General features: G+C 42.8%; 32 protein-coding genes, 2 long non-coding RNA genes and 1 other non-coding gene across 65 annotated transcripts; 12 read left to right on the top strand and 23 right to left on the bottom strand.

Moving 5' to 3' along the window:
- Positions 1-11,914: 11,914 nt before the first annotated feature.
- On the top strand, positions 11,915-12,603 carry LOC108093301. The gene is made up of 3 exons (XR_001771476.2): positions 11,915-12,081; positions 12,139-12,233; positions 12,306-12,603. It is a non-coding gene; the product is annotated as an uncharacterized LOC108093301 (long non-coding RNA).
- A 3,734-nt stretch (positions 12,604-16,337) lies between these two features.
- Positions 16,338-16,961, bottom strand: LOC108093302. The gene is made up of 3 exons (XR_006245826.1): positions 16,926-16,961; positions 16,451-16,513; positions 16,338-16,360 (listed from the first exon to the last, which is right to left on the bottom strand). It is a non-coding gene; the product is annotated as an uncharacterized LOC108093302 (long non-coding RNA).
- A 1,850-nt stretch (positions 16,962-18,811) lies between these two features.
- On the bottom strand, positions 18,812-20,401 carry LOC122319701 (mitochondrial dicarboxylate carrier). Its single transcript, XM_043209018.1, has 2 exons — positions 19,963-20,401; positions 18,812-19,362 (listed from the first exon to the last, which is right to left on the bottom strand). Exons 1-2 carry the CDS (start codon positions 20,388-20,390, stop codon positions 18,876-18,878), a joined length of 915 nt encoding a protein of 304 aa, XP_043064953.1. The 5' UTR covers positions 20,391-20,401; the 3' UTR covers positions 18,812-18,875.
- A 24-nt stretch (positions 20,402-20,425) lies between these two features.
- Positions 20,426-21,077, bottom strand: LOC108093370. The gene is made up of 3 exons (XM_017193391.2): positions 20,944-21,077; positions 20,697-20,890; positions 20,426-20,638 (listed from the first exon to the last, which is right to left on the bottom strand). The coding sequence occupies exons 1-3, from the start codon at positions 20,999-21,001 to the stop codon at positions 20,600-20,602; spliced, it is 291 nt and encodes a 96-aa protein (XP_017048880.2). The 5' UTR covers positions 21,002-21,077; the 3' UTR covers positions 20,426-20,599.
- A 361-nt stretch (positions 21,078-21,438) lies between these two features.
- Positions 21,439-22,466, bottom strand: LOC108093371. The gene is made up of 2 exons (XM_017193393.1): positions 22,393-22,466; positions 21,439-22,319 (listed from the first exon to the last, which is right to left on the bottom strand). The coding sequence occupies exon 2, from the start codon at positions 22,313-22,315 to the stop codon at positions 21,698-21,700; it is 618 nt and encodes a 205-aa protein (XP_017048882.1). The 5' UTR covers positions 22,316-22,319; positions 22,393-22,466; the 3' UTR covers positions 21,439-21,697.
- A 1,430-nt stretch (positions 22,467-23,896) lies between these two features.
- On the bottom strand, positions 23,897-24,238 carry LOC108093300 (metallothionein-2). Its single transcript, XM_017193276.1, has 2 exons — positions 24,160-24,238; positions 23,897-24,099 (listed from the first exon to the last, which is right to left on the bottom strand). Exons 1-2 carry the CDS (start codon positions 24,182-24,184, stop codon positions 23,993-23,995), a joined length of 132 nt encoding a protein of 43 aa, XP_017048765.1. The 5' UTR covers positions 24,185-24,238; the 3' UTR covers positions 23,897-23,992.
- Positions 24,239-25,167: 929 nt separating this feature from the next.
- Positions 25,168-30,732, bottom strand: LOC108093365 (sialin). Its single transcript, XM_017193386.1, has 6 exons — positions 30,617-30,732; positions 28,506-28,587; positions 27,449-27,752; positions 26,437-26,977; positions 25,749-26,025; positions 25,168-25,678 (listed from the first exon to the last, which is right to left on the bottom strand). The coding sequence occupies exons 2-6, from the start codon at positions 28,562-28,564 to the stop codon at positions 25,351-25,353; spliced, it is 1,509 nt and encodes a 502-aa protein (XP_017048875.1). The 5' UTR covers positions 28,565-28,587; positions 30,617-30,732; the 3' UTR covers positions 25,168-25,350.
- Positions 30,733-52,543: 21,811 nt separating this feature from the next.
- Positions 52,544-52,878, bottom strand: LOC108093337 (metallothionein-2). The gene is made up of 2 exons (XM_017193333.1): positions 52,800-52,878; positions 52,544-52,729 (listed from the first exon to the last, which is right to left on the bottom strand). The coding sequence occupies exons 1-2, from the start codon at positions 52,822-52,824 to the stop codon at positions 52,629-52,631; spliced, it is 126 nt and encodes a 41-aa protein (XP_017048822.1). The 5' UTR covers positions 52,825-52,878; the 3' UTR covers positions 52,544-52,628.
- A 229-nt stretch (positions 52,879-53,107) lies between these two features.
- LOC108093334 (metallothionein-4) lies at positions 53,108-53,485 on the top strand. Its single transcript, XM_017193332.1, has 2 exons — positions 53,108-53,238; positions 53,302-53,485. The coding sequence occupies exons 1-2, from the start codon at positions 53,214-53,216 to the stop codon at positions 53,409-53,411; spliced, it is 135 nt and encodes a 44-aa protein (XP_017048821.1). The 5' UTR covers positions 53,108-53,213; the 3' UTR covers positions 53,412-53,485.
- Positions 53,486-53,858: 373 nt separating this feature from the next.
- LOC108093333 (signal transducer and transcription activator) lies at positions 53,859-70,118 on the bottom strand. Of its 9 annotated transcripts, none has more exons than XR_001771482.2 (10): positions 69,903-70,118; positions 59,851-60,274; positions 58,710-59,737; positions 58,165-58,641; positions 57,849-58,106; positions 57,585-57,785; positions 57,401-57,539; positions 56,721-56,891; positions 55,325-55,606; positions 53,859-54,704 (listed from the first exon to the last, which is right to left on the bottom strand). XR_001771482.2 is itself a non-coding variant. In XM_017193329.2 (10 exons), exons 2-10 carry the CDS (start codon positions 59,973-59,975, stop codon positions 54,696-54,698), a joined length of 2,454 nt encoding a protein of 817 aa, XP_017048818.1. In that variant the 5' UTR covers positions 59,976-60,274; positions 68,499-68,871; the 3' UTR covers positions 53,859-54,695. The 9 variants fall into 9 exon arrangements, 3 of the variants coding, with proteins under 3 accessions (XP_017048818.1, XP_017048819.1, XP_017048820.1); XR_001771481.2 differs by lacking the exon at positions 69,903-70,118 and adding an exon at positions 68,499-68,871; XR_001771483.2 differs by lacking the exon at positions 69,903-70,118 and adding an exon at positions 68,499-68,870 and having other exon boundaries at positions 57,401-57,518.
- Positions 70,119-70,226: 108 nt separating this feature from the next.
- On the bottom strand, positions 70,227-82,503 carry LOC108093338 (mitochondrial coenzyme A transporter SLC25A42-like). 9 transcript variants are annotated; one of them, XM_017193334.2, is made up of 6 exons: positions 82,259-82,503; positions 73,530-73,778; positions 71,809-72,112; positions 71,482-71,747; positions 70,990-71,176; positions 70,227-70,928 (listed from the first exon to the last, which is right to left on the bottom strand). In XM_017193334.2, the coding sequence occupies exons 2-6, from the start codon at positions 73,756-73,758 to the stop codon at positions 70,775-70,777; spliced, it is 1,140 nt and encodes a 379-aa protein (XP_017048823.1). In that variant the 5' UTR covers positions 73,759-73,778; positions 82,259-82,503; the 3' UTR covers positions 70,227-70,774. The 9 variants fall into 9 exon arrangements, 8 of the variants coding, with proteins under 8 accessions (XP_017048823.1, XP_043064894.1, XP_017048825.1 ...); XM_043208959.1 differs by lacking the exon at positions 82,259-82,503 and adding an exon at positions 81,003-81,316; XM_017193336.2 differs by lacking the exon at positions 82,259-82,503 and adding an exon at positions 77,234-78,604.
- A 436-nt stretch (positions 82,504-82,939) lies between these two features.
- Positions 82,940-84,402, top strand: LOC108093368. Its single transcript, XM_017193389.1, has 3 exons — positions 82,940-83,231; positions 83,290-83,833; positions 83,895-84,402. The coding sequence occupies exons 1-3, from the start codon at positions 83,038-83,040 to the stop codon at positions 84,219-84,221; spliced, it is 1,065 nt and encodes a 354-aa protein (XP_017048878.1). The 5' UTR covers positions 82,940-83,037; the 3' UTR covers positions 84,222-84,402.
- LOC108093369 lies at positions 84,342-84,759 on the bottom strand. Its single transcript, XM_017193390.1, has 2 exons — positions 84,522-84,759; positions 84,342-84,471 (listed from the first exon to the last, which is right to left on the bottom strand). Exons 1-2 carry the CDS (start codon positions 84,672-84,674, stop codon positions 84,418-84,420), a joined length of 207 nt encoding a protein of 68 aa, XP_017048879.1. The 5' UTR covers positions 84,675-84,759; the 3' UTR covers positions 84,342-84,417.
- Positions 84,760-85,359: 600 nt separating this feature from the next.
- On the top strand, positions 85,360-97,142 carry LOC108093350 (fatty-acid amide hydrolase 2). 2 transcript variants are annotated; one of them, XM_017193359.2, is made up of 5 exons: positions 85,360-85,752; positions 85,817-85,871; positions 90,399-90,579; positions 94,669-94,716; positions 95,220-97,142. In XM_017193359.2, coding segments are annotated over exons 1-5 (1,653 nt in total). In that variant the 5' UTR covers positions 85,360-85,751; the 3' UTR covers positions 96,588-97,142. The 2 variants fall into 2 exon arrangements, with proteins under 2 accessions (XP_017048848.1, XP_017048849.1); XM_017193360.2 differs by lacking the exons at positions 85,360-85,752; positions 90,399-90,579 and having other exon boundaries at positions 85,854-85,871.
- LOC108093351 (succinate--hydroxymethylglutarate CoA-transferase) lies at positions 86,764-90,407 on the bottom strand. The gene has a single exon (XM_017193361.1). The coding sequence runs from the start codon at positions 88,156-88,158 to the stop codon at positions 86,836-86,838; it is 1,323 nt and encodes a 440-aa protein (XP_017048850.1). The 5' UTR covers positions 88,159-90,407; the 3' UTR covers positions 86,764-86,835.
- A 2,397-nt stretch (positions 97,143-99,539) lies between the features above and the next one.
- On the bottom strand, positions 99,540-101,176 carry LOC108093352 (transcription factor A, mitochondrial). 3 transcript variants are annotated; one of them, XM_017193363.1, is made up of 3 exons: positions 100,957-101,175; positions 100,294-100,893; positions 99,540-99,915 (listed from the first exon to the last, which is right to left on the bottom strand). In XM_017193363.1, exons 1-3 carry the CDS (start codon positions 101,022-101,024, stop codon positions 99,789-99,791), a joined length of 795 nt encoding a protein of 264 aa, XP_017048852.1. In that variant the 5' UTR covers positions 101,025-101,175; the 3' UTR covers positions 99,540-99,788. The 3 variants fall into 3 exon arrangements, with proteins under 3 accessions (XP_017048852.1, XP_017048853.1, XP_017048851.1); XM_017193364.1 differs by having other exon boundaries at positions 100,294-100,872; XM_017193362.1 differs by having other exon boundaries at positions 100,294-101,176.
- A 41-nt stretch (positions 101,177-101,217) lies between these two features.
- Positions 101,218-102,472, top strand: LOC108093353 (esterase CG5412). Its single transcript, XM_017193365.1, has 2 exons — positions 101,218-101,769; positions 101,828-102,472. The coding sequence occupies exons 1-2, from the start codon at positions 101,322-101,324 to the stop codon at positions 102,217-102,219; spliced, it is 840 nt and encodes a 279-aa protein (XP_017048854.1). The 5' UTR covers positions 101,218-101,321; the 3' UTR covers positions 102,220-102,472.
- On the bottom strand, positions 102,403-103,988 carry LOC108093354 (elongin-B). The gene is made up of 4 exons (XM_017193366.2): positions 103,609-103,988; positions 103,313-103,406; positions 103,093-103,237; positions 102,403-102,974 (listed from the first exon to the last, which is right to left on the bottom strand). The coding sequence occupies exons 1-4, from the start codon at positions 103,609-103,611 to the stop codon at positions 102,860-102,862; spliced, it is 357 nt and encodes a 118-aa protein (XP_017048855.1). The 5' UTR covers positions 103,612-103,988; the 3' UTR covers positions 102,403-102,859.
- Positions 103,989-104,410: 422 nt separating this feature from the next.
- LOC108093293 (signal recognition particle 14 kDa protein) lies at positions 104,411-105,077 on the top strand. Its single transcript, XM_017193270.1, has 4 exons — positions 104,411-104,513; positions 104,570-104,642; positions 104,710-104,810; positions 104,866-105,077. Exons 1-4 carry the CDS (start codon positions 104,490-104,492, stop codon positions 104,995-104,997), a joined length of 330 nt encoding a protein of 109 aa, XP_017048759.1. The 5' UTR covers positions 104,411-104,489; the 3' UTR covers positions 104,998-105,077.
- Positions 105,050-105,870, bottom strand: LOC108093292. Its single transcript, XM_017193269.1, has 3 exons — positions 105,738-105,870; positions 105,416-105,686; positions 105,050-105,357 (listed from the first exon to the last, which is right to left on the bottom strand). Exons 1-3 carry the CDS (start codon positions 105,804-105,806, stop codon positions 105,089-105,091), a joined length of 609 nt encoding a protein of 202 aa, XP_017048758.1. The 5' UTR covers positions 105,807-105,870; the 3' UTR covers positions 105,050-105,088.
- Positions 105,871-106,428: 558 nt separating this feature from the next.
- Positions 106,429-110,792, bottom strand: LOC108093318. The gene is made up of 7 exons (XM_017193305.1): positions 110,416-110,792; positions 110,171-110,322; positions 108,305-109,181; positions 108,129-108,248; positions 107,691-107,855; positions 107,510-107,618; positions 106,429-107,452 (listed from the first exon to the last, which is right to left on the bottom strand). The coding sequence occupies exons 1-7, from the start codon at positions 110,459-110,461 to the stop codon at positions 107,218-107,220; spliced, it is 1,704 nt and encodes a 567-aa protein (XP_017048794.1). The 5' UTR covers positions 110,462-110,792; the 3' UTR covers positions 106,429-107,217.
- Positions 110,793-111,223: 431 nt separating this feature from the next.
- LOC108093320 (septin-2) lies at positions 111,224-113,525 on the bottom strand. Its single transcript, XM_017193308.2, has 2 exons — positions 113,294-113,525; positions 111,224-112,552 (listed from the first exon to the last, which is right to left on the bottom strand). The coding sequence occupies exons 1-2, from the start codon at positions 113,439-113,441 to the stop codon at positions 111,441-111,443; spliced, it is 1,260 nt and encodes a 419-aa protein (XP_017048797.1). The 5' UTR covers positions 113,442-113,525; the 3' UTR covers positions 111,224-111,440.
- A 209-nt stretch (positions 113,526-113,734) lies between these two features.
- Positions 113,735-116,061, top strand: LOC108093317 (signal recognition particle subunit SRP72). The gene is made up of 4 exons (XM_017193304.2): positions 113,735-113,964; positions 114,024-115,060; positions 115,125-115,807; positions 115,868-116,061. The coding sequence occupies exons 1-4, from the start codon at positions 113,853-113,855 to the stop codon at positions 115,995-115,997; spliced, it is 1,962 nt and encodes a 653-aa protein (XP_017048793.2). The 5' UTR covers positions 113,735-113,852; the 3' UTR covers positions 115,998-116,061.
- A 202-nt stretch (positions 116,062-116,263) lies between these two features.
- On the bottom strand, positions 116,264-118,203 carry LOC108093319 (tRNA pseudouridine synthase A). 2 transcript variants are annotated; one of them, XM_017193306.2, is made up of 4 exons: positions 118,016-118,203; positions 117,470-117,955; positions 116,932-117,208; positions 116,264-116,866 (listed from the first exon to the last, which is right to left on the bottom strand). In XM_017193306.2, exons 1-4 carry the CDS (start codon positions 118,053-118,055, stop codon positions 116,341-116,343), a joined length of 1,329 nt encoding a protein of 442 aa, XP_017048795.1. In that variant the 5' UTR covers positions 118,056-118,203; the 3' UTR covers positions 116,264-116,340. The 2 variants fall into 2 exon arrangements, with proteins under 2 accessions (XP_017048795.1, XP_017048796.1); XM_017193307.1 differs by having other exon boundaries at positions 118,020-118,143.
- Positions 118,204-118,579: 376 nt separating this feature from the next.
- On the top strand, positions 118,580-138,288 carry LOC108093315 (transcription intermediary factor 1-alpha). 5 transcript variants are annotated; one of them, XM_017193302.2, is made up of 10 exons: positions 118,580-119,462; positions 131,453-132,833; positions 133,434-133,517; positions 133,602-133,996; positions 134,064-134,193; positions 134,700-134,965; positions 135,027-135,201; positions 135,772-136,108; positions 136,166-136,289; positions 136,356-138,288. In XM_017193302.2, the coding sequence occupies exons 1-10, from the start codon at positions 119,262-119,264 to the stop codon at positions 136,614-136,616; spliced, it is 3,354 nt and encodes a 1,117-aa protein (XP_017048791.1). In that variant the 5' UTR covers positions 118,580-119,261; the 3' UTR covers positions 136,617-138,288. The 5 variants fall into 5 exon arrangements, with proteins under 5 accessions (XP_017048791.1, XP_017048788.1, XP_017048789.1 ...); XM_017193299.2 differs by having other exon boundaries at positions 135,748-136,108; positions 136,353-138,288; XM_017193300.2 differs by having other exon boundaries at positions 131,453-132,839; positions 136,353-138,288.
- Trnal-uaa lies at positions 129,903-129,986 on the bottom strand. The gene has a single exon. It is a non-coding gene; the product is annotated as a tRNA-Leu (tRNA).
- Positions 137,407-142,356, bottom strand: LOC108093316 (meckelin). Its single transcript, XM_017193303.1, has 7 exons — positions 142,061-142,356; positions 140,404-141,371; positions 139,095-140,272; positions 138,863-139,031; positions 138,705-138,792; positions 138,482-138,645; positions 137,407-138,424 (listed from the first exon to the last, which is right to left on the bottom strand). Exons 1-7 carry the CDS (start codon positions 142,311-142,313, stop codon positions 138,344-138,346), a joined length of 2,901 nt encoding a protein of 966 aa, XP_017048792.1. The 5' UTR covers positions 142,314-142,356; the 3' UTR covers positions 137,407-138,343.
- Positions 142,357-143,282: 926 nt separating this feature from the next.
- Positions 143,283-146,661, top strand: LOC108093360 (putative uncharacterized protein DDB_G0271606). The gene is made up of 5 exons (XM_017193377.1): positions 143,283-143,491; positions 143,596-143,891; positions 143,946-145,007; positions 145,360-145,580; positions 145,664-146,661. Exons 1-5 carry the CDS (start codon positions 143,480-143,482, stop codon positions 145,864-145,866), a joined length of 1,794 nt encoding a protein of 597 aa, XP_017048866.1. The 5' UTR covers positions 143,283-143,479; the 3' UTR covers positions 145,867-146,661.
- Positions 146,662-147,841: 1,180 nt separating this feature from the next.
- Positions 147,842-154,065, top strand: LOC108093330 (protein hairless). Of its 2 annotated transcripts, none has more exons than XM_017193322.2 (6): positions 147,842-148,041; positions 148,497-149,211; positions 149,273-149,446; positions 149,841-150,595; positions 150,733-152,299; positions 152,399-154,065. In XM_017193322.2, the coding sequence occupies exons 2-6, from the start codon at positions 148,545-148,547 to the stop codon at positions 152,425-152,427; spliced, it is 3,192 nt and encodes a 1,063-aa protein (XP_017048811.1). In that variant the 5' UTR covers positions 147,842-148,041; positions 148,497-148,544; the 3' UTR covers positions 152,428-154,065. The 2 variants fall into 2 exon arrangements, with proteins under 2 accessions (XP_017048811.1, XP_017048812.1); XM_017193323.2 differs by lacking the exon at positions 147,842-148,041 and adding an exon at positions 148,048-148,404.
- Positions 154,066-155,009: 944 nt separating this feature from the next.
- LOC108093328 (phosphatidylinositol 4,5-bisphosphate 3-kinase catalytic subunit delta isoform) lies at positions 155,010-160,657 on the bottom strand. 3 transcript variants are annotated; one of them, XM_017193320.1, is made up of 9 exons: positions 160,628-160,646; positions 160,485-160,568; positions 157,707-159,650; positions 157,436-157,642; positions 156,718-157,311; positions 156,346-156,652; positions 156,111-156,281; positions 155,933-156,052; positions 155,010-155,868 (listed from the first exon to the last, which is right to left on the bottom strand). In XM_017193320.1, the coding sequence occupies exons 3-9, from the start codon at positions 159,443-159,445 to the stop codon at positions 155,740-155,742; spliced, it is 3,267 nt and encodes a 1,088-aa protein (XP_017048809.1). In that variant the 5' UTR covers positions 159,446-159,650; positions 160,485-160,568; positions 160,628-160,646; the 3' UTR covers positions 155,010-155,739. The 3 variants fall into 3 exon arrangements, with proteins under 3 accessions (XP_017048809.1, XP_017048808.1, XP_017048810.1); XM_017193319.1 differs by having other exon boundaries at positions 160,485-160,657; XM_017193321.1 differs by having other exon boundaries at positions 160,558-160,656.
- A 1,571-nt stretch (positions 160,658-162,228) lies between these two features.
- Positions 162,229-171,568, top strand: LOC108093340 (leucine-rich repeat serine/threonine-protein kinase 1). 2 transcript variants are annotated; one of them, XM_017193343.2, is made up of 11 exons: positions 162,229-162,436; positions 163,162-163,321; positions 163,378-164,637; positions 164,693-166,573; positions 166,638-167,123; positions 167,189-167,564; positions 167,618-168,691; positions 168,756-169,283; positions 169,346-170,178; positions 170,230-170,662; positions 170,726-171,568. In XM_017193343.2, the coding sequence occupies exons 1-11, from the start codon at positions 162,418-162,420 to the stop codon at positions 170,945-170,947; spliced, it is 7,272 nt and encodes a 2,423-aa protein (XP_017048832.1). In that variant the 5' UTR covers positions 162,229-162,417; the 3' UTR covers positions 170,948-171,568. The 2 variants fall into 2 exon arrangements, with proteins under 2 accessions (XP_017048832.1, XP_017048831.1); XM_017193342.2 differs by lacking the exon at positions 162,229-162,436 and adding an exon at positions 162,895-163,092.
- Positions 171,569-171,659: 91 nt separating this feature from the next.
- LOC108093341 lies at positions 171,660-179,885 on the bottom strand. Its single transcript, XM_043209222.1, has 27 exons — positions 179,625-179,885; positions 179,395-179,555; positions 179,118-179,340; positions 178,667-179,059; positions 178,447-178,610; positions 178,156-178,389; positions 177,889-178,092; positions 177,751-177,835; positions 177,420-177,696; positions 177,163-177,364; positions 176,871-177,096; positions 176,706-176,818; positions 176,503-176,652; positions 176,281-176,447; positions 175,937-176,052; positions 175,476-175,636; positions 174,717-174,933; positions 174,267-174,656; positions 174,044-174,207; positions 173,637-173,867; positions 173,370-173,573; positions 173,226-173,310; positions 172,889-173,165; positions 172,634-172,835; positions 172,353-172,578; positions 172,034-172,296; positions 171,660-171,981 (listed from the first exon to the last, which is right to left on the bottom strand). The coding sequence occupies exons 1-27, from the start codon at positions 179,737-179,739 to the stop codon at positions 171,832-171,834; spliced, it is 5,400 nt and encodes a 1,799-aa protein (XP_043065157.1). The 5' UTR covers positions 179,740-179,885; the 3' UTR covers positions 171,660-171,831.
- Positions 179,886-180,015: 130 nt separating this feature from the next.
- LOC108093357 (neprilysin-4) lies at positions 180,016-188,625 on the bottom strand. 3 transcript variants are annotated; one of them, XR_001771489.2, is made up of 5 exons: positions 188,516-188,625; positions 183,061-184,652; positions 181,458-182,466; positions 180,615-181,026; positions 180,016-180,222 (listed from the first exon to the last, which is right to left on the bottom strand). XR_001771489.2 is itself a non-coding variant. In XM_017193371.1 (3 exons), exons 1-3 carry the CDS (start codon positions 184,858-184,860, stop codon positions 180,701-180,703), a joined length of 3,135 nt encoding a protein of 1,044 aa, XP_017048860.1. In that variant the 5' UTR covers positions 184,861-185,084; the 3' UTR covers positions 180,016-180,700. The 3 variants fall into 3 exon arrangements, 1 of the variants encoding a protein (XP_017048860.1); XR_001771488.1 differs by lacking the exon at positions 188,516-188,625 and having other exon boundaries at positions 183,061-185,084; XM_017193371.1 differs by lacking the exon at positions 188,516-188,625 and having other exon boundaries at positions 180,016-181,026; positions 183,061-185,084.
- Positions 188,626-199,612: 10,987 nt separating this feature from the next.
- On the top strand, positions 199,613-203,304 carry LOC108093359 (pupal cuticle protein). The gene is made up of 2 exons (XM_017193376.1): positions 199,613-199,793; positions 201,570-203,304. Exons 1-2 carry the CDS (start codon positions 199,782-199,784, stop codon positions 202,722-202,724), a joined length of 1,167 nt encoding a protein of 388 aa, XP_017048865.1. The 5' UTR covers positions 199,613-199,781; the 3' UTR covers positions 202,725-203,304.
- Positions 203,305-207,054: 3,750 nt separating this feature from the next.
- Positions 207,055-208,617, bottom strand: LOC108093289 (uncharacterized PE-PGRS family protein PE_PGRS20). Its single transcript, XM_017193265.1, has 3 exons — positions 208,510-208,617; positions 207,268-208,078; positions 207,055-207,203 (listed from the first exon to the last, which is right to left on the bottom strand). Exons 1-2 carry the CDS (start codon positions 208,522-208,524, stop codon positions 207,275-207,277), a joined length of 819 nt encoding a protein of 272 aa, XP_017048754.1. The 5' UTR covers positions 208,525-208,617; the 3' UTR covers positions 207,055-207,203; positions 207,268-207,274.
- Positions 208,618-209,395: the final 778 nt, after the last annotated feature.

The raw sequence follows: 209,395 nt of genomic DNA, 5'->3' as shown, positions 1-209,395 counted from the left end.
CTCCGTCTGAATAACGGTATTGATAATAACTACCTGCAGTGCTGACTATATATGGTATATAATAAAGAGCGGAAAAAAGGGTTACTAGGGTTCTTGAATAGGGCATAGTAATCTCTTAAAGTTCTTTAGTAATACTTGCTTAAGTGATAGGTTCTTTATTTAGAGATTATTTTTACCTTTTCATATATGTATGTATATACCTTTGTTTTAATTTATTTCTAAACAAATTTGTCAAAAGTTATTGAGTTCACAAATGTTAATACAAATGCTTTGTGGTTTACTATCCCGAAATTTCTTTATTGTTAACCCCAAAGTTTGAATGAAAACTAATAAATTTATTAAGCCCCTGTATATTAAAAACCTACTGTTAAAAATGTGGATTCTTACTAATGAAAAAGTATGATGTAGTAAAATGTGATACAAAAACTCCATGTACACAAAAAAGAATAGATTGGGAAAATGCTTTATTTAGAAATCGACTTGATGTAAAGGTAAAAGGTAATTTTTTAGAAAACCAGCATGCTGCTGCCTATCAAATTTTGTTTTTTTGTCGACATATCTCTTTTATTCAGACCTCGTAGGGATTAGCGGTGAGGAATCACAATCCCGGACATATATCAACCTGGATCATAAATTCTGCTTACATGTATCCCGCCTGTCGAATCAATAATTATGTGGGATGTGTCTCTCATTCTGTGAGGTCGAGTTTTTATGGCAAACTCCTGGTGCTAAATGTTATTTATTAGCAAACTTTTGCGGCTTTGCCAACTTTTTTCGCCGGCTACAAATTTCTGTCTGTCAATAAAGCGGCTAACAACGCGCTTGCTTCTTCATCTTTGTGTGGCTGACGTTGACGTGGATGTTGGCAGCTCCTTCATTGGTTGTCGGCGAACATAAATGGCCGACAGTAAATTAATTTACGTACATCACAAGTGCGCTTAATGGTGTGTATGGGCGTGGCCGCCCACGCCGCGTTGGATTTTTCGCGAATCCAGTTGAGAGAGTCCTGCGAAACCGTTGGGCGTCGAGTGTCCAGTCTTTTTGGAATGGCAAATGCGTGTTTGCCCAGAGTCCCGCGGGCGGAGGTGGAGCTCGCACTCCATTTCGAGCTCTTTGCCCTCGCATGTTAGCCAGCCATTTTTCCGCCTCGGGCAGCCCTCTTTTTGCATCGCTGACATTTTAATTGCATTCGGACAAGGCAGCAAGTGCAGCTGCAACTGCGACTGTTGCAGGGACCCCGATGACAGGGACAGCAAACCGTTCCAGAGGCCCGGGTCCAGGTTCCAAGCTCTCCGGTCCCCTGAATGGAATCACTCAGAAAAAGATGCCAATTTAGCACAGTGCGTAAATAAATTAAAAGCTAAAACCTTTTACTTGTATTTTTATCAATCACTGCACTATTCAACCCCAGTCTGAATATTACAATTATTTCTATCTTTTTTTCAGATAATTTGTAAGATCAACAAAAGAATAAAATTAATCAGGGAATTTTGGGAAATTTTTATTCAAAGAAACATAGAACTTCTCAATTTTTGAAACTTTGATTGTGCAGTATTTTATTTTATTTAATTTAGCTATGTGTTCCTTCAAATTAATATAAACTGAAGCACCATACATTTTTTTTCAGTGAAAAGAACAGACACAGTTGTCGATGTCGGTGGTTCAAAGTGGTGCTGGGGCAGTGACTTTTTGATTTGCTTAATCCCAGATCGCTCCCCGAGCGGGTGAGTTGGAGAGACCTGGCTAAAAGAGGCAGCTGGGCAGCAAAAGAAATCCTTTTAAATATTTCAATAGACAGAAGGAGCCAGTTCGGCGCCCAATGGCAGCTTCATTTCGCCCGGCAATGACCATTAGGCGTACAATTTCCTTTTTGACGTTGCGCTTTTGCCTCATATCTTTTGTCTGCAGGCCGCCTAAGCAGTTTCCCCCTGGTATCTCCACACCACGCCCCCAAAGTATCTGCCCGCTTTTGTATCTCCAAGATACGCCAGACAATGTAGCTAAATGTTTAATGAGCGCAAGTGCAGCGAGCCAGAAGAAGATATATACATATAGATTGGGGCGATGGGGAGCTTGGGGTCGGCAAACAAGGAAGCCGGTTGCCGGCTGCCGGCTAGGAAATGAAAGCAGCCGAATCGAAAGACAACATTTGGGCATATAAATAAATAAAATCCAGCTAAGACTACCAAAACGAATTGAAAAAGAATGGGGCCAAGTGTCTGCCCCATCTGCCACCTGCCACACTTAAACATACTCGTACATGTGTATAAACCAAGTTCCTATGCATTTATGGTTCACTGAACCCTTTGGCAGAGTGTGCGCCATACTAAAAATATAAAAATAGCAAGGATTAAATGTGGGCCTGTGGTGCACTATTTAGAATGTTTTGGTATTGAACAGTGGTAAAATAAAGTGGAGGATTGAGAAATAGATTCCAATAAATGTGTGTTCCTTATAATTTAATAATTTAAGGAAATATTTAGTTTAGGAATAGGAAATAATGATTTGGAATAACAGCTTATAGATATTTTGAAACGTTAAACAAGGAGAAGATAAAATAACATAGCCACTTCTAGGAATATTCAATAGTTATTATATCATTTTATGTGTTTTATGTGCTGCTAGTGCATTAAAATGGATCGAACTATAGTTACCCCATAATACGGGTTGAGAATAATAGTTATATCCTTACTTGTTATTATTTCATGTACTCTGCATTAAATGCATTAGTTATATGATTTATACCTTGACTTCTACATCTGCCTGCCTTCCTGGTATAATTATACCAATACCAAACTCTGGATTCAGAACACCGATGGATATATCAATTTCTTGCCGGCAACTCCCAGCTGGCAAAGCTCTGTCAGGATTGGAAGGTTCATTGAACTCCGCTGAAGTCCAGGGATTATATGCTACAAGGCACACCAGAAGTTGTGTGCTGCAACTGTTGTTGCTCGTTGCTCGAGTGCTCTTACTCATATGGAATTGTGTCACGTATTTTATTTCGTCAGATGTCAGGGGATCCGGGGAACCGGGGCCAGCGGATGAACGACCGGGTAACCCGGACCAAAACTGTCCGCCTAACTGGCGGAGCCCTGACGTTGCCGCCGAAGCTTTGCGGAGCACAGTCAAAGTTTCTAATTTAATTGTAAACTCAAAATGTGCAAGGCAGAAAATAAATCCCACGTATATGTAATGTGATTTCCCACCTGCTACTGCGCGATGAACTAAAGTCTGGGGTCAGAAGCTTGACCTATGACAAGCCGAACCTTTCGCATTTCGGTGAACCATCCAAGCGGTATTTTTGGGACGTTAACGATAACGATTTAAAATGAAATTAAGCCGAGCCAGTGAGCCACGAAAATGGAATACGACTGGCTCGTTTGACACATTAGTTACTATTTTTGAGGTCCTGGCGGTGTTGCACTCAAAAGCGGAATTTAATTACACTCGAACCAAGGGCACGAGATCCGCATCACGGCACGGATTTAAGCCTTCTCCGTGTTGGCTGTTTGTCAGGCCAACAATGCCATAATAACCCCACACTTGGCCCCAATTCGAGGCACCACCTCGTGTGCCCGGCACTTCGCCTTTCGCCGGTTGCAATCCACCTGATCCCATTGTTTTGCGCCGGCTTGGTGGCACTGCCAAAAGCGAAAGTTTATAATGGACTTGGCCTGGGCCCGGCGAATGCAACTTTGATTCCGACCGCTCCGAAATTAGTTGACAATGGAAAGCCTGGAGTTGGCAGCTGAAGCTGAAGCTGAAGCGAGGGCTAAAACAAGCCACCCGGTCCCCAAAGCAAGCCAAATGAAATTGGAATGTTTGCCTTTGGCTTGAGTTTGCCTCTTCCACCGCCTCGTCCTTTGTCCTTCGTCCTGCCTCCTGCCACTCTCCTCTGTTTAGCTCGCAACCAGAAACGATTCCCAGACACGGACAAGGACCAGCCGTTTGCAATATCAGTCAGCGAGTCACAGTGGGTTTAATGTTAGGAAAACGACAAGCTATTTTATTACTGAAAGAAGTCACATGCATTTAATTTTAGTTGTCAAAATTATAACGGATATTGAAAGACAGTATTTAAGCTACAAGCCAACCCTTCCTTTTTTAAAGTTAATCAAAAGAAAACCGTACTTCACAATTTAAATATATAAAAACTCACATTTTTTAACCACACTAATTTGTTTTATGATTTATAATATTTGGTCAAAATTATTCGTAGATCTAGAACGATATTCTTATGAATATTAATGAGTACATTCATAACTTTATTGTGTTTATTTGCTTAAGGTTATTTGTTTTGTCGTTTTTTATTAATTCCTCCCAGTCACCAAATAATCGTTCAAGCAAAAGTTTGCTTAATGAAATGATAATTGTATACCCATTCAACCAATTCATTAAATTCTTTTTTTATGACTGATTTACTTCAATTTATATACTAGTATAAAACATTCAAAATGTATCCAATATACATTTCATGGAATAGAAAAACTAAAGATGGAAACTGATCCACTGTGCATCTGTTTTGTCCCGTTTCAATTGACATTTTAATTGCTACTCGCCGCCGCTGCGTTGTCGTCATCGCCGCACAACCAGCGACGCCTGCCGCTCCTTGCTGCAACACTCGAAACTCCAGGAGCGCTCCAGTTTGGCCCCCATCCGCTGCAGAGCCACTTCTCTCGGCCGGGCCAAAAGGGGATAGGGGATCCCTCAGTGCATAATTTAATGTGGCTTAATGCCGGTTTATCTGCGCCAATTATTTGCCATCAACAGCCGACTGACTGTGGAGCGAGGTCATTGGCCGGTCTAATTGGAAAAGACAAAGGGGTAATTGCCGCAGTGGGTGTGGGTCGCCATGGGGATAGGTTGCACAAGCGCAGGCCGGCCAATTAATATCCATCCCGGCATCGCAGATAGCCGGCCCTTCCTTAATGACAAGTTCAAGTCGGCCTGCACGGACCTTGCCAGATCATTGCGCCGCATAATTGCCTCGATTATGCACGACAATGACACGGGCAAATTCCATGTAGACAGCGGGGTCCGCCACTCGCTCCACAAACTTGGGAAGCTTTAAAAGTTACACGAGAAGAGCCGGAGAAGCCCCAGCTGTGCCCTTAGCCATCTTATCCCCTGTCGATTCGCTTCTTAGCCGTTCCAAGCATTCCACACGGCGTATGCGCAATGTCAGCACAACACATCAATAGCGAATTAAACACCTGCCCCTGCAAGTCGGGTTTAATTGATTGCCGGTTTAAACTTCGAAATGAGACTCAAAGGCAAAAGCAGCTGGTGCTGCAGAAACTGGCTTCCTGCTGCGCGGAAAAAGGGGAAAACTGATCTCCTGTTGGGCAAACTCACGGACTGAAAGTGGGAAATCAATGCTCTCCGTACACTCAAACGGCTTCGTTTCCCTTTTCGCAATTAACCAAACGGCAACAAGAATAAACTTTGTAAAGGAAATATCCCATTGTTCTTTCATTGCCTTTTGATTGTTTTTTTTTCGGATCTTCGTCTTCGTGAATTTCATAAAAATATTTAAAAACTTTAAGCAAATACATTTCAGTAAGGCAGTAAATGTTCCTATATTAAGTTTTTAACTAGCTTAACTTTATAAAAATTAGTAAAAGTAAAAATAACTTAAGCACGTAATTATTACAATATATTAGACATTTAATAGGCGTTTAAAAATTATAAGAGTCGTAATATGTCAAGTTACCTGATTTATAATACATATGGATATGTGTTTATGCCGCATAAATTTAACTATGAAAAGTAGTTTTAACCATAAATACCTATTAAGCTCTAACCAAATATAATGTTTAATCTGAAATCTTTCTATTTTAATCTTTAGATTTTTATATTTTTCTGAGTGCATCATCCGAGCTCGCGAGTTTTTCGCTTTTCCTATTTAAATAGTCCTCTCGTTGTCCTCGCCCGTGCCCCTCCAACTTATTCCGACTCTAGCCGGGAAATCCAGGTTGCCAGGACTCTAACGGAATATGAAATTTGCCACTTTTGGTTGCCATAGGCGGCGGCAGAGGCAGCGGCGGATGTTGGCCGCTGTTTGTGGCGCTGCCGTCGCTGCGATTTCGAGTAAGTGAAATGCGCGTAAAAACTTTAATTAAAATGGAAACCTTACAATTGCATTGTGGCCGTAGGGACGGCAGACAGGTCTCCTCGTCTACCGTCCGCCGTTCGCTGTTCGCCGTCAACCGTCGACGTTTTAATTAAATTAAAAAATTCCCAGTTGCCGGTCCTGGCAAGTCGTCTCAAGATTGGCAGACTGTTTGGGCCAGGTTAAAGCCTGCCGAACGTTTCAATTGTGGCGGCGGTGTCGGCCGTAATTAAATCAGCGCCCTGGCACATGGGCGGTCGCACTGGCGAAGCCATTGAGCACTGATTTCAAAGGAAATCAAAAACACAATTCACCAGCTGGCCAACCAGCCAGCAAAGCAGCATTGGTTGAAGATGGGATTCCTCGGCGGAGGGAAAGCGTTCGAGGTGAAGGTGGCCAACAAAACAAACCCAAACTGTCGCCGTAATCGAAGACGGGCAAGACACTAATGAAAATCAATAATTCAGGCAAACAATGGCCAATAGCGGGGTCTGGCTTTAAAAGCCACTTTCATGCCGCCTGTGGGAGCAACAATAAGTAAGCCGGAGCTGGCCATAAATAAAGCAAAGTATGAGGCAATGAGGCACCTTATGTTACTTAAGCCGTGCAGCTGTCGGCCTTTATTCTTTGTTCTTGCCACTGCTGCCGTTCTTCTGGCCAATGTTTCTTTCTGGCTGGCCCCTTACACTAAACAAATAATGCTCCTCTCTGTTAAAAAGGCAGAAATTGATAAATTTAAAGTTTTTAAATAAACCTTTTAAGCTTAGATATGAAAATGTTGAGTTCAGTTTGCTGCGCAAGGAAATAATAATGGTTATTTAGAAAAGAAATATGGGATGCTAAATCATTCTTGCATAATTGCTTGCATTTATAATTAAATGTTTTTGAAGTTTTATCATAAAATAATAATTTCATTTCAATTTTCCTAACACTACTATACATAGTGTTAACTATTTCAACGCTGAATGATTTTGATTTGTTTGTGCCCATAAAACTTATTTATTTTATAATTAAAGCATTACTTTTTATAAGTATTTATTGACAAATGCAGTTATAATGGTATGATCGACGTTTATATAAATATGTAGTTTTTAAATATGGCTCTTTACGTAATTTGTTTTCCAAGTGCTTAGAGGCAATAGGAGTGAAATGGGGCAGAAAGTTGGCCCGGCCAGAACGGCTGCAATCGATGGCGTGTCTATGACAGACAACGAGCTGTTCAAAGGCGATACAGCCGGCATTATAATTGCTAGTACTCCACCAGGCCACGCCCATCACCCACCGCCCATCGAGCCCCATACCGCCATCATGCGGCGCCACATTAAAGCCATTAAAGAACGAACAATTTAACTTTGTTTTCCCTCGGATAAACAAGAACAGATAAAGTTGGACGAGCAGTTGGGCCTGCAAGTGAAGCTGTTGTTCGTCTGGAGTATTAAATAATTGAGCATATGAAAATGTAGCTGAGTGAATTCCTTGGTGCATTAGCTCATAACACAGACACACACACACACACACACGCATCCAAATAGTTGTGTGGCACACTTTTCAGCTGAAAGTTTTCAACATGCTGTAGAGCACATTACGTTTCGGGGTAAGCAAAACAAATCTGCCCCAACACAGTGGGAGTGCATTAAATTTTCCCAGCCCCGAAAATAGCTGCAGAAACAGTGTTCCGATTCCTGAGAGTGCAAATAATTTTCTCCTTTTCCGCTTTTGCCCGACAGCCTGACACATTGTTTCACACCTTGGTGGCCCACAAAAGGGGGAAAAATGGCCAAAAAAAAAGGCAAGAGGATGCCGGGCGATGAAATGAAGTGCGGCTCCAATGACATGCAAACTTTTGGCTCTCCCTGGCCCGCAGGACATGCACATCCTTTGCGCCGTTTGCATTTGTCGAGTTACCAATAAAGTGTCTTTGAATGGAGTAAATTGACTCTGGCATGACAAACAGTTCCCGGAATCCACAACGCGGCCAAAAAAGCCGAGCATGAAAACGTTTGGCCGCATGACTTGTACTATCCCTCCCAACAATAAAGAATAATGCTAGTTTGCCTGAATGTTTTGGCCCCGGATTTTGTGGGCCTTTCTGCGAGTCAGTCACTTTATGGGATATTTATGAGCTTACATTAAGTCGAGCCCGTGTGAAGAAACACAGGAGGTGGTCTTCTGATTGTATCATTTGTGCTATTCAGGATTAAATACAACAATCAAATTATACAAAAGATATATTATCATACTTAAAAACCTTATGATTATGTTAATTTCATAATATTAATATGTTGTGTATACAAATAAGGTCAACGAAATTTGTTATTATTAAGCAGTTTTAATATTTATTAAATCTTTTTCTGTCTATACAATTTAGAAGATAATAAACTTTTGATGATTAAAATTAGAGTATAAAATCTTCGCACTCATTCATTGAACCCATGAAAATTGCTTTTCTATTTCCCCTAGCTGTGCTTGACTTTTTAATGTGCAAATAAAACGCTGCTTAGCCATTAAGGCACATGAGCGGCAAGCAGGAACCCATTTATTATTTATCGCTGGCCTAATGAATTTTTTGACATTCCTGCGATTCATTTGTGTGCGCAAATGAGAATGACGCGGCGGCTCGATTGGAGGAAATGGGTTATGTTATATAGACAACAAATTGGTAAGTGATATGATATACCTACAAATGCCCGCGTATCGGCCCACCTCACCTTGATTAAACAGCCTCGAGTCGGCAAATATTATTTTGTGTAACTATAATTGTTTACACGGAGTACAGCCAAAGAGGCAATAAAATACGCAGCCCTTCGGCAATTGGCTTCATACACAATGCACACACGGCCGCACTTGTTTGCCTTTTAGCCGGTGGCATGTCAGGAGTTGTATCTGTGATTAATGGCTGCCCATATTTCTACACTGCCAGCAATTAGTGCAAACGAAATCAAATTTGAGCAGCGGTAATAAAACCAAAATGGGCAGCGGGCGCTCCAAGAAATAACCGCCATATCCTTACATGTATTTGCCTAATAACGGTGCTTAAGTTGGTGGGGGGTGGGGAGAATCGGAGCTCCACATAGTTGCCATTTTATTTATGACACTCGCCGACCACGCCCACCGCCCGGGCGAAGATAATAACACGGCCGACATTATTCTTGGCCAACTGGTCTCTAGGGCCCAACTTGCCAACAGCAGTCGAGGGGCATAAAGCGTCGACGGCGACGGCGATGGCGAAAGCGAAAACGAGAGTGGAAATGGAATTGGCATTGGCAGGATGAGCGGCAAGTGGCCAGATAATTATCTCAGTGCATTATCTGCGCTGCCAGCATTAGAGGGGCCCCCAAAAATCTTGTCTTGCCTTTGGCCAAGAATCTCAGTTGCGAGTGGTTGCGAGTCAAGTGCCTCTGACTTTCGGCTGTTTGTTGTCTTGTATTTACAGGAAAATTATGCTGATTATGAGATTGTTCATGCGGGCCCCTCTCAGAAAAAAAAAAGGTGTGACTCCAATGTGTTGGGAATACGCCTCGACATGTCGCAGCTTTAGAGCTCCCCGTAGATCGATTCGGGTCCCAGTGCAAAAACGTGTCAAGGCCTCCGACTTATTTCTGTTCCATTAGCCGTGGTAATTTGCTTAATTAGTCGACGAAACAACCGGGTGCAGCTCGGTGATTCTTTTCGGCCACTAGTCGCATCCTCCAGAAGTCAAGCAGTTGCACTCGAGTTGAGTGCCACTTCAAACCGCTAAATTGGCACACGCATTAAATGCTGCTCAAGCACATTGCTCATACGCCATGTGAGCCAGAAAGGGCTTTAAGGGCAGGTTGTTAAACGCTTAAAGGGCCATCCGTATCCATTTCCCGCCACAGATAAATGATATACAACAGCCGAATAGTAAAGGCAATAAATCCAAAACGCAAACTACATAAATTAGGAGTTTTTGTATTTATGCGAACGCTTTTCGGCTCATCGGTCATGGAAGTCACGTAGTCGAGTTTACAGCCGCAACTAGGCGAAACCTTTTGCTGATTACGACGTGACCAGCCGGGAAAAGTGAGTTAGTCTATATCCATATAGCTGGTTGTCTGGGTGTGTGGCTGCGGCATATAAAATTATTTTAAATTATTTTTGATAATTGAATGAAGCACAGGCAAACGTAGAATGATTTAATGTCATGTCTCATGAACGAGAACTCTTTCGAGTTTATCCGCGCATGCGCCACGCTCAAGGAGAGAGTACTTCAGGAGGATGGGAGGATTCAAGCACGTGCACTTTGTTTACACAAAGTAATGAAATTTCAACAAACAAGCAGCTGCGAAATTGCCATGTCTACGATGCGACTGCGGGGAGAGGGCCAACCGAAATTGCGCATAAGTGCGGCTAATTGCATTAGGAAACAATGTTGCCAATAAGCATTCGACAGACATCAAAGCACCCGACAAGTTTTCCCACTCAATTCAAATTCAATGCATATTGATGAGCTCAGCTAGGACCGAAAGGCGATAAGGGAGCTAATCTGCTGGTGGACAGCATAACAGTGCGAAAAGATTTTAAATGCTTTTATTCGCGGGAATAATTCTAGGAAAAGAAAAGAGATTTCATTCTCCTAAACTAGTATAGTTTTATTTCTTTAATAATACTTTAAATTTTTATCCAGTTCGAAAAGCAAATTAAAAGAGCATATTGTATTTTTATTAAAAGTTATCCATATTCATATTTTTCGGGTGTCACGTTTTTTTCACCAAAGAATTTAAATATGAAACGCATATATCACCAGCGGATAGCCACTTCAAATTGATATTTTTTTGGTTGTCATGGAGCCCCCAAAATCTGCGACCTTTTATGGCCATCCAGTTGGAAATGGATGCATGGCAGTTGACCTCGGATGCCCAGAGCGAAATCTTTATGCATTTCATTTATCTAAATCCTGGCAGCCTTGGCCGTTCAACTCAACTTACCTCGACATTTTATGAGCTGGAAGTTGGCTTCGCTCCGTGGCAGCATAAATTATACCGCATACATTTGTTTGGCCAGTCCATTCGTGTTATTTTTTTTTATTCGCTGGGCCGGTGGCCTTGAGTGCGGGAAATGCAAACTACCGTGGCGAAACAAAGAGCAGCTGCAGTAAGCCAGCCAGCGGGAAAATCGAAACAGAGAGGGAAAACTCAAAGATGCAGCAAAGCTGCAAGTGCGGCTAAAAGAAACAAGGTCGATGGTAACCGAAAAGGCAGAGCTTTAAGGAGCTCTCAAGTAATCGAAACACATGGCTTTAATTCTAATTAAATTTCAATTTCGGGCATTCTCTGCAGCCATTGAAGCCGCAGAGCAAAGAAGTTTCCGCAAGGCGGACCTACAGAATACCTACAAAATACTTGTAATCCCAATTTGCATAAATATTTATGCTGATGGCGCTTAAATTGCTAGTCCCTCACACCATTTGTGTTAATGCGTCTTAATCTTTAATGAGCCAAGTTTCGCGATTCCCGGTTCGGTTCTCGCTGGGTTTTCAGTTTGCCTCTGGGTTTGGGTTCGGATTCGCTTTTGGCCGCCGGAGTGGAGTACGTGTAACCAGACAGCATGACCCCTCAGCGAAGCAAATGGCTCCCGGAGTGGTTTTTGCCATTGTGCACTACTTTGGCCAAGATAGAGACGATGAGATCTAATTATAAAGATAAACTGTTATGCTTCCTGCTCCTGTGAATGTGGCGAGCATTCAAATGGCCAACAAATCTTCGCCAGACAGATGCCAAATAACATCGCATGTGCTTTGAATTTCTAATCGTCCGTTTTTTCCTTTTTTGTTTTTTAAATGGATAACAGATTTCAAACATTTAAAGAAAACGCTTTCAGTTCACATGTTCCACTAACTCCCTTAATTTAAAAGGTACATTTCCATCTTACCAATCATTTTTCTTTCCAAAACTATAAGAATGCAAGTTAAAGCGACCATTACAACAAACAAACAAATTAATTAAGTAAGATATTAAACACTGATCTTTAACTCCTAAAAATATACTTACATACCATGTAAGGTGATGATGCACAGCAGCCTGGAAAGAAGTTCACTAGAAGGAATCCGCTTATATCACTTTATAGGGACACACAGCAAAAACCTGGAATTAAACAAGTTAAATAAAAAAATTTTTTAGTTTAATGAGTTAAGAAAAATGTTAAATTTTGTACATACTTACCTTGTTAGAGCTTTGGTCTCGCACCCAAGTACGTCGGTATCGGAGTAGACGATATCGGAGTAGACGGTATCGGAGTAGACGGTATCAGAGTGGTCAGAATCGGAGTAGAGGACATCGGAGAAGATGATATCGGAGTGGACGGTATCTAAGTCGATGGTTGCTGCCGCAACTGCTTCCTTTCATTTTATCTAACTATTTCTTATACATATGTACTTATATGGTACAATATTTATATTCGTTTCTTTGGATTAATAACATTTACTAAATTATCAATGTTTTTAAATTTTAAATTAAAGAAAAGTACACTTTTTCAAAAAGTATTAAGTATTGGAACATTAAACTAAATCTTTTTCTATTTGTTGAAATACAGTCCAAAAATAATCACAATATCGACCTTCTACCAACATCCACTATGGATAGAAGTATCTCACCGACTACATCTTCCACTCAACCAACAACCAGCATCCTTTTTATTACTTTTGACAGACCTGCATCAGGAAAATCACCAATTATGTGTAAATATAGCAGGAAATGGAATTGCTACAATACGAGGGGGATTCAAACCGTATAAATACATTTATGTACACATGTACAAAGCCTTCTCTAGAAATCTTTGGTAACCTAGAACATTGATGTTTATAAGTAAACCTTTAATAATTCATCTTAGATTGGGGGTAAATATTGTGTATTTTACATCGTTCCCCTTGTTCTAAATCACCTGTGAGTTCACTCGAAGTTCGTCTCCCTAAAATTAAATTAAATTAACTGGTCCAGAATGTACTGTTTAATCCACCGACTGCCCCCTGCCACTCTGCTGTTTTAGCCCTCTGGTTCGCTGCGTACTTTGCTGACAGCCAAATCCACACGAAAGATAACAAAGCGAACCGGGGCAAAACCAACTTGCAATGGCAGTTCACTCCCTCGAGATTCACGCTACTTATTTTAATTGCTCGACATTTTTCAAAAACTTTTCGTAGCCGCACTCTGGCACGCACACACTATAGAATCCGGGTATGTATCGTATGCTTTTGGGGGCATTTGCAGTTCGCAGCTTAATCGACTGATTTAGAAGTTTATTGCATTCTGGCATCTGGGGGAAATGGAGCCGTTCACGAAGGTATTTAAAGGCTCCACTGCGTGTTTCGTGCCGGGAACTCCACTTCATTTGTGTCTCGGCCGTCGCCGGTTGGCAATATAAATGGACTTCCGTGCATAAAGCGGATAATGCCGGGTAGAAAGCCCAGACAAAGCGCCACTTCAAATTGTGCTGGAATTTATTGGCCTGCATTTAAATGGCCGGCAATTGCGAACGCCTTGCTGCGACGCGATTCCGTCATAAATGCACTAGGAAAAAGTTATCAACCTGTTTTAAATCAAAATCATTGATTTTAACAACAATAAAGGTTTTTGTCAAGAACTATCATCCCTTTTTTTTGCATTTTGATATGTTAATAACATGCATTTTATCTCGAATTCCTTAATTTGTTGTTATAATATATGTTTTTGTTGAAAGATAATCATAATATCAAAACGAATCATTTTTTTGACTGCACCCGAGTAAATTCCACGCAAAACTGCTACGCAACACCAACCACAATTGTGCGGCAACTGGTAGCTGGTGTCCTTGACCATCCCATGAATAATTGCACAGGACTCGGATTGGCCGTTGTCCTTGCGACAATGCGTACAATTAAGCAAAACCGCAAAAATCACACAATTTATGCAGCAGGCGCAGCATATTAATGGCTGCTTATTGAGACGACAACATGGAATGTAACGAAATTTGCATTAAAACTGATTTATGCATTTGTCGTTGTGGTCGTTATTGCCGCTGTTTTGACTCTTGTTTCGGCCTGAATGTCCTGCCGACTGGATGCTACGCAGGAACATGGGAAATTTGCATAAATTTTGCGCAACCAAATGGCACTTTTAGTATGTACTTTGGTCGGGCATCAAAGCGGTGTCATAAAGTTTGAAGTCGGTGTTTTGACTAAAAGAACAAGGAAACAGTTGATTTAACAACTCCTGTTTTAAAGCATAATTTTATTATCTTTCAAAATAGTAAATATGCCAAGAAAGGCTTTTTGATGTTGATTGCCAAGAAAAACTGCTTCATAAATACTTAACCAGATACGTCTTAGAAATATATTGTTGTGTTCTGCTTAATCGATATAAACAATTTTTACAATTTATTTCAATTTATTTCTTATGAAATTAGAACCAGTGTAAATGACAATTGATATTGAAACCGTTCATGTTTAAAAACAATTATTTCACCACAGACGCCATTTAAATGTTTATTAACTACCAAAAGGCATTCCGTTAAATCCTTTCCAAACCATGCAATTATTTCCACAGAGCGATTGACACCGCAATGGTTATGCAACCCGAGAGTTTCCGATTAAATTCAATTTGGCCATCAACATTCAGCTTTAATGTGCACACAAACACACACGTATTAACGGCTATTGAGCACACCGCATACGAGTTGCTCGGCCAAATTAAATTCCTTTCCATAATTATTATTCGTTATAATTTCCGCAGCCACTCACATGAGAAGGTTATTCTGAGAAGCTTGGGGACGCATTGAATTTTTAATGTTTGTGAAATGTAATTAACTTTGCAGCGGCAACTGCCTGGAGCAGCTGGTTGAAAAAGAGCTGAAAAGTTACCTCACATTCTTGGCCGAACTTAAACACGGATTAGAACTTCGAAAGCACGTTGGCCGGCATTAATATTGCATAGACGATGGCTTCGATGAAAGCTGGAATGGCACTTCACCTTGACTCTTGTCCGGCACACCGGGCGTATGATTGTTTTCCCGTGTCAACACAACCTGTCTCCACACTGGGATTCCTGCTCTCGCTTTTCCCATTTACTCTCCCTTCTAGTTTTCCCATTTTCTGTGTAGCCTGTTAATGGCTTTAATGCGATTACACGACATCAGCCCTGTGCGCTCGCATTATGACTTCCTTGCTGAAACTCCCAGTTCCACTGGCGCACGGCAGCTTCATTAGCTTTAAAGGCCATTAAAGCATTCATCTGGGTAATGGAGTACCTCACCTCATAAAGCATTCATTCAGCATGCCAGGCCAAACAAAACGGGGCCAAAATAAAAAGAAGCGAATCGTGAAAGCGAAATAAAAGCTGGAAAAAGTTTACCCAAAAAGGAAAATGCAAATTGCAAATTCGAGATTTAATTTCGTTAGCAAACAAAGAACATGCCATTATATTTACACGTAGAATCTCTGGCGATTATTAGCACTACGTAAACTGATTAGGTCTCAATAGGTGAAGAGAAACAGTTCCAGGCTAAACAAATCTGAAGTTCAAAATAGCTTTACCCAAGTTCAAAACAAAATGAATACTGTTTCATCAAACCGAAGCTTATAAACTCTTGCAGCTTAATGAGAAACATAGAGAACAACAAGATTCATCACACATACCTGTTTAAAAAGTCAGCTATTCCACGACTATATTAACCTTAAATTAAATATAATATGTATAAAACATAAGTTGCGAATTTTCGCATTAATTTTTTTTATAATGACTTTCAAAACTCAGTTTTATGTTTAAAATAAATAAAGTTTTCTATTAATTTCATGTATATAACCAGGGCCGGCGGAAGGTGTATACCGGGTGTTGGGCACTTCACACGCCAAATCTTAGCGGGTGTGGAATTCAAAAATGCTTGACTTGTAGAAAAAATTTATTTACATCCATTGTTATCAGTTGAATGTATGATTCAAAACTGTTTCTCCGGCCCTGCATATAGAGTATATCGAAGAAAAACGAAGAGAAATCCCGACTTTACCACCGCCCAATTAAATCAGTTTCTATTTAAATAGATAGATAGTAACTCTCCCAAATACTTCCCAAGTTAAGCATTTTCCAACTTAATGTAAAAACTACTTAAATAATTATGAGATTATCATAAATAAATCTTTTCAGATTGGTACTTACTCAGTTAGCTCCTTGATCTGCACTGCAATCTTTCGTCTTCTTGAAGTAAGATAATCACCGCAACCACTTTATTCGCAACATTAACACTTAACACTTTACCCTGAAATTAAATAAGAAAAAAAATAATAATAAATAATTTGTTACAAATAATAATAGTTAGAATTATTTTGTTAGTAAAAAAGGTATTTACCTCTTTGGGTTTTTTATTCACTGCATCTTGAAGTTCACTCCAAGCAGAACGGAATAGTCATCACTGTAATGAAAAGAAGCATTCCAAAATATTAGTTAAATTATTTTATACAAATCGGTTGTTTAAAAAATACACACCCCAATGAGGTGATGCACTGCATCCTGGAGTGGAGTTCAATAAGATAACCACTGCAACCACTTTATCCGCAACATGTACACTTTACACTTTACCCTGAAATTAAATAAGAAAAAAAAATAATAATAAATAATTTGTAACAAATAATAATAGTTAGAATAAATTTGTTAGTAAAAAAGGTATTAGTAAAAAAGGTATTTACCTCTTTGGGTTATTGATTCACTGCATCTTGAAGTACACTCCAAGTAGAAAGGTATAGTCATCACCTGTAATGAAAAGAAGCATTCCAAAATATTAGTTAAATTATTTTATACAAATCGGTTGTTTAAAAAATACACACCCCAATGAGGTGATGCACTGCATCCTGGAGTGGAGTTCAATAGAAGATCACGCCATTCATAATTGATCCTGCAGCCTGTTGTCCAGTCCATTTATGTGGTGTCAGCATACTATATATTTCCGGTAACCGCATTCTTACAACTATTACTATATATATACTACATATATATATATTATATGTCGCTACTTGTTTACAATTATTAATTGTGTTTGATTTTCATGTACTTCAAGTTCAATATTTGATAAAATTTACCTTTCAAATTTCTTTCATGTTCTTGAAAACTTTCAGATCTTTATCTGTTTCTTTTAGTTTCTTTGTCAAAATATTTATGATTTTTTAAAATATATAACTTAATTATTTATTGTCTAAAGGATGTACTCACTGCGTAATAACTTTGGTGCAGTGCATCCTGATGTCGAACTTCAAGTTACAAGTTGGATGGTGTCACCAATTATTTTCTGCAATCAGCCAAATACACAACCAAAAACCTGAAAAAAAAAATATAAAAAAAATTGAATTAATTAACTGCATTTTTTTTACAAAAGCCACGTCATCACATAATTAAAAAAAACTGCAACTCACCTTTTCAGGTTTGGATGCCCTGCATCCTGGAGTCCACTACATGCAGGAAGGGATCGGGCACCTTTAAGTTCATGCCAAGTCAGGTCATGATGCAGTGCATCCTAGGAGGAGTCGACCCATGGTGCACTGCATCCGGGAGTGGACTCCAGTAGGTGGAGTCGACCCAAGATGCACTGCATCCGGGAGTGGATTCCAGTAGGAGGAGTCGACCCATGGTGCACTGCATCCGGGAGTGGACTCCAGTAGGAGGAGTCGACCCATGATGCACTGCATCCGGGAGTGGACTCCAGTAGGAGGAGTTGGCCAGATACTCTCTCCCACTCTGGAACCACGTCACTAACACACACGCACACACACACACTTCCAGAGACCGGAAAAAGTTTCTTAGAGAAACTGCCGGTCATCCCGGAGAACTGAGAAATTGGCCAAAATCAAGGGGTATCCCACTACGAATCAGCCAGAACCACTTGGGAATTATAGGTGCGAGAAAACGAAAAAAATAATTAATTATCATTGTCGCTGACGTGGCCATATTAATTTAATTAACATTTAGTTAACATTACATTTACATTATATTAAATTAACATTATTTTAACATTAAATTAACATTACATTAATAATAAATGGATTTTAATTAACATTTTACATTTAAAATAGTTTTTTTTACCTGTTGCATTTTGATTGATTGGTGTTGTTGTTTTATTAAAATTTATACTTACCTATATTATGTCAACAGTGTTTCCCTCATCATGATTTGGAATGATTTTGAAACAAAAGGGGCGGGGGGGGGATATTGAAAATTTGTGAGGTCATCACCCCACTCAAAACTGTTTCTCCGGCCCTGTATATAACATAGTTGCTATAGAAGCAAGCAAACTACAGTTTTTCTTTAGGATTAAAAAAAAAAACCTCCCACAAGGCCTTGTTTCGCAATACTTGGAAAAAAAATTTAAATTGTCATACATCTCTTACTATTACTATTACTTTGTTCGTAACTATTTAAATACAAAAGGTTAATTAACGGAAAGTGATTTGGTGATGTCAGTTTCTTGAAATTTCATTTGAAATTCAAAAGTCATAAGCACCGTTTGCAAAAAATCATGTTAATATGATAACAGGCAACGGCGTAATAATTTTGTTTTCGTTATTTGTTCGACCTCCCAATTCGATATAGACTTCCGATACTGTCCGTTCCTACTTTTACACAGTGCGCCATAACTACACAACTTTGGAAAAGCTTAATCCAGATAACTTTTAAACTGAGAAACTATTTTACAGATGGTAGACAGATGTTGATAATGATCTAGAATATATATACTCTGCAAGAGTATAAAATTTATAAATTTTTATTTACACACACAAGAAATTTTATTGATCGTCGTCGCTGTAGCGATAGTAAGGACCCGTTTTTTTTGGCTCTGGCAAATAACCGAAATGGGTCCTAAGGAACTCGAGGCCTAGGAACAGCAAAACAGTATGCGGCAATAGACGCGTTAAGGCTGGAACATAGCCCTTAAAAAAGGCCAGTGGGCCCTCCTTTGAAGTCTTAAAAAAAACATCTGTGAGTGAGGAATATTCCCCGGGTGCAGCGTTCATCCGCCGCGTCTTCACCACATCGATCGGTTGTGTTAAGGAAGTGGCCACCGTGGCCGAGATGACTGATGCTACGATGTAGGTGCTCATATTCTCCGGCATGCCCAGCTTCACCAGGTTGTTCTTGCTCTGCTCGTAAAAGGCGATCTGGCCCACAGTCATCAGCATTCCCCGTATTGCGGTCATCGAGGAGCCGTTGAACAGACTGCGCCATCCCTCCTCGCGGGTGATCCTTACGAGTCCGTCGATGGCGTGCTTGTAGCTGAGAAGAAAAATATCAAATATATTCTAAACAGCTTTAAACCACTAAGTTCTAATTTAACCATAATGTTGCACCGAACCGTATTTAAAGCAAGTGCATATTTCTAACAGAGAAATATTTTATGCAACGTGTTGAGTCATTTGATTTAAAGGAACTAACCTTAATTAAAATATATAAAAAAAATAACAAAGGTTAAGGGTTAATGGCAAAGCTTAAGTTCAAGGTATATGTTTCAAGATCTTGCTTTTAAACAAATTAAAAAAAATTTTAGCTGTATTTCAAGGTGCCCAAAGCTCCAGCCTTTAAGATTGTTATTTGGCAGCAAGATTATATTGAGTTCCTTGATTATAATCTATATATTTAAATTATGAATTTTAACATATTTATCAGTAAATTCTTTCCAGTAAATTGGAAGAGTTTGTTCTTTTAAGGTAGAGATATTTTTTAAAGTTTCTTTTATTTACTATTCCGTTTTATGTTGTTAAATAGGGATTGGATGATGTTCAACGATATCTTTTTAATAAAATGATTTGGCAATTATGCCACAAAACAATTAGAAAATTTTGTCCGGAGTGTATACTTAGAAAAGAAGAATCCTACTTGCGTCTGTTTTCCGGAGGCAACTTGACATCGTTCTGCAGGCGGACATTGATGAGATCAGCAGGAGCACCCACATAACCGCCGATTCCTCCAGCAGCTGCCGCCAGAAGCGTTTTGCTAGTCATGGTGCTTGTATCGATAATTTCCGATCCGGCCGTATAAATGCCAAAGCGGGCCAGCGTGTAGGTATATTGGCGCAACATCGAGGCCGAGATGCCACTGTACATGGCCAAAACGCCCTGCTCGCGAACAATCTTCTTTGAGGTCTGAAAGAGCGATAGCTTCTCCGCCTGCGTCTGGATGAGCACCTTCATCAAGTCCAGTGGATGAGTGACCAGGGCGGCAAACGAACTGGCCACGCCCCCAAAATACCATCGGGCAACGCGCCGGTTGTTGTAGGACAACAAGTTAGCTCTCCTTACAGACATCTTCCCCGTTTTATAAAGTGATTCCTTACACTAAATTTATATGAGACTTCAAGCACGGAATTTATTTTAAAGTTTTGTATTATGATGTATTATAATTATGTATTAGACGATCAAGTCGATATGAGTTTGGCGGCAGGGATAGTGTGATCTCAATTTGAATTTAGGATTTGTAAATAAATTGATGTGGAACTGATAGAAGAACATAACTCTTAAATGTAGTAGAAGTTAGGTCTGTTCTTGGACAGATCCTGCAAAAAATTAAGGAAATCAATAACAATATACTTTAAAAATAGTATAAGTACTTACCCCCAAGCTGTAAAGTAGTGGAATGGAAATGAGTGATCCACCGACAAGAATAAAGTCCAAAAATCGTTCTTTGGTAACTTCGTTAATAGTGGTCATATATATATAAAAGGGAATAGTTCCCACGATCAAGCAAAAATTTAACAATAGCACCATTAATATTATTTTAACTGCTCCGACAGACTTGGTTTTATTTCCTGAAATAAATATGATAAAATGGATTCCAGATTAACTCCGACTTTTGCATTACCTGGCTCCAATAGGTTAACAGAATCCTGTAGTCCATCCTCAATCTTCTCCAGCTCCATTTTGTGTTTTTAGTGGAAGTCTGTTAGCAATTTTAAGAAGTATTTTGTATGTATGTGACACTTAATTCAATGCAACTTGTATACGTCTGAAAATCAAGAGCTTAAGAATTATTTGAAATGTAAAAAAATATTCGTTCAGCAACTCAAGTAAATATTACAACGAACTTACATTAAAAAACGGAAACTGATTTTTTGCCTCCATGGTCCTGACCAAAATCCGTCATACGTATTTCTGTACCTTTACTAACTTAAATGTTTAAGAAATTTAAAAGTTCTTATATAGGAAAGGTTCAGTTCCATTACTGATATAATATAAAAAGTTATATTACCCATCTGTATTTTGACTTAAAAACATTTCAATATGCGTTGAATAACATTTTCATAACGAATTTCAACGTATTCAAATTAGGTGAAACCAAACTAAGGGAAACCAAAAATGTGGTCGAGGAAATATTTTATATTAACATATTAAATAAATGCGTTGTATTGAGAAACATTTGAAAAGTCATTAGCATTCGAACATGTTGGACAACAAATCTTGTTAAATATGGGAATTGATATTTAAGTGGTTAAAAAAATTCTCCATAAATCATTTGGTTGTATAAAAAATGTGTTCAGTCTCGGTTTTCTAGATTCTTGATAGCTGGTGACTGGAAGACCACCACGCTCCTAACCCTTGACCTGTGACCTGACTTTTTAGTTTTCCTTCCGCTGGTCTTTCCCCTGTTCCAGCTCCTTCTCCTTGTCATTTCCCTGGCTCGGTCCCTGATCCTGCTCCTGGTCCATCTTCATTTTCTTTGCCTCTCTCTCACTCTCCTCGTAGGCCTCTATGCGGTTCTCCAGTCGGTCCACCTCCAGCCACATCTGGGAGGCCACGTGCCATGGTGGCGGTGGATCCTCGTTAATCGTCTCCAGCAACGAGGCCAAGCGCTTCCGATCGGACTCGTTGGCCTCCTCGCGCCTGTTGTTCACCAAGTTCTTCAGGTAGCTCATCTGCCGATTGCCGGTCTTTGGGGTGACCACTCGATCGGCTGGCTCCACAGCTCCGCTGCCATCCGTCTGGCAGGTCTTCTCATTCGGGCAAGGCTGGAGAAATGCCTCGGAAATTGGACCAGACTGGCAGTTTGGACCAGGCTGAGGAACTGCCTGAGAAATATCCTTCGCCTGGACTTTAACCTTCTTGCGCTTGGGCTGACTAATGGAACGGAATTCAGTTTGGGTGCCAACCGTACGGCAGTTTTTGCTCTCATTATTCTGAACCACTGGTGGTACAGTTCTCGAGGCGATAATCGAAATGCGCTTCCTTGGACCCATGGCTCTGGTTTCCAAAACACCCAAAATATAAGCAAATATTTTACGGAAAGTATTCAAATAATCGCACCAGCTCTTACCAATATTTTTATTTCAGCTTTGACAGGAAACCTTAGTGCATACCGAAACCCCAATAAATCTTAGTATATTGAAAAGTGAAAGAGTTGTCACCAAAAGGATTTTATTTTTATTGCTAGTGATTTTATGTATTGGAAAACTTAAAAAAAACCTCCTAAAATACTACTACTACCTAAAAATTCTTTCCATTTTTATTTTAAGCCTTTTCTTAACAAATATATGCTTATTCTAGTATTCATCCGGCCTTCTTCAGCTAAATATTATGGAATGAAAATAAAATACAAGCTGTAGCGTATTGATTATGTAAAACCATATATTATTTGATAGAAATTTTAAGCTTGTGTGTCCAAAAATACCTGTATAAATGCCGCTCTTCTTTTGCTTTGTTATAGGTAATCAAATGCAACATTTCATGCCAACAATTTTTTATTCAATTTTGTTTTATATTGCACTTTGCATGTGCTTTAAAACATTTTTGGTTATTATTTCTTTTTATATCTGTTGATTTGTCCAGTAAAGTATACCAACTAGTCCAAGTTTAAGAGCGTTTTCTTGTCACATTATTCACACCTGATTTGCCAGAAGATTGCTACTCACTTCCGGCAGGAACAAAGCAAATCGAAGCAAAACGAGCTCGGCACGCAACAAAGCCCTCAGAGAAACGCCTCAATCACGCACCCGTGATTATGCTAATGGATCTGAACCACTGTTGTTTCATAAATATTTTGACAGCTCAAGCACCGGAAACGGACGCTTGAAATTGTCCGCAAGTGCCTGTATTTTAATTGGTCATTTGGTTTTGACAGCTGGAAAAGCTCAGGCCTAACCACTCGAATGGAGTGCTCAACCGCTCTTTAAACATTTCAGCGCGAAGTGGCGCGAGGCTAACTAATAAATAAATATCCCTGGGCAGGTGGGCTATTATTTAGCCGATCCAGATACATATCAATTTCGTTGGCACACCATTAAAGTTTTGCCTGCGCTACAGAAATTTTCTACCAGGAGAGCTAGATATTTTTGGAACGCAATAACATTGGAAACGAATTTTCCGTCTCTTGCCTAAAAATTATTTTATGCCCAGCTATATTATTCGAATAGAATCCATTTCGCAGCCGAGTCCAGTCGCAAATTGAAACGGCTAAATAATTTGGTTTCGGCTCGATGGAAAGGCAAATTGAATGTTATTTCTGTTTATATTTCGCTTAGGCAACAATTCAACGAACTTTCCATTCGCTTTTCATCGGAATGACCGTTGATGGATTGGATTTTAATGCCGGTGCAGATGTCAGCGAGTGCACAAATATTTGCAATACCGCCCAATTTGTCGCATTGCGTTGGATTTGTTTATGTTGCCATGTAATTTTATTTTGCGGTTTGGCTAACTGAAACGCCAGTTCACGTTTATTATTTCACCATAATTGGTTTTGGCTGCCAAATGCCGAAAATATAATTATCGGATTGTCAAATGTCCGACCGCCCAAGACGAAAAAGACGAACAGCGGAAACTTTTAAATGCCCGAAATCTTCATAAACTTTATTTATTGCGTCCAACTCAGTGGGAGTTAAGCGTTAGTTTGGAAGTTATGTAGTAAGTTGGCTCGTTCATTTGTTGCTGCAACACTGGTCCTTGGGTCCGTTCTTGCAGACGCACTGGCAATCCTTATAGCAGGCGCAGTTGCCGCCGCACTTCTGGGCCGAGCACTGGCAGTCTGTTGGGAACGGAGAACGCTTGTCAATTATTTGGTTCGCTTCTGTTTTGCATCACTTACTTGTTCCACATCCCTTGCAAACCATTTTGTAGGTATAGTATCTCTGACTTTCACTTGGCTAAGACGAACTGAATTTCACTTGTTTGCTTGTTGGCTATTCCAACGATTTACCCTCCTTATATACCAACTTGAACTCGAATACGAACGAGTGCAAAATTGCACAGATCGAAAACAAATTTGTTTGTTTGACCCGTCTTATCACGTCGTGTGCAAGCCTGGGGGCGAGTGCTACGCAATTTATCAGACGATTGGCTAGGCAATTTTTTTGCGCACGCGATTGCTCGCCAACTCGCTGCACACGAACTTCCCATCGCCTTATCAGCTGGCCGCGTTGCGTATACGCCGGGTATGATGACGCAATTGTCAGCCCAGAAGCACACAATAAAATGTATAAAATATTGGGGACAAACCAGCACGGAAGTTTCAGATAAAAATAAACAGTTATTTTTATTTTCAATCATATTCATACACTTCAATTGAATACTCTCTCGTTTAGTGGCTTAACCTTTTCCCGTACAAATATTTACGTTAAGTTTAACTGCCTGAAGCTAACCCATAAATGTATATTTATTGCCTACAAGCCTTTTGAAAGCTTCAGCGGTTAAAAATAGGTCAGCAAGCCAATGGTGCTTTAAAACAGTTGAACATGAGTTTAAAACTCAGCGTGAGTCTTACGAGTTCATTAAACAAAACAGTTGTACGCTTTAATTTGAGAGATAATTATAATCAACCATTCCATAAAAGTTTTTTAATTGGATTTCATACACCTTACCTGAAAAATATGTTTACTTAAAATTAATAATCGTAATTAGCTGTTACGATAACAGCAAGAAACAAAAATAGAAGCATAATCATTTAACATTCCGGCATTTTAACAGAATAATAGTATTTGAAAGAGTATACTTTTGGGTACCTGAACAACACACCCTTAACAAAATCCATTAATGATTTAACAACACAGTGCTTTGCATACTTTGCGGATCATTCACAAAAAAAAACAAAAACAAATACTTGTAATAAAATGCCTTGTTTATTCGCAAACACACTCGTGGCGAGTGTTCAGAAAGACTAAATGGATTAACATACATAAATAGAGACACAATGGTGCGCATATCGCTAACATCACAAAAACGTAACAACGACAAATACTAAAGCACAAATTCATGATGTGATGACGCCAAACTGAAGAAGTTAGTCCTTCAATTCGGCGGCTGTGTTGACAAACCCGGCGGTTTGGGTCAACTGCAGTTGGGCCTTCTCCTCGGCTTCCTGGGCCTTCTGCTCTGGGGTTTTGGCCCACTCCTGCAGTTCGCCGGAGCAGTAGAACCAGTAGATTACGCAGCCGATCAGGTAAATGCCCGCCGAAATGAAGAACACGATGCGCCACTCATCACTCGTTTGGTTGGTGACCACATAACCGGTGAGCAGAGGACTCACGATGCCCGGAATGGTGGCGAATGTGTTGCCAATTCCCATCAACACACTGGCGTGCTGGGGCGCAATGTCCAGGTGATTAACCCTGCGAATGATTAAATGGAAATGAGCACCACTCCCATCAAAGATTACACCTGCAGGGAACTACTACTCACGCAAATCCTGACCAGGCGAAGGCTCCCAGGCCCACGGCAATGGTCAGACTCACCACCGACCACGTGGGATCCAGCAGGTAGGCCGTCAGCATCATGAACACCGTCTGGGCCAAAAACGCTCCGCAGTTGAAGTTGCGCCGCACCTGAGTGGTCGTCCAAATGCCCTTCACCTGCAGCCAATCAGCCAAGTAGCCGGACACGGCCAGCAGGATGCCCATGGCCAAATAGGGAACGGCCGACAGGATGCCCGTTTTGCCCAGGTCGAAGTCGAGAGTGTCTGAAATGGCACGGGGTGAAAGTGATAAGTGCATTGCCAAAGGCCACAAACTATTAGGTCTATCCAAAACTTGAACCCTGATTTAGTTCGTACCAGAAAATAATCAATACATTTAACTACTATTTGTAGTATGAATAAAAGCAGGCAAAAATAAGTTTCTCTTTAAAATCAATTCAGAGATTTTTCAGTATTATTAAATTTGAAAAAAATATTTGCTTGAAAATGTCTTTGGATCCCTTTTTTTTACGTTAAATTCCTAAATTATTGATTAATCTCATTAAGAATTTTTTCTTTTCGTTCTCACTTTAATTGCCTGGCAAAACATGAAAGTTTTCAACAACTTAAACTGGAAACAAAAAAAAAACCTTTAACTGATTTTAGTTCGTTGAGTGTACTGTTTTGCATGCTTACCTCTGAGGAAACTTGGTAGCTGGGTGAGCAGAGTGTAGAAGCCCCAGTTCTCCGAAAAGTGAGAGGCCATGATGGCGTAGAAGGCCATCGATGTGAAGATGGACTTCCAGGGGTGCTTGATGTGCTTGGTGCCCACATACCCAATGGTCTTTTGAATGTAATCGCACTCTTCCTTCGAGCAGAAGCGATCCAATTCGGGTCCGGCTTTAACAAAGACGAGCCAGGTGATGTACCAAATCACACCGATAGTTCCAAACACGTAGAATACGCTCTCCCAGCCGTATTTGGTGGCCAGGAAACCGGAGCACGGCATCGCCACCACGGTTCCCGCATAATTTCCCGCAAAGGCAATCGAGGCCATTCGCGATCTTTCCAATGGAGGCGACCAGCGGGCCCAAACCGCATGGATTCCGGGGAAGGTGACTCCCTCGAAGAAGCCCTCGATGATTCGAATGGCCAGAAACATCTCCAAACTGTGCTTGGCGGCCAGCGGAGTCAGCAGGGTCAGAATGGCAGTGCTGCCGATTCCAGTGCCGAAAACCTAATTAGGAAGGAAAAAAAATATTTATTTTAATACTATGGTGAAAAAAATTAACAACGAAAGATTAGCATCAAGATTTATTTTATAAAGAATAATTATATATAGTTATTTATTGGATACATTTGTTAAAAAAAAATAATTAGTTGAGTTATTAAATCTTCCAATCTGCAATATTGTAAAACGAACTAGTTTTTGAATAGTAAAAGTTTAGTTTAATACATCAACACTATGTAGTTTAAGTTGATGTTAAATGATAAGATATAAGATAAGATATAAGATGTACAAATATTCACACTCTTGATTATCAAGTGCCGTTTAAAAACAATATGTTTTATTACTACTTGCTAACTCGTTGTTAACACAATGATATATGATCGATAGTTTGTTCATTGTTCACATTGCTTGTTAAATAATATTGAGATCGAGATAAATAAAAAACATATAATAGTTAAAACTATAATAGTTACTCACAATGTTGCCACCGATCTTGGTGCCAATGTAGCCGCCCAGGAACTGAGTAAGGATGTAGCCGTAGAAGAAGGAGCTCAGGATGAGGCCCTTCTGCTTGGAGTCCCAGGGGAAGTCCTGCTCGTAGGACACGTTCCCATCGCCATCTATTACCGTGCGGTTCTCGGTCATGGCCACAATGGCCACCGAAAGGTTCACCCGCAATGAGTAGACGTTGAAGAACCCGAAGAAGGCCAATAGAACCACAATGTAGCGCTGTTTGCGCCAGAAGCGCCAGGTGAGTGGCTCACTCTCCGTGATTTCATTGCTGCAAAGATTATTAAATTGTTTATTAAATGGTTTATTGGCCAGCAGGGTTCTTCGGAGGTGCTGCTAAGGTGATACCCATGCAAATGAGTAGCCGGCAGGGTTACTTTCCCTTTCGGCTAGCAAGCATTTGCTGCAGACGGTTTCGGTAAACTAGGTCCGCTTTTTTTTGCGTCTGGAACGGGAACCAGTTTTCGAGTTGTGTTATCGACTGGTTTATTCAACCCATATCGCCACTGGGGCCCGAAAAGTCTATTTACTTCGCCAACTGTGTATATGCAAACAGTGGGCTATGCGAAAATAAACATTTGTCATATTTAAAATAATTAAGCAGATAACAAGCAAATTGTAGACTTATAAACAAATCAAAATTCTATGGAAGGTTCTGTTATTTATTTGTTAAGATTGTAAATTATAAAAAAAAATTGTTAAATGTTTTTATTTATTTAAATTTATTTTGTCTTATTAAGACAAAGTAAATCAAAACAAATCATATTAATTTCTAATCAAGTTTGGTTACATTTCCGGTTATAAAAAACATTTATTATTTGGGTAAATAATTTTCTGAAAAATAAATGCTCTCATATTTTTTTAAATGAGCTACTGAACAGATTTCTATTTAAGTTCGGTTGAACTTTTAGTTACCGAAACACACCTGCTTATATGAACTGTTGGGCTTAGTCTAATTTCTTAGACTCTTGAGTAATGCGGAACCGATTAGAAGTAGCTATACTGCCTTGCAGAAAGTACTCACTTGTTATGGTGCACCTGCTCCAGGTGCTTGCCGTTCTTGGGAGCCTCCAGGTCGGTCATTTTGCCAGCCGATCAACGTGAGCCTGAAAAACATTTAATTTGTTTATACAATGCGGCAATTGTGAGTCTTGGCAACTCGTGTGCGTGCTGGCGATTCATTAAACTCGAATTGAAGCTGATTGACCCAACGAGTCGATGATGAGGCTCCCCCACACAAAAGCGCGTTATAATTCCGCGATTTGTTAGATCTCGTGTAGCGCCCTGACTTTATATACTATATATAGCGGGGAGATTTGTTGCGTGCCAACGGTCGTGTAATTGCCATTGACACTGAGCGAAGAGCAAACATTTTGCTAAGCAATTTGTGGCCCTCTAATGCGGAAACATAATACGACAAAGATGCGAGATTTGAGACGGGAATAGAATAGAAGTCTGATGCTGGGCATCCGCCGCGGGAACGCATCTTAACTCAATTATCCATTTAGCCCATTAAGCAAATGGTTCGCCAATTGTGGCACGCGAAATCCCGCATAGAACCTCACTCTCACTCTGGATGTCATAATCAAATAATTGTGGCGTAAGTGAGCCAAGTCTGGCGAGTTGATTCGCCTTGATTTGCAAATTGCACGAATTTTCGGCAATGCCAACACGCGCTGCTTTTGAATGTCATTTTGAATTGAAGCTATCGCAGCGCAGCACGCACGTGTTGAATCCCTGCAATCAGTGAAAGTACTCGCTACACTTTAAAAAACTACTACTAAACCTTATAAAATCGGATTCTGTGATGCTTTAACTTGGATCAAAAGGGTGAGACAAAAAAAAACACTTTTGAATGTATGAAAAAAACATTTTAAAATGAATGTGTTATCTAGGTGTCTGTGCTAGATATGAGTGTAATAAAAATTAAGATTGAAATAGTCTAAATAAAAGTTAAAAGATTTTACGATATTTTTAAACTAAAACTAAAAATACTGATAAGAAACGTATGTTTTTTTAAGTGAATGAACAAAGTTACTTGCTTACAAGCAGATTGTGATTATACGTTTATGACAGCTACCGCACAATCAGCTGCTATAAACCAAAGGAAAAAAGTACCAAAAGTTTTCCATATTATCAAACCTTTCCACCAAGAGTGTCATAAAACAATTGGCTTGACGGGTTAAAAAGCTAATTGATATTTAATGGACTTATTTCTGACGGTTTTACTTTCAACCTTTGTTTATGCTTCTAGATTAGCGACCGTAAAATGATATATATAGCTTGGTTTTGGGCTTTTACTGGCACATGGTTATCTGCATTTTATTTTTCAGACGAAGAATATCAAGAATACATGCTGAGATTTTTGTTTTATGGAGTGCCATTTTGGGTGTAATAAATTCCTGCCTCGGATGTTCGCATACAGCAAACCTTTTCGACAGCTCCATAAGAAACCCGTTGCCTCTGATAAGTAGCAGCTTTGCAAAGTATATGTACTTTTTGCTTAAAAATGGCTCGATTTAGAAAGAGTCATGACATGTGATTAGGAGCTCGCAATTTCAGTTTTGTAAATACTATAAAAAACCGTATAAAAAGACTTTCGATTTACAAAAAACAAGTTTGCTGCACAACAGCTGCAACTCAACGGGAGTCCGGTAAAATATCATTTCTAAATGTTTACCTTAGTGAAAAGTATGGCAGTTTTGTCGGTAAATAACAGGTTATACAAAAATGGCCATCTTCGAATACAAAATTAAGCCTCCTACATTTTTTGATTTACATCAAAAAATCTTAAATGTAGTATAAGTCTATAGGAAGTATAATTGAAGAAAACACTAATGTTACTATCCAAAAATGTTGATTAAATTATTTAAATGATTCAACTGTCATTTAATTTGTCTGAAAACACTTGCAATTGGCAAGAAAAACTTTGCAACAGCTGCATTCCGGTAAAAAAAAGGCGGCAAAACGTCTTTAATTAAAACTTCACCGAAGGCAGTTGAGCAAATAGCAAGTTCAATAAACAGCAGCACATATGTACGCACGAAAACACTTTGTAAAAATTGAAGACACTTTGGCAAACTGCGGCACAAACTTTTTTTGGGGCAAGAAACGAGAGTAAAAGTCAAAACGCACCGATTGAAAGTTAAAACAGGAATCCCAACTGCTTGCTCGCTCTGGTCTCGATCGATCCGTTCGACTGCACTGCTTGCCGCGATTTGTGGGCGTGGGCAGGTGTGAAGTCGTCGGTGGCTGGCAGCGGACTGAACCCTCCAGCGTCATTTGGCTCAGCAGCTTAACTCGGCAGCAGCAGCAGCGGCAGCAGCTCGATCAAGGCAGCTGAGTTTTTCGGGAGCGGGAGCCGGGATTTCCATACCACTCATCATCGTGCATCGTTCATCGCTCGTCGTTCAGTTAACTTCAATTGAGGCACTGGCACTGCCAGGTAATAAAATCGGAGAAAAAAACCGAGAGAAAGAGGCAGGAACCTTGGCGTGATTAGACCGCCGCGGTGCTGATAGTGATCGGAATAAAGCTTATCGTTTGATTAGCCAGAATATGTGGCGCTTGTAAAGATAAATTGTCCGGCAATTTGAGCGGCCAGCGAGCAATACGCATGTGTTGCTTAATTGAATTTGCCAGATTTGCGGGCAATTCGGTAGCTACTTTTAGCTCAAAGGGAACAAGTGAAAATAAGTGCCTTCGCATGGCTTTTTTAAATAACATAAATAGAAAATTATGTTTAAATTTAGGTTCGCCAATGGGTGTAGTTAAATAGTCGGATATTGTTAAGCCATGGCTTGTGCGGTGATAATATAATAATAAATTTAATAACAATTTAATTTGGTTTACCAATAAGGAATTTTGGAAATTATTTAGTTCAATAATCGTAAGCAAATATACATAAAAGTGGGCGTGAGATCTCTTTTAATAAACACAGATAAATAATAATTTACTTTTGATAATTAGTAAATCATGTTAAAAAAGTTATTTTTAAACACATTACCTTGCTAATTTAATTACCACGTAGAATTAATTAGCTGTTTTTGTCGCTGTCAACGCATTAGTAAACATAATTGATTTAATTGCTTAAATAGAGTGGGTTAAAGACATTTTGCTATTGGCTGTGGAAGGATTTTATTAATTTATTCATGTTTACTCACCACTATTTTATGAACTAACATTACCTGTCTTAGTATATTTTTAGTCAAGCCTTATATTTAAGCAAATAACCACAATGCAGTAAACAAGTTGGTGCCAAAAACAAATTAGCATGCAGCTCACCACAGAAATTAACATCAAGGAATCGAGCACGACAATTTTGTGGCTTACGCCTTAACTAATGTCATCTATTTTCATTGTCAAGTGAGAATTGTTTGTGAAATGCTTGCGAAAACAAACAGCTTGCATAAATATCCAGATAAAAGTGGTTTCTTTTATTATCCTAAGATATTCGCTTGATATGATTTACGTATAGCCACTAATTAGCCGAGCGGCGTTTATATGGATACTTATAGGTATTAACAGGGTATTTTGGACATAGTGGGTGTCGATGAAAGCTAACAGCGGCAAGCAGTGCAATTAACAGAGGTAAGCAGCTGGCCTTATCGGCTCTGCTTGATCCATAAACTATACGTAACGAATACGCCTCGTTGGCTCGAAATAATTGCTACTATTTGTTTACAATATTTTTGGAAAAAAACTCGTCTTGAAAAAATGTCACGAGACATACGAGCAAAAACAAGCTACACATAAAAATGCAAAGTCCAACAAATTTTTGTTCAAAAATTTATTCTTTAGGAAATGTTTTTTAATGTAAACATCCGCCGCTTCCTCTTTTAAATCGATTTTCAAGAAATAATTATTTAAATTTAAAAATGTTTTAACATTTTAAAAAATGCATTGAAAAATTCTCTCTTTCATGTACACCAATCGAAATATTAAAAAACTTGCGAATTGAAGTTAAGCCATCTGCCACGCGTTTTTTCGGGCACGGACATATCATAAACAATTGCCGCAGTCACACGTGCTGCAAAACAAATAAACAAAGTGCGGCAGCTCAATTTACATGCTGCAAGCGGCTGGAGCACGTGACAAAAACACTGCAACATCCCGGCCTCGAATATTGGCGAAACAAAAGCAAACGCAGCTATAACAGCAACATGTGGACATGCTGAATTAAAAACGAAAAGAAAATAGCCAGAATTGATTGCTCGAATGACAATGCCGGGTGGCTGTCGGCACCAAAAGCCCCAAGGATATGTGTGTACTGCAATTAATTGATTTTTTGGTTCGCCCCAACCGAATTTGCCATATGTGGGTTAAACGAGCGCCTGGCAGCGATAATTTCACACCTCAATGCAAATCGAAGGCATGTCGTGTTCTCACGACTGTCTGGAATCGGGTTGTTTATCGAAAAAGGGGCCAAAATGCGTTAAGCAACCCGTTTCAAAATCAAGGCAAGCCGGAATGGCAACAAATTGGATTCGCAGCTAAAATCCCTATTAAATGCGCCATTTACTGGGGATTTGCGCTTATTTTTCACAGCTCCTCGGACCAGGTGTCGAATTTGCTGCTCGGCAAGCGCTTTTGCATTCGTCGACTCCATTGTTTGCGCCTTTGTGTGCTCGTTGCTCTGCTAAATTGCATTTTAATTGTGCGCTCAAAGCAAACGCAGCTAAGTGCAAACAATTTCGGCTGAATGCGCGACAAACAAAACCAGAAAATTGCTCGCAATGCTTTAAGCGGGCTTTTCTTTCCCATTTCGCAATTCGCATTTTGCAATTCGCATTTTGCAATTCGCATTTCACCATTTCGCTATTCGAATTTGCTACACCTTCAAGCCGAAAAATACGGGAAAACGAACGAAAAACGTTTCAATGCAAATTTGTCTTTTGACTTTGACTACGTGAGCCTTTAATGGTTTTTTCTGCTAGTAACTTCAGCAGTAAACTCGAAACTTTTCAACTTCCTGGGCCGTCCCCTTTGATTTCGAGTTGACAAAAGTTCGCAGCGAGCTGAGCGCATATTACAAAGGCCCCGTTTCTCGGACACGAAGGCGGTGGGCGGGGCTCCGTTCGTTTTCCAGGGATCCAGAATCCAGGGCGCCCTGTGCCATTGCGCTTTTTTCCCTACTTGAAATGCAGCAGCTGCCGTTGCTGCGAGCAAAGCTAAAAGCACAAGTCCTAAACCCCTTCGATTCCCAGTTGCCGGTACTTGGACATTCTATTTTCATTCCATTTGGACACACGTAATTCCCCGAAGGTTAACGCAACTCCACTCTCGGCCGAAGCTGTTTAAATATTTTAGCTAGCTGCAAAGCCAAACTTTGCCTAATTGCCAACCAGATAGCGCAGTGAAGTAGGCTATGCCGAAAAGAGGTCACCAGTCAAGGCTTTTCCTCGAGCTTAAATCGGGCAATGCAAACTTATTGAAAAGATTGGTAAAGTTGTCGTTAAGACTTTGGCAAGTATTACCATAAATAAATAAATAATAGTTTTAAAGACATCCACTTGAGCAACAGTTTCAGCTTTAAACGAAACTTTCACATAAGATAAATATATCTTAAAAACATTCTCTCAATAAGATAAATGCAGACAAATCAATTTAAAGGTCCAATTAAATCCAAATTAAGGGTCTTCATAATTTATACTGCAAATAAAGAATCATGTAGATTAGCTTTTAAATAAAGTAAATTAAATTATCTTTGGTTTTTGTACAGAAAAGCCTGAAGATGCATACTGATGCTACATAACTTTATTTTATTGATAGTTGGAGAATTCTTGTTAGTTCCTTGCGATTATCCAGTTAACCAACCATGAATAAATTTATTGCATGCAATAAACAGTTTTTATTTCCTTAAACTCACTCATGTTTGATTCCCATTTGCAAAGGGGTAAAGGCCAGAGGTCAGACTCATTTGGAGTGCTGCTTTCGACTCCATGTTTTAATGTCATTGGAAATATACACGAGCTGAAAGCTTTTTAATGACCATAATTTAGCTGTAGCAGCAGCAACAGTAGCTGCTCGGCGAGTACGCATCCTGGGTCAAGGATATGCACATGTGGCCAGAACATCCGCTGCAAAGACTAGCTAACCTTGCGCATAATTAAGCCACGAGCACGCAGCAACCGCAGAAGCAGCAACAGAAGCAGAAGCAAAAGCAGAAACAGCGGCAGAGACATCCGCATGGTTAATCATACGCCACGTTGGCTCCGAAGACTTTTGAAAAATTTATTCAGCAGGAGCCGAAAAGGCTTTTCAGAGCACTAACAAGCGGGAGCGCAATGACAACGGCAAATATTGTGACAATAGCGAAAACAAAAACCGGAGAGGGGAGGGGAGGGCAAAACAGGCTGCACAGCGTGCCCGCTTGTGTAAATATGGCATTTTATAATAACAAAGCACGTCGCAGGTGCAATTAGTGTGCAAATAAGCGTTTATTTGCCATCCGAGGCAGGACGACAGCCAGACAGGACAGACAGACAGGACAGCCGAGAGACTGGGAAAAAGACAGGGGTTGACCTCGTTGGCACCCCCGAGCAAAATTAGAATTCAATTCGGTTCGGCCGGCAATGTCACCGGGGAGTCATATTCAAGAAAATTGCCCAAGATTATGTCGAGTGAAGTTTGCTGGCCCATAAATCAAGCAACGCTTACACTCGAACAACAACAAGCGATGCTCGTTGCATGCAGCATCCATTGCAACAACAAAAGCAGTTGCAGCAGGGGCAAAACCAAAGGGAAAGGCAAAGGCAATGCCATCAGATCAGCTCGCTTGGAGGCGGCTAAACAACATTACTCAAGGCACCGAGGACACGAGGACATGCAACATCCAACACACACGCCACACGAGGCAGGACAAACAAGAAAACTAAACCCTGACCAGTTGGGGACTTGCTATTTGCTCACATGCAAAGTGCACTGACATTCGCACACACTCTACTCACACACACACCCACCGTGCACAACCACACACACATTCAGCGAGCTGAGGAGCAGACTCAATTGACTGCGAGATGGCAACAACGTTTTTATTCTCTGTGTACCTCTTGTGACTGCCTAGTTGGCTCTCTTCCCTCACACAGGGAAAAAGGAATGCTAATAATACTTGCGAAAATCTTTCACATTAAATAATTACATATAAAATTTTTAAAAATAGCACAGATGTAAGAATTTAGAGTTTCAGTCTGGAAGCACACTGACCCATTTTATTACCAAAAAAATCTTAAATCTTTAAAAAACCCCACCGTATCCACAAAGGTTTTAAATTAATTGCTAGAACTTAGATAAGTTAAAATTTAATACAAATTTAATATAACAGATAATTGAAAGTTTTCTAAATGCTATAAATTAGTATGCCGAATGAAATTAATTATTTTATTTCTTAGTTTTTTCGTTTTACGTAAATAAAAATAGGCCAATCAATTTAATCATAATTAGAAAGTTCCGGTAATAGAGTAACTAAATTATAGGGGAGAAGTGGGGGTTGTGGGCATGGGTCGGTTGTGGGCACCCCTACGTATATCTTCACAAAATGAAGATTGAATTTTTTTGGTAATGTCATTCGCAAGCAATTACCCTATGTATGATTTGTGCCAAATATCAAAGTAAACGAACGCGTTTGCTTTTTGAAATTAACGAATTGGTTTTTCTTGTGCTTGGAAAAGGTGGTGAAACTTTATTCAAAGATTTTCAATAGTGTATCAATTAAAGTGAATCGATTAAAAAGGTAAGTGTAATGCATTTTTATTTAGTCAAAGCAATATACTAAATGGAACAATATCGATTTGAACCAAAAAATTTATGCAAACACATTTTTTAATTGCTTCTTAAAATGCATGCGAAAGTTGGTTGTGGGCACCAAAATTGGGTGGGTTGTGGGCACCCGTTTTTTTTTGGCAAATTTTTTTATTACCTACAATTTCTTGTAAAATTGTTTTCAAAATTTGTTTGGAACCCTCTAGAACATTCTTGTAGAAATCTTAGGCTCTTGGAAAAGGATCCTCTCCCGCTGAGAGGGATTATCACTAAGATTTTCACACTTTATTCTTCATTTTTCGGCTTCCAGAATATTCGTAAGATATAGATTATCACTAAGAATTCCACGCTTTATTCTTTATTTTTCGGCTTTCAGAATAATCGTGAAATAAATAAATTGTCATTTTGTTGATATTGGTTGCGGTTTTTTTTCCATATTATTCCATTTGCAGCATTTTTCCCAGGGTGCCCACAACCCCCCCAAAAAAAAAATTTAGCTAAAAATTACGATTTTACAAAAGTCCATATGAAATTTTTTTGCATGACAAAGTCAAGTATGTTTCTTCATAACAAGTTAGCTTAGGTCTCTAGCTTTACACAGATACCCATATGTCCAAATAATATGCACTAGTTCGGTAATTATAAGCCAAAAACAAAACTATGCCCACAACCCCCACATCTCCCCTACTACTTATAAAATCACTACAATTTTTTCTGAAGAAACGAACTCCTTTTCTTCCAGTGCAGTCACCGAGACCGCCGGGGGCCACAACCTGTCCTGGCCTGCTGCCCCCTCCATCCCCCCCTGCCCCGCCCCTTTGTCGGCCCGCCCACCTGTGTGACAGTTGGCAGCTGCCTAAAAACTTGCCGAGAAATTCCAGTGCCCTGGGATTTGATGGCAATCGCAGCAATTTGGCCAGCCTGCCATTCTGGCCAAATGGAAATTAAAATGTTTTTAACCCCAACCGTGTGAAATTGATTGCGGAGCTGCCCCAAGTGCCACGCCCTCCGAACTGCACCTTGTTTTTTTTTGCACTTTTTCTGCGGTCGATCATGCACATTTGCATGCTGCGGGCAGAAGTTTGCCCACGGCGAGCGGCAAACTGTGCTAAAATGTTATTAGCGCTTAATTAGTGCACAACTTTCGCCATCACCCAGATACTCGACTCGACCACAAAGGCAAGGTGAGCTGGCTGAACTTTCGCTGGCGCTTTGTGTGGCAAAGTTTTAATAATGTTCTGCGAAAATGAATTAATGCGTTTTACCGCCAGACTAACTGAACCGAGAGAACCCATTGAGAGCCGGATGAGCCGGGCTAAGATGCGATGAGAACAGCTTATAACAGCCACTGGAGAGGAGTAACAAAAAAGCATCAGCAGCACCAACAGCACCAGCAGCATCCACAGTACATAGATGGAAAAAAATGCAAAACTGGACACAAAAGTGGCTGGCAACAAATTCATTAAACATTCAGGACATCGCTTCTGGGGCGAAAGGGAGTTTGCCGGACAATTGTCGTGTCCTGAAAGGGGTCAACAAACCCCACAGTTAGACAGAATGTTTGCAACTGAAGCTCATGAATATCACAGGCATTCCGAATGTGGAAATTGGCAGGGGCCACGCCCAGTGAGATGCCATGGATGCAGCCCTCTAACAGATTATGGTAACATCAATCATACGCACTGTGGCCGATCAAATATCTGTAATACCCCTGCTGTGTGACAATAAGTGGAGTCTTAAAACGCCACGGCACAGTCCTCACTTAATTAAAAATAAATATGCGGCACATTCGCTGCCTGGCTGGCTAATTAAATTGCCCCAAAAAGCTGAGCCACCAAGAGGACCGCGTCAATTTATCGCATGTGCACGCACATGGGGCTATCAACGAAAATTTAATGGACTGCCTGCCACAGGCTATGACATGCCTTTACGAGCGCATTACGAGGCTTTATGGTGCATTCGGAATGGCAATGAGAATGGGAATGGGTACGAGTATGAGTACGACTACGAGTACGAAAGCATCGGATGTATGTCAAACATCGAGCAAACGGCTCAATTCCAAGTGCGGCACAAAACGCTTAATTTAATTGCATTTGTCACTAAATCGAAATTGAATTTTCAGAGTAAGCGAATCCGATCTCCATGCCTCCGATTTATGCACACTTCACCCACTGCCAGGCTGTATTTACAGCTGACCCACCTCCCCCTCCCTTCCCTTCACTTTCCATTCCCACCACCGATTTCTAATTTATGGACAGCCTCCTGCCGCCCAAAAAGGTATGCTATAAATGGAAGCAGCCCAGACATCGCACAGCGGGCATCCTGTGTGCACACACTAATACACAACTCACACCCACCATCGAACAGGTGAACACACACACACATACTCGTACACAGGTACTTTCCAGGTGCTCGTGGGCTATTTAAAGCAAATATATCCCATATGCCGTTACGCCTCAATAAGTTTTCGATGAACACTTTGAAACTATTTTTTATAGCGTTTAACGTTTACACCTATGCAAATCAATGTGGGTGATTTGCAAGCTCGAATTTACACGGCTGTTTGTGTTCGAGTTCTCATGATACTTGAAGTTTAAAGCTTAACAAGTGCAAAGATAGCTATAATATTTCTCGAATAAACTTTTTTATTAGGAAAAAGAATAAAAAAAAATGTGCTTTACAGCCACTGCTTTTCAATGCTGGTGTATTGCGACTTTAGTTGCTGGCATAAAAAGATGAGATAAGATAAGCTGACGCATAAATAATTCAGAAACAAAATAAATAGCCTATAAAAAATAAAAATAATCTTTTAAAAACCCTTAAAGGAAAACGTATCTTTAAGATTGTTATCTAGAGTTGCTTTAAAAAATACAACTTAAAGTATTTAAGATATTTTCTAACGTTTAATCGATTTCCAAAAACATTCAGGCTTGTTTATTATGTGGCATTCATTTAAGTGCATGTATGTTTTAATTAGATTAACTGCAAACTAAGTCACATTTGCAAAGCCGACAACATGTTTTCCAATTTGCATCATGCTAATGCAACATAAACATTGCGTATACGCCGCAGTGTCCTTCCTGTCTCTCTTTTATCCGCTGGGTTGCCAGTATTAGCTTACTTTCTCTTCGTGGAGAACATCCGCAGTATCCGCACATGCGTCTTAGAAAGCCCTTCTCCACTGCGGATAACATGCAGCACGTGTTTTTGTTTACCTTCTGCATTGTTGTGCCCAGCGCTTCCGCATGAACGTCATTGACTTGCCACCGTCACCGTCACCGAGTTAGAGTTTTTTTTTCCCCGATTGTAACCCAGTTTGGTGCGTGGAGCTGCACCGCATATTCTGCGGCTCAAGTGGCTCAAGTCCTGCTCCTCGTCATCCTGCTGTTATTTTGGTTGCTTGTGGTGAGCGTTGCGCGTTGAGAGTTGAGGCTGCTCCTCCTCCCGTCCAAGCCACGATTTTGAAGTTCGCTTTGCACATTTGTGCTGAGCCCTGAGCACCCTTGAGCAGTTTCAGCTCTCGGAAAGTCCGGGCAAGTCCAATCCCTCGTCAGTTGCACATCCGTAAAACCCAGTCAAACACACTGACACCTGCACTCCCGTTCGCCGCTTTAAGGGGCATCCAAGTGGGCGAAATTTGGGTAAATAATGCATGCGCATCGCACGACGTGGAGAAATGGATTTGCATAATTCACTTCAGATTTGTTCGCTGACCCAACTTCTGGCAACTGCTGACAAATGCAGTTTGTTTTGGGTTACGAGAAGGGATCTTCAAGAAATATCCCAAGGTTACACAAAGCCCAATTACGATGGGTCACGTTCTAAAAATGCAATTGTATAATGTCATTGAAGACACCATTTGTGCATTAAATTTAAAATTGAATTTTATAATTTCTCCAAGAAAAATGAATATGACATTTTCTGACTAAAGTCATAAATATAGAATTCAATTTGTCACTCTACGAAAATAATTAAAATAAAATACTTTCATAGAGACACAATAATACCTTTTCATTTTTAGTCGTCAAAGTTTGACATTTGAAAGAATACAGCTGCTGTTGCATGGCAAGAAAATAATTCCAACCTAGAACTCTAGCACAACACGAACTAAGTTTTTGGTTTGAAGATATCTTCAAGGGCGAAGACTACTTTTTTAACTTTCCCATTCAAAATGCATACAAGAAACTATAAAAATAACTTTTGAAGCAAGAGGCATAAGTCACTGCGTTATTTCCTATATTAGTAAGGACATTAAAAATGTTCCCGCTTTCTCGGCAGGCATAAAGACAGCTGCTCCGGTTGCATTGGGTTCGAAGGAAAACTCAGTGAAAACTTAATTATCTAGCAACGACCATAAATGTTTTTACTGTTCTCCGCCCCCGAATTTGAGGGTTTCAACTGTGTGCCGCCTTTGGCGCTTGCAGAAAAAGCATAAAATTTATTGGTTGTGAAATTTACAAAGAGGAAAAATAAAATGAAAAGGAAAACGATTCCAGGCAGGCAAAATTATTGCAAGTTTGCATGCATTATGCCCCATTCCCCTTCAAGTTGCAGTTGTTGTCGGCTACCTGGTGAGCTCTTCGGCCCGAGAATTTTGGCCAGGACTGCCGGTTGGTTGGTTTATGTTTTTGCATAATCCGCACCTGGTGCTGAGGAAACTCGATCCTCCGTAGCCGCTGTCTCATGTGGAAAATTCATTTTCATCCTATGCAATTTGGGCGCTTGTTATGGTTGCTGGATTTTTGTTGCCGTTCTGTTGACACGATTCTGGGCCAGAATTCTCGGCCCTGTAATTACTGGAGCGGTCGGCCAGTCGAATTTGCCGCAATTCCATTAATTTTACACCGCACAGAAACCGGTAAAGTATATGGCAAAAAATATTCTAAACCAAATTGAAGCTTTGAGGGAGGGTGATCTGCAGTTAACTTCGGCCAGCGAGAGTTTAATGAATGAACCTGAACCTGCTTAATTATTCCATTTCGGGCGAGTTTATTTTCGACACGCGCGTTTTTACGCGCCAATTGAAATTTTTAATAGGAAAATGCGTGGGCGCGTCCACAATCCGCAGTCGACTGTGCGGAAAGATGAGCTCTCCTGGGGCTCAAGCCTCGTCGCTTTGTGGCATTCTAATTACAGGCCAAAAGGGGCTGAGCCGAGCGGGGAAAGCCGGTGGACTAATGAAATTAAAAAACGTCCACAAATAGAATTATAATAAAATAGAGTTGCCGGCAAAAATGTGGAAACGCCGGCCGGTGCTTTTCTAAGCCCGAACGAGTGACCTCAGCACGGGTCGATGTTTTCGCCTAATTAATTGCCATTTGCGGTCGGCTTTAATTGCAATTAGTTACCTTTAATTATAATTAGTTTGATTTCACTATTTAGTTTGTTTAGCTGCGGTCACCGCAATGATTAACTAATTAACAATTATTTGTATTTTAATTGTGTCACGAGTTCTCTGAATGCCCAGCCAACCCCTGAATATAGTTATTCCGACTATATCTATATTTGGTCTGGCAAAAGGTCGAGAGTCGTGACCAGCTATTGTGTGTGTGTGTTTGTGTGTGTGTGTGCTGGCCTGGCCAATTAATCCGACTAATCGAGTCGAAGGGCATGCACAGTTTGCAGAACCAATTCCCATGCAAAGCGTATTTCAACATTTTTCTAATTAAATAAAAGCCTCGCCGGAGCGACATGAAATTCGAAATGTGATCTGCAAACAAACGAAATTTAATTTCAATTTGTCAAAGCCGCACACACAACCAGCACTCACCCATTTGTCCACCTAGGTCTCTGCGCCAGGACATTAGAATTTATCACATGAAATATAATTCGTTCAAGTAAAACGCTTTCACATTCCGGGGAAATGGGAATTGGATTGGATTGGATTGGATTGGGGGCAGGGAAATGGGTTATGTCCGACGACCATTTATAAAATATGCATGGGGCATAGATTTATATTGTATGCGACGATTATAATGCAAATGCCCAAACAGTTTTGACAGCTCTCAAAAATGTTTTTCCCCCAGCAGATGCAAAAAAAGGCGGCAAGGGACTGAAATATTTATGTGTTAAATCCTTTTGCGGTGTGACGCAGAACAATAAATAATAAAATCACTAACTGGTTTTGCCCTGGCCAGGTCGCAAGTGTCAGCGTCGGGATCGAGGGCCACAACCAGAACCCCACGACCAAATCCTCCTCCTCATCCACAGCCACATCCTCATACTCATCCACGTTGATGGTGTCCTGGGAGACGCTTACCTAAATCATAGTCGAGTGAAAAGCTTTTGCCATAAACCCCGAACATATTGACAGACTCGCACTCGCTTTGATAGCTATATCCGCTCCATGGGACGTCGAAGGGGATAAGGGGGCAAAGGGGGTGGTGCAGGGGTGGTGCAAAGGGGGCTGCAAGGGGAAGCAAGGGGTGGTTGCTTGGGGAAATCAGCGGCGGCGACAAAGTGAATCGGGCACACGCGGCACACAAATATCACCATCCACACAATTCCAATATATGGTTTTAATACGCTGTGAACTAGAACGTGTCTATGGGTTCCTTGGTGATTTTACCCGCTTTGCCACACTCTAAAACAAATGCATTCATTTTTATAAAAGAAATCTTTATTGAGCACAGAAAGTTCCATTTAAATTTTCAATTTAACTTATATATACATATGCTGGCTCAGGATGTACAAAAGATTTTAGCTTTTGAATTTGTTCTGATAAAAATTCGTATTTCCAAACTAAGAAACTTAGAAGCATTACCTAATTTGAAATAAAATAAAAATGTACAAGCTAAAGCTAACTTAATCTAACTACTAGCAGACAAATGTTCTTTCAATCAAATGGTAAAGACACAAAATACAAATATTTATTCAAGCATATATATAGTTTTAAAGTTATCAAACTCCACTTCACAGTTTTGTTACGCGTTATCTCAGTTATTTTTTCACGTGTTTAGATATCAAAAAACCATTTGTCAAACAGCAAAACTCCTAGAATGTCAAACAATACAGAAATTTAATTAAATATTTTCACTAGCTTTGATTCCGTTCGACCGCCCGAAGTTTTTTATTCCAATTTGCCATTCACCTTTTGGCATTCTGTTTTTTACGCATACGCAGCGTGATAGAAACCCCTGGCTACAAGTTGACAGAATTCCAACAGATTTTAGTTGTTCCGGGATATTTACCTAGGACTGACTATTAATAATTCATGGGGGAGGCAAAGAACTGAGAAAACTCCGCCAAACAAACCCATAAAACGTCACTTATTTGCACCCTAATTGCAGAGCGTTTTACTGTACGACCGCGTATTTTTTTTCTTCTCGAAATGACTTTGGCGATGGAAAAGAATTGAAAACTGCCCGTTCGCAATTAAAGTGGAAATCCCAGGGATACATGTAACGATCCCCCTGCTCGCGGCTCCGTTAAAGTTTCGACTTCGCTTAGCTTTCGGTTTGCTGAGAACTCGCAGCCGAGGAAAAACTTTTGATAATAGCACAGCAGCTGAGCGGGAGTCGATTGTCTATGTATGGGTATACATACATTGGGGTCCGCACCTAAGCCATGTGGGGAATAGGAGGAGTAGGGGGTATTGGGTGTGGAGAATCAAGTCAATGAAGCCAAAACAAATATAGGGAAAAGTTTTCCAATTTTCGATTGCCAATTGTGGATGATTTTTTTCGTGCAACTTGCTGGGGGAATACGAGAAAGTTTCTGTGCCATTTGGATACGTGTGTTTGTGTCCATTTCGCTCTCGATTTTGGCCCCCCTTTCTGGCCACCCATTTATGGCTCCAGAGCATGCAAAAATAATTTCAAAATTATTCTCTTAGTTTGGTTTAATTGGGACTTAAATGGAAGGTTGTTAAGTAAATATAGGAGAGTGCTATGTTTTATATTTAAATAGGAAATGTTCATCAAGATTGAAATGAAATTAAGATGCTGAAATCCGAAGTAAATACTGGGAAATATCTTATTTTGGCATATTCAAATTATTTCGCTCCACCTTTAACTTTCGCTTTGACGGTAAACTTTTGCTTTTATACTACAACTAGCGTCGAAAGTTTTTCCAAACGCAATGCAGCAAAGTTTTTCCACTTCAAGTGCAAGCGACCCGGCAGGAAAACCGTGAGCCACCACCCCCAACCCCTCAAGCACCCGCCACTTTTCCGGGACAATACAAAAGTTGTGAAAGTTTTCACTTGGCACACGGAGAGAAACCCTCGGCGACACAGACTAGTTGACTAAGTTGGTGTCTTGATGTCCATTTTATTTGCAGCAACTGTGCAATTATTTACGCGGCAGTCAGTGCTTATGCCATATAGTTCGGTTGGCACGAGCATATGGCCATAGTCGCTGCCTGCCACATTCCATATTTCTCATGCAACGTCGGCGGCGGCACTTTAAACTTGCCATAAGTGTTTGAAATGCGCTCGTTGCATTTATTATTGAGTGGCTTTGTCGCCTGGCAGACAGGCGAGCGATGCACCCGCTGCCGGGATTATGTTTCACTGGGCTTACCAACCCAACCCCGCTCCGCCTCGAGTTGCTTTTGGCTCCACTCCAGAGCTCCAGCATTTGAATGCATGGGCGAGAGCGATTTTGGCGCAATTCCCCATCACGTTGCCCGTAGCATACTTATCCGGGCATCGCCAGCAGCCACGAGAAGTTGTAAATGCATATTTTATATTTTCATTTCATTGAAACCGGCACGTAGTCCGTCGGTCCGGTTGCCTAGAAACTCTATGCATGTGAATCGAACCCGCTGGCGAATAATTGACACTTCTTTTAATTAAGTTTTTAGTTGCGAAGTTGCAGGAGCTTGGCTGCCATTTCTTTATCAACTCGATTGGATAAAATATCAAATATTACAAAACTGTTTCTCTATTACTTTATTTGTATATCTAAATCTATATTTCTATTAAAGACCACATACATTTTTATATGTTTCGAAATATGTATTAAATTATTATGATTTTAAGAGAAATATTAATCAAAAATTACCAGTTTGATTTATGAAAAAAGTGATAATTATTGTTAAGAACTATAATACAATTTTTTCTGGGTTCTTTCTCGTTTAAGAATATTCTTGTTTAAAATAGAAAAGAAAAGGTCATTAGAAAATATCATATACTTGTAAATATACATCTCATTATAAAATAAAATGTTTTCCTAGACTTATTTGATGCAACTTTTGTATAACTGAAAGAATTTCCAGGAAAAAAGTTATTTTAAGAGCCAAACTTTGGCAAGTCCCTTGGTTAATTCGGCCTTGTTTCTGCTTTAGGTAGTTAGCACTGATGATGGCCAAAACTATTTCGGCTGCCTCTACCGCCGAAGTTTCGAAAAGCCTTTCCATGTTTGCACACGAAACGCCGACATCTTCAATTGCAGGCGGCGATACATGCATTTTTCATTAGGCGGCAGCCGCAAAGCGGCTTTTCCAGCATCGCATAAAGACCGAAAATAAAGTTTGCACTTGCTGCATTATTTAGTGGCTGGCAAATGAATGAACATCATTTTCCCCCGACGGCCACGCAATAAACTCGCTCGAATGGCAGCCTATCAAACAAAGTCACTCCACAATTTGCATTTTCCGTATGGATTTTGATATACTTCTGGGCCTTCCGGTGTAGTTGGCACATAAAGCCGCCGGCGGTGAGAGTGGCGCATAAGTTTGTATTTACGCTCCGCTTGTCGCGCAGATATTGCACTTTATAAATCATCGGGGAGAAAGCCCGACGGGCCCCTGAAAGTAGACGAAAAATGTGCTCAGTGCCGAAACAAATATCCCCGGAAAAGCAGAGCTCCGAAAAAGAAATTGCGGTTGCTCAGCGATGTTTGCACTTTTCGTGTACAGTTTATTGGAATTTTTAATGGACTCCGGGTCGACGAAGTTCACCCCACCGAAATTAGGTGAACGAACAGTCAGGAATTGTCGGATAAGCCCACTCCACACATACCAAGCAGCTCTAAGGGGTACAAAGAAGCCAGCTCGTTTCTTTCTAGGACACTTCTCCTGCTTCCTGCTCATTTGGCATGGACATTGTGCTTTTGTCCCTCCGTTTGATTCGGTCTCTCAAGTGCCTTTCTATTGGGTTGATCTACTTTCGCCATGGCTGATTCGCTTTTTACTGCCGGAGCATTTGGCTTGTTTTTGGCCGCCGCCATTGTTGTTGATACGGGCCAAATTGCATCCTGTGGACTCCTGGCGGATCCTGTCGAAATGGCTCGAGTACGTGATGCATCCTGCCTTCCAGCCACTGATTAGAGTGAGGAGTTGCCGGCACCGAAGAGTTCAATTTGCCAGCGCCGAGCAGGAGCATCGAGTCAACCAATTGCGGCCACATTTCGGTGTATGGTATGCAAATGGGATTTGTGGCCGGGATTTGTATGCATCGTGGCGGTGGAAGGATTTAGACTACGAGCAGCAGCTCGCTTCCTCTGTTGACTCAACGTGCTGGCTGTTTGGCTGGCAATTAAAGAAATACACAGTCACACAGCGGTTCCCACAAAAAAAAATGTCGCAAGTGACGCTTTTGCTTCCTTACACTGCGGTAAAATAAGGAGGATTGTTAGGGGAATGTTAATCAAATAACCGCTCAAATAAACATGTTTGCAGTGCTGCTTTTTGCTTAATATATAGCTAGCATTCATATTAATATTCATTATTTGGTTTACTGCAATGCAATCATTTGATTTGTAAACTAGAAAAAAATATGATTTGATCCGAATTATCATTAATCTCTTCCAATTTCCAGTGGGAAAGAAAACAAACACTATCAACTTACAAATGCTATTATATGAAATCCAAAAATTATTACATATTAAATTAATTTTAAGTATGAAAAATGAATGTAGAGCTACATAATTATGTGGCTGCCTCTGTGGTTTATAAAAATCGACAAAATAGATAAATAGAAAGATATTTTAAAAGTATTATTGATATTGTTTATTTTGTATATATGTCAATATTTTAAATACATATATTAAGAATTGTTATGTTTAGCCAACGCTATTTAAATAAAAAAAAATATAATTTATTAAGGAAATAATACCATTTATCTATTACTGTTATTATTTAATAATTTTTTAATTACTAAATACTAAATTTAGAAACATTTTTATTCGCGGTGCTTGACCCCCAGATTCACCCAACCAATCATCAGCTTGAGTTGCCAGTTCCGAGGCGCAGCGTTTGTCTTGATTAATTTATGACATTATTATCCGGCACTTGGCAACCAAGTCACGTGATTGTTTCCAACCACATTAGAGTAGTTCGCACTGATTTAATTTCCGCCCGGGCTGTCCTCCAGAGCCACTTACAATTAGAACGAGTATTACGTGGAAACGAGCCCTCTTCTTGGCTCCAATCGAGAGTCGTTAAGTAGGCGCACTTCCAGAGTTCAAAAATCAATGCCGAAAAAATCAAAAGTTTGGCTAAGCCAAACTTTAACCCGCGCTAATTGGTGTTTAATTGGGTCCGCGGGAGAGTGGGGCAGCCGTCGAAAGTTTGCCACGAATTCTCTGGTTAACAAAAAGCAAGCATCCTCTAAGCCTGGCCAACCAACTTGCCACATTTGCGCTGCATTAAAAATGCATTTTCCCACTCCATCCCTTACAGTGTGTTTAATAGACTATGCAACAATGTGGATGTGTGTGTGTGTGTGCTTGGGGTGAGGGGAAAGTATTATTATTATGTGTGTGTGTGGGCGTAATGCTGATGGCGCTCGTTGCGAGCAGCCATATAATTTGAACGTCATGAAGTGCACTTATCAGGAGCGTTGGCAAGCACTGCAATAGATAAGCATCAGCTGAGTGAGTGTGTGGCCAAAAACTGCATTATACTTACCGAAACTGAAGCAATCTTCGAACCTGCTGCTCGACTGAGCAAGTGAAGCATCCAATGTGGCATCCCCACGGCTTCTCCTAAGCCATTGCTTATTAAAACGTACCCCAAGATCCGTGTGCTTTGACTGTGTTTGCACTCGAAAAAAATATACGCCTCTGATTGGCTTCATTCTATTTAAACTATGTATTCCCTAAGTTGGGTTGACCAAGCAATCAAAATCAATAATAAACTCATATGTAAAACATATCGAGAAAATCGAATTAAATTATTTAAAAACATTTAGATAATAATTCCTGTAATACATTCTTCAGTTGCATATGATAAAAAAAATTATCGACCTTTAAGACATGTCTCAAATGTTTTTAAAATTTTTCTTTTTTAGGGCTTAAAAGCTTTTGAGATAGAAAAAATCCGAGAAGCTTTAACTACAAAAGGCTGTGAGACAACAGGAAACCAGCCATCAAACCTTAAATAAACTGAGTTAAGAAAAGTAAATTAAAATGAGTTATTTTTAATTGAAAAACAAGAAATGCAAGCTAAAAAAAAATGAAAACCATTTTTGAAAAAACCCGAGTAGCCTTTTTCACCAGTGTGAGATTTCCTTCTCCTGTGGAAGCAGTTGACTTTGATTGCCGTTTGGACAACGCGTCGTATGATTGTTTTTAGCTTGGCTGCGGAATGGCGAGCACGCCGGAGCCAAATTGATTTGTGCACGTGCACGGTTAGCTAATGAGGCACGGACCAAACCCAAAGCTCCGCCGGATGGCATTCGGAAATGCTTTGGAATCGCCGCTGACATTCTGCATTTTTGCCGTGGTTGGATGAAACCCTCGCCCCCGGAGCACTTCCTCTGCAATTCTCTCCGGTTGCAACTGACAGGTCGGAAGGATTTTAAAGGGGGCGTTTGCCAGGATGTGTACGTTCATGCTGGACAGCTGCCAGGTAGGGCGGCAGCCATGTTCACTTAATTAACAACATTACGGCAATAACACACAGCGACACACGGCCACTACGAAAGTTGCATTAAAGTTTTATAATAAATCTAATGGTCAACAAGGACAAAACTGCAATTTTGTTTGTTGTCCCCGCCTGACAGGCGGAGTCGAGGATTCGGGGGCGTGTCCCGGACCGCCTTTGTCTTTGCAATGTGTGACACATCGTCTAATGGTGCATTCGTGCATATGAAATTGCTGTCAACAAAGGGCAGCGCCCACAGTCGGCGGTTTTGTGGGGGAAAGGACTTCCTGCAACCGTAGGATGTGCTGCCCTAATGGGTTTGCTTGGCATTAGTTATGGCAATCATGAGGTGACACATTTACTCGCCCGCTGAACCCTGACCCCTGTGCATTGGCCTCAAAGTGCTTGGGGAAATCAGTGGAAAATCGAAAAACTGAAGCGAAACGAAAAATAAAAATGATCCCGGTGCGAAAAGTGCCGCCAAACCGATTGATATCCCGACACCCCGACAGACAGGCGTCTCCCAAGGCCACCCATGTGGTGGTGGGTGGTTGGTATGGGGTGACTGGGTGTGTTTGATTACGCACATGGGACCGCTTGTACCGTAACTTGTACGCGTATGTGTGCACCATATCAAATCAATGTCGCTGTTGACACTTTTTAATCTTTCAACGTGAAAATCGATGAAAAGTTTAAGAGAAACATTTAACGAAAAAATACATGTGATATTTTGGAATATGTGAGGAAATTCAAAAAAAAATATTTTGTTTAAACTATATTCTAGCATTAAAAACAAGTAAAGCTGTATAACATACTGTTTAGTACTTGTACTTCAATTAGATTGTTTCTCTATTTTGACATTAAAGGTTTTTACCCGAAAGGTCGGAACAAATCCCACAAATAAACCATTTAATGAGTCTTAAGATATTCTTGTACATAAATTATTAGTGGATAATAAATTAGTTTATTTAAATGCCTTCGAGTTTAATTCCTGCACATTCTGAAAATGCAGTAATTTGCTATACAGGTTTGCATACATAAAACAAATTAAAAGGAAATGTTTCACGGTGAACGTGTGAAACCCAACCGGCCAGGCTGCCCTCTCCCGATGGATTTGACCCCAAGCACACCGCAAAAAGCGGCTGGAGAGATTTGCAAATTGGCCAAGATTTATAGTGTTGGCCACAGCGGTTGGATCACAAGCGCACCTCTGTGCGTGTTGGTGTAAAGTTTTTCCCGGCTCGCTGGGAGATGGAAATTAACGCTGGGACAGCAGGAACAGCTGAGCTGAAACCGAAACAGGACCTGTCTGGGCCCAGTCTGTTTGGGTTTTTTGGTCCTTCCGCCAGCTTTTGGGCCAAATGGCACCTAGCTGATATGAGAGAGGGGGTAGTAGCTCTCACCCGCATTTTAGTCTGCCGGTCGACGCGACGGCTGCCGACTAATCTGTTAATTTATGTTGAAAAGTTCAAGGAAGTTTCGAAGCGCTTAGCAAACAAATTGCAATAAATTATTAAGAATATTTGCACACAACACGGGCGTTTCAGGTTGGGGGCAGAGTTTTTGTGCATTTCATTAATTTATGTTTCGTTGCCTGCCAAAACTTCTCGCCACTTGTGTGGATAATTTGATTTCTCCGTAGAAGAAGTTTACACTGCCAGGAGGCGAGATTCACACGCAAAGATAAACACGAGCCGGGTCTCCTACTCCTTTGTCCTTTCGTCCTGCTGTCCCCTATCCTCCATCCCCTATACCCACTCTTGAATCCCGTATCCCCTATCCCCTATCCCGTGGAGGGTCGAAAGTGGCCAACGAAAAGTTAAAATGTTCTTATGCATAAGTGATGCGCCTGGCGCCTCGTCCTTTTTCGCTTTTCTGGCTGGCGACAAAGTCCTCACGAAGTGCCCGCATTGCAGTTGTTTCCGCTTTGCTCCGTTTCACTTCGCTGCGACATGAAAACTTAATGTCGTAATTAACTGTTTGCGTTTGCGTTTGCGCTTTAAAGAACGCCGCCCAAAAGCGTTGGCGAGTTATGTCGCGTATACGCTCCGTGGGTCCATGTGTGTCCGAAATCGCGTATGCGCCCCATGTGCCGTAAGCCGGGATTTAAACGCATCGCGTGACCCACTTGCCACTTGCCGGCTGCAACCTTCAAAATGGCAACGTGTCACTTTATCGGGCAGAATGTGGCAAATGGTGTGACACGAATTTCCTGCCAGGAGCAAAACAAAGCAAATAGAGCAAAACAAAACGAGACTCGATGATGGAATCCAGACGGCTGACTGGCATTTTGACTGGCTGCCCCAAACAGGAAATAGCTGTGAAAACATCATAGCTCGAACCTTTCCACCCATTCGAATTAACTTTGATGACTTGGCGCAAAAAGCTGTTACCCGGCGCGATTCCATTTCCGCCGTTTAACGTCATTAAAAGCACTGAAATTGAAATTTTGGCACCGACCTAAGCTCCAACCTGGCTACCCAAAAAAGAAGGAAATCCCCTGGCTTAACTTCACAAATCCGCCAGTTCCTCAATTGGCTGGCTGTGAAATAAGATTGTCAACTGCAATTAGCGCGCTTAATGCATCCTTCGGATGCTATAACTGACAGCCAGACAGCGTGTCCTTCTTGGCTGTCAATCTGCCAGATGCTTACCCACTTGCCTGCCATCCTGTCAGCCCGTTTGCGGCACGCATCCTGAAGGACTGTTGCAAGGACACGGCACTCAGACATGCATTCGCTGCTTGCTCGGCCCCTCCAAGTTGCACATTTAAAGACTGCGGCGACTCGAGTGCCCTTCCACGCTCTGATGGCCCTTCACCTAACGCACCTGCACAGCCAACCACACTTGGCCAAATGGGCCACACAAATGCTTGCGAGCTGTTTTGCCCGTCTGCAAATTAAATAAACCACGAAGATTATAAACTTATGACCGAAGTGGGTGACTCGAAGGAAACTTTCGCAACAAAACCCCCGGAACTTATTTAAGTCGTTTTTCGTATTTATTTATGGAGATTAAGAAGCTACTTTAGTCAAGAGTGAACTGAAATTTTAATGTTAATTATATGCTTGAAGTTAAACTAAAGTCTCCCTGTCTGATTAATTGTAGGACCATCATTTTTACTAGCGATTTAATTTTAATAGAATATCAAAAAGATTTATTGAGAACAGCAGTTAAAAAGGCAACATTAGTTTACGTCACCAAATAAACTTATCCTGAATGATGCGTTTCGATTATATGGAACAAAAACTAAGGCAAGTAAAATTAAGAAAAAATGTTATACTATTAAGAAGGTCATTCGAGTCAACAAATTTCTTACCTATTATTACACTTTTTTAAGTTAAACCATAATCTTAGATCTGTATTGTGGAACCTTGCAAACCACGCATTATTATTGAAAGCTCTTAGATGTGCAATATGCAAACTTGCAAGCCATAATTAAAGATATCTTTTTGCTGAAAGATCTCAGGCCCTTAAGTAACAACAAATGAATTAACTATAACATATAATGGTTTTTATTAAGCATCAGTCGGAGATTTGTAAGTACTATTCAATAAGGGCTATTTGTGGACACCAATCACTTGGCCTGGCAACACTTGGCTCCAGTCTTGGCGGCACATTGGCATTGGCTGTTTCCGGCGCAGTTGCCTCCGCACTTTCCGGCTGAGCACTGGCAGTCTAAAGATAAAAGGTTTATTTAGCTTATGTTCCTATTCACTTAACTCCGTTTAGGAGTATTTGTACTTACTGTTTCCGCATCCCTTGCAAGGCATCTTGATGGTTTGTTCGTTTTTGACTGTAGTTTTAACGAAACGTTGAAGCTTTGAAACTTTTTGATGATTTCTGCTTCGAAAGTTCGCCCCTTTATATCCGATCGGCTCCAATCGAAACTATGGGCCGTGCTGGCTGATAAGATAAGAAAGCCGTGTGCAGTTGCGCGCGATCGGCGTGCGCAAAAACATAATGCTTTTTTGTGCCGCGCGATGATAAAGCTGCTTTGCACACGCCCTGATAAGAATATCACAGATTTGGTGGTGCGAAGAGCACTGAAAGTACTATAAGAAGGCTGCGCCTCTCAGCTGCAAACATCAAACAGTGTTGCTAGCAGCAAAGTCAGTTGAGTGTATTTCAACAAATCTAAACAAAAAGTAAACAAAACAACATGGGTTGCAAGGCTTGCGGAACAAGTTAGTATACAGATAACCAGTGGACATACAAAACAGTTGCTTATTGGCCAAATAAATCCATAGACTGCCAGTGCTCGGCCACCAAGTGCGGCGACAACTGCGCCTGCAGTCAGCAGTGTCAGTGCTCCTGCAAGAATGGACCCAAGGACCAGTGCTGCTCCACCAAGAACTGAATACGAAACCTCCCCTAAAGCTCCTCCGGCATTGTGATGAATAACACTTCAAAATAAATACGCAAACAACTCAATTTAGTGTTTAAAATCAAATCTTTATTGGCCATTTTGACAAGAATAGTTCTTTAGTTATTTCCCACTCTAGTTTTTGAAATTGCACACCCAATTAGCGTTTAAAATTACATTTAAAACACTTACACAATGTACACAATTAATTCAAGTACACAATGAGTACAGGACATTCAAATAGTTTCCAAATATCAACATTTCTTTTTTGTCGAGCTTTTCTCATGTGTGTCTGTGTGTGACTGTTTGTGTGTTTAGTTTGTCGGGGAATGTGTGTGTGCGCTAGTTTTCACAAATAAACAATAAAAACTTTACGTACACAATATTACATTTTGTTTCTCAAATTGTGAGTACACAAAAGGAAATCCGCTTCAACTCGCATTTAAGTGTTTCAAACGTTTATTTAATTGTTTATTTATTTGGGTTGTACTTAACTCTTACAAAATTCTTAAGATTCATGTACAAAGCTAAGTGTAGTGTTGTGTTATTGTTATTGATTATGTTTACGATCTCTCACAAAAGTATCGTGTGTGTTTCTCGTGTCTCTGATAACTGACTAAATAGGCAATCGCATTTGAAATGCATTGCAAACTCTGCCCTGACTCAAACAAACAAATTAAAAAAAAAATATACATGGATTGGTTACATTTTTGCGCATTTTCAGCATTGGAAGCCAATAAAGGAGGGGTTCACATAAAGCAACTCACAATGTTTTCTAGATTATAACTAAAATTAACGCAAAAGTTCCTTGCGTTGCTGCTCTCGTTGATTTGTTTTCTTGTTTCGTTTAACTTAAACTTAACACTCGAAGTATTTTGCTTTAAAAAAGTTTTAGAATTAGGCGATTAAAATTAAAATCAAAATCAAAAATTTAGATTCAACAAATAGTTACTCACTAACTAATCCGATTTTCTCGACATTATCATCTAAACGTAATGCTTTGTCACAGACGAAAACGTCGTAGCACAAAAATAAAAGTATATGTATACATATATAAAGGCAATATAAAAATATAAAACGAATAACATGCGGACACTTTCCAAAGTTTTTATACAAAACAGAAACTCGAAATTCCTCATAAGTCAGACACGAACATAATCACGATATAAACAATGTTCTGGCTGTGTGCTGAAGGTGTTTGTGTTGAGGTGTCGCAATTTGCATGCATTGCTCTGGTAGATCTTATTGTTGTTGGTGTGGTTCTTGAGGTTTGGCGTTTCACAAAAGCTGCAAGGATAAAGGTAAGATTTGAGTTTGATGTGACAAAAAACCAATGCCCTTAAACTATTTATTTCTTAGTAAAATGTATTAGGTACACGAGTAAACATTCAAAATTTGTAGCTAACTTTGTTTTCAAAAATAGTTTCACTACCCGCGACGAGAAAGCGCTTGCGTACATGTATACGTATATAAATATATAGATAATCTCTGTGTAAATTCGTAATTACGATTCATTCCCTGTGCTGAGTTTTAACTCTTCTAGCTAGTCTTTAAAAGCTGTCGGATCCTTGACCAATGAAACCAGCTTACTTCCTTGCCGGAATCCATATCTTCTCTCAAGATTTTTATCTTGGTTGTGTATAACGTGTGTAAATAGCGCAAAACGACGATTAACGTTCAAAATTCGTTTAACAATTAACTGGACAATTATTAACATTCAATATATTATAGCATAATAAACCATTTTCAGGCAATATATAATATTTTCTCGACTCATTTGCTTAGGAATATACAATTAAACTACAACTCATTTGCTTAGCTCTGAATTTCACCCCGAGTGCAAAGAAAATTTAAGTGCGTGTAGGTGATTTTGTAGGTGGAACGATATCAGGAGATGAAATACATACCAAACAAAACCTTCCACTACGATGCATTCCAAAATCTAATTATTACATCTAGATAACATTAAATAAAACTTTCGAATAGCACAATGAGTCATGCGCCAGATCGTTGCAATCGCTGAGGTGGCGTAAACATCATCGACGGACTTCCAAGATAGCGGCCACACTTTCAGGTGTTTATCTGATTTCGTTTATACATAGGCGCCTACTTTTTTTTCTTTAATGTTAGTTTAGTTGTATACCTCAAAGTTTGTCATCGAATCGAAGTCCGCCATTCCAAAGTCACCACTAAAGAAGGTTTTGAACAAATTGGAGAAAAAATAAGAAAGAAAAAGTTAATAAATAATAAAAATCGGGATTGGATAAATCAAAATCATGCAGGCGACAAAAGGTAAGCGAGGGCGATAGTTGATATAAGTATGAAGGCAGAGAAGTGCGAAGCAAGTGAAGTTTTTAGTGTTTCGGAAATGTTTCATGTTTTATGACTTTGAGCTTTATTCAAAGCGTAAAAATTTTGGTAAAACCGGTTCCCCTAACATTAAACATTATAACGATAACATGAAGTTGATTTAAAAATAGGACAACAAAATTACAACAGCAACAAGCATGCTAGCATTCGAACAACAAGCCTCAAAAAGGGCATGCAGGAATATCAGTTTAATTCGCCAATTTGTTTTTAATCATTTTCAAATGTATTATTTTCTTTTAATCCGTTACTGCCCGGATTAGTTGCTTGGTTACACCTCAAATCGACATAGAACGGATTTATAGGTGCATGATGGTGCTGTTCTGTAAGCTGCGTTCAAAGCGAATATAGAAAAGGTAAGTAAGATAAGGTTAGTGAATACAATTTGAAAATTTAGAAGATTTGCTTCAATTTCATTTATTACAAATTGATCATGTTCAGGCTGAAAAGTTTAAAAAGACGGCAATACTTTGAACACAAGGTGAACAATAAAAAAAACTCTTCACTTAACATAAACGTAGCGTAAATAACCAGTTAGGATTCTTAAAAGTAGATCGCAATCGACTAGGGCTAGAGTTAGTAATCTCCTTAGAGAGCCCATCTGAAATGTATGAATCTGCGGGAGGGTAGTGATATTTGGCATGTGCTGCTAATGAGGCGATGCAATGGAATGAGTATGCGGTGACCAGCAGCAATTCGGTTGGGGGAATTGAGAAGATGGTGGTCAGGTCAAATCTATCGGATGAGAGCGCTGTTAAGGCGTGAGTGAATGCGGACAAACAGCTCGGGGAATATCGATATTGGATGCCAAATGTACTTATGTTATACCTTTCGGTAAGTGGTTCAATCAACTAGAGCCCAATATCCAGCAATCCCTTTTGGATGGCCTGAATAAGGGGCGATGGCACAGCTCATGCTTAATAATTGTAAACGTACTGTCTACAGGAGCTCGTCATTATGGCATCAAAGATCTCACTTATCACAGGATCGTTGGGTTGAGCGCCATTTACGATTCTCTCTAGGGCCTCGGCCGTTTCGCTATCATCGGAATCTGATTCCTCGTGTCGTGCTGGGCTAGGGTTAGTGATGGCGCTCAGTGGCGAGAAACTGAACCGTCACACGAAAATCAATAGCCGCAATAGGTTGAAAATAAAAATAAACAAAGAGTTGGGTTCGTCAGTTTCTGTGTGAGTACAAATCAAAAAGGGTCAAGTGACATGGAGAGCGCATTAAAGGCCCAACCACACAGAGTTTCCAATCAATTTTATTAGTTCATATAACAAAAAGCCTCAATTTCGGGTTAGTCAGGATCGAACGCATTCGGCTTCGCCGTTTTGCGCCTTTCCAACGTGTTTTTCGAATTCAAAGTATTGCAATCTAATTAAACGTTTTTGTCAAAATCATAATCATAACAACGTAAAGTGAAGTAAAGCAAGAAAGCAGAAACAAATAAGGCGGGTCAGCCGCAACGTAAAGGCTTTGTCAATCATCTCGGGCCGAGGATTAGCTCTACTCAAGCAATTAAACAGAAATATTAATAAACGGGTCATCATTTTTGTTGTTGCTGTTGACGGCGGATTTGCTTTATTATTGCGGCGGCGGCATGCCAAACTTACTTTCCCAATTGCATTTCCTGCTGCGGCACGTGGTGCGGGGTGCCACTGGTGGACCCGGTATCACCATTGTTGCAAACGTGAACGTGCAAAGTGCTCTTCACATAGCCGGTCACGGGATCTAGAACGAGCGGTTCAGGCTCTGATTAGGAGTGTTGGACCGTGCTACCTCGGATCGCATTCTTACCTTGACGCTTAGAGTAGAACTGGCCGAAGGCCACGTCCCTTTTCACGGGACTGCCATTGCGGTCGCTGGGGTGCAGCCAGCACAGTACGTCCAGATCACGAATGCGGTCGGCCAGGTTCAGCACCTGGAAGTCACGAGCAGTCCAGGGTGCCAGCATGGTGACCAGTCCATTTTCGTTTACATAGGCGATGGTGACTCCACCTGCAATCCAACCAAACTGTATAAAAACTCTGCAACACAGTTAGACAAGGGATGTGCACTCACCTAGTTCGCTGTCGGAAAAGCGCAGCAGGAAGGTGCCGATTCCGTAAGAAGAACGCAGCAGATCATCCTGCGCCTTGGCCTTGTTAATGAAGCCCATAATGCAGCCCTCCTTCCACATGCCCAACATGTGGTCTTTGGTGAGTTTCATGATGGCAAAGAACCACTCCCAGAAGGTGAACGTCCTGTCGGGCATGGGCTCCTTGCAGAACTGGTTCCACGTAATGTACTCAGACCGCTCCTCACGCTGGAGTTTCTCGTCTGCAAATACGAGTAAAATTAGGACCGATCAGTTGGCAATTCTGGCGATCCAACTTACAGAGGAAATCCAGGTTATCGATCGTCAACGAACGTCCTGTGCACGATCCGAATTTGGTGTTTAGCGCCACCGACAACTGGGCCCATGTGACACGGTCGGTGATCATGAAGGGATCGCGTACGATCTCCGCGAAAGCATTGTCCCAAGTGATGGTGGCCCAGGACTGGGGCTCCTGGTTGCCGTGCACGATCACCACCACGGGCAGGGACAGGGTCCACACACGAAGCTGGAAATCGTTCACTGTGGTGGTGGTGTAGAACAACAGGGCGAACTTCTCGTCCATGACGCTCTCGGTGCCCTTCTTCTCAGCCCGCTTGATCTTCTTAAGCTGCATGTTGCGGAAGCTGGCGGAGAACACATGGTTGTTCGGCTGGTACTCCATGGTGCTGGAGGCATTCTGTATCTCGCCCGACGACTGACCGGGCAGGCTGTTGTCCATCTGAGAGCCGCGCGTAACGAACCGCTGAGCTTGGATTTCTGTGGGAAAAGAAGAACAATAAAACTGTGAGCATATGCACAAGAGCGGAAGCATAATCTAGTCCCACCTGACATGATGATGCACTCGACTGTGGGCGGATTGTTGTGGAGACCCAGCTGGGAGCCAATGAGCCAGCGCACGGAGGCCGCGAAGCGCGTGTTGGTCTTCATTACTTGTGGCGGCTGCTTGTCCACGATGAAGGCGGCGCAGACCAGGTTCTTTTGTGCATTCTGCACCTGTTCAAGCAAATGCGTAAGTTCCGGCTCCTCGCTGACCAGACGCACGCGCATCGTCTCCTTCACAGCAGCCAGCATGTGGGTGATAAACGTCTCGAGCATCTCTAAGCAACGCTGAATGTCATCTAAAGAGCCCTCATTGAAAGGAGCTCCGTTTCCGGCTTGCGCCTGCTGGTGGCGCCAGCTCTTCAGCTCGTGTATGACCATGTCGTGCAGGGATTCGTAGCACATGAAGCTGCGACGCATTGTGAGCACGATGGCCGCCTTCTCGTCTATCAGGCTTCTGAATGCAGCCTCTGCGTTCGGCGAGGATGTGTAGTTCAGCATGTTGCTGTAGTTCTGAACGAGCAGCCGCCGAGCGTTTTCACAGTTACCGAACTCGTTGAGGGTCTGCATGATCTGGTGCTGGACCTCGTACAGCTCCACCTTGGGCGTGGCCATTCCGAGGGCTGGCGAGGCAATGCCAGCATTCTGCACATTGTGAATGGCGCCAATGCCCTGGACCACTGAAGGGTTGTAGGTGTTGGAGACCGCCAGTATATCACTGGTGTCCATGTAGCCGGTTACCATGGGGGTGCTGTTCATGCTGTAGGGATTGAGCGGCATCGATTGGCCTGCAGTGGGAGCCACACTCTTCTCGGTGACTAGCTGCAGCTCTTTTTGTAGGCCGCTGCGCAGGTGTGCGTACAACTCAACCGCGGAGGTGCGTTGGATGAGGGCGCAGAGCTCCACTACCCGGAACTTGAGGGCCTGATCGGTGGCAGTACGCGTCGACAGAAGCTTTTGGTGCAGATCCTCGTTGAACTTGAGGGCCACGCGCTCCAACTGCTCCGGGGAGTTTGGTGTCACTTGCTCGGACCTGTGGGGAATGGAAAACAGCCGACTATTAGAACATGTTAATCCGTATTTAAGCCGACTTAACCGTATCCTACTGCTGGCTCAAATCACCCACGTACACCCCACTCTACTCACATTATCCTGTCTTCGATCCAGGGCGCCAGGCAGAGGCGCAGGTCGAGCAGACCCTTCTCATCGTAGTAGGCCGCCATACGCTGCTCGCAGTCGGCATGACCGGAGATGCGCTTCCAAAGGCTCATGCTCTTGCTCTACCCGACAATTATGATGATGGTGTTTTGTGAGTGTGGATGCTTAGCTATGACAGCTGAATGGGTATGGTGATCAATGCAACGGTTCGGATTGACTTGGTTTCTGGATCTGTTTCTGTATCGTTTTCAATTTCGGTTCAGGGACTTTTTGATGAGGCTCTTGGCCCGATCAAGGTCCGGCTGGTTTCCACAGGCAAATGAGTCTGAGGCGTCCATAAAATGCATTCGCAAGCATGCGAACGAGATCGTTATGTGATTTGGTTTGGTTTTTATGTATGGTTAGGAGGAAACTATAAATACACAAGCATATGTACATGTGGGTAAGTGAGTAGTTTGAAATGACTTCCGATATCGAATTAATGTGATGTGATGACGCTATGGTTTTGACGGATTCAGGATAACGCAGCCCTTTGTGATTTCAACCGTATTTGCACTGCAGTTCGAGCCCCATGTCGTATACCCACAAAGACAGCTAGTTGTTTACTAATCTAACAAGGTTTGAAGTCCCCCTTCGGTCAAATAACCAAATGCAAACAAACATAATGATGTTTGTGTCATAACGAAAGGTAAAGTAAATGTTATTCAATAAGACATCTTTGTTACGACTTCTAGTACTATTGCACGTCATAAATAACTGATAATAATGGATTTTTACATTGGGAACTATTTCAATTTTAAGAACGAAATGTACTAGATGGTATAATATTTATACAACAAATTTATATATATTTATATACAAATTCTATTCAAATTTAGAATCAATATGTAGCTGAATAAATATGTTCAATTAAGGTAATGTAGGTATAATTAGTTGGGAGCTTTACAGATGGGAACAGATCCCCAGTCGTAGCGTGAGGTCATAGAACATGACTTTATGAGCGCGGTAAATAGCTGAATGAACGCGAGCAGGAGACCGGCTTTAGCCTTTAATTACCATATCAAAAATTATTGCAAATGGCAAACACGGCGAGAAAAACCAGCTCGCACGCAAGTGAGAAAGTAAACAAAACGAGGCAAAACAACGCGTGAGGTGAATTCGAGACGCTCCGAACAACAGGTGTGAAAATTAATTGCACCGCCGGGCGAGTCCGATCCGTGGGGAATTCGACTCTTTATGGCCATGCTAAATACTGCTGATAAGGCAGCCCGGTGGCCACTGGCCGAGCCCTTCTCCTGTCTTCTGTCTTCTATCTTCTATCTCCTGTCTCGTTTCTTGTTTCTCGTTTCTTGGCCAGGTCCACAGTGCGCAGCACCGGCGACAATTTCTCGTCGTCGAAACGTGACCGTAAATGAGCGGTAACCCAGACGCAGGTCCAGACTCACCAGCCAAACCCAAACTCGAATCCGAACCCGAACCGAAGCGTGTTTGCTTTTGTGGTCGATACGCTAATTTCTGTAGTTACCCGGAAAAAAGGCCAGCGCGACGCTCACGTAGCAAATATGAATGGCCCACGAAGACGAAGAAGTTGGATAAGTTGAAAGAGTGGTGCAAACAAGGCAAACCAGTCCGTTTCCAGACCGAGCAACGAAATTAGATAAGGATCTAATGACCGAAACAGGCCCGAAAATGCAGCCCGAACAAAGGGACCAGACCAGACCAGACCAGCCCGAAGGAGAGGAGCTATGATCAACAAAACAGGTCGCGATACCTGCCCCAGGAACCGAATTCGGATGTGCGGCTCACTAGGTATGAGAGTCAGGGAGTCACTCAGTCGGCTTAGGTAGATGGAACCAATACGATTGGGTAGAATGGTTCACTCGCAGGCAGGTTTCTTTCTATTCATAAGTGTGTTCTGCTGCTGAGGTTGCTGCTGTTTCTGCCCTTCGGCGCTTTTTAGTCCAAAGCAAAGTAGTTCAAGGTTCTGGTTTGGTTGCCTCTAATGTGCCGAGTCAGTTGGAATTACCTCCGCCAAGTTGGCCAGTTTTTTTTGGGTCTCCCATATTAGGAACAGCGACAAGCGGCCTTAGAAGTGTTTTTCCGCTTGTTATCAGCTCTAAAAACTGAAAAATTATTACAGGCACACAGCTGCATTTTCAATGAGTCACCCGCTTTGAGGGTTATCAATTGAAAAGTTTCAGGCGAAACAGGACCCAAGCCTCGACTAGTGGATGTTTTGATTTCTCGTATCGATTGATTGACCAGCTTTGAAATGAAATTCTCCCTGATCCCACTTGGGTTATCTGAGAAGAGCAGAGGCTTACAGCTGGCTGCAGTGCAGTCGAGCCGACTGTTTACAAACAATCAACCAAACAATCAACAAGTGATAGCCCGTCGAAGTATTGAATATGTCACAATCGGGGATCGCTTTTCCATCAAAACAATAACAAATCACAGAAAAACAAACAAATAAATGCTATATTTAAATTGAATGAAGTTTTTGCAGGTCTTTACCGATCGATTTAGGAAACTCAACTGAAGACTTGATTAATTAAACTCCCCACTTTTATACCTCAAACATTCATTTGATAAGGCCGAAACGAAAATGACAACGCCAGAATGGCAAACCATTTTGAATGATATGAAAATTACGCCGAAGTAGTTAGAATAATCAGGGTTTGCTGGAAATTGGCTTGTTTCATATATTATTACCATGCTCTGATAAGACGCTGACCAAAAGCCATCGATGAATCAATTGCCATGAAAGATTGCGTTTGGATTAGGTGGAAAACTAGTCGAACAACCGAACGAGAAACTTATCAGGTCCATTTGCCAACTTTAAATAGCCCTCCACTGCTTCGAGGAAAAGCGAAGAGTTTCTGTTTATTAGAAACTTCAAAATTACAGTGACTGAACTGCAAAAATTTGTATGCCGTTAAACATATTATTATGAAATTCGGCTAATGGCATTAATATGTTAATTTACGCACAGAGCCTTTTGAAGAGTCATAACTGGAGAACACTGGCGTATAATATCAACGAAAATAACCAACCGCAGGCCGTAATTAAATACCAAAATTGCATGGATGGACGACTGGGTGGCCACCGACCCTCCTCGGGGCCCAACATTTCCCACAGCAGTCTATATCGCAATAGTTTTTGGGTGACTCTTGTCTTTGGGGACCAAACTATGTGAGTGCAGAGTTTTTCGGGACTGTTAAGTACGTAAGTAAAAAAATACGTCACGCTTGCCAACCTAATCTTGAAATATTTGATACCAGACGAAGTCCTTTTTTGGTTTATCTTGGTCTTGTTACGCTGTGCCAAAGAAATCAGCTTAGGTTTTGCTATCCGCACGAGCAGCAACGCTGAATGAAAAGGAAAACAAAGCAAACCACGCGAAACCACAGACGCAGACAAAATAAAAAAAATTTAAGTTTTGGTATTGAGTGCTAAAAGCATAAAATCTCCCCATTGCGAGACGTCAGACCAAGAGGCACTGGGAAAAATAAATAACAACACAATATTAACAAAAATCTAAGCAAAGACAACTGATAAAGAACAAACAGTTCCCGTTAGTCACTTTAAACTAATTATGGAAATTAAAAGGAAAAAAAAAATATTTTTGGAACATTTCCACTTCCTAATTGTTGTTGGACTTATCCGAGTCTTCTGTTGTCGATTATCGCATAAGTCTAGGTTTACGAAATCTAAGAATTTCAAAAGACCAAAAGACCTTTTGAACAAAGACCGAAAGACCTTTTGATATTCTTAGATTTCGTAATCCTAGAGTTATGCGATAATAACGTTTCAAAAATATTTTATTTTTTCTCTTCTTATTTCCATAATTTGTTTAAATATCATTAAAAAATATTTGTAAAGGTTCTTTTAATTTTTTCATCATTAATTTTGCTGTATGTTTTTTTAGTGCTTCGTTACATGTCAATTTTTGTTAGAGAATGATTCGTAAAAAGTTTTTAAAATGAATTCTCGGAAAAGGTTAGAAAGTAGGTTTGCACAAAAGTAAATGGATAAATTCGAACAGCACAATATAATGGAGTCTTTAAAGAAAATTATCTTTTATTATAATGCGTGTTTTTTCTTTTTTTTTATAGGTACAACATTAGTCGGCACTCATTTGACCACAAAAGCCGCGATAACCGGTAGTTAGCCGGCGAACACAACCGCTCCCCCGCATAACCAACATTATATAGCGATTTATAACGCCATATAGAATGTGTGTTAGTTCGGAGGGGCAGAGGTGGAGTGCGAAATATATTTACCAAGTTGCAGCTACACACACGCCAGTCGGCATTATTAATGTGTACGAGGTTGTAAATGTTCACACACGTCCACGGGGGCTTCTGGGCCAAATAAACGGTGAGGTGAAAGATAACCCCACGACTGGCCGGCTTTAGGGGGTTAAAAACGTGTATACGACAGACCTCAGAAGAGCGTCACACACGCAAATACAAATATACTTCCACCACGACCACAACAAATGTGTAACGAAGCTTTTTCCATTTTTTAAATGTATGTATAAATTCATTTCGATCTCTCGACGGCGAAAATGTTTTCAGTTGCAAAACTTGAATTTGCATTGACGTCTATCTTTCGGTAAGCGTTCGGAGAATCGCCGTTTATCCAATGCATATACTATGTACCCTCAAATAAAAGCGAAACAAATCAGTTTAGCTGTCCGGAAATCCGACAGTTTGTATGCGTCTTATGATATAGTGTATTGTTGCAATTATTTTATGACATTTTGGGTCAGTCAGTAATTCTCGGAATTGGTGATAAGAATTTATATATTTTTTAATTTATCAATAATCTAATCTTGCAGTGTCTCTGACGACCTTGGGATTATCTGCAATGAAAAGCCTGTGCATGCAAGGAAAGTGGTTTGGCTGTTGCAGCGAAAATTGAACTGGTTGGGCGGCTTTTTGTATCCGTTTGTGGGGTATGTAAAGCAGCGGATCCAAGAAAAATATAAGTCAGTGCTTATTGGGGGAAAACCCGCATAGTAATCTGCATTTACAATTGGGTGCCAATTGTTATGGCATACACACATTCTTGACCAACGGATTGTTTGTTTCTATGTATCCGTATCTGTGCACGAGTATCTGTATCTAAACGAGCTCTCGCCGGCCAGCTGCCCACACAAAAATGTGCTTTTTGCTGTCGTTCGGCAAACAAAAAGCGGATCGCAAACAAACAGAGAAATACAGACAGAGGAAAAGAGAGCGAAAGAGAGAGAGAGAGAGAGGAAGAGAGAGAACAAGAAAATGGCCCAATTGCACTTTTAGCCGTGTGATTAATGCTGAGCTAGAAAAAGTCAATAGGCGCGTTTAAGATAAGCATTTGATGGTGGATGGTGACTCATCGACGACGCTACCAAACCGGGCAAACGATAGATACTCCACAGCGGGCCACTTTGTTTATCTTTGTAGATCTGCGCTGCGAAATCTTTGGGATAAACAATCTGCAGATACAGATTGAGAATAATCCCCAAAAGTAGTATGCACACAAAAGTTGGCGTATTGCCACAGCGAAAATTCTGGAAAACGTGTTATCTGCAAAGTGGGCGTATAAACAAGATAGGCCAGATAGAAAAGATCCCCATTTTCATGCGAACTGAAAAGCTCCAAGGAATCCAAGAACCGCTAGTGGAAAGTTTTATAACAGCAGCCCGGCACTGATAAGTCAGCCCCAAACTACGTATCATAAAACGTGAGACAACTGGTAATACAGTGACACCTCAATACACAAAACCCATAGCACATAATATATATTATGTTTAATGGAAAAGCCGAAGACTTTAGTTTAAAGCTTTAGTTGTTTCACATTAAAATATTAAAAAAATTTCATATATACTTTCTTTCAGTGGCACACGAATATCCCAATTTAAATATTCGTCATCCACCCGGTAAAGAAAATGTAAGCTTGTGAGGCGTAGAAGTTGGACTGTGTGGCTAATAACGCAATGGGCCACTACAATTTTCTCGGCCCCTTGGCGGCTTCTAGCTCCTGACCATTTAAAAAACCCTCGAATCGAATCCCCCACGAGCGAGGGTTCTGGCTTTGTTGTTCTTTGCCGTTCTCTTCGCTTTTTGCTTTCTGCTGCTTCGACATTTGCGAGTCAGGCGTATATTTTGTATTTTTCTTATTCAATTTTTTATAAACAACGCACACACAGTCACGGTTGCTGTGTGTAGGGGGGCGTTTGTGGTATTTGTTTTTGCACTCATAAAAGTTTAATAAGCATGCCTCAGTGTTCTTCGGCCTGTCGATGTGTGGGTGTATACCGAACATCGACCAGGGAACGCTCAAACGCCCCACCGTCGTTGCACTACCCCAACTACCCCACAAACTGTCTTCTTCGCCCCGCCAAGTGTTATTTAAGTAATCATTTATCGTTGTTGCTCGCCTGACATTTTGCACAATGTTTGTCGGCTTTTGTTTTCCATTCGAAGGCGTCGCATGGACTGGAGCATATTGGGCTATTTCAAACTGAGCTGAGCATTTGGTTTCTTATCACCAAATACACTTATGCGGAGAAACATATGTATAAAAGTCCGTTTCGACACGTGTTTCGTTTTTAAAACTTACTTATCACTACATTTTTTGGCAGCAATTATGTTTTTAAAATAATATACATATAAACATTAACTTTTAAATACTTGTGTTGCAATCGACGTGTTTAGAACAATGTTAAAAAAAAAACATGTATGTACATTTGAACAACTTTAGGATCAGACAGGTTATCAAAAAAAAACAATAAACATTTTGTTATTTGTCAACTTTTAATGTATTTATTAAGATTATTTTTGAAATTTAATTTGTCAGTTTATAATTAGCCTTAGCAAAGTCTTAACAAAATGAACTGCTTATCGGCTCAGGTCACTTGGGTCACTAAAACTTGTGGTGTTTGTTCAAAAATTAATACCAACCTTGGATTTTTTCAGTGGCAGAATTCAGAAGACCGGAAAATTTTTGTTTCATAAGAACTTTTTTTTAAATATCCTATCAGCTTAAATTATTTGTAGTAGGATGTAAACAGAGTTATAAGAAACGATATACACTTAGAACCTTTTGATTTTGAAGTGCTTTAAGTATTTTTGCACTGCTTTTTCATCGTCAGAGCTCAAGTTAAAACTATTAAAGCATAGGGCGTTTGATAAGGGGTCGTAATAAGTGTAAGTACAGTAAAAACCCAATCTATTGAGACTGGAAGCAAATAGCTACATTTACGTCTGCAGCAACGATTAAATGCAACGCAATAAGCAACATTGATAACGAGGTGTCAATGTAACAAAGTAAATAAGGGGAACTCGGCGATAAGAAACAGAGCTTGATTTGCGCTCGAGGACAGTGATTCCCATAATCGCGTAATAATTAGCACTGCCCATATCTACAGTTCCAGAAATAACTTTAAGCACATGTGGATTGGATCGGCGGCATTAAACTTTTCTGCATATGTTGCAATCCAAGCTGTTTGAAATTATTAAAAGATATAAAGACTCGGTGGGAAATCGAACTTTGAGTACCCTGTGCATTCAATTGTTTTAATTGTTGAAATAATGGTAAGCTGACTTCGGGACACTAGAACTTGAAAAATTACTCCAATATGTGCAGTAACATTAAATTTAGGTGGTAAACTCTTTTGACCGAACTGTCAAAAATCCCCTATCCATTTAGCCATCGATTAGACGCCAGACTGTGACCAATATTAATCTATTGTGCCCGCAACTACCAGGTTTATCAAATGTGAAACGCCAAGGGGTTACTGTTGGCGTCGTTGACAATCGTAATTTGTCCGAAGTGGTAAGAGACAGCCGAGTTATAGCCGGGTTATAGCCGGGCCAAGAAGTCAGGGTTGCAGAGGGAAGAAAGGGGAAAACGGTCGACGACAACGAGCAAGATAAAAGTGTTGAGCGCGCAGAAGTCGGCGACGTATGAAAGCAAGAGTAGCATGTGAATATGAGAATGATAGCCCCATACGCCAGATACAGAGAAAAGAATATATACGTTTTTAAATCCAGTTTTTTTTTTAAATTTGTATACCGAGATTTAAAAAATAGATTTTTTAAAACAAAAGTATTTTTTTAACTATCAAAGAAATTTAATTACAGACACTCGTTATAAGAATATTATTTATAACGTATGTACCTTAATAAGAAAAATATTTACTAATTCTGTTTCTTATCACACTTATTTTTTTCCGTGCAAGAGTCCGAGCAGGACGGGGAGATGAGGAACAGCTAATATACTCGATAGCAGTGCGCTGTTGTTGTTGCTGCCATTTGTGCTATTGCACTCGAAATTCTTGTTGCCTTTGTTTTTATGGGCTTTCCAGGAAACAACAATGGACGAGGAAGAAGCAGAGTGAGAAACAGGAGCGCGCGTTGCACACACATGTGTGTGTTTGTATATAAATAAAGCCTCAAGTGTTAACACATGATGGTGCATTGGTTTCGTGGCCAAAAAACTCAAAGAACCTTCCCGAAGGCCTTGCGACCACCCACCCAATATCCCACCCACTCCTTTTGCGCAGTGCACAAATGCAGTGGGGTCCTCCCACCCACACATGCACCAAAAAGCCCCCCTTTTGCTCTTTTTTCCTATTTTCTATTTACCTTTGGTACTTAAACACCAGCGCAACAACACTGTGTAAACACGCACACGACTGGCTGGTATCGCTCTGTTTGTATTGGTACGCCCGCCGCTGTTGCTCTTCAATATATTTTTTGTTATGTATTTGCCGTTTTATTTTTAAATCGTGTTCGCCTCACGCACACAAACACACACACGCAGTGCGAGAGACACGGGGACACACCCGCACACGAATTCGAAATTCAACAAGTACCGAGTCCTGCCAAAAACAAAATCAAATGGAAAAGCGAGTCCCGAAAGAAGATTGCACTTGCAAAAGAATTCAACTAGTCGCGCACTCGGAAATCGGTCCGCTTTTGAACAGTTCGTTTGTTGGCTAAATGTAGAGATGGTGTCTTTATAACGATTTTGTATCGCTTCTTTCGATAGGATTCGATAAACGAGTCATCGTCCGCTGGAGGCGCTTTCCCCTTTAACGCTTTTAACAGAAAATATTAACAGAATAAACATGAAACGAACCTCCCCCAACTCGCCAACAAACCATGTAGCTGCCCTGCAATTATTGTTAATTATGTCCCTGTTAGTGTTTAAAACATAATGCCAAAACACCTATTCGGTTAACTCACAAACGACTCCGATGGTTGTGTACCACCGGTCGCCCTGGTCTCCACTACAGTGCTGCACACCACAGTTTTTCACCAAAAATATTCAGTACATCGTTTTCTACCAGAAATGTACTGTTATACATGGTATAATAACAAAACCGTTCTTTTTTATAATTGATTTAAAAAGAAATAAAAATGAAAGTGATCAAAAGTGACAAGACTTATCGGGAAATAATGAAATAACGCTACCATTTGTATACGGTAAATATCATAGAGGTTTGAGACTTTTCAGAGAATATAAGTTTGAAGACCAATCGGCAGGTGGAAAAAGCGGATAGTGTGGACAAAAACCTTTTAACAGCTATTTTAACAGCCGCGAATAAATAAATAAACAATTCACTGAGCTTATGTCGATAAACAAATATTTATTAATCATAGGTTTGTTTACACGCGATTTTTTGGTGTTAATGTGGCGCCACAGATTAATATGCGCAGGTTGTCTGTACACACACAGACTCCCACACACACACACATGCAGCTATTTTGCGGTGTAATTAATTGCATTTAATTGATATGTCCACCAAAGTCAAGGTTACCAAAAGCAAAGAAAAGCCTGATAAGTATTTCTTGTTTGAACTTTTGTGTACTCTGCAAGCACAAGGACCTTCAATTTCACCTGTTGTGCGCAGCAACAAGCGACCATGGGTATGCCGCCCACATTCGCGCGACAGGCGGATTTTGAGGGGGAGGGTTTAAGGATGGGCTCCCGACGAATCAATACACGTAAATAATTAATTTTTTCACTTTTCGCCGAGGACTCACCTCTCAGGTTGCCTTTTTGGTTATGGCCCTTTGTCGGTGGCAGGTGGTAAGAAAAATCCCCTTGTAGCATGTAAAAGCACCGCCTGCAGCACGCGGTTATTTTATCATGCACTTGCAGTGCAACTAGACCTTAATATCACTATCTAAACACAGTTAAAACAACTTGTTTTCGTTTTTTGCGTACTCGAAATTTTGCGAACGCGACTAGCCAATAGAGATTTCGATAGTCAGTACCCCCGGAAGAGAAGTAATCGCTAAGTCCACGGTGTTGCCACCTTGCACAGTCAAAGGCGCGCTTATTTGAAAGGAGTAAAAGAATCAACCTTTTAAACAATTTTGTAAATTTTAATAATAAAAACACACTAACATATAAGAATTACAAAGTAGTACACAGTATATGCATAAGATGGTTTCGCTGGTGAACACCCTTAAATTCATGGCATTGACATCTAGGTTGAAATATACAATATACAAAATGTTTAGAGTAAATCTTTAAATGATTAGCCTAGAAGTAAACAAGTGGCATGTACGGTTAAGTTATTGTCCAAGAAATACCATTGAATACGAACTGGACCCTGGAACGAAATCCTGGGGAGTAGTTGGGCCAGGCGAGTCATTATTCAGACGGTTTATTGACTGATATACTTTCGGCTTACGGCGATAATAAATCAATTACGGTTAATAACAAAGTAAAGCGCTTAGGGTGACTTCTCTTTATCGCTTCTCCCTCAAAACTAACAGCTAAAAATATCTAACAGTTAGAGCATGTCGGTGCTGCACTTTTATCTCCTCAACATATTCATCGATCACGAGACTTAAGAACAAAGCAGTGCGTTTTTGGTGCGGTGTTTTTGGTTGACATGTGGCTGGGGCTACTTTTCGGACCGCCCATTCCTCAAATGGGACACCTCTGTGAGCCACGCCTTAATCAGATCGTAGGTGGAGAAGCTGATGCCAACGGCAATAGGACCCTTGATCCAGTTCATGCTCAGACCCTTGTAGAAGCCGTTCTTGATGCCCTCCTCGCTGAAAGGACAAAGAAAGCCAATTTAAATATGATTTCCTCAATAGAAAAGTGATTCCTTACCGGTAGATCTTTGCGAGCGTCTCCAAAATGGTTGGATAGCGATCTCCGCTGGCCACGTTCACCCGCATCGTCTGCATTCTTCTCCGCACAATGTCCAATGGATAACTGGCCGTTTGACCAGCGGCACCTGCCGCAGCCCCGAAAGCCAGCGAGACTAGAGTATTGGGTTTGTTGCTACCGACCATTTCTAAAAGCGAACAAATGAATTAATTAGTTAAACCACTTTACAGTTTGGTAATTTTTCACATAACTTGTGCTTAGAGACTATTGGTAATTATACTAATTTATAGAATTGGGTTCTATACTGTTTAATAGTTTGTAAGGTTTTAATGGCCTTACACAGTCTGACAAATACCAATAATGGTTTTGAATTAGGTACAAATATAGGTTAATTGCCAAAAGTGGGCTTAATAACTTTGTTAAGCAATCCGAAAATATTGTGCAACACATGCTGATGATTCATGAATCGTACTAGTAAGCCTGAATCCTTACCGAGGTATTCCCGCTTGAGCGTCTCGTAAGTGAAGAACGAGGTGCCCGCATAGGGAATCACACCGAGTACCGTCGCCCAGTAGCCACGGAATAACGTCCGCGGACCCTCCTCCACCCAGATTTTTGTGAAGACCTGTCGCAGTGTCCGGTAACCAGTAGTTCGGTCTGTGACTGCCATTCTCGCGCGGGCCAGGTCCAAAGGATACGTTAGCGATTGGGAGGTAATTCCCGCCAGGGAACCAGCCAAAAACCGACGCCCCTTGGTGCTAAAAATAATCAAAGTGATTGGTAAGTAAATTAATAAATCTAGAAGAGATATAGACTCACTTTGAGCCGTCCTTGTCCACATGCAGGATGCGACGCCACTGCTCGTGGGCCGTGAACTGAATGGCGGCGTAGGGAACGATCCTGGCCATCGTGGCCGAGTTCCCCCGCCACAGAGCCAAAAGGCCCTCGTTGGCATAGGTTTTCTGCAGGTAGACCAGTGAGGCGCGGAACGAGAAGGGAATATCGTTGCGGATCTGGAAGTTGATCTTGGTGCGGTCCAGCGGGGCAATGACAGTCTTGGCCAGCGCCCCCGCGGCCGCTCCCGAAACCAGACTGATTACCACCTGGTCGATTTTCTGACGCACTGGAAGAAAGAAAGTTTCGTGATTAGCACCCAATCTCACTACAATCTTATTCTTAACAGATTGAGTGTTTCAGAACATATTTGTTTATAAATTTTATACCATTTCATACCCCGAAATGCGTCACGTTCAATGAACAATAATGGTAGGGACATCAATCAACATGAAAACGTATCACTTTATTGCAACTAATCACTGGTTAAGCTAACATGAGACATTCTAAGCCTATTTATTGCATTCCAATCTAATTTTAATTTACTTTACTTTGCTAATACATATAATTTTTCTTCAATCTTAATTTTGTAATTGTCATTGTCATGTCAGGTAGATGTCAATCTTGGCTATCGGCCTACTATAACGGTTTTTTAAATGTTGGTAAATGAATTAACCACAATAACATAAAATTTTTTATACGATTTTAAGTCTCAGAAAAAGAAAATCTAGTTTTAATCCCAAATGCATCTTGTAGCTTTTTTAAGAAGTTCGCGAATATTAACCTGTACTTTTCGTCTTATAAAGGTTTATGTGCAAATTAATAAGTTGTTTGATTTGTAATCTGATAAGCAACAAACCCACTTTGGAATTCGTGGAAAGTGATTTTTGTTATTCATTGATTAAAAATTTATGTAAACAACAATACTTGACTAATTGTAAATATGAAAAGTAAATATTTTTTGTGATACCTTTTAAAATGCACGAGCTCAGAAAAATAATGTGTGTGATTGTCGATAGAAAAAAACATTTTGCAATTTCATGCTAAATTTCACCTATCACAATTGTTTCGTAATTGACAAAAGCATTTCTCCCTTGGCGTAGGTCCAAAAATAAAAATATTTACTAAAATTGAACGCACTAGAAGCTGGCAATCGAAAAATGTGGTTTTTTTAGATTATTATGTTTGTGTATTGACAAAAACTAGGTAATGATTTTAAGCAGTTTTTCAGGAAAATATTATAAAAATATGCAAAAAGGAGTAAACAAGATTTTACATATAAACTGAACAATTTTTACAAGGTTAGTGTCTTTAATTTTTTTGGTACATATAATTTTTGAAAATAAAAATCAAACGTATCATCGATCCGGTTTAATTCCTTCCTCTTGCTATTATTAATGTAAAGTTTTTTAAATAACTTTTTTATAGTTACAAATGTTTATTTCAGAAATAAATTTAAAAAATTGTTTTTTAAATTAAAATTAAATTTGTTTTGAATATATATGGATACACGAATTTTGTATTATTAGTTCCAATGAAATATTAAAATCGAAATCCATTCGATTTGAAAAGTTTATAAATAAAAATTTTTTTTGTCAAAGGATACTTGGTCTAATGTGAGGTGGGAACACTTTTTATGTGTTTTTTTTTGTTTCTCGGTGCTATAGAGTATTTCTTAAATTAGCTTCGAATCCTTATTTACTCACTGGGTGTAACTTTCGCGCTGGGACTGGCTGCAGTGGACATTGGTGTGGCGGCCACTTCTGCGGATGCAAAGGCTGATGTCTCTAAGGGTTTCGGATGGGTCCGGGATGTGTCCGCATCTTCCAAGTCCGAGGACGATGTCGCCGCGGAGGTGGCCACCGAAGTGGAGAGCTGACTTCCCGTTGACTTGATGGACATGGCGATGTTGGGCTTGTCCAGGAGACGGCTCATGGCAGACTCTGGATGGGGACCTGAAAAGAAATCGTATTTGAATGCCAACTCGAGCCGAGTATGTTGCCCCATAAGCGGGGGCTTATCGGGACAGCTGATAGATAACGGCTCAATATGGCCAATAACTAATCTGAACCCTGCGAAAATTGCTTCGCTTTTATAAGACTTCCCGGCAGAAAAATGATTCGTGGGTGCACAAGCACAGTTGCGGCCAAAATACTAGCACTAGCCAAATACTTATAAAAATGTATTTAAACAAAAAATAAATCTTTTTATAGTATTGTCTAATTTAATCTTAATATTCTAAAACCTTTTGGAAGTTTTACTTCTAAACATTTATATTTAGAAACGAAAAGTCCTATAATCTTGTGAAAATTTATTTTTGGGTGGAAAATTTCGTAGAAATTTGTTTGATTTGTTATCAGATCTGCGGCAAACACAGCACTTTCGAATTTCTTGGAAAAGGATTTATGTGACCATCGATTAAAAAGTTGAAGTAAACAAAAATAGTTTACTGATAATCTATTTTTGGTCTTATTTTTTTAAGTGCAGAAGCACAGAGAAAAAATAGGTGTGTGTTGTTAATACAGAAAAAATGTGCAAGTGATTAAAATCAAATTTCTTGTTTCGCAATTGTTTTCTAATTGACAGAAGAATTTCTCCCTTGGCGTAGGTTCAAAAATAGGCAATTAAACGGCTTTACACAATTAGAAAATTATTGGCCATAAAAGAGCTATCTGGCAATCTAAAACTTGGCAATTGAACTTTGTTTTGGATCCAAGTCGAGTCATTCTGGCACTAAATATGGAACTTGCTCAGCGCTTTAAGAACTCTATGTATAATCAGCCTGAGTTGATAAGATTTAGCTGAGCTGCTTATGGCGTCTTGAAATAGATAGGAGGGTTCCAGAAGAGATCGATAGACCCGCGCTGCTGTTTGCTCCCACCAAACGCTAAACGCGCCAACCGGTTTGTTTCGTTTGCTCGTTATAAAAGGCAAACAGAACCGAATTATCAGCGGAGTGAGTATATAAGGTGGCTATCTGTAAATGTGTGGCACACACCTCCAAAACAATTATCATGCCGAATATTAAAGAGCAAACTTGGGTGGCGAAATGCGTGGAGTAAACAACGCGCGTGCGGTTTTTGCAGGGGGTCCTAATTGACGAGAGGTGGGCAATTTTCCAAGTTCAACAGCTGAGCGCGGCTAAAATTAAACGCTTTTCATTGAGCAGCTGGTGCAGGAAACCTTTCGAGAGCGAGAACTAGTGCGTTCATCAACGCAGAGGAAAATAAATAGAAAATTGCAGCCTTGAACGTGATTGCATCTATACACTGTCTCTGGGGATTTCGACAGTGGATAATGGTTAAGGGTCATATTTTAAAGTCAAACAGCAAACACTTTTATATGATTCTACTTTGAATTTTGTGCATGGAAATGGTAAACATGTGAAAACCGTTTAAAGTTCGGTTTTTATTTTTAAATGGCTCTTAAGAATTTACACTTCAAAACTTTTTATCAAGTGCTTTAAAAGCCGATGGAAAATTTGACCCAACAAACTCTTTGTTCCTTCCTTTTCTTTACTTTTTTGTTTCCTAGTAAAATCATAATCAAAAATATTAAATTTTGCCTTTTAAAAGGTTAACAACTTAGAGTGTGCCCTGTATATGAATTAGAATTATCTAAGCACAAATCGTATTTCACTTTTTCTTTGAAAACAAAACAAGAAAAGATTAGAAAAATACCTATTATTGTTACAAAAAATGTTTCCTCGACCGTTTTGCAATTGTTTTTAGGAAATATACTTTCGTATTTTCAACTGTTACTCTTACACTGTATGAACAACACTGCGACATATATGAATTTAAACCCAAAATATACAAGTTATTTAAAAATGTATTTTTTTTTCCGCGTGAGGGAAAAATAAAATATCTATTTTTTTGACTTTTACTCTTACATTTTATGAAAAACCAATTTAAAATCAAAGTTTATGGGTTGTTTAACAATTTCCTTTCTGTTTTTTGTTCTAATCACTACATATCAAATACTTTATTGTCAGTAAGGTAGTGAATCAAATGTGGTAATGGCTTTTTGCGAATCTAAAAAAATTATATATGTTACGAACTGCTATTGGGTGGGCAGTGCCGCTAGCTCAGCGATCTCATTTGGGCCAAGTTCTCCCCAATTGCCCGCAGTCCGACAACATAAAATACTAACATCGATAACGGTCGTCTCACAACACTAACTTTCTGCGATCACTAATAAAATGTAAACAAACAAAAATTTAAATTCAAACATTAACTCAGGCGGCGGAAATTTTTGGACCTTTGAGTGGCCTTTGGTGTCCTGGCCATTGCGTACCCACCCTACCTAGGATGTTTCGTAAGCATTTATTAAAACATCGCCCATAATGGGTCAGAAAGTCACTCCAGGCGACTAACTTAATTCCATCTCCCCCACAGAAAAAGGTCTAGCAATTCATCATCGTTATAATGGCTTTAATTATTCAGGTGAGTACAATTGACATTTCGCATCTAATTCATTTCCTCAAAATCTATTTGTTCATCTAACCTCAGAATCGCCAATCAACCGCCGTATCAGTATATTTAGCGGTCAAAGCTAAATTTAAGAACAAGGAATAGACACTCTCCGACAAAAATGTTCTGCCACCCTTGTATCGGCAGAACTCTCTGGGTTACGCGGCTTAAATTAAGGTCACCTAATCCTGAGGAGCTCCAAGGGAAAAGAAGGGACGCCGAAAGGTATGGGAGATTTACACACTTGATTCCTTCATCCTAATTAATTGCGACCCTTTTATTTTAGCAACCGTCGGTCAAGGGTGAATCTTTGGAAGGACGCACAATAGACTTAACAATATAAGGTATTTAAATTCTTAAAAGCTACACATTATTTTAATTGATTTTCCTCAATTTCAGGAAGTGGTGGGTTTGGGCTCGGCCCACCAGAAAATCGCACCACCAGGAACTCGGAGGCGTATAGGGACTTTGCTGGCCAACCTCGTGGTACCAGCCAGTTGCGCATAAGTTGGCCACTATCGGAGGCACCCCGACGCGGAACGGACTCACCGGAGATCTGGAGTCCTAGAGGGTCGACTTGGGCTTTGATGCCGTGGTTCTCCAAAAATGTTCCTCCAAACGCACGTTCTCCTCAGAAAACTTCGTAGTGGTGTTCCTCCGAAAAATGTTATAATTTTGTGTTGATCGAAAAACTGTGGCCTCTCCAGAATATTTATATTTCCATATGTTATATGTATATATTTGCTCCACAAAAAAAATTATATTTCCTTCGGCGAAAAATAACCGTCGACAAAATGTGACTTCTTCAGAAATGTATTTATTGGGTTTCCTCAAAAAAAAAGAATCCCGGGGCCCTTTATTATGGGACCCCGGGTTCCCTAAACAAAAATAAACATTTTATTTTTACAAAAGAAAACTACAAAAAAAAACTAACTCACTTTTTCACAAAAATTTGCACAACCACTACGAGGTTAAATTCCCACGTCTATCGTGTCCGTCTTTTCTTGTACTACTACCGGTGATCCGTATAATCACGCCATGTTCCCTACCATCTTTCCCCAGGCTCTCTCGAAGATGGGTCAACGGACATCCCCAAGGCCATCTAAGAGAAATCCTAAGCCCAGGTTACATGTTTACATTTTACATGATCTGCCCGAGGCCCAAAAGGGTGGCGCTGCCCTAACCATCGCTACTTCATCTAGCCTATCGATAGCTCCTCCTGGAATCGACTCCAACTGCAACATCAACCAAGGATTTCGAGAGGCGCTACAACGAGGTTTGGCGGAACGAAGAAATACTTGGTAGCTTTGGAGGAGACCAGGAATACAGGCAGTTCGTACGGCGCCCAACGCGGGGCCCACGCTTGCCGGGAAGTATACGCATCCGTCTCTGTGCGCTCGTGTACTTTATGTAGACTTCTCATCTTACAGACGGATATCTGGACGACTCTGGACTGACGTACGTGGTACCACTCCTTGTCTCGGCCGGTGAGGAACGCATGGAAGTGTTTTAATACCTCCGCCATGGACGCTTGTAATCCTCGTCTGGAAAGTCGCCAGCCCTGTGGTCTTCGATGCGCCAGGTTTGGCCATTTCCATCCGGCCCCCTGTATCGCTCGGCCTCCGGAGGATAACTTGGACTGGTGCCGGCCCAATCCGCCGATATGTCCACTCTTCGCTTTGGCTTCGGCGGGACCAATGGAGGTGGTGGACACGGTCTGCTTCCCTTTGGAATGGCGTCCTGCCTGTGATGCAACGACGACTTTGATTCCGCTGCTGCTGGCTGTTGCTGCCGATCCGTCTGTTCTTTGGCCGCGGGAGAAGGCCTTAGATCTGCTGGCCTGAGAGCGTCGTTCAGGAGCTTCATCAACTCCAGGAATCCTTCACGGATTTCATCCCGTATCGACTGACTCACTCCCGCCTCCTGTGCCTTTCGGTACGTCTCAGCCGCCTGCGCGATCGCCACATTCACTGCCGACCTTTCCTCCGAAGCGATCCGTGATTTTGCCGAGTTCCCGCCGCCTAGCTCGAGCAGTTGCTCACGCTCTACTCGAGCAGCACCCTCTACGTCCGTTGGCCAAAGAGCATCTTCGTCTCCTCCAGGAGGACCCATCGACCTCAGCTGGTGGTCGTGCCTGTTCCCAAAATCCCTATCCTTGCACATCACTTACAAAAAAAAATAAATACTTCCTATACTAAAACCACAAACGGAATATATAAATAAACAGAGATATCACCGCGACAAAAATTAATATTAAGGATATAAATAAATAAATAACGAAATAGATAATGTAATAAATAAATAAACAAATAACGAAATAAATAAATAATAACAAAATAAATATGCAATAAATAACAATAAATTAATAAATAAATTATGAAGCGAACGAATAAACAATACCTGAAATAAATAACCATAAATACCAAAAAAAAATTGCACAAAATTTTTAACTCTTCTATTCTTTCTTTCAGATCCTACTGTGGGAGATGGAATCAACGTCGCCGGTGGACTTCCGACCTTTTAACATCTACGCCTTACTCCAAAAATCTTCGAAATTGCCGCCCCTCTCGCAGCCGCTCGTCAACTGGTCTAGCTATCACCTTAGGTGATAGCCGCCAGTTAAGGACTTCAGCTGCTTCTGGACTGCTGTTGGTTTTCCTCCTCATCTGCAGTTCCCATCGCAAATCGAGGGACTCGTGCATCGCGTGTACTTTCAACGGGCCACGAGTACCAATTAAGTTGTTAAAACCGACAGGAAATTGGAAACCCACAGACGGAAGAAAAACCCAGGAATCCGTACACCATTTACAGACAACAAAAAAAAGTATAAATAAATAAATTAATGTTACAAAAAAAACTACAAAAAAAAACGAGACTATTTATTGGCCAGCATGTTACTGGACAAGCCTCCAACCCTCCTTAGCTGATCTCTAGTTCCCGAGTCACCCTTCCCGATGCAATTGCATACGTCTACAAGCCACCGTTCAGAGTGACCGGAAACTAGGCCAGCTCGTCGCCTCAACCATTTTCAAAATTTAATTGTGCGACCAGGGAGCAATTGACCAGCACTCTGGAATAGCCTCCCACTTCCTCAGCTTCTCCTTAGTTCGCCAGTCCCCCATCACGATACAATTGCAACTTCCTTGCAAGCCACCGTTCCGAAGGACTGGCCAACTAAGCCTCGCGTTCTCCTCAGCTTTTCCTTAGTTCGTCAGTCCTTCATCCCGATGCAATTGCAACTTCCTTGCAAGCCACCGTTCCGAAGGGCTGACCAACTAAGTCCGCTCCTCGCGAGACGTCGTCGCCTCGACCATGTATATATATATTTTTTTAAATTGGGCGCCATTATGTTACGAACTGCTATTGGGTGGGCAGTGCCGCTAGCTCAGCGATCTCATTTGGGCCAAGTTCTCCCCAATTGCCCGCAGTCCGACAACATAAAATACTAACATCGATAACGGTCGTCTCACAACACTAACTTTCTGCGATCACTAATAAAATGTAAACAAACAAAAATTTAAATTCAAACATTAACTCAGGCGGCGGAAATTTTTGGACCTTTGAGTGGCCTTTGGTGTCCTGGCCATTGCGTACCCACCCTACCTAGGATGTTTCGTAAGCATTTATTAAAACATCGCCCATAATGGGTCAGAAAGTCACTCCAGGCGACTAACTTAATTCCATCTCCCCCACAGAAAAAGGTCTAGCAATTCATCATCGTTATAATGGCTTTAATTATTCAGGTGAGTACAATTGACATTTCGCATCTAATTCATTTCCTCAAAATCTATTTGTTCATCTAACCTCAGAATCGCCAATCAACCGCCGTATCAGTATATTTAGCGGTCAAAGCTAAATTTAAGAACAAGGAATAGACACTCTCCGACAAAAATGTTCTGCCACCCTTGTATCGGCAGAACTCTCTGGGTTACGCGGCTTAAATTAAGGTCACCTAATCCTGAGGAGCTCCAAGGGAAAAGAAGGGACGCCGAAAGGTATGGGAGATTTACACACTTGATTCCTTCATCCTAATTAATTGCGACCCTTTTATTTTAGCAACCGTCGGTCAAGGGTGAATCTTTGGAAGGACGCACAATAGACTTAACAATATAAGGTATTTAAATTCTTAAAAGCTACACATTATTTTAATTGATTTTCCTCAATTTCAGGAAGTGGTGGGTTTGGGCTCGGCCCACCAGAAAATCGCACCACCAGGAACTCGGAGGCGTATAGGGACTTTGCTGGCCAACCTCGTGGTACCAGCCAGTTGCGCATAAGTTGGCCACTATCGGAGGCACCCCGACGCGGAACGGACTCACCGGAGATCTGGAGTCCTAGAGGGTCGACTTGGGCTTTGATGCCGTGGTTCTCCAAAAATGTTCCTCCAAACGCACGTTCTCCTCAGAAAACTTCGTAGTGGTGTTCCTCCGAAAAATGTTATAATTTTGTGTTGATCGAAAAACTGTGGCCTCTCCAGAATATTTATATTTCCATATGTTATATGTATATATTTGCTCCACAAAAAAAATTATATTTCCTTCGGCGAAAAATAACCGTCGACAAAATGTGACTTCTTCAGAAATGTATTTATTGGGTTTCCTCAAAAAAAAAAATCCCGGGGCCCTTTATTATGGGACCCCGGGTTCCCTAAACAAAAATAAACATTTTATTTTTACAAAAGAAAACTACAAAAAAAAACTAACTCACTTTTTCACAAAAATTTGCACAACCACTACGAGGTTAAATTCCCACGTCTATCGTGTCCGTCTTTTCTTGTACTACTACCGGTGATCCGTATAATCACGCCATGTTCCCTACCATCTTTCCCCAGGCTCTCTCGAAGATGGGTCAACGGACATCCCCAAGGCCATCTAAGAGAAATCCTAAGCCCAGGTTACATGTTTACATTTTACATGATCTGCCCGAGGCCCAAAAGGTGGCGCTGCCCTAACCATCGCTACTTCATCTAGCCTATCGATAGCTCCTCCTGGAATCGACTCCAACTGCAACAAATAATTTATTACTACATCACACCTTATCAACTTTTATTTAATTGTTATTTGATAACTCTACGCTTTTATCTTTTGAAACTAAGCCTATAAGCACTTTTACAAATACTCCACGTTTTACGTGGCTCAACTGTGAATTGCTGTGCCTTTCGCAAAGCCCTTTGATATATGCCCCACATAAACTGGTTCTGATAAGAAATCCGACCAAAGAGAACAATTTCGTAACCACTGTGCTCTGGATGCTGTTGTTGCCGGCACTTGATAAACGTAAACAAGCTCGTTAGGCGGTGTTTGTGCACTTTTTTCTCTGCCTTTGCACTCAGTCAAGGTTGAGGTTTACTACGGATCCAGTTTATCCGGCTGTACAATTTTCCATTTCGGTTCTATCATTGAAATTTGTTTGCTATAAATAGATTTGTGATGGCTTCTGTGGGGAGGGGGAGGTGAAGGCAGATAGTAAAGCAAACCTGAAACTGGACTTTGTACCTCTAGAAAAACAACTGGGCAAATTGAATGTACGCAAATAAAAGGCAAATTTATTTGTCCATACAGGTGGGCATATGTGATTTCCTGACCAAATTAATTACTTGGAAAATAATTCGATTTGCAGTGCTTTGTTTGTTGTTTACAAACTTCGTTGGAAGTCTGGTAAGAATGCTACGTGATTTAATTCTGATTGGATTGGATAGGGGAGGGGAAAAAACAGCTGTTGCTCGCTTTGTGTTGTTGTTTCTCTTAAATCAGGATCTTCGATATAAAAAGTGGGGAGGGGAAGGGACTGTTCCACTACTCTCTTTATGCAATTTATCAATTATCTCACTTGTTTACATCGATTAAGCACTTGCAACATCCAAAACACACCAACACTTAGACCTTATATAATTGGGCAAACCGAAAAAACAAATTATTACACACATATATGCATCACAATGGTGCTTTTTGGCCTACACGCACCTTGTTTTTGTTAGCACAGATTCTTTTTTTCAGGCCTCTCTCTCCGCTCCTTCGGCCTTGGCAACAATAACAACAACACAGGCTCTGCCGCACAGATTTTTAGCTTTATAAAGACACTGGCACTGTATTCACTGTACCGCGAGTTGGCTTCTTTCAATGTTCGACTGTTTACTATTTGTTAACAAATGTTTTCCGCGCGACTTCGCCCTCGTTGGGGAGCTCCAAAGAGCAATTGACAAAAACATCGAGAACCGTGCAACCGCCTTGCCAGACAAGAAGGAGTTGCCAGACGGCAACGGGGTTGAGTCCACGCTAATCTAACGTTTGCACAGTGGTCTAAACGCTAAAAAAATAGTTTCTCGTTGTGAAAATGTATCATAAGTTGTTATTTTATGTTTACAACATAAAATTTTGTTTTGTATAGTTTTCTAAGGTTAAAAATGTGTCTTTTAGTGAAAAAATCTGAGTGGGTAGATTTGAAAGTAATTGAGTCCTTAAGAGAGTACGACTGCAAGGAGTTACCTAGTTCAAAACATTCATCTACAGCGACATATGTGTTAGAATCATTGTTAAAACATAAATAAACAATTTGAGGGATAAACGAATATTAAAAAATTAATATTTCAAATACCAACACATCGATAAACAACACCGGGGCGATAGTTGGTAGTCTGGCAACGCGGTACCTAGCTGACGCAGCCAACTTCACGCGAGACGCACCGAAAACAAAAACGAAAATAATTAAGGGAATCCAACATAAAAAGCAATTAAAAAGGACCATGAACGTAGACCTGCGATCTTACTCGCGCCACTGGCTCACGGAGTTCATCGAGCAGTACCAGGAGGAGGAATGCCTGTGGCAGCCGAAGCACAACGACTACAGTAACCACACAGCGCGGAACAAGTCCTACGACCGCCTGGTGGAGAAACTAAAAGAAGTGGAGCCCAATCCGGACAGGGCGATGGTAGTCAGGTAAGTCCACAATCGAGACTATGTTGAGAGTTATTTTACTAAACATTGCCCACTTTAGAAAAATCAACTCGTTACGCTCCGCTTTTCGGCGGGAATTCCGCAAGACGAATAGCAAAAACGACTACGAAACGCGTTTGTGGTATTACGACAAGCTGCTCTTCATCGCCGATCACAAGCCCAAACGGCATGAACTGGGCAACAAGCCCAAGCGGGAGCTCCAGATCAGCTTCGACGATGAGGAGTCAATGGAATTCGAGGACGAGTCACATCACACGGGCACGCAATCGCAGCACATGGACTCGATAATGCCCACGTCCTCGGACGAAGTGGAGGAGGTGGGGGCAACGGCCAGCAATGTGGTGGTCAGTAGCCAGGGCGCTACCCTGAGCACCATTTCGGTGACCCCAGCGGAGTGTGTCACCCTGGTGAAGAGCGAGGAGCACCAGGCGGCCGAGGCAGCGGCAGCAGCCCAGGCGCACCAGCAATTGGTGGCCCATGCGGCCGCACAGACCTCCATTGCGGCGGCGGCGGCTCAAGGCCACGCCGTAAAGGTTCTGGAGATCACATCCTTGGATTCAAATTCCCAGCGAGAGATACAACAGGTGGGTAATCCCCGTAAAACATAAAAGATTGCTTAAATTATTTTGAATTAATAAACCTCAGGCGGTCAATTCACTGGAGCACCACCAGCAACAGTTGCATCTGCAGCAGGCCAACGGTCAACACCAGGGCGTTCCCACTATCCAGATTGGACGCGATCATTACCAGCCATTGTTTGGCAATGCCAGTACCACTGCCTATACCACCACAGCAGCCCCGAACACATCACATCGGCATGACGACGAGTACGACGCCATCGGCGTGAATGTCGCCAGCAAGCTGCGCTCTATGAATCCCACGCAGCGCATCGTGGCGGAGAAGCTGATCAGCGATGTTCTGTTCAATGCCCAGCTCGACAACCTCACCGTGAACTCGGCCCTCGCGCAGTAATCTCCATCGCCCCTCTAGGATTAGTATATGTAGTCTCCGTCTTTGTGTAGTCTATTCTGTCTGTGTCCCAACCTCCTGCCTGACCAGCCATTTTCGCTCGGCCAGCAACTGATTGTACCATACCGTTTGTATGTAGTTTTAATTATTCTATACAATAAATAGATTGTATGTTTTAAGCTCATCACAAGTGCGGTTGTCATTTCGCCGAATTTCCTCCGCCCGTCAGCTTGTTCCACACGAACCTGGCAAACTGAAAGAAAAACAATTAAAGAAAACCCTTAATGATTGCGATGCACATACGGTGACTGGCGGCATGTCGATCTGTTCCGCCTCTGTGACCAGTTTTCGGTTGTTTTGCATGTAGCTCCAGCCGAGATGGATCCCCACCAGACTGGGGATCATCACGATGGCCACCAGATTGCGCGACACGAACGATGGCTGCGGCTTGGTCATCTTTACAAAGTGCGTAAAACGAAATTATAATTATTTAACAGCTATCAAAAACAACATGTGCGATGTGACCGCATTGCGGAAAGCAAAAAAATCTTATCTAGGAAATATACTAAACAAGACTTGCTGGCCCCAAACCTGGCGCCTTGTTTGAATAAAGCTTTATCACTTTTGGCTCGGTACAAAGTCCAACGTTTTGGGGATAATTATGGGAAACTGGCTTTAAATTCTTTGTCTGGGCTTACAGATTCGGGCTAAGCTTGTTGTGACAGATAAGCATCTGTCATTAGTTCGTTGTGGTCGCTGGTTCTGATAACAATTGTGGTGGAGGTGGTTAGAATGGATCAATGACACGAAGCTGTGGAGACGTAGAATTTGAAAAGGGGTAAATTACAAAAACAAAATTGTTTTGCCTTGACCAAGTCTTATTAAGAGATTTATGAACATCGAAAAAATAAAACTTTAAATATATTTAATGGAAATTAAAATATTACCAAGTTACATAAACGACTGTTATTGCATACTTAATGTAATCTAAACTAAGAATTTTTTTAGATATACCGTTGTATATAAGTTAAGTAAATCTCTTTATTTAAGCACTGTAGTTTTAAAATCAATATATTTTGAATATAAGGTATGACCTTAACTTCAAGGTTTAATCCCCGTTTTGGTCATACTGCTCAGATGGAGAGTAAATAACTGTTAATTGCCAGCCCACTGAATCTCCGGCTAACCTTTCCTCATACATACATTGTACATATGTATATTTTAAACTAAACTCAACCCATTAAGTGCGAAATCCACACCCGGATCGTGGGGGCGGGGAGTTATCCACTTCGGGGCTAGAACTAGAGGCTAAGACTCGGATGCGGTCTATCGTATGTACTTTGCGCACACAAACACCAACGCTGCAAAGGCAAACAATCTGTTATTGAACGCCGACGTCGGCGTCGCATTGTTGTTGTTTCTGTTTTTGATTTCGGACAGCACCTGCAATTTTAGTTGTAGTTTCAGTTTTAGTTTTGGGTTCTTGGCAAGCGGACGACGCGCCTTAAAAAGTATAGTTTTATTTGATTTGCGAGTGAGTTTTCCCACCTATCATTTTTGCCACCTGCCTTCAATCCTCTTCCCCCGTTTTTTGACAGTGCTAAAATCGATATTGACCGTTATTCGCTTGCACCTGGAGGAGCTGTGGCTCAGGTAAGCCTCGCCCCTGAACCCTAATCACCGTTCGTCCTGCTGCGATACCTCTCCGTTTGACGAAACACACACAGAAACGCCAGCCAACCAGCCAGGTTAAAGATCACGACAAAAATCAGGAAAAAGAAGGCCACGATGATGACCTTTTGCCGACACGTTCGTTGCCGCCAGGGAATGTGATGAATGGCTATCTGGGAGATCAAAGAGTCTAATACATTAAAATCAGGGGTTAGGCGGCCAAAGAAGGCAGCTTCTTACAGCCTGGCTTACCCATTTGAAGAATAGTTCTCAACTAATGTTAATTTTTAACAAAAAAGACAATGTTTACTACTCTCACTTATCTTATTTTCCCCGTTCGGAAGGTATTGTAAGGTTTACAATGTGAGTAGGTGATCAGCATCATCAGGCATGTAAATACAGACATTTGACCCTTTAGTTGTTGAACTAACGTCCATAGCTAATTTCGCAGCGTGTTGATTTATGTGTCTATTAACGTGTTAAAAATAACGTTCAGAGACGTGAAATCATAGTTAAAGCAATTAATAGATTTATTAGATGACTATTATCAAGTAAACTTTTTCTATCGCATCAGTTTGTATTGGATAAGCACAAATAGCCCAAAAACATATTTGTTTATATGTTAAAATTCACTTTTTTGTTCCAAAGCTGGGTAGGAACCAGTTTAATTAAAGTAATTTCTTTTTAATGCGATAAAGAACATTTGATAACTACAACAAGGAAATACTTAGATTAAATTTTGACTTGACCCTTTGTAGAATTTAAATATTTCAAGTCTTGGGAGTTTCTAAAAATCACTTTGTATTTGGTATACCAAACTAAGAACTACAAGTTTAAAACTCTGCCATATTTTACAAGAGAAACCACTTCGTAATGCGGTTTTAAGATAAATGCTTGCTTATCACTCATTTATTTGGTCGTAAAAGCGGAACTGGCACTACACAGTTTACTGAATAATATTATCTTTCTTCAGTTTGGCCAGTTCCTCTGGTCCACAGCCTAAGAGTTCGCCCAGCACTTCGTCCGTGTGCTGACCCAAAACCGGAGGAGCTGTCCGGGCATCATTGCGTGATTCGCTAAAGACGACTGGAGGACCCACAACCTTTACTGTGCCGTCTTTGGGATGCCTCAGGCTCTTGACCAAGCCAATTGCCTGGATGTGTTCGTCCTCGAAAACCTCGGGAATGGAGTTCACTGGTCCCACGGGAAAGGTGGCGCCTTCAAAGAGCTTCATCCAGTTGCGAGAGGTGTCTTCGGAAAGCATTTTCTCCAAGATTCCAATCAACTCCGTCCGGTGCTTGACCCGATCTTTGTTAGCTTGGAACTTCGGGTCCCGCGGCAAGTGCTCCACTTTCAAGCGCCGACACAGATCCAAAAACTGTTCATCACTTCCGGTGCCCAGTGTGAGATAGCCGTCCTTTGTCTTGAAGCTCTGATATGGAACAATGCTCGAGTGAGCTGTGCCCATCCTGCCCGCTTCCACTCCGGCATTTAAGTAGTTACTGCCCACATTGAGCAACAGGGAGCAGCAGGTGGACAGCAGGTCCACGTCGATCTTCTGGCCACGCTGAGTGCGCGACCTTTGATAGAGGGCTGCCAAAATGGCTCCGTGGGCATAGAGCCCAGTGGCCATGTCCGTCACGGCTACGCCCACCTTGCTGGGTGGTCCGTCCCGCTCTCCGGTGATGTGCATCAGCCCCCCAACGGATGAGGCTATCACATCGTAGCCCGGTCGCTTGGCATACGGACCCACGGAGCCATAGCCCGTCAGAGAGCAATAGATCAGCTTGGGATTCACCTTCTTCAACTGCTCGTAGCCCAAACCATAGCGGTCCAAGGTGCCGGGCACATAGTTCTCAACCAGCACATCGCTAATCTTGGCCAGCCGATAAAGGAGATCCGTGCCCCGCTTGATATCAACGCAAATACTCCGCTTGTTGCGATTGGGGGCCAGGAAGTAGGCGGCATCCTTGCTCTTCTCCAGGAAAGGTGGTCCCCATTTGCGGGCTTCGTCGCCGAAATGCGGACGCTCCACCTTAATGACTTCCGCCCCCAGATCCGCCAGCACCATGGTGCAATAGGGACCGGCTATTATGCGCGATAGGTCCAATATCCGGATACCATGGAGCGGGTGGCGCTCGTCCACTTCGCTGGTACTTTTATCAGGGCCTTTGTTTTTATCGCCAGCGGCTGCAAAGTTTCTCAAGCTCTGGCGGCAAACTCCGTAATTAACAATTCCCCGGCCGAGTCGCAAATTCTGTGAAAACATAGTTCTGTTTGGTCTGTTGTTGTTGTTGCTTGTGGGTCACCTAATCTGTTTGCTATATACACTGTGTGGAAAGTTTTGCGGCCCAACTTGATCCGCGGCCACTTTTATCGTCACTGAAATGGCCCTCCATCCAAAATCGTAGTGAAGCTCGTTGTCTTATCTCTTCGGGGTTTCTCTTAAAACACCTCGAAGAGTGGGAGCTTTTCAACTATCTTAACTCTGAGATAAACGAACACTTGAGGGCCCCAAAAATTAACTCTCTTTTCGGCTCACCTTGGGGAGTTTCCACCTAGAATGTCACGAATCCTTTCGCATTCGAGGGGGAATCGCCTCTGCTGACCACAAGTTAATAAGAGGTTAGTCATCGGCGACGCCATCATATCATTAAATACAGATCGAGGCAAGTTGTTAACCCGATGCTGCGTTTTGTTCTGTACACCGATTATATCACCTCGCTGACATCTTGGATAGCGTGATCTCTAACTAAGCGATCGGACTAAGTGGCAGCTGAAAGGCATTTACAGCATTTTGTTTTTCTTGAAAAATTGACCAACTAAGAGCCTAATGTAGCGCAATTATTTCCTAATGACCACCACAATTAAAATGTAATTTGAATGTCGTGGCTGGATACCTTATGCCTGAGTGCTTAACGCAAGTGTCAGACGACGGATCAGTGATCTGTAAATACTAAGTTTATACATTTTAATTGATGGATACAACTGTTTCGTCCACGCGCAGGCGATCAATTAAGATTTATGCACGCAAAATTGAGTTTAAATAAATGAATTCTCGAGTAGAAAATAATTTTCTTAATAACTTGAATCGTGTTAAGAACAAAACTTATATATAATTTCCTTGTTAGCCTTTTAAGTTAGTATTTATAGAACCAATTGGGATACAACCATGTCATTAAAAGCACTTGATACTTGATGTTGAACTTATATAATTCTTAATTCTCCAGCAGTAACCAAGGTTTACTTAAGGAGCGCTTGGTTACCCATTTTATTACCGCGAACTATTTTCTCTTGTGTAGGACTCCAGCTAATTTTAGCTCATGTCTATTTCTGTACTGCCACTCACTTGTTACCAGGGTTTAAAAACAAGTTCAAGGTTCTAGTTCCTTGTAAATGACTTTCGAGCGGTGGCTTTCCCCCGGAAACCCTGCCTCGTGGAATCAATATTTGCTTTCCGAATGACGCCGCGTTTTCTGCGATGATCTCAGGTTAAGCTGGAACTGGGGTCAGCAGACATGCATGGCTCTAACTGCCCGTTACGAACCAAAGCTATAGACATAGCCGATTCTCGATGAACTGTGTAATTAGCGGTAGGAGTCCTCCCTTTCGGTGACGGCAAACAAGGCGATGGCATTACGATTAAAGTTTTAATCACTTCGGATCAAGAGTTCAGGCCATGTAACTGCCAATCTTCTTACATGACGTACTTGCTCGCAATAAAGGCATTTCCTTCAGGCCAAGCGGGAATCACAATGATTATGATGTGAAAACCGGGTCTTAAGAGAACCGAAGAGAACGAGAGCTTGGAACATCTGGCCGAACTTGCGAGAGATCGGAGAGTCGGGCTTTAAATACTCGATGGCAAGCTGGGCCAGCGTTTATTTACTCAGCTCGCCTCAATCGCGTCGGTTCGGCTCGTGCCTGCTCTTGCTACAGATACCCAGATACAGATACAGAAACCGAAAGCGATACCGATACCGATTTGGATGCAGATTCCAGATAACCAGATAGCCAGATAGTCGGGCACCCAATGCTTCTTGAGTGGAGTGAAACAAAATGAATGCCGGCGGCCAAGGGCTGCGCATGCGTCGCCAGCGCCCCGAGTCGACGAGTTCTTCGCGAGTGCATCCCGCAGATATTGCCAACTAGTTGCCAAATGCAGCCAAGGAAAAGCCACTGCTACCCGACTATTAGCCAAGCCCACTACTGACCAAAAAGCATCGTCCGTCGAGCTCTCAGCTCGAGCTCTCGGTACCCAAAAATATTGTGCAAGCCGAAAAAGTCGATTGCAGTCGTCAGCTGCGGATTGCCGATTGCGGATTGCACAATCCTGGCAACCTGTTGTTGGCTGCTGTGTGCTGTTCGCCGTGTGTGTGTGTTTACCGTGTAGAATCTCGGCCTGGAGAGCGTATCTGTCCGATACGCGGCCGATCATACATAGATATATTTCCCTTCCCCGGAGTGTTAAGAGAAAACCGCCAAAATTGCCGTGCTACTCTGTTCCAGGATCCTGGGGTACATCATGCGCCGGTTCCTGCGATCGGCCATGATTGTCTTCAGCTGGTTCGTGGTCCCCTACAGCCGATACACCAACATCAAGGTGATCCGGCGCAAGCTGCCGCCGATCCGGAGCCACCTGCTCGAGATACCCGCCGTCGACCTGGCCAAGCTGATTCGCACTAGAAAGGTGAGTACGATTCCCAACCCAGTTCTCCACTGCCCGAATTGGGTCACTTACGCAAATACCATAAAAATCGAAATCGAAAGCCTGGCAAATGGGCAGGCTGACTGGCTAAAATCATGCCAAATCAATGGAAAGACTGTTGCCACAGTGGCCGTTGATATTGCCACATTTATTAGATACTTCGTGTTCATAGTTGGCCATTACCCGTTGATTGTAATTTAACACCAGTCTCTTCAGGAGTCGCAGAAGAAAGACACATAGTTTTGCCACCAGAGTTCGGCCGAAAGTAAAAACTCATAAAAAACAAAGACTTCGCTTTTCGTTTTTCACTTTAAAAAGTCGTCGAGCAGTGGCCCCTAACATTTCAATTAGACAAGTAAGCCATAAAAAAGGTCGAGGGGAAAAGCTGTTACTGAGAAGTAAGAGGGTGAATACCCTTACCAACGATTTATGTTCTTTTAACCAGACATAGAGAACCATTTTTAGAGTCAAGTTCAAAGTCAAAACTATTGTTAAAGATTTAGAATTTTTAGATATTGAAGCTTTACGATAGGAAACCCCAGTCAGCATTTGTTTTGGTTAACATCTTTTTGTTTTGTTTTTCAAGATTGTGATTTATAACTTATTGAGCCATTAAAATTTAAATCATCATTGTCTTAAATTTTAAACAAGTTTAATTGAATTGAAAGTGTAATAAAAGGCCGTTTATTTTGGCATGACATAATTGGGTTAAAATTGCTTCACATAAACAAATTGGTAGGCATAAAAAACCCGAAAATAACAAACTGTTGGGGTCAATAAGCTTCGATCAGATATGTAAAGTTCACAACATACAAAAATTCTCGGCTGAATGACGAGGCAAACAAACAAGAAAACAAGAACCTTGTACCCAAGCTTATTAATTCAGTGAAATGGTTTTTTTTCGTGTATAATTCGGAGTTGCCGACGGAAGATTTTGAAAAAATTCCTAATGCGAATTTTGCCAACGTCTAATTCCTGTTTTTAGTGCGTCACTTCTCGAAAACATAACAATGATTATACGACCCTAGACAGAGTATTACCAGATGCCAGATGAAATCGAAATCAATTTGGGTTTTTTTTATCGGCTTTTTGTTTTCCATTTCTACTCGTCGTCGCAAGCACTTAAGGCAATTGGCCCAAAGCAGAGGGATATGCGAGTACAGAGGCGAGGCATTGAAGACACCAGCGGGTTAGTCATCTGAAGCATTAACCAAGCACTTTTATGATGCGAGCAGAAATTTCGCAAAGCATTATTCACACGACAAGCACTCGTCACGGTGGCCTAGACGTCTGGCTCGTTATCGGGGCTAAATCGCATAATATATCCATAACCATGTATCCAAATTCACAATGATGTCCCTGAGCTACGAGCAGGGTCCGGGTTTTGGCCGCTCTTACCATCAATTACATGCCGCATTTGCTTTGTTTGTGCAGTGGATTTGTAAGCTCGACGGGATGTGCAAGATTTCAGCGTTCGTTGGTCCACATCGTGTGAGGTCACCAGCGGAGAGACCTTATCGTGGTCACCACCCGCCCTCCAGTGGCCATATTCCTCTGATTTTTTATCGCATGTGCTGCATGCACTTGGGCACTTGATTTTTTACTGCACGTCCGTCCGTCTGAAGTACAAAAGTTTCGTATTTTAGTGGCGCTTTTTAGTGCTTCTGTCTTCTTTTGGTCGGTCGCTCATATGGTGCGTATCACTGCTAAAAATATTATTATTTTAATTATGTTTTTTATGTCTTTTTCCCCCTCTTAATTGCCGGCTGTTTCATTGTCATAGGTTAAGCATTGCCTCACGACGAGCCGAGCGCAATGATTTTGTAATTGGCATTATATCAGAACCCGCATCTAGTTGATCGGCTGGCATATTAAGTAATAATCGTTGTCTTAGCAGCCACAACAAGCTGCGTTTAGGAAAGTGACACTTCTAATTGCTGTTGTCCGGTGTCTCAAATTGAATTTATTAGGTCTTTGTCTCTGAAAGTGGGAGGAGGTTGTTTAGACCGGTACCATGTACTACGTAGATGGGCAATCTGAAATCTGCCCATGTGAAATTCGTTCGTACTTGAATCGCATAATTCGTGTTTCGCCTTTTTTTTCCATCGGTTTGTTTTGCTCTGCCACTCGACTCTTTTTAGCACGTACTTCATGTGGCTTGTACTCGTATGTACATTTATCCGAGCATATTTACTCGGCGAAACTGTGTCTGTGTGTCGCGATTTCTTTATACTATGTGCTTCGAGAGCCTCTCTGTGCCACAAGATCTTTTCCACTTAGTAAACATCGAACATTGGATTGGTATTGGTATCGGAGTCGCAAGCTTTTCGGTCGCTGATTTCGCATGCCCCTCGGAGGCCCCAAATCCCCATTATCCGTTGCATGTTGTCTGTCTTGCACTGTGCACCGTGTTTACCTGATCGGAACCCCTCTTTGCCGTCACTGATTTATTATTACACTGGAAGTCATTGAAAAAGTCAAGTAGCCTTAATTTTAATTATACATAGGTACGTACGTACAATCGACTGGGCTTTATATGGTCGCCGGTGCATCATTTGTGCGTTGCATGAACCTGCATTAAGGCAAAGTAAGGCAATTTGTGTCTCAATCCCGCGGCAATTTACCAGTGTAAAGTCGGTGAAGTGCCAACCGAAAGGGAAGGCCATTAGCCTCCGATTACCCAGATTAACTGAAACCAAGTTCAGAGGTGAGACCCGATTGCCACTTGTGGTTCGGTGTTTGGTAACACAAAAATGGATCACTGTCTGGTTTCGTTTGAGTTATGTACTCGAGTACCCACTTGCAATTGAGATCGATTATTCATTGCTTTTCACAGTGCATCTAGTTGATTGATACGTTCTTCCCCCGCCAATTAACTAATCACATCTTGGCACTATCGCTGCCTTTGTAGATCGAGTGGGAATGTGATTAATTGTAATATCAGGAATCGCTTACAAGGCTCAATTCCGACTCTAAATACTGTTCATGGGTGGCTTTAAGTGCTGCGTTTCTCGCTGTATTGATAAGTTTATTGACTGCTAATTTGATGGGTGATATGTGACTCATTAGATATTTATTTGATAGCAACGTGCTCCGGTCTATTGATCGCCTGATTATCAGCGATCATTCAATTTTATTTGTTCTGCTGTATTCCTTTTTCACAAAGAGTTTCATTTGTTTTATTTTGTTTCAAAGCCCATTTGGCTTTATTGCTAGAAATTCTTTCTGTGCGCCTTAATTGTGACACATAAATATGAAAAGCAATTAATTAATCAATACGTGTTGTAGCCTATGGATCAGATATTTATTGCGCTTTCCTTTACGTTTGTTTTATTTTCAGTCATACTTGTTCCATCTATCAAGTCTTTGTTATCTTTTGTTTTGATTCTCCCATTCAACTGGCTTCTTGATATTCAAGTTTTGATTTCTACTATACTTTGGCCAGACGATCGGTTATTTCACTTTTTTCGCGCCACCTCAAGTTAGCATAAACAAAAATAAACTTATTATTATGTTGTTTGTTTGTTCTGCTTCAAAACATGTTATTTCCTACACTTATTTGTATTTTATTTGTATTTATTCAAATCATAAAGAACTCTCGACGTCAAATCGATTCTGTACTAAAGATCGATGCGGAAATCAACTTGAGGCCTCTTGATTGATAAACGACACCGGCTTATGTAGCTTAGCATTCTTTGACCCCTCGGCGAATGAATCAATTTCGTGAATAGCTCGCTTTGAACCGTGATACGAAGAGTTCTATACCCCCATTCCGATCAGACATTACTCATACGTTATGGGGCCGCTGATAGCCGATCGAAAGTGCACGCTTCGCAGGGAGAACGTCACGAATGCAAGTTGTGTTTGAATTGGCCGTTGGCTTTGTCTTTTTATTGATTTTAATTTAACACAAATTGCCTTTGCTGTGGCACTGGCACTGGCCGCGGCTCACTAGACTTTGAATTGATTGGCTATGGGAATGGTTATGGGAATCCGAGTGGAATGCGAGCTGGAGGGGATTGGAGGGTGAACTGCGGAAATACTCACACATTCCTTTCTTTCCCCTTGCAGATTAAAAGCGAAGAAGTCGTGGAAGCCTACATCGAGCGATGTCGACAGGTGAGTTTACTTGGGAGAAAGAACAACAAAATTAGCATATTTTAGCAGACAGAACCCGATCGGAATTAGCTTATTCACTGTGATAAGCTTATTAAGTAACCAAACGAAATAACATGTTTTGTATATCCGGGGAATACCTCCTTAATCACATCACATTCTGATGAAACAATTCCGTTTAACATTTCTTATTTGCGCAATTAAAATTGCGTATTAGTACATTTACATTTTATAGGAATTATTACAGTGAGCATTTAAAGATCAAGTTTATTTAAATCTCATTGTTGTAATAAAAATAACTCAGTGCTAAGGCTATTTTCGATGATTTCATAATGATATCTTAATGGTCATCTTGATAATTAAAATTTGAAAGTCATGCTTAGATTTTGTTAAATGTATTTTTTGCCAAATTAATATGATTCAGATAGCAAAGAATTATTAGAAGGGAAATAAGAAAAGTAAGCTCAAAATAAACCAAACTAAACAGGCGATTTTTAATGTTCCAGGTGAATCCACTGATAAATGCCATCGTTCAGGATCGTTTCGAGGAGGCTTTGCAGGAGGCCCGTGAGATAGACCGGGTGATAGCCATGGGCATTAACAGCGTGGAGTCGATGGAGGAGCTGACGCCGCTGCTGGGCATTCCGGTGACCGTCAAGGAGAGCATCGCCGTCAAGGGGATGACCAACCAGGCGGGTCGGGTGTTCAAGACGCCGCAGATCGCCAAGTCGGATGCGCCGGTGGTGGAGCAGATCAAGCGCTCCGGCGGAATCATCCTGCTGGTGTCCAACACCCCGGAGCTGTGCCTACTCTGGGAGACGTACAACAACGTGACGGGTCAGACGAAGAATCCGTACGACCTGAAGCGCACGCCGGGCGGATCCTCCGGCGGCGAGGCGGCGCTCCTGGCCAGCGGTGCCTCCCTGCTGGGCCTCACCTCGGACATCGGCGGCTCCTCGCGCCTGCCGGCCATGTTCAGCGGCATCTGGGGCCACAAGCCCACGCCGTACGCCGTCTCCTTCCGCGGCCACCATCCCACGAGCGACTTTCCCAAGTGGGGCGACTTCTTCACCATCGCCCCGATGACGCGCTACGCGAAGGACCTGCCGCTGCTGCTCAAGTGCATGAGCGATCCCACGGGTCCGAAGTTGACCCTGGACCGGGCGATCAGTGTGAACGGCATCCGGTTCTTCTTCATGGACAACGACGGGCCGTCGGGCATGATGAGGCCACTGAGCCGGGATCTTCATGCGGCCATCAATCGCGTGGCCACCGACTTCAACGCCAAGCGGGTGAACATCCGCAAGATGAAGTGGTCGCTGGACATCTCGCTCTCGGCGATGCTCACGATGAAGAACATCGAGACCATCTACCACAAGACGGAGGAGGGCGAGCAGCCCAAGACCGTCTGCAAGGAGACGGTGAAGTACTTCTTCGGCTGCTCGGACAGCATCCTGCCGTCGGTGATCTTCGGCCACCTGCAGAACTTCATGAAGATCATACCGAACTCGCGCCACAAGCACCTGGCCAGCATCATCGAGGCGCTCAAGACTGAATTCAAGGAGATGCTGGGCAACGACGGCGTCTTCCTCTACCCGACCTTCCCCAACACGGCGCACCAGCACTACCAGATCTACCACAAGCTGCTGGAGCCGATGTACATGGCCATCTTCAACACGCTCGGCCTGCCGGTTACCAACTGCATGATCGGCCTGGACCGGCGCAACCTGCCCATGGGCATCCAGGTGGTGGCCAATCCCGGCCAGGATCACCTCTGTCTGGCGGTCGCCCGGGAAATGGAGCGCCGCTACGGCGGATGGGTGCGTCCTCCGTCGGAGGACAGCCACAACAGCAGTGGCAAGCAGCGTGGCTAGCCAGAAAGCGAAGCTTTATCCTGTGCGTGATTCAATTGTACTTTGTTTTGTTTTTAGCCAATTGTACACTGTCGAGCAGTTAGGGAATTTCGGAGAGACTTCGAATGGATTTAGGCGAGTCACTGTTATCAGCCGGAAGAGGAAACTGGCTGAATGAAAACTTAAGAAGTGATGAATCCCTAGAGCAAGCTCTTTACTTTATCAGCATTTTATCGACTTAATTCGACCTCACACACATCACAACACCACAAACCATTCGGTACTTTCGAAATTAATTATCCCTCGCGCGTCATCGCCCTCATTGTATTAAATTATTGTCAAAAAACTCCTCTGAGCTTGTACATCGTATTCGTATTCGTACTTGTATTATCTTTACCTATATGTAAATATTCGTCTAGCATGTAAGTGTTAGGTTTATGTCGCGTACGGCAAAGATCGATAAATATATCCAGTATGTGTATGTACATTTTGTAGCATCTCGTTTAAACAACTTTACAACTTTACGACTTTTGCAAAGAACCAAATTTGTTGAATAAATACGTAACAGAAAAAATATTAACCGAAATTTCAACTTCTGTGGCGCAACTGCCGCCGAAAAGCAGTTGGCCTCCACTTGGAAGCCGTCGAGGGAGGTCCGAGTACGAATCTGAGTCCGCGAGTGCTTTAAAATTGGGCTCACCTGAGCAGCGGACCCGAAGTCAAAATAAAACAAGTATTAGACGGCTACTAGAGACAATGCATGTACTACTTAATAAATGGTTCCACTTGGCTGCTTTGCCACGGAGAATCTCACTACAGTCGAACTTATTTTTCATGAACTCTGCATTAAAATGTAAGATTTTAATGTGGACTTTGGCCGCTTTACAGGTTTATTATTTTGTTGCCAGGAAAGTTTCCATGAACTATTAAAGCTAGTTGGCTATTAATGTTTTGTAATTATAATTTGTGTAACTTTTTATTTATTTTAGGTTTCTTTGCCTTATGGTAATGGCAAAGCAATCATGAACTATTAAAGCACCCAAGGAAATACAACAAATTTGTTTCAAAAAATTAAGAAAAAAGTCAGTATAAATTAGTTGTATTAATATATCAATTTTAAACATGAATTGCTATTATTCCATTAAAATTAAGTGAATATTATAATAGTAAACAAAGTGAATGTTCCTTTGATGGAAGTTCGCCTGTAACTACTACCTACCCAAAAGGCCTAGAGACTGGGAAATCGCTAATCTAATAGCCTTAATCGTGCGCATGCGCAGCCGTTTTCCCAGCTACCTGTTGAGTGTCTAATGCATTTTTGTCATTCGGGCTGCCGAATTTTGTGCACATTTTATTGGCGATTTTGGAGTTGAATTTGGTGATCGCTAGTTGTTTACTATTTTCCTATTGCAAAAAGATATTTTCGCGTGCGCGTGTATGTGGTTAGTTTTCGGCTTTTGGAGTAGCCCAAGGTTGCGCCAATATATGTATATGGCTTGCGCAATTCCGCTGCTGGCGCTGGTGGCCCGAACGTGGTATTTGGCCAGAAAGCTCGGAGGTAACTCAGATTCTTGCCCAAGAATGTGGCGGTCGTTGGCGTTTCAAAGTGTTTTTTGGCCAATGCCAGGCAAAGAAAAATTGTTGGGGTGAGCCAGCCGAGCCGACTGCATTGCCTCGAAATTAGGTGAAAACATTTTCAATTGTCTAGAGCGGAAAACCCAAGCGGCGTGACGAAAACTATGGAAATCTTTAAGTCATGATTCGGCTACCTGTCAGGGAATTGCTGGAAGGCATGGCCTCTCATTTTGCCTCCCGCTGGAAGACAGTCTACCTGAGATACCTGCGAATTCCAGAAAGCCGAAACTGTTTCCAAATCTACCAAAAGTGAAGTGAGAGTCGTTGGAAGGCAATACGAACAAAGGGACGGACTGCAAGATAAGGATTTAGAAGCAACTTCTAAATGTACCTCCACTGAAATTAAAAACAAGTGATATAAGTGATCTATAATAAACCTTTTGATAAATTTTTACCATTTTAAAAACCGGTAATCAAAAGGGCAAATCAGTTAATGTAGAATGAGCATACAACTAAGAGAAAATGGAATTAAAATATATTTTTATTTCTGAATACATTTATGATATCTCTTCGACTTAAAAAGACTGCATTTCTCAGACAGCAGTCAATTTATTTATAATTTATAAGCCATAGATTATGCAAATTCTTAGGCAAAGGTTTTTAACTCCAAGATGCGATTTTATGCCAATATGTATTAGATGGAGGAATAATTAAAATCTGTCATTGTTGAAAACCCGCTCAAACTACGTTGAACATTTTAAGGGGGCCATCGAAGTACATATATAATCCGTCCCTGATTAAACACTCGAACGGTTATCAACTGTGGCGGTCTGCCTTGTACGCCGAATTCTTCGACCTCAGCACTAAGTCGGATCGGAGAGATATAGAGAGGGAGAGCGGAAATATCATTCCAGTCGTCAGCATTCCAGCCCGACCAAACCTCAGCCGTATTCCGGCTTTGAAACGTGCGTTCATTTGCAAACTGAACCGAGAAGCGAGCGGTTGTGTCCGTCTCTTGGCCAAGACCACACTGTAGCACCAGTCCAAGTTTGACTGTACCAATCATAACCTTTTTGATCTGCGCATTTGAGGTGACAAATCTAACGCATATTTGTTTACCGTGATCTACGCAGAGAGATTAAAACTGTGTCGATTACCGTGTTAAATCAACTAAAAACCAGTGTGATATTAACCCCGTAAGACTCAGACACGTGTTGCCAAAGACCCATTCTTTGGTCAGCTCGCTTTGAACCCATCAACTGCCGATGCCACGTGTTTGCTCCATACGCAACGTGTTGGCAAAGGCAAGATATTTACAAAGGTTGTAGGTACTAAACTTTGAACTGGCTGCAATGAACACAAAGCCTTTCACTTCAATCAGTGGAAAATACACATAACTTCGTCAAAAACTAGCTTTATATTTAATGCTGGAACTATTTAGATGATCCAGAAAACTGAATATTTGTACCTTTCGTAAAACTAACTGCAGGAACAAGGGATTTTAAGTTAAACTTATGCGGGCTAGCATTTAATCTTTAATGCCTTAACCTTAACAATTTTTGATGAAGGAAGAAAAACGAAAAAACTGGATGATGTGTGAATTGCGAAGAGTTGTGATGGCGTAGGGCAATGGCCAAGCAGCTAGCACTATTTATCTTTGGCAGCTTGCGTCTTGCGGGTCTTTGGCTCCGGTGGATCAATCAGATTACCGTGGCGCACCACGTCGATATGGCCTAGGCGGATCATCTTCTCCTCCCAAATAGAAATCGCTTTTCTGTAAGACATGAAAATATAAATAGGTTATGGGTGGTTGAAGCAAACAGGCTAGGAAGTTTTTGATTTTTAGGCACACAACTTCATGAAGTTTGCATAATATCACGTTACACTACACAAAAAGAGTAATGTGGGCCGATAAAGCTCAACATTGGAATTTTTAAGAATGAAAAAATTAAAAAAAAAAAATCAAAACTCCGAAAAAGAAAAATTAATCTTACAGCGGAATAGTGAAATTGTTTTGGAATTAATTTTTGGATAGTGGTAGTTTAAAGTGAAATTGGTTTTGGTTATGGGATAATTTGACAACAAACTTCTAATAATTACGCTGCCTAAGAAAGAAACTACCTCCAAGAAATCCTATCCTTTAAACACGCACCTGTAGAGTTCCATCTCCTTGCGCGACTCCTGCATGTAGACCTCCTTCTCGGAGTCGGACAGGCGGGTCCACTTTGCCGTGGTCTTCTGGTGCCACTCGCGGTAGGTTTGCTTGTCACCCTGCGGCGTGTTGGTGCGTTCGCTGGCTATGAACCGCAGGAAGGCGGAGGCGGGCTTCTTGGGTCGCCCGAGCTCTTTAACCCGTTTACGGAGCTGCCTGCGCTCCTTGGCGTCCACGATGTCCTGCTTGAGCTGCTTGATCTCGGCCCGCTGTTCATCGGTGAGCGTAGCATCGTATTTGGTTCGCTGCTCCAGGTAGATCTGCTGGTCCCTTTTGAACTCTGCCTGCAGGCGCTCCTTTAGCTGGGCGTCAGCATCAGACCAGTTCTTGGAAAGCTGGCGCACGGCTTCGATGGTCGTTATTTTGGGATTGGCAGCCATCAGTTTGGGCCGCTGTTCGCGCATGAATCGAAAGTAGGGTGTCAGCGGTTTCTTGGGCCGCGGCGGTAGGCCCACCTGCTCCTCCAGCGTTTTCGACTGGACCGGCGCGGTGTTGCTGATGTTGGCGGCGGCCAAAGGTCTGTGGAGAGGTGCGAGGGGTCTGTGGTCGGTGTCATTGGCAGTAGATGGAGCACTGGGTTGCCGATCTTTGGCTACAACTTGCCTGACTTTGTTCATCAGCGAGCCGATAAGGCCGCCCCGCGAAGACAGCAGCGTGGTGGTGTAGATCATGGTCCCGATGGTTATCCTGCCTCTATAGATCGTAAATCCCGTTCAAAGATTCAATTATATCGAGTGGAAGAGCACGGAAAACTTGTTGCATTTACGGAAAATAAGTTTTACGTAAAAAATGCGGCATTCTTGTCGTAGAGGTGCCACCTGGTACGTTTATTTGGCTTCGAGCTGCCAGACGGTCGTGCGCTTTTGTTATCGATAGCGGACCGTCTCTATTAAGCCATAACCTTGATTATTATTTTTATTTGTTTCCTGCTTTAAAACCCAAAACATTAGATAAAACAGTTTGCAAACATGACCAACAATAATGCGACGGCGGAGGCAGCCAGCTCCAGTCGGGCTGGCGGCAGCAAACAGCAGCCAAAACTGGAAATCACCGAGAAAGTTCGTGTCCTATGCCTGCATGGATACCGCCAGAACGGGGAGGCCTTCAAAAGCAAGCTGGGATCTTTTCGCAAGTTCGCCTCCAAGTACGCTGAGTTTGTGTTTATCACGGCGCCGCACGTGGCCGCTGCCCTGGAGTCGGCGGCGGAGCCTGTGCCTGAGCAGAGAAGCTGGTGGGCGAATAAGGACGATGGAACCTTCAAGGGGACAAACAAGGGAGGGCCCGCCTTTGGCTTCCAGGAGAGCCTGCGCCTTGTCGAGGAGGCGTGGCGTACGCAGGGTCCATTTCAGGGACTGCTGGGCTTCTCACAGGGGGCCTGTTTCGTGGGCCTAATTTGCGGACTGGCCAAAAAGAAGTGTATGCCTTGAAAATGTTGATAACTCCAAGATCAATACAAATAACTAACTACTCACAGTGACCTCAATCCGGCCGGAGTTTGCGGTGCTCTCCTCTGGATTCTTGTCCGGCAGCTTGGTACACATGAGCGCCTACGAGGAGGCCATCACCATACCCACGCTGCACATCTACGGCCAGACAGATGAGATCATTCCCAAGGAGATGAGCGAATCCCTGGCTGCGCACTTCAAAAGCCCAGAGTTGCTGGAGCACAGTGGCGGGCACTACTTCCCGGCGACGGCGCAGCAAAAGCAGACGTTTATTAACTTCTTCCAGGACCGACTGCAGGAGTTCTTGGAGCACCAGGAGCTGCAGCAGAGCGGCAATGCCTCATTCGTGGACAGCGGAGCGGAGGACGACAACGACGCCGAAGTGGCCGCAATGACGGCCGAGCTGGACGAGAGTGATTAGCCGGTGGACGGGGGTTTTTTCGTTGGTTTTTAATAATAATTAAATCTTATTATTACAAAAATAATGATTTGATTATAAATTATAATATAATTAGATCCCAATATTCTTGAAATATTCCCTCTGCTTACGAAGGATCAAGCGGATCGGGTATTGAAATTGCTGCACGTTCGCTCAGTTCGCACATTTACTTTTTATGACTTTGTGTATTTTCTCAACAAATTCGTATAAATTCCATTAAAAAGAAACAAAACAAGTGGGGGGTTGGGTGTGTAAAGTTAAAGCCGAATATTATAAATCCCATTCCAAAGTACAATTTTGTGTTGGAACCGTAGTGAATTGTTCCTTGCTATAAACAACGAAAAATGCATATTTAGCTATTGCGGCTGCGACTGCAGTTGTTGCTTTTTGACCAGGCAGGGAGTTTGCGAATCGCAGACAGATCTCCCTTTTCCGTCCGGATTTTCGTACGTTTCGTTTGCGGGGGACAAAGCGAGCGACAGTAGTTAAGAGTCTCTGGATTTAGCGAATTTAGTTTGTCTCGTTTTGTTGCAGCTGCTGCTGCTGCTGCTTTTGATGATGTGTTTGCTGCTGTTTTGTTGTTCTCGTAGGGGTGATTGACTGACTGACTGCTGCTGCTGCTTTATGCAACCTGCTCCTGTCCGTTCGAGGCCTCTTGGTTTTTCATCACTTCGGGTAAGTCTGGTGGTGCCGAGTAGGGCGTCATATCCAGTGTCTCAAAGTCGCCCAGTTCGTTCCTAAACATAAAAAAAGGGGGAATAAAGTTTCTGTAAGCCCGTTGTAAGCAGTACACGTGCTGCTCGCCCGCCTTGTCCGCTAGATAACCCGCAGGCGGCTTATCAGCGAATCGCTCACCTGAATGTCAAGCCCAGCTGCGCCGGAGCCTGCGCCTTGGCCGTGGACACCGTCACGCCGTAGTCCTGCAACGTGCTCTCGTCGTCCATGACGTCGTTGTCCTGATTGTATAACCGCTGGTCCACCGGCTGCACCTTTAGTATGCCTACGAGTGCGTGGGAAATGGTCAGTCATGGAGTTACCCAATAATTCGGTTCTATAAATAGAAGACAACACTCACCCTCAATCATTCGTTTCAGCTCGGCCACCGTTGTGTTTTCCTTGGCGTCCGTGAAGATGGTGGTCTTCTGCCGCCTGATCATGAGGAACACGTCCTGGAAAAGAGAGCGGGTAAAGTGTTTTTAGGTGCTCGTTTTGATTCGGTCAAAGTTCAGTGGCTGCTTTTCAGTGTGTCATGCATGTCGACACAGGAAACAAATAGGCGATATGAACAGATGGCGAGGGTGTGTTACTCAGACACGAATTCTTAGGACGCACTGCACCATGGTTGCCAATAAAACTGGACGATCCACTCACCATGTTGCGGAGTTTGTGGCGCTGACTACGGGGCTGCGACGGCTTGTTTGAGGCGCGTTTACCAGGTTGCTAGAAGATCGATGCTAATCCAAAAACTGACGGCGTGGGCGGCGCTTCCTTTGGCGGTCGCGGGCGTTCGTTTCGATCGGCTGGAATTTTCCTATTTCGCTTGCTGGGCGCTTCTTTTTTCCTGCTGTCCCGCTCGACTGGAGTTGGGGGCGGGCGCGGGTGGGCGTGGCGTGCGGCTCGCGGTACGGCGTGTATGTGAGTGAGTGTGTGTTTGTGCAACAGCTTCCTCAGTTGCCCCGCACTTGTACGTTTTCGTAGTTTTACGATTTTTTATAGCCTTTTTCTGCTGCTTTCTCAACCAATTAGAGCTGTCAAACCATCGATAGTACTATCGATAGTACCGATAGTTGAGGCTCAGCCACCACCATCTGGATTTAAGCGCTGTCGCGATATTTTTAAAGTATTTATATTTATTTGTTTCAAACAATGTAACAGAACCACGACATGAAACGTATTGTTTTTAATTAAATTTTAACCATGACTTATTTTTTTTTTGGGGTAAATGCTGAAAAAAGGCTTAACCCGGGTCAGTTGACTTTTGATTTTTTTTTGCGATAAAAAAAGGGAAAATATAACGATTAGGGCGCCCTTTTTAGAACCTTTTAGGTTAAAAGTGTTAGTTTCGTAGTTTTAAAAACACACATATATTTTGATTATAAGCTAAAATGAATAAATAAGTCCTTATACATTTTTAATATACATTTGTAGCTACAAAACAAGAGCTTGTGCAGCCCTGGCGAGTTCTACCTAAAAAATCCCGGGTCATCTGTCAGTGTCACTTTTCTCGTTTCGCCTGTTTTATTTGCCACGAAATGGTTTTGCTGGACAACTCGAACGTAAATAAATTAATAACTATTCAAACAAATGACTATATATTGGTATTTATTTGCAGTTTATCCTGCGTCTGGAGAAGATCGCGAATGCGGCCAAGAAAGACTCCTCCTTCACGTTGACATTCAAACGCTGTAAGTAGTGGCCCCAAAAAACATGGTATTGTGGATTAACAAATGATTTTGAATTAACAATCCTTAGATGATGGCCACGATAAACCCGTGCCTAGAGCAGGACGGCCTCCGCTACCCAAACCGGAAACCTACATGTGCCTGATTCGAGCCCAGTCGAAATCGCAAAAGGTGAGGTTGGTCTAACTTCCTCCGAACATTTTTTTAAATACTAAATTTCCGGCAGATATCCACCGTTGTGAAGCAGGAGGATGTGCCCGCCATGATGAGCATGTACTCGCAGTTTATGAAGAGCAAAATGGATGGTCTTAAGCGGGTGAAGAAGGTGAAAAGCAAGGCCAAGGCGACAAAGGGTTAGTCGGGGAGTGTAGGTCTTAGCTAGATTTATGTGACTGTTAAAAGATCTTTCGTTTTAAATGCATCATTTTCTACCATAAACTTTGTTTTATTTATATTTTATATATGTCTTGAATCCGCCGCAAGTCCTGTAGCCACTTGGGTAATTTGCCCCCTCTCAACCCGTAAATGAACTTTGGCTTTATGAGGTGCACCAAGCTGTATATGTCTTCATTCAAATCGTTCTCATCCAGTGTCTCTTCGTCTATGTAAAGGACATCGATTCCAAGGCCAAGGCCATTGCGAAAGAAATCATGGGCCTTGGGCAAAAAGTCCAGATAGCCGGACAGCCGATCCACAATTACATATCTTGTTAGTCCATCTGCAAATGGACTTTGTTAGTTTCACAGCAGTTATTAGGGCATGTGGCGAATACCAACTTTCAATATAGTATAATATCGATTCCAACTCATTTTTGTTTTTTCCCGCCGGTATCAATGTAATCGTGATCACGGTTCCATTGTTGTCTATTTGGGTGGGTTCATTTGGTCTTATATAAATGTATTTACACTTCTCTGAGTAGTTATTGCCTTCGCCCTGAAATTTAAGTCGAAGTATGTCCTGTTCAGATCCTATGACGCATCCGGACCAATTTTCTGGAACTACATGATCCTTGTAGGCGGCTGATGAGATGAGCAAAGCTCCACGGTGCTGGAAATTGGAGAACATTTTAAACTCTCCCAATGTAATTATATTACGCACCTCTTCGTAAGAATTATACTTGACCCCTTTCTGCAGAATGAAAGGCTGACCAATTTCATTTAAAAACATTATTGTAAGTTATCCGCCAAACGTCTCGGAAAATCTTACGATGATACCAACGGGTGCTAACGGGAAAAATACCAAAATACGGAAAAATCAATTCGCCGCTTGAGAGTTTTTCGCCGTGCTTTTGGTTTCCGATTGTAGCGCCAAATTTAACTGGTGATAAATAATTGCGGAATCCTTTAAATACAGATTTATTTTAAACTAACTCACAATTGTCTCAATATTTTAAGACTTATTTTGCAGCTTAGAAAATTTAAATTTAAAAAAAAGCGAAATCGAGTAAAATCCGCTACTGTCAAAAAAATATAAAAAATAAGCCATTTTCTAAAATGTATTTTATCTGGGACGTCTTCAAATTTTCATATATTGACCACAGTCTAGGATGGCTTGGGGAAGATGATGCATCCCGGGAACTTCAACAAAGAAACGAGATTTTCAGACCGTTTGACGGAAGACTCCTTAGTCCAAAAAATAACCCAGGAAATTCTCAACTCTAGGTATATGTAGAGGATTCCCCGAAAATGCTTTATTACTTGCGAATAAGCTTCAGGAATCCCTACTTACCTGATCCAGTTAATGGTGCCAACCTTTTCCCAATAGCGAAAAAATAAAAAAACAACACGAATTAGCTTTATAAGTATATGGTTTTCTTTAAACGTTTTGTTTTAGTTAAACATACATACTGTTTGTTCTATATCTATCACAATGAATATTTGTGTCGCGTGTATTTCAGTGTGAGATGCGTTTGTCTTTGTGAGCGAATTTTGATCTCGATGTAATGGAAACAATCAGATACACTTTTGTTAGCATATAACTCGCTACAAACAGCTCTTTACGCATAAGTGTAAATTTTACCAGATTTCTTTTTGCTTTTGGAACAAAGACAGTCTTTAACAATATCCGTAAGGGTTTGCAGTTGCCTTCCCGAACCGTGCTGCACGCCCGATATTACGATTTAAATGTTTGCTTTTTACTCGACATTTGGCCATTTATGAGCAAGTGTGTGCGTAGGTGATGGACAGAGATGATTACAATGAAAACGTAAGTGTAAGAGATAAAGTATATGGAAACGTAAAAAAGATTCTATCATCTCTATTCATGTACAACTGGGGTGGTGATCCCAAGGTGCTGGTGTACAACAAGAAAATGACTAAAGCACATGAGAGTGCACGTACAAATAATAACAAATAACTATCACACCTGATCCCGCTTTCGAGTCCGATCTCTTGACGGTGATTGCCTTGGATTTTAAACCAAAAGTTTGGTTTAAACAATACAATTTCACAGAACAATTGCGTTTTCAGAAAATTTGAAGGGATTTTGGGCCAGGTTTTCTCATAACTTAAGCGCCGAAATTAAATTTAAATGGTTAATTTGCATAGGTAACAATATTCCAACGGAATCCCTCGGGGACCTAGTTGAATGTGTTGTAGCGCAGGTTGCTATCGACGTCGCCCACATTGCCGGCGAATCCCGGGCTGGGCTGCTCGTCCGCCATGAGATCTGCGCTGGACTGCGAATGACGACGCTGACCCGGCCACGTCCAGGCATCCCGGATGCTATCGATCAGACGCTGAGAGAACGTCTTGTACTCCATGTCAACTGACTGAGTATCGCCGAAATTAAAATCAGCCACTTCAACAGTAAAGCTGTGGAGAAGAACAGATTGTAGAAGGTATTTGCTACATCAAATCCCGAGTTCTCACCGATTGCCACGCTGAATATAAAAGGCCACTCCAAAAACTACCAGAATTACGGCCACGAGTGTGCAAGTTACAGGTACAACTACGACTGAAAGCTGAGACTGACGCTGGGCTGCAAGTAAAGTAAATAGTTAAATATTAAACAAACATTGATTAGGCTCCGATAAAAAATATTTTTCCTCACCTTCATACATGTTAATGGTGACCTGATTGAGTGTCTGGGAGACCTCATTGCGGATGAAGAACAAAATCGTCTTGCTTTCGCTGAAGTAGCGCTTGTACACATATGAGCAATTTTCGAGTGGCTCAAAATGATCGCATGTCTCATTGCCTGTCGAATTGTAGGGCGCTGGAAGGAGAAAATAAATATTATTACTAATTACTATAGATAAACATGAACATTACAGTACTAACGTAGTTATAACAACCTTTACGTTTGAGATACATTTTAGCATGGGCTCAAATAATGTTTAAATTTATAATATTAACTTTGGCGGCCGTTGTTATAAAAATATACATTAAATAAGAAGCTCTTAAAAATTTCAAAAATCTTAGGACAACAATTTTGATATTGAACCCTGCTAAATTAGTAAAATAATGTATGCTTGCAGTGTCGACTCACCCGTATAAACTAGACTGCAAAGCTTAAACGGTGGCGATCCCTTGCAGTTGACATTGAGCTGAAGCATCTCCCAGTGCTGCAACCAATTCTTGCCCGTAGTACCGAAACCGCTGACGGGATCTGTGAGAGGATAGTTTAGTAACTGAAAAATCTTCCTTAAACAAGGATTAGCTCACCCTTGGACACAACGCGGTGTTGGAAGTAGCCGTAGATCTGCTTCGGATCCTGGGCCACAAACTTTTTGCTCACGCAATCGAAGGGCGGCTGGCTGCCGGGCAGCACAGTCAAATTGGACAGCCTCTGCACACCCAGCGGATTGACCAGTGCCACAGACACGTTTCCATCGGAGTTCTTCTGCTGTTTCAGAGCGCTGGTTAGATTGATGCCCAGCATCGCGGCATTGGCGTGCATGGCCTGGATTAAATCTCGTTTGGAACGAGCTGGCGGCTTTGGCGTTGTGGATGTCGTACTTGTAGAAGCTGTTGTGGTTTTTGGAGTGGTGGTTGTTGTGGCAGGTGTTGTTGAAGTTGATGTTGTTGTGGCGGGAGTTGTTGTCGTCGTTGTTGTTGTCGTGGTAGTTGTAGTGGTAGTAGTTGTTGTCGTTGTGGTCGTGGTTGAGGGCGTTGGCTCCGGCGGTGCCTCCAACGAGGCCACTACTAGAGCCTCAACGTCATAGTATTGCTCAGCTTTCGGATATGTGGCCTGATAGTCCAGGGCACTAGACATGCCGAGATATGTACAGTTTTGAAACCAATACGTCCGGATGTAATAGCCCTTTGTTCGCAGAAACGCCAGATCCGCCTCGCTTAGCGATATACTATGATTCACCGCCTCCTGCGTGGACACAAACTCATGCGGTCGCGTTACATTGTTTTGAATTAAATCCAAACTTCCACCCAACAAGTTATCTAGCTTTATTTCTTGCTGGGCCTTGGCAATAGTGACCCAAAAAATGAAGATCTTTTCCACCTCGACTTTAAGGGTATGCGTCGAGGGTTGGTCCTGCGTGTAGACCACGGTCCAATTGCTGGTGGTATTGGTAGTTTCAATCACCTGCAGACACAAAGGCAATTGATTAATATAATTGCTAGCAGTTTAAAACTAATTCTACATGCAAATTTTTCTACAATAGTAACCAACAAATGCCGCTGATACGGCCACGTACCAGGCACAATCGGGAAAACTGTCGCTGAATAGTAATTGCGTAAAATAAGCTTTTAAACGCAGTGACGCCATAACAATTGACGCCGCATGGCTGAGATTAAAACTGGAAAAGTGCGCGTCTGTTTGCAATTCTGAACATAGGCTTAGAGCAGTATTTTCCTAAGTGTGGGTCGCGGGTAGATTTTGGGTGGGTTCTAAGTGTCGTATAGATCTTGCAATTTTTCGTATAGATGAGTCGCGGTCCCGGCAAATTTGGGAAAAATTGGCTTAGAGTATTGAAAATATGTATCTTCCGTTTAGCAAAGCCTTTCAATCGAAACGGAAAGTGTTTTTTGGAAAAAGATTTTTCGTTTTAGTTTACCGAGTAAACTTAAGTTTAGAAAATTTGCATTATCAGATATGAACTAAATTTAAATCTGATTCCGACGAAGTAACGCTATCTGAATCTTATTAAAATATTATTATTAAGAGATTGGGAAAGAGTGAAGAGTCAAAATGAAAAAAAAAACACAATTAAATGTGGTAAATCAGACATTGCATTAAAATTTATCGTTATCTGATAGCTTTATCTGTAAATCTTCAAAGAAGCTTCGCTTCAACCGATAACGCAAAACGTTGGGATATTTGCTGGGGAAAGATATTGCGACTGTTATGAATTCCTCTTTGCGTTAAGTACTGCATTGGAGAGGGTGAAGCACCTGAAACAGCTTTCCTGACCAGTTTTATGAGCCAGTTTAATGGGCGTAGACCGTAAACTCTGGCCTGATAGACTTGCTTGCATTTGCATTTGCAGGCCATTAGTCATTTCACCCTTCTCGAAAAGCTTTCGTTCTTTGTCTGATCACGTTCTGGAGGGGATCGTAGTGCGGAATCGTTACCTTCTTATGGCCAGCACTGTCGCTCCAGGTGAATTTGTAGGAGGATCCCTTCGCAGCTGGTCTTCCATCATCAAGTAGTTGGGCGGAGACATTGATTGAGGATCCGATGAGTGCCTGACTGGGGGCCGTAATTAGGACCGTATAGCAGGTGACTGGAATAAAAAAAAAGTAATTAATTTTGACCCCTTTTCGATGCTTATTGATTTCACTATTACAACCATTATTCCATTATTCTTTAACCATACCTGACTGCAAAAGAGCGTAGAAAACCAGTGACGATATCAGCGACATGTTCGCCAGACCGATCGGAATTTCCCGTCCACTCGATGCTTATTATGGAAAATTCCCCGACTTCCCCCCTTTCACCATTAAATCCCCACTTCGAGCAACAAACAAAATTTATAACGAAAAAAACAAACACAAAGGGGTGTCTCACTTGTTCTCACTTTTGCACCCGCGCTCACGACCTATTAGCTAAGTTGAACACGGTTAATTGCTTTCGTTTGGATTTCAAGCACTGCTCTCTACTAATTTCGCTGTGCCGATTCTATTATTGCGTTTTTAATTTGTTCTACAATTTTTGCAGGCTGCAGTGGATGAGTAGCAAATTAGTGTGGCCAGGTGGCCAGACAGAAACAGTCATAAAATGGGCTTACTGCCTGTGATTATTCCGGCTTTTGCTGAATTCAAAAAGAGAGTTATAATGCACGACAAAATCTCAATAACTACATTAGCTTTTAAAAATTGATTAATTGATTAAACGTGTGTCATTTTAACACAACAATTTACACAAAAAGTATCAATCAAATTCGACTTAAAAATTGTATGTTTTATGAAACCTGGTTTGTTTTACCATTTTTAAAGACTTCAACTGTATCACAAACATTTAAATTTTTTTATTAAATTGGTAAGGTTGATATTACATATTTAGCTAAAATCAATCAACCAAGAATATGGAAACGGAATCCAGGATTCAAAATTTGGTAGGTATAAAAAAAGTTAATTTTCGAACAATAAAAAAATATACAATAAAAACCCCACAAAACTCATTAATTTACTTTGTTAAAATACTAAGTTCGATTTATTCGTTAGTTGTAAATACATAATCATATATGTCTGCGTACATATGCGTGTAGTTGTGTATATGTTAATATTTGAAGTAAACTTAATAGTACAAATGAAAGACAACGAGATGAGAAAGCAATAATTACTTTGGGATAAGCGAACCGCACAGAATTCTCAATACATTGCTCGGCGGCGACGCCGGCTCCTACTTCTTCTTATTTTTGCCGAGGGTGAGCGTATGGTGGGCAGTGGCCAGCTGCTGCTTGCGCCGCTGGAAGTCGAGGTAGTCCTCCTCGAGCGCCTTGCGCGACTCCTCTAGCTTGCGCTTCTCCTCTGCGTGGTCTCGCTTCAGCTTTTCGAACTTGGCATGCAGGTCCTTCTCGCTCTCCTTCAGTTCGGCCTCCTTCTCCTTCACCCGCTGCACAAACATCTGACGCACCTCTTCCTCCTTGGACTGCAGCTCAGCCAAATGGTTTGAGCGCTTGGCCTCAAACGTCTGCTGGAACGAGATCGGTTTGTTGTCGCTGTCCACGTCGCTGAAGCCCATCTGCTCGAGTCGCTTCTGCCGGTAGAGCTCATAGTGCCGCGTGTGCGTTTTCTCGCGCATATCCTCCATGTTGGTGCGAATGAGCATTTCACGCAGCTTTACAAAGTCACAGTGCGTCTCGTTCTCCACCTGGACCGTGCCCCAAGGATACTGGCGAGCGCGGATGAGTTTGTTGCCCACCTTAATGAACTCCGTGCTGCCGACCACGGCAAAGGGAATGTGCGAGTTCATGCTGGTGTTCGTCTCGGCCACCGTCTCATCGTCGGTGGGGAACTGATAGATGTGCACTCCGTTGGTATTCAGTTCTTGTATGATCTTCGCCTTAAACCGCTGCAGCTCCACCTTGGAAATGGTGTCGGCCTTGGCAATCACTGGAATGATGTTCACCTTGCTGTCCAGCTTCTTCATGCACACCAGGTCCAGTGACTTAAGCCCGTGCCCGGTGGGGCAGATAAAGTACAGGCAGATGTGGATGCGGCTGTCATGGCATGTGACCAGAGATCGCTTGATCTTCAGCTCCTCTTGTAGATAGTTCTCGAACTGGGCGTCGATGTAGTCGACCACCGCCTTAAACGAGTCGTCCTTATTGATCTGATCGCCATAGCCAACCGTGTCGCAAATGGTAAGCTTGAGCCGCACGTTGCTCTCCTGCAGCTCATAGGTGTGGGCCTTCAACTTGACGCTGGGCAAAGTGTGGGGACTCGGCGTGGACTCGAAACTGGTGTTGAAAAGCGTGTCCATCAAAGTGGACTTGCCCAATCCGGTCTCGCCTGCAAAGAGGAAAGATTGAGGGTCAGAATGGTGTCAGCTTAGGGGGAATCATCGCCCTAGTGGGCTCAATTGGCGATAAAAGCTACGGCATTGGTGTCAGGGTGAAATTGTAGAAAGCAGTGGGGGAAATCGATTGCCGGCCACTCTGCATACTAATCGTAGCTGGGCGTCTGGTCGAGGCATTTCAATTGTTTACCCGCATATATGTAGGTGATTCACTTTATCTGAGCAATGCACTCCAATATGAGACACTTAAGTACATACCACAGCGGTGGTCAATGTGAGAAGACTAAGATTTTCAAATGAAAATTGTTGTATATCCACATTTTTTAACTTGTAATGGCATATCAATTTTTAAAAATATGTATTTTTTTAAAGAAAGATGTCAATAACATAGGTAGCAGCATTTCCAGGTCAATTTCAAAGAATTACGATAAACAACTTGAGAAAGCAGGTGAATATTGTTTCTTACAGTTGAGAAGTTCTTTATGTTTGCAAACTGATAACTACACAATTTGACTCTGCTTATAAACTCGTTACAATATAAATAAGTTAACACGCTTAAGCTTCACCAGAAAATAGGTTTAGGACAAACTTTAAGTCATATAATTTTTTAAAGGTTTCGGAAAATTCAGTGCTATTGTATTGGCCACCACTGTTTTTACATGCAGGCAAAACTTCGGTTGATTCACTGTGCCGCATACACACTCATACACAGAAATTGCACTCGATATACACACCTATACACATGACGTTAAAGACGAATCCATTCTGGACACTCTTGTTGACCAATTGGTCCGGCAAGCTGTCGAATCCCACATGACCGGACTGCTTTAGATTTCGGAGATGCACCTCCTTCTTGTTGACGAAATCTACCTCGGCAGACATTTTCCAAAAAATCTAATCCAGGCACAGAGTGGATCAAAAGTATCGCGCAAGGCGTCGCCAATGAAGCTGGAATAGTGTGACCAATTGTGTGGCTGATAAAAATACCAGAGGCTCAGAATAGAGTTTTACATTAAAAGTATGTCGAAAAAGATTAAAATTAAGAATTAACATCAATTGATTCATAAGTAATTCAATTATTGTAAAAAATACAAGTAAAAATATACAAAATAAAAAAATGTTTGAAAAGTCCCCGCGATCCGGTTCTTATTGAGTTGACATAACCACCCTTCTGGCAACGCCGAGTTGCTGATGTGTCTACAACTGTCAAAAGTTGCATGTTAATTCAGAGGCGAAAGTTGAAGTCCGTAAAATAAAGATATTTCATCCTCTATTGACCGCTAAACAAACAGGATGTCAAAGGACGCCAATCCCAAGGAGGCGTTGATCAAGGCGGCCTACGCCGACGTGCACAAGTTCGGCAATAATCGCGAGTTCGACAAGGCAGTCAAGGCAGTGAACCGCAGTAAGTGATGGGACACACTACCCAGTCACTCCAAGTTAACTCAATGTCATATTTCTTAGTTTTGGGAGTGGCTCCCGATGACCCCACGGCCCTTCACTGCAAGGTGGTATGCCTGGTGCAGCTGTCCAAGTTCGAAGAGGCCTACAAGTTCATCGAGAAGAACCGCCTGACTTCGCTGTCATTCGAGAAAGCCTACTGCGAGTACCGTCTGAACAAGCAGCAGCAGGCACTGAAGACTATCGACGACACGGGCCTACAACCTTTGCCGCCGAACCTAAAGGAGCTGCGTACCCAGGTACTGTATCGCCTGGAGCGGTACGATGAGTGCCTGGATGCCTATCGTGACATCATCAAGAACACCAGCGATGAATACGAGGACGAGCGGCGGACCAATCTCAGCGCAGTTGCTGCCAACCTGGCCGTCGACCAAGCCAAGGAGGTGCCCCAGGTGCCGGAGGACACCTATGAGCAATACTTCAACAGCGCCTGCATTCAGGCCAATCGCCAGAAATACGCCGAGGCGGAGCGCAAGTTGCGCACTAGCGAAAAGCTCTGTCGCGAGTTCCTCGAGGAGGAGGGAGCCTCCGAGGAGGAAATCCAAGAGGAGGTGGACGTTATACGCGTCCAGCTCGCCTACGTACTGCAGCTGCAGGGCAAGACCAAGGAGGCGGGCACCATCTACGCGGACTGCCTTCGCCACAAGCCCAAGGACGCAGCTCTGGTGGCCGTGGCCAGCAACAACTCGGTGGTGATCAACAAGGACCAGAACGTGTTCGACTCCAAGAAGAAGATCCGTGCCGCTTTGGCCGATGCGTGTGAACCCAAGTTGACCTCTCGCCAGAAGCAAGTCATCGCTCTCAACAACTGTTTGCTGGCTTTATACACCAATGCCGGCGATCAGGTGCAGCAAATCAGTCAGAAGTTGGCCACAAGCTACCCACAGGTAGAGTTCGAGGCACTGCTCATTCGCTGCAGCCAGTTAGCCAAGGATCGCAAGCACAAGGAAGCCATTGAGCAGCTCCAGAAGTTTGCAGCCTCCCACAAATCCCATGCTTTTATCAGCAAGTTTGCCGTAATTCAGCTGCAATTGCTACAGGTAAAGTCAATCTTTAAGGGAGGGATTTATATTGAAGTCTTACCATCTTTCCATTTTCCTTCAGGGCAACCGCAAGGATGCCATTGAGACACTTCTGTCTTTGGGTGAGGCCAAGTACAAACCTGGTATTGTCTCGGCTCTTGTGTCCCTTTACTTGGGCACGGACAACAAGACAGCTGCTTCGGCGCTGCTCAAATCCGCCGTCGACTGGTACAAGAAGAACAACGTGAGCAGTGGCGATCTGTCGGACATGTGGCGCCAGGCAGCCGAGTTCCATTTGCGCGGGGGCGCCTCTGAAACGGCAGCCAGCTCGCTGGAGGAGCTGCTTAAGCTGAACCCCAACGACACCAAGGTTCTGGCCCAGCTGGTCATCGCCTATGCTCAGTTCCAGCCAAAGCGGGCACTCGAGCTCAGCAGAAAACTGCCCAAATTGGAGACACTGACCACGGCTTCCGAAATTGATGCACTCGAGGCGGCTAACTGGGTGATGTCTGCCAAGGCGGCCAAGAAATCTGCCAATGCCAAGATCGAACCCTCACCAAGCACTCCCGTGGAGAAGAGAAAGAACCATAACAGGAAACGCAAGGGCAAGCTGCCCAAGAACTACAATGCCGAAGTGGCTCCCGATCCGGAGCGGTGGTTGCCCAAATACGAGCGCACTGGCTTCCGGAAGAAACGAGGCGGAGCGCGAGGCAAGGACGTGATCAAGGGGTCCCAGGGCATGTCCTCAGGAGCAGCCGATCAATAGTAAGTTTTTCGAGATGGCTAACCGGTAGATAGCTTTTCTAATTAAACATACCTTCACAGCGATATGTCCAACCGCGTCAATCTAAGCAAGAACTCCCCAGCCACGCCCGTTTACCAGGAGACAACCCCAGGACCTAGGCAACAGCACCGCAAGGGTGGCCACAAAAAAAAGAAGGGCGGTCGTTTCTAGGTTAAAACTGACTATAAAAAATGCCTTTATACTGTCAAACGATAATTAAACAAACAGCATGTTATCTTATTGTTTAATACTTGAAATTTAGGTTGGGCTATGATTAGTGGAAAACAATAATGAATTAATATTTAACCTAGATATCAAAGTAATTACAATTGTTAAATAACATATCTTCCGTCTAAAACTTTAGTACAACCATTTGTACCAACAAATCCTAATCCCGGATAAAACAATATTTTTTTTTTATTAAAAAACATTGTAAGTGCTTGCTATTTTAAAGTCCAATTTCAACTTATAAAATCATTTATTGGCTTTATAAAAAAATGCCCATCCAATACGCTCATTCCTCGTCGTCATCATCCCCATCCTTGCCCTTTTTTCCATCCGTAGGAGCTGGAGGAGCGTCATCCTTTCGCGTATCGTACGAGTGGTAATGCAATGTTCCTATCCAATCGAGCATATTACGCTGCTCGGCCTCCGTCTTGTAGATTTGGCTAAAGATCTCGCGTTCGATGAATTCCTGCACTTGCGTTTCTTGTGCCTGCCACGTCAGTGGGTTATGGATGCCATCCTTGCCGTAGCGATCGTTGTAGCGCTCGTAATGTACCGTGTCCAGCACCAGACCCAATCCAGGAGCCATTGGCAGGTCAAGGCGCTCCTCCGTCAGTGCCCGCTCTAAACTCGTCGTCGTTGTGTTGCCCCTTACAATAGCAATGGCCAGACCCACCATCTTTCGGATCTGATGCAGCATAAAACTCTGACCTTTGACCTTCAAAGTGACGAACTCAATTCCCTGAGGGCTCTGGAATGGATCGCTGCTGGTGAAGGACATGATAAAGCGCTTGGACGAGGGATCCAGAAAGTTTCTACAGGGCCAGAAAATAAAAATTATTAGATAAACTAATTAACTGTATAACCTTTTTTAATTTACTTCTTGCTAGTAAAGTTGTGAAAGTTCTTTGTGCCCTCGTAAAGCTTCAGGGTGTTCCTAACTTTCTCCAGCAGCTCTGGTGAAATGCGAAAAGTGTCGTGCAAGTCCTCAATTTTTTCTTCGCAGGATGCAAAGGCCATTGTCGGCAATGTATAGGTGTATGTCCGGGCGTTGCACTGATCCTTGGCATTAAAGCCCTTGGTCACGCGCTCCACTCCAAAAAGTCGTATCTGCTCGGGCAGATCGGCATTGAAGGCCTCCAAGTCCAGTTCCTCGGCTGGAAATATAGTATATGGAAAGAGATATGATTTTTAAAGTACTTATTATTTATAAAGAGAATATGAGATATCAGACTTCTGGTTAGAACATTTAAAGATTATTATGTTCTAACAATACTATTTTTATTTTTAAAGAAACATTCTATGCTTCGAAAAACCTACAAAACGTAAAGGTTTTCAAAAATGTAATGATTTTAAATAATCTTGATCCATTTTATAACAGAAAAAGTTTCAAAGCGGAATAGATCCCTGAGACTTACGCAGCTTGACGGAGCACACCTGGCGGGCAGCAGAGACGCCCTTGTCCGTGCGGGCTGCTCGCTGAAAGCAGGCGATCTGCACCTGCTCGAAGCTGTCCTCCGTTATCCACTTGTGCTTGAGCATTGCCTTAAATAGCTCCTCCTCGATGGTCTGCATGCCAGGATTGCGCTGCATCCCGTAGTAGTTGGCCCCGCAGTAGCTTAGTAAAATGGCGCTCTTCTTACGCTTGATGCGATCGGCAGGATCGAAAGGCGCCCGTTTAACGCCGTTAGCTGCATCCTGCTCGTCCTGAGCTTTCCAGTCAACCCACTTTTTTCGCTTCAGATTTCTTTTGATGCGATTTGTGTCCTTAACAGCCTCATCTTCTAAGTTTTTGGCCACCTTGCGGGCTTCCTTCTCCAGCTCCAATTTGTCCAGAGCCTCTGACATAGCAGCAGCGAAGGATTTGTTGCGACACCAGGGATTTACGATTGATTTCAGGCGTACTATTAGGCGTAAAGACTCTTCTTAGATTCAGATAAGATACTAAAGTGATATTAATTAACCTGCCTTGGCGTAACTATTTAATAGCTGGCTTAAAAACATTTAATAAACAATTCTGGACTCGAAGAGGAGGAATTTCCACACGTGTTTCTTCTTCTTCTTGCTTTGGTACTGATCAGCTGTTTAACGCAAACACCGGGTATTTTATTTTTTTTAATTTTGTTTTTGCATATGCATTTACATTTTAATTATAATTAAATTGAGTTTATCATTATTAAAAAGTTTATTAAATGCAAGCTTAATTTATTTATTAATGTGAGACAGTGTGGCCGCAAATTGGGCGCCAAACAGAACGTAACGTAACGGGTTTACAGAACAGACTTCGAACTACGCACCTCCAGATAAACAACTAAAATGTTGTGAAACACTTAAAAAACATAAAGTAAAATCGAAACTAGCCAAAATAAATTAAATAAATAGCAATGTTAGGGAATCCTCCTAATTATCTCAATTAGAGCTCTGCCATACGTCCCTTTTAGTGTGACCACTTGCGTTTACGCAAGCGTTACACACGGCCGTGTGTAAGGGCCCTTGAATTCCGACGCACTGGCAACGCCGACATGAATTAATTGAATCCAAAATGGCTGAACATTTTTTGTACAGAAGAAGCGTCCAACGAGAGCAAACGCCGTGAGACCGTGTGATTTCGCTGGAAATTAAGCTAATAAAAACGCACCAAACGCACTAACAACGTGAATAAACAATTATAGCGCGTGTTAGCGAAATGCCGCAGCCCAAAGAAAAGCGACGGCCAGACGGGAAAATAGCGAAACTCGAACGAACGAACGTGTATATGTAAAACGAAAGTTGTGGATGTCGCTCTGCGTGAAAGAGAGGGAGAATATTTTTGCAAGCCGAGAAGTCGAAGGTGAAATAAAAATGCATTAGCATCCAAATGAAGACCCTAGCACTCGGTCCCTAAAGAATAAACGATATAAAACTCAGCAAAAAAGCTTGTGAAAATCCTACACTTGAAATTGGCGTTGTTTTTGCTTTCGCTCGCGTGTGTGTGTTGGTGCGCGCGCCTGTGAATGTGTGTGCATTGGAATGGATTAACTACCCAATTTAATCCAAAACAATTACCCCCAAAAATTGTAGTCACAACATAATTACCATAATGCTGTTCCAAACAGACAGCAGCTGTTGAGCAAACTTTTGGCGACCAAAATTGCGCTATAATTAGCACGCCCACATTTTAAACCACCAAAAATTGTCGCCCACGCGGTGAAATCTTAGGATACAGTCGACATGGAAATGGATTTGGAGCAGCTGAAGAACGATTTCCTGCCACTGATCGCCGGAATCAAGCAGGAGCAGCTGGACGCCGTGCCCACGGATGTTCTGCCTCAGATGAGCACGCCCAGCACGGCCAGCGGAGCACCCACCACCTCGTCCTTGAGCTCCTCTTCCTTGAGTCTCAGCAATCCGTGCGACAGCGCCGAAAAGAGGGTAAGTGTTTATTTCCTATTATTGAAGTATAGGACTAACTTTTTTGCTTACACATACATGCCAATTGGCATGAAGTCAACAGTATAATTTTTTGGAGAACAACTTTTTTGTATTGTACCTATATGTAAATACATATAAGAAGTTACAAAAAAAAAGGAAATCATATCTTATGGATTTCGTATTACTTGTAAGTGAGGTTAATTTAAACCGTTTAATCGCACGTGTTTTCACCGCTGATAACAATAAGCCGGTTGGTAATATCCCTTAGGGTGCTTGGTATAAATTTTTGTTTTGGTTTGACGAGCTTTGTGTGTGCTCCTTATCAAGCGTTTCGAGTCTCGTGCAAAACGCATTTGTTATCTTTTTCCCAAGCCAACGCAAACAAAAGCAAGCACTCACACAGAACACGCAGGCAGACAAACAAACATCAGGCAAACGAACGTGTGTTTCACTTTCGCGGGCCAGTCCGAGACTATACAGAGAGCAAAATACGTATATGTACACATTCGAATTAAATAGTTACTTTTAAAAATTACAAATTTAGAAAGTATTTATTACATTTAAGTAATTATTAGTTTTAAATGTTGAAATAACAAATTTCTTTAATTTTAGAATTTGGTTAAATATGTATTACAACAAAAAAACCTTAAATTCATAGTGGAGTCTTAAGCTTTAGCCTGCTCTTTCTGGTGGAATTATAACGCAAAATGCTTAAGGCCCTATTTAAGGGCCTAGATTTCAACAACACAAAGGAAGCACTGCTCCTTTCTGCAGAGCCTGGTCATTTTGAGTTTTCTGCTTGAGACCAATATTTTGTTATAATGAATACCCAGCCAAAAACAAGTAAAACAAAATTGGTTAACTTTTTATATGATAAATAAACTGTAAATATGTGTTAATTGCAATAGGTTTTTTCGGTGTATTTGCGAGTTGAAGTCTCGTGCCGATGGTCTCTGGTTTAGCCGGTAGGTGTAAGGAGTGCGGCAATCTGGCTCTTATCTGTCGCTTACTCGCTTCCACTTACGGGAAGAGCTGCCTTGAGACGCTGTTCGCTGTGGAGCGCCCTTTCTGTCTCCCCAAACGTTCGTAAAATTGAAGATCAGCTGCAGCTGCCACTCTCCGAAAGAGCGAGAGTGTCTTTCTGTTTCAAAAAGTGTGTGCTTTTGTTGTTTGCTCTCCGTCGCGTTTGAGCTGCTTTTTCAGCTACAGTAGATCCCAATAAATGGCAATTTCTGTTAAACAGAAAAATGATTACAATTTTAGTGGATTACAGTAACAGATAATTAAATTATTACATATGTAATGTAAAATTATTACAAATAAACTGAAACATTTATCTAACATTAAATTAAGGAAATTAAGCTTGATTTAAATAACAAGAAAAATAATAAGAACTCATTTTATATAAAAATATAAGCAAATTAAATATTTTAAAATCCCATGTCCACTGCGGTTTTTGTTGCTGTATAAAACTAAAACTAGTTTTTATTTAATTAAAAGCCGTTTGAGGTTAAACTTTCTATACGTCATCTGATGCTTTTAGTTAAGAAAATCTGTACCTCAAAGTTAAACTTCTCTTTTCCTGCGGTTTGCGCAAATAAATGCATGCCTTGAGTGCTACATTTCAAGTGGCCACTCTCTCCACACACAAACAGAAACTGGGAATGACATGCACTCATTCAATCCGACTGTCAATCAAGCAAACGATTGTGTTTGCTGCGGTCGGTGGGGGCACTTGAGGCCCCAGACTCCGGGATCCTATACCAGATCGCCCTTGTCCAGACCCGACCACCAAACAGCTGAATCCCCTCCAAATCATTAAGTGTCCATATCTGATATGGGAAAACGTTCGTAAAACCATTCTAAAGCAAAATACTATTTCGGAAACAAATTATGATGAAAATTGATAGAACTGTATCTTTTATAACTTTCTAAGGTATGTAACACCTGTTTCTGAGCAGCTGTTGCATGGGTTTCTTTACACGTTTGATGAAGTTTTTTTACTACCCAAAAATAAAGGTCAATCGTATTATTTCAATGGAAATACGAACTAACAAACCTCATTCATTATGTTAATCAAATTATTAATGATCCCTGTAGCATTATTAAAATTGAAACACCTGTATCTTTTATAACTTACTTACGTATGTGACATGTGGTTATTAGCAGCTGTTGCAAAGGTATTTTTAAACGTTCAAGGAAGTTTTCAAACTACCCTTAAATAAAGGTCAAACGTTTTATTTCAATAGAAATACAAACTTCATTATGCTAATCAAATTATTGATGATCCATGTAGCATTATGTGATCCTTTCATTAAATTTAAATGTTAATTTTCTTCAAACAATATATTTTTATTATTCAAAAAGTAATTTACTTAACAAAACTGACTATACGAATAAAATTATTCATGAATTCATTAATTTCTTTGATGTGAACTAAAGATACGAATAAAAAAACAAGGAAATAAATACACAAATATCTAAACAAAGAGGAATTTTAAATAAAAGCTTTTCAATTTTTTATATATATGTACATTTTTTATTAATTATTTAATTAACGTAAAAAAGTATATGTTTTAGATGGAAGAAAGAGTAATTTAGAAAGAGAGTCTCTTATTAAGATTAATTTTTTTTTATTTTGTCGAGGTATATTTAAAAGCTCTTTCCAAGGTTTTTTGATTTAAAAGGGTTGCTTTGGTCGGAGGTTTTCGATTCCAATACTTCACTTTATTATAAATCACTGAAGCTTTAACGAAACGAGAAACATATTAATCTTTCGCTCCTGTCAAAATGGCGGGCTTAAGTCATTAAAAGTGACAGTTGACGAGGAAGTGCCCTTTGGCGAGCATCCATATGTCATCTCGAAAATGCTGCACCTGAATGCACTTTCCAACCCTTGTCGAGGCCATGTTTTATACTCCCATAAATTATACATATATACAAGTGTTCGTTAGTAACTATGTATGTACGAACTTTGTGTGTTGCTCCATGCATGCGACAGGTTGTAATTAAATTGCTTGACACCGTAATAAATGGAAACCCAAAATCGTAAGACGCCATTTTGTTAGATACCGACGAAACCCGAAATGAATTCTTAGAATTTGCCTTTAATGATGTTCAATTAAGTCTAATTTGATGAGAATATGCAAGCAAAGCAAAAGCGATGAGAAGGTAAAGTGCCGATGGCCAAACGTTGCTGCTAGGAAGCCCCAACCCCTCCAAATAGAAGTCGTTAAGTGCACGAAAAAAGTTAAGTTTCTAATTAACTTGATTACCCTGCAATCGGCCCGGATAGATCTTGGAAAATGCTTCTCTTTTCACTTCCCACTTTCTACCTGCGCCGGACACAGCCACCATTGCCACCATTTAATACTCGGACACTCTTCCAGCTGTCATTTTGTACCGCTTCCGCCGTAATTTTATTTTCAACGTCTGCCTATTATCGCACATACAGTCAAATGTCCCTTTGGTGGTACTTTTTAGAAAATTTTCTTAGGGATTCTTTTTAGAAAATTTGCTTTAAGTTAACCAACAAGTTATGAAGCTAATAATTGGCAGTAATTGTGGACATTTCACCTAAATATTCAAACCCTACATAACCAGAAGGTCGTTCCGTTTAGGGAAGTGCGACTGTAAATCCGAGAGATACACATTTTAATTGCTTTTCCCGGGCAGTGGGCGTAAGGCCGCCCTAATCCATCCATCGAAGTCCAGTGCGTAATTAAAGTTGACTGCGACTGCGGGATCAGTGCGGATGGATGTGGCTGTGGAATGGGTGTGAGCTCGGGTGCGGGCGGTGCCTGTTGGCAACATGTGTACGATGGTCGCACTCCTGTGCGGGGATTAGGTGCTACACAGGACATAATCCGATCACAAAAAGAGGATTATAACGTACAACAACAAAAATTGTGCAGTCGGGCGGGCGGCAGTGGCAAAGCAAACTGAAATTGACGTTACTTTAAAGTAGAGCGTTTGTCTCATGGAAGGGGGGGAAATGCAGAAAGCGTACGGGAGATTCGTCTCTGGCGAAGTTTTATAAGCTGCATAAGTCCTGAGAAACGAGGCCCGGTCTGATTTCCTATCTCGAGCTGAGTTTTCAGCTGTGTCAGCTTGTTCAGCTTCCCTGACACGCCCCCCCCCAGAAACGCCCACGCCCACGCCTACGCCCAGAGTCCGTATATCGGCCATATTACTGCTAGCTCCTGCATCTGCCGTCACGAATTTCGGGCCCCCTGCTGGCTGGGAAGACTTACCGGTTTGTGTATCTACATCTGCGGGGAGTCGCCATTTTGGAAAACACTCGTACTCTCGCTCGTAGTTCGTGCACGCTCCATCCATTCCACATATATATATATTTCTATAGTATATGTACGTGTCTGCTGATGCCATGGCCTCCGGGAGCAGGAACAATTGCATCGGGCACAAAAAGAACCGCAAACCGCAGCAGCAGCAACGGCGGCTGTGACGGCTTTGGTGAGCTCCAGAGACCGAGGGCTACCGGCTCGTCGGACCAACGCAACCACAAGGCCCTGCCCAATCCACGAACCGTCAGCCGTCGTCTGCAGCAACAGAATCAGCAGCCCTGGGCTCCAAAATCCGCCCGGCGGCTCAGTCCGTTCATTAGTTTGCGGTTTCCTGGTTTTCGTTCGGTTGCGACTCCGCGTCTTTGGTCCCCAGCGAGAGATTTTCAATTTTGAATTTATGCTCGCAACCTGATTGGGAATAATAATTATAATACCTTTCCGGCTGTAAATGCTAACCTCAACATCATCGAGGGGATACTTTACTATCATAAACGAAGTTTAATACGCTTTCAGGATAACGTTACATAAAACCATATAACATATTAACATACAACATAAGAATGAGGAGCAATTCTCTTTTAAAACCCAACCTCATTTTATTTAATGTTGTCATAGTAAACAATTAAAGTATAATGATGGTTTGAGTTAGTCAATGCCAACCGTAGTAGCTCATCAAGCTTTCTCCCATTCTGCTCGTGTGTCCTTGGGTTTCTGTTTGTGTTTAATCTGTTTCTTGTTTTTTAGGTAAACATTTCATTATTGGGACAGCCAACAGCTGGATAAATATACTAGAAATTGCAAATTTTCCATACAATCGGAGTGCGACTCATTAGATGTTAAATTAATTTTGATTAAATGTTAACCTTGAAGGGAATCGTATGATACTAGGCCGCTAATAGGATTTATTATTGGTTGACAAAGAATCCAATCGATCAGCACAATCAAACTACAACCCCCAGGCTTTCATTGTTATCTCAATGAATCACTTTATTATTGCTCGTTCGGCGCGTCATTCTGGGTAGGAACTTCCACTTATCAGTGCCATTATGGATTCCTTAATGCTCCAACGAAAGGGTCTGTCAAATGATGACATTTCTGGGGAAAAGCAATTTTATTTACATACGCCCAGGCGACTTCCTTCGCTTAGGACCTGCAGTTTGGCAGTTGCCACCGCTTTTAATGGGTTCCATCGATTTTCTCATAAAATAAAGCAAAACTTTTCTGTTCGTTTTTGGCGTGCCATTTACGATTTCCATACAATTAAATCTTTACGACTCGAGCGATGTGGCTTGAGACATTCGAGCAAAGAAACCGAAGGATACAAAAGTATAATATTTAATGGGTACCGTCATAAACAGTACCGTTTATGGGCAGACCTTAAAATATAGATAGCTTTTCAGAACATATTACCCAAAACATTTCAATACTCTATTTCCTTAAGTTTTCCTTAAAAATGCTCAGATACAGTTAGATCTGGAATTTGACAAGTACTAAGTATCTGAAAGAACATGAATGCTGTCTGCTTTTTTCTCAATCGTTGTGTGTGTGTATCTGCGTTAATCCACAGTCATGCTTTTTATGGAATCATTCCTGTAGCAATTTATATATATACGTACTTTTTTTCGGTTAAATTGCGTTATGAAATGTAATGTCAGGTCATTAGGGTCTGTCCATTAGGTGGGGTTTCGGGGAGATCGTTCCACCCCGCTCCACCTCATCTCCTCCATCTCCTGAACGGAAATTGCAGCGACGTTGGCCGGATGTGTCCGCGATTAAACCGAATGGCCAATGGCCCAAAATGGCGCTGCTCCTGCTTGCTTCCTTCTCCCTTTCCATCGGTAATAGATACGAATCCGATTTGAAGTGCCCGCCGCGATTTGGAATTCGTATTCGAACTCGAATGCTTTTAATGCGTATACGACGACGCCACTCGTTGCGTTTGGATATTTACAATTTTATTTATTTATGTTGAACTCGCGAATTGGGTTTGTTTGTATGTACATCTGGCGGTGGCCCCGCCATTAATATTTATCAGCTGCTGCACCTTTCCTGGCCCTGCAACTTGGTTCAGTTCCCGATGGCGTCGCATAAATCGCAACAACTTTTGGCCCGTCCCGACACGCCACGCCCCCGAACGCCCCGAGTCGGCCTCCGTTGGTGTGGGTCTGGGTTCACTTGGTTCACAAGTTCCCCAGGTACAATCAAGTTTTTCGCTTTTATTATGGGGAGTATAATATATTTTATACGGCTTTATCTGCCTCCCGTCTTCATTGCGCTCCCTCTACCTTTCGTGCGAATTTATGGCGGCCATTTTGGAGAGCGTTGTGTCTTTGAAATTTTAGTTTATTGCAAAGACTCATAAATATTTCAAGAGCAAGTTTCATCTTCATCACTCCCGCTCGATATAACCTGCCAGATTTATAAGTGCCAGGGAGCAGGGGATTTCATTGGGGGGATGAACGAGAAAAGTATTTTGAGGTTAATGGACTTTGACGTGCCATTCTGTCACCTGAGTCCTAGGGCTCGGCAATAAGTTATTTTGAGTGCTTTATGGATTTTCAATAAACACGATTGCCCACTTGACGTGGAAGCATTTACAAAACCCACTTCATTCTGTTTCGAAACACCGGATGATTCATTTAACTCAATTCCCACTTGTCCCTGATCTATTGAACCTTGGCCTCCATTAATTATCGCTATCATATCTGGAGCCATAAATATGGCTCGCTTCCATATCTTGCACTTTCGCAGCCCCAAAGAATCTCAGAATTTATTCAGTCGCCTGTACATATCTGGGGAGCATTACCAATTCGATTACTTTGATCAGAGTTAATGAACCGGCGACCATAACGACGGAGCATATCGAATGGATCCGACTTGCCCAAAACGGCGAGCTGTTGCGAATGAACCCTAAGTGGAAAGCGTAGCGAGCTGCGTGCAATTAATTTACATTTGCCTAAATTATAAATTTAAATTGGGTTTACCTTTAAAGGTTCTTGTTGTTTGGCCAGACCGATGCGAGATTACTTTGTCACTTTGCTTATACAGACATTGAATGATGGATTGAAGATTGGACGATTGTCCGAAATGTGTACCCAGCAGAAATCCTAAACGTAATTAATTTTCAGCTTTTGTTGTGTCAAAGGATTTTCCTGATGTCCGCAAGTTCAAAGGACATCCACGCACACATATGCGTCTGCCATCTGATGCCTGCCGTTTTGCGTTGTAAATTTGCAAAATAAACGAAATTGATGTAGGAGCAACAATAAACAAGCGATGGCCGGCCATCATCAACCGGCATCCAGCCGTCTGAAATCCGAAGAAACCTAGAAAGGACCAGCAGCATGGGGCTTCCATTCCCTATCTGAAATCGGCAGGCAACCAGCAGGACGACAGACCTCCCATGATGCATGTCTCATATTGCACTGATTTATGGCCTGGTCAGTGGGCGGGGGGCGTGGCTGTGGGTGGTGGGTGGTGTGTGGGGTGGCAAATGGGATGGATGCCCCCACCAAAAGTGCAACACGAATACTGCATCTGCTGGTGGTTCAGACGTTATCCAACCCACAGAGGCGCACGACGAGCCATGCCACATATTTCCCAACTTTTCACAAATTGAATTTAAATAAAGGATAATTAAATTGTAAGCCTACCTGAATTTGAGTGACAAGGAATACCTTTTATCAGACCAAAGCCACAAATGGAGCGGTGACTGTCAACTGGGGGCAGAGTATATCCATTTGAAACATGAAAAAAAATCCATTTATTTTTCGTCGCCTATATATTTTAAGCTCTTCAGTTTCTAAGATATTTATTTTCCAACACAAAGTAGTACACGGCCCCAAGGCTAGCTGCGTATTCCCAATATTTAATCATCAAACCAAAAGGCACTGCCTTTAAAACTGTGTTACAGAGATTAGCGGATTGTAGGTGTAAACGTGGGCGTGGCACATTTCTTAAAATGTATTCGGTTGCGTACATTACTAGAATCGGCATGTTCAATCCCAATATTCTAGCCTTTATTGTTCCCGAGAAGTTCAAACAAACAGAAAGGCGGATGCGCCCCCAAGGCTGGTGGACGTAAAAGTGGGCGTACAATGTTGAAATTTTTAAAATACATTAAATGCCTTTGGCCATTGCCTCTGGCAAAAAAAATCTTAAGATTTTTTGCGTTTGACATCTTGGAATTCGTTCTGAGGGCCTTACACAAATTAATGGAACTACGCCTTTCTCAAAAAAATGAATTTCGAATGTGAAATGTGTCTGAAAGCTGTCATTTTGGACTTTTACCCGATTCTGGTCTTGTCACATCATGAAACCTGTGGAAAAGAAAAGAGAAAGGAGAGAGTGTGCGAGCAGGTCGGGGAGATACGTGCGAGTGAGAGGCCGGATTGTGAGCAGGGGCGAAATACGGTTGTGGAACTTCTTTCATTTAATTTCTGCAACAAAGTTTTCTGTGTGACTAACGAGACTGAAACTTTTTCGAAAATAAATTTGAAATTTAATTTCGCCAAAGCCTTTTAAAGTCCGTTGCCAAGCCAATCGGCAGACATACGATGGGTGGTGGTGGTGGGAGTTTGCTGAAACGGGGAAAACTTTTACACAATTTACTTTCATCAAAATTACATCAATCATAAATGCACTCATTCAGTCGCTGTCATGTCGCCATTCCATCAATCCCCATTTCTAGAGCTTCGTGCGGATGCTTTTGTGTGTTATTGCTCGAGTCTAGTTGCCATTTTTGTTGTAGTTGCTGCTGCTGCTGAGGCATCCTTTTAACAATTTCTAATTGAAATTGATTTAGAGTTATTTTTGCCTCTGACTTTTTTCCCTCTATTTGAGTTTGGTTTCGTGTGAGCGTGCTGTTTTTCGATGTGCGTGGCAAACTAATGGGTTACGTGATTTGAGGCTCTCTAATAATGGAAAAAAAAACAAAAATGTTAATGGGTTAAAGATGAAGCTTATAAGATTTTGTTTAAATATCTTATAACTTTTTCTTTAGGAACTGAGTGGCCTGATTTGAAAGCTTTAATAATATTTGATTAGATTTTCATGACTCTTGAAAACAGAAATGCTCTTTTTGTTCTTAATAAATTTTAAAAGCGATGGACCTACAAGCCATCCTAAAAAGCTTTAATTCGCAACAGCAGGATGTTTAGTTTAGCCTTGGGTCAGCTTAATTTTCCATTTGAGCGACTCGGATGATTGAAAAATCCATTAATTCGAATTACTTGCAGAAAAGCATTCTTAAAATTCTTGCCACATGTTGCCCGGCCATTTGTTCGGATGGGATGCTACGGACATAGTATAGATATATATACACAAGAATTAATGGTATACAAATATATATGCATCGCACTGTAGGTGCGGTCCAAGAAAACGAGTTTGCTACCCGCTTCCAGTTGCGTCAAGTCATTGCGATGCGATGGAAACATGGGGGTAGCAGCTGGTTTTTCGCCACATTTTTAATGGCCTGCTCTCTGGGCCAGTGCCGCGGGTCTTGGGCAACTCTAAGTGGGTTGCGCGCCACCGATCCGAGCCGCCGAACAGCACCCGAACCCAACCGATCCGAGCCCGAAGCGAGTCCGAACCGCGACGAGGGGCTGGCGGAGATTGGGAATGGCCCATGATGAATGGCTTTCAAGTGGGACGCAGCCTTCCGAGCACCCAGCCGCCTCCACGTCGGCACGCCCTGCGCCCCACTGCACTGGTTTACCACGCGTGGGTATATGGCATGCTCCTACTACAATGTATGCCAAAATAGTAGACGTGGGAGTTCCAAAATTACACGCGATACAACCTAATTCATTATATTATATAGTAAATACATTATCTGAACCTCTTGAAAGTGCCCAACTAATCTGCAACTTTTGCAAACTTTAAGTTATTGGTAAATATTACTTTTTTATTTTTAATGCCATTTTTAGGTTTCATATCCGGCATAAAGCTTAAAATTAAATACATTATACATTCAATAAATCATGTTACAAATTTAAATAAGACTTCTCCTTTTTTTACGTTGATTGAATTGGTTATTAAATTGCTCTATTAATATTAATTTGTTTTCTGTTGTTTATAACGGATCCTTTTGCTTTCGACTTATGAATAAAATTGATTAAATAAAAAAAATCCTTTTTGCCAGGTGTGGGGTTCGAACCCACGCTCTCTCACGAGAACCAGAGCTTAAATCTGGCGCCTTAGACCGCTCGGCCAACCTGGCTGTTAAATTCGTCGCATTCTAAGTAGAATACAAACAAGTTCAAATAAAAAACTTTAAAATATTTTAAACTGTATGTTTTCAAAATTTTATAAATTCAAGAATAGTCTTTGCTATTTTGAACCAAATTCTGTTAGAGAAATTTAGTTTTTGAACATACAACGCTAACCGCAACTGTACTTGTCCACAATATGGATGTTTCTCGCATGATTTATGGGCGCCCGCCGAGGCGTTTCGAAAGTGGCGAGATGAGTTGGCAGACGGGCTCTGGAGAAAAGTGAGGCGAAACTTTCTTTCGGACGGAAGATGGATCGCCGGATCGTCTCTAGCACTGGGATCCGTGTGCGAAAATAATGTGCAGTGCAGTTGCACCCTGCCAATCTTGCCCCTCCCGCCAGGCCAGTCAGTGCAATGTCCGGACTTGAGTCCGGATTTCGGGTCCTCCTCTGGCCTGTCAGGGCGCATTCATCAATGTCCATGGCGCTTCCGTCGGTGTATGTGTGCACTGTACTTTGTATTCGGTGGAGCTGCATGTAAAACACTCGCACACCAGTGCAACAATCTTTATCGAGCACAAACATAATCAATCAATTGGATTTATGTGTTCCAACTGAAGATAAAACTAATCAATCTTCGCTCAGCGACATTCAGAGACAGAGTTTGGGGACGCCTGGCTATGGAGAGCCATGGGGAAACGTTGGCCAGTGCCAGTTTTATGCTCCAGCATCAGGCACTATTTATTTATTCAGCCCCCCTCAAATTGGCTGCTATTAATTGTCAAGAAGTTGCGATGCTGCGACTGTGCGAGCTGATCTTGTTGGTCACTTGAGTCAAGTAAATGTAATTTCCGGTGACAAAGTTCAAGTGCAGATAGGCCTCTATACAGATAAGAGAATTGGCTTATATAAATCGTTTAATCTAATCTGTACAAACAGCATTAACATGTGCCACCTGATTAGAAAGGGTCATTTGATTTGATTAGAATTTTAATAGTAGCCATACTTAAGCAACTATCTATAAAGGAAATTAGGGTTTAAACTCGAAAATCCCATTGCTATACCAATAAATCATATAATAACATAAAAGTCACGGGATTATATTTAGGGTTTTAGCCTCATAAACCGCTCGCTTGTCTTATCTGAGTTAAAAAATATAAGATAAGATAAGCAGTGAAAGTGCTGTCCTTATACGACCCAGGCCTTATTTTATAGCATGATAAGTCTGCCATATTAATTATCCTGATTACCTTATCTGGAGATTTATTGTCGACTCATTTTAAGATTACTTGAACAAGGGGCTCTTGAAAAAATGGATGTGATATGTTGTTAAGGGCGCCCAAAATTTCCTCAAATGTTAAGAGATATGTGAAATGTGTTATTTAGCGCTGTAATACTTTATTTGTTAACTATCAGTTATTTAATTGTTATCAGTTAACTAATTAAAACTTCTGTTTTAATCTTTTATTCTAGTCGGAGTCAAACTCATCAGCATCGGCCAAATTCACCATGTTCAAGTGCGTCTACTGCGCCCAGCTGCTTGGATCCAATGACCGGCCCAAGCTGCTCGAGTGCCTCCATGTGGCCTGTGCCCAGTGCGTGAGCACTAAGTTCTCGGAGCTGGACCGCTCCCTTCCGCCGCTGATCCACTGCCCGGTGTGCGACAACGCCTCGACCAGCGAGTACATCGTGGACAACCAGTTCCTGATCGAGCAGTTCGCTGCCGGAGACAGTGGCGATGGACTCGGCAATTTGGCCGGCGAGGGTCAGAAGAGCTCGGCTGCGGCGAGCATCCAGTGCAGCAGTTGCTCCGATGGGGCGGTGGCCACATCGTGGTGCGTCGACTGCTCGGAGTACATCTGCGACAGTTGCGTGCAGGCCCACCAGCGCCTGAAGATAACCAAGGACCACACGATCAAGCCCAAGGATGAGGCCAACAACGAGCAGCTGGCCGGAGCTGCCGGGGTGGACAAGCTGCACATGTGCCAGCTGCATCCGCAGGAGAAGCTATCTCTGTTCTGCGAGACCTGCGATAAGCTCACGTGCCGCGATTGCCAGCTGAGTGACCATCGGGATCACAAGTACAAGTTCGCCCACGAAATCGCCACGGAATCGCGCCAGGCGCTGTCCACACTCGTCTCCGAGATCAACTACAAGCGGTTCCTCCTATCCTCGGCCACCAAGGTGATCGACGACCGCCAGCAGTTGATCCACGACAAAAAGAAGGACCTGATCAAGGAGATAACAGCGATGGCGGTGAAGATTACCAACACGGTGAATACCCGTGGCAAGCAGCTAATCATGCGACTCAACGAGGTGTGCGACAGCAAACTGAAGGTGCTGGTGGAGAAGAAGGAGACGCTGCAGCTGCTGTCCGACAACACGGACCACTGCATCGACTTTATGCAGAACGCCCTGGATAAGGGCAGCGACTTCGCCATCCTCTCGAGCAAGAAGTCGCTGGTGCGCCACCTGCAGAAGCTCAAGTGCCAGCGGGCGGACATCCCCAACCCGGAGATCCCGGTGCGCATCCAGGTGCAGCTCAACCAGGTCTCCGATCTGCAGAAGGTCATCTCGCAGCTGGGCATCATCATTGTGGACGGCAAGCCCTACCCGCCGACGCAATCGCCCAACGGCACGCCCCAGCCACAACATCCCCCGCGCCAGCAGCCCAGTCCGAACATGGCACCGCCCCTGCGACCGGGTCTTCCACCCGGAATGCCAGCCGGCCTCTCGCCGAATGGTCCGCCCGTCAACTTTGGACCACAGAACGGACCGCCGCTCTACAGCAACGCTGCCCAGCAGCAGTTCAACAATCTGTCCATGAGTCGCTCTTTTCCGGGCGACGGGTCAGGTAAGGGTATGGATGATTTTTATTTTGTATTTATCAGTTCGTACAATTATCAGAAGAGGGGATTTTGTATCTGCATTAAACATTGCATTTTAAGTTAGTTTTTGTTTTGAGATCTATTCGAAATAGCTTTTTTTACTGATTATATACTTTTATTTTCTGGTTTTTTAAAACATTTATTCAACAACTTTATTTTCTTGATTGGATAATAAAAGTTTTTGGATTGATGTAGTATAAGTTTCGCTTCTATAAAGTTCTGAAAAAAGTTCGAGTTTTTTTTCCATCCTAACTTTAATAAATAAATGAGTACATAATCATCTTCATTTTACAACTTCAAAATTAAGTTTTTACACAGAAGAATATTCCAGACTTTATTGAAGGTAGCCCATTTAGTTCTTTATTACTAAAATAAATCAGAACACACGGTTATTTAATGTTCAGTTCACCGGAGCCAGGTTTCCCTTGTTTTTTTTTATGATTAACTGATATATCAGCTGGTTGGAGGAGCAGGTCTGTTTTCCCAGAAAGCCGCTACCTCCTGCCGGGCAATTGCAGTTATAATTTTCCGCCCAGCTTTTTAATGGGTTTTCGTCTACATTGCAGTTCGCTTCGGGGGAATGCCGCCAGTGGGCATGCAACGACACGGACAGCCGCACGTGAGCTCCTCCACGCATCCGCAGAATATGGGTAAGTGCCGCAGGCAACGTTGTCTAAGTTACCAGATGGTGGAAGAAGGTGGAAAATTAATTCTCTGCTCTCGTGCGTTTTCAGACATCAGCCTGCGGGGCCTGCTGAACAACCAGGCGGCGCAGAGCCCCAACGCCCACATGGTATTCAATGGCCCGCCCAGCTATCCGGGCGGGCCGCAGGGAGCACCGGCGCCGGCCCACCAGCAGATGGGCCCCCAGATGCGGCCGCATTTCATGCCCGGCCAGCAGGGTTTCTCGCAGGGCGGTGGCTCCGGAGGCGGGCCACGGGACGGCAACTTCATGAGCAGCAATGCGCGCTTCCAATCGCAGTACCAGCGGATGGCCAACCACGCCCAGCAGGCGGCGGCGGCAGCGGCCATGGCAGGCGGTGGAGGCGGACAGATACCCTCGCCGGGTGCACTGCAGCGACCCCCGATGATGTCGAATCCCATGCAGAACGTCAGTGGAATGCAAAATGTAAGTCCTGAAACTTTGTTTCTTCGTGGTTAAAATGGAGTTCTGACATTCTGTTTACCTTCCACAGTCGTTGGGGTTTCCTGGGAGCCAGGCTGGCTTTAATGCCGGCCCACCGCAGACCTCCCCGCAGTTAGGAGGCGGCGGCATGCACAGCCTGGCCAAGTGGCACATCCCGCAATCCGCGCAACAGTCGAACAGTGAGTAATTGAAAATAAACCATGCACTTTATAATTTAGTTTAAAAATACGGCTACTACATAAAGATATAAGAGTTGTAAATTGTTGAATCAAACTAGTAGAAGGCAATTGTAGCTTTTAATCACTTCCATTAATGTCTTTAAATCCATGGCTAAGCGCCATAAATGTAGTCTTATTTTATTTAATGATACAATTGTTATAGAACATTGTAGAATAGTAAATGACTATGTATAGATCAATCTTATCTTTTTATCTAGTAAAACCCCCTGAAATTAATGAAATCGGGGATCACAGTTCAAACTAGCGGAATTCCAAGTATGAATACTGGTTTTCCGGGTAAACAAGTTTGATTCACACAAAATCTTATCGTGTACATATTATGGAAAATAATTGCCTTTGTTTTTGAAAATGACTTGCTCTAAAACGAAAAACCCACAATTACTGTAATCGTTTGTTAGTTTTGTACAAACTCATGACTCATTCACTATTGTGTCTCCGTATTCCAGTGTGTTCCCAGCAGGGTCCCCTTTTGCCTTTTGCGAATGGCCGCCAGACATCGGAAAATTTTAAAATCTCTCTGAAATCGCCAAACACGCTCAAGAACAGCACCCCGCCCAGCCTGGGGGGCGGTGGTGCGGGACATTCGGGCCACGGAAACGGCTCCTCCAGTGCCCAACTGAACGCAGCTGCCCTGGGATTGGGGCCAGCCGTTTCTATACTCTCAAACGTCACTTCGACGAATCCAAAGACGCCGAGTCCCAGCACTCATGAGGTGGGTTTAACAATTGCTGTTTAACATTCGCCACTTGCTAATGTGTTTTAATGTTTCCCAGAACACCAAGGACTTCACCGAACCCATTGATAAGGTGCGCGATGACTCGATCAACGATCTGATTGCCACCATAGCCAAGTTGGACTCGAATGGGGTGCAGGTGTTGCCGGAGGGTCGCACCAAGACCACCTCACCGCAGGTGCACAGCTCGACGGATCTGTCCAACACGCAGGAAGGTAAGTACTCCCGGAGCTGTCCGCTTCCGAGGGCTTCATGTGCTCCATGTGCGTGTGGCGTTGAAGTTGCCGAGTCTCATGCCCAAGTCATTTCTAAAGGGTTGAGGATGTCCTTTTGTTTAAGTCATTGAGTGGTTATGTGCTTGTTACCCGCTTAAGTTCCAACCATCAGCTGCTATAAACCGCTTTAGTTTTAAACTTTGGTGAAGGTTAAATACTACCCATCTGTGGTTGGGTTCGCTACGCTAAATTATTATCATTAGTTTTGCTCGCTGGCGTACCAAATAAAATTCTAAAATTCTCATAACTTTGCTCTCTTTATTTCTATTTTCAAACATTCCGAAAAAAATACTCGTTTTCCAAACAAAATCAAAAACGCGCAATAAACGAACGACACGTATAAATTACTAACAATTGAATCGATTCCAAACCAACACTCCAACATACTCAAACCAACTCGAATTAATCAACAACAATGCATACACGACACACCCACATGAACACACACCCGAACCATGAATGCGAACCCAAAACTAATCATATCAGTTAATAATAAAAACGAACAAAAAGATGATCCCAACGAGGACTGGTGCGCCGTTTGTCTGGACGGCGGCGAGCTGATGTGCTGCGACAAGTGTCCCAAGGTGTTCCACCAGAACTGCCACATCCCCGCGATCAGTTCGCTGCCCGACGAGAGCGAAAGCTGGCAGTGCCTCTTGTGCGTCAACCTTAAGGAACTGACCAAGGCGGAGGGCAGTGATAAGAGCTCCACCGGCGAGCTGAGCGCCCTGGAACTGCGCATCCTCCAGCGCATCTGCCTCGAGCTGTACTGCCAGTACGAACAGAGCCTCAATTTCCGGGAGCCGGAGTCGCCGGCCAACACTTCCTACTACGAGATTGTGTCCAGGTAAATTTCTGAACCCATACTTCATATATGCAAATACTTAACCTACCATTCCTGCAGTCCCATGTCGCTGGATGTGATCCGCACCCGCCTGGATCCCTCCAGTCCCAACCACTACAAGGACATTGCCGGGTTTGTGTCTGACGTGCGTTTGATTTTCTCCAACACCTACCTCTTTTATCAGGTGAGGGTTACTGACAAAGCATGCTTTAGTGCGATCCCTACTAATGCCCGAATTTTCGGCCAGGAGGACACGAAAACATATTCGAATGCCAAATACTTGGAGAACTTCTTCGAGGAGCAGCTGGCCAAGTGGCTGCCACAGTTCGAGGGAAGCAAGCAGCTGGGCAAAGGCAGCACATCCAACTCGCCGGCGCTGTTGGGCGTAAATGCGACTGGTACTCCGTCGCCCATTGAAAATGGACGGAAAAGCTGCGGCTCGGCTTCCTTGGGCGACAGCGACAGTGGCTGCTTGCCAGCGAAGAGGGCGCGACGTACGGGGCACGAATAGAACGAGCTGATGCCCGGCGGAAGGGGCACAAACGGGGAGCCGTCGGCGGAGACGGGGCAGCAGCGCCGCCAGGAGGAGCAACAGCCGGGTCAGCAGCAACTGTCTGGGGTCCTGGAGGAGTTCGACTTGGAGATGCCGCAGCGACCGCACAGCCTGGGCAGCAATGTTATCCAGGAGAGTGCCGACTATGTGCTTCAGCTTTTGCACGCATACGCCGCCGCCTTTGGACTGTAGACGCCGCAGAAGCTACATATCCGAATTTCCCTCTAATGTAGGCTTCATTGTACTTGGTGGGGGCGATCGACCCATAGGCTTCCTCAAAAACCTGGATCAAGTAGCAGCTAAAGCATATTTTAAACGCAACTGTAAATAGTAAATCAAGCAAGTCATTTGATATGATTTTATTTGTACGTACAATGGAGCAAATTGAACCCTTGGGCGATCGAGAATTGAAATGAGATATGTTTAGCTAAATTCTAAGTGTTGAATATCCGTAAACATTGATATAATTATAATATAACTATAACTATAAATATGTATACCTTTCTGTAGAGAAACAAGTAGAGATTAAAACTAGTTGTAAGTGTTCAGTTTCGAGTGAAATCGTCATCCTTATTTCACTGTTTAGTATTTGAGATAGACCCCGTTCTGACCCATCTCTGTTGGAATTGTATTTACTTTTGTGATAGCGAAAAACAATAAGATGAACAAATTACCCATTATTCATTAATATTATTAATACCATTAAATTAAAAGCTGTGCCGCAGTTATACATTTATTTCGAATTTGACATGTACGATATTTATTGACCGCTAACCATCCATCAGTAGGACCCGATAGGGACCCTCATGTGCAACCCAAGCCTCTGCTCATCCCAAGAACAGCATACATTCGTATACCATGTAAGAAGACACTTGAAATAAGTTAGCTGCATTCTAGACGTCTAAGTTCCGCAGTTGAATCAAACCCTTAAGTTACGGATAAGCAAAAAATTGATGTTGGATGTTGTACGTTTGACGTAGTAGCATACAGTAGGTGTAAGGAGTGAGTAGCTCTATTTATTAGCAATCGACTGGCGGGGATCGACTCCCGCGGTCGATGTACATACTGATCTATACATACTTCCGAAAAAGAATCACCCCTTCATATACATATAGATAACTTTAACCGAACGTGTGTGTAGTTTTATATGATGCCCGATTGAAACTAAAACAAAACCAAATCAGCTAAGGTCAATATTTTCATAGATATTTTCAATGCAAGACACCCAGAACAGATACGAACAGAATCCTCACTGGACAACTACAAAAGTATATTTAAACTAAATGATAAAACGGCTACTACTCCTAATGGCGCCACAATAGGTACGATAAGGGGGCGGAAGTATATTTATGAAATTAAATAGCCATGCATAAATGTTTGTACAACGTTCTCAAATGTGTGCTATCCTATCAAAAGTAAAAGCTAAGCAAAACAAAACTAGAGCGAGCAAAGGTAGATCATGCGTAGCATCTGCGAATGTTTGTATGTTATATGTGAAACTATGGAAATTATTTTATCTGTTTTAGCCGTAAGTTTTACGATAACTAAAGATTAACCACTGTATATGGATGTACTACTTACTATCGAGTGGAATATAAAACAATAAAAAACTTCATGTACTACGCTGAAATCATTTATATGGCAAAGAATCCGTCCTCCCGCAGATATTGCTCCTCGTTTTGGGGCTACAAGAGGAATCTCTCGTCGATCAGTGTCTTCCGGGAGACATTGCCTCGAACCCAATGGCGGAACACATGGCGAAGTAACTGAAATTTTGAGATTAGTTAACATTGCTTATTGATAGCATAGAGATTTCTTCCTACTATATTAAACACACAAGCCACAGCAGCAGCAATCAGCAAGTTCGAGGTCATCAGAAAAATCGAAAGCAGCAGGAGAAGTTCCAAAACAAATATGTGCAAATGGTTACCCAAAAGCAGGACACGGGAGAAGCTAAACGAATCGTCTATGTAGAAGGTACCTTTATCTGAGATTCGAAAGGAATTTGATAAACTAAAGTATGATTTCATTATTATTATTACTTACTCTCTGTAATATAGTTGTCGATTTCGCAATTTAGCATTTGCTCCACAAAGGACTTCTCCTTAATAATGTAGTCCATGTCTTTGATGGCCTAATATTTTATGGTTAACAAACCAATCGCATAACTTAAATATAAATGATTTTCTATTTTTATTACTTACATGATCAATAAAAGCGCAAAAGAAACGATTAACGCTGGCATAGGCGATGGAGGTGCGTTCCATTTGGCCATCGATGCTGGGAACGATGTCCTTCTGGTAAAGAAGGGTCTGCGAAAGGCTCCCAGTTAGGCTCCTTTGAAAGGGCAGCAACAAGCGCTCCAAGTAAATGCTGCATAAATAAATAATTTAATTATTATATGTCGCTCTGCAATTTAACAGCCAAAAAACTCACTGAAGATTCCTGGGAGGTAGAATAATATAGGCCTGCTTATCCGAATCCATAAGTAATCCGCGTCGTCCACACATCGTTTGGGTCCTCTGGAGCTGCAAAATCATCGAGGACATGTCCGTATCGGCAAATCCATGTGGGGATCGCCCATGAATATAGTATCCAAATCCTGGCTCTGTCAGCGAGAACAAGGAGATATTGGCCAAACTGCAGAGGTCGATAAACTTCTGGAGAGGATTGGTCACGAAGAGACTGTGCCCAATTATTTGCAGCAGATATGTAAGCAGATACACGGCGGCTATTAGACAGCAGCGCAATCCCAGATCTCCATGAGTAAACCGTTCCAGAAACTGGTAGCCAGCGATGACCACGAACACCTGACCCAATGAAGAGTACTTTTGGGTCACACTCAGGCGAATCCAGGCGTTGGCCGTGAACAGGACGCGCCAGGCCGAAACACTGCTCTCCGCCACGAAAGTCCGAACGCTGGAGCAGAGAGAGGAGCTGTCCAGATTCAGGCGCTGGCCCTCGCAGCTGCTCCGAGGCCGTTCCCAGTCGATGAGGAAGAGCTCCAGTTGGCTGGATCGCCACAGCTGAATGGCCAGGAATATCAGCTGCAGCAAGCAGGCGGGATACAGAAGGATCTTCAGAAGGCGCGGACTGGAGGCCTGCAACAGGAGGAGAAGCAGAGCGGTGGCCAGCAGAGCATAGGCCACATTCCCCGCCAGCTGCAGCAGAAACTCCATAAGGCTGCTCATCTGGCACAAATCGGCTTTTCTCCTTCTCCGAAGATTCTGGAGTCTGAAGATAGCTGCTGCGAAAGCGATCAGAAGAAGAAGGGGCAATGCCACCTCCAGGACCAACCACTCCCATCCACGTTTCACTTGCTCGTAACTGATCCTCAAACGGAATGGATACTTTTGGCTTAGAGTTGCATTTCCCGATTCCATCTCAATGTGGCGGTAGCGAAGACGAATGAGGGGTAGACCCACTCTATCCGGTTGATCCTGGTCCAGGGTGTAATGCAGTTCTATGTCCTCTGCATAACGTAATGAGTAATACATCTGTATCTTGTGGGCGTCCTCGTAGCGCGGCATTGTTTGGTGGAGGCGGTTATCCCGCGGTGAAGCCGAGATCAACTGGAACCGCTTTACCAATTGCCACTCCTCCGGTTGGGATCGCTGTAAATACAATATAGAAATGTTATAAAATAGATTATAAATTTGGAAGCCAATTATGTAGTTGAAATGCGAAGTAAACCAATCAAAATCTATTCTTATATTTTTCCCTATATGTTATATGCGACTCTCACCTGATTCTCCGGCGTAAGGGTTTCGATAAGAACTGGCAGCTGGTGGAGGAGAAACTGCCAGTTACTGCTGAAGTTCAAGTAAACCGATAGGAACTCGTCGTTGGCCTGCTGGTTGGCCAGGTCAATGAGTCGCTCCAGGGTGAGATGGCAGGAGACTTCCGCCTCCTTCTTGGGCAAAGCTAATCGCAGGCTTGGCGCCGGTTGCGGGCACAAGTTTAACATCTCCGAGTGAAAGGCACCCCATCTCTTAAGTCCACCGTCTAGACCGAAAGTGGTGCTAAATAGTTGAAGCTCCTTGCGATGCGCCAGCTGAAGAGTCTTCGATAGCAAATCCTTGGTAACCCGGCCCTTCTTGTAGAAGAGGAACGGCTGCAGGGAGCGTACTTGTTCGCCGGAGTGGGCGTACTTCATCACCACATCGGAGACCTGGGTGAGCAGGAAGGCACTGCAAGGTGAGTGCTTCTCCAGGGAAAAGTGGGAGAGCACGCAGAGATTGGCCAGCTGCTGGCAGGCGGTATCGTTCCGCAGGGTCAGACAGAAAAAGGCCACGAACTTTAGGTCACCGAAGTGACCAGGTGCACCCACATCCGGTCTGGAACTGGTGGTGGTGGACTGCCAGAAGGAGTTGTAGTGGAGATAAGGACGCAACAGGGTGCTGGCCAAGCAGAAGTCCTGGTAACGGAAATTGTGCACCGTGTCACAAGAGTGGCAATCGCCTGAGCTGCTCGACGGATTGGTCTTGGTCAGGATAATCCCGGAAATGAGTGGATGCACTGCCAACTGGCTGGCGAAGACCGATGTGGAGTTCAGATATCGATAGGTGCAGTAACTGGAGGGTCGAGGTTGTGGCAGCCACACTGAGGTGCAGTTGTCGCTCCTGTCCGGGGTGCAAATCTCATCGCAGGTCGGCCACGTCTTCCCTCGCTCATAGATCGATAAGTGACCAATTGGGCACTTGCACGAAAACTCTGAAAGAAGTAAAAATGTGTAACAGAACATAATGGCATAATTTAATATAAGTCATTGAAAAACTTCGTGTGGGGATTTAAGAATGGAGCTTAATATTTCTTTGTGTGAGTAAAATTTTTTCCAAGTTTCCGAAACCGAATTTTAAGTTACGGTGACTATTTAAGAAAGTTAACTAAACCTTAATGTTCATTTAGGTTCGTAAATATATTCATCATAGTTTTTTCAATAATTGTTTGTTTATTATTCCTTCCTGTTTATTCCTTTATAAACAAAAACTTTTAAAACTTTAAATATTATGACATGGTATTTGAAATATGTGATATGAAATCACAGCAATAATGTAATAAGTTTTAATAATCTTATTATAAGCAAAGAAATTTAGTTTACAGATACAAATTAAACTTAGAAATAAAACAAGTCTGTTAAAGAGGTCAATGACCCAAAACTAAATTCTCATTTTGAACCTAGCAGGTTCCCACAACTATGAATAAAAGTGCGAACAGAAAAACTCCATATATATATATATATATAAATCCTCATGGAGTTACAATCTCAATCTGAAGTGACCTAAAATCAGAAAGTCTTTCTGGTGGGGAAAAGCCATATTTTTCCTTGAGTGGCATGCAGTTTCTTGCCCCTTCGGTAGTCACTCCCCTTCTGGGTCTGTTTGATCAATAGTGGCACTCACTGTCGGGCTGCAGTTTTCCCAGACCGCCGTCTCCAGGTGCGACCTCGTTGCAGGGCACACAGTCGAAAAGGTTGAGGTTGTAGAACTCGTTCTTGAGGCACTGCGTCGGATTCTGGAAGCGGAAAGTGTGTGGGGTTGGCACCTGCGAGGGATTTGGCGTTGGATTGGCCATCGAGCAGTTAGCGATTTGAATAAGTAGGCCGATCCAAATGAAAGGTACACTCCAGTTGATGAACCGAAGGGAGCACATCATCCTGTTCTAATTTTTTGGAGCTGCTGCTTTATGCGATGCCACTGCGGTGAAATTCAAAAGGATACTAAGGACCCAACATCGATTGCAGCTGCAATTTAGAAGGCGCCGAGGAAGGCAAGTAAACAAGTAGACCCGTGGTGGGAGCAATGTTGCTATAGCTACCCAACCCCAAGACTTTTGCCGGGCACGCATGCAAAATGGCCATTATCCGGAGGGTTGGCTCAGGTGGTTCAACCCAAAGTCCTGGTCAGGTCTCCACAACCTCAAGTGTAATGGGTCGCCGAAACTTGTTACGCCTTGGAATATTGTGCGCCCCTCTGGGTTTCCTTATTTATTTCAGCACTTTGCGTGCTCAAAATTGTGATTGCCATCATTACTTTCTTAGCATTTTGCATACGATTTGTTGGTAAATATGGCAGAGGCTATTTTAGAAATTAAACTCTAAGCGTTGGAATTAACTTACCGACAAACCGTCGACCATCGTGAGGTCATTATTATAATTGTACTCATTTCAATGTTAAATATTTACCACAAGAAACGTCTAATTGGCTAAAATGCATTAATCTATTTATAGCAATTCTTCAGATCAGAGACCCAAGTAACGAAATCTTAGTAAATTTTTTTTTATAATAATAAGGCGAATTAGGAAATTATTTGCTCTATTTATTTACTTCATTGGTCGTGTTGTAAAAAAGCAAAGCATATTTTATTTGCCAAATGACCGTTACATTTGAATTTATTGCTGCCAAAGCTGTTTACGTTATTGTCTACAGTTTCCGATCGAAAAGGTACAGTTTCTTAAAACTCACATATAAGAGGTTAAAAATCAAATAAAACGAATGATTTTTAATAAATTTGATTTGACGAATTACCTAATGAATTTAAATTCCCAGTTTAAATTATGCAGTCCAATGAGCCGCTTGCCATGTTTTAGTAATTTTCGCGGTCGCCGCGACGGTCACACTGCTGGCCTCCCCCACTTCCTTGCAAGGACAACACAATTAGACGGCGGACACATACACTTTTTTCCCCCGATCTGTGGCCGCCAGCTAGCCCAGTCTCGTCCCCCAACCGACGGGCGAATCCCCAGAGCAGCCGTTGGCCGTTTGAAACCAGGATGCCTCGCAGGCGCCGCACTGATTAGAAAACCGTAGTTCCAGACGAAAATGAACAATTTGGTGAGTGGGCGGTGGCGGGGGGTTCCAGTTCTGGGTGTCTCCTGGCCCGATTGTGTGTATCAATCAGTCAATCGAACTGACAATTTACTGTTCAATCCTTGCAGGAGCACGCAAAGCACTTTTATCCTGACAACTACAAATTGGATCTGTCCGAGACCATGAAGGCGGCTCTGTCCAAAGGACCAGGAGGCGGTGGACCTGGCGGAGGGGGCGTGGCAGGCGGGGACCTGCTGCCCCAGCCAAATGCCGGGATGCCAGGAGTGGGCTATGTGACGGAGAAGCTTTACATGCTGCTGCAGCTATATCTGCAAAACAAAGGCTGGAATCCCAGTGCCGAGTTGCTGCAATGCTTTAGCGATCTTAAGGACAACGCCATGCTTCCCAGTGCTGCCTATTTGCAGTAAGTAGGGAGCAAAATATGATCAACTCCATTCATAACTCGCCATTCTCTTAGGGTCCTGGCCAATCGGCTAACTCTCGACTCCCAGGGACGCCTGATCCTGCGCGACAACGGCAAGATTGTGCTGCCCTTCGAACACTTTGCCAACGCGGTGATGCTGAAGCATATGTCGGGACCACACGGCCTGCACCTCAGTGTGGATGCAACGGTGAGGGCTGTCATTGAGTCGTACACCATAGGAAGGGATCAGTTCGGCATGGAGAAGGAGTTCATCATCGAGGTGGTGCAATCGTGCCCCAGTCCCGCCTGTCGCTACTATAAGAACCACATGGGTATCTCGCCCATGCCCTTTATGGAGCAGCAGTATCCTGGGGTCAACACCCCCGAGTTTCTGCAGCGTTTGTCACACCTGCCGCCCGGCGGAGCAGCTGGTGCCGGACCTGGAAGCTCGGCCGCCGGTTCCGCATCCAGTGTGGCCAGTAGCACCAGTTCGGCAAATGTGGAGATCGATCTGTCCAAGTCAACGGGTGCCAAGGTGCCGCAGGTACCAGTTCCACCGCAGTTGCAGCACTTGACCAAGCAGCAGCAGAGCAGCATCCAGACGCAGCTCTCCCAGATCAGCGCTGCCGCCGTCCACCACCAGCAGCAACAGCAGCAGCAACAACAACAGCAGCAACAACAGCAGCAGCAACAACAAGCAGCAGCCAAGCACCAGCAGCAACTTACTGCGGCCCTAATCCAGCAACAAAACCGTGTGCTCGCCCAGCAGAGTCTCGAGAAGCTTAGCAACCACCTGAGCCCGCTGGAAAAGCAGCGCGTATTCGCCCAGCTGGATCCCAAGCACTTCGATCCCATGGCCGTCGCAGCTGCAGCCGCCAATCTTCAGATCCAGGGATTGATGCAGTCGCAGGCAGTGGCCGCCGCCGTAGCTGCCAACCAGCAGCCACCGCCGGCCACCAGCACATCGGCAGCTGGAGGCTCTGCAGCCGGTCCGCAGACCCATCACGGCCACCATCCTTTGCCTCCGCCATCGCAGTCGCCACATTCGTCCTCTTCGTCTTCCTCTCACTCCTCGCTGGATCAGATTACCCACAAGAACGTGGCCGACTCCTTGCGGTAAGTGAAATTCCCATAATTAGAATAAAATTTGGTAGCAATTGAAATAATTAATAGCTCATTTTATTATTAATAACTTTTTTAAATTCATAAAAAATGTCAATTTAAAATTGGGTATATGCATGGTAAAAGATGAAAAGGGTCATTTTTATATATGTATACTCTTGCCTTTATTATAAAATTGGCTCAAACGAGATTAAAAAATATGTTCAGAAAGGTATTCACCTTTATTTGTATGTTGCATTATTTAATAAAAATGTTTGTGAAAATTGCTGAATTATTTTTACCTAATTACAATCAGATTTGACACTAATTTATTTTAATTATGTTCTTAAATTTTGGCCGATTTCAGCTCTAACCTGGACTCGATAGAGTCGAACAAGGATCTGCTGGCGCTGCACAATGGGGCCTGGGCCACCGGAGACGCCAATCGTATGGACCACTTGGCCGTGGGCCAGGACAAGATAGTGCGGATCTTCGCGGAGCTTATGCGAAACATGTCGCGGATGAAGACGTACATTCGTCCGTCTATGTGCAAGCCCTACGGGAAGCAGAGCGAAAGTCTGCAGAAGAGTGAGTAGCAAAACCGGTTCTGTGTACCAGCGATCTCAGATACTGACCGACTCCTCCTGCTTCCTGCTTCTCCTCCTTTGCAGCCCTCATGGACACCATTCAGATCGTGCAGACGCTGCGCAACTGCCTGCCCGCTCCCCACATACCAGTGTCCTCGTGGAAAAGCGAGAGCGAGGGCAACGTGGGATCAGGAGTGGGCGTGGGCGTTGGAGTGGGGGTTCCACCAGGACTTAACCTGAGTGCAGCCTTGGGTCTCCCATCGGGCAGAGTGGACAACATGCACTAGGCGTTCATCTAGCATCCAGCAATATCTCTAGATACACCCACTCTCACATTCTTCCATCAGTTCGAGAACAATTAGTATTTACACACTGAAACGCGCCTAGACTTTAGGCATAGCAGTTCACCCTCGTAGGCTTGGCTCCAGTTTTCCTTTTAGCAATTATGTGCCATGTTCAACGCAAGACTCGATTTAATTTCCACATTTGACTGACATTTAGGTATACATATGCATCGAATCCTGCGGTTGGATTCGTCTAATTTCATTCTCACCACTCTGGGTTTTCCTATTCGGCATACAAAATTAACAAGCAAAACGGAAAATTAGTTAAACAATTGGCAAAACGTCTGTGATATTTAAATTATGTTGGCAAAACGGAAAACAAAACTAAATTTAATTTACTATTTTGTGTGCCCTCTGTTGTGACATCTTACGATTTACTTTGTGCAATATCTAATAAGTATCTATTCTTAGCCATTCTCTTGCAATCGACGACTTCTCGCCCATATCAAAAGCAACTCGAATATAGCCTATACTTAAACTTACTGATAATCGACATGATAGACGCATAAGGTTTACATTATTTTTTGCATTACACCTTCAGATTTAATTGGAGGTAGGCCGCGACGGCAAACGAGAGATTACGAGTTGTGTTTAAATTTAAGAAGCTGAAGAAGGGTTGTATTCCATATGCAAAGGCTATTTAAATATATATTTTAACCCGCCCGAGCTCATCATTACCAGTAATTTGATAAACGAGCAAACAGTATTATATGCAATAAAAGACACTTGCAACCATAAGTATTTACCTAGCTGAAGTGTGGGAATTTATCGTAACATACCATATTATCGCTTAAAGTTTACCTTCAGAACTTAATAAAGTAAATAAATATTTTATTCTACGATAATAAAATGCTTTTTATTCTTAAGAGCCCCAAATGAAGAAAGTCAGGAATTAATTCCAGAACTGATAAGATAATTTAGTTTTAGCTGTTTCGGCTTGCTAAGCCCGTTATTATTTTCCTAATTTTGTGCAAAAACGAATTCAATTTTTAGAGTTACTTACGTGGATTACATTTAAATTGGTTAAAAGCTTAAATTTTGGTTTTAGGAATACCAAAAACAATACGAGTATTAATAACCGAAATCGAAGAAACTCCACTTCTCCAGTTTCATTTTTAAGTAGTTTTAATTGCAATTAATTTGCCGGACACCAAACTTACTGATTTAGGTAATATCGGCTCCAGTGACAATTAAATAAGCTGGTTTCCCAATTTTATGTTTAAACTATTTATCAACGAGCTCAAGAAAATATTGTTAAGAGCTGTAGTCGATATTGCAAACGAATTTTTTTAAATTTGCGAAATTTTTGAAAACCAACAACAGAAACTTAAAATTATTCTGAAGCGAAGTGTGACTCCCTTTTTTTTAACTTGTCCTGTTTGTAAATAGAAAAAGCCATATTTTTTCTTGAAACTATTTTGAAAATCTGACAAATATTTAAAATCTAAAGTAAAGTCTAATAAGAATCATAACTATTGTTACTGTGTGTTGCTGGCAAAAAAAAAAAAAAATAAATTAAAATCGTTTAGTTTATGTACAAAGGTTGAATCAGAACAGTTTTAAGAAAACTCTCCATTGCAAAAAAAATTTTTATTGATGAAATTTGATACATTTTTTTCACAATATCGTTAATTTTCCGACACTCCAGCTAACATTCGGCGGAGCCTTAAAATTCCGGCTAATTAGCTGGTTTGGAGATTTGGATTTTCCCAGTAATTTTGTCCAGTTCTTCGTAATAAAGAAAAACAAAAAAAGCATTACGTTACTTCGAAAAGAAGTTACAAGAAGCAACGTAGAATGTTTCTATTTCCGCTTGGAAGTCTCGTAACAACGGACTTCCACCAATGATTAACGGGTGGACGACCACGCTGTGGGATGGCTTTTTTAGGAATTTATTAATATAGTCTACTCGCTCCCATCGCCGTCCCGCTCGCTCCGCCTAAAAACCAAGCGCCCCGCACCGAGCTGCGTTTTTCGTTGATAATTTTTAAATTTATTTATTAGTTTATTGGTTGGAAACGGAACTGCCTCCAGACTGCCGCAGACCCCTCCCGGGCGCCCTCGGTCCACCGCCCCCCACTTTTGCAGACCATCGGCTATCGATGTGTCCGCCTGACGGTAATTGGAGAACGTTTTTTCCATTTTATCTCCACCTTGTCCGCACTTCGTTTTGTGCTCTCTTTGTGCGCTGCCCCCGCTCAACGTTTGGGCCTCAAAAAATAGAAAATCAAGTAGTCCCGCCGTGTGTGCCTGTGAAATCGGTTAAATACCGCCCAATGGGCCAGTGGCCAAAATGCAATAAGAATATGAGTGTGCAATAATAATCGAGAACTGTGCCCCAAAACATGAAAATGGTGCTAGACGCTCCTAACGCCGTGCCGAGCTGGCATATTTTGCTTAGCGACGCCGTCGGCGCCGTTTTTTCCGGCCGCGAACTCTACGCGAGGAATTTACAACAAAAACAATGAAATAAAAAATATGGTATTTAAATTGTGCATTGAAAACGATTCGGTTTGGAAATGCGAAGTAGCGCTAAATGTCGTCGATGCCAACAATTGTGTTTCTCTTTGAAGGCCCTGTCTAAATGACGTCACAAGCGTAACAGAGTGCAACAGACAACAATGACCGATGAGCATAAAAGTAACATTAACAGTAACAGCAGTAACAACTCCAGCAACAACAATAACAGCAATAACAACAACAACGCAGCAAGTAGTAGCAGCAGCAACAACAACGGCAACGAGAGCAACAGCAGCAGCAACAACACTAGTAGCATAATTGCAGAGGCGGCCGCCAAGTTTCTACTGAAAAATGGCCTGAACGGCAGCAGCAACAGTGGTTTTGCACCTCTGCCACCGCCCCTGCCCGCCAACACCAGCAGGACGACCACGCCCACGTCTACTGCAGCGCCTACGACCACGCCCACGACTTTATCCTGCAGCTCATCCACAACCTCAAATGGCTTTTTGCCGCATGTCAAGACGCCCAAAAGTAGTAGCATCATGGCTGCATCAGCTGCAGTGGCAGCCAGCCTCGTTGGAGCTACTGCATCCAAGCCCCCGACCATCGATGTTCTGGGCGGCGTCCTGGACTACAGTTCCTTGGGCGGAGCAGCCACTGGTACTCTGCCCACCACTGCAGCAGCAGCAGCGACAGCCGGATCAGTAAAGATCGGCAAGACCAGCAGCTCCGGCGGCAGTTTTGATATGGGCAGGACTCCAATATCGACGCAAGGCCACAGCAACAACACCTGGGGCGGCTGCGGCGGCCGTTTGCAGTTCTTTAAAGGCAAGTTCTATTCTAATTTCTAGCAATGTTAAAAACTAACGTTCAAAACTTTTTCGGGCAGATGGCAAATTTATATTGGAACTTGCACGATCCAAGGATGGCGACAAAAGCGGCTGGGTCTCGGTTACACGGAAGACCTTCCGCCCTCCATCGGCGGCCACCTCGGCCACTGTGACCCCAACGTCGGCGGTGACCACAGCGTATCCAAAGAATGAGAACTCCACATCGCTAAGCTGTACGTAACACAGGGAATGAATGTTTCTGCGGAAGGATACTTTTATAATTCCTATTGGAAACATAATTGAATTAGTGTACTTTTAGCCAGACCAATTTATCCTTTTTTTAGAACCAAAATGTGCTTCTGAGCTCAAATGGTTTAGAAGACACGTGTAGTATAAAGTCCGATTGCATACACATACAAGTTCAAACTGAAATTGTCTTTGTAGATATATTCAAAATCAACTAAATTTTGCAAAGCTTAAGTATTATTTTTCTCAGAAATGTCTTTCCATGTTTTTTTTTTATATATTTATCCTAAAATCCTTATTATTGCCAAATCAGTCCAGCAAAATGTGTTGTGTTGTCCTGCAAGCAAAAGTTATCCATCAATAATGTCCCCTTTTTTACAGTTTCGGATGACAACAGCTCGATACAATCTTCGCCCTGGCAGCGCGATCAGCCCTGGAAACAGTCCCGACCCCGCCGAGGAATATCCAAGGAGCTGTCGCTTTTCTATCACCGCCCGAGGAACAGTGCACTTGGACGGGCTGCACTGCAGACAGCTGCTCGCAAACGGCGACGACCCCATGAGCCGTTGACCAACAGCGAGGAGCAGCAGCCCATTTTCGAGACAGCTATCAAGGCGGAAAATGGCGACGATACTCTGAAGGAAGAAGTTGCAGAGACCGTTGAAGGTGGCGCTGAGGCGGAAACATCCGCTACTGAGATTAAAACTGAAAAATCGGAAACGATCAAAGGCGAGGAAGATACTGAAGGATGTGAAAAGGAGTCCAAGAAGGAGGTTACCGATAACAACGAGTTAAAAACAGGAGATCCTCCTCCAAAAGTGGATGCGGAACCGAAGAAAGAGACTGTGGAAAAAATGAACACGAGCGAGGATGAGGAAGCCCTGGCTGCACCGCCCACATCCATAAGTTCTGTGAACGGTGATCTTAACGGCGACCTCAAGGCGAGAGTCGGTAAACCAAAGCCGAAACCGCGGGCTAAGCTCAGTAGCATCATCCAGAAACTAATTGATGGGGTGCCAGCACGTCTGGAGCAAATGTCCAAGACACCAGCGGCAGCAAGCACAACGACTGCGGCGGCAGCAGAGCGGAGCGGAAGCGGAGCCATTGGCAGTCTGGGTCATTCCATGACGCACAAGGTAAGTTATCTGAGATTTAAATAGGCTAGTTTAACATTAAGAATCATATTTTGTCAATGATATTGAAGGAAATTGTTCCTATAAGAGCGAAATAGCGAACCTAAATGAAACATTGATTTTGTTTATATTTCCTTCAGGTTTCTCCGCCCTCGTCAGCATCAGCAGCCAGCCGTCTAGTCGAGTACCACCACCAGCATGTCTCGCCCAGAAAGCGGATACTGCGCGAGTTTGAGAAGGTATCGTTGGAGGACAACGGTTGCGCGAATAACGGCAGCGCTGGAGGAAGCAGCGGCGGAGCGGGCGGCAAGCGAAGCCGGGCAAAGGCTTCCTCCACCTCGTCTCCGGCGGGCAAGGCTTCGCCGATGAACCTGGCCCCTCCCCAGGGAAAGCCGAGTCCCAGTCCCAACTCCACCTCATCCAGTACTTCCCCAGCCGCGGTGTCCACGCAGCCAACGCGGCTAAACAGCTCCTACAGCATTCACTCTCTGCTAGGTGGGAGCAGTGGCAGCGGCAGCTCATCATCCTCGTCAGGCAAGAAGAGCGGCGACCATCCGGCGGCTATTATCAGCAATGTGCACCATCCGCACCACTCCCTGTACCAGCCCAGCTCATCGAGCTACCCACGCGCGCTGCTCGCCTCGCCCAAGTCTCCAGATGTGAGCGGCAGCAACGGAGGAGGTGGTAAGTCCCCGTCGCATGCTGGGACCAAGAAGCGTTCGCCACCGTACACTGCGGGCTCGCCTCTGCCCGTGGACTATGGGCACTCTTTCTACAGGGATCCCTATCCAGGAGCAGCTCGTCCTTCCACAGCAAGCTCGGCGTCACAGGATCTATCGCCGCCGCGCTCTTCGCCAGCCTCGCCCGCCACGACGCCGCGCACCGTGCCTAAAAAAACTGCATCCATTCGTCGTGAGTTCGCCTCACCGTCGGCCAGCAGCAGTAGCTGTCCATCGCCCGGCGACAGGAGTGCCTCACCTCCGGACCGGCGGCACATGCAGCAGCACTTGCAGCGCAGCTCGCCGCTGCACTACTATATGTATCCGCCACCGCCCCAGGTGAATGGCAACGGTTCGGGCGGCAGTCCGACATCGGCACCAGTGACATCGGGCAGCAGTGCAGCTGCAGCTGCGGCGGCAGCAGCGGCAGCGGCCGCCTACATTCCCTCGGTGGTGTCGCCCTCGCTCTACCATCCCTACATATCCACTCTGGCGGCGCTGAGGCATAATCCGCTGTGGATGCACCATTATCAGGCAGGAGCATCGCCCCTATTGCCGCCACATCCACAGGCCGGCAGTTCGGCGGCTGCCGCTGCTGCAGCAGCTGCTGCCGCTGCTAGATTATCGCCTCAATCGCCCTATCACGCGTTCGCGTACAACGGAGTGGGACCGGCCGCTGTGGCGGCTGCAGCTGCTGCCGCCGCCTTCGGACAGCCCGCCCCAAGTCCCCACACGCATCCGCACCTGGCCCATCCGCACCAGCATCAGCACCCGGCTGTACTGACCACCCACCACTCGCCCGCTCACCTGGCCACGCCAAAACTGACTGATAGTAGTACCGACCAAATGTCTGCAGCGTCCAGTCATCGCACCGCCTCCACTTCGCCGAGCAGCTCGAGCGCATCCGCCTCCTCCTCGGCGGCCACTTCCGGCGCCAGCTCCTCAGCAATGTTTCATACTAGTAGCCTAAGGAATGAACAAAGTTCAGGTGGGTACTAAGATCTAATTACCTGTACTAAGTTACTAAATAATGGACCGATTTAAGAGCAAGAAAAACAATATGAACGACTTTATTTTTCTCCCCCAGACTTACCACTGAATCTGTCAAAGCACTGAGACATACATACGCCCCAGCAGCCCCAGTTTCTGGGCCAACCATCGTGTTAAGTACATTATCGCACTAGTAGCGCTTAAGACGACATTCAACTACACGTAACACTATTTTATAGGTTCTCTGCTAGTTTAGTTATAACCTAATTGTTTTAGCCTAAGTCTAATTGTACGTTCTCAATTAGGGCCGAACATTTAAATAACAACAAAGAAAAGAGAAGAAAAACTAAGAGATAATAACTCAACTATGTTTTTAACCCGTTCCAGAACTTTTTATACAAACAGTTAAAAAATGGAATTTTCGACGAACATATTAAATATGCAAAGGAATTTTATTCTATGCCGACTAATGACAAGTAATACTAACAAAACTTTTTCTATAGGATGTATAAAATGCAAGTCTTGAAGAATCTCAAAAAAGAGTTACGTTTTTTCATCAAAACATTTCCTTGAAACAGACTGAACCTGATTTTTTAGAAAAAAAAAAGAAAAACTTAGTTACGGATCGCAGCATATAACTTTTAAAAGTATATTTAACTACAAGAACAGAATTTTATAAAAAGCGTGTGCCTTTCAAGATGAAAATAAAACTAGGGATACAAAAATTAATATGTAAACCAGAAAACAAATTTACTAGAAAAAAATATAAATATGCAAACTTTTACAGATATTCTGTGGTAAAACATTAGATATCGTCAATATCGAGGTCCAAAAAAGCAATCGACAGCAATTTGTATTAGGTAGATTGTATACAATTTTAAACGCCGGTTTCTCGAGTACCTCTCAACTTTTCTCAGACAAATAAGGTTCGTCCATGTGAAAAGTAACTCTAAGAAGTACACAGACTGCCAGGAACACAGCTGATTCAATGTGCATTTTGGTTCACAATTTATTGTTTCTTAAGTTAGTTAGGCACTTGTGAAACCGGACCTAATTGTTTGAGTAAAAATTTATATTAAGTTTTTGAATTGATTTTTATTTTGAATTTTAAATGAGTTCAAAAATGTATAAATTTAAAAATTGCAGTGATGCCTATAATTTACAGACTTTTAATGAGTTTTATAATGTACCCGAAACTCATTGTCAGTCTCTAAAAATTAATTTCCTAACAAAAAAATATTTTTAAAAATTTTAAATTTTAAGTTTATTTTGATTGAGTCTTTGAATGTACAACGTGACCAATATTCTAATTAAGTATAACTTTACCTGACGCAAATTTGCTGTCAATGCTGTCCAATGAAACCCAAATGAAAATGTACAAAAATTCACATATACAAAATATTTACAAAAATCGAAAGAGGATCCTTAACAGACAAATTCAAACCGGAATTCGTACAACTGAAACTGATACAAATAAAAAACATATTCCTAACGCAAAAAGACAAAAACAAAACGCGGTTTCTCATATTTTCTAAATTATTTATATAAATCAAATGACTATTTATATATACTGATACGTTAATGTGTAAGTAAATAGGTTTAATTGTAAATACAGTATTTTTACACAAAAACAAAGCAAACCGATACACGAGAAATAACCACTATATTTAATATAACTATTTTTATAACGGATTTTAACAAAATACTGTATATTTTGTATCTGATGACACAGAATAAAAACAAAAGGATTCCATTAAAGGTCAAGAAAAGTTTGCACAAGTCCGATTGAAATTTGCTTAGTCTTTTTCTGAAATTGTTAATAATATTCTTGCTGGTTATGAAAAATCAAAAAAGAATTTATAAAAAAAGCCAGCTAGAAGACTTTTAGGCAATTGCAATTGGGCGACCATTTTTAGTAAGCGTTATGAAAAAGATAACCTAAACGAATATAAACAAATTTCCATGAAAAATTCCATTCGGTTTTTACTACCTACTGATTAGTTAGCTAGGCTTTTAGGGACTATTATTTTATTTTAATTTTAAAACGGTACTGTGTACGACGTTTTTGTTTTTGGATCGTAGTGTTTATAATTTAAATAGTTGCTATCGTCGAACACATGTACTATGTGCATTGTCGAACAATGTGCGCAAACCCGAAAACAATGTTGGCAAAAAGTGAAATATAAAAAAGTAAGCAAAGGGTTTCAAAATACTTCATCTCTTGATGTCGAAATGTTTGTAAAGTAACGGAAACAAAATTAATATTAAAGAAATATATTTTATATAGGTATATATATTGAAACTGAATAATTGATGTCAATAAAAACTTATACTAAATGTATGTAAAGGCGCTTGTACCACCACAAATGTATCTGCTCGCTTTAGCTCAACATTCTTGAGAAGCTGCATTAGACTTACATAGCAACAATTGGTTTGTCCTCGCGCGCCCAGCACACTGTGGGGAAAATTGTGGCTGAGTAAATTAGGGTAAGAGTGGATCTGGAGGTTGGGCTATCGGCAGGAGCAAACAAGAAAACAGCGACACTCACATTCCCCAACAGTAGTTTGATCTCAGGCGTCTTTTCCAGTTGCAATGCCGCTTTCGAATTGATATCCTTCATCTATTGCGAGCTACTTAGAAATTGTGGTCCTTTCACCTCGGAACACATCTGATCCAAAGATCTATTCCCATAAATAAACAACTGGCATTGTTGGTACGTAAACGTAGAAGCACATTATGTATCTATATTTTCCTTTTCGTTTAAATTGTATACATTCGTTCGTTTATGTATTTAAGTTGTTTCATTTAATTGTAGTTGTCCAACGATTTACAAAATACATTACAAATATTAGAGAACTGATGTTAAAATGAAACCGGAAAACACAAAACTGCTGATTTGTTGCTGGCGACAGAAGCAGACATAAATTAATGTACACAATTAATCGCAATTTAGGGATAGAAAATCGTTGATTGTAAACTTATAGAGTTAATGACCTTAAATTAATATAGCATAATAGGATACAATTTTTGCACGTTCATGCGAGTGCGCATGTGTGGGGTGCTTAAACAACAATTGATTAAAAGACAACAAAGTCCAAGGGTCACTGAATGAGGGGCGATAAATGATTAGAATTACAAGAATAGGTGAACACGTAAATGTACAAAGTAACAGTAAAGTATATTGGAGCACTTGTGGATTATCATCTATGGGTGAGGGGTCTGTCTGTGTGGGGGGCTTATCTCGGCCTAACATAGTGAACACATAGTTTTGAACTTCATGAGTTGGATACAAAATTGTACTACGCCTGTTGCAGAGGCTCAGAAAGGCAGGCAGGAAAGAAAAGTGACGTGGTAAGTGGGGTTGTTTGTGGGCGCATGGTAGGTTGACTTCGATACGATCGTGTTGCCAAGTTCTTGATGTCGATGTAGTTGTCTGTTTACTGTTTGTTGTTTTTGGAGAAGTTGTGCGAGGCCCAATTAAGGGAAGTCTTCCAGGAGTTAACCAAAGCTTCGCTGAATTTCGCTTGGAAATGTTCGCGTGCTTTTTCTTCCGTATAATCCAGCACCTGAAACAGAATTCGAGAATGATATAGTGCAACACTCCTTTAAATTTGGCAATCTGCAGCTTACTAAAGTTTCACGTAGGTAGTTCAAGTCCTTTTCGGATGACAGTTCTGGCAGTCCCGTTGAAATCATCATTGAGAACAGCGATAAAATAAGGCAGCCGTGTTTACGTAAAACTAAAAAGGCCTGCAAGTGTATACAGTATTAGTATCTTGCCTAATGATGAATTTATAAATGAACTTACGCGCTCGCACAATTTCTGAAAGTGACAAAACTCTTTCGCCTCGCGGTCGGTGCAGCCCTTGTTGATCACATATACAAAATCATGGGTCAACACGAAGGGCACCCGCTCACGGCGCACCTTAAACTTTTCCTTGAAATGGCCCAAGATGTGCCCAAAGTCAATGTGGAAAAGCTGCAATAAAGATGCAAGATTAAAATAAGTTTCTTGGAAAAATCACCGGCAGGGTATTACTAACCTGTCCGTTTTTTTTGACCATTATATTGTCCGAGTGCCGATCGGCCACACCCAGCACATAGGTGGCCACACAGTAGCCAGCACAGCTGAGGGTGAACTCGTTGATGGCCTTGTTTAGCTTGTCGGCGGTCCTATTGTGCTCCTTGAGCCAACTGAGGAGGGACCCTTTTTTGAATGGTGACGTGGCCGAGAACATGCCCTTCTCTTTCTGAATGTTGGCAATAGTCTCTGCGTGCCGCACCACCTCGATCATGCCGAGGCGCTGGTCCATGCTTATGCAGTTGTAGATATTCATGCGGAAGTCCAATCTGGAGAAGAGTATGAAATCGATAATCGAAGACCTATACGTTTTTCATAGAGATTATTAGCTTACCCATCGTTTTTCCACAGCTTGTCCATCACTCTAAGCATCTGCAGCGTAAGCATGTCCTGGCGCAGATCATCTCCATTCTTAAAAATTATGTGCACATCACTGGAGTTAACGTCTGCGTTTTGAAATACCACCCACAGCGGGCGCATCTTGCTGTCCATCACCTTGCACCGGTCTGAAATAACCCCGCTGCACCGGAAGCTTGGGTTGAGTGGGTTCTGGATGTTCTGAAAGACCGCCGAGTTGCGCTGGTCCCTAAGAAAGTTTTGCAGCACGGCCTTCACCTTCTCCTTGCTGCTACCTCCGTGAATGGCAATCAGGGACCCCTGTTTCAATTTCTCCAGCACGTGCAGCTGCTTGCGGAGTGGCGCCACATGATGTTTGCAGCCCTTGAGGTATACCTCTAGTAGGAGTCCGAACCGAGTCTGGATGGACGGCGTCTGCATCTCTGAGCGCAGGTGCCAGAAGAAGTAGTGGCCAATGCGCTGGTTTCGCAGCGCTCGCTCCAAAAGAAACACTACCAAATCGCTCTCCAGATACGATTCGTGTTTGATAGCCTGGACCAGTTGCAGCAGGTACAACAGTAGGTCTTCGTCCCTAAGAAAAGAGGATTGCCTTAATAACATCTCAAGACGATCTTTAAAAATGATTAACACTTGCGATTGTTCTTGATTACTTTATTCTTAATTTTGTGAACAACCTTTTTATGGTTATTACTTACTTGAGGAGTTGTAAACACCGGATGGCAAATCGTCGTACGGCTGGGTCTGGATAGGCATAGTCCAGCAGCTCTAGGGAGCGTTCTATGGAAATAAGCGGCCACTGCTTAAGCAGGTACCATATGTCGGCAACATCGTCGCGCTCCTTCCAGTAGACGCAGTGAAGCAGTATGGAGAGCTCCTCTGGGACCTCGCGCATGATGTCGTTTCTGCAAACATCGAATATGAAATAACTTCAGGGACCAAAAGGACAAGGGTATATTTATTTTGTACCTGCGTTCCCAAATGGCATTGCGATCCTGATCAACCATTTCGTAGATCTTGTCCAGTCCCGTGTAATTGGCCAGTAAGTCTTTCAGTTCCTTAAGCGGTTTCTCCGGTTGCTGTTGCAGCAGATTCTCCTTTCGGGTGGCCTGCGCCCGATCCGCGGCGTACTGCAGCACCACCTCCTCGGAGGGGTAAACCACGTTTCCGGATCCGCTGTGGAATGTCAGCTCCACACGGGCGCACTCCTCCTTTCGCGGGTTGGGTTCAATAGTGCTCAACGGGTGGAACACCTCGACCGATTGGATGTCGTCCGCGTATGTCCACGTGTACAGCGTTTGGCGACCGGAGCGCAGGTTGTCCTTGTAGTCAAACAGCGTGGTGTTAACCCAGGCCAGCGGGTTCTTGTTGTAAGAGACATCCTTGAGAGCGGTGTCCTTGTTGTTAGACGACTTCTTCGAGCGCGACATCTTGGTCACCTCAAAGATCACAATGCAGAGGCGTGTCATTCGCGGCAGGTTGCGCATCTGTATGTCGAAGTCCATCGCCAGATCGTTGAACAGGAAAGTGTTTGAGTTGTTGTTCGGCGCATCCGCCGACCGCTGTGCGCACAGCTTCTGCTCACCGTGGAAAAGGCCCACATGGACGCCCACCTTGAAGGCACGCGTACGGTCGTAGTTCACGTTTGAGATGCTGTGCAGCGTCAGCTGGAAGTAGTTGCCCATGTCCCACAGCGACGAGGGCGTCTTGGGGAGCAGGGCAGGTTGCTTCTTCGGCGGTGGTCGTTTCGGCACCATCGCCTGCTCGTTGTGGTGATTGATGTACGACTCCAGTCGGTACACCAGCTGCAGCACCACATTGGGCACCGCCGTATCCGAGAGTGTTTCTTGGATATACAGGAACTGAATCAATGGATAGTCGCCGAGCAGGTACTCGTCGCGACCGCTCACCTTGAGTATATAGTCGGTGGCACGGTCATTCATCTTCATCTGCGATCGGTTCATCTTCTGCAGCGTGCTCTCCGTGAGGGTGAGGGGTGTGTCCTGTTCGTTCACGGACAGTGTGAAGGAGCTCTGGTCAAGCTCGTTCTTCACCACGATGAGAAAGGTCCGGGTTTGGTGGCGTTCCCGTATCAGTTCGGGCATCTTTGAGGAGTTCGCCAGGCGCAATGGGTGCTCGTACAGTAGGCGCTGCTGCCAAGTGTATACATTTCTCTCCATCTCGATGCTATCGGTTATCTGCATCATGCTCAACCGAAAGTCGTCGATCTCTGGCGTGCCCTGCGTCCTATGGTGGTCGAAAGACTGGCCGATCATCCCGCTGACCATCTTGGTCAACTCGTAGTCGCTGGAAATGCTGTTGGTGTCGGTGCGATCGCCGAGGACAAGGAGTCCAAAGTAGGGCTGTACCTCGGACAGTCGCTTCGTTTCGTCCGTGTACGGTTCGATGTTGAATGCGGAGATGCCGTACACTTGGTACTCGCAGGCCTCCTTGATCACATGACTCAGCGCCATCTTCTTGCCCTGGCTGACCATCTCCGCCTTGATCAGCTGGATGGTGGTGGCCGGGGTGACCCGCAGGCCCAGCGCGGATCCATTGGGCAGCATGCATATAAGATCTACCCAGTCCGGGGGCTCGTTCTTCCACAGATTGAATGAGAAGGGCATGTAGGGCAGGTCCAGGTCTTCCACCGGTGGCTCATACCTCATTTGGAGCTCGGCGTAGGCCAATTGCCGGTTGTCCATCATGGCGACGATTGTGTTTGAGGATCACCAGTTCCTTCTTCCTACTGGCAATTCCTTAGGGTTTCTTTGTAGTAAATCAGGCTAGACTTTTCCGCTTTGCATGCAATTTTTAGTGGGGCTCTCGCTCCTTTCGTTATCAAGAGACTGTTGTTTTCAAAGTTTTCCATTTAAATCAACTCGCCAATCGCGTTGTTGGTCATGCCGATCTCTGCGAATAATAAATCAGAAGGTGGCGCCGGGTTGCGCAAAATCGATTACCGATCTATTGTTTTGGTGTTTAATTACGGAAATTACTTCAAAATTCACCGCCCACAAGTTGATAAGAAGGTGCCCACTATTTTTCCACTCAAGATCTGTAGAGATCCCTCGTAAAAGTGAGTCGGTTTTATCCGCCTTTAACCAACCGGGATAATCCCATGAATTTAAATTAGAAAACGTTGCAAGAAACTGCCTCTAATCGTTGTTTCTTCTTAATTAAGGCAAAAACGCTGACTTTATATTTAGTATGAATCACACAGTCATAAGTTCGGGGGTGGGGTTGGAGGGGAGGGGTCAACTTGAAAACAAAAACAAGAATAAAGCACAGGCACACAAGGCGACTTTTTAATGCCCTAACTTGTTTTAAAAAGAGGAAAAGGACAGTATTTGTTGTTATTTTTGGGAATAATCAGACATATTTAAAAGGGTAGTTGATAACAGAAGGGATAAAAAAAACGCGTGGCCTTTTCAAAAACGTTTAAAAAGCAAAGGATCACGGTCTATCACCAAACAGGTGGAGTTCGAATCGCGGGAAGGGTATGCAAAAAGTTACGCGGCACCGATGTCTCATCTCTAAGTCGCGATGCCACAGAAAGGGAAATTGCATTTGGGCGATTAGGAAAGCAGTTAAAACACACAAATCCCGACTATTTTAACCGATTTTCACTGCCATTATGGCCTGGCCCGTTTGTTTTTGTTTTTCATCTCCATTTTGCCCTCGCCTTTATCGCGTTATTTTTCCCTTTTTTTGGGTGTGAGCTGCGCAGTTGCTCCCGCTTCTTACTTGTTTTCCCGCACCGGCACTCAGTTCTGGGCAAATTCGGACACTCCGCTACATTATTGTTTATTAAACGCACCGTTCCATCGGCTAACAATAAAGTTTGATTTTAATATATTTAATTATTTTTATTTGTATTGTTGAGTTACGTGCTGTTATGCGTCTGTTAACCGTCACAGGGTGACTGCAGCTGCCACAGGGTGTGCTATGCAGATGAGATCAAAATACAAATGCCATAAAAAATACCAGAAACAGTGACTGTCCACCGAAATAAAGGACATGCACCTATGACAACCTTAGAATGCCCTAACCGTTAGAGCCTAACGTGTTTTTAAAAAAAGTTAAAGGGCAGCATTTTGTCTTAATTTTGGGAAAGAAAGCAGTCGTATCACAATGGATAGTTATAATTAGAGATTGGATAGTTATGCACGAAAAAATGCCAAAATAAGCATGCAATATGCACGAAAAATAGCAAAATATGCTCAAGAAAAATGTGATGGAAAGACGATTCTTTTTTTCAAAACTAGAAAGACGATTCTTTTTTTCAAAACTAAAGTTTTGCACAGATCTACATTGAACTCAGACAAATTTGGTCCTGGTTTTGGTTTAAGATCCGATATTGACGATTGGCTTCCCTACTTTGTGTTTCAATGATGCAATAAGCTGCTTTACTTGGAATATTTTTTTCCTTGAACTGCACATTCACAATACGTACAAAATAAAACTGACCCATCAGACCGAAATACTTTGGGAATTTCGGCTTTCATACACAATATAAATTTAACGCGCGTTAAATGAGCCATCAATGTACCCAGTGTTGATTATTTGATGATAATAAACATCTTGAAAGCCAAGATGATTAATTCCACGCTTTGCTGTTTTTTGTTGTTATTCGTATCATAATGATTTTCATATGTCACAGCTAAACTATTATCAGTTTTTAGATGAATGAAATATTAAAATATGCTCTAACATGCACTTTCGATCAAAATATGCTCTAAGGAAAGAAATATGCACAATATGCATGCAACATGCATTTGCATGACTATCCGAGCTCTAGTTATAATGCTTTACAATTTCAAGTACACTTCAAAGGTAGGGGATCAAGTCCGATGTAAATCCATTAATAATTAAAAAAATATATATATTTTCCAAAGTAAGCTAGATTATTATTAAATATAATTTTTTTTTAAGATATTGTACAACTAATTATACTAGTACTCGTGGAGTATCAGGAGAGAGCTTTGTCAGCCCTGCGCCGAAGATAGTATGGCCAAATGTTGTATGCTTTTGGGCGCTCTCTTAAATTGTTGCGCGGGTTTTGTTATGGCGTAGGATTTAGCAAAATAATTTATTTTATGATTGTTTATGATTATAATTATTTCTATTATTGCCATTCGTGTAAATAAGCGCTTCATTTATGTTATAAAAAGCGAGAATTCGTATAACATTTTTTATTTGATCACAATCAAAAAGAGAAACTCAGGATCTAAAACATTGGAAAATTGGTCATGCCTTAATTTAAGCTGACTAATAGGTTATACTAAGTGAGCTTATCGTTATCTTAAACTTCCCGTTTTGCTTTGATTTTTATTTTAAGCAATTGATTTTGTAATCGAACCATTTGGAGGGTGTACTCGCTAGGTTGGAAGTATTCGCTTGGCTAGAAGGGTGAATCAGATGGGCTTAGAGTTGTTTTCTTTTTTAGTATCATTTGGTTTTTTGAAGCTTACGGTCAGCGGCCACACTTTTTGACAGTTTGGTCTTACTGGAAAAAGGTAAACAATGCAAAAATTTCGCAAAAAATAATTTATATAATTAAATAAGTTAAAAACAAGTGCAAAAATAGTCAATTGGTGCTAAAGTTGTTAATATATTATTGCGAAATAAGACGGCAATGATAAGTAAAAGGATCCTGTAAAACCCATATAACAAAGCAATGAGCGACTCTGACGAAGGTAAGAAAAAAAAACTAACTTATTTAGAAAATGTTCATAACTATTTCATAAGTCTACGCCCTTTTGAACTTTGTTAAAGTGCAAACGTTAATAAAACAGTAACATATGCAAATGACTTAAGTGGTGCAATTAAATCTCCAACTGGTTGTTATTGGTTTTTCAACAACACCATCGAGCACAGGGTGATTCCGGTTTAATTGGAGTGGGCGCGCAAAAGTGTTTATTTTGAATGGGGCCCACCTCCCGCAAAAGCAACTGGTGCGCTGCAACCACTGAGCCATTCGACACCCACGCGACTTAAAATGAAAACAAAACAAATGCCACGCATCCAATGCCAGTCCTTGACCACGTGCAACAGTTGCCATGCTTCTTCGCACTGGTCTTGCGCACTGCGTCAAAAATCCGGCCTGGATCAATGACCACAAAAACGTGTCCCAGGCAAGAACCATCGATTTTCCCCAGTTCAGTTTTCGCCAGCACCGCGTTCGGTTGTCTTCTTCTCCGATGCCAATTAATTTTTGGCCTGTGTAGCACCGTTTTGGGTTACATAATGTCTTGGAAATTCAGCATGGAACAGCCAAAGTCTGGCACCGAAACCGCTCTGGAAGCCTGCGATTACTTTGTGGATGAGGTCATTGATGCGTCCACCATACGGGGTGGGAATCGGAGCAAGCCCAAGGGTGTTGGCCCTATATTTCTAATAAGCTATACATTTCCTTTCGCAGATGCACGGGAGGAAGTGCGTCAGATCAAGCACGGTGAGCTACGAGCGGCTGTAAGCAGCGGAGATGAGCGGACAGTGCGGGTACTGCTTTCGGCCCTTGGTAGCGAGCGACAAATAATAGTCAATATGGCTCCTTCGGGAGCGAATACCCTGCTGTTCATGTGAGTAACTATTTATGTTTTTGAGATCATCTCAACTAAGGACGACTTCCTATTAGAGCCTGTCAGTCGGGTTACGAGAGCATCACCCAGCGACTGCTAGATGCTGGGGCTGATGGCCGCTCCCATGCAGTCACCAAGTATTCCCCTTTGTACGCCGCCGTCCACAGCGGTCATTTGGGCATCGCCCGGCTGATGCTAGACCGCTTTCCAGAACTGATTCAACAACCGACTGTCGAGCGCTGGTTACCGCTCCACGCGGCCTGTATCAATGGACACATCAAACTGCTGGAGCTGCTCATCGGCTACAGCTACCCGGACTACCTCTACCAGACATATCGCGACGAGGAGGGCCAGTGGGAATGGCGGTTGCCCTTTGATGCCAACGCCCACGATGTAACGGGTCAGACCAGTCTGTATATAGCCAGCATACTGGGTAATAAGCAGCTGGTTGGAGTCCTTCTCAAGTGGCAGCTGCACTGCCGACGCACTCTGGGAGATTCCGCCAGCTCAGCAAGCACTCCCATCACGCCCACCAGAAAACGCATTTCGTTTGGCATTCAGGCCATCATGTCTAAGCTGCACATATCTGGTGAGTCCGAAGGCCCGGAGGACCAGGCTGCCCAGGAGTCCACAGAATGCCAGCGGTGTCCCATCAACGTTAATCTGCTCTGTGGAGCAGCGAGGGAAACAGCTTTGCTGGCTGCGGTGCGAGGTGGCCATTTGGACGTCGTGCAGGCGCTGCTGCAGCATGGCGCAAATCCGAATATCGTGGCTAAGCCTGTGGAGGATCACAACGACCCCAAGTGCTGCGAAGAGATCTACGGACTTAGCAATGTGCCCATTGCAGAGGCCTGCAAGCAAAGGTCTCTGGCCATGTTGGATCTTCTGCTGAAGCATGGCGCACGCGATGATAATGGCTCAGCCATCGGATTGGCAATTACTGGCGGCGACGAGGCCATCCTAAGCCGCCTTTTGGCACGACGTGTTCATCCGGATTCGGACTACAAGATCAACAAGAAGGGCCTGCCCACACCGGTGGAAGTGAACGTGTTTTTGCCGTCCACTAGCAACATATCCTACAGCGCCATGTTCCCCAACGTACCCACTATTATTGACTGGCATAGCTTGGGCTCCAGCGTCCAGTTATCTGTGGTGAGGGTTCCTTGGATGGTCAGCGGAGTACTGCTGCTGAATCCGAAATTACAGTCGCACCCGAAACTCAATGAGGTTGCTCTGACCGCTATCACACGGATTGACTTCTCGCACAACGTTCTAACAACTATTCCGCAGGAGTTGTTCAATTTGGTTAGCCTAAAGTAAGTGAGATCAACAAATCAAAGAACATACATAAAAACATACTTCATCTTTTAGGTATTTAAATGTGGCCCAAAACAAAATCACCGATCTGCCTGCGCCGACAGGCAAGGCATACGCCTGTCTTGTTCTCGACGAGCTTTTTCTGCAGGACAACCAGTTAACAACTTTGCCGGCTGCTATCTTTCACCTTCCCGCTCTTTCTATTCTGGATGTTTCGAATAACAAGCTGCAACAGCTTCCTTTTGACCTGTGGCGTGCTCCTAAGCTGCGCGAACTCAACGTGGCCTTCAACCTATTGCGAGACCTCCCTGTGCCGCCGATGCAAACGAGCAGCTCCCTGCTCAGTCTGGACAAGCTGCAGTTGCAAGCCTTTGAGGAGCCGGCGTCGAACAAACCGCGACATGTCACCCAGCAGCGCCTTACCCATCGCAATTTATGGTCCTCTTCACTGGAGATAACCGACAACGATATGAAGTGGCAGCACGATCAGGATTTAGGGGATGGAAAGACACCTGGCATGGGCTCTTCCCAGCTAAGCAGCTTGAACATAGCGAACAACCTGTTCAACAGTATTCCCGCTGCTTTGCCCTGCCTGGCAGTTAACTTAACCCGACTGAATATGTCGTACAACAGTCTACGTTCCATGGGACATGTAACAAGCTATCCAGCCACGCTGAAGCAGCTGGACTTAAGTCACAACGAGATCTCCTGCTGGCCAAGCTTGCCTCGGATTACCGAATCGGACCCACATCTACTGTGCTACAGTTGTGTTCAGCTGCCAGAAGGTCGCGAGGAGGAGCAAGCGTACAAGACAACATCCTCGAAGGGCAGTAGCTCCTCAGCCACTTCTTTCCGCGCCTCAGTGCTAAAGAGCGTGTGTCGGCACAGACGTCATTTACGACTGGAAGCGCTCCGAACTTTGATCCTCGCGGACAACCTGCTTACCCGCATTCAGTTGTCGACCGACGACGCCACGACGCTATTTAACGAGAGCGAGGACGCCGACTGGAGTGTGGTGGGCGTAAACCGTTCTAAGGTCATATTCCCCAACCTGTCCATGCTGGATATGACTAACAACTGCCTGAAGGAGATCCCTCCCTCGTTGCACGAGCTTAGCAGTCTGTCAGTGTTAAACATAAGTGGTAACGTTAACATCACAGAGCTACCGCCGCACTTGGGACTCCTCTCGCGTCTTTGGAATCTCAACACGCGAGGTTGCCTTCTACAGGAGCCTCTGCGTTCCATGATCGAGAGCAAAAAGCATAAGACCATGGACATTGTTGGATATCTAAAGTCTATCTACGAAGATGCTCAGCCTTATGCGCGGATGAAGTTGATGGTGGTCGGTGTGGCTGGGATAGGCAAGAGCACTCTGCTTGATTTGCTGCGCCAAGGAGCGGGTTCGGGATCCAGCTCTAGTTCGCATCGATCTCGAGCCAGCGAGAATCACTGGGCCAAGCGGATGGGACACGCTCGCAGCACCTCTCGATCGCACCGTCATTCATCCGCCTCCAGTGCAAACATATCCACAGTTGGTGTGGACATAGGAACCTGGATTTGTGAAAAGCGAAAACGAGCGCCCGGCTCCCACGGACCGGTTGTCTTTCGCACTTGGGATTTTGGTGGCCAGAAGGAGTACTATGCAACCCACCAGTACTTCTTGTCAAAGCGGAGTCTGTACTTGGTGCTGTGGCGCATTAGCGATGGCCACAAGGGTCTGGCTGAGCTGCTGCAGTGGCTGGGCAACATTCAAGCAAGGGCTCCCAACTCACCAGTAATCATTGTTGGCACTCACTTTGATGCGGTCGGGGAATCCATATCTCCGCAGCAGGCGGAGCAGCTGCAGCAACTTATTCGAGAGAAGTTTATCGCAATTCCTGACGCGGAAAAAATTGGACTGCCTCGGGTTATCGATTCCATTGAGATAAGTTGTCGGTAAGTGCCTTCCTATTGCAAAAACAAATTTCAAAATATAAAAGACTTCTTATATTAATCTTAGAACACTGCATAACATCCACCTGTTGGCCAACATCATTTATGACACAGCCATGCAACTGCGGTCTCCCGGTTCCAAAGAGCCCATGCTGCTGCAAAAGATCCCGGCCAGTTACATTGCCTTGGAGGACATTGTAAATGTGATTGCCTGCAATCTGCGCGCGGCTGGTCGAGATCCTGTTCTGGACGGCGAGCAATACAGACGCTTGGTCGCCGAGCAAATGCGTCTCCATAACTACAAGAGCTTTCGGGATGCCGCTGAGCTGCAGCAAGCTACCACTTGGTGTCACGAAAATGGAGTTTTGCTCCACTACGATGATGCCACACTCAGGGACTACTACTTCCTCGATCCGCAGTGGTTGTGCGACATGCTGGCCCACGTGGTCACCGTGCGGGAGATTAACCCATTTGCTCCCACAGGCGTGATGAAGTTGGACGATCTTCAGCTGCTCTTTCGCAGTGTTCAGGTTCAAGGCAACGCAAACCGGAGGTGGGTTTTATCATGATCTTTGCCAAGTCTGTATATAAAATTAATCAATTTAATTTGAATTCTAGCTATATTGTCAGCTTGTTAAATAAGTTCGAGGTGGCTTTAACTTGGGACTCCAGGACTCTTTTGATTCCATCTCTGTTGCCATCGCAGGAGGCTGCTACACCGAATTCGGGGAGCACAGTGAAGCTCTCTCAACGTTCCCGTGGTCGCAGCTTGGGTTGCTCCGTCTCGCAGGAGGTCAACCTCAACAATCTGATCTATGAGCAGAAGTTAGCTGGTTCTTCAGCATCTGCTTCGGGAACAACTAGTCAGGGATTGCGGCGCATTCTGCTGATGACCTACTTTCCGTCCGGATTCTGGTCAAGATTACTCACTCGGATTTTGGCAGACGAACAGATCATCGAGGCTATTCGTGGCGTCTATGTGGCTTCAAAAGATGTAAGTTAATCCGCATTCCCGCTATTTTATAATTTTAAAGCTTTACTTTATAGAAGTATGTGGACTTTGATTTGCGCACTTCGTTGGAGCAGGACACCCAGTGGAATCTATGGCAGACGGGCTTAGCCTTGTACTACGGACCTATCTTGATATTCAAGATCTGGGAAGTACCCTTTCAAAACACAGAGCGTACGCAACCTTTCCGCACAAATGGCAACCGCTTTAAGCTGAAATTGGACGGTATCTGGAGCGATTTAAATCTGTGTTCCTCTAGCATCCTCGAGGTTTACTTTCCGCTTCATGAAGTAAGCATATCGCAGGAAGTGGATAACCGGGAACGTCAGTTGCTGGCGGAGCTTCAGCCGCACATGTCCCAGGTGGCCAAGCTGTTGGCACTGGCAGTCGATCACATTGACTTGCTGCTCGAAGACTGGTATCCCTCGTTGGGAACTCGGTTCGTGCACACTTCGGAGGGTCGTTTCCTAATCACCCGTTTGGTGTTGTGTCCACGCTGTCTCTGGAAGCTGCAGCTGCAGCACAGTAACGAGCCCGCGGATCGGGAGCCTCCTCCAATGGGATGCAATAGACCCAGCCGAAGTAGCAAACGGGGAGCATACTTCCTGCACGGCGTCGGTGATCCCGGTGAGGATGGCGCCTTGAACGTGTTCTCAGCCTATCTGAACGCCACCGCGAGGAGGGAACGAAGATCGGAGGACTCATTGGGCGCTGGCTCTGATGCCGATTCGGGAGTGGGTCCCGATTCCGCCGGTTCCTCACGCAACACTTCGGTGGACGGACACCCGGGCTACCACCTGCCCGATAACTCGAATGTTTGCTATGCTTGGATGATTGAGGAGTGCATCTTATCTGTCTACAATCAAAGCAAGATCAGTTGCCCCGTTCATCTGGAACAGTCGATGGCTCAGCTAGCCCCGGATGTCATATTCGCCGATATACCGGACAAGCACACCATTCCTTCCGAGTGCATCATCAAGGGATCGCTGCTTGGTCGAGGAGCCTTCGGATTCGTCTTTAAAGCTAACTGCAAGATACGGGGTGCCAGATCCTTTAAACCGGTGGCAATGAAAATGCTCCAACCAGTTCCTCCCGGTGCACGGGCCAAGGAGGTAAGTGCTAGAAATCGATTCCCTTCATATATTTTATTAAAATTCTATTTGCCTTCCGTTTCAGAGCGCTTTGATTGCCTTCAAAGTGGCTGTGGGCAAGTGGGACCGGGATCCTTTACAGCACTCCTGCAAGGCCTACTGCACGGCTCGACAGGAATTGGCCGTACTCCTCACCCTGAAGCATCCCAACATTGTGCCCTTGGTGGGAATCTGTATAAAACCATTGGCGCTGGTCCTGGAACTAGCTCCTTTGGGCGGCTTGGACGCTTTGCTTCGACAATACCGGCGCAGTGGGGCTCACATGGGCCCGCATACGTTTCAGACGCTCGTACTTCAGGCAGCAAGGGCTATTGAGTATTTGCACCGCAGGAGAATTATTTACCGCGATCTTAAATCGGAAAATGTACTAGTCTGGGAGTTGCCGCAGCCCCACACCGAGGACAGTCCCCGGAACCACGTGCATATAAAGATTGCCGACTACGGAATCAGCAGGCAGACAGCTCCCAGCGGAGCAAAGGGATTTGGCGGCACCGAAGGCTTCATGGCACCCGAGATCATACGCTACAACGGAGAGGAGGAGTATACTGAAAAGGTCGGTCAATAAACTACTTTCGAGTTTACTAACTAATTTTGGAATGACTTATTTGATTGCAGGTGGACTGTTTCTCATTTGGCATGTTTATATACGAGAACATCAGCTTACGACAACCTTTTGAAGGCCACGAATCCATTAAAGAGTGCATCTTGGAGGGCAGTCGACCGGCGCTGACACAGAGGGAGACCCAGTTTCCCACTTGTTGTTTGGATTTAATGGTTCTCTGTTGGCACGAGCAGCCACGCCGCAGACCCACTGCGAGTCAGATTGTTTCCATACTCAGTGCCCCGGAGTGCATCCACCTGTTGGATGTGGTGGCCATGCCGCATAGCGAGAAGATTGTATGTGGAGTCTTTCAGTCTCTGGTCGGTGGTGGCGATGACGAACGATCTGGCATAGAACTGTGGCTTCCCTCCTTTGGCTCCCGCATCGACATCTTGGACTGCACTTCCTCGGGCAGCCTGCTGCAGTGTAACAGTATCAGTTGCTCACCGCAACCTCAGGTGGCGCCACCCAAGACTCCAGAAAACGGTGCCCACTCACGTGCCCGTTCTGCTCAACGCTCGCCCAAGATGAACATGCTGTGCTGCTGCCTGGTGGGCGACGCCATCTGGATGGGCGATGTTTCTGGCAACCTGCACGCTTACAGTACCTCCAGCTACGCCCACTTATTTTCGTACATGCTCGATCCGGCCATTAAGTCAGCGGTAATCAGTCTAGTCCACATGGAGGGCATAGCTCGCGTGGCCGTGGGCACGCATAACGGTCGGGTGTTCCTGGTGGATGCCACTCAAGTGCCCAGCAACTGCGCCTTTGCCGAGGGCTCTTTTGTGCTCACGGAGATCTGTTCTGGCTTTGTATTGCACGCTGCATGCTCAGTTTTTGTGGATGGGTAAGTTTACTAGTTATAGCACTGGACAAAACTGATTTGCGCTTCTTCTAGAAACTACGAGCTTTGGTGTGGTGAAATCGCCGGAAAGATAAATGTGTTCCCTTTGAACGAGACCGGAGTGTCTGGACACCAGGCTCTGTGCCACAGTGAGGAGCCCAATTTAATCGAAGACGTCAAGGTGGCCCGCATGTGCAGCAACGATAGCCACGTTTTTAGTTGCCTATATCCCGGATGTATGGTGTACCAGTGGGGTGTGTTATCCAAAAGGATTGAGAACAAGCTGGACTGTTCCAAGCTGCTACCCTGCTCCGAATCCCTTCAGAGCATCGCGATAGATGAGCACGTGAATCTGATAAAGTGCCAGATTTCAGCACTGGCGGCTCACAACACGGAGCTGTATATTGGAACCACCTGGGGATGCCTGATCGTGGCTGAGCTGCATACCCTGCGCCCCATTAGCGTATTTCGACCCTATGAAAATGAGGTGCATACGTAAAAATTCTCTAACTTTTTATCAACGCTAATTTTGTCCTTGTTTCTCCTACAGATAAAATCCATTATAACGCTTTCCAATGAGAAGGTGCCACTGATCGCCACGATCGGAAGACGGTATCGCTCGCTGATCTCACGCTACGTAGAGTCCGCGGAGTCATCATCTATAGGCTCTGCCGTCAGCACTCCCACTCATGGTGTATCCAAATCCGTTCCACCGGCAGATGTGGACAATCACATACATTGCCTGCTTTGGCGAGCCAAGCATTGGACATAATTCGATCTCATTCCAAGTATTTGTTGACGTATTTATTAATCCACTACCAATAACATAAAATTGTTAAAAATGGGAAAGCAATGAGGAATAGTAGATTATTTCCTAGATTTTGTTTGGGTTAATTTCTTTGTAATATTTGTGCTCTTACAAAATTATGGTTTCTTGGCAAGTAATTGGTGCAATATAACTAATACTGACGCTATATCTCATTCGTACGAGCTGCAACTTTTTGCAGTGGCACATAAAAACGATTTTAAACACATTAAATGAGCTACCTTAACGAAAATTCTGCTTAAGAAACAAATATTTTGTTAAAGAAGGTAATGTTTCTATGCTCATAAAATGTATTTTCAAAGTTCAGGAATTTACTTGGTTCTATTTGTGCAAATAATACAAAATATTTGAGAAGATTATATATATTTTTTTAATTATACCTTTAGTATAGCCTTTAAAGATCAAAAGACAGAATTGGCAGCATATTTAGACAGTCTTAAAGTTTAGTTTTCGCTTAATTCTTCAGAAACAATATATTTTTATAAAAAAAAATAATTGACAGTAACATTCCGTCTCGCTTTTGGCAACCTTAAAATACGATCAAAATAAAATGTTTTTCACATTAAATTTATTTTTATTTACAAAAAAAAAACACTTTACATTCCGCATTTAGCTCAGTTTAAGAAATAATAAAATAAAACCTAAAATAAAAACCCAAAAAATTTAAAAATAAGTTTTGTTTGAAATTTTGGCTTATGGTTTTCAAATATTATAATAAATAAGTTGAAATTTCCAGATGATCATCAATACGAAAAACCGAAAATGAAAAAAAGTTCTTCAATTTTTATGATTTAGTTTCCAAAGAATTACAGGTTTCAAAACAATTTCTTCTATTGGGACTCCTGTGCCACCGAAGCTACTGACATAGAAGACTGACGACTGCGTGAGTAGATGGAGGCCGAGTTTTTGAGCACTCGAATATAGTTGTTAAAGTCGATGACGAACTGGAATTCCTCCTTAAGAGCGTCGCGCAGTGGAACCTGTAAGCATATAGTTAGTAATTTCTTTGTCTTTCAGAATTGTTGAACTCACTCTATAGTGGAAAGCCTTCTTCTTAACAAACATGAACCAGCTAATAATGCCGTACAACATGGCAAATAAACTTCCGCCAAGAAGCACATAGAACACGCCCTGCAAATTTTTCATGCCCAATTCCGTGGCATCCGGGGACTCCTCTTTGGTGGAGCAAATTCCTGTGCCGACCTCGTTCCACCACTTATTCTTCATCTTCTCAAGGACTCCCTGCTCCTGTAGCTCCAGTAGCGCGCTGTTAAACACTCCGCGATGCGGCGAATCTGACGGGAAATCACTTTATTATTTAAATTTAAACCATTGGAAATGGAAAACTTACTCTTTTTCATGGCTATTCCGTATCCCTTCTCGTCCAAGGCATCGCCAATCTTTTTGAGATTGCATTCTCGTTTGGTGTTGTACTCAATGGAAGTAGATTCCATCAGGAATGCATAGTTACCTTCGGTCTTCACCCTTCTAACTCCCTCCTGGTTGTCATTCGTAAGGTACTGTGGGTTTTCGAGCATGAATTTGTTCATCATCTTGTAGTTTGAATCCTCAGAATTCTATAAAACATATTTATTTATATTAATTAGTTTTAAATGCATGCGTTGATCATACTAGGAAGAAATTTCTTGTGGATCCGGTTCTTTTTGCACCGTAGACCACGCCATCCTTGTTGGTTGCCAAATCTTCAACGCTGTTGATGGAACTCTGCGGCTTTTCGATGGTCAAGAAGGCAGCCAAGTTTGCTGTGTAAGAGGACACCACAATTAAAGTAAAGAACCACCAGAAACTGGCTACAGTTCGAGTGGATAAGGCTCTGAAAATAATATTAATAAAGTGAAAACATTCAAGCCCAATTGTTCTTCGTACTTGGGTCCAATTTCAGAACCCTGCTGAAGCAGGGCGCCAGTCGTAAACCAAATGGAGTTGCCTATGGTGAACTGATTCTCCAGTTCGTCCGGCTCTTCGATACAGGGATACGGATTATCCCATTCGCTGGGCGACAGGCGACCCAATATGAATAAGCTCAAGGACACGCCCAAAAAGGATAATCCTAGGTACCACCAGACCTCCTGGGAAAACGGATCCATGAAGGTGAAGAGACCAGGTGTGGCCTTTTGGGGTTTCAAGTACAGAATTGCAATGCCTGGAATAACATAAATTGATACGTTAAAACTTGACAAATACGCAAAGGTATTCGACATGCCCAAGTTCATGAAGGGAATGGTGAAGTCAAGAGCCTCTTCTCGTTCCGAGGTGATGGTCAAATCCGTGATGGCCAAGTCAGCTCTCTGCGAGAATATTGTTTTCACGTATGGTTAAATAAATATATATCGTAAGTCTTACTCACTCCAAGCATAAGTTCCCTCAGCATGCCCGTAGATTCGTTACTGGTTTTATTATACGATCCGTAATCATTGCCGCCGTTAACGAAGGTAAAGTTAAAGCCCAGTTTGTCGGCCAGTTCTTTGATAAGATCCACCCCGTAGCCCTCATACTGGCTATTGCCCTCCAGGGTCTTGGAGTTCTCCACCAGTTGGGCATATGGTTTGTTCTGCAAATCGAAATGGATTAAATGGATTGAATGGAAAGTGTGGGTTGAAAGAGAGTCACCTACCGGCACCGAAAGTAATACGATGAAGGTCTTGTTGGCCAGTGAATTGTCTACACTATCAAACTGGGCGGTTGTTGGCGCCAGTCGCTGAGGTCTGTATTCCCTCTCCTCGTCCCAGGTACCAACTTTTACAATTCCAGAGGGCTGCAGCTCGATGACATCCAGATGGTATCCCTTGCGGACGTTTCCCTCGAAGTAGATCGGACCCGTTAGCAGGTTTTCCCTAAGACGCAGCTACAGTCATCGAAATGAAAAGAATTTTATATAAATAAATATATTTTGATATTCAATTGTTTGTACATCAATGTAATCTTTACTTAATAAGCTAAATTTTTTTAGTATTGGATTGGATAATTGAAATGAAACAGTTTTTAGTATTAATCTGATATTAGAAATATTTGATAACCTACCGTTCTCATGTAATTTTTAAATGAAGAGCCATCATCGCGGACACTTTCCGTTCTTTGTGAACAATTTTGGGGCATCGGTTTAAATGGAAGATTTCTCAAAGTGTGTGCAAACAACTGAACAGCATCGTAGGTTAAGGCCATTTCCACAGTGATTGGGCAGGATCCTTTAGGAAAACATAAATGGATATAGGTACATTAGGTTAATGCCCCGTTTAAGGCTTACCATTTCGGAACTCATCCTGGTCGGTGGGATATCCCAACTTCATGAGCAGCTCCTTGACGGCCATCTTCTCCGGGGAAAACAATCGCAGGCCAGTTATATTGGCCTCGCTGTACTTGTACTCCTCCAAGTCAAAGGAATGAAAGTCCAGGTTGCCGATAATGTAGTTGTAGTCTTCGTTGATGATGCCGACCTGCTGGGCCTGGTTTAAAAACTCCGGCATTGTCTCGCTGGAGCCGACAACCACAATTCGATTATCCATGGATTTCCGCACCCGCCGAAGCACCGGCTTGTAGTTGCCATTCAGCTCCATATCATAACGCAGCACAGTGACCACGGGTCCATTCGTCTTGAACAGCGTGGTCAACTCATTCAGAATGTTAAGGTAATCCGCTGCGGGCAATAAAGGAATTATTAAGGTACTCCATTCATTACGCGACAAAGGCATCTCACCCGACTCGTAGAGGAAAATGAAGCGATTCCAATTGAAGGCCGTGATGAGGCTGAAAAGGGCCTTGGCCAGGTCTACCGGATGTGGATGCAGGTTAAAGCCCTCAGTATACTCGCTCATGTAGGAGTAGATGTGCGGAATATCCATGGCATCGCAAATGGACATCATGTGGACGGCAGTGTGACGCGATGAGGGTCCAAACACACCCGCTATGCCAGTCTAAAAGATTTAGAGCATTATGTCTTTACTGTAGGGCTGTTTAATAATAATTGTTATTGAATACGAGTAGTCCAGATAAGTTTAGAAAATATTTGATGTAAATAATAGATTGGTAATTTGAAGGCAAAGAGTGAGATCATGAATCTGCCACACATTCAGTTTTCAGTTAATATGTCAAGGATGCTAAATTGAAATTTAATTTTTAGAAAACAGTAATATATTTTATATTTATTTCTTTAATTTTCAAGACTAAGGAAAACATTTTATGTTGACAAGAAGATTGTCTAATAGCTATAAAGCATTTGTTTATAAAATGTTAGCGGTATCGCCTACTAAATCTGTGAGAGTAAACACATGCTCATATCCATGCTAGATACTATAGACACATTTTCAAATCACCTAACAAATATAGATTTTTTAAAGCAATGATGTACACTAATATAATACGTTTTAAACTTATTTTTAAATAGGGTGCCTATTTGTTTACTTACACTTAGGGTCATCTAGAAACAAAACACAACGTTTTGGTATTAACGGCTTACCTCCAACATCCTGCACAATCCTGCGTAGCTCTGGTAGGCATTTCCGTAGTCCACCGCCTCCTTGAGGGACGTCAGCTGGGTGCCCACCTCCTGGTTGGCCACATCAATGGCGTGGTCGAAGACTATGTTCATTTGCTCCGTGTTTTGGTCGGTGAGCAGACCTGAAACCCAAAAATTCTCTAACATCCACTTCTGGCTATTTCTCTCATGCCGGTTTGTTTGTAAACAACAACTTGACCTAATCATCCCATTCAGTCGGAAAACCCAAACAAACAAACAAATACTAAAACCGTTTTTATGAGCTTTTAGCGCTGATGGAACGAACAGCTTGTTCTCTTTATGAGAAATTAAAAATAAGTCGCGCGTTGAATTCAGTTTGTTTGGAACTGCTCACAAAAAAAAGCTCACGCGACACCATTTTTTACTGCACTATTTCGGAAATATTCCTCGAAAATTCTTACCAATTGGGACAATTTCCGAACTCTGGAAGTTGTCGTACCCGCCAAAGTTTTCATACTGAGCGCTATTGGCAGTAATTTGAAGGCAAATTATGGACCAAAAAACTACAAAGGTGTCTCTAAACATTTTATTTATTTATTTGAAACATATATATAAATATATATGTATAATATTTAGACACAAGAAAAATATCTGCCGTCGGAACCGAACACTTCGAGTCAAAAGCCACAACTGACGGGTGCTTCCAAAAGGTCAATTTGGAAAACGTTATGAGTGAAATTTCTGAAAGCTTTTCCGAAACTTTGGAGAGAATATTGAGATCAACTAAGAGACGACTCAACATTAATCCTCAGCCGGCGAATGCTCCTCGGAGTCCGTTTCTAGGGACTCTATAGATTGAGACGAGTTCCTACTGCGGGAGTAAATCGACTGGGCGCTTTTCAGGGCTCTTTCATTTTCCGAGAAGTGGATGACAATTTTGAACTCCTCAGCCAGGGCATCGCAAAAGGGAACCTGCAAAGTTATACGTTTTCATAGCTCTAAATATCAGAGTTTGAGTATACTGTACCGCATAGAACCTGGCTTTCTTGAAAACAAAAAAGCACCAGCACAAAATAGAGATAACCATGGAAATGATGGTGCCAACGCACAAGACAAAGTAAATTCCACTAAGATTTGCCATTTTCAAATCGGAAGGACCACTGTCATCGTCTTTTGCCTGAAACAACAGACTTATAATGGGAAAATATGGTCAGCAAACGGGAAACATACATTGCAAACACCGGCTCCGACTTCGTTCCACCACTTGTTCTTCAATCTGGCTAGGACTCCCTGTTCCTGAAGTTCCAGCAGGGCTTTGTTGAACTTATCGCGATATGGCCAATCTGGGAAGACTCTATTATTACACCCGGCTTAATGGGTATTTGGAATACCTACTCTTCACCATGGCTATGCCGTATCCCTTCTGGTCCAGCGGTTCCCCAACTTTGGTTAGATTGCACTCCCTGACGATATTAAATTCAATGGAGGTTGACTCCATGAGGAAGGCGTACTCGTTGCCCGACTTCACCTTGTTCACGCCATCCTGGTTATTGTCCATTAGCATCTCGGGGTGCATCATCATGTACTCGTTCATTTTCTTGTAGATGGGATCTTCCGAAGTCTGTGGAGTGTAAAATGTAAATCAAAATATAAATCGAAATTATATGTAATAGGCAGTCAAACTTACAGTAAAGAAATTCCTGGTGGATCCTGAACGCTTTGCCCCATACTGAACGCCGTCTTTGTTTTCGGCCAAGTCTTGAACGCTGTTGATTGGACTCGTGGGATTCTCGATCGTCAGGAAAGCGGCCAAGTTGGCAGTGTAGGATGATACCATAATTAAAGTGAAGAACCACCATATTGCGGAAATTGTACGGGTGCTGAGAGCTCTAAAAAAAAAAAAATTATATGCGGAAGTTCTTTGATTTATCCATGAATAATTACTTGGGAGCAATTTCAGAGCCTTGCTGCAGTAAAGCTCCCGTGGTGAACCACAGGGAATTGTTGATGGAAAACTGCGTTTCCAGCTCTTCTGGCTCTTCGATACAGGGATACGGGTTATCCCACTCAATGGGCGATAGGCGACCTATGATGAAGAAGCAGAGCGACACTCCCACATAGGCTATACCCAAGTAAAGCCAGACTTCCGATGAAAAGGGGTCCATGAAAGAGAAAAGGGCGGGGGTCGCTTTCTGGGGCTTAACATATAAAATTGCAATGCCTGGTAGAGAAAGTACATCAGATTGCGAAATCACAAATCAATATTTGAGTTTACCCAGATTCATGAAGGGTATGGAAAAATCAATGACTTCTTCTCGCTCCGATGTTATCGTCAGATCCGTGATGGCCAAATCAGCTCGCTGTCATTAATCGACTATAAGTTTGATCTGAATTAATTTGGAGAATAACTTACTCCTTCTACAATTTCCTTAAGCATTCCCGTAGTCGTGTTAGTGGTTTTATTGAAGAAACCGTAGTCGTTGCCACCATCTTGGAAGATAAAGAAAAACCCAAGTTTCTCGGCCAACTCCTTGATCAGATCCACTCCATAGCCCTGGTACTGATCATTGCCTGTGAGTGTGTCGATACTCTCCACAATACTTGCATACGGTTGGGTCTGTAATATAATATTAGACGAAATCAAAACCTATATAGAGCAGTTAATTCAAGGATAGCTCACCGCAACGGATATGAGAACCGTAAAGGTTTTGTTGACCAGCCCGTCTCCATCATCAATGACATTGCTGTTTATGGGTTGAGGTGGTCGCTGGAACTCGAAGTCCTTTCCCTCCTCCCAAGTGCCAATCTTGACCAATCCACTCGACTGCAGCTCGACTACATCGAAGGTGAAGCCCTTGCGCACAATGCCCTCGAAGAATATGCGACCTGTGATGGTTTTCTCCTTGATATCCAGCTGTTTTATATTAACCGAGTTATTGGAAGTAAAAATAAGTGGTACAAGTCAACCAACCGATCTCATGTAGTTCCTGAAAGAGGAACCATCTGGTTGAACATTGTCGTGACGTTCGGAACAGTTGAGTGACTGAGGTTGATAGGGCATGCGCTTGGTTGTTTCCGCGATTACACGCACTGCATCATAAGTGAGAGCCATAGACATGGTGATGGATGAGGAACCTATATAAAGTAGATATTTAAATAAAGACCTAGTAATTTAAAATATGTTTTCCTACCAGTTTTTGTGGGCTCACTTTCCCCGTTCAGCTGTTCCAACCTTTCAACCAGATCTCTCACTTCCTCCTTATCCGGGGAAAACATCCTGAAGCCAGTGATGTTGGCCTCGCTGTATTTGTACTCCTCCAGCTCGAAAGTGTGCAGGTCCAAGTTGCCTACCAAGTAGGTGTAGTCCTCATTCATGATGCCCACTTGTTGGGCTTGACGCAGTAGCTCGGCCACTCCTTCCGTGGAGCCCACAACCACAATCCGACTATCTTCCGATTTCCTTATGCGTCTTAGAACCGACTTGTAGTTGCCATTCAGATTGAGATCGTAGCGCATTACTTTGATAACAGGTCCCTTGGGGCCATATAGCGTCATCAGGTGGTCCAAAATCTTCAGGTACTCAGCTTTAGAAAAAAACCCAGAGTCATTAAAGAACCATTTTGATTTAATTGAAGCACCAACCAGATTCATAGCAGAATATAAAGCGCGACCACTCAAACTGGTTGATAACGTCGTAGAGCGCATTGGCGATATCCTCCGAACTGGGAAACAGATTAAAGCCATCCGGATGGGCGCTCCACGATAGATGCGGGTATATAAAGGGTATGTCCTTCGAGTCGCAGGCATTCAGCAGATGGGAGGCTGTATGCTTGGCAGCTGGCCCAAAAACAGCACCCACTCCGCTCTAATAAAAATCCTTAGTCACTTATCCATTCCCGCAAAAGTGCAGAGTGCTCACCTGCATCAGCCGGCAAAGTTGGCCAAAGGCCTGGACGGAGTTGCCATAGGCACACTGCTCCGTTTCTCCGGAAAGAGGAACTCCCAACTCACTGTTCACCACCGAAATGGCGTGCTCGAAAGTCTGCCGGATTCTATCGCTGGCATCGTCAGTGATAAGGCCTGCATGTTTTTTTTTTGTTTGAGTCAAACGAGTTCCGGAGAGGAACACTCTGGGGCTTTTTTACTCACCAAGGCGAATGGATTGGCCACCGGATGAGCCGTAAGAGCTGGCTCCTCCGTAAAACTGTGCCTGCACTTTGTTGAGGCAAAGAAATGTAATCACCAACACCGAACAGAAATGCATTTCATTCAACTATTGGAGTTTCGATTTGGAAATTTTCATTTCCCTTCCGCTTTTCTGGTTTTCAACGATGGGTATATATAAATATATACGTATATTTTTGGATCACCCACACGCGCGATTTCTTTGATGTTCTTCAGCCGCCGAGCGCACGTTCCCAACTGAATGACCACTCATAATTTCTTTGAAAATTCCACTCAAAAGTTTTCCAAAATATTTACTTTCCGAACTTGAAAGCTGCCAGTGTTGAGCAATCACCCTGTATTAAAAGTCACCGCCTTTGATCATATACATTTAATTAGAATTATCACAAACATAAATTGCATCGTAAACTAAACTATTGCAAGTTACAAATATAAATAGTTAAGGGCTAACAAAAATATATAGATTTGAAGTGAATTTTTGGCACATAATCTTTGTAATGATGGGAGTGGATAAATCCCATTTCTTTGGGGATGACCCGCCGGCTGTTTCGTCAATTGAAACCTAAAACAGAGATGTAAATCTTAATCGAACATTGTAATGTTTATGGGCAGATAAGCTATATATGTAGTGTAGTATGCTGTGTAACTTCCAACCCCGGCAGAATTCCAAGTGGCACGCACCAATTGCAGTTTTATTGGAAAGACAATTGGAGAAGTTGCTCCCCGGGCAAGAAACTGAGCCAACTGCTGGGCATAAATCACCATTAATTAAGTGAGTGCGCCCCAATTGAAGTGCGATGTCGTTGTTGGCACAACAGCACTGGCAACGGGTAACGAGCCACAAGGAAGCTGCACCAGACACCACCACTTTCTCCACTAAGTGGCGCCCAAAGTGGAGCAATTAGAGCCTCGACAGGGAGGTGCAGCTGGGGTGGCCATCTGTCGAGCACTCACCAACTGGGTCGCCTTCGGTCCTTGGCTTGGAACTGTGTGGCATGCGTCACTAGTAATACTCTTAGGCTATAGCTCTGGATTAGCAGCTACCAAACGCTGCACTTCTTTGCGGGATTCATGGGAGATCCCAGCGGACAGCTGAACTCCCGCGCAAAGTCGTAGGAATTCGAGAGCGTTCCGATCACCCGGAAGCGACCCGGACTGTGGATGGCCGTGTTCAGCTTGTTCCGTATGGCCTCCGGCCGCATCGCTCCGCACCACACCTGCCCGAAGTTGAGGAAGAACAGCTGCGGCCCCGTCATATTCAGGCCCGGCAGGACCTCGTCCTGCACCTCGCCGGGGTGCTCCTTCATCCAGCGCTGGTAGGCGTGGAAGGCCTGCCGCAGGCCTCCGTTGTCCGCGATGTTCTCTCCTTAAATGGGAAACATAATGCAAAGAAAATATGAACATTTGTACTATCTTAGATCTCATTAATCATAATCCGAAGCAGTGGATTAGGAATTTTTTGTTTAACATTGAAGTATTACAAATTTAACGAATCATAAATCATATATACTTTATATACTTTTTTTTACCAACTATTTATTTCTATCAGTATTCGAGTTTTCAGACTGTGTGGTGCCCTCTACTTAAATTCGCTAAAGAAAACATTTGGTTCTACGTAGGGTGCCACATGAATAAAAATTAAGCCCATGCATCTCTTTTAAATGATCTACAATATGGTATTTACTTTATAAAGTCGCTATCCCTTCTCACTATTAGAAACTTCTGCATGTATGCAGTAATTCCCTTTGACTCTATTATTATCCGGTATAAATATAGAAATAATTTAAACCGACTTACCCTGTGTACTCTCTCCATTGAGAACGATTCCCACCTCCTCCACTGTGTAGTTGCTGTACTGAGCGATGATGCAGCGGGCTCTCTCGTCGAATCCCCGGATCGAGGAGTCCGTCCACCACTTGTGGATGTTGCCGTTCCGATCGAAGAGCCTTCCCTTGTCATCGAATCCGTGGGTCAGTTCGTGTCCAATGACCACGCCGATGCCCCCGAAGTTCAGCGACTTGGGAAAGTGCCGATGGTAGAAGGGAGGCTGCAGGATTCCGGCGGGGAACATGATCTGGTTCTTATTACGGCTGTAGTAGGCATTCACAATGGCCGGAGCCGTCTGCCAGTTGGTCTTGTTGACCCGCTCGTGCAACTTGGCCTGCTCCGTTTTGGCCGTGTGGAGCAGAACGTTCAGCGTGTTCTCAAAGTACTTTTCCGGATGGATTTCGATGCCCGCATACTTGCTGTTCAGCTCGCCCGGATTGAGGATGAAGTCCGGGTAGCCGATCTTCAAGGACATGGCGTTCACCTTCTCCTCGGCCAGTTGCTTGGTGGTGTCGTCCAGCCAGTCGGTGGTTTTCAGGATGTCCCGGAAGGCCTGCTGCAGATCGTGGGTCATCCGCAGCGTGTCCCGCTTGCTGTTGTTGTCGAAGTAGCGGCTCACGAACATCGAGCCCACCGCCATGCCCATGTTGGTGTTCACCTGGGCGATGCACACCTTCCACCGCTGCGGACTCTCCTCCCGGCCAAAAAGGGCGTGGTAGAAGTGCTGCTTGATGTCATCGAATCTGTCATCCACGTTGTTTATGCGATGCCGCACGAAGCGCCACATCATGTAGTTGGCCACCGTGCGGGAATCGGTTTCGTCCAGGAGGGTCACCAACTTGCTCATGTACTCCACCGCGTAGATGACCACCTCCTCGGAGCCAAGGACCTCGCGATCCTGCAGGCTCTGCAAGTAGGCGCGCCACTTGATCTCCGGCACCTCCGATTGCAGTTGGTCGAGGGTCATGCGTTTGTAGAGCTTGTGGTTACAGAGTTCAATGTTTATTTAATTAGAAAACAAATATTTTAAATGGTTTTTGTTAAGCTTCTTTGTAATCTACTTTATGTCCTTCTTTAATCAAAAGTTAAAATCCTTATGTTGTATTTCAGCTTTACAAGATTTACAATAAATACAATAAAAAAATTTAATAAATAACAAAATAAATGAATTCAAAATTTTCGATCCAGCAAATGCTACTTAATTTTTTTTTCAGCTTCCAAACTACGCATTTTATTCTTGCCTCTACTTTTTGTGTTTTTTTTTCTTATGAATGTGTTTTTATAAAAGAAGACTATTGTACTATACTATCTCTTATTTAAACCTGATTGCTTGTGGTTTTAAAATGGGAGCACATATTACAGAATTTGAGCTCACAAAATTAAAAATCTCTATCTGCTATGAACTATGTACTTTAGTTTTTTGAACCCTGACTTATATATATGACATTTTTTTTAACTAAAACGTTTTCTTAATGAAGATAATTACCCTTTTGTGTAAACCCTACACCGTCTCAATGCGAACCCCTTGCACAATTATTATTGACAAAGTAAACTGTTTAAATGAACCACTCACCTTGGTGACGTTGAGTCGCTGCTCCGCTGGCGCCGTAATCCCGGCCAGCAGCGTCTCGAAGAGCACCAGCTCGTTGGCCACCCGCTGGGCGTCCGACTTGGAGGCGCCCATCTTGTGCATCACCTCGGACATGTAGCGCTGGTAGGCTTGCAAGTACTTGGCGTTGCTCGGCTGGAGGAAGTACTCCCTGGTGGGAAGGCCCAGACCCGTCTGGTCGAACTGCACGATGTTCTCCTCGGAGTTCTTGATGTCCGCTCCCACCCACTGGACGATGAGGATGTCGTTGTTGTAGCGCCTTAATGTGGCGGCCAGCACCTGCCAATTGAAGTGGGAGTCGCTCCACTGGGGCTCCAGAACTGGCCAGCCGCCCAGTTCGCGGATGAGCTTGTGCAGGGGTTCCAATCCCCGTTTGGCCAGCACCTGGTTGTTCACACAGGAGCGGTAGAGATTCTTGGCTTTAAGCTGGGCGTCGTGTTGGGGTTTCAACAGGTCCATCGGAGCATGGAGCTGGTCCTCTGACTCCTGCTTCTCCTTGATCCGATCCTTTGGCGGAACAGCGGCGGGCGGACCAGCTTCCTCCTCTTTTGTTTTCTCACGCGGCGATTCAATGAGGCGTTTCCTCTTGGTTCCGTTGGAGAAGCGCTTGTAGCGCACCAAAACCCGATTGAGCAACTGCCTCTTGCTGACGATGTGCCGCTTGAGACGCTCCGCCGCCTGGTCCGCTTCCCCCTCCCCCTCGCCCTGTTCGTTCAGCTTGAAGAGGGTGTTCCTCACTGGGCTCTTCCTCGGCTCCGCAGCCGTTTGCACCGGAGCGTTCTTCTCCAGGAGATTCCGAAGAACCAAGTCCAGACTCTCGCGCAGCATTTCGAAGGTATCGAATCCGGCCTTGTCCTTGGGTATCGGATGCAGGCGCTCCCAGTTGCCGCAGGCGTACTTGTAGAAGTCCACGCAGGGATCCACCTTGTTGTCCATGTACCTTCGCATGGTCTTTGCCTGGGCCATGCGGATGCCCTCGCGAGTGCCCTCCTCGTTCCAGAAACTCTGCAGGGCGGCGGTGGCCTCGCTGATCTCCGAGCTGGCCTCCTCCTCCTGGCGCTCGGCCTCGCGGCGCTCCCGCGTCCTGATCCTCTCCAGCCAGTAGGGCGCTATCTCCTGGTAGCGCTTCTGCTGGCGCTGCTCGAGATCTGCGTCCAGCGGCTTGATGTCCAAATCGATGCCGCTGCCCAGGCATTCGCGTGGGATTCCCAGTGGCAGAAAGGAGGTGCGGGAGTCCTTCATTAGCGAGTTGCGCTCCTCCAGCTCTATGGCCTCACCATTCCCATAGCGATAAGGTTGGCAGCGCCGCGCTCTCTCCGCAGCCAGGAGTTCCAGTCGCGTCCTTTTGCTGGCCGGCAGGAGGAACTCATCGTTGATCAGCTCGTTGTAGGTGCTGCCCTCCGGCAGCAAAGACTCGTAGTCATCCACGTAGGGAGAGGCTTCATTCGCCGCGTTCTGCCGATCCCGCATCCGCTCCTCGTTCATCTGCAAAGCCGCCAGCATCCCGTCCAGCCGCATGATCAGGATGAGCACCAGGGTCAGCGGCAGCATCACCACTGGAAGAAGCAGAAGCAGTTTGCAGCAGGTGAGACCGGGACACCATTGCACCCGACCATTCCGCTGGTTGACACCCAAGCCGAGCTTCACACTCCGCGATTTGCAGGACGAAGGGGAACCAGGAGTGGAAGCAGAAGGAGAATGAGATGAAGAAGGAGCACCGTGCACCGAGGGCATCGCTAGCTTCAGCTGGCTATGGCGACTCATCCCACGAGCAGCCGTAATTGAGGAGCTCGCTGGCCTTTATTCTTTAATTAAACGCAATTTTTCGCGCAACGCAGTTTGGCGAACCGAACGGGACGTAATCTAAACCGAGAATGGAGAGCCGGAGAACCGAGAACCGGAGATCGGTGGCTGGAATTCGGAGGCTGGAGGCTGGAGACCGGAGACTACAGACGAGTCGCGATCGCATTGCCAACTAAAAGCGCCGCTTGGGGATGCGCAATCACGGCGCGCGACAAACAATTGAGCGGCGACAGCGGCAACTAGCGACATCGGCAGCAGCAACATCGGTCGGCGCAGCGGCAACTAGCAACTATCAACTGGCAACATGCAATCAATGGACTCCCGCCCAGCGGGGGTTGCTCTGGGGGTCAGGGGTGGATCTGCTTACAGCGATCTTACATTGTAAGCAATCTAAGGATTATCTAAGAACGAAAAACATCTTGGGGTTCCCAACAAATACCTGCACTGATTTGACCCATTAACCTCAATCGCTTCATTAATTCGCCTTTATATCTTCGTTAATCAACAGGAACGGCCACAAAGCAGATTGTTCAGATATTTGTGTCATTATCACTGGACTAGCAATAACAAACACGCCTCAGTAGAAATACGTGCACAATGTTTCCATTGTTTGTCACAACAAAAATTCTAAATTATATGTTTTCAACGATTTATGTGAAATCGAGTTCTTTTTCTTGTTCTTGTTTACACAATATGATTCAATCTATAAAAAGCATAATAACTAAAAAAATTAAATAAATCTTTTCTTTTGTTAAAAATAAACACAATAAACTGTGCCTTTAGGAAATCACATTCAAATGAAATCATTTAAAACTTGACTCTTTTTCGAATTCTGCTAATAAATATACTCGGATTTACATATTTTCTTTTCTTGATTACAAATACATACTATTATTTTGAACAACTGTAGAACCAGTTGTTAAAAAAATGTGGATTAATACCATTTATATAAAGAAATTATAAGTATTTATAAGTACTATTAGGTAGAAAGTTATTTTACGGAAAAAACAAATAACCGTTTAACATGTTAAATCAATTAAATCATTTAAGATTTTTTCCTGTGCACAGCAGCCACCCAAGCTCCTCCGCATTGACCTCTGTCCGAATAGCGTCTAAATTCAATCAATTTAATTTAATTTCACAAAACAATTGCACAGACCGGCGACGGACAGCTGGCCACGGGTTGCACACCCGAGGGAACTCAGTGGCTCGGAACTAAGCGTTCGGCTGGCGAAGAATACCAGATACAGATACAGAAGCTACAGATGAAGAATCCCCTAAGCAGATACTGCAGATGAGCTCCCTCCAAAATCGCCCTTTAAGAGGCTGTCAGCAGCCTCATAACTCAGCCGTTAAGCCTGACCATTCAAGTGTAATGGAGATGGCGTCATTGGGCGCCACTAACTACTCCAGTCACACGTGTTTTGGGGGCCCGTAATCCCCATCTATGTAAGTGCCGTGTAGTGTGCCACTATTTAAAGGGAATTAAAGCTCGTCGAGGCGTAACCGAAACCCAAATTGGCCCTTCTGAATGCGACGGGGCGCTGGCATTTGGTTCGGGTTAGTATTACAAGATTATGCGGGTAATTGGTGGCATGCGATGCCATCTAATGTGCCTAAAACCCCACCACCTGCGCGCCTGTAAACGTTCTAGCTTTGCATATGCACACAACAAAAAGAAATAGTAATACTCATTATTTTTATTACTAAACAAGAAACTAACGAAACACATATAAAGATTTGTACTTCAGAACTCAGCATTTTATGATAGAATTTATATTAATCTAGACAATCTGATAATATTGATTTGATTTTTGTTAAAATTCCAACCATTTATAATTTAAATAAGATCTTAAGTCCAGTATAGGTACATTTACTTTTAGGTACATTAAGTTTTTTATGCTTAAATGTTTTTAATGCAATGTGGTTATTTTTAAAAAGTTATCCATATTCGTTTCTTTTGCGACAAAATATTACGCCCTAATGTATGCGGCATTTTTGTATAATTCTGATTCGTTCTTCGTGAATTTCTCGTGCAAATGGTATATAATTTTTATAAAGTAGTTATAATAAGTTTTTTTGTGTGCATGCCCATTTGAGGGGATTTCGGGGGGGCTGGGAAGTAGGGAGAGATGGCTTTTGTTCACGTCATGTATGAAATTGAGTCTCTCATGAACACCAAGCACGCAGGTGTATCTGTGTGAGATGAGTGCGGCTGTGTGGGTGTGTGTATCTGTGTTTATGCTGCCGGGGGAAATGGCGATTGCTTCATATGCTAATTTTAGCCTTAAACCTTTTAATTAGCGACTATGACCGAGATTAGTCGCTGCGTCCATTTGTCAATCTCGAATGCAGTGGCACTCTAAATACTGTGCAACCGGCAACCTCCAACCTGCAACCTGCAACAGAGTGCTCGAAAGGGGAGATGGCCTGCAGCCCCTAGAGCAAATGTTATGCAATTTGCCAACGCTCCGATGGATTCTAATTTCAATTGGCTTTTGTGTTCACTTGATCTGCGGTTCAAGACCAACCCGTCGACGCATGACCCACTGAGCCAACATGCGACGATATACAAACACACATTCGATTGCGGCATCAGGTTTGCGAGAGGTAAACGAACGAATCGTGAATCAATCAATTGATGTAAATAAACCCACCGTCGGTCGGGGATCGAACACTGTCTATATAGTCGGCCGATTGCATTTGCTTGCGGTTCGGTTTCGGGGGTAATGGCGATTGAACTCGGGTTATCGACACCAGATTAATTAATCTAACTAACTTAATCATTAGATGATAATCGAAAGTCGGTAGAGCTTGAACTCATTCATTATTCCGCCCTAACTTGAATCAATCTACGCATTTGTGTAATGGAGAATTTGGTCAAGACTCTCCCTCGTTAGTAGATATATGTTTGTACATTGTCGTATTTAATAATAACAAACATTATTATTACACAAAATACTAATCGACAGACTGTTTTGTCACATTCAATTACCACAAAAATTTTACACAATTTACAAAATGACACTCTGTTGTAAACAACAATCTATTTAATTAAATCGAAAATGGGTCTGAAAGCTTTCATTTAATTTGAATCAAACAGAGATAAAATTATTGAACATTAAGTACACGCGGATTTTGTGTAATTCATTTAAAGTGCTAAAAAGGATTTTGGTTTTCCAGCATTATTTTACGAATACATCAAATAATAACATAAATGTACGTGTTTGAGCATTAGTAAAACAAACTCGAAACAAAAACATTGTTTTGCATACGTAAAACAAACAGGCTGTCATCCGGATAAACCTTATGCATTGACACAATCTTTAGGTGCCAACAAAATTTCGACAATTTTCAAGGGAAATAAAAGCTTTGAACTTCAACCGAAGTACGCTACGGATTTTGACACTTCAAGGCTAACCAAACGCAGGAGAAACGAGTTTCCACCTGGATTGCAACTCATCGCGATGCATGAAAGTGTGTTTGGCTTTTCTCTTGGGAAAACTGGTGGAAAACCAGCAAAAAATTTGAGAAGTGGCCAACTGTTGCATATGAAAAATTGGGTAGCCTGAATCCGAACTCAGAGTCCCCAAAGTAAGTCGTAAACCACACTCACACTTTATTGCTTCAACACTTCAGCACTCCAGATTCCTGGATCCGGGGAATTCTTTTAGGAACTTGAATTATTCAACGTATTTAGAGCGCTACCGCCGCGTTGCGAAGTCGTTCTAAAACTGAATTCGTATTTAAATTGTGGGACTGTTAAGCTGCTACCGGCGTGCTTGGTAGTGCTCCATCTGCTCATTATCGCTTAGTGTCTTGCCACTGAGGTGTCTGCTGTTTTTCCGGCTGCCAGATGGGTGATAGCTCTCGATCAATCGTGAATCAAACAGTCAGTCAATAATGCAAGTGATTCACGGCGCTCATCTGTCCTCAGGAGATCTGCTAAACCAGAATTTTTAAGCCGGTGACGTTTGCCGCAAAGCAGTCTACTAATACACTGAAAATTATATCAGTATACAAATTAAAATATATTTTTTGTTTACCCTTGGTACAAATTTTAGCCAGCTGTAGTGGAAACTACATGCAGCAATTCAATATCTTTAAAAGTACATAACTTGCTATAAATGTTTGACTGAAAATATAAATTGGAACCATTAATTTATTTATCATATATCATTATTCATTTATTGGTGCTTATTATTAGGGAACTTTAAAATCCATTTGCATGCAATCTTGATATGTGCAAAGGTTAAAAAAAGATGCAACCATTAGTGCAAGTTCTGAGCTTGACAAAAACTACACGTTCATTATGTTTCAGTAACAAATATTTTATCATGATTAAAAATCTTTTTTCAGTGTTGTTTATCAAGATAATAATAAAATAATCGCGTGTGCCTTGTAAATAATTCACACGTTTACAATACATATTCGTACACCTCCTCTGTCACTACAAAAATGCTAATTGAATTCATCGAACTCAATGTGCTATTGACAAATTCATCTGGCAGGCGAGCGGTTTTAATAATTTAAAGCCCGCTAAAAGATCATAAATCAATGGAGTTGGCTTTGTCTGTGTCCAAGCCCACAATCAATGATTTATCCACTCACGTTGTTTGTTGTCAGCTGACAAGAACATTTCAATTGCAGTTTGATTGGTGTAGACCACACCTGAACATGACTATTGTCAATCATGTTTATTTAGAGATGCCCCCTCCTAGGAATTCAGTTCGCCGAATAAAAAGATTTGCTTAATTCGAATGCCTTTTATGGGCTTATTTAATATTCAAGCACTTTGATTAATTAATTAGAGTGCAAATGAAAGGGCGTTGCTCTATTCACGTGTGAAAATTGTAGGGTCTATGTGTTATGTGCATTTAATGTATTTAAATTCTTTCAATGCTTTCAGTTCCTTTTGACACATTAAACATCATCGCACTTCGCATCGTGGGAAACGAGGTGGTGAACCAAATAGCCTTTTTAATTACATTAGCATCCGCACGGGTCAATTAATTTCGGGACCGCATATATAAGTATACTTTATGTGCACATCGAGTCCCAGTCACGTTTCCATTTCACTAATGCACTTCCACCAGCATTGCGGCCTCATTTATTAGTCTAATTATTTGTGAAACACAACCGTCAGCATCGACAGTGGCGAACGTTTTGAGTAAAACCGAAAGCCGGCGAATAAAGCCGGCGTTTTATTAAGCGCAAAACAAAAAACAAAATAAACAAAAATAATGGGGAAACCGCTATGGCGACTATAAATTTTGCACTATCGATCATTGTCGGGCTGCTAGATAATTCACAATAAATCTGCGCGGGTTTTAGAATAGCAGGCAGGCAGCTGAAACTGCATTAGAGCGACCACCACACAACATAAATTAGGATAATTACAATTGCACCCACAAGTGCCATTCAAGCCATTTGTGCTGCCTTTTGCCATTTTTCGCCCCGGGAACGGCAAGAATTTTGATTGCATAAACACAAACACCAGCCAAACTGCAAACTGCAAACGGCAACTTTGTGCATTGCAAATTGTCAGCAACGGGCGTTCGACTGGAAATGAAAATGAAAACGAAAACGAAAATAAAAACAAAAACACACAAACAGAAAACTACTAAAATCCAATATCCAAAAATTAGCCAAAAAAGAATTACCAACCGTGCCAATTACAACAACAGCAACAATAATAACAGCAAACAACGGCAACAACAAGAACAACTGAATCGGCAATATCAACAAAAGCGAGAGGGTGCCCACAATTAGGAGACGCTGGAATTGGCCGGCAAATATTTGCCAACTCCTTGGCCAGCCCGGTCATGTTTGGCCGAAATTAGTTGGCCAAGCACTGATTTTTTTTGTTATTTTTTTTGGCATCCAACGATTCAGGTGGGGTGTGCGGCGGTGCGTTTTATGAGCCCAGTTCCTGCAGCAAAACAAAATCAATTAAAACGAATCGCTGGAGCAAAGTTCCAGCCAACTCCGACTGGCTCATTCATCCGTGACTTTGCACTTTACCGGCGTCGACTATTGCGGCGCCTCAACAGCGGTTCGCTAGTTTGTAGATACACAAACAAAAAAATAAGGATTATCAAGAGCATTAATTCGCTTAGGTAACTATCTACCTGATACCTACATTAACTTGTTAATAGTATTACGTTGTGTAAATCAATTCTCTCGTATAATAAGTTAAGCCTCAGCTTTAAACCTTTGAACAAGCATTTAAGCCCAAAGAATTCGTGAATCATCTTTAGCCAAGAATTACTTTTCTAATTTTTTTTTAAGAAAAAAAAAAATTAATATAATATAATTATATAATATAATTTATATAAATAATTTTGTAGAAACGAATAAATAAAGTAGTTTTAATAATATTTTGCAAAACTTTTAGGGACTGGCAAATATATTCTTAAAGGCGGCATTCCATATGGAATTTTTATTATAAATAATAGGTATATAAAAATAAGAATATTTACATTAAATCTTAATCTTAAGCCAGCAGATAAGTGTTAATTTTATGGTGTGTCTTAACCAACACCAAATGGAATGCACTTCCTTTGGCATAAATCAGATCTTAAAAGGTAACTAAACGTTTTAGTGCGCGGTTAATATTTAATTTGAAGTGATGTTTATTTTCTGTGCAGCATGGGTACTTTATTTTTATTTAGTTGCCGTTGTTTCCACTGACAGACAGACCACCCGCCAGCGTCTGCAGTTTCCAGCCGGCGTTGCGCATGCGCGAAGGTGTTGCTCTGTTGCTCTGCTGCATTGTTGCTTTGCTACTCTGTTGCCGAGTTTCTGGTGCTTTTCTGCTGCTGTCTGGCATTCGATATGCTTTATATTGTTTTGCATGCCGACGCTGAGTGGCTGTTGCTGTCGTTGGCCAAATTGCAACAAGCCGGGCTTAGGAAATTGATATGGAAATGTATCGCTTAACCAATTCCGAGCTAAAGAGAAATGCAGCTCAAAGGACTTGCGATTAATTAAAGCTAGTTAATGCATTTGGCGAGATAGCTGAAATTGGGCAATCAGTGTTTGCAATTAAGCGTAAAGCTCATTTGTGTCCCCTGATGAGATTTTAGTATTTTAATTATAGTTAAGCCTCGGTATTTTAGCCGTCTTTATCCATTTGTAGCCTAAGACTAGTGTTTATTGTTAGAAGGAATATTTTGAGGATTTAAAATAGGTATGTATTTGTGTTGTTTATTAAAATTGTATAAAAACATAACAAGTGAATAATTAAAATCGAAAAAAAAATGAATTCAATTCTGATTAAATATATCGAAATTACCACTTTTTCTTTAACTACAAAATGCCCTTTTCTATACTTAATCAACATTGGGGATTGAATCAAAAGAGTGCTTACTTCTAGTTACTTTCTCATTTGCTAAACATTTACTTTAAGTTACAAAGTAAAACTTCAGGGAGGTTGGGCCTTAGCTTCTTAGACTTTCGGCCGGAATACAAGGTAATAGAAGGTAATAAATATTAAAATGGTTTTTGTTGGACATTTTATCAAATTAGTGTAAGTTATGGCTAAATCCTTGAACCCTATCTCGGCAAAGAATGGTTACTTTCCCACTGTTGATTACCAATCAATGGTTGGGGTTACAGTTTTTCAATGAACTCTGCCGATTCAGTTCGAAAAGCATTCGATTCGAGGCTGTTTCTAAGCGACGCGTGTTCGATTTTCACGCACCTCGACATTGTACTTTATCAATGGCAATGACTTTCAAAACGAATTCCCGTTTGGCGGGAAACTGCATGGCTGCGACTGGTTTTATTCGGCGATGTCCCTGAGATTGCGTATACGCAGCGGTGTGCGAGCACGCATGCGCCACCGAGCCGAGTAATTGCTGTGGTTGGCGGCAATTTGCCACACTTGTCACTAATGTGGTTAACGTGTTGCAATGCGGGCTGCACTCCGCTCGAATCAATTCAATTCAATTCCAATTGATTTGCTTTGATTGCAGTTGCACTGCAATTTTTCTGACAGACTTTCACACTTGGTGTGCCAACTTTTACGCTGTGGTTGTGATTGTGCTAATCGATTGCGGCGGATTATGCAAATAGGATTTGCAGCACTAATTAGCCAGTGGTTAAAGTTTTAAGTGGCCGGCATTGGCACTTTCGCAGGATGCGAAGGAACAGAAGGAAGTAAGCAGAACTTTGCCAGAAGGGCAATTAGCCAGTAGATAAGTGGCGGCCTTCCGCTGATTTTTTTCCACTCTATAAAATCAAAAGGAAGTGATAGGGATACCCAACTGGCTGGCATTCTGCGGTTTTCCTTGATAACTGACTCGCTTTGTGGCTCACTTTGCACTTTGTTCTTTCGCTTACGCGCTCATCTAATTAGTTTTTAGTGCCTTTCGCTGTCATGAACCTGGCTTCAAGTTGCCTGCAGTTCACGGGAATGTCAGAGCCAGCTTGGATATCACTTTTCCCCCTCCTCTCCCCCAAGTAATTAGCCTTGAAACCACCCAGCCGATCCATCAATTGAAAGCCTTCATCCTCCAGCGACACCGAACGTGACCTTTGTTACTTTGTGGGTCGGTTGACATCTCCCCGAAAGCCCCAATCATTCCGTGGATTTGAAAGTGAGACGGCTGTCAGATATGCGATTTGACAGATGGATAAGAGCCCCGGGAGCCGCACTTGAGTCCGATTCGCTCGCTTTTCCCAAAAATATCGGGGAGCGGCGAGCGGTGAGCGGACACAATGCCAGCGGTTGACATTTGAATAACGTTTTTTCGAGGGGATTTCGTGGGCGTCGCAGGCGTGACCTTCATAAGTGGACTATGAATAATGGAGGCGCCACTATACGTGGGTCTCGGCACGTGAGCCCCCTGCTCCGGAGATGGGCTCAATTTGAGAAATAGGGATTTGACAGGACCCGAAGTGCGTGGTGGCTTCTAATCCTGGCTTGATGTTAGCTTGAAATTGTTATGCTCTCGACAAAGGAGCGATAAATTGCGTCCTGTTATCCTCTCTCACCTTTGGTATTTCCTCAGGTCCATCTCGAAGTTTTCCGGAACTCTTTACGACTTTTTTGACAAAATAAAATAGACATCAGCGTGCAGCGTTCTCTAAGCTTTTATGGCCCCTCGTTACGCTCCATCCGCGTTGTTTACTTTGTTGGCCAACTTTATTTTCACCCGACTGACACCGCACGTTGCCCGTTCCCTGGTTTCTGGGTGGTCAGTTTGGAGTTTTAAGGTCTCGTTTTATGCATGTGGGTTAGCTGCGGATTTTCATACCTCACGCTGCTGTTTTTAGTCTTTTTTTTTTGGCGGGTGCGCCTCCAAAATATTTGTGGCCCATTCGCTTGGGCACATTTTATGGTCAGGGGGTCGCGAGATTGCCGAATGACGATGACTGTCATGCGGCGGATTTGCGTTGTTAGCAAATGGAAATATTAAATCGCCGGGCCATTCGTGATTGTGCGACATTTTGGCCAGGACACGTGTGTATGTCAACTGCAGGAATCCAACGAAGGTGCCTGTGTGTGTGGGAGTGGCTTCTTGTGGCGGGAGGAAGAGGGGAACTGGGAGGGTGAGGGAGGTCTCCAACCTGGCGCCCAGCTGGTGAACCAACCACTCGCTGCTGGCCCAGATGTTGCAAGTGAACAGAAACCCGTTTGTGGCGTGTCGAATTGCTTATGGCTGGATGCCTGCCACGCTGTGCTTTTGGCCAGTTTCGAACTGGGCCATTAGATCGCGGTCCGATACCGCCGAGAACCCTCCCACACGCCGGCCATCTGGGAATGAATCTGTTGAACTGCACCCAGCAGCTCATGCGGCATCCCAAAGCTAAACTCAGTCTCTGCCCGTTTCCAATCAATCAACTAAGAAATTTGCAATTTAATTTTCCCGCCAGCAACGCCCGCAACTCTTGGTTATGTTAACCCCACCAGCATTCTGCCAATAAGCTTGGCCCATGTGACAAATGCCAGCTTTGAATACAGATGCACACAGAAAAATTCTTTTAAAGGAAAATACAATAAGCAAGCTACAGTAATTACAATTTGTGTATTACCATAAATAAATAATAATAAATAAAGCCCTATTTAATTTTCGAGTAATAAAGATATCTAGTAGGATAATAAAGTATAATATTGATTAAGTTTTGAATGTATTATTTATAACTAATTTAAAATCTTGCATGATATTCTTAAAAATTCAAGAACTCAAAATTGTACTCCTTCAACATTTGGATTTCCGATTAGCACATGTTTAACATCTAGATTTTTTGTACGTGTACAGTAAAGATAAGATACTTATAGATGCAGTGAACCGCCTTCTTTGCGAGGCCCCTTGGCCCGGCTCATTCGTCAGCTACACCCTAATAATATGTTGGCCAAAGTCCCTGCTTGTAATTTTCGTAATTCCACGTTAGGGTGGCCCCTGTTCATGAAACCAAATTGAATTGAATGTCCGCGACCACTCAACACGATCCGAAGCAAAATCCCAAAGAGAATAACTGCCTGATCATGGCCAGCGATTCCATCGGATTCGATTATAACTGTTGCAGTTAGCTTTACATTTTATCTGTAGCAATAATTGAAGCCAATTAAATTCATAAATTTTAATGATTTATTTTAGCTTTGCAGCGTGCAAACACGTTGAATTAATTTTTGAATGGCGTTGAACAGGGTGTTTTCTCGTTTCTTATGGGAAATAATTGCGGTTCTAAATTTAGGCATTTAGTGGATAATAAAAACTTAAAAACTTAATTCACGTTCGATTAACCTTGTACCTTTTAAAAGACATCATGAGATAAAATAATAACACCCTGCAGCCAAGAAATTCTTGCTTCTCGCACCATAAACTTATTTGTCTTATGGGCAACAACTCGCCAAGCAATTAACATTTTTAATTCACCGCAAATATTCGAAGCAACAATTTGTGTAAGAACAAAAAACACGAAATCGAGGCGAAGAATGAAATCGACAAATGCTATTGGTTTTGCAAATGCCTTCAATTAGCCGTTCCCAAGAGGGCACTTACACCCGCGAGCGCGCCGATTGCATCCGCTTGGCCAAAAGTCACTCAACGCTTCACTGCTCCGCTGGGCAAAGCAGGGCAGACCGTCTGAATGGCCAGCAGTCATAGCCAAGCCAACTGACTGAAGAATTTCAATGCCAAAAGAGCACGGTGGGACGAGTTTGGGAGAGAATTACTTATCAAAACATCTTGTTTCCGGAATGTAGTGGTTCAAAGATCTTTCTTAAAAAGAAAAAAAGAATACTATTTGTTAAATTGACACATAAAATATTTTATAAATATACACATATGGAATGGATTAACTACTTTTAACCGAAACATATTAGGTTATTATAACTTATATGTACAATTCGTAAGAAACGGCTAGTTGGAGTTCGTTTAAAGATTGTATTGTTTGATAGATAATATATTCATTAATATTTCTCTTTAATGTTGGTTAAATACAATATTTCTTATTTTCTGTTTTGTTATTATTTAATACATCCACTAAACTTCACTACTTACTCTCTTTATAAATGTTATTTTCTGGTACATTTTGTGTACACTTCTTAATATTTCTAGGTAACTATTAATGGTAACAGTTGGCTCATCAACTATTTCGATCCACAGATCCACTGTCTTCTGGCTCAGTGATGCGTGACCAGGTTAGAAGGCATCGTCGATGGTGTTGCCATGCTAATTCCGATTGCAATTGCTATTGGCTAAGCCAGTTTCAGTTGCGTCACGCCATGCAGAATTTTATTGTCTTGCGGGCAGAATTTAAAATATTAATTACAATTAATTGCTGTCGCTAGAAGCAGACCACGCTTCATTTGCCTAATGGCTTGCTGGGTTGCAAGTGGCGAACCGTCGGAATAGCGACCACCACCCGCTATTCATCTTAATTATGTTGTTTAACAGCTAGTTCAATCAATTGAACATGATTTAGCCATGTTTATATATTCAATCGCAATGAAAACACAAACGACTGCAGAGGAAACACCTGCCCACGCGAATAATTTTCTGCAGATGCAAATGTTCTTTTCCTGCCCATAAGCGTAAATTACAGCAATTAAATAAAAGCTGAAATCGACAAGGCAATTTATCGAAAAATATCTTTGCGGTCTTGCATCCAGGCTCGATTTGCATGCATATATGCAAACACATCGAAAGGCAACAAGTAAAGACAACAAACGAAGGAGGTTCTGTCCAGGTTACTCCCACTTGAGATAATTTTTTGCAGCCTGCATTGTTAGACATTCTCTGCATCTACGAACCTAAAAATCAACTATGAAGTGCAAAAACAAAGAATTCTGGGCGGCTCTGCAATGTTTCTTTTGTAACTGTTTTGCGGAAAGACAGTTTGACATTGGAACGTGCTAAACAAACAATGAGTAAGCTCGAAAAGGCCATCACTGAAAATTATTTTTGACCGAATCTCTGGAAAAATAAATATTTATTTTGTTTGTTACCATTTTTAACGCCTAAATTCACCGCAAAAAAAAAATCTAAAGCAATTGCTTTACATAACTTTGCATGTTTTTATTAGAGCAGTTGAAGAATAAAGGCTTAGTTAGCTTTTTATTATTTGTTGATTGGATTTCCTACCACATAAATTTGATGTGCTAAATGGCGCTTAAAGAAATATGTGTACTTCATAAAATACACTCAAGTCTTGCCGCTTAGTATTAGAAATGCATTTAGATAAATTGATTCTGATTGCATAATACATGTTATTACCAGGTAATTAGTTAATTTTCGCCCAGATAGCAATCAGAATTTATATGCCCGACACCCCAGCGCGTAGAGCTCAGATGGAAAGCCAAGACAATAATTACGCTCGCAAATGGAGCTGGATTGGGTTGGAACTGGCTGAAGGTGGGAGCCTCGACAATTCACAAATGTGTGGATTGCACTTGAGCTAGTCAGCCAGTCGGAAAGTCAGCTAGTCAGCTAGTCGGATAGTCAGAAAGTCAGCCAGCCCACAGCTGTCGACAGTGGGCCGAGCTAATAAAATGAAAACAAAAGTGGCACCGGGAATATAATTTATAATGTTGCGCATACTGAAAAAATGCAAAAAACACGCCCCAAAACGATCGCCCGCCCGCGCAAAACTCGCATGCGAGTTCAAAAGAGCAGTTTGCATTTGGTTTATTCAAATTAAATTGGCGGCAGGCGAAGGCAAACAAATTAAGTTGCCGATACGGTTAAAAGAATATGGAGTGTGCTGCCAGTGGTATAGAGCCACCCGCTCTCCCGATGGCGCTTATCGAATGCAAATAATCGAATTCAGTCAGAGTGCAAGCACTCATTATATTACAGCGGACCACGGAGGCTCGATAATGCACTTGGGGAAAAAACTGCCCAAAAATTACCAAAAACTTCCAAATCACGAAGGCAATCCATTATGCAATGCACAGTCATAAAAAAGAAAATTTAAAAATAACATGAAAAAGGTTTAATTCAATGCAAACAGTATTTAAAGAAATACTTAGCTACCCTATTTAAGATGCAGGTTAGAAGCTTTTACAAGTTTAAAGAACTCTTTTGCTCTAATAATATTTAAAACATTTAAAAGGTTATTAACCAATTTAATTTAAGACTTAAGATTCAATGACAGAATTTTAACACAATAATTTGATTACTAGATAGAAGACTTGCTATTTAAATGACTATTTTTCCGAGTGCCATTGTGAGTGCAACATCTAGATTAGCGGACTGCAAAGAAATGCTGCAACATGTGGCAACAGCAATAGCAGCAGCAGCGTCAGTGGCCAAAAGTGGATTGAAAAGCCATTTTTCTGTCTTTTGTTTTCCGCTGGCTTCTTTGGGCCGTGCTCTTGTTTTTATTTTTAATTTGCAAACTTTTCGTTTCGTTTTCCGATGCAGTTCAATGATTAAAGAGGCAAACGCCCAGAAATTGGCCAGCTCACATTTCGTTATGGCCCCCGTTGGGGCATGTTGCAAGCGGTGGGTAAGAATTTTTTAATTTGATCGCCGACCAGCTTTGAGGCGGGTCTCTTGGGCGTTTTTTGAAAGGCACCGAGCGATAAGATCGCTCTAATCCCGTGGCCAAATAATGAGTGCTAATTGTTGACAGTGCGGAAGCTAAAGAGGTGGTCCCCCCAAAAACTATATATAAAAGCCATCAATTGGCAAGTTAACAGCCAAACCGGCAATTAAATCACGTTGAAAGCAAGGTCATGGCAGCTGCTTTTCGCCGTGACAAACGCAGCGAAGAAAACGCACGAGCAACATGTTGCTAGTGCAACAGCAACAGCAACAGCAACTAGCAACTAGCAACCAGTAAGCAGCAACTGGCAACCAGCAACATGCTGCACTGCTCTCCTACCGCTGCGATTGATACATATTCTTCGGCTGCGGCTTCGATAGCCACTTCGGCTTTGGCTAAAACCCGCTTCGAGGCCCGATTAAAGTGGTAATTCGATTACTCTGGTACCGCATTGTTCTGCTCTTGCTCTCGTTGGCTTTGTTTTATGGCCGATATTGCTGGTGTTTTGTTGTTGCTGTTGCTGGTGTTGCTGGTGTTTTGCTGCCGCTTTGTTGCTGTTTTACTGCTGTTACTGTTGTTACCAATGTTGCGCCTGCGCCGGCGTCTCAGCCCGAGTCTCCCGAGGCTGCGGTGTCTCTGCTCCCCAGTCTCCAGCTGAAATCGCCAGTCTCGGGCGGTATATATTAGGGCCGCCAGCCAGCAGTCAGCACAGTTCGTTAACAGTCCTAGTCGAGTTCTAGGAGGTTCAACCAGCGTCCAGCGTCCAGCGTCCAGCGACCAGTGCCTGTGTCGAGTCGTGTGTAGTTAGTTTCCCGCTCATCCCCACCCAGTGTGTCCCTGCCACTCCTTTCTCGAAGCTTAATCGTGTGATCTAAGTAACAATGAAGCCATTCGTAAGTACTCGCCAGAAGATCGGGAGGATAACGCCGAGCAAAAGGATTATTCATTGAACAAGAAACAGTGACTGAGTGTAGATAATCTCAAGGCTTAAAGGATTACTGGGTTAGGTTTTTAGTGTTTGATTTTTGTGGTGTTACATAGCGGTTAAAAGTTAAATTCAGATTAATGATTTTTATACCCAAGTTTATTTGGGTCAACAGTTTTAACGATCTTGTAGTTTAGACTCCCAAATAAATGTTAATACTTTATTTTTTACTCGAATAAATGTGGCTTAACAGATTAGGAAGTGTAAGATTCTATCATTTAATAGTTTTCTTAATTAATAAAAATTAAAATAATTTTCTTTCTAACTAAATGTTTGATGCTGACCTTAATGATTTACAATTTAATTAGAGAGCAGAAAAAGATTGTTATTAATAAGTCTTAGTAAAACAATTCTCCTTATTTTGAGCAGCAAGATCAACTTTGTCAGTGACATGACATCAAACATGAATGCATTCTTGGCATTCTGTTCAACTGGCGTGTCTCAATTATTTTCTAATTAAGCTTCTATCACTTCTGCGAATTCAATTCGATTCATTTAAATTCCGCTTCCGTTCAAATTAAACGCCGCCTGTCCTACAACCGATGTGCATAAATCCTTCAGTTCCATCCGAGAGTCAATTACGCTGGCCCGTCAGCTAAGCAAACCACCCAGAAAACCATCAGCTGCCATCGAACACTGTGTGCGAAATCCCGTTGATAAGCCGTTGACATGTTGCATGTCGGACAGTTTATTTAACCGTTTTTCCACCGCCATCTGCCCCGCTGCCCCACTGCACCACTCACCTGCTGACACATAATGTGGTACATACATAATAGCACCGCATGCGGTAATATCTGCGAATCGGCCGAACGAGTATCTCGAATCGAATCAAACGGTTGCGCTTCGCAGCGCTGGAAAAGCGAATCCATCGCTGGAAAGGCGAATCCAGAGGAAAAGCGGAGAGATGGGCGTGTGTTTTGGTGATTCAGTTTTTGTGGGCCAAAGAAAAGCGAGAGGAAAACGTTGGCGCAAGCGCAAGAAAAGCAAAGCCTGTAATTAGGTTAGCAGAGGCGGCTTATAAGCTCCCACTGAGTGACACCTGCGATTAAAGATTTTGGGCGGTGGCCACCGCAAGAGTAATTACTGTACAGTGGCATAATCCCACAACTCACCTTTTCTTCACTGCAAAAAAAGTGAACGACAAAGTATAAACACACCTTTGCCATCTGATATACGTATTTGAAAATGTATCTTATTGCATGCAACTATTTAAAGAAGCATGTTTTTTTCTGAGGTTTTACTGCACTATTTCACAAGATATTATAAAAATTAAGTACAATTAAATGCCTTGAAGCTGATTTCCTTTCATGTTAGGCGCGGTTTTAATTACTTTGAGTTAAGCTAACGGAAAAATTTTATCGGCAATAACATTTAAAGCGAACATGAATTCAAATAAATATTTGATTTTATATTTTATATTTATACAACAAACTGAATTTCGTGATCAGAAGTACTTAGCAACGTTTAGTTTAGCTTGAAGATTAATTGTAATTAAAGCCATAAATTCAAACAACTTTTAAGTAAAGCGATTGTAGAAATATTACACAATGAATTCGATTTAAATTTATGCATCACTTTCAAACATTATACAATCTTTTCAAATCTTTTTGTTCTGTATGTTATGTTTCTTTGTGTTTTTATATTAAGTGGAATTATACCAAAATATATTTCTTTCTCTGCTCAGTTTATTGCCGCAGCTCTGCTGGTCTCGACGGTGTCCGCCGGGTGGCACGGAGCCGTCTCCACACAGTACCAGCACCTGGACCCGCACAGCCACACCTACTCGTACGGATACGCCGACCCCAACTCACAGAAGCACGAGACGCGCGGTCACGATGGCACCACGCACGGCTCCTACTCCTACGTCGATGGCCATGGCCACGTGCAGTCGGTGTCCTACACCGCTGATCCGCACCATGGCTTCAATGCCGTGGGCACCAACCTGCCACAGGCTCCCCACGCCCACGCCGCCCCCGTCTACGCTGCCGCCCACTCGCATGGCGCCTATGTTCCCTACGCCCATGCCCACGGACCCATCCACATCCCGGTGCTGACCCACGGAGGAGTGCCAGTCGATACTCCCGAGGTGCAGCATGCCAAGGCCGCCCATGCCGCCGCCCACGCAGCTGCCGCCCACAACGCCGGTGGTCACCACCTGTACAAGCGATCGATCTACGGAGGGGGTTGGGGATACGGACAGGCCGCCCATGTGCCGCTGACCCACGGTGGAGTGCCCGTTGACACGCCCGATGTGCAGGCCGCCAAGGCCGAGCATTATGCCGCCCACGCCAAGGCCTTGGGTCATGTGGCCCACGCCCATGGAGCCCCAGTTGAGACACCGGAAGTGCAGCACGCCAAGGCCGCCCACTTTGCCGCTCATGCCGCCGCCCGCACCGGACACCCCGTCGCCCCGATCAGCCACGGTGGCTACCACGTGCCCGTGATCCACAACGGAGTGCCCGTTGATACGCCCGAGGTGCAGCACGCCAAGGCCGCCCACTATGCCGCCCTCTCGCAGGCCTCCGCTCACGGAGGAGCCTCCCACGGATCCTGGGACGATGGTCGCTACGACGGCCGCTGGGAGTCGGGCAGCAGCAGCAGCCATAGCAGCAGCCACATTGGATACGCCACTGGATACGCGCACAAGGGACCCATCCACATCCCGGTAATCCACAACGGAGTGCCCGTGGAGCCCGCCGAGGTGCAGCATGCCCGTGCCGCGCATCTGAGCGCCGTGGCTGCCGCCGGACACGGAACTCCGGTCAGTCATGGTGGCTACTACGGTGGCAATGGACACGAGGACGATGGACAGTACCACGCGCACTACGACCACTACTAAGGTGGATTAGGTGGACTTGGATCCCATGAGAAGAGGACCACTCCATTCCGATCGACGACGAGCATCTCTACGTAATCACTCTAACCGACTACCGAAGCCAACGTTGCGTATGCGTAATAATGCCAGCGTGACCTTACAGCTGCCCTCCCATCTGTCCAATCTATCTGTATCTCTGTATCTGTATCTGTACTATATATCTGTTTATCTGTCCCATCACTGTAACTATCCTTCACTATCTGAGAAACACACACACACGCACAAGCCACCGAACACACGGAAAACTGAAAGCGACTGCACACGGGAGATTGAAGTTGGCCCGAAGGACAGCTTCCTTGCCCGCTGGGTTTCGATTTGGATTTACATCAAGTCACAGCACACACATACCCAACTACATCTCTATATCCAAGCCTTTCTCCTTCTTTTTCCTCCTGTTTTTCCATTCTGTCAATCGATTGAGAAACGCTGTACGAGTATGTTGTAAATAACTGTTGTAATCTTTATGTATCTGACCAGATATAAATCTATATTTTATATGAAACTGCAAACAGACAAATAAACTGCAAAAATGTATTTGATCACATTTTCGAGTGTTTGGAAGTGGGAGTGGTACTTTTTGGGGTATAAGAATTACTTTTATTTCCACTATAAATTTACTTTTAATGAAAACGTAAAATGGTAAATATATAAAAAGAATTAAACAAGTTATTCAATGCAGGCGTGTCATTTGTAATTTACTAAATTACAGCGAAAACAGGATAAAAAACATTTTAAAAGTTTCTAAGCTTACTTAGTTTTAACATAAACACTTTAATAAATTTTAAACAGAATTCAAATCATTCAAAAAACAGGTGAATTTTAATTGTACATCAAAATAAAAACATGGTATTAACATTTATTATTTGATGAGATTCATAATATTGAATTAAACTTCAATTCTAGGAAATTTTTTGTCAGAGAAATTTAAACTTCATGTCATAATAAACCCACAATGTTCTGATGAAAAAATACATTTTAATAAAATTCCCAGCTTTGTATATGTTTACGAGAACATTTCTTTAATTAAAGGTTACTAAATGCCCTGAGTATATTTAATTTAAATATTTATTTTTAAATGTTGTTCATTAAAAAATATCGTAGATGCCCGTCCCATTGTTTGTTTTACTAACAAATGTATTGACTGCACTTTGTGCATGCATAAGTTTAATTTGTCCACCCGCATTCGTTTTATCTTTAAACCGCTTTTCTATGCTGCTCCTTTGTTTTGTCATATTAATTAAAATGGCATCCTGTTATGAGGTTCGTCGGTGTCTGCGGGAAGTTCCATTTCCTTTGGACTCCGGCGCATATTTCCCACTCACAGGTCACAGGTCAACTGTGGCACCACCCGGGACAAAGCTCCTGAGCCACCAGCCTCGTTTTGAAACCACAGTGACTGCATTGAAAGGAACATAAATATTTGCAATGCAACGATTGAAATTTGCATACCCACACATGTACCTCCCTCTGAGTGTGTGAGCTGTGTGGAAATGCCGCCAGTGGGGGGCAGTGGGTGGTGTGCTTCGGGGGCGTGGCAACACACCCATCAGAGGATTGCTGCATGTGGCACGACACTGAGAGCGAACAAACAATCAATCAATGCGGTATGAGTCTTGTATTTTTTGCCCGGCCGCCTGCAAAATTGTGTGTCTTGTGCCGGGGAATGTGTCACTCACTCGACTTCGGGTGACTCGAACTATTCGCATACCGAAGCTGGGCAAACAATTTGAGCAAATAGATTGCCGGCATTTGTCAAGTCGGAATTGAATGTGCACCCCTCCGCTGCCCTTCGAAGGATATAAAATGCCTCTGGGCCATAAATTCAAGTGCAACCTTTGGGCCCAATCGGCGACCTTGAGCCTCTTGGTTTGGGGGCCCTGTTTATTAAGTTGCCAGGCCACGACAGCTAATTAAAAATTAACAACCCGCCGGCCGGCACGCAAAGGTCACTGGGCGGACGAAAGTGGGTGGCAGCGATTTTCCATTTACCATTTTCCACTTTCCGTTTTCCATTTGCCACGCATAAACAAGAAGGCTTGGCCTGGCCCGCTCGACTTATCGTAAATTTCGGGATGGGATTGGGGGATGGGTCGCTTGCCATTTAATTAAGCATGCATTGGCATTTCGATTTACGACCAATTGTCGGCTGGAAGTGGCAATAAGTGAAATCGCTTTTAAAATTACTCGACCTTCGGGACAGGTGGGGCTCGGACATTAGGCCACTGCGATCCGGTTACTGACCCGCCGGTTAATTTAATTACACGCTGGCCGGCCAGCACATAAAAGCCGAAATTGTTCGAATTGCTCGCCGCCCCATGCGATTGTTTGTCAGCGGTTCAGAATATTTGGCACCCAACGGAAAACGGTAGCCCCACCAATCGAGCCCCCTTTTCGGACCACAAGTGTTGGGGCGTGGTCGATTCCAGCCAAAAGTGAATGTGCAACAACTCTAGCTCTAGCTTTAGCTTTAGCTATAGTTGTAGCTCTGGCCAAACTAATTTTGGGCAAATAATATTATTGCAAGTGCCGGCGTTGATTTGACTCACTTCTCATTCCGTGCTTTCAAAAATTTCATTCGGATTGAGGAATTACATTTGCATGCCCACCAGTTGGTTAACCAATTGAGGCCCACTGCGGTTTTGGCCAGAACTGTTGTGGCCAGTCCACTCAGCCGTCGTCTGGCATTTGGCCCTGCGCCCAGGGCCCGGATTTCACAGCCACACAGAGCCAAAGCCGTTGGGTAAACAAACTCTGAGCCAACACAATCCATAAGCGATTTCGGGCCCTGCCATTCTGACGCTTTTCCGCTCTTGTCTCAATTTTGGTTTATTTTGCTTTATTTTACGGTGGGCGTTGCATGAGGTGTATTTTGCATATCTTTGGTCAAATGGCTTTTAACTTTTGCATCAGTTTAATTTATGGTTGAGGCGTTAATTTATGGCCTAATTGATCTGATTTGAATACATGTTGCAATAGCAGGAGTGCCGAAATATATTGGTAATTGTTGTAAAGAAACAAATTGCTGCCCGGATGGGAAAGGTGCCATACATTATTAATATTCTAAAGGAAAGGAAAAAAAGGGCACAAATAATTCTTAAGTGTTTATACAATTTTATGAATTTTTAAAGCGTAGGAAAAGTTAAGAAACTGACAAGTAATAAATCTGTTTATTCGTTTGTTATATTTATTGACTTTCTCTGATTTCTGTTTTAATGTTTTAAATAAATTGATAATGTTAGCTACTACCTAATCCGATCATTTGGACCCGAAAGCTAGAATTTACAAATCGAAAAGCCCAGGTCTTAATAAATATGTAATAAAACGTAGAAGTTTTAGAGATTTGTTTGATTATAAAATTTCAAATTCATATTTGTAAAAATTGAAAATTTTCCTCACTTTTTCTGAATAAACTTTCCACGAATGTAGAGTTCATTTAACATTAAAACTTAAAAACTTTGTAGCAGGTTTGTGAGAGTTTAACCCAATTTCTAAGCAATCCACTTTAATCCGCGAAAAGGGGCATCGAGGATAAGTGCTTGCCGATACTTTGTCACATCTGCGATAAAGAACTCATCCACTTTGTGAGTCGTTTGGAAGACATCTCCGCAAATACTGCAGGCACACACGGCAGAGCCAGAATCATTGTTGCAAGGCAGATAGTGCAGCGCTGGAAATTCGATTTTCAGCAATTCGCGCAATTTGTGCAACAAAGTAAGCCACACGAAAGCGGGAAAAACGAAGTAATAAGGAGCACTTTGCTCCGACGGAGATGAGATGAGGAAAGTGTGTGTGTGGAAAACTGAATTCGAACTGAAGGCAGCAAAATCAGCTGAGTGGAAAGCGTTTGAAAGTGGTAAGCTCGCTTTCCTCAGGCTTTGACCTTTTCAACCCACACACGACACAATGTAAATGGTGTATCAATTCGACATATGTACTTAGTACCGAAATACACTTTGTGCGTTTTCCACAAACTGATTGGCATGCAATTAGCATTTTTCCCTGGAAAAACGACTACGGAAAAGCATATGTAAATGGCACTGCCTACTTTTGGGCATAATTTATGCGCTTCTAAGCCTGACATTTGAAAGCTGCTGTCGGAGCTTTTGTACAACACGGCTTCTAATTGGATGCCGATGTTGTTTTATTCTGTATTCAGTTTAAATATAGAACACTCTGGATAAAAGCCTGACCCATTTCCATTAGGCAAACATATTAAGGGAGTTCGCTTATCTGGCAAACAGTTGACCTTTCCCTACCATACGAGTATGCTAATCAATAAAAAGGCTTGGTAACATATAGGGTAATCGAATTTTAATATTCGCTTGCTTTAGCTTAGGGTAAAAGTGAGCTCCAAAAACATTGACTAGTTTTAAAACTTACTTAGAGGGCTAACAAAATGGGGAAGGGGTAATTGGCAAAACGGTGGACATCTACACAAAGCGACTGTAAATAAAAATTGATATGGATAGGATTATATTTAGATACCATATATGGTACTTTTACTCACATCATATTCAACTGGTTTCTTGAACTTGCCACACGGGAGCGGGAACCAATACGGCTGGGTTGGAAATCGCAGCTGGTGGCGGTTGGGGAGCAGCTCCTCCAGCGCCTCCTCCACCTCCCGCTCCATTACGTGCTCCCTTGCCGCCCTTTCCACCCTTTCCGCCCTTCGAACCATCCGGACCGTCGGGTCCATCAGCTCCATCGGCTCCATCCTCACCATCGGGTTGAGGTCCCGCCGGACTCGGTGCTCCAGGTTGGCCACTATCGCCACTCTGACCTGAAGTGAGTGTTCCTCCGCCGCCACCACCTCCGCCACCGCCTCCGCCGCCGGCACTGCCACCACCTCCAGCTCCGCCTGCTCCTCCCGCTCCGCCGAGGACACCTCCAGCCTGTCCCGCCTTTCCGGCCTCGCCTGCTCCTCCAGCAACTCCAGGTTCTGCCGGAGCTGCTGGAGCAGCCGGAGCAGCTGGTGCAGGTTGGGCATCCACAGATCCTGCGGCGTCGGAGCTCAGCGCAGCTTCAGAACCACTTCCATCGCTACTGACACTGCCACTGCCATCCTGGCTCAACTGAGGCTCGGTGTACTCTCCCTCCAGTCCAGGTTGTGGTTTCCACAAGCCATCTTCACCGCTTGCAGGCGGCTTGTATAAGCCATCATCCTCTGGTGGTGGCGGTGGAGGTGGTTGCACCAGCAAGACAACAGGTCCAGGAGGAGATAGTAAAAGGGTCCCAGATGAAATCACTGGCAAGGGCACCACATGAGCCGTGGTCTTCTCCCAGTAAGTCAAGGCCAAAATGCTTAGTAAAAGAAACTGGAAAATAAATGAAGCATTAATTACAGTGTCTATGATTCTCTTAAGGTTTTACTTACATTTGGTACTATAAATAAAAATACAACATTAAATATAACACTTTTATCAGGATTTTTGAACTTATTTTTAAGTGAAGGAAATATGTTTTTTTTTATGCGATAGCTGAATTTATTTTTTTGCAAGAACTATTACCAGTTTTAGTAATACTTCTTAAGATCTTCTTTCTTTTTTAAAAAAAAAACATCAGCTAATTTATTTAATCATGGTATTTTTGTGTGAGCAAAACATATTATCGCTTTAGGACAATATTTCTGTTTTTAGGAGATGCACCAAACTTTTAAATATTTACAGAAATGTCTTTCTTTTTCAATTGGGTTCAAATTCATAGCTTTTTAATTACATTTTTCTAGAATGTTTCTTAATCGACTCACCACTGTGGCACGCATCTTAGCGAACTGTATACCGATCCCTTTGAGTCCGTGCTCGACTGATTCCACGGCGGGACTGACTCGGTTGGCAATGCCCTAGGCCGGCTTTTATATGGCGAGTACGGATCGCCGGCGGATCGAGTGCCGATATAAATTGCGAGCAGCGGCATTGTCTATACTTGGAAGCTGCTGCCACTTTGCATGGCACCTGCATAAATCAAGTGCTACCAACGCTAATTGCAGCAACAACAATTACGAGAGAAAACGATCTTGTTAATGTGTGTAATGTGCACCATAACTCCGAGCAGCCGTTCAAAAAGACGCAGTTGGAATTACACCTGAACTTGGCCTTTTGATTGATATCAGCCAGTCTTCGGAACGTTGGCTGTCCTACAAGAAGCCGTATTTGGAGTTGACAAGAACCTCTTGAGTGATTTCTTGTCAATCAGGGTTTCCCTTTTCTAAGTCATGACTGACAGGTCATGGGTATAAACGTTGTAATACCCTTCAAATCATCGGAAAAGCATTAAATGGTTCGTGTGTTCATTTGTAGTTAGATTATTAATAGTTATGTAATTTATAGTTATGTAACTACTTTTATCATTAATATAAATTACAAATCAAAGTCGTTCGTAAAACTTATAAAGCACCATTTACAGAGCATGAGCTGAAATAAAGTGAAGTGGAGCAACGTAGGGGAGGAATGCAATTATTGAAAATTGATGAGGTAAATCATTCTTTTGTGAATATTAAATAGTTCTTAGCAAGGGTTCTTTCAATATTCATATTGTATATTTTATTGGTTTTGCTAATGAAAAATATTGGCTAACCTTCGCCTTTTTTTTTGTACTCACCCTAATTTTAATTAGACAAAATTTTTGGAAAACCC

The sequence above is a fragment of the Drosophila ficusphila genome, unplaced genomic scaffold (assembly GCF_018152265.1).
Source record: "Drosophila ficusphila isolate 14025-0441.05 unplaced genomic scaffold, ASM1815226v1 contig_791, whole genome shotgun sequence".
NCBI lineage: Eukaryota > Metazoa > Arthropoda > Insecta > Diptera > Drosophilidae > Drosophila > Drosophila ficusphila.
This window is presented reverse-complemented; position numbering and strand designations above follow the sequence as displayed.

Coding starts and splice junctions, on each gene's coding strand:
- LOC122319701 (XM_043209018.1), bottom strand. CDS start 20,390: ATGTCTGTAAGGAGAGCTAACTTGTTGTCCTACAACAACCGGCGCGTT. Junction 19,363..19,962: donor CCTCCGGAAAACAGACGCAA/GTAGGATTCTTC, acceptor TTTTCTTCTCAG/CTACAAGCACGCCATCGACG.
- LOC108093370 (XM_017193391.2), bottom strand. CDS start 21,001: ATGGAGCTGGAGAAGATTGAGGATGGACTACAGGATTCTGTTAACCTA. Junction 20,891..20,943: donor TGTTAACCTATTGGAGCCAG/GTAATGCAAAAG, acceptor TATTTATTTCAG/GAAATAAAACCAAGTCTGTC. Junction 20,639..20,696: donor CACTACTTTACAGCTTGGGG/GTAAGTACTTAT, acceptor AATTTTTTGCAG/GATCTGTCCAAGAACAGACC.
- LOC108093371 (XM_017193393.1), bottom strand. CDS start 22,315: ATGGGTCCAAGGAAGCGCATTTCGATTATCGCCTCGAGAACTGTACCA.
- LOC108093300 (XM_017193276.1), bottom strand. CDS start 24,184: ATGGTTTGCAAGGGATGTGGAACAA. Junction 24,100..24,159: donor TTGCAAGGGATGTGGAACAA/GTAAGTGATGCA, acceptor CGTTCCCAACAG/ACTGCCAGTGCTCGGCCCAG.
- LOC108093365 (XM_017193386.1), bottom strand. CDS start 28,564: ATGACCGACCTGGAGGCTCCCAAGAACGGCAAGCACCTGGAGCAGGTG. Junction 26,026..26,436: donor GCTACCAAGTTTCCTCAGAG/GTAAGCATGCAA, acceptor GTGCCATTTCAG/ACACTCTCGACTTCGACCTG. Junction 25,679..25,748: donor TTCGCCTGGTCAGGATTTGC/GTGAGTAGTAGT, acceptor AATCATTCGCAG/GGTTAATCACCTGGACATTG.
- LOC108093337 (XM_017193333.1), bottom strand. CDS start 52,824: ATGCCTTGCAAGGGATGCGGAAACA. Junction 52,730..52,799: donor TTGCAAGGGATGCGGAAACA/GTAAGTACAAAT, acceptor TTTTATCTTTAG/ACTGCCAGTGCTCAGCCGGA.
- LOC108093334 (XM_017193332.1), top strand. CDS start 53,214: ATGGGTTGCAAGGCTTGCGGAACAA. Junction 53,239..53,301: donor TTGCAAGGCTTGCGGAACAA/GTTAGTATACAG, acceptor ATAAATCCATAG/ACTGCCAGTGCTCGGCCACC.
- LOC108093333 (XM_017193329.2), bottom strand. CDS start 59,975: ATGAGCCTTTGGAAGCGCATCTCCGGTCATGCCGACTGCGAGCAGCGT. Junction 56,892..57,400: donor CAGGAAATGCAATTGGGAAA/GTAAGTTTGGCA, acceptor GTGACGGTTCAG/TTTCTCGCCACTGAGCGCCA. Junction 55,607..56,720: donor ATGACGAGCTCCTGTAGACA/GTACGTTTACAA, acceptor AACCTTCTTTAG/TGGTGACTTTGGAATGGCGG.
- LOC108093338 (XM_017193334.2), bottom strand. CDS start 73,758: ATGAGCCGTCTCCTGGACAAGCCCAACATCGCCATGTCCATCAAGTCA. Junction 71,748..71,808: donor GTGGACAAGGACGGCTCAAA/GTGAGTCTATAT, acceptor GATTATTTTTAG/CACCAAGGGGCGTCGGTTTT. Junction 70,929..70,989: donor ACGCTCGCAAAGATCTACCG/GTAAGGAATCAC, acceptor TTGTCCTTTCAG/CGAGGAGGGCATCAAGAACG.
- LOC108093368 (XM_017193389.1), top strand. CDS start 83,038: ATGAACGTAGACCTGCGATCTTACTCGCGCCACTGGCTCACGGAGTTC. Junction 83,232..83,289: donor GACAGGGCGATGGTAGTCAG/GTAAGTCCACAA, acceptor TGCCCACTTTAG/AAAAATCAACTCGTTACGCT. Junction 83,834..83,894: donor CCCAGCGAGAGATACAACAG/GTGGGTAATCCC, acceptor AATAAACCTCAG/GCGGTCAATTCACTGGAGCA.
- LOC108093369 (XM_017193390.1), bottom strand. CDS start 84,674: ATGACCAAGCCGCAGCCATCGTTCGTGTCGCGCAATCTGGTGGCCATC. Junction 84,472..84,521: donor TCGACATGCCGCCAGTCACC/GTATGTGCATCG, acceptor TTTTTCTTTCAG/TTTGCCAGGTTCGTGTGGAA.
- LOC108093350 (XM_017193359.2), top strand. Junction 90,580..94,668: donor AGCTGATTCGCACTAGAAAG/GTGAGTACGATT, acceptor TTCCCCTTGCAG/ATTAAAAGCGAAGAAGTCGT. Junction 94,717..95,219: donor ACATCGAGCGATGTCGACAG/GTGAGTTTACTT, acceptor TTAATGTTCCAG/GTGAATCCACTGATAAATGC.
- LOC108093351 (XM_017193361.1), bottom strand. CDS start 88,158: ATGTTTTCACAGAATTTGCGACTCGGCCGGGGAATTGTTAATTACGGA.
- LOC108093352 (XM_017193362.1), bottom strand. CDS start 101,024: ATGATCTACACCACCACGCTGCTGTCTTCGCGGGGCGGCCTTATCGGC. Junction 99,916..100,293: donor AAGGAGATGGAACTCTACAG/GTGCGTGTTTAA, acceptor CATGTCTTACAG/AAAAGCGATTTCTATTTGGG.
- LOC108093353 (XM_017193365.1), top strand. CDS start 101,322: ATGACCAACAATAATGCGACGGCGGAGGCAGCCAGCTCCAGTCGGGCT. Junction 101,770..101,827: donor CGGACTGGCCAAAAAGAAGT/GTATGCCTTGAA, acceptor AACTACTCACAG/TGACCTCAATCCGGCCGGAG.
- LOC108093354 (XM_017193366.2), bottom strand. Junction 103,238..103,312: donor GCTGAAACGAATGATTGAGG/GTGAGTGTTGTC, acceptor ACGCACTCGTAG/GCATACTAAAGGTGCAGCCG. Junction 102,975..103,092: donor CAGCTGGGCTTGACATTCAG/GTGAGCGATTCG, acceptor TTTTATGTTTAG/GAACGAACTGGGCGACTTTG.
- LOC108093293 (XM_017193270.1), top strand. CDS start 104,490: ATGGTTTTGCTGGACAACTCGAAC. Junction 104,643..104,709: donor CACGTTGACATTCAAACGCT/GTAAGTAGTGGC, acceptor AACAATCCTTAG/ATGATGGCCACGATAAACCC. Junction 104,811..104,865: donor CCCAGTCGAAATCGCAAAAG/GTGAGGTTGGTC, acceptor AATTTCCGGCAG/ATATCCACCGTTGTGAAGCA.
- LOC108093292 (XM_017193269.1), bottom strand. CDS start 105,806: ATGTTTTTAAATGAAATTGGTCAGCCTTTCATTCTGCAGAAAGGGGTC. Junction 105,687..105,737: donor AGTATAATTCTTACGAAGAG/GTGCGTAATATA, acceptor TCCAATTTCCAG/CACCGTGGAGCTTTGCTCAT. Junction 105,358..105,415: donor GATATTATACTATATTGAAA/GTTGGTATTCGC, acceptor GTCCATTTGCAG/ATGGACTAACAAGATATGTA.
- LOC108093318 (XM_017193305.1), bottom strand. CDS start 110,461: ATGTCGCTGATATCGTCACTGGTTTTCTACGCTCTTTTGCAGTCAG. Junction 109,182..110,170: donor ACAGTGCTGGCCATAAGAAG/GTAACGATTCCG, acceptor TTGTGTCTGCAG/GTGATTGAAACTACCAATAC. Junction 107,619..107,690: donor CACCATTAACATGTATGAAG/GTGAGGAAAAAT, acceptor CTTTACTTGCAG/CCCAGCGTCAGTCTCAGCTT.
- LOC108093320 (XM_017193308.2), bottom strand. CDS start 113,441: ATGTCTGCCGAGGTAGATTTCGTCAACAAGAAGGAGGTGCATCTCCGA. Junction 112,553..113,293: donor CTTTAACGTCATGTGTATAG/GTGTGTATATCG, acceptor TCCTCTTTGCAG/GCGAGACCGGATTGGGCAAG.
- LOC108093317 (XM_017193304.2), top strand. CDS start 113,853: ATGTCAAAGGACGCCAATCCCAAGGAGGCGTTGATCAAGGCGGCCTAC. Junction 113,965..114,023: donor AGTCAAGGCAGTGAACCGCA/GTAAGTGATGGG, acceptor CATATTTCTTAG/TTTTGGGAGTGGCTCCCGAT. Junction 115,808..115,867: donor TCAGGAGCAGCCGATCAATA/GTAAGTTTTTCG, acceptor ATACCTTCACAG/CGATATGTCCAACCGCGTCA.
- LOC108093319 (XM_017193306.2), bottom strand. CDS start 118,055: ATGTTTTTAAGCCAGCTATTAAATAGTTACGCCAAGGCAG. Junction 117,956..118,015: donor AAATAGTTACGCCAAGGCAG/GTTAATTAATAT, acceptor TACGCCTAATAG/TACGCCTGAAATCAATCGTA. Junction 117,209..117,469: donor GGTGTGCTCCGTCAAGCTGC/GTAAGTCTCAGG, acceptor CTATATTTCCAG/CCGAGGAACTGGACTTGGAG.
- LOC108093315 (XM_017193297.2), top strand. CDS start 119,262: ATGGAAATGGATTTGGAGCAGCTGAAGAACGATTTCCTGCCACTGATC. Junction 134,194..134,699: donor ATCCGCGCAACAGTCGAACA/GTGAGTAATTGA, acceptor TCCGTATTCCAG/TGTGTTCCCAGCAGGGTCCC. Junction 136,290..136,352: donor ACACCTACCTCTTTTATCAG/GTGAGGGTTACT, acceptor ATTTTCGGCCAG/GAGGACACGAAAACATATTC.
- LOC108093316 (XM_017193303.1), bottom strand. CDS start 142,313: ATGATGTGCTCCCTTCGGTTCATCAACTGGAGTGTACCTTTCATTTGG. Junction 141,372..142,060: donor GGGAAAACTGCAGCCCGACA/GTGAGTGCCACT, acceptor TACTTCTTTCAG/AGTTTTCGTGCAAGTGCCCA. Junction 138,646..138,704: donor CGACAACTATATTACAGAGA/GTAAGTAATAAT, acceptor TTCGAATCTCAG/ATAAAGGTACCTTCTACATA.
- LOC108093360 (XM_017193377.1), top strand. Junction 145,008..145,359: donor AACGTGGCCGACTCCTTGCG/GTAAGTGAAATT, acceptor GGCCGATTTCAG/CTCTAACCTGGACTCGATAG. Junction 145,581..145,663: donor GAGCGAAAGTCTGCAGAAGA/GTGAGTAGCAAA, acceptor CCTCCTTTGCAG/CCCTCATGGACACCATTCAG.
- LOC108093330 (XM_017193322.2), top strand. CDS start 148,545: ATGACCGATGAGCATAAAAGTAACATTAACAGTAACAGCAGTAACAAC. Junction 149,212..149,272: donor CCGTTTGCAGTTCTTTAAAG/GCAAGTTCTATT, acceptor TTTTTCGGGCAG/ATGGCAAATTTATATTGGAA. Junction 150,596..150,732: donor GTCATTCCATGACGCACAAG/GTAAGTTATCTG, acceptor TATTTCCTTCAG/GTTTCTCCGCCCTCGTCAGC.
- LOC108093328 (XM_017193319.1), bottom strand. CDS start 159,445: ATGATGGACAACCGGCAATTGGCCTACGCCGAGCTCCAAATGAGGTAT. Junction 157,643..157,706: donor AATGCCATTTGGGAACGCAG/GTACAAAATAAA, acceptor CGATGTTTGCAG/AAACGACATCATGCGCGAGG. Junction 155,869..155,932: donor ACTACCTACGTGAAACTTTA/GTAAGCTGCAGA, acceptor ATTCTGTTTCAG/GTGCTGGATTATACGGAAGA.
- LOC108093340 (XM_017193342.2), top strand. CDS start 162,987: ATGTCTTGGAAATTCAGCATGGAACAGCCAAAGTCTGGCACCGAAACC. Junction 163,322..163,377: donor GCGAATACCCTGCTGTTCAT/GTGAGTAACTAT, acceptor ACTTCCTATTAG/AGCCTGTCAGTCGGGTTACG. Junction 166,574..166,637: donor TCCATTGAGATAAGTTGTCG/GTAAGTGCCTTC, acceptor TATTAATCTTAG/AACACTGCATAACATCCACC.
- LOC108093341 (XM_043209222.1), bottom strand. CDS start 179,739: ATGCATTTCTGTTCGGTGTTGGTGATTACATTTCTTTGCCTCAACAAA. Junction 179,060..179,117: donor TATATTCTGCTATGAATCTG/GTTGGTGCTTCA, acceptor TTTTTTCTAAAG/CTGAGTACCTGAAGATTTTG. Junction 173,868..174,043: donor TTAAAAATTACATGAGAACG/GTAGGTTATCAA, acceptor CGATGACTGTAG/CTGCGTCTTAGGGAAAACCT.
- LOC108093357 (XM_017193371.1), bottom strand. CDS start 184,860: ATGAGTCGCCATAGCCAGCTGAAGCTAGCGATGCCCTCGGTGCACGGT. Junction 182,467..183,060: donor AGCGACTCAACGTCACCAAG/GTGAGTGGTTCA, acceptor TGTAACCACAAG/CTCTACAAACGCATGACCCT. Junction 181,027..181,457: donor CAATGGAGAGAGTACACAGG/GTAAGTCGGTTT, acceptor TTCCCATTTAAG/GAGAGAACATCGCGGACAAC.